The sequence below is a fragment of the Balaenoptera musculus genome, chromosome 2 (assembly GCF_009873245.2).
Source record: "Balaenoptera musculus isolate JJ_BM4_2016_0621 chromosome 2, mBalMus1.pri.v3, whole genome shotgun sequence".
Lineage (NCBI taxonomy): Eukaryota > Metazoa > Chordata > Mammalia > Artiodactyla > Balaenopteridae > Balaenoptera > Balaenoptera musculus.
The window spans coordinates 166717748-167003794 of record NC_045786.1 but is presented as its reverse complement, the minus strand read 5'-3'; the positions used below and the strand labels follow the sequence as shown (position 1 = coordinate 167003794).

Below are 286047 nucleotides of genomic sequence, written 5' to 3'. Positions count from 1 at the left end.
TTATCCTGCTATTGACCATCACATTAGGCTACTACCACCAAATATCCTCCAATTCTGAAGTGTTAATTAGTTTTCCCACTTTCGTTAATTAAAAGTATATAGGAAGGTAGAGTGTTGGTTCCCACAGGCTGGCAGTGGGATAAATGGGGAGATTTTATTCAAGGATATAAACTTCCAGTTACAAGATGAATAAGTTCTGGGGATCTAATATACAGCATGGCGATTATAGTTAACAGTACTGTATTATATACTTGAAAGTTGCTAAGAGAGTAGATTTTAAATGTTATCACCACAAAAAGAAATGATAGTTATGTGACATGATGGTAATTATATGATGTTAACTGATGATATGTTGGTAATCATATAAACGTATCAAACCAACATGTTTTATACAATGTTATATGCCAATTCTACCTCAATAAAGCTGGACAAAGAATATGGCATATAATATCTACAATGGGATTTAAGATTGTTTGTTAATAAATGGATTATTTCTGAGGAAAAAAATTAAATTATTACCAAAAAAAGTATATAGGAATTCTAATTGGCCACCCAGAACTGCCACGCTGCACTGTTTATATTTATAGCCTCAACCAAAGTGAGTTGGCATTCCTTCTTAGCTGGGTTGCTTTATTGTGAGTAACTACCAGGATATCTATGTGTTTTCTGAAATATTGGGATAGATTTGAACACCATTAAATCCTCCTTCAAGGGCCCCTAGGCATCTGGGGTCCTTAGATTGAGAACCAGGACATTGGAAGGCAAAGAAGACATAGCATGGAACTCTGGCACTCTTATTAAGGTTTATAAATTGGTCTTCTCTGGAAAGCTGAAAAATAGTCAGCCCTACCACCCCCTTTTCCCATCTTGGGTACATTTCCTTCCATTTCCCCAAAGTCAAGCCTGTGATTATTTTCAATTCCAATATGAGCTTGCCTCTGCGTGTGGAATGAAAATGGGTTGGATGTCAAATAAATGCCTGATAAAGTTCCTGCCTCATAAACCAGAGGAATGTTCAGAGAACTTTCAACACAAATGAGAATTCTATTATGGTATGTTTGGGGACATCATTTGTTTCTTTGGTCAGAGTTCAGGCCCTTACCACTTCTCCCCAGGATTTTGCAGCCATTTCCAAGTTGTCTCCCTTCATTCTGTCCTGCACACAGCATCAGATTAATATTCAGTAGAGCAACTCTATTAGAGTTACTTCCCTGCTTCAAGACCCTCAATGGCTCCCCATCTAGTTTACAGTCCTTTGCTGAGTATTGAGGGCCCTTCGCAATTTAGCTATAGCCTGTCATTCTAACCTCACACCCTGCTGTGTCTCTCCACAAGCATTATGGTCCAGCCACATGAGTCTGATTGCTATTCCACAAATCTATTGCCCAGGAAGTGCAAATTGCCTTAGCCTCACCTTCTCATCAAGACAATCCCATAAGGCAAGTGATGGACAAGGCAATAGCTTCCTGGACCATTGCTCAGGGTATTTCATTGCCGTAATGTCCTTTGCCCATATAGGCACTTGTAATAGTTATCTATTGCATAACCAATTAACACGAAGTTAGCAGCTTAATACATCACACATTTACTATCTCAGTTTCTGTGGATCAGGAATCAGCACAGCCTAGCTGGGACCTTTGTTCAGGATCTCTCACAAGACTATCATTGAGGTGTTAGACCTGACTGGGGTCTAATCTGAAGGCTCAACTGAGGAAGGGTCCACTTCCAAGCTCACCTATATGCTTGCTGACAGGATTCAGTTCCTTTAGGGTTGTTGGGCTCAGGGACTCAGTTACTAGGTGCCTATTGGCCAGAGGTTGCCTCCAGTTCTTTGCCACATGGATCTCTCCAGAATGGCAACATGTTTCATCAAAATCATCAGTAAAGGGAGTCAGCAAAACAGAAGTCAGAATCTTTTGTAATCTGATCATGGAAGTGACTTCCCCTCCACACTGTGGTTTTCTATTCATTAGAAGCAAATTACTTAAGGGAAGAGGATTACACAAGGCTGTGGTTGCCAGAAGGTGGGGTCATTGGGAGTTATCTTAAGAAGCTGCCTACCTGTTGAAGTTCTACCAACTCTTTAAAACTTGAGCCAAATCCTACCTCTCAGAGATCTTTCCATATGTCTTATTAGAATAATTCTCTCTCGCTCTGTTAAGATCAACTCCCACTTTGCTTTATTTTTCCTTCTAGAGGAACACTTGCCTTAACACCTGCATCAGAGACACTTAGAGATGCCTGTCTTTTCCACAATCTTAGGGCCCCTGGAGCCCAGGAACCATGTCTTTTCTCTGTCTTTGCATTTTACACAGCTTAACAGAACAGAGGAGATGCTCAGGAAATGTTTCTTGAAGGGACTTGGCCAACTCTTCTGCTCCTTTAGAATTAGTTTTTAGCCTTCTATAGCAAACATAGAAAGTAATTCACCAGGAGGACGTTGATCTTGGGTGGCAAGGGAATATATGCTTTCCTCAGATTTTACAAAATCCAGCATTTGACATGCTAAGAAATAGGAATTTATCATGAACTGGAGCAGAGAAGCAAGTTTCTCTGCAAACATTCATGTTGACAATACATAAAACTCAACAAGTTAATAATAATAAGAGTCATAAATAACATTTACCACGCCAAGAATTCTATGTTTACCTGCCTTGTACAACTTAAACACTACAGTAGTCCTACCTTGTTGGTGCATTTATTATCCTCATTCTATAGGTGAGAAAGGTGAGAATTAAAGAGGTAAGTAACCTGCCCAAGATTACAGAGTCTGATTACAAAGGCTATGCTCTTAACCACTCTCCTATGTGCCTCCTATAAATAAAGAATTTCCTTTTTCCGATTACTACTTGAGAGTTGCCTTGGGTGTGTACTAAAGCATAGCTTCAGGGACAGCTCATTGGTCCACATGCCAAGAGAGCTGGACTTTTGTTTCAGTTATGCCCCAAACTTGCAGCACAATCTTGGAAAAGCCACTTACCTTCTCAGGGTCCCAATTTTCTCTTCTGAAAACAGAGGCAACCTAGGTAATACCTAAGGTACAATACAACTCTAAAGTATATAAGATTTCATATAAACCATCATTGATGTTTTAAATTGTATTGCTAAAATACGTATTAAAATTAGACCATTGCTACTTTTGTCAAAAATCCTCTTTTTAAGAAATTTTTTACAAAGGGAGAACCATTTAAAGTTACATTTCAAAACATCACCATGGCATAGAGAATAAGCTTCAGTTATGTCATTTGGGACACTTTTTTTAATGAAACCTGTTCTAAAAAATCTTATCAATAAGTTATAATAGACTGTGTTCCCTATGCCAGATGCGGAGCTTCCATTACAGACCATTTAGAAAGATTAAACAACATTCTCTCCAGGGGGACTTGGTTCCCAGAGCATCTAGGATATCACATTAAGCATCTGAAATACTCATTTTCAGTTCCTAACAGTGGATTAATGAATCTACGAAGAACACACATTAACAACGACATATGCTGAGGGATAATGACCTAATCCATATTCTCATCTGTCTCTTTCTGCCTGTAAATAAAGAGAAAAGGAAGGTGAGAGTGAAGTAGCTTCCCACCCCAGCAGTCTTATCTTCTTAATTGTGTGGGGGGGCGGGGGGGGGAGTGTGATGGATTGAACACTGTCTTGGGGGCAAGTACATGGATCTAAGTCCTGACTGCCACTCACCTTGTACAAATCACCTGACCCTCTCCAGCACTCCGTTTCTTTGTTTTCAAAATAAGCCAGACCATCGATTTTCAAAATGTATTTCACGGAGCTCTAGGCATGTCTTACTCAGTGCCTGTGGGAATGCTATTGGGTGATAACTTGATGAAAGCATTTCTCAGCATTAAATGTTTTTGTTAAAAAACCACTGGGCTGGTTGATCTCTAGAGTCTTTTCCAGTTACTTAGGTCTTGGAGGTGCTAGAAAAAAATCTATTAATTTTTTAAAATTCTTAAATTTAAAACTTTGCAAAATTCTGAAATATGTATATCCTTTTCTAGCTAAAATAATGTAGGAATTGGTACCATCTTGTCAGATTGAGCCTCACTGGGGCCTCCTAAGTGTCAATGTCAGAACTTTCTGGTATAAATATCATCAGATTCCCAGAGCCGGAAGAAACTAGGAGAGAGTCATTTAAAAAGGAAACTGAGGGCTTCCCTGGTGGCGCAGTGGTTGAGAGTCTGCCTGCCAATGCAGGGGACACGGGTTCGAGCCCTGGTCCGGGAAGATCCCACATGCTACAGAGCAACTGGGCCCGTGAGCCACAGCTACTGAGCCTGCGCGTCTGGAGCCTGTGCTCCGCAACGAGAGGGGCCACGATAGTGAGAGGCCCGCGCACCGCGATGAAGAGTGGCCCCCGCTCGCCGCAACTAGAGAAAGCCCTTGCACAGAAACGAAGACCCAACACAGCCAAAAATAAATAAATAAATAAATAAATTTAAAAAAAAAAAAAAAAAAAGGAAACTGAGGCTCAGAGCTCATGCAACCAGGAGTGGTACAGGCGTCAAGTTTTCAGGCTCCCAGCCCACGATGCTTTCTGCTATGCCAGGCTTCTTGCCCTGCTCTTCATCCTATGACGTCTCTGCTTTGTAGTATAATTACTTGTGGGCATCAAAACATTCTTCCTAAACTGTTAGATCCTGAAGGGTCAGGACTCTTCTGCCACAACAACCCACAGTTTATGTTTCATCTGCCATCTTCTGACGGAGCTGCAGACATTCATCATCAGGAAAAGAAAAAGAAGACCTTGTGAAGATAAATCAGTTCCTATCATGAGAAATGCAATAAACTGGAACCCATCTCCACAAATTATGGAACACAGGTACCGAGGTGTCATCTTCTGCAGGAAACAATGATTCGCCCAAGTTTTCCTGACTAGAGATTTAAATTGGGCTGTCCATCAACTTGATGTCAACCAGCTTCTCCTATTCTGAGCCCCACATGCAGAAATAGAATCAAAACGTCTTCCCTCCAAGGGTGAGCAGGGCTAGGTTTTGTCACTTGGGTGTTGCCTTGTAATTCAGCCAGTTGACAAACATGCAGCAGGTACCTACTGTGTGTCAGGCACCATGTTAGGGTGCAGGGTGTATGGCAATGAGGAAGGCATGGACCTCCCCTGCATTCATTATCCATTGTTCTCATAACAAATTACCACAAACTTAGCAGCTTAAAACAGCATGCATTTATTATCTCACAATTTCTTTAGGTCAGAAATCCAGCACTGGGCTAAAATCAAATGTCAGCAGGACCACATTCTTATGGAGGCTCTGGGGAAGAATTCGCTTTTGCACTTATTCAGGTCGTTGGCAAAATTTCATTCCTTGTGTTTGTACGACTGAGGTCCCCATTTCCTTGTTGACCATAAACAGGGGGCCTTCTTTGCTCCTAGAGGCTTCTCTGGGCTTTGCATGTGGCCTCCTATATCTCAGAATCAGCAATAGCCTATCAAATCCTTCCCATACTTGGACTCTCTCTGACTTCCCCTTCTGCTGCATCTCTCTGACTCCAGCCAAAGAAAATTCTCTGCTTTTAAGGGCTCATATGAATAGGTTGAAACCACACAGATAATTCAGGATAATCTATTTTGAAATCCCTAACCTCAATTATATCTGCAGAATCCCTTCACAACAATACCTAGATGTGTGTTTGATTAAACAATAAGGAGAAGGGGATCTTGGAGAATGTGATGGTTAATTTTATGTGTTGATTTGACTGGGCCACAGGGTGTCTAGATATTTGGTCACACATGATTCTGGGTATGTGTGTGAGAGTGTTTCTGGATGAGATTACCATTTGAATTAGTAGACTGAGTCAAGCAGATTGCTCTCCCCAGTGTGGGTGGGCCTCATCTAATCTGTTGAAGGCCTGAGTAGAACAAAATAGCTGTCCCTGCCATGAATAAGAGGAGTCCTCCTGCCTGCCTGCTTTTGAGATGGGACTTTTTTTTTTTTCCTGCTTTCAGACTTGAATTGAAATATTGGCTCTTCCTGGATCTCAACCCTGTTGACATTCTGACTGGAATACACCATTGTTTCTCCTGGATTTCTGGTTTACAGACTGTTGGCCTTGGGACTTGTCATTTCCCATAATCATGTGAGCCAATTCTTTATAATAAATCTTTTTCTCTATATATACATTGTGCTGATTCTGTTTCTCTGGAGAACTCCGACAAATACGGGGAAACATCTCTGAACACACCCCAGAGCTCACTGTGGCAGAACTCCAGCAGGGGTTGCAACTCAAATGCCTTCAGGGTCAGGGCAAGGAATTATGGGACAGGAAGTAATGCAATAGGGCAGTGGTGGGGCCTGTGGCAAAAGAACCTCAGAGAAAGGAAGGTTGGAGAATGCTTTCACCGGAAAGAGACTTGCATTGAGCCTTGATGGTTAAATATAAGTTGTCCAGGCCAAGCAGGAAGAAAGGCACTATCGACAGAGAGAACAGCGTAAGCAAAGACACAGAGTCCTGATCGTGGCCAAGACTGCTGTGCGGTGGGCAGGCGCCTAGGGGGCCAGGCGTGTAACTCGAGGCATAGGTGGGAGTCAGCCTCGGGAGGACTGCTGTCAGGATAATATCTGTGCTGCCCTCATACTCCCTGAGGCACAAGGCAGGCCTGGGCTCAGAGCTTCAAATCAGTCAGAGATTCATTTCACTTTCTATAAAGGGATTTCACTGTGAGGGATTGGAGGAACGCGGCCAGCATAGCCATGAAGACCTTGCCTCCTCTTGTTCCCAGCAGGCAGGGCTGACCTGAACACAGGGGCCTGGGCTGGAGGGGCTGGGCCCCTGGGGGCCTCGGCACCTCCTTCTCCCACCTTATTCATTCTCACCGCCAGCACCCCTCATCATTAATGATTTAATTCTCTTGATTGAATACCCGACCCCTAGGCAGGTCATTCCCCAGCTTAAGCCTAGGAAAGCCTGCAGCCCACCTAGGTGCTAGGAGGCAGCTCCTATGAGGGAAAGGACCCAGGCAGGGTCTGTGAGTTGGTCTCCATCCTTGACCAGCTATCTTCCTGGGATCCCAGCCCCGCCCTAGTCCCAATTCCCATCTCCTGAGGACTCATGGCCTTGGGCTGGTTACCTCCCAGGACCTGTCCAGGCTCCTGAGTTCTGGGGTGACTCTAAGTGCAAGTCCAGGCTTCCGTAGATCTTTAGGCAGAAAGAGAAGAAATCCTATAGAGGCAGCAAAAGCAGAGTGAGAAATTGCAGGAAAAGGACTGGATTTCACTTTTGCCTAAGGCTGGAGTTTGGAGGAGTTGGTAAATAGGACTCTTTTTTTTTTTTTCCACACCAAGTTCAGAACACATTACAGAGAAAAGACACAGGAGCCAGACGGGAGACTCAAACCTCGGCTAAGAAAAGTGAGGTTGAGGCAAGGGGCTCAGTTGTGAGACGTCTGGATCATTGTACCTCTGAGTTAGACTACTGTGCCGTCTCAGCAACTGGCTCTCAGAGAGGCCCCGGAAAGGGCTGGGGCCCAGCATGCGCGGTTCCCTCTCCCAGGCGCCCAGTCAGGCAAAGGCTGCCCCCCTTCCCTGAGGAGGTGTGAATGAGTGAGGGGGAGAGACCAAGAGTCTCACCTTCGTGGAAGTCCCTTCACAGGGAAACACAAGGAGTGGGGAAAAAATGTTCCCCCCAAGAGCTGGTGAGAATAACGATGGTAACAATTAATACCATACATTGACCGCTTAATATTCCAGGCTCTGAAAGGGCTATTGTCTTGACTCCTCAAGACAATCTCATAAGATAGATGATGGAGAAATTGAGAAAATGTTATGGGGCCAAAGGTCACATGCCTGGTCACCCACGGCAGGTGGTCTGACTGCAAAGTTCTCCTTCCAAACCACCTTGTCTAGGGCGGCTCCCTCTTTACAGCTGTGGGACCCGAGGCAAAGCTCAGGACCATTCGGGTCTTGGGTCCCTTATCTGTAGAAAGAGAGTCACAGGAGTACTGGTCACACCGGGTTGTGGTGAAGAGTGTGCACCAGAAACTCCTGTATTTTATAGTTAATCAGGGTGGAGAGAGGGACGATGCAGTGGAAACAGCAGGGCTGCAGGGTCAACCAAGAGGCTCCGAGTCCTCACACTTCAAAAGAAATAATGATATCGACATCACGTAGCTCCACATCTGAGCACAGGACTACTGTGATTGTAATCTTATAACATTATAATGGTTACAGCTATCGTGCAAAATGTCTAATAGCTGTTATTTTGTTGTCATTGCTGTTATCATAGCTTTGAAGTCTCCTGCCCTCCTTCCCCTTTTAGGCTCTGAACTGCTTGAGAGAAGATGCTCTGTCTCTTCCCTCTGTATCCCCAGAACTATGACAACGCCTGGCGTATAATAGTCAATTGGTGAATATTAGGTGAACTGAAATCGGCTTCACTTCCTTCCTGACCACGCAGCACGGGTGAGGTCTTTGCACTCTTGTTCTCCTAGCATCCTGAGTTTCCACTTAGAAGAGCACTCACCACCCTTGTAATAGATTGTTGAAGTGCTTTCCCTATCACACTGGTGGAGGTCTATGTCTTTCTTATTCACCATTTACCTCCACTCTTGGCAGAGTGCGGGGAATCAGAAAACGAAAGTGACCCTATGCAATTCCAGAGATGACCGAGAGAGGGCGCTCTGCTCTATAGCTCTTAAAGATAATGAGATTTCTGTCTTGTAAAGATTTACGTGTACTGAGCGGCTTATGTTACCAGACACGTGGCTTTAAGTAATGCCCTATTTAACTGTCTCATTTGAAGCGGCCCACGCCCCACCTCTGAGCTCCCAGAATGGCTGGGGCAGTAAGACAGCCTTGTGAGGACTAAAAAGCCATGTATGCATTTTGAAGATATTGGAGCAACCCCAGTCTGGCATATGCAGTGGCCTAACTTTATCAGTGGAGTCTTCACATTTTTGAATCAGGCATTCGAGGTGGTGGGATTCGCACTGGCAATGGAAATCCTGCTATTGTGCTCCCTTATACAAGACCTTGGGTAAGAGGCTTTATTCATTCATTCATTCGTTCATCCATTCATTCATTCCACTTATGGAACAAACTTTTTCTGAGTGTTAATTATGCCCCAAGCACAAGGATATTAGAGTTGAAAAACCAAACCCTTGACCTTAGGGAGCTCAGAGTTGAAAGGGGAAGATAGACATGAAACAGACATGTCAAATCCCAGCACCACCTAGGGACCGTGTGGGACGCTACAGGAACGCGGAGAACGAGCATCTGCTTCCTCCAGGGTGCTGGCCAGGGGCGGGGGGTGGGGTGGTGGGCAGGGGTCAGAAAACCCTTCCAGAAAGAGGTGTCCTTCAAGCTTGGCCGAGAAGGTGAGTGGACAGGCGCAGTGATGGAGTTGCTGGCGGGAGGACCAGCAAGAGCAAACACGAGGAGGCTTGGAGGCACCTATCCTGCTTGGAAGATTTTAGTAAGTACACTTATAGTGAAGAAGCCCCCTGCAGGGCCCAGGTAACGCAGGGCCTTTGGTACCAGCAGGGGAGGTGTCACTATATCCCAATGGCAAGGAGGAACTTCTGAAGGACTTTAAGCAGGTGTGTCATGAATTCAGCTTACAATTGTTTTTTTTTTTAAACTTTGTTCTCATAGAATTTTTTTTTTTTTTTTTTTTTTGGCTGTGTTGGGTCTTCGTTGTTGTGCGAGGGCTTTCTCCAGTTGCGGCAAGCGGGGGCCACTCTTCATCGCGGTGCGCGGGCCTCTCACTATCGCGGCCTCTCTTGTTGCGGAGCACAGGCTCCAGACGCGCAGGCGCAGTAGTTGTGGCTCACGGGCCCAGCTGCTCCGCGGCATGTGGGATCTTCCCAGACCAGGGCTCGAACCCGTGTCCCCTGCATCGGCAGGCAGACTCTCAACCACTGCGCCACCAGGGAAGCCCCTCAGCTTAGAATTTGAAAGATCATTCTTGACTACGTGGAAAGGAGACTGGGGAGAGGGGAAGGGCAACGGTGGCATCGGGGGACCTCTCTCACCTGAAATGTCGGAGTCTGGAAGAAGATGGTCTTGAAGGTAACTTTGGACGCTGAAATCCTCTTTTTCTACAGAGATAGACATAGTTGAGTCCTTTAGAGTGAACAGAGGTTATCGGAAACATATCACAACCAGGGGAAAGAAAAGCTTCCACAAGCCAGCGTCTAAAAATACCATTATTTCACCGGGCCTGCCTGTCCCACACTTACTCAGCGAGTCTGACAGGGTGTCAAGGAGCTGGTGTCAGTTCCTGTCTGCAGCTCCAGTTAAGAAGAGGCTGGAGGAGGTAAGCAAGAAAGGAAGATGTCACTCACCTTGCTTGATGGGCATCCTGCTGGGACGACTCTATCCCAGCAAAGTGTCCGAAGGCAGGAGGAATTAGAGTCAGATGCCTGACTGGAGTCAGCCCAGATTTTCCTGAGAGGGAGTGGCTTTGACTGCCTCCAGAAAACAGTCCCAGTATGGCCTTTTTGGAACCTGCCTGCCATTTTTTTTTTTTTTTTTTTGGCCACGCCGCACAGCTTGCAGGATCTTAGTTCCCCTACCAGGGATCAAACCAGGGCCCCCCTGGCAGTGAAAGCCTGGAATCTTAACCACTGGACCACCAGGGAATTCCCCCTGCCTGCCCTTAGAATGCCAAGGGCTCAGGAAGCAACATTCTCTATCATTCATCCCAGGTGCCCCATATTCGGGAGGGCTCAGTTCTGCTCACGAGACAGGGTGGCAGTGAAAGGGACATCTATGAGAAGGGGGCATGGTCCTTAATTTGCAAGGTCACCAGATGCAGACGGCAGGAAGGCTGTTCCAGGGAGAGGAAATAGCATCAGTAGTACCCCCAAACTGGGAACCATAGTGACCTAATGCATTCGTTCTGGAACAGGGTTCGAGTGTTGTGTTTTCAGTCACTGGGGCTCCTCTAATGTCGGAGGAGACAGAGTGTGCAAGGGGTCTTGATGGCACAGTGATGAGGCTGGTAGGACCCTATACACCAGGGATCTCCTAGTCCTTGCATACATTAAATATTGGAAACATTCACCTCGAAAACCACCTGGTTCGGCAATTGTAACAAATGTACGTGCCTCTGGTTTTAACTAACAACTGAATGCCTTCTGGGGTGGCCACTGGACCGGCCGCATAGCTGAGGACGGATGAGTCCAAGTGCATGTCCAGCTCTTGGAGTCTGGGGTGGTCCTAGGACTGGTGCTGCTGTCCATAGTGGGAGAGGTCGTGGGTTGCAGGGCGCAGCAGGAAGCTTAGGGAAACTCTCTACTTTCTGCTCAATTTTCCTGTGAACCTAAAACTGCTCTAAAAAATAAAGTCTATGTTTTCAATGAAAAAAACCCCAAAAAGCAAAAAACCACCTGGGCCTGGCAGGGGTGTGTGTGTGTGTGTGTGTGTTTGTGTGTATTTCTAAAACTTGCCACAGAGCATATGCAGTATGATTCTATGTGTGTACATTTGAAAAACATACAAGATACTACTATAAATTGTTTTGATATTTATCTTGAAATTGTGAAAGTGTAAAAATATGGGCAGGAGGGCTCTAGGCTAACTTCAATACAGAGATAACTTCTGGGAGGAGGGAGGTGAAAGTTTGGTACTATCTGCAGTATTCTTCTTCAAAGAAAATACGCTGTGACATTGTCTTTACTTTTTTATAGGTGTTTTAAGTATTTCATAATTTAGTATTAAAATATGAAAACAGAAATCATTGTCAGCAGGAATGAAATGAGAGCTCTCTGCTGGAGTTCGTTCAGCCTCTGGCCCAGCAGGGTTCCGCCCCCTGCCCCACCCCCTAGCTGGGGCACCCAGCCCCACCCCTACTCCCAGGGGCCCCAGTGGAGACAACCTTTCTCCCACTCTCTTTCTCCCAGAGTAGGAGGCATCTTAGAATCGAGCCACTTTCTGCAGACCCCTGCCCTATCACCACCATGGGCCTTTCTGAGTCTGATCGGTGATGCAGAGATGGGGTCTGATGCCTGCATTGTCTCTGGGTTCAATCCCTCATGCCACCTCCTGCTCAATCCTGGCACAGGCCCTAAAAGTGACCTTCTGCTTTGGATACTGTTCTGGGAGTAGATGGGCTAGAATTTGCCCCTCATGGGGTGTTTCTGATGCATGGGTACAGGATCAACCCCCTTGCGTGTAGGTAAGCCCTCCAAACCTCTCCCTTCCCTCCCTTCTTGGCCACCATCCCACCTGTAAACCCCTCCACCTCCCTATATTGCTCCCTGACCCAAATTTCCTCTGCTCCCCTTACCTCCCCATTCCTCTCCCCCATGCTCTCTGGAACCCCCTCCTGTGGAACAGAATTTCCATCTACCCTGAAGCTGTCAGCCCACCCTCTGCATCCCACCCTGAGGCCAGGCTCTCCCCCAGGTACCACTTCCCGGACAGGCCCCTCCAATGAAGGCTGCTTGTTCTCACGTCACGATCAGAGACAGGCTGAGCATCCTTCTCAGTCCCCGCAGCCCCCTCTAGACCAACTTCACATACAAACCTTTTTAAGAATCACATCCTCAGGCTCCATGGTTCCATGGCCTTTCCCTCCTGCTAACCATCTCCCAAGCTCCTGGATATTCTTTTATTAATGGAGAACTTGAGCACCTGAATTCCACCATGAATGACTTTGACTAACAGATTGCAAACTAGAGGGGCCACAGGCTGAATCAGCCTGTACACATTTATATGTTCGTTTTAAAGAAGGAATGTGTGATACTCAATTTTGCATCCATAACAAATACCATAAACTGGGTGGTTTAAAGAACAGGTATTTATCTTCTCACAGTTCTGGAGACTGGAAGTCCCAGACCAAGGTACCAACATGGTCAGCTCCTGGTGAGGGCTCTCTTCCCGGTTTGCAGATGGCTCCCTTCTTGCTGTGTGCTCACATGGCCTTTTCTCTGTATGCACACGGAGGAAAGTGAGGGAAGGGGGCAAATGGGGAGAGAAAGAACTCTCTGGTGTCTCTTCTTACCAGGACACTACTCCTATCGGATTAGAGCCCCACTCATGTGATTTTAATTACTTCCTCAGTGCCCCATCTCAAATACAACCACACTGGAGGTTAGGGCTTGGACGTATGAATTTGGGGGGACAGAAACATTCAGCTCCTAACAGAAGGTGAAGGCCTTTAAGCTTGCACGCACTCTCATTTGCTACAGTCTCCACCTCTCCCTATGTCTTCCCCCTTCCTGCTGCAATCATCCCCCCTTCCTGCTGCAATCATCCTCCCTTCCTGCTGCAATCATCTGTCTATGCATCACACATGCCGATCTGCACGGTCTTCACTCCTGTCCATCTTGGCATCCCAGTTCAGCCACATCCCGAACTATGTTGTCACCCAGAACCCTCGAACCCCTGAATCCCCTAGGACCCAGCAATTCCACATCCCTCTGGTCCCAGCCTCCCAACTTTCTATCCTGCTGAACTGGATCCATTGGATAAAGCCCAGAACCCTGCTTCTAAGTCCCAGGTCTTGGGATGGCTTCCTAACCAGGAACCTCAACCTGGCTCTGTTCTCCACACCTGAGTAAGGCCAACAAACCTGGCCAAACCCCAAACGAGAAGAGCCCTGGAACTGTAGTCAGGAAACTGGGGGTCAGGAGCAAATCACAGCCTTTGGGGGCCTCAACTTTCCCATTTGTAAATGGGAAAATACCAGGTCCTCCTTCCCAAGGTTTTTGTGGAAATTAAACTGGAGATCTGTGGAAGCACTTTATAAGCAGCAAGCACTGGGCACAGGGAGGCAGCTGTCACTTGGGAAGCATATGTCCCCCTAGTGGATGCTGGAGAGTCACCGTCTCCTTATACAGATGTGTTAGTCAGGGTTTTGCAGAGTAGAACCAATTCGATGTGTAGTTCAGTCTGAAAGCTGGCAGGCTCATGGCTCAAGAACAGCCAATTATTTAGTTCTAGTCTGAAGGCAGGAGAAGACAGAGTCCCAGCTCAAGCAGTCAGGAAGGAGGAGTTTCCTCTTACTCAGCCTTTTTATTCTTCTCAGGTCCTCAGCGGATTAGCTGACCCCCACCCACATTGGAGAGGGAAATCTGCTTTATTCAGTCTACAGATACAAATGCTAATCTCATCCAGAAATACCCTCACAGACACACCCAGAATCACGTGTGACCAAATATCTGGGCATTCTGTGGCCTAGTCAAGTTGACATGTAAAATTAACCATCACAACAGAGGACATAGAACTCCCAAGGTCAGTAATTTCTTCTCCTTTTGTACACATAGATGAGAATCCTGGTCATTTAAACAGTCCCACAGGTGCTTTGTCATCAATTGCCTTAGACTTTATTACGTTCAAGGATGACGAACTAACGGGGCCAAGACAGTAAAGTAAGGGTGCTTTGTAAAAGCAGAAAGTTGCCATAGGCATGTCTAGTGGTGTTGTATCAAACTGTATAACAAGTTCAAATTGGCTCAGACCAACGTTTACTTTCTGAGAACCAATCGCTAGCAAGACCTGCCCACTAGAAGCCCAGCTGGAGAGAGATAAAGGTCTTGGCGTCCCTAAAGCATCCTGGTTCCATGCGCAACATGAGTCTGCCTGAGAGCAGGTTGACGGTATGACCTTGGGGCTCTCCCTGGGTCTCAGTGTCCTCATCTGAAAAAGAAGGCTCAAAACAAGGTAAGGACATGTCGTACCATCATAAACTGAAGGTCCAAGAAACTGCAGTCAAGTCCCTGACATCTCTGAGCCTCAGTTTCCTTGTGGGTGAATGACATGAGTCATCATTACCGTCATTGTTTGTTGTGAGTATTCATGAGGTAGTGTCACGAAGACACTCGGCACGTGTGGCAGGTGCCCAAAGGAACTTTACAAGTGCCACTTATTCGTGAGTTTGAACACTCATTAAACATGGATTGCCTGAGGGCTTTCTATGAGCAGGGACCGTGCTAGGGGCTGGAGAAGCAACAGCAAATAAAGAAGCTAAGTAAAATTTCTACACATGGCATGTGGGCAAGGAGGGAGAAAAGCAAGTAGGAAAAATATTTGCAGCAAAGAGTTACTGTCTTTATTCTGTAAAGAATTGATACCCATTAGTACGAAAAACATTGAGCTTTCTGTAGTAAAATGAGTAAAAGACACAATTTCCAAAAGAAAAAAGGACACAATCAGTAGGGAGGCCTATGAGAAGATGCTCTTCCTTGTAGTAACAAAGAAAATGGAAGCTGAGATGAGGATGAGCTCCTGTCTGCATCTAGCAATGTGGCTAGTGTAGGACAATTCCAAGCTGACAAGCAATAGAGCCAAAAGCTTTCTGCTCCTTTGTCTGTGCCTTGGCGGGGGGGGAGGGGGGGGCATCATCTGGTGAGACAACTTGTCTTCTTAAAAAGACTTTTGATAAACACATAATATACAGAGGGCTTTGTGTTATAGGCAAGAGAGAGCAACTTAATATTTCCCTAGAGCTCCAGGGCTAAACTAAGAGAGATGCAAGGACTTGCCAAGGTCATTCATTTATTCTCTTACCCATTCTACAACTATTTATTGAGTATCTGCTATGTACAAGGCACAGAACTACAGGATCTGCCGGTACAGCTGTGAAAACATGGACACGGTCTCCCAGCCAGCTCGTCCCCCACTACCCCCTCAATCCATCTATAATGTTGTACTGAGAAGAACTTCAAGCAGCTTTTCGGGGCGTTAGGGTCTCCCCTCCAACATGTGAAAGAGGCAGAGTGCATCTGACCCTGCAGAGAGCCTGGAGCCTCTGGTAATTAGAGTCTCTCAATAATTTAGGGTGACACAACACCTTGGGGATACTCACTAAGGAGGAGGTAGTTGCCATGGCAGGATCTGGAGGCCAATGACCTGGATTCGGGACTTGACTTGGCTCTTTTCTGGCTGTGAGCTCCTGAGTGAGTCACTAACCCCGTGGCTGTGACCACCAGCCCTACCCATGCAGCGAGTGGCAGAGGGTTCAAGGTACCCCTGGTGTGAAAGCATTTGGCAAACTGTGATGTGTCCAATAAATAGGAGGGATGTTCCTTACTCAGGACACCAAGATTTCTCTGGAAGCGGCTGTTTAATTCGATTAATGCCGCAGAATCTGACCCCTCCTGCCAGGGCTGCAGCATCCCAGGTGAGGGATGGGTTTCCCTTCTCAGTCTCGTGTTTGCTTACAGGAAGGCTGTTCCACGTGGTCATGACTCCCCGTTCCGTTCAGCAGTTACAGAACTCTGATGACTTGATGGTTAATCCTGTTCTGATTCACATATTGGTTAATTAGGATTTTTACCCTGTAGCAGATGGCTGTCTTCATTAAATCATGATCCATTTGCTCTGACTGGAAGCAGCTGGTTTGGGGTGGGGGTGATGGCAATTTATTTCCTGCGTGTCAAAACTGAGCCATGAGGAAGGGAATTCAGATGGAAATAATGCAGTTTGTTTCATTTCGTGTTATCTGTAAAATGAGGGATTTCCGCTCCCCGCCCCCGCCCCCTTGAGCCTTGTAGAGGTCCCCGCTATGATCTTTACAAACCTTAAGCAGTCAGGGAGGCTGCAGGCAGGGTCATCTCCTGGGAAACTGATGGAGCGAGCAGGCACCGTCGATGCTGTCTGGGCCTCCAGGGCCTGGGGGTACAGCGGCAGCAGCCAGATAGCACCAAGGTAGACCGGTTTTGTCACATTGAGAGGCAAACCCATTGCTCTTGAAAAGGAAAGTGTTTTGTTTTTATTTTTTCATTTCTTTTATTTTACAGACAGGAGAGTAACCCTCAGCGAGGAAGGTCACTTGCCCCAACACAAGTGGTCTTGGTCAGGGTCAGGTCCACAGACTGGATCCTCACTAGACATCATGGGGTCCCTGGACCAGTATCATGGGCATCACCTCGGAGCTTGTGAGACATGCGGAGTCTACACCCCACTGACCTGCTGAACCAGAACTGGCACTTTATTAAGACCCTCAAGTGATGTGTGTGCTCGTGAAGGGGACGGCAGTGACTTGGGCATGACTACCTTGGTAGTTTTCATTTGTGGAGCACATACCGGGGACCAGGAGCTTTACAGCTTTTGCAAGATGCTTCATGTGCTTTATCTCATTTAATATTCACAAAAGTGTTGAATGCAAAGCAGGTACCTTATTCCCATCTTGCTGATGGAGAAATCGAGGCCCTGAGAGGTGAGTTTATTTGCCCAAAGCCACACAGATAGTAGATAAGGTTTCAAGCTAGCTTTGTCTAATGGCTAAGTCTGGGCTTACAACTGTTATAGCCAACATTATGTCGAATGCCAGTGACTTTTTTTTTAATTAATTTTTATTGGAGTATAGTTGATTTACAACCTTGTGTTAGTTTCTGCTGTACAGCAAAGTGAATCAGTTATATATATACATCTTTCCATTTTTTAGATTCTATTCCCATATAGATCATTACAGAGTATTGAGTAGAGTTTCCTGTGCTATACAGTAGGTTTTTATTAGTTATCTATTTTATATACAGTAGTGTGTATAGGTTAATCCCAATCTCCCAATTTATCCCTTTCGCTCCCCCTCTTCCCCCTTGGTAACCATAAGTTTGTTTTCTACACCTGTGACTTTATTTCTGTTCTGTAAGTAGGTTCATTTGTACCATTTTTTTAGATTCCACATATAAGCGATATCATGTGATATTTGTCTTTCTCTGTCTGACTTACTTCACTCAGTATGACAAGCTCCAGGTCAATCCATGTCACTGCAAATGGCATGATTTCATTCTTTTTTATGGCTGAGTAGTATTCCATTGTATATATGTACCACATCTTCTTTATCCATTCCTCTGTCAATGGACATTTAGGTTGCTTCCATGTCCTGGATATTGTAAATGCCAATGACTTTTTAACCACAGGCAGAACCGAAGATGTCTTCAGTGTCTTTCAAAACGTATTACATTCATCCCTGCCCTCTGAAATTAAGTAGCTGAAAATTAATGTTACCTTTCAAAATTATAAACTTCATAATGAATATTATTTTAGAATACAAGGAGATCCTAAGAAAGTGTGCAGAACTGTTTGTCCCTTTACTGAATGAACGTAGTCTGCTGAATTTTTAAATAAACTTTTAATTTTAGAATAGTTTTAAATTTATAGGAAAATTGCAATGATAGTACAGGAGTCCCCATATACCGTGTATGCAGTTTCCCCTATTATTATCTTACATTAGTGTGGTATATTTGTCACAATTAATGAACCAAACTTTGTTCAGATGTCCTTAGCTTTTAATGATCTTCTTTTTCTGTCCCAAGATCTCATCCAGGACACCACAACACATTTAGCTGTCATGTCTCCTTAGACTCCTGTTGGCTGTGATGGTTTCTCGGATTCTCCTTGTTTTTGATGACTTTGCCAGTTTTGAGGAGTCAGGTATTTTGTAAAATGTCCCTCAGCTGGAATTTGTCTGATGTTTTCCTCATGATTAGGCTGGGCTTATGGGTTTTAGGGAATAAGATCCCAGAGATCATGACACCATAACCGGGGCGGGTACACACTACCAACATGACTTATCACTGTTGATGTTGACCTTGATCACCTGGCCAAGGGGTCATGTTTGTTAGATTTCTCCACTGCAAAATTATTCATTCCCCATCTGCACATTTCCATACTGTACCCTTTAGAAGGAAGTTTAGGGGAGAAAAATCTCTACCCATCTTAGCTTCATTGGCTGAGGCCCTGCAAATTAGACTTACAAAAGACAGATTAACAAGAGAAAAACAAAGAAGTTTATTAACATGTGCATCGTGCATACAAGTGGGAGTACTCAGCGATGAATAACTCAAAGGGGTGATTAGAACATGGGCTTTAAAGCATTTTAACAAAACAATGAATTTTGTAGAGAAGTGACAGGACAGAGGAAAAGGATTTTGAGTTTCTAGGGAGGGCAAATGGTGGCAACGCAAATATATGGGGGAACTAATGGAAGATAAGGGCTAGTTAATATAGTTTGTTATGTAGATTTCCCTGGTGCTATCTTGGGGCTGAGACTAGAGTCGTCTCCTACGATTAACTCTGTCCTTCCTGGTAGAGAGGGGAATGGAGACATCTTTACAAATTTATGCACTGCTTTTCTACAAATAGAGAGAGGTCAGAGAGCTTTTCTTGTGTCTGCTTATTCTCAATTGCCTTCAGCTCAGAATAATCCTTATGCCAAAATGGCACATTTTGGGGTGGCATATTCTGCCATCCTTCAGAAGTCATTGTGAGCTGTCCGCTCTTGAGGAGTGGGGAGTTGTGCTCTACCTTCTTGAGGATGGAAGATCTATTGATACATAAAATATTCGAATTCTTCTGTAGGCAAGATTTACCTTTTCTCCCTCATTTATTTAGTCAATCATGTGTTTATATCACCATGGACTCATGGATATTTATTTCATGCTTTGGGTGATAATCCAATACTACTTTATTTATCTTGATGCTCCAGCTTTGGTCATCTGGAGCTTTTTCAGTTGGCTGCTGTATCCCTTTGGCATACTCCCATCACTGTGGATTTTCTTTTTTAGCACTTCCTTACTTTCTGACACTCCAAGATGCTCCAGGTTCACCTTGTCTATTCCCTTCCCCAGAATCAGCCATTTCCCCAAGGACCACATTATGTTTGCGTTTGTGTTTACACATGCCATCTAGTCTGATCTTCCCAACAGCTCTGTGACATGGGGAGCGTTATCCTTCTTCACAGATATGGATCAGAAAGGAGAAGCTGTTTGCCAAGAGAATGAAGTTTGGGGCCAGTATCTGAGTTAACATCTGCCTGCTCCAAAGCCTTCGCCACCTATACTGACCTGTTATATTACAAAATGGAGCAATCTCTCTCAATTTGGGGGATCCATGAGGTTCCAAGGAGAGGAAGAATGGAGAAAGAGAGCTGAGCGGAGTCACTGAGAGGTAAGAAGGAGCTGGGGGTCCTGCTTTAATGAGATTTCTACGTCTACAGAATAGACACACAGCCTCCCTCTTCTTCAGCCCACCACTCAGCCCACCTTGCAGCTACTTTTAGATATCCTCACCCCTGGGGCTTCCCTGGTGGCGCAGTGGTTGAGAATCTGCCTGCTAATGCAGGGGACACGGGTTCGAGCCCTGGTCTGGGAAGATCCCACATGCCGCGGAGCAACTGGGCCCGTGAGCCTCAACTACTGAGCCTGCGTGTCTGGAGCCTGTGCTCCGCAACAAGAGAGGCCGCGATAGTGAGAGGCCCGCGCACCGCGATGAAGAGTGGCCCCTGCTCGCCGCAACTAGAGAAAGCCCTCGCGCAGAAACGAAGACCCAACATAGCAATCAATCAATTAATAAATAAATCTTAAAAAAACACGACATCCCCACCCCTTAGGTCTCCTTCCACAGAATCCTAGAATTCCGGTTCTAGAAGACACTCAGCAATCACATCATCAACTCTTCTCCTTTTACAGATGATACAATTGAAGGTCAGAGAAGGCAAGAGGCTTGTTCAAGGGTGAATAGCAACTACTTGCCAGAATTGGCACTGGGATCCAGGTTCCCTGATTCCTAAATCACTGCCCCCAAGGGGCCTTCATCGTAGTAAGCTGGTTTCACCTGGGAGCCAGGAACCTGGGCGTTGCCATGAGGAATGGCATCACTCAGCCTTAGGTCCGTCTCTTTTTGTGTCCTGGGCCTGCAGAGTATACCCTTGAAGATGGGGAGGGGTATTAACTTCCACCCTTTACCCACCTAAGGACTCTCCCTCAGCCCTACAGTTAGGCTTTAGCAAAAGACTCTTTTCTCGAAACTCACTCTGGGTCCTTCTCCTGCATTGCTCTTTTACACATCCTCAAAACCCAGCCAGAGCAGCAGGGACTTAGCTATGGAGACTGGAGTTCTCAATTATCGTTGGATCAGAATCCCTAGTTCATCAGGCCTGACACCCAGTGTTCTCTGGAGACAGAACCCACAGAATGATGGATAGTAACTGATTAATCTCCAGCCTAATGGCAGTAGAGCCGTCCACCTTGCCATTAAGAGAGCCATGTTTGGCAAGGGACATGCAGGCAAACAGAGATGAATATTTTTACGATCCAACTCTGAGTGAATTCATCCGAGGGCCTGTTTAGCTTCAGGGCAAGCAGGAAGAGATTAAATAAGTTAATGGATGCGATAGCACTTTCTAAACTGTAAACTGGTTGTGAAAGCACTTTCTAACTGTAAAGTGTTACGTAAATCCTGAGAGAATGTTGGTGGAGAGTGGGTAGCAGCATTCCAGAGCTGAATACAGCAATGTCTGCTCCAGTATCTCCAGCTACTTCATGAATTTAGGTTTATAAATTTTGTAATCAAGTGAATCTTTTTTCTCCCCTTTCAAATAACTTTCCTTTGCAGCAGACTGTGCCTCCCTTCCTTTATGGCTTCAACTTAAAAGTGCATGCAGACTGCAAGGGAAATTTTCAATGGCTCCCTCCCTTAATAAAACATCTAATTCTATATGAAATCAGCGAAACGTAGTAAATCCTACAGAACAACAAACAATTCCTTGAAGATTTATGAAAGGCAAAAATGGCTCTATAAAGAATTTGATAGTTTTCTAACTAACAATTATTACTAGTGATTACATAGCTATTTACCTTGGTTAAAACCCATAAAATTATACACTTAAAACTGGTAAATTTTGTAGTATGTAAATTACACCTCAATAAAGCTGATTTTTTAAAGGCATAAACACCCAGGAACAGTTTGGTATTTTTCAAATAGTATTAGTTAAATTTCACCTAATATATTCCTAGGCATAGAATGTTTCTTTCCACATTATTTTAAAATTTGTCTTCAGGACAAACTTCTCAAGCTGAGATAGAGTTCTGAAACTTTGGACAAGCTTCCCATCAAAAACTCCTCTCTAGGCTTCCCTGCTGGCGCAGTGGTTGAGAATCTGCCTGCTAATGCAGGGGATACCGGTTCGAGCCCTGGTCTGGGAAGATCCCACATGCCGCGGAGCAACTAGGCCCGTGAGCCACAACTACTGAGCCTGCGTGTCTGGAGCCTGTGCTCCGCAACAAGAGAGGCCGCGACGGTGAGAGGCCCGCGCACCTCGATGAAGAGTGGCCCCCGCTTGCCGCAACTAGAGAAAGCCCTTGCACAGAAACGAAGACCCAACACAGCCAAATAAATAAACAAATAAATAATAATTTTTTTAAAAAAACAAAAAACTCTCTAAGAATTTTCTCATATTTTGTAGCTTTGTATTTCAAATTAAAAAGCCATTGTTTTCTATAATTACTTCCTCCTAATTACAGGAAAGCTCTTGTTTAACTTCCTAACACATTTAATCAGGTAGAAATTTTTACCTGACTCTCTGCCGCATTCTTTACTAGGTAGATGCTCAGAGAGGAAATTTAAAGATTGTTTTCAACGGCACTGAGGGAAAGTGTGTCCCCTTCCTCAGCTGTATTCTAGCCTAAGTTCCAAAGGATTCATAACCTTCTAGTCAGGCATGATAAACTTTTTCTTTGCAACAATCTAGCACTGACAGTGTGTCTAGCATTTTCAGTGATTCGTACTGTTATGTGGGAACACTTGTTTCTTACTCTTGATATTTCCACTGTTAAGGAAGGAACATGATTAATGTACCTCCCAATGTTTCCTGGTTCCTTCCATGTGGAGGAACTTTGTAAGTGGCCTCTTTCTGCCCCTTTCCTCAATCCTGCTGGGAGGCTGAAATGACTTATCCAAACGGCAACTATGGAGAAATCAACCAGGCAAACTCAAGTTAATTCCTCCAGCCTTCACCTTGAGAGCGAGCCTCCCTGCTGAAGCATGAACTCTCTGCTCCTCCATGTCCTAAGACTAACCTGGGCAAAACCCCCCCCAACAGATGGACCCAGTGCCCTGTCCCACCCCAGCTGCTAGGACAGGGTTGTTAAGTCAGTCTAATACTAGGGTTTAATTTTAGTAAGCTCACTTACCCAAGGATAAAAGCCATGCCCCCCAATCTTGATGTTCCATCCACTTTCTTATCTGAACAGGGAAGGGGGTGTCATTAACGAACTACCCTCAAAGACCCCAGCACTTATAAGAGAAAGCAATGGACATGCACTGAATTCTCAGTCCAACCACCTAACTAGATTGTGACTATGGACCTGCTGCTTGAACTTTCTGAGCTCCATCTGTAAAACAGAGGAAAACAGTACCAGCATCACCACATCATCACAGTGTCAAATGAGATAATGAAAAGGAAAGAGGTTGGTAAACTGTGATGACCTCTGTACTTATGAGCTATGCCTAAAACTCTTTGCTCTAGACTAAATATTTGTGTCCCTCACAAAGTTCATATGTTGAAACCTAATCCCTAATGTGATGGTATTAGGAGGTGGGGCCTCTGGGAGATGATTATGTCATGCAGGTGGAGCCCTCATGAATGGGATTAGTGCCCTTATAAAAGAGCATCCAGGGAGCTCCCTTGTCCCTTCCGCCACATGAGGATACAGCAAGAAGACAGTGAGTGGGTCCTCACCAGACACCGAATCTGCCAGCACCTTGATCTCAGGTGTCCCAGTCTCCAGACCTGTGAGAAATAAATTTCTGTTGTTTAGAAGTCACTCAGCCTATGGTATTCTGTTATAGCAGCCCAGATGGGGTAAAACAACATTGTAACCAATCTTTAGTAAACCGATCCAAATGTACACATGCATGCAGAGATCTAAGCTATCTACATGACACCTGTTCTCTTAGCATCTCATAGATCATCGACCAGTTTGTAGTCTTGGCTCTGGGACTAGCCCTGACAAGACTGTGTAGCAGGTGAAAGCACCGTTTATTGGATGTCACATGAATATAGTGAGGTGGCTGAGAGCATAGACTCTGGTGCCAAACAGAACTAGTTGGACTCCTAGCTCCACTACCCACTAGCTGGGTGTCTGTGGGTGAATTTTTTTACCCCTTTGTCTGCAAAATGAGAATGATAATAAATGAGGGTAATACTGGACCTGCTTTGTAGGGTTATCATGAGGAATAAATGAAGTAAGGCATGGGATAAATTCAATTTGAGTTCTGGTACATCATAAGCATTCATTACGTGTTAACAAACATTAGGATGTCTACCCACCATCTCCACATGGCACCCATGATATTCACAACCCCCAGGCTAGTCAGGATTCTCGCTAAAACTCCTCGTCTGAGCCTAGCCTCCTTCTCAGCCCTGTAGCCCACTCGTCTCAGCACCACTCATGCTCTCAATTCCCCCACTCAAGCAGCCAGCTCATGCCCTGTTTGCCCCAAGCTCCTTGCAGGTGATCAGGAACTATGCTCGTTTGTTCACGCATTCATTCATTCAACAAGTGCGTACCTAGCCCCTCCTCCATGCCAAGCCCTGGGCTGGCAGTTGGGGCCATGGAGACACATCAGTCTCCTTCTCCCACCCTTGCTGAGCTCATCTGAATGGGTAACAGACACAAATGGCTCCACTCCACAGCTGGCTGTGAAGGAGCAACCTGGAGGGAGAGGCGGTGCTTTGGGAGCACAGGACACGATTCCTTCCAAGCAGGTCATGTTCAACTAGAACTTTGAAGGCAGGAGATGCGGAGGAAGAGCCTACTGAGCTAAAGAAAGGGTGAGGAAAGGAACCAAGGTGGTCACAGGCACGGAGGCAGGAAGCTACAAGGATTGTGAGAGGAAAGGTTCTGTGATCCAGAACCCAGGCCCACCAGGAAGAACTCTGTAATCAGAGATGAGGCTGCTAATTCCATGCTAAGGGCTGCTAGATGCTTGAGCAAAGGCTTGACGTAATCAGGGCTGCTCCGCAGGATGATGAATAGGGCACGTTGGGAGGATGGGCTGTGACAGGGTGGGAAGGCCCAGATGCCATCTGAAGACCACTGGACAGTGGTGGTCTTCAGTCAGTTGTTCACTCATTCGTCCGAGAAACGGTCATTGTGTTCCCGATGACAGGCAACAGCTGTGCGTCTTTGAATGGGACCCCTGAGCCTTCCTGGGCCTCCAGGAACTTTCTTCTGTCCATGAAGGAAAGATGTCAACATTCAGGGACTGAGGTTGTGCTGTCTGAAGCCAGGTCTTGGGCACAGGTTGCTTTCTGGAGTCTCCTGCAGCCTCAGGACTCCGCTCTGCCCAACCAGCAGTATTGGACTTGACGACTTAAAAATATTTCATCAGCCTTTCCCAAGCTCCACTAGAGTCTCATCTCTCTGACTGCAAAGGAAGATATTTCCATATCATCGGGGCACACATGGTGGGTGCTTGCTCAGAAACTGGATGTCCCATGAATGTCAATATCCTCTGAAAGGAAATCCTCTCCAGACAGATGAGGAATCACGGATGCAAAGAGGGGATTTTAACCCGTTGAGCCTTGACATCATGCACAGATACGATGACTGGGAACTTTAATGGCCTTCACTTAACCCTCCAAAAACCCTAGGAAGAAGGTATTTGTATTCTCAAGTTCCCAAGGACCAAACTGAGGACCAGGGAGACAAAACAAGACATTTGCCTCAAGTCACAAAACAAAGACACAGCAGAGCTGGGACCTAAGTCAGCTGGGGCTGGCTCCACATCCCACCACGTTCTTTCTGCTGTATCACTGTTTGGAATCACACTGGCCTCCTCCCCTGTCCTGCACATCTCATCCTCTGGGACTTGGGGTGGCCCCTGCGTATCTCAGGATCCCTGGTATGATGGCTCACCCCGGCTCAAGGGGAACAGTACGGCTGTGGCAACATGATCCAGGGAGGAAATACCACTTTAATGCATCTCGTCCATCACCCACTCCAACAGGAAAAACAAGTTATTAAACATGCCCCGTGCGCCCTTTCAAATCCTGGCAGAGAGCAGCAATGAAAACTTCTCATTGCAGGAGTCACCCTGGAGACAAATGAAAGGAAACTGAATGTAAAATGGGGGGAGAGAAGGATTTCTGTGGGGATCTGGGTAACTTCAGGGTTGTTCAGAGAGATGAGCATTTTACAGATGGTTTGCCAACAGTCTTTGGATAGAAACTCTCAAAAACAAGCCCAGAAGACTTCTCTGGTGGCGCAGTGGTTAAGAATCCGCCTGCCAATGCAGGGGACACGGGTTCGAGTCCTGGTCCGGGAAGATCCCACATGCCGCGGAGCAACTAACCCCGTGCGCCATAACGACTGAGCCTGTGTCTGGAGCCCGTGTGCCACAACCACTGAGCCTTCATGCCACAACTACTGAAGCCCGTGCGCCTAGAGCCCGTGCTCCACAACAAAGAGAAGCCACCACAATTAGAAGCCTGCGCACTGCAATGAAGAGTAGCCCCCGCTTGCCGCAACTAGAGAAAGCCCATGCGCAGCAACGAAGACCCAACACAGCCAAAAAAATAAATAAATAAAATAAATTTATTAAGAAAAAGCCTAGAAAATATGTGGTCAGTGAAAAATAGCATTTATCAATATGAATATAAGTTGTGCACACACATTCATTTATAACAATGCTTTCTAACTTAAACAATAAAAGATGTTCATTAAAGAAAAAAATGAAAGTAATAGAAGCAGGAAGGGAGGAGAAATCGCCTTTGGTTCTACTCTTTTGCTTCCTTCCCTCGCCCAGTAAACAGGTTCTCTCAGAAATAACAGTCACGGGTAACATCTGATTCACTTCATTCTACTTCTCTTTTCACCTGTTCAAAGCTATGATTTGTAGGGAAGAGGAAGTATTTATTTAACATCTACAATGTGCCAGGCAAGTGCTTACTGCATTGCTCTTGTTGCCTTATTTAATTCTCATAATGATACTGTGAGGTCAGTATCATTATCCCTGTTTTATGGAGGAGGAAACTGAAACTCAGAGAGGTTCAAAAATTTACCCATCATACAGCTTCTAAGTGGTGTAGACAGATTCCCACTGGGCTCCAACAAGACTCCAAAGTCCCTTTTACGCCTGGTACCTTGGTGGAAACACATGGAATAAGATTAAGACTTGGCCCTTATTCTCCAATTGCTCACAGTTGAACAGGAATGGTTAGATACACGTGGGAATGATCTGAAGCCCAGACAAAATACAAATGGTAACAAAATGCAAATGGTAAGAAGAGGTTTAATTTAAGTCCTTTGAGAATTCACAGAAGGAGCGTGGTACTTTCAGTTGGAGGAAGGCAAAGGGGGATCAGATTAATGGAAGGGGTGACATTTGACCTGATTCTTGAGAACAGGGTGGGATTTTAAAAGCCATACCGGTGGGGGGGAAGGAATGAAGGGCATTCTAGGCAGAGGTAACAGCCTGAAGAAAGAAAAGAGGTAGAACACTCAACAGCCACGAACAGGGGTTAGATTCATTTGTCTGGAACTTAAGGATGTATGAGTGGAAGACACAGAAAATGAAGCTGGAAATGAGGTTAGAGACAGATATTGAAGGGCCTTGAATGCTTGACTAAGGATCTGAATTTCTGTTATTGAACAGGGGAGTGACATGCTCTGACTAAAAGTTTAAGAAAATCTCTCTAGCAGTAGAAGGCTGCAATCATCACAGAGAAAAGGGTGTTGATAACGGTGATGGGGAGAATAAGAGGAGGAAAGTACTGGAATATGAGATGCGTTAGAGATGAGATTTCTGACCTGAGTTACAGATGGTGGAGCCATCAGCTGGGAGAGGGAACTCGGGGAGAGAAGCCTACTTGGAGGAAAATTACGACATCAACCTTTGTCCATTTGAGTTTGAGGTGCCTGTGAGGCATTTAAGTGGAATGTCGAGTAGATGATGGCTGTGTGTGTCCAGCAGTAGAGACACTGGTCTAGCCGGTCTTAGCATATCCCATCGTAGACCCAGTGGGGGCTTTGGAGATGATCCAGTCCAGTCTCATCATCCCTACAGCAAGCTGCATTGATTAGGTCTGCTAAAAATTCATGGTCTTTCCTAGATCAGGCCACCCATGTCATTGTCAAAACCTTTTACTTGTCCTTTTTCAGCTTCCTTTCCCACTTCATTTCCTCTCTCCTTGCTCCATAAATTCTCCCCTCTTTTTTCCTGCTCCTTTAACCTCCTCTTCTCAACTGCCTTCATGCTCAGATCTCTTTCACTTCAGCTGTCCTCCGATCTCTCACCTGTTGTTCTCTTCCCAACTTGTCAAGAGTTATCTTTAATGCCATTCACTGTCTTCCCTTCACTTCTTAGCCCATTAACACTGGCTTTTACCTCCACCATCCCCCCGGAACTGCTCTTAGCAAGGTCAACAGTGAGCTTCTGAGAACCAATGGGACGTGTTCCTTCCATGCCTCGGCTCACTATGCTTGTCTCTGAGATTTGACTCGGCTGATCCCTGGATTTTTTTGAATCTCCTTATTCCCAAGGCTTCCACAGCATTGCAGCTTCTGGTTTATCGCATCCCACTTTCATTCTTTCCCGGGATTCATCATAGGCTCCTTCTCTTTCCATCCTTTACATGTTATTTCTTAACATTCTATTCTCAGCCTGTGGCTCTTTTAATTTTATAGACACCCTTGCTTGGGGGCTCTTGTTCAGTGCTGTTGTTCAAATGACCAACTAAATATTGACAACTCCAAAGATTGTATCATCATGCAAAAATCCTCAACAAAATACTACCAAACAGAATCCAACAACACATTAAAAGGATCATACACCATGATCAAGGGGATTTATCCCAGGGACGCAAGGATTCTTCAATAGACACAAATCAATCAATGTGATAAACCATATTAACAAATTGAAGAATAAAATGATCATGTCAACAGATTCAGAAAAAGCTTTTGACAAAATTCAACACCCATTTATGATAAAAACTCTCCAGAAAGTGGGCATAGAGGGAAAGTACCTCAACATAATAAAGGCCAATTACGACAAACCCACAGCAAACATCATTCTCAATGGTGAAAAACTGAAAGCATTTCCTCTAGGATCATGAACAAGACAAGGATGTCCACTCTCACCACTCTTATTCAACATAGTTTTGGAAGTCCTAGCCATGGCAATCAGAGAAGAAAAAGAAATAAAAGGAATACAAATTGGAAAAGAAGAATTAAAACTGTCACTGTTTGCAGATGACATGATACTATACATAGAGAATCCTAAAGATGCCACCAGAAAACTACTAGAGCTAATCAATGAATTTGGTAAAGTTGCAGGATACAAAATTAATGCACAGAAATCTCTTGCATTCCTATACACTAATGATGAAAAATCTGCAACAGAAATTAAGCAAGCAATCCCATTTACCACTGCAACAAAAAGAATTAAATACCTAGGAATAAATCTACCTAGGGAGACAAAAGACCTGTATGCAGAAAACTATAAGAAACTGATGAAAGAAATTAAAGATGATACCAACAGATGGAGAGATATACCATGTTCTTGGATTGGAAGAATCAATATTGTGAAAATGACTATACTACCCAAAGCAATCTACAGATTCAGGGCAATCCCTATCAAATTACCAATGGCATTTTTTACAGAACTAGAACAAAAAATCTTAAAATTTGTATGGAGACCCAAAAGACCCCAAATAGCCAAACCAGTCTTGAGGGAAAAAAATGGAGCTGGAGGAATCAGGCTCCCCAACTTCAGACTATGCTACAAAGCTACAGTAATCAAGACAGTATGGTACTGGCACAAAAACAGAAATATAAATCAATGGAACAGGATAGAAAGCCCAGAGATAAACCCACACACTTACGGTCAACTAATCTGTGACAAAGGAGGCAAGAATATACAACGGAGAAAAAACAGTCTCTTCAATAAGTGGTGCTGGGAAAACTGGACAGCTACATGTTAGAGGATGAAATTAGAACGCTCCCTAACACCATACACAAAAATTAACTCAAAATGGATTAGAGACCTAAATGTAAGACTGGACGCTATAAAACTCTTAGAGGAAAACATAGGAAGAACACTCTTTGACATAAATCACAGCAAGATCTTTTTGATCCACCTCCTAGAGTAATGGAAATAAAAACAAAAATAAACAAATGGGACCTAATGAAACTTAAAAGCTTTTGCAAAGCAAAGGAAACTATAAACAAGATCAAAAGACAACCCTCAGAATGGGAGAAAATATTTGCAAATGAATCAATGCACAAAGGATTAATCTCCAAAATATATAAACAGCCCATGCAGCTCAATATTAAAAAAACAAACAACCCAATCAAAAAATGGGCTGAAGACCTAAATAGACATTTCTCCAAAGAAGACATATAGATGGCCAAGAAGTACATGAAAAGCTGCTCAACATCACTAATTATTAGAGAAATGCAAATCAAAACTACAATGAGATATCACCTCATACCAGTTCGAATGGGCATCATCAGAAAATCTACAAACAACAAATGCTGGAGAGGGTGTGGAGAAAAGGGAACCCTCTTGCACTGTTGGTGGGAATGTACATTGATACAGCCACTATGGAGAACAGTATGGAAGTTCCTTAAGAAACTAAAAATAGAATTACCATATGACCCAGCAATCCCACTACTGGGCATATACCCAGAAAAAACCATAATTCAAAAAGACACATGCACTGCAATGTTCATGGAAGCAGTACTTACAATAACCAGGTCATGGAAGCAACCTAAATGCCCATCGACAGATGAACGGATAAAGAAGATGTGGTACATATATACAATGGAATATTACTCAGCCATGAAAAGGAACGAAATTGGGCCATTTGTAGAGACGTGGATGGATCTAGAGACTGTCATACAGAGTGAAGTAAGTCAGAAAGAGAAAAACAAATATCATATATTAACGCATATATGTGGAACCTAGAAAAATGGTACAGATGAACCGGCCTGCAGGACAGAAATAGAGACACAGATGTAGAGAGCAAATGTATGGACACCAAGGGGGGAAAGCGGCGGGGGGTGGTGGTGTGATGAATTGGGAGATTGGGATTGACATATATACACTAATACGTATAAAATGGATAACTAATAAGAACCTGCTGTATAAAAATATAAATTTTAAAAAGTCTAAGAAAAAGAAAAGATTGTATCATCAGCCAGAACTTCTTCCAATGAGCCAGACTCATACATATCTGCATTCCAGATCCTTCCACCTTGACGCATCATTGGCTCCTCAAACTCAACGTGTCCAAAAGTGCCCTCTCTCTCTCTCTTACTGGCATGACTATCTACTTGGTTAAACCTTGAAGTCATCCTTGACTCTTCCTCCCCTTACCCTTCACATCCAATAGATCTCCCAGTTCTGATTATTTTACCTCCCCAACATCTCTGAACTCGTTTCCTTCCTCAATATCTCCCAATGGTTCATATATTCTTAACGTCTCTCCCCGAATTCCTATAACCCTCTCCTCACTAGTCTCCTCTATACAGCTTTGTTTTCTTCAAAACTATCCTCTATACTGTTAAAGATAAATCCTGCAGAATCACTCTCCTTTGGAAAACATTTCCAAGACCCTTGATTACCCATAAACAGTGTTTGCCAAAGAGATTTTTAAAATACTGGCTTTTCAGAGTGTTACAAATTATTACCAAGTCAATAAATTGAACAGTTTTCTTCATTGAAGGATTCTCAGTTCCCTAATGTGCTACTGTTTATTAGGAATCTCTAAAGCATTGCCCATGCATACTTGGCCTTGGGACTTTTTCCCAAGGACCATGTCACAAGGCCAGTTTTCTAAGAAACATGCTTCAGAACTCAATTAGTCTACACAATAAACAGGGTTCCATACTGTTCTCCATAAAGAGAAAGACAAATATCATATGATATCACTTATATGTGGAATCTAAAAAATATCGTACAAATGAACCTATTTACAAAACAGAAACAGAGTCACAAATGTAGAAAACAGACCTACGGTTACCAGGGGGGAAAGGTGGGGAGAGATAAATTGAGAGATTGAGACTGACATATACACACTACTATATATAAAATAGATAACGAATAAGGACCTAATGTATAGCACAGGGAACTCTACTCAATACTCTGTAATGACCTATATGGGAAAAGAATCTAAAAAAGAGTGGACAAATGTATATGTATAACAGATTCACTTTGCTGTACAGCAGAAACTAACACAACATTGTTAAACAACTGTAGTCCAATAAAAATTTTTTAAAAAAGAGAGAGTTCCAGAGCTGGACATGGAAGGTCCTGTGATGTTCCTCCTGTGACTGCTCTAGCCTAACTCCTACCATGCCCTGCCTCACCTCCTATGCCGTGGGAATAGCACACACACGTCCCACCCTACCTTTGTCATCCTGTCTCTCACCTCTATGAACTAAGAATGTCGCCTGCCATTATCAGTAAACAAAGGATGTCGCAGCCACCAAGCCATCACATGACAGCCGCCTGGATGGTGAGCCCTGAGGGAACTCGGGGTGAGAAAGCACAGGACACTGGCCCCAGATATCTGAGGTGCACATCAGAGGAATGATTTCAGTAAGCCCAGACTCTTGCATCTTCCCATACATAGAAGAGCGCTAATTTCATTAACTTGAGATGTCTGGTTTTCTTTAATTAACAGTAATCTTCTGATGTTCCGACTACCTGGTCTTTTGTTGCAAAAACCCCTATATATCCTGGCTCCCCCCTTGCCTCTTTGGACCAGTCCCTCGGAATTATCTGAGATGCTGTATCCTGGGCTTAAGTCCTCAGATTTGTCCACCAAATAAAACATAACTCTCAACTTTTAGGCTCTGCCTTTTTTTTTCAGTTGACACCTCCTTGCTGTGTCCTCTGTTTGGATTGTTCCTCCAATCTGTCTTCACATGACTAATTTCTAAGAGTTCTTCACATCTCAGCATAATTGTCACCTGCTCCGGGAAGCCCAGATCATGGAATTACACAATGGGGGAGTCAAGTAGCTAAAGGAGAATTGGGGCCAACTCATACCCTGCCAATCAGAGAGGGGCCAGGAAAGCGTCTAGTGAGTTACCAGGACTGGCCCGGGCCCCATCCAGGGCTGCTTACCCCATGGAGGAGAGGAGTGGGAGGGAAGCTCTACCCTCTAGAGTCTGCATAGGCCAATAGAAAGAGCCCAGAAGGGTCCAAGACACTCATGTACAGTCCCTTTACCCATCCCTCCAGCCAATTAAGTCATTCTTCCTGCTTCCAGAAGTAGTCAATTGATAGGAGTGGACTAAAGGGTAGAAGCCACTTTCCAACATTTCCAAAAGAAAAAAAAGTTTCTATTTTACAGACCAAGGTAGAAAACTTGATTAAGAGAGAAAATAGTTTCTCCTTCACATAAAACATTCTTAATAACAGTCTTAACAGTAACAGGGAAATTGGCCATTTAAGTGCATCAAAAGAGCCACATAGAAGCCATGGCCTGCTGGCTTAACACAGGTGATGCCTTCTGAAATTCTCCTTGTGGCTCTGAGAAGGGGGACACAACAGAGCCTAGAAACAGAAAGTAAACAGGGATCAAATTGTTCCCTTTCCTGGCTGTTTGGAGAACTGAATTTTAAGTCTTTGATGAGCATTACCACGGTCTGAGTTACAGAAGTCACTCTCACTCCCCGTTTCTCATTTTCTCTGCAATCCCTCTGGTTATTCTAATTAGGAAGGTGCTTGGACTACATATTCAGCTTCTGTTTCTCCTTCTCCAAATGTATTCTGGATGCCCACTGTTTTACTCAGTTGTCCATGCCCTGAGGATCACTCCTTCCTTCCAAACGTTGGCTTCTTTTCCGTTTTGCCTCCACTCAGCCCCTCTGGTTCCCATCAATCTAATTCGTCTCTGTCTCCCAAACCTTGGCGTGCCCACGACGGGAGGAATGCAAAATGCTAAGTGCTACATGCTGTGAAGCTGTTTCTCCATTGAATCCATCAGCAACTCTCTCCCCAGGAAGATGCCATTGTCTTTCCTTTGGTCCAGACCCACCTCGTTTCTGGCTGTCCCACCTTATTCTGATAGAGGTTGAGACAGAGCTTGGTGCCGTGTAAGGGGCAGGCCTTGGTGTCCACAAAGCTCTGCTGCTTTAAGCAGTAAAGAGCTGCTTCAGTTTAAGACACTTAACTAGTCTGGGCCTCAATTTCCCCATCTGTCAATGGAGATAATAATATACAAGGCACAAAATTTGTGATAACAAATTAAAGGACCTCAGCACTGAAAAGCCCATAAATCCATCAGTTCACTGGAGACAGGCTGGGGTTTTCAGACCTTCCTGAAGAGTCATTCCTCATCATTAGGTGGCTGTGAGGCTCAGACGTGAACATGAGTGCGACGCCTGCAGTTCAATTCCAGGCTGATAGGAGCTCCCTTCCAGCCCTCGATCGTCCACGTGTCCCAGTGTCCTGTTCCTCCTGAACCCCCCAAGACCCTCTGAAAGATGCAGTTAACCCCCCGGCCTCCCTTTGAGCTGGACTCCCACCCTCCATGCCCTCTACTTACTTTACGTTGCCAGCTTACTGAGCCCTAATCACCTGTTTCATTAAAAATGGCTAAATTGATAAATGCTAATTGCTCAGAGAGAGAGAGAGAGAGAGAATACTTTAAAGAATGGTGTATGCAATAGACTCAGGGGACAAGCCACATAAATGAGGGCTTATTTTCTGTCTGGAATTTAGTGAACTCTTTCCAGATTTTAATTACATTTCTCAAAAACAAAAACAATACCCATTCTGCTATGAGGGGTTCACCCCCGTTTCATGGAGAGCAGAGCCAGCTGTGTTAACTGGCAGAAAAACAGTCAAGAGACAATCACAGGGGCTTCCCTGGTGATGCAGTAGTTAAGAATCCGCCTGCCAATGCAGGGGACACGGGTTCGTGCCCCGGTCCGGGAAGATCCCACATGCCACGGAGCAACTGGGCCCATGAGCCGCAACTACTGATCCTGCGCGTCTGGAGCCTGTGCTCCGCAACAAGAGAGGCCGCGACAGTGAGAGGCCCGCGCACCGCGATGAAGAGTGGCCCCCGCTCAGCGCAACTAGAGAAAGCCCTAGCACAGAAACGAAGACCCAACACAGCCAAAAATAAATAAATAAATAAATAAATAAATAAATAAATAAATTTTTTTAAGAAGAGACAATCACAGCTCACGGGGAGTGGGCAGGACAGCTGCTGAGCGCTGTGCTGACGGCTCCGCGTGGCATCTTCACAACAAGCAGGGGAGGTAGTGACTATTATTATCCTCGTTTTGCAGGTGGGGAAACTGAAGGTCAGGCAGGTTAAACCATTTGCTCAAGGTGAGAAGGTACGGATCCGGCGGAGCTAAAACATGAACACGGCCGTCAGATCCCAGAGATCGTGTTCCCACCCCCAGGGCACCCTGCCTAAGGGAGGGAGAGAGACATACACGTGCCCCAGAGTTCACCACGGCAAATGACTGCAGGGATTGAACAGCCCCAAATCCCTCCTAACTCTATAAACAGCAGCTCTGCAAGTGTAGAAACAGCCCTTGGACCTGGACTCAAAGGACCATCATTTGAGATTTGAACGATTTGAGGTTTGAGTTCTTGTTGGAAAAGTCACTCAACCTCCCTTCATCTCAGTCTACTCATCTATAAAATGGAGCTAATGATCTTCACTCTTATGAACCTTCCAAGGTATTTGAGGTGAAACAAGGAAGACACCAGACGTGAAGAGTCATGACCCAGGAACCCCTCGACAAGCTTTGTTATTGAAGGTAGAGGAGTCACACTCAGCAAGGCTCTCTGTTCTCTGAGCTCAGGCAATGGGTGCAGAGAAGAAGGGTGATGCCCCGCTGGTAGCTGCGGTGATTGAGGAATGTGGTGGCTTTAGTGCCTCCTGGTTCTGGGGGGTTCTCTCCATGAGTAGCTGGAACTGACCAGGTCCCCTGAACCTGACCGGAGAGATGCCCTTTTAGGTTCCATCAGCATGGGCTCTGTGGATACTGCCTGGTGAAGCATGTCAGCATGGAACAGTCTTGCTGGAACGGACCCTTCAAGGCAGCCTGAATGGCTCACCCCCACCCCTCCAACCCGACCTTTTGCTCAGGAGGTGGGGGATGCTGACAGCTCAGGTAGAGTTCTCGGCCACGTTTTCCTTAAACAGGTACAGTAGTGCCTGGGGATTCGTGTGCTGCGCCTCAAAGAGAGCTGGAGCGAGAACGAGGAAATGCAGCCCTCACATCTGCACTTCTCATGAGGAATTCCCTAGATCAGGGGCTCTCTGCTCCAGTGATTCTGGTCCCCAAGGGCATTCGGCTGTGTCTGGAGACATTTAAAGTCATCACAACTCGGATGTGTGTGTGAGGGTGCCACTGGCATCTAGTGGATGGAGGTCAGGGAGGCAGCTGAAAACCCTACAGGGCACAGGACAGACCCCACCACAAAGAGTGGTCCAGCCCAGAATGTCAATAGTGCTGAAGTTAAGAAACTTTGGTCTAGATAATATTTCAAGGTCTCCTTAACAGCAGTTGCTGTTACTCCCACTATCCTTTGCTTGTCTTTACGTAATGGCAAATGGCCCTTGGAGGGGGAGGTCCTGACCTACCATGCTTACCACCGTGAGCCCCCAAATGAGAGTTATTACCAAAGACAAAATCATCTCTTTTGCATGGAATGATGATATTTGCCACCCTATTTTAGATAAGGGTTTTAGACTCATGCTACAGTAGCATACAGGCTAGCTTAACTCACCCTGCTCACTCCGTCTACCATCTCCCTAGTCTGCCATCCCATGAATGATGGTGTTAAGACTTGATCTGATGGTCAGGACAGGTAGGCTTGCAAGGGATAAAGGTCCTTTACATTCAGAGAATTTTCCTTTGCCAGTTAGAACTCTTCTCGTACGCAATGAAGCATCGCCTTTGCAAATCACAGTGTTAGTTCAAAATTATATTAAATTCAAATAAGATCCAGCTCAAGCATTCATGCACTCATCAACCTGCCAACAGAAACGTACAGAGCACCTTCTATGCCCAAAACCTTCTGCTCCAGCCTGGAATTCTAAATAAAAAGCGGCGCTGCAACCCACACGGCCGACCACCCCCCCAGAGGGCACACTCGGATGGGAACACATACCTGCAGGGGAACAAGGTGGATTTGGTGTGGAGGCTCGTGGGGGAGACTGACAGCTCCAAACCTACTTCTTTTCGTCTTGTGCATGCAGCTAGATGCCATTTCTCATCTTCCTCTGCAGCTGGATGCACCTGGGTCTCTGAGTTCTGGACGGTGAGCTGGAAGTGAGGAGAGTCGCTCACAACCTAGCCCATGAGAACCTCTCGGGCTTGGTCTCTCTTCTTTCCCATCTCCAAGCCAGAGACAGAGGATCCAGCAGCACACTCCAAGATCCCAGGGGATGGCACAGCCATAGGGTGGCAGGGTCCCAGGATGGCGGGGGGAAAGACCACCCCTAAGCAAGAATGCCCACGTTGGAGTGAGACGTCAATTTGTATTGCATTAAGCTACTGAAATCTGGGGCATTATTTTCACAGCAGCTAGGGTTACTTGTCCTAACTAATAGCAGATGTGCACCCAACCGTCCACCCAAGAGGAGCTGATTCTCCTTTGTGTCCCCATTATGATTTATAAAGACCTTTATCACAATACCTGGAAGGCCTTGCTGCACTAATTTGTTTATCTCTTTGTGTCCCTCCAGTGGTTGCCACAGACTTTTTTCATGGTAGGGGCTTAGGGGTGGCCATCTTACCACCAGGGGAGATAGGAAACTTGTCTTGAAGCTATAACTGCCTAGAAAATGCACCATTTCACTCTCAACCTCAAAAATAAGAAGATACATTTTGTTGGCATTTTTTCCAGCAAGGATTCTCCCCTAGATACAACTAGGAAGGCAAAGTCAACATTCTACCAGGGCACTTCTCCATTTTTATTCTCCTCTTAAAAAAAAATATAATAAAAGACTGTAAGGCTATTTTGTTTGGCGCAGTCGAAGGTATTAGCCTACGTCCTCCCTGTAGCAATGCATGTTGCATTGAAGAATCACCCAGCTGTGTGCTACCTGCTTTTGAAAAGAGACCAGAGACGGCCCTAGGGATCCAGGAGCCACCGGAGGATCTGGGCGGAAGACAATGGTCAGACTCGGGGGCTCTTAAAACCAGAAGAGGGAGGCGGGGCGGAGGCGCCGCGGTGGCTGTTATCGTTCAACCGGGCTCCGCTGGGCGCTGCCTCCCTTGGCTCCGACTGTGTCGATTTCTCCCGCTTCCTCTCGGCCCTTCACTCCGGGCGGCTGAAGGCGGCGGCGGCGGCTGCGGCGGGCGGAGTCTGGCGTTTCGAGGCCGAGCGGCGCCAGGGTGAGGGGCACGGAGGAGGAGGAACCATGTGCCCTGGCGCCGGGCAGCCGCGGCCATGGCATACGCCTGTCTCTTCAAGTACATGATCATCGGCGACACAGGTGTTGGTAAATCATGCTTATTGCTACAGTTTACAGACAAGAGGTTTCAGCCAGTGCATGACGTTACTGTTGGTGTCGAGTTCGGTGCTCGAATGATAACTATGGATGGGAAACAGATAAAACTTCAGATTTGGGATACAGCAGGTCAGGAGTCCTTTCGTTCCATCACAAGGTCGTATTACAGAGGTGCAGCAGGGGCTTTACTAGTGTATATTACAAGGAGAGACACATTCAACCACTTGACAATCTGGTTAGAATATGTCCGCCAGCATTCCAATTCCAACATGGTCATTATGCTTATTGGAAATAAAAGTGATTTAGAATTTAGAAGAGAAGTAAAAAAAGAAGAAGGTGACGCTTTTGCACGAGAACATGGACTTATCTTCATGGAAACCTCTGCTAAGACTGCTTCTAATGTAGAAGAGGCATTTATTAATACAGCAAAAGAAATTTATGAAAAGATCCAAGAAGGAGTCTTTGACATTAATAATGAGGCAAATGGCATTAAAATTGGCCCTCAGCATGCTGCTACTAATGCCACGCGCGCAGGCAGTCGGGGAGGACAGCAGGCCGGGGAAAGCTGCTGTTGAGTTTGTTTTCACTGTCTCGCTGCCCAGAAGGGGCTACTCACCTGTTCTTTCACCCTCTCCTCCTGCTCAGCTGAGACATGAAACTCTTCCAAATGGCTTTATGTCACAGAAGAAGACTTTAATCCTTCAACTTCTTGTGTAGCTTTGAATAAATGATGAATGTTCACTTAAAAAGACAGATTTTGGAGATTGTATTCATATCTATTTGCATCTGATTTCTAGGTCAATTGATGTGATTATTTTTGTTAAATGTTGTCTTGTGCCCTTACCTACGAACTGAATCGTATTGAACACTACAAAGTCATCTTGAGTATTTTAAATCGGTTTGTGTAGTTAGGTTTCCCCACACCTGTGGTTACCTAATGTTTAATATTATGGAATTGTCCTCAAAAGTTTGTCACTTTTCAAGGCTATAAGGAAAACAGAAGGACTCTTTTAATTCTGTATTTATCATTTACTTTCTGTAGATATAGTTTAATAACCTGCTTGGGTGTAATTTGCCAAGCTTGGATTCTTTAATGCATTTGCATAAATTCTATACTGTTTAGAGCTTAAAGCTACAGAAGCATCATTAGGAATTGCTTGGACACTGAATTTTAAACTTTTTGACATTGTTAACAAGCATGTTCATCTTTTTCTTGTCACTAGTCCAAGAGAAATATGCTTAATGTACATGCTAAAGGCTATGTATGTGTTAACCTGTTTTAATGCCGAAAGTTTGCTGTTTGTCCACAGTTTCTTTAAGACCTCTTCAGAAAAGGATTTATTTGCCTTAATGCATACTGTTGGGTAAAAACACAGTATAATGAGTGAGGTGGGCGGAAGAAAGAACTCCCCCCGCCTGAGAGACTCCAGGAGGAGTGAGTGTCCACATTTAGATGGCACATTATGAGGACTTTAATCTTTCCTTGAACACAATCATGTTTTCTTTTTCTTTTATTCACATGATTTCTAAGTATATTTTTCACGCAGGACAGTTTTTCAACCTTGATGTACAGTGACTGTGTAAAATTTTTCTTTCAGTGGCAACCTATAATCTTTAAAATATGGTGAGCATCTTGTCTGTTTTGAAGGGGATATGACAATAAATCTACCAGATGGAAAATCCTGTTAAAAGTAGAAAAGCTTTAATAATTTGCTCAGTGTGGTGGTTTTATCCTTCTTTTTCTTTTTCTCCCTTGGACTCTAATGAAATTGTTATAGCAGTGCAAAATAAAATCCTATGTATAAAAAAAAATTTTTTTAATAAAAATAAAACAAGAAGAACCTTAGGAATCATCTCAGGTTGTAGATGGGAAAGCTGAGGCCCCAGGAGGGGTCAGATCACCCAAGGTCATCAACTGGGAAGCAACTGGTGTCCCAAAGTCTTCACTCTTAAGCATCCCCCACTAAGGTCCAGGTGAAAGCACCTGGGTTCTTCCTAAGGCATCCTTCCACCCTCTGTCCCCAGGATCTAGTGCAAGCAGAGTCATTCATGCTTGCTCCTCCAGAGGCAGGTGTGGGTGTCTGGGGACCTTGGCCCCAGCCTGAAGCCCTGATGTCACACTAGAAGACGACTGGGCCAAGGAGCTGAGTAAGGCTCATGGCAAACATTTCCAGGGAAAATAACCTCTGAGTCACAAGAAGGGTAGCCAGATGGGTCATCTCCAGCAGCAAAGAGGGGGTCAAAGCCATGGGTCCCAGTACCCCTTGGGGTCATATTGCCTGCAGAATAACTTAGGGGATGGGGTGGATGGGGAGGAGGGGTGAGCGCAACAGAAATCTTCCTCAATGAGCTGCATCTGGGCAACCTGTCCAACTCAGTCCATCTCCAATCCAATGTCCAGTCCGATGTTCATTTGTCTAAACAGGTCACACTTGCTAGAGGTTAAAAGTACAACTCTGGGGCCAGACTGCCTGGGCTTGAATCCCTGTTCTCCTGCTTACCTGTGAGACTTTGGATAATCACTTACCTCTGCTTGACTCAGTTTCCTCCTCTGTAAAATGGGGACATTAATTGTACCTGCTTCATAGGGCTGCTGAGAGGATTACAAGGAGGCTGGCACCTGATGAGCACTATATAGATACTATGTATATACTATACACACATATATATATGAGTATAAATATATGTAAATGTGTATATACGAGATTACTTTATAATATACCTCGTGCTTGTCCATTTCATGGTTTTACGCCAGGACGAGCCCACCTACCCTGGGGACAATGACTGTCCAGGCTGCTCTATGCGTCACGAAAACTCTCTTTTTTGACTTAAACCAAAGGGAACACAAATGTCTTCTTTTTTTTTTTAACATCTTTATTGGAGTATAATTGCTTTACAATGGTGTGTTAGTTTCTGCTTTATAACAAAGTGAATCAGTTATACATATACATATGTTCCCATATCTCTTCCCTCTTGCATCTCCCTCCCTCCCACCCTCCCTATCCCACCCCTCTAGGTGGTCACAAAGCACCGAGCTGATCTCCCTGTGCTATGCGACTGCTTCCCACTAACTATCTATTTTACGTTTGGTAGTGTATATATGTCCATGCCACTCTCTCACTTTGTCACAGCTTACCCTTCCCCCTCCCCATATCCTCAAGTCCATTCTCTAGTAGGTCTGTGTCTTTATTCCCATCTTGCCACTAGGTTCTTCATGACCTTTTTTTTTTTTTTCCTTAGATTCCATATATATGTGTTAGCATACTGTATTTGTTTTTCTCTTTCTGACTTACTTCACTCTGTATGACAGACTCTAACTCCATCCACCTCACTACAAATAACTCCATTTTGTTTCTTTTTATGGCTGAGTAATATTCCATTGTATATATGTGCCACATCTTCTTTATCCATTCATCCGATGATGGACACTTAGGTTGCTTCCATGTCCTGGCTATTGTAAATAGAGCTGCAATGAACATTTTGGTACATGACTCTTTTTGAATTATGGTTTTCTCAGGGCATATGCCCAGTAGTGGGATTGCTGGGTCGTATCACAAATGTCTTCTGCTATCTGGAGTGTGACTGCTGCCGTAAGCTTGGTGGCCCACTGCCCCAAAACTGGCTTTCGGGGAAAAAGACCCAGGAGATGTGATCTAAAGGAGGATAAATATTTCCCCCTGTGTCTGGAATCAAGGGGCATTTGCTTTCAGCTCTGAGGAATCCATTCTTTTCTGTAGCCCCAAATAAATCTTTATGGAGGGAGGAAATTACCAGAGGTAAAACTGAGTCTGTTTAGTGGTGCCGGACTCACTTGGGGACAGCACTGGAATGCCAGTGGGCCCAGGCCCTGCTGGTCATCCCTCTCCCGGAGCAGGCTGCCCACTTAGAGGGCAGAGGTGGGGAAAGGGGCTACACTTCCGTCCTCTGGCCGACATCCTGCAGTGACCTCACCGCTGATGCTCTGGGTGGCCAGGAGAAAGATGCTTCACCTCTTTCTGGGCTTCTCTTTCCTCTTCAGTAAATTTAAGATAATAATGATGAGTCCTGCCTTGTATTATTAGCGTTGATTAAGTCACAGATGCAAACACCTTTGCAAAAGCACAAAGAGGTGTTATTCCAACCAGCTCGTGGCTGATCTGCCCCTCCCACCCACCAAACTCAGCCTCTCCTTCCGTTGATAACTCCAAAGGGGTTAAAAGATTTGCATCTTGGCTCTGCCATTTACTAGATTATACCTTCAGACAATGCATCACTTCTCTGTGAAACGGGGATAATAATAGTACCTCCCTGCAGAATTGCGGTGAGAATTAAATGAACAAATCCATGGTAAAGCACTTAGCTCACATCAGTACCTGCCACAAAGCAAATAGACATTGACAGAGATTAGCGGTAAGGGCACACTTAACACGGTGTGTGTAATTTGTCTCTTTTTGTGTCATTCCTATGCGATTGTGGGCTCCTCAAGCACAGGGGCATGACCTTTCTATTTTAATATATTCTCCTTTGCAGTGGGTATGGGATGCCTCCTGCATACCTCTCTCTCTAACGGAGTACAGGGCTCTCACCCCCCCACCTCACCTCTTTTCCAGCCACTGCTGCCCTGGCCATTTCTGCTGAGCTTTGATCAGCTTTGTACAGAGGTCGCTTGGTCTCAGCTTTTGGCCATGTGTCTCTTATGCCCTGTCCCAGGGCTTCTCTCATGGGTGTCACAATCCTGGGCACTCATCCTTGCCCAACCGGAAGTGTGGGAAGTTAACACCGACGGGCAGGTCTTGACCAATGGGATAGGAGCCGACGCCTCCACTGCCTTCCCCCAGGAGCACAGTCCTGAGAAGCATTTCATAAAGTGACTCAGAGTGTCCATGGGATGGAGCAGTCACTCAGAGTGGTGGCCAGTTTAATAAGGCCTCCTTGCATTGGGTTCCCCAGGCCCTCCCTCCTGCTCTCTGGTACTATGTTCTCCAATAAACAGCCCCACTACAGGCCTTTCTCTCAGGTTCTATCTGCAGGGGGCCCAGGCTAAGACATCCTCTTGCTGTGTTTCCCATCACAGGGAATGGCAACCCCATCCACACTGGTTCCAGAAAGAATCTGGGGAGAGATTCCCTACTCTTCCTTTCCCTTCTTTACTCCTCCCCCCGCACAAAACACCCATCCAAATGATTTTCTTTCTGTTGATTCTATTTTATTTTCTGTTGGTTTGATTTGACTTCCTGTTGATTTTATCCTCCTACTTATTGATTTTACTTATTTCCTGCTGCTGCTTTTTTATTTCCCGTTGATTCTACTTCCTGCGAGCTTTTTCAACAGCTAGTCTCTCAGCATCTCAGCTGCCTCTGCCTTTGCACGGGCCACCACCATCCCTCTCCCAGCACACAGCAGCAACCTCAATGGTCTCCCTGCTTCCAGCGCTCAACAAGGCCAGATCTCAAAGACTCTTGTATAGCTTGCTCTGTAGTTTGAGCTTTACCCTTACCCTGGTGGGAGGGGTATGGCGGGAGTGGAGGGTGGTGATAAGGAGAGTCTAGAGGCAGGGAGGTAGTTCAGGAGGCTCCCACAAGAACCCCAGGCAAGAGGTGGTAAAATCGCAAGAAGCGGGAGATTTGGCAATAGATGTTTTGAGTTCGCCCTCCACCTCTTGTTTCCTGGGAGTCCTGCAACTCATAACATTCACCTCCCAGATTTCAGTGGGAGGGAGCAGTCTCAGAATCTGAAGAATCCTTCACGTTTGGCCTCAGGGGACTCAGGAACCCACCGTGAGCAGGCTTTCTGTCCTCAAATAAAAGTGCTGCTTCATCTCCAGGCAGGGAATGGAGCCGCCAAAGGGAATTAAATTAATAAACTGCATAAGGAGCCTAGACCCACTCCAGCCCTCTCTGTGAATCATCCCAGCACCAATGCCCTCAGCCTCTGTGCTGATTAACAGCAGCTCCAATCTGGGGGGCAGGGAGTCTGAAGTCTGCTATTTATATGTCTATCATTGTTACCCACAGGTGCTTGGTGGGGAGGAGGTCCAGAAAAAGCTTGTCTAAGCTTAAACTGAAACTATAATACACTGTTTATTTAGGGACCAAGGAAGGCCATCTAGGGCCCATCTTTTATGTTCTTTTAACTAACACTTTTATGTCAACCATCATATGTAACTCCCCTAATCTTCTGAAGGGACACTTTTTCCCTCCATTTTACAGATGAAGAAACTGAGTCTCAGAGAAGCAAAGTAACTTGACTAAGATCATGCAGTTGTGTCTCCATCCCCACTATATGCTGAAAGTCCCTTTTAATCTTTTCCTTTAAAGGACTGGTCAGAAAGACTTCTCTGGGTGGAAAGAATAGGCTATAATCGTTGGCCCACTTTCCAAAGGTTATTTTTTATCTGGAGCCAAAGGACCTATTCCCTTTCATCCAGAGGCTGCCTGTCTTTTGAGGCCATTCCAGTACCCCTCCCCCACGAAGACCACTGGCAGCTCTCCAGGCCACACCAGCCACTCTTACCTTCAAGTTCCTATAGCACCTAAGCCTGGGCTGATCTTTTGGCTTTTAATTATCAGAATTCCATATAACTTCTCTTTCTTTATTATTTAACACTTGATGGTCATTTCATTTTAACAATAGAAACCTTCTAACTGAATACAGTATACCTACAGCAAATTGTAAATATTGTGAGTGTATAGCATGTTAAATGACCACAGACTGAATCCAGCTGTGCCACAGGACCCAGCCCATAAAGGAGAACGTGGCCAGACCCCTAGGAGCTTCCCTGTATCCCCTTCCAGCCACTATCTCCCCAACCCAGAATAACCACTCTCTCGACTTATGACGCTACAGATTAGCTTTGCTTCTCTTGGTGCTTTCCATAAATGCAAACGTAAATGTCATGCAGTACATACCCCTTTGAGCCTGGCTTCTTTTGCCCACACAATGTCTGCGAGTTCACCCATGGCTGTTTAACTTTCCTCACCCTTCTGTTTGTGGGATTCATCCATTTTGTTGTGCATAGCTGTAATTTGTTCATTCTCATTGCCAAGTTGTATTCCATTGTATGGAAATACCATGATGGAATGAATACCATTTGACCATTGATGGGCTTTTGAGTGGTTTCCATTCTGAACAGTTTTGCAGTGAACATTCTAGTCCACGACTTCTGGTGGACATAGGTTCACATTTCTGTGGGGTGTGTACCTGGGAATGGAATTGTTGGGTCATCAGGTATATGTGTTTTCAGCACTAGTAGAAATTGTCAGATGATTTTCCAAATTGCATGAATTTACACTTCTACCAACAGGGCATAAAGATCCAGTTGTTCACAAGCTTACCAGAAGTTGACATTTTCTTTATCCTTTTATCAATTCTGGTTAGTACACAGTGGTCTCTAATACTGGGTTTAACTTGCATTAAACCTGATGCCTAATGAACTTGAGCTTATTTTCATATGTCTATTGGCCATTTGGATAACCTCTTTAGTGAAGTCCCTATTCAAGTATTCTGCCAGTTTATCTACTGGATTGCCTTTTTTTATATTGATTTGTAGAAGTTCTTTACATATGTTGTATAAGAGTCCTTTGTCAGATACATGTACTGAAAATACCTTCTCCCACTTGGTGAGTTGACTTTTTATTCTTTTATAGTGTACTATGTGAGTAGGCTTCCTCAGTTTTAATATAGTCCAAATTTATTTATTTTTTCTTCATGATTAGTGATTTTACGTTCTACTTAAGAAGCCTGTCTACTTCAGGGTCACAAAGATATTCTGTTATGTTTTCCTTTTAAAGTTTTATTATTTAACCTATCTCATTTAAATCTGCAATCCATCTGGAAATATTTTTTGCACATTGTATAAGATAAGGATTCATTTTGGTTCATGTATATATCCAGTTCCCCCCATACCACTGGTTGAGAAGACCATCCTTTCCCCACTGCTTGTCAATTAAAAAAAAGACTTCTAGGATTTTGATTGGGCCTGCATTGAATCAACAGATCAATTTAGGGGGAATTACCATCTTAACAATAGTGAATCTTCCAACCCATAAATATTCAATTTCTCTCCATTTATGTAGGCCTTCTTTAATTTCTCTCAGCTATGCTTTGTAGTAGTCAGTGTACAGCTCTTGCACATCTTTTGTCAGATTTCTCCCTAAGCATCTCCTAGTTGTATGCTATTCTAAATGATATTTTTAAATTTTCTGATTGTTTGTTGGTAATATTGAGAAATACAATTGATTTTTATATACTGATCTTCTAAAATTATTACTTCTAGTAGCTTTTTTAAAAATAGATTTCATCAGATTTCCTACGTAGGCAATCATGTCAACTGTGAATAAAGACAGTTTTCCTTCTCCCTTTCCAATCTGATGTCTTTTATACCAGGGGTCCCCAAGCCCCCGTTAGGAACTGGGCCGCACGGCAGGAGGTGAGGGTGGGCGAGCCAGCGAAGCTTCAGCTGCCGCTTCCCCATCATTGGCATTATCGCCTGAACCATCCCCATTCCCCCCACCCCACCCCGGTCCGTGGAAAAATTGTCTTCCACGAAACCGGTCTCTGGTGCCAAAAAGGTTGGGGACTGCTGTTGTATGTATTTTTCTTAATTTATTGCCCTGACTAGAAACTTCAGCACAATTTTGAATAGAATTTGTGGGAAGAGACATTCTTGCCTTGTTCCTAAACTTAAAAAGCATTAACTATTTTACCATTAAGTATGTTAGCTATAGATTTTCATAGATTACCCTTTATCAGATTGGGCAAATTCCCTTTTATTCCTAGTTTCCAGAGACGTTTTATCAGGGATGGATGATAGATTATGTCAAATGCTTTCTCTGCATTTACTGAGATGATCATATGTTTCTTTTCTTTTTTTTTAGTCTGTGAATATGGTAAGTTACATTAATTCATTTCTGAGTGTTAAACTAACCTGGCATTCCTGGGATTTGGTGGGGGTTTTTTTGTTTGTTGGTTGGTTGGTTTAGTTTATTATGCTTTCTTTTAGTTACTCTTGACTTATGAAATCTTTTACCTTTGCTTAATTTTCCCTAATCTCTGCTAAAGGTTATTAATACCTATGTCTTCTCTCCACCACTTCCTTTCAACCAAGATAAGAACTTCAGCATTGATGCACTTAGAGGGTTCCTAACCTCCTGCCCAAAATTATGTTGTTATGTTATGTTTAATACTGGATTTTGAGGAGCATGTTTCTTTAAGAATCATTCCTTATTCATAGAACAATAAGTTTTACGTATTCAGTGCCCATTCCTTACTTCCCACTCCATGTCTTTGCCTGCATGATTCATTTTGGCCACTTACGTAGATATTGCTATGGTTGGAACAAAGAGCATAGGGTGTGGGGTAGCGGGGGAGAGGGTAGTGGAGGTTAAAGGCCAGATTATGATGAGCCTTGGCTGCTAAACTTAAGAATTTTTTTCCCAGAAGGCAATAGGAAGGTATAAATCAGGTATAAAGGAAAGGTAATTTTGATATCAAAAGTTATCATAAATGTAAAGTAAATAAAAGTATGGTATTGATGCAGCAATAGATACATAGGAAAATGGAACATGATAGCTCAGATATATGTCCACACCTATGATCCTATGATAACCTGGCATACGGAAGAAGTATCTCATAGGGCACTAGGTAACAAATGCACTATTTGCTTAACGGAATGAGGAAATTTTGTGTGGGAAAAAATTGAACTTTTACTTTATGTAACCCCCCAAAATGGCTTCCAGGCATACTGAAACCTAAATGTTAAAAAAATAAACAAACTTTAATATTTCTGAATCAAATATAACTAAATATGTTTATGACATCAGGGTAGTGAAGAAACTACCCTGGAGGATTGGCATGTATTTTCCATTTTAGCCATTGTGGTGGGTAGGATTTCACTGTGGTCTAATTGACATTTCCCTGGTGAGTAAGCCGGTTCAGCCCTTTTTATATGTTTATCGGTCATTTGGATCTCCTCTTCTGTGAACTGTCTGTTCAAGTCCTTTGCCCACACTTCTATTAATTTGTTAGAATTCTTCATGTATTCTGGATACGAGCAGTTTGCCAGTTCTAGAGGTTGCAAATGTAACACTCTGGGTTTTTATTCTCTTTGATGAAGAGAAATCCTTAATTTCATGAAATCCAATTTACCAGTGTTATCAAAGGTGAATTTAGGGTTGAGTTTGGTGACTCCCTGGGTCGCTCCACTCCCCACTCTGGCTGACCCAACAGTTGATGGGAGAATGTGCTTCTGCCACTTCCCAATATAAGACTTTTCTGGACAGTAGTTTTCTCATTCCAGTATTTCTTAAGTGTCTTCTGTGTGTCAGGTTCTCGTAGGTGCTCAGGATACAAGGAAACAAGACCAAGTCTCTGCCCTTATGGAGCTTACATTCCTGTGAGGAATTAGAAAAAGAGTAACTTGGAAATCTTCGCTATGAGTAAGGTAATAAATCAGCAAGACTGCTGAGTGGGCTGCGTGGGATCAGACATGATGAATGTGTCAAAACAGAAAAAAGCTATGACCTTCTCCAGCAGTCTTCAGAAACCTGGGAAGAGATCTAACCAACAGCAGAGGGTTGTAAATTAGAATGAGGGGAAAAAACGGCAAATGTTCCAGAAATATATTCCAGTCTCCCAAGGTTATTGCCACAACTGGTTTGTTTAGTTTTAACAAAATGTAGCAATGCCCAGATGAATCCAGTGGTCAGATTTTTGGCACAGATACAAACCAGGAAATGAACAAGATCATAGTGAGGACACAAAGCTTTAAGAAAAATGGCCCTTATGCAGCCTTTGCCATCCTTAGCCCCTCATCCTGATAAGGTCATGTAAATTTAGACAACAGATTAGAAGAACGAAGATACACAGGCCCTCATTAAGGAGTGGTGAACAGGAAGAGAAGAGAAAGTAACTAAATGCCTTCGGAAGTCAATAGAACTAAAAAGGCACAGGAGTAGGGGGCGTACAAGCTATTAGGGAGATGGCCTGGGTATTAAAACTTCTTATGAATATTTCCAAAGTATAATATGGTTAATCACTTTACCTGATAAGTCAATAAGAGAAAGCTTATTTATATTTAGTCTACTGTCTTTATGAACTCAAGGACAGATGTCATACTCTGGAGGAGAGAGATTTTTCCCTAAAAATGATTTAAGTTGTCCTAAAGGAGAGGGAAAACTTAAGTTATCAAGAATCACGAATCACATGGTGGATAATTCTTAATTTTTAGAGTCTTGGACCCTCTTCCTAGAAAAAAGTCGTATATTTCCACACAAATAAAATTGTACATGCATATTCCAGGATCCTGGTGCCTAGCTTTGAATTTCAGATTGCAATCTCTGACTCATTTCCCAGCAATGTGAATAAACAGTGTTGCTATTTTTGTTCCACTTTGCCAAAGTTAATGAACCTTCCAGGAAGCCCTCTCTGCAGTTTTACTCTTTTATAATAATGTGCTTAAAATCCATGTTTATAAATATAGTGTAATCTTAGCTAATCTTCCCCAGCTCTATTTCATTGCTGAGTAATTTACATAGGACTAGAATTTATTCACTGATTCATTGCACCACCAGATGCCCCACCCACTGGAGATATCTGGCCTGATCTCCGCTTCCTTCCATCCTTGCAGGTCTGTTTCCAGATCCCAGCATGCCTCCTGCCCAGGTGCACCTCAGTGTTGAAGCCCTGTGTCCCGCCTCCACCCTCCAATATTGCATCTGTATTAGTCAGGGTTCTCCAAAGAAACAGAACCAAGAAAAGCTATATATCTATCTATCTACCTATTTACTGATTGATCAATCCTTTTTGCTTGTTGACAAGGATTTTAAAAAAATTTATCCTTGATAATTTTTTTACAATGTATTTAGATATCTTTTCCCTTATTTATTCTATTCTGATGACATCAATTGTCTTTAGTTCTGGAAATTTCTCAATTATTTATCAAATACTGCCTCCCTTTTATTCTCTTTTCTCTGCTTCCGGAATTCTTATTAAATAGATACTGGAATTTGTGCATTTATCCTCCAGGTCTCTTAATTTCACACTTTCCAACTTTCAGTCTGTGATGGATTTAGGGAGCCAATCTTCCAGGCTTCGATCTTATCTATTCTGCTATTCAACCTACCTAGTGAGTCTTTAATTTCAACAATTGCATATTTTGTTTCCAAGATAATAAGAACAAATATTAATTGAGTACTTAACTATATGTTAGGAGCTACTCTAAACACTTTACAAATATTAACTATTTAATCTTCATAAAAACCCCATGAAGTAGATGTAATTTTATTATTCCCATCTTCCAAACAACAAACTCAAAGCACAGAGAAGGTAAGGGACTTGCGCAAGGTTACAGACCCAGTAAGTGACTGACGGAATGTAGATCCAGGCAACCGATTCCAGAGCCTGTGCTTGTACCTCTACAGTACTGCATCTCCGGAGTATGATTTTTTAAAAAAAATAACCACTTATACTTGTGTCATTGCCATAAAACACAACCTTACTTTCTGTAGGCATATCAGTTATGCTTGTTTTAAATACTGCTTCTGGCTGTTTGGGTTGCTCTGTTCCCTAAGGTGTAAGTTCTTCTGTTTTTTGCCTCTTTTTCATGGTGTGTGTGTTCTTGCACCCTCCTGTGATTCCTTTCCGTGAGTTCATCTCAGAAGTTGTGCTCCCCTATAAGAGTTTCAGCCGTCCTGGCTTTGGAAATCTATCTGGGGGATGGGCAGAACTTCTATTGGTCTTGTTTCTCTTCTTCTCCAGGGCTAAGGAGTTTGACTGGGTCTCCAGTGGGAGGGGGTGGGGGTCTTCTGCTTATTTATGGACTTCCTGCCCCCCTCCAGGGCACTGCCCAGCTCCTATCCTGAGTACCATTCCTCCAGAGAACAGATGTAATTTTTCCCTTAACCAGGGTGGTGGGTGTGGAGGTGGCAGTGAGATCTTCACAACAGCTGGACCAAACACCCTGCTGTAAAATTCTAGTTAATCCTTTGGTTGCCACTTCCATTCCCTCCTCCCACTAAGTGTGACCATTTCTGTGCATGGAGCTCCCATCTCGTGACTCACACCTCATTTGGATGGTACTCCCTTGTAGGCAGGCTTGCACTGCTTTCTCCTTTGATTGAATTTCTTTTTTTCCCCCACCATTACTCTTCATAAACCCTGAGTCAGTTTTAAAATATCTTTGTAAAGTATCTGGAGTTTGAGGAGAGAGACAAAGAGACAGGGAGAGGTGAAGAAAGGGAGTGTGCTGCTTATCTTTTAAGCCACTTTTTGTGTTTTGCTAAACAATTTTTTCAATTTATCATTCTTTTCCATTTTTGTTTGTGGGTCTTGTTTCTTCATGAAAAAAAATACATTTCTTCCCAAGGTCATAGAAGTAGTCTTATGTTTTTCTTGCAATAGTTTTTAAGTTGTATTCTTCACTTGCCTATCCCCCACCAAAAAAAAGAAAAAAAGAAAAATTGTGGAAATAAAAATAAAACTCCTGAAATGAAAAACTCAATAGATATAGGCTAAACTGCATAATGGATACCAGTAAAGAGTAAATTACTGAACTGAAAAATCAGTCTTAGGAAGTCTCCTGGGATGTATTAGCTAAAAGAGAAGGAAAGAATAAAAATGAGCTAAGACATGGAGGATGAATGCAGAAATATAAACACCTATTTAATAATGCTTCCAAAAGAAGAAAATAAAAAGAATGTGAGACAAACAAAAATTGAGGAAGTAATAGCTGAGAACTTTCTAGATCTAAATAAAAAACAACTTAGGTCTCATGGGCCAGAACTAAGGCATGTGGTCACCCCAAACCAAGAACTACCTTAGAGAAATCAGGATTTACCGATGAGCTGGGTCATCATTACTCCCAGTTACATTAGAGGTAGAGACCCCCCAAAATGAGGGTTCTGCAGCATGAAGAAGAAGGGAAATGTGGGCTGGGTAGCTAACCTACGGCATTACAGTTACTGCTTCACCACTAATGTAGATCATTTCAATAGATGCAAAATAGGCATCCAATAAAATTCAACATACATGTTTTAAAAAAAAAAGCTGAAGAACTAGGAATGGTAGGACATTCTTTAACTGATAAAGCATATCTATCAAAACTTTCAGCTAAGATCACGCTTACTGGTTAAACTTTAGAATTCTTATTAAAGACAGGAACACCTACCATCAACCACTCCTGTTATTTAACATATTTTAACAAACACCAAAAGTCAAGGAGACAGAGAGACCGAGAGAGAGAGAGAAAGAGAGAGAGAGAAAGGGACAGAGGGAGACAGATAGACAGACATTAGGAATTATAAGCATTGGAAAGGAAGAGGGAAAAATAAACTATTATTTGCAGATAAACCAACCATCAAAACTAATACAAGAGCTTAGCAAGGATGCTGGGTGCAAAGTCAACACCAAAATTTTACACCAGAAAGAAGCATAAAAAACACCATTCAACAACAAGAATTTACTATATAGCATAGGGAACTATATTCAATATCTTGTAACAGAACTTTTAAAAAAGAATATATATATATTTGGTGTGTATATATATATATTATATATATATATATATATATAAACCAAATCACTTTGCTGTACACCTGAAACTAACACAATAATTTAACTATAAATCAACTATACTTTAATTTTTAAAAAAGCTTAAAATCTCTAAAAAAAAATACCATTCATGCATTCCCTCATGCAATTTTCTGCATGTATGTTATAGGTCAATAAAGAAACAATTTAAGTGTATCCTTTCCAACTTTTAAGGCATAGTTATCTTCTCACTGATACAAACACAGAGAAAATATATGTTTCCATTGGCACGCAGTGACAGAGATGGATGCAACAATTCTAAATAAAATGATGGCAAATTAAAAAAAAATACCATTCACAAAAGCAACAAAACTACAAAATATCTAGAAGTAAGCAAAACAAAATATGTAACACTATTAAAGGAGATATTACAAAATGTTATTAAAGAATATGAGGTTTTCCTTAACTGTACAAATTCAATGAACTGCCAGTAAAAATCCCAAAAGTATTAAGAAAAAATACAGACAGGGAGATCAGCTCCGTGCTTTGTGACCACCTAGAGGGGTGGGATAGGGAGGGTGGGAGGGAGATGCAAGAGGGAGGAGATATGGGGATATAAGTATATGTATAGCTGATTCCCTTTGTTATAAAGCAGAAACTAACACACCATTGTAAAGCAATTATACTCCAAGAAAGATGTTAAAAAAAAAGAAAAAATACAGAGATGCAAAAGTACAATTTTGAAAAAAGAACAAAGAGGGAAGACCTATCCCATCAAGTATTTCAAATTCAAATTTTAATAATTTTTTGTGTGGTTTTACCATAGTAACAGTCAAATGGGACAGAACAGAGCCCAGAAACAGACTCATTTGTACATGGGAACTTCATATTTAATCGGGGCGCTGTCAGGGACTTCCCTGGAAGCCCAGTGGTTAGGACTCTGTGCTTCCAATGGAGGGGGCGTAGGTTCGATCCCTGGTTGGGGAACTAAGATCCCACACGCTGCGTGGTGTGGCCAAAACAATAAAATCATTTTATTTTAAAAATTTCTGCTGTCAGAAATCTTGTGTGGAAGGATAAATTATTCAGCAGTCTTTGGGAGATTGACTAAAAATTTGGAAAAATTAAGATACAACTAGATTCTGACCTAGCACACAAAATAGACAAATTCGTATATACATACTATATTTATATACCTCATGTAAAAATAAGTCCCCCATGCTGTTAATTGATGAGAATTCCATTTAAAATATCCTAAAATTGAAAAGCTAGGTCAAGAGATATTGTGTAAATGGGACAGAGGACATTTTCAGCATGAAAACTAAAAGCACTATACAGTTAATATATTTATCTCAGTTTATATATGTTAGAAGCATGAAGATGAAGAGCCACTTTTCTAGGAGGAAAAAAGAGAAATGCAAAATATTTTTCTGAGGTCAAATTAATGCAATCAAACTAAATTAAAGAAGAACTGAGGGTGGAGCGAGAAGAACCATGCTGATGGGCAGCCCCAGAGACAGGGTGGGTATTCAACCATTTTGTGTGTTTTGAGTAGGGGTTACGGGTGTTTGCTTTTGCAGTTGTGTTGTGTGTGTATTGGGTTAGCATAGGACCTCGCTACTTGGAGATGGCTCATAGACTATCTGCGTCAGCCTCACCTTGGAGCTTGTTAGAAATTCAGGATCTCACCCCAACTCTCTCCAATTAGAATCTGCATTTTACCAAGGTCGCCATATACACCTTAGAGTCTGAGAAGTGCTTAACACTTAAAGAAAACTCTGTTAAGTTTAGAGAGAGACAGTAGCCATGCAAGGATTAAAGCTATGATCAGTCCCTGAGTTTTACTTAGTATATCCTTGTCTCAGATTCTCCATTAACCTACAGACAAAATTTCATCCCTATGGGTTAAAAGCTATAACATCCCTTTTACCCTGAGCTCACTTAGTCATCAGCCTTAATGATCTAAAATATGGCCCAGGTGTAGGAATTAACAAGAACAACAACAAAACACTCCAGGCAATTAGCATGGAGGCAGCTTGTATATTTCACGCACTGGCGAAATCTCAGACCCTCACAATCCTGATAATCTTGGTGTTATGGTTCCCTGTACACAAAAGATTGGAAGCAGCAGATTAAGAGTAGAGCCTAGGAAAGGGAGAGCAGGCTTGGGGTGAGGCTCAGAATGAGAATTGACGGTAGAAAGAATGGCTTTAACATTTTCATGGTTATTTAGTTTTATAAGTCTTGGTCACACCTCAAAGACAGTAATTCAGATCTTAGAGAAGTGGTTCTCAACCCTGGCTGCCCTTTAGACTCACCTGAGGAATCCTTTAAAAAATAAAACCCAAAACCTCCGTCTCAGAGATCCTCATCTCATTGCTCTGGGGTGGAGTGTAGGCACAGGTATTTTATAAAAGCTTCCCAGGTGAGTCTAATAAACAGCCAGGGTTGTGATCCATTAGCTTAATGGTTTGGAGCCACTCATTGTAGGGCCCAGAGCATGCATCTAGCTTGGCTCATCCATTACAGAAGTGCGGAGATGGGGCCAAGACAGCAAAGGATTTGCTAAGTTCATACGTGATAGAGGCAAAGTCAAAACGGGCTCCAAGTCAGGACATGTGTCAGTTAAGGATGCTATTAAAAAAAATGAGTCAACATAATTGCTTTGTGTTACTTTCTATATGAAAGTTACTTGCTTTTTTTTTTTTTTAATGAAGTCATTTTTTTTCTTTTTTTTTTTAAATTAATTAATTTATTTATTTTTGGCTGTGTTGGGTCTTCGTTTCCGTACGAGGGCTTTCTCTAGTTGCGGCGAGCGGGGGCCACTCTTCATCGCGGTGCGCGGGCCTCTCACTATCGCTGCCTCTCTTGTTGCGGAGCAGAGGCTCCAGAGCGCAGGCTCAGTAGTTGTGGCTCACGGGCCTAGTTGCTCCGCGGCATGTGGGATCTTCCCAGATCAGGGCTTGAACCCGTGTGCCCTGCATTGGCAGGCAGATTCTCAACCACTGCGCCACCAGGGAAGCCCGAAAGTTACTTTCTATATGAAATTTCAGCTTGATTATCCTCAGGGAGCTTGCAGACTAACAAAGGCCAGAGTTGGAAAGGAGCACAGAACTCTAAAGCTAGGCTGGCTGGCCGTGAGCCCTAAGATGGAGCAGATAACATGCTGAAGGGGCTCCCCTGTCTCTGAGACCCCACAGGAGCTATCTTTTCCCTCTCATGGAATTTCCATAAAGAAGGCTCAGGTCTCCAACAGAAGCTGCTCGATGAACTCCACAGTCATGCTTATTTCACTCATCATTTTTTGGACCCGCTTCTCAAATGATTTTCTAAATCCTACCCAAGAATGATGTATACTCCCATTCAATATTAAGAAGTCCTCCTGTGAAGCTGAAGAAGTATATTATTCTTTCAAAATGGGGGTGGGAAGAGAGGGGGAATCATATTCCCAGAACATTCAGAAGCGTATCCAGCCAAATGGGTTTGATTCTTGGTCCATTATTTGTGGCCTCTTAGAAAAGCAGAACGAGTGCTAATGAAATCAGCAGACCCAGTGGCATTGTGGGTCCTGGAGCCATCCATGTGGCTGAGTCAGTGGCCACAATGGCTCCTGGGTGCCCCCTTCCCTTGCCACAAGAGGTCATCCCAGCAGCACTGTTTAAGCTGGACTTGCTCTCGTTTTTGACCTCAAAGCTCAGGACCGGGCTGAGACTTCCTCAACAGAGTATATGACCATATTATCTTGCTCCCAGTGGCTATCTGGGTCCGGAATTAAGAACCATTCACAGGGAAAGCCACCTGAAAGCCACAAGTCTGAATATTAAATAGTAGCACCATTAGGGGCTGCAGTGGGAAAGAGGTTTGCTGGGCTCATGTCACCTGCCTCCACTCCCAACTTTACCTGGCTTTTGTCTCCTATTTTGTGTTCATGGTAAATCTAATTATATCTCCATTACCTTAGGGCACCTCAGCACCTTCCTGGGAATTAGGCTGTCTGGTTAGGCAGAGAAGCAGATACATACCTTTGCTGACAGAGGGATCAGGTGTTAAGCTCATTTTCACTTCTGAGACATTTCAAAAGATCATAAATTATTTTCTTAGTGCCTAGTCAGAGAGACAAGAAAGAGCTGGAAGGTGAGGCACCAAACTGCTGCTACCACTGGTATCGTTTGAGCAACGAGGCTGACGCTCGTTTTACATGTTTCTCGTATTTTATTTTCTTAATTGCCTTAATGGGCATGTGGTACAGCAAAATGAAGTGAAATTGTTTTCCTTATTTGATGTAATTTACAGAGAAATGTTTGATTCTAGAGCCCAGGAACTTTTCTTTTTTTTCTTTTTTCTTTTATTTATTTATTTATTTATTTATTTATTTATTTTTGGCTGTGTTGGGTCTTCGTTTCTGTGCGAGGGCTTTCTCTAGTTGCGGCGAGCGGGGGCTACTCTTCATGGCGGTGCGCGGGCCTCTCACTATCGCTGCCTCTCTTGTTGCGGAGCACAGGCTCCAGAGCGCAGGCTCAGTAGTCGTGGCTCACGGGCCTAGTTGCTCCGCGGCATGTGGGATCCTCCCGGACCAGGGCTCGAACCCATGTTCCCTGCATTGGCAGGCAGATTCTCAACCACTGCGCCACCAGGGAAGCCCCCCAGGGACTTTTCAAATCCATTGATCTTGGGGTGGAGGGAGGGGTTTTTTAAGCATTCATTTTGAACGATGTTTTCACTAATGAATTCAAAGACTGTAAAGGGAAACACCCATGTTTCTTCACTCCCATGTTTCAGAATAGCTATTAGATGACCACAGCATCATCAGAGTGGAAAACGTGTTGGGGAGAGGGAAGGGGGGCTTCAAGAGCTGCAGTTTACCAAGGAAATTGACTTTGGTACCCAAATCCACAGGCTGGCAGTGGTGCCGTGAACCTGGGAAAGTCCAGGCCTGGTTCAGGCTTGCACCGTCTCTTCTGATCCCAGATGTGGAGGGGCCCTGGCTCTGGGTGGCCAAATGTCGACTGTGAGCTCCAAGCAGAGGCTCCGAGTCCCAGTCTCGAGCAGCCACACATAGTGGCCGTCTCGGACAGCGGGGCACGGGTGTCGACGGGAGCGGAGGACGCAGGTGCCTCCTGACAGAAGAAAAGGCCAAAGCCACAGACCCGAGTGCCTCCCCAGCAGTGGGGAGTAGGGGACGGAGGGCAAGGCTGGCTGGCTGTGGGTATGGAGGAAGTCCTGGGTCTGTGGGGCTGGATCTGCGCTCCTAGACGCTGCCAGGGTCTCAGGGCACAAGGTAGGCCTCAGTGCAGGGTCAGATCCTGTTGTGCCCTGTCGCTTCGGCAAGGCCCTCCTCCCGCCGCGCCCCGCGCCCCGCCCCGCCCCGCCGCGCCCCGCGCCCCGCCCCGCCCCGCCGCGCCCCGCGCCCCGCCCCGCCCCGCCGCGCCCTCCTCCCGCCCCGCCCCGCCCCGCCCCGCCCCGCCCCGCCCCGCCCCGCCCCGCCCCGCCCCGCCCCGCCCCGCCCCGCCGCTTGGGGGCGCCCGCGCACCGTCCTGTTATAAAGCATCGAGGTTACGCAGCCCGTGGACCAGCGCGAAGCCCGGAGAGGCTCCAATCCTTGCTTCCTAGACCGCTCGCGGCACCATGGGCGAGCTCCCTTTCTTCAGGGCGCACACGGCCTTGCACCCGGACCACCTGTGGATCTGGGAAAAGGCCGTGTATGTGGACGAGAACCAGCGCACCTGGCTGCCCGTAACCATCGAGGTACAGCCGCTTTGGGGTCGGGCGCGCGGGGCAGCATGGGCGTCCCATCCATGGCCCGGGCTCTGGAGCCGGGTCGCCCCAGGCCGTGCAGGCCCTGGAGGAGGCCCTCACATGCTGCAGGGCGAGGGCGGCGGGGAGGCTCAGAAGGGCAGGCCCACCCAGGGCGGCCGGGGACTCACAGATGAAACCACTTTGCGCTGAGCGCAGGAATGAGCGATTCTCCGGGCCGGGAAGGAGGGTGGGAGAAACATAGAGGCACGTTGGCCAAAGGATGGGGACCCAGTGTGTCTGGAGTGTATGAATATGATCTTGAGTAAAATAGGACTTCTCTGGGCCTCAGGGTTCTAATCCATAAAATGGGAATAATCTCCAAAGTAAGTGATTCACGCACGTGGCCAATTATCAAAATCTCCATAGATGAGCCCCAGAAATCTGAATTTTGAAAGAACCCTCAACAGATTATGATCAACCAAGTTTGGAAACCACTGCTATAGAGTTTGGAATATTTCATACCTCCTCTATGCTTTGGAAGAAACAAACTTCACAAGGCATATAGTAGTATAAAAGCCAGTATTGAATAGACATTGAATTTGTTTTATGTGTAATGCCTTAAGATGGATCTTTAGTTAATTTTTTTTTTTTTTAAGAAATACAACTCTCTTACAGCACTTTCCATCGGAGCATGGGTTTCCTCAAACACACTGAGGTGAAAAATGTTGAAACTTTCCATATATAAACCAAAGAAAGAAAGTATACAAGAAAAATTTAAATGTCGTATTAGAACATTTATGTAATGTAATAGCAGGACAGCAAAAAGTTACTGAGAGTGACTGTGTTCCCATTTTATAGGTGAGGAAACAGAGGCATAAAAATGTAAATCTGTTCAAAGTAGTGCTGCTTGTAGGTAATGGGGTTGGGATTCCAGACTCATAACCACCATCTAAACTTTGCATCTTTATTGGATTTTAAGATTTTGAAATACATATTTATATACATATATATACTTTTAAAAATCAAGTCAAATATTCACTGTAAGTCAAGTATTTGAGGAAAATTTAAGTGAATACCTTTTTTTAATCTCTGGTTGGGACATATCTTCTTCAACATGATGCTGAAACTGCAAAGCAGAGTTTTTCACCTAATCATTATAAATTCTGGACAAAACATAACACGTCAGCAAACCATGGGGCAGGATTTTCCCCACATAACTTAAAGGACCAGTATTCTTAATATGTAAAGATTTACATAAGTCAACAAGAGAGAGATGAATAAACAAACGTAAAATGGTTAAAGGATATGGAAGGCTACATACTAACACAGCAAGAATGGTGATTTCCACACTTACACCTTGCAGGATGATCTGAGTTATTTTTTAACAGTGAGTTCTAATTTACTTCATAGACAAAAATTTTGAAAAGCTATTTCCACGTTGGAAAAATAATCATTGAACAAACATAAGAGTCCAATTTTTATGCCAAGCAGGATTCTAGGCTGTGGGGTTTTGCAGTGAATGTGATTAAATCTCACTGCTTGTGAAGCTGACATTCTGCTGGGGGAGAAGGACAGCAAACTAATTGAGGCCGGTGGTAAGTTCTGTAGGATAACTACAGTGGGAGGGCAGGTAAGAATTGAGTGGGGTGGGGTCTTCAGGCAAGTCCCCTCCAGAGCTTTTTTTGTTTTTGTTTTTAATTTATTTATTTTTGGCTGTGTTGGGTCTTCGTTGCTGTGCTCAGGCTTTCTCTAGTTGTGGCGAGTGGGAGCTACTCTTCGTTGCAGTGCACGGGCTTCTCATTGCGGTGGCTTCTCTTGTTGCAGAGCATGGGCTCTAGGCTCGTGGGCTTCAGTAGTTGTGGTTCCCAGGCTCTAGAATGCAGGCTCAGTAATTGTGGCTCACGGGCCCAGCTGCTCTGCAGCATGTGGGACCTTCCCAGACCAGGGCTCGAACCCGTGTCCCCTGCATTGGCAGGCGGATTCTTAACCACTGCGCCACCAGGGAAGCCTTCCCCTCCAGAGTTTTAATTTGCATGTGCCTGCCACACTTTGCCCATCATTTTCTTTGAAACCTTTCTGGACATCTGTTTGGGGCATGCCTCTTATGTATATCATAGAGTTGGATTTTGCTGACATTTGTCTTTATAGACATACATTTGAGCAGAGACCTGCCTTAAAAAAAGGGTGTGAGCCCTTCATGGATTTAGGGGAGAATGTTCCAGGCAGAGGACAGCAGGTGTGAGAGATTTCTGGGTGTGTGCACGTCCCAGACACGGCGAGGAGTCCTGTGTGGCTGGAATGGGTGGAGGGTCCAGGATGGAACAGAAGGAGGTGAGAGAGACGGGGAGCCGCTCTGGAGGCTTTTGGGCCATGGTGAAGATTTCAGTTCATCTTCCTGCGATTGGAAGGTGTTGGAGGGCAGTCAGCAGGGGAGTGACGTGATTTTTAGGTGCACACCTGGCTGCGGTGCTGAGTCTCGGCTGTGGGCCACAGGGCCGAGACGGGGGCAAGTTGGGCAGTTGTCACAGTAGCCCAGCGAGAGGCGATGAAACAGGAACAGTGGCGGAGATAGTGAAAAGTGGGCTGTCACCTGATTCTGGAGTCTGGGGAGATCTTGTTTAAAAGGGGTTGTATGATAAAGAAGAATCCAAGAAAATCCCCCATCAGCTGAAATAGGCACCAGACTCATAGTTACAGAAGCTCCGGGGCCCCATGGCATACCCTGGCAACTAGGCATTTGTCACGAAGTGACCCTTTTGTGGCCCTGTCTGGGTATCTAGACCTATTCGAGTGCTGGTCATCTCGGCCCAGCCAGAGTCCCTGAGAGGAGCGTTCCTGGCTTAGGGATTGGCGTTTCTGGGAACAGTGACCACCAGCATCTTAGATGCGGGCTGGGCTGGGTAGGTGGCATGCTGGACCGTGGGTATTTGTGCCTGCAGGGCCGTGAAGGTGTGCCCTGCCCTTCTCTTCTCTTCAGATAGAAAGTAGCCTCCAAGTCCTCATGCGTCAGGAAGATGTCCCCCTGGGGGATCCTGTGTGCCCCAGCCAGCTGGGCCCATACCTGCTGCCCGTCATGTGGCAGCTCTACCCCGGAAGAAGGTACCGAGGCTCAGACTCCAGTTTCTGGCGCATAGTGTACCACATCGAGGCAAGTGTGTGCTTCTCCGGGGGCCCATCAGGTCATCGTGGGTGGCCCTGCTCCCCTTCCCCCATGTCTGGCCTCTATGGTCTATCTGTTCCCTCCATTTCTGTACCAGAAGCTAAAAAAATGGAGGGACTTTACAAGTGCAGATTTTTAAAGGACCAGATTGGAGAGACATTAGAAGCGAATGACCAACCACCTTCGGGGGTCTCCAGCGGAAGCCCCTGGGTGGCAGGAGCCTCTGTGGCGGGCAGTCCCAGGGTGAAGGCTGGTGGGAGGAGGGGCCCCTGGGGTCCCCCCCATGCAAGTTCCCTCCTGCACTCCAAGCCCAGGGGCCGGGAGGGGAAGGAGAATCCCAGACTCTGGCCTCCAGCTCCTTCTCTCTCACAGTTCGGCGACACGGAGGACATGCTCCTGGAACAGATGCCAGACCCAGAGTACGAGTGACGAGGTGAGCCCCCGGGGCCAGGTCAAGAAGAGGGAACGCCCCTCCTCCCCTCCGTGAAGGCAGAACTGACCCCCATCCCCCGACTACGCTGCCCTGCCCTGCGATGGTCCCCAGGGTTGGGGACCCAGGCTCTCTCCTTTAACACCTCAGCAGCCAATCATTTTTAGGCCCCCTTAATATTAGGGGCACACAGCTGCACGGTGCTGCACAGGTGTGGGCACTGTCCCTTGATCGTCGCATCAACCAAGCTGGGTAGTATTTAACTTTACAGGTTATAAAAAGGGGTTTTGAGAAGCACAATGACTGGTCCAGATCACAGAGCCAGATTTCAGATCTGGGTCTCCCGACACCAAGCCGCTGGCTCGGACGCAAGGCCTCAGCTCTGGAGACCAGCATCGACCACCCAGCTCCCCCATCCAGACTCTTCCCGGCAGCTCCGCTCCCACCCACCCCGCACCCTGCCCCTTCCTCCCCTTTGCCCTTGACCCTGTCTTCTCTTGTTCCAGGTCCTGCAGCTCCCATCTCCTCCCGCCCCCTGAGCCCCACACCTGCCGCGGCGATGTTCCTGCTTGTGTTCACCTTCGTGTACCACCCCTGTGTGTTCTGCTTCGCCACACCCAGGTCCGGTGGGGAAGGACGGGCAGAGGATGAGCCCCCCACACCGTACCTGCCTGCCGGAGAGGACGTGCGTGGGTACAGCTTCCTCCGCGTGCCCCGCCGTACCCGTGTCTCCGGCTTTCTCAGCTGCCCGATGGTCTTCGGCCTCTGTCCCCGTTCTGTCCCTCCCAGCAACTAGTGTCACATCCTGCATGCCCTGGGCTGCTTCTCATGCTGTCACCTCAGCTCTGTGTCCTTCTGGCCGCAGGGAATGGGACCTAATCGCCCGAGCCTTGTCTCTGAGCCCCTGGACCAGCTGTCTCCTGTGGTGCCGGCCCACACGCGACCACGCCTCGGCCAGTGCCCCCTGCCCCAGCAGCCTCGAGTGCGGTTCATGGGAAGGCCTGAGGAGGGCCCAGGTCTGTGCTCAGGACTCAGAAGCCTGCCGGTCAGCGGTCCCCAGCCTGGGATGTGGCAGGAGGCTGGGCAGGCGAGCGCTGTGAACGGGCCCTCGGGTTGCCCACCTGTAGAAGGATAGAGGTTGGAGGTCCCCCTGTTTTACAGGTGCCGGCAGACCTGGATGTTATGAGGTTGTATGTAGCGTGAACACTTTGTAATGTTGATTGATTAAATGTAAGACAATTCATCTAACTTTGTGCCGGACCAGCTTCTATCCTTGACCCAGATTCTAGTGGAGAGAAGTGAGAGCAGATGGTCACTGAGTAAGAATATTTGAAACGGAAAGAATATTCGTGGATTTAATATATATATTTTTTTACTTTGGAGATAAGGTTGGAATTTTTTTTTTTTTTGTATAATCCAAATGCTCAAAAGCCCAGTGTTCTTAGAGGTATAATTTTGAGAACCATTGGAATAAGTGACCTCAAAAAAGTCTCGGTCAGCATCTCCTGGTATTCAAGACTCCCCCACCCCCAGCCCTGTCCTCCTCACCCTCCTGGCCCAGCCAGCTCTAGCTCCTCTGTCCTCACCTGGGTAGTTCCAATCCCAGCAGGAGTCCCTCCTCCCTGAAACTGTACCCAGCCATCCAGCCAGAGTCCCTTCCTTCCTTCCCGTGCCCCGCAGCCACAGCCCAGCCCCGGAAGCCGCCTGCTTCCTTCTCAAGATCCGCTGCCCCTCGTCTACCTTCTGAACAGGTAAGCAGGACTTCAGGTATTACAAAGGGATGCCTTCCAGTCGAAGGAATCCATTCTGTGTGGAATACTGCTCCTCTCCACTTAGTGTGACTTTGTAGCTCTTCATCACAGAGCGATGTCAGGGTAATGACACAAATAGGTTGTTAAGTATCTAATATGAGGATTATATAAGAAAATACTACTTTTCCTATTTTTTATTCTCTGATCCCAGTCTTCTTACTCGGCGCTAGACAGATAAGCGTCGGGTACCACACGTGCCAGCGTGTGCATCTTTTATCATTTTAACCCTATCGCCTTGCATGGTGCTTGGCAGTGTGAAAGTTTGGTCTGTCGAAGCGTCAAAACATCAGAGCAGGAGGAACATCAGTGATCAGCCAGTGGCCTCATTTTAGGAGCAGGTCCAGGAAGAGGAAGGTTCTCGTTTGGGGCTAAATGCTTGTGTCCCCCAAATTCATATGTTGACGCCTTAACCGCCAACGTGTGTATTCGGAGGTGGGACCTTTGGGAGGTGATTAGGGTGAGAAGAGGTCCTGAGGATGGGGCTTTCATGATGGAATTAGTGCTTTTTTAAGGAAAAGAAGAGAGAAAGATCTCTCTCTCCACGTGCACGCACCCAGGAAATGCCAGGTGAGGACACAGCGGACAGACAGCTGTCAACAAGCCAGGAGGAGGCCCTCACCAGACACTGGATCTGCCAGCACCTTAATGTTGGACTTCCAGCCTCAGAACTGTGAGACATAAACATCTGTGCTTTAAGCTGCCACCACCACACCACACGGAGTCTGTGGTGTTCTGTTACAGAAGCCCGAGCAGACCAAGACAGTTCTTGTGCAAACTTCTCTTGTTCATGAAACTTTGGCCATCACCGTGAACTCTGCTGAGGGCTGCAGATACAGCAGTGAACAAAGCTAAGCTGCTCTCATGCAGCTTTCATTCTGGAAAAAGAAGAACAAGAAGCTTGGAACGTGCAAAATCCTACAACGAAAACAGAACACAGTAACCTGGTAGCGAGTTAGGTCAGGTGGTGAAGGAATTCCCACCTGTGTAGGTGGCCTTTAAGATCGAACCTTGAAAATGAGAGGGATCTAGATTCTTCTTAAATCAGGGAGGAGAGTCCCGGGACGAGGAGATGCAAGTGCTGTGCAGGTTTAATTTGCTACGGAGGGCTTCCCTGGTGGCACAGTGGTTAAGAATCCGCCTGCCGACGCAGGGGACAGGGGTTTGAGCCCTGGTCCGCGAAGATCCCACATGCCGCAGAGCAACTAAGCCCATGCGCCATAACTACTGAGCCTGCGCCCTAGAGCCCACGAGCCACAACTACTGAAGCCCGCGCGCCTAGAGCCCATGCTCCGCAACGAGAGAAGCCACCGCAATGAGAAGCCTGTGCACCGCCATGAAGGGCAGCCCCCGCTCGCCGCAACTAGAGGAAGCCCGCGTGCAGCAACGAAGACACAACGCAGCCAAAAATAAATAAGATTAGTTTAAAAAAAAATTTGCTATGGAAATTGAAACAGCAAAAGATTTTCTTCTCACTAAAAGAAAATGCTCTTTTATGAGCGTAAGTGGCCCTAATAAATTAACTATAAATGCGATGCAGAATCTCAGTTTTCCACAAGAATGGCTTTGGGGTTGTGGCTTAGACAGCTGGGCGGACAGTGGTGGTGCTGAGGTGGAGGAGGTGTGCGCTCAGGCAGAGCAGAAACATCCAGAGTTCTGTTGTACCTGCATGAGGTTTGAGATGCTTGTGGCACCTCCAGTTGGCGAGTCGATAGGCTGTTGATTGAATATGGATCTAGAACTCAGGTGAGGACTAAAAATATCAATTTAGAAATCATTAAGATATCAATAGCAGTGAAAGCCAGGGGCCTGACCTAGGTCCCTCTTGGAGAGATGGTGGCATCTTTGAAACCGTGGAAGCAGGTGTTTCCAGAGGGCCGCCGTGGTGGGCTGGGGAGCACGCCGTTGAGGGGCTGAATAGAGAGAAGTGGGTATCAGATTTGGCCACGTGGAGGCTGGTGGTGACACTGTCAGGGAAAGTTTGCTGTGACAGGGGCATGGCCCGGTTGAGGTAGGCGTAGGAGGGAAGGGGAGGTGAGGAGGGGCAGCCCTTGCTAGGAGCTTTGCTGTGGAGGAGTGTGGCGTCGAGGGGGCTTCAGCGGGAGGTGACGGGGCCCGTGTGTGCAGCCCAAGGAAAAGGTCAGCAGAAAGGACAAGCTGATGAGGCAGAGCAGAGAGGCTGTAGTCAAAGGACCAGCATTCCTGAGGAAGCTGAGCGAGACGGACCCAGGCACAAATGTATGTTGGCATCTGACAAAGAGCTTGAGCCGTGATCAGCATCACGCCAGTCTTGTTTCATTTCCCCCCATACAAAGTTGGGGTTTGTGTTTTTGCTGAAGTATTTTAAAGGCTTTATAATTTCACCCACAGGTATTTTATTATGTATCTCCACAGAGAACTTTTTATTCCTGATAGCCACAATATCATTGTCAACCCTAACAAAGTTAACTATAATTCCTCAATACATCTAAAGCCCAGTCTGTTTTCACATTTCCCCAGTTATCTCAAATGTCTTTCTGCAGCTGGTTTAAATCAAGACTCAGACTGCGTGTGGTTGATGCATCTCAAGTCTCTTGTGATCTATAACCCGCTTCCTTCCTTAGAACAAACTAGGTAAACTGTCCTGTAGACTTTCTGGATTTGGTGGACGGCATCCCAGAATGTCCTTTAATATGTTTCTCTTCCTCTTATTTCCTGTCTTTAGAGACTTGATTAGATTCTGGTTTAATTCTTTGGGCACAGATACCCACAGGTGGTGCTGTATGCTGCTCATTGCATCAGGTCAGGATGCGCATGATGTCAGGGTACCGCTCTGGGTAAGGCTGATCTGTCATCCGTCATGACGTTCACCATCAACCTGTCATCTGCGCCTTTGGCATCTTTATGATGTGCCATCATCCTATCCAAGAATATGGTCTTCTCTTTTATTTAATTATACATTTGTGTCTTTAAGGAATGTTTTATAGTTTTAATCATAAAAGTTTTGCATATTCTTTTTTTTTTCTGTTTTTTATTTATTTGGCTGTGCCAGGTCTTAGTTGCGGCACGCAGTATCTTCGTTGCCACGTGCAGGATCTTTTTTTTTTAACATCTTTATTGGAGTATAATTGCTTTACAATGGTGTGTTACTTTCTGCTTTATAACGAAGTGAATCAGCTATACATATACATATATCCCCATATCTCCTTCCACTTGCGTCTCCCTCCCACCCTCCCTATCCCACCCCTCTAGGTGGTCACAAAGCACCGAGCTGATCTCCCTGTAAAAGTTTTGCATATTCTTGTTGAAACTATTCTCAGACATTTAATTTACTTTTTGTTATCGTAATGGTGTCTTCCCTTTCATTATATCTTTTAATAGGATATTGCTTGAGGGGTGTACGTGTATGTGTGTGTGTATAAAATAGCTATTATTTTCTGTATGTCAATTTTATATTCTGCTATATTACTAAAATATCTTATTTTTTTAAAATTGAAATATTTACAATATTGTGTTAGTTCAGGTGTGTAACAAAGTGATTTGGTTATACATATATGTATATCTATATTCTTTTTTCAGTTTTTTTCCATTATAGTTTTATTACAGGATATTGAATATAGTTCCCTGTGATATACAGTAAATCCTTGTTGTTCATCTGTTTTATATATGGTAGTGTGTATCTGTTAATCCCATACTCCCAATTTATCCCCTACCAACTTCCCCTTTGGTAACTGTTTGTTTTCTATGCCTGTGAGTCTGTTTCTGTTTTGTAAATAAGTTCATTTGTATTAGTTTTCAGATTCCACATATAAATGATACCATATAATATTTATCTTTTTCTGTCTGACTTCACTTAGTATGAAAATTTCTGGGTCCATCCATGTTGCTGCAAATGGCATTATTTCATTCTTTTTTTTATGGTTGAGTAGTATTCCATTGTATGTATATATACCACACCTTCTTTATCCATTCATCTGTTGATGGACATTTAGGTTGCTTCCATGTCTTGACAGTTGTAAATAGTGCTGCTGTGAACATTGGGGTGCATGTGTCCTTCTGAATTAGAGTTTTTGTCTTTTCTGGATATGTGCCCAGGAGCGGGATTGCTGGATCATATGGTAACTCTATTTTTAGTTTTTTAAGGAACCTCCATACTGTTTTCCATAGTGGCTGCACTGATTTATATTCCCACCAACAGTGCAGGAGGGTTCCCTTTTCTCCACACCCTCACCAGCTAAAATATCCTACTATTTACAGTAGTTTTAATTTATTCTTTGGGTATTCCAGACACATGGTGATAGCATCTGCAAATAGAGATGTTATCACCTCTTCCTTTTTAACTCTTACTGTTGTAGTTCCTTTTTCTTGTCTAATATCTCCAAAGCTATCATAAGTAGTAATAGGCAGTCTTTTATTTTCTTAACTTTATTGGGAAGGCCTCTGGAGTTTCCCTGTTAAGTATGATCCTGTCTTTGCAGCTTAAATATTTATATTTTATCAAGTTAAACAAGTATCTTTCAATTCCTATTTTAGAATTTTTAACTTGAACAGGTATTGAATTTTGTTACATGCCTTTTGAAGTCTAAGGAGATGATTAGATGATACTTTTATTAAACTCTATTAGTATTATATTGATAATAGGGTATTGACTCTTTCTTACATTCCTGGAATGAACCACACTTGATCATGATGAATAATGCATTAATGTATTGGTGGATCTCTTTGCTAATATTTTATTTAAAATTTTTGCATCATAGTTAAAATGGTCTGAAATTTTTTCTTTTTTCCCCCCCTCTCAATCTTTGTCAGATTTTGGCATCAAAGTTATATTCACTTCATAAAAATAACTTAGAGGCTTTTCTTTTGTTCTACCCTGTAATACTGTAAACTGCATTAGGATTATCTTTGTTTTTAGCTTGGGAGACTTCCATTCAAGCCTGGTGCTTTTTTGGAAGGAGCACTTCTTCTACAACTTCCTGTTTCTTCTATGGAAATTGGCTGTTTAAGCTTTTTATCTATACTGGATTCAACTGAGATTAAATAAATTTTCCTAGAAAAGTATCCATTTCAGCTAGGTTTTATATTTTATTTTCATAGTTATTCAAAATAGTCTCAGGAATTTTAATATTCTCTCTGGATTATTATTGCCCCTTGTCATTTCTTATTTTGTCTTTTTTGTGCTTTATCCCATTTAGTAAAATTAGGTTTGTCTATTTTATTTCCCAAAAAGCCAATTTTTTGACTCATTTATTAATTCTGTTGTTTTGTTCGTTTGTTTTCTATATCATTGATGTCTGTTTTTATCTTTAATTCTTTAGTTATATATTTGTTTGTTTCTGTTGTCCCTTTTCTAGCTCTTTTGAGTGTTTATTTTCTTTTTAAATTTTTATATAGATACTTTATGTAACAGCTTTACTAAAATGTAATTGACGTACCATACAATTCACTCTTTCAAAGCGTACTATTCAGTTTTTAGTATATTCACAGAGTTTTACAACCATCTCCATGGTTGCCTTTTCTGGATATTTCATATAAATGTCATCATACAGTATGTCTCTGTGACTGGATTCTTCAGCATAATATTGTCAAGGTTCACACGTATTATGGTGTATATTAGTATTTAATTCATTTTATGACTGAATAATATTCCATTACATGCATATGCCCCATTTTATACAATCATGGACATTTTTTTTATTGAGGTTTAATTGACATAAAACATATTAGTTTCAGGTATACAACATAGTAATTTGATATTTGTACACATTGTGGAAAGATCACCACGATAAGTCTAGTTAACATCAGTCCTCATACATAGTTAGAGTTTTTTCTTGTGATGGTAATTTTTACTCTCTTAGCACATTTCAAATGTGTAATACAGTATTATTAACTATAGTAACCTTGCTGTACATTGTCATCATGACTTATTTATTGCCCATTTTAAAAAATTGGGTTATTTTCTTTTTTATTACCAAGTTATAAGAGTTCTTTATATATTCTGGATTAAACTTCCTTATCAGATAAAATTTACAAATATTTTCCCCCAATCTGTGTATTGTCTTCTCACTTGTTGATGGTATCCTTTAAAGCACAAAACTTTTTAATTTTGATGAATCTAGTGTATCTATTTTTTATCACTTGTGTTTTTGATATTATATTGCGTTGGCCAAAAAGTTCATTTGGGTTTTTCGTAAGATGTTACGGAAAAACCCGAACGAACTTTTTGGCCAACCGATATCTAAGAAGGCTTTGCCTCACCTTCACAGTCATAAAGTTACTCTACATTTTCTTCTAAGAGTTTTAAAGTTTAAACTCTTACATTAACGTATATAGTCCACTTTGAGTTAATTTTTATGTATGTTGTGAGGTAGGGGTCCATGTGTATAGCCAGTTGCCACAGCACCATTTGTTAGACTTTTTCCTCCCACTGAATTGTCTTAGCACTCTTGTCAAAAATCAATTGACTGTAAAAGTAAGGGTTTATTTCTGGAGCCTCAGTTCTATCTGATTGATGTACATATCTGTCCTTATGCCCATATCACACTGTCTTGATCACTATGTCTTTGTGGTAAGTTTTGAAATTGGGACATGTGAGTCTTCCAACTTTGTTCTCACTTTATTTTCTTGGCTGCGCAGTGCAGCATGCAGGATCTTAGTTCCCAGGGATTGAACCCGTGCCCCCTGCAGTGGAAGCGGAGTCTTAACCTCTGGACTGCCAGGGAAGTCCCTGTTCTTTTTTTTCAAGATTGTTTTCATTATTCCCTATTCCTTGAATATCCATATGAATTTCAAGACCAGCTTGTCAGTTTCTGAAAAGATGTCAGCTTGTATTTTGATAGAGACTGTGTTGAATCTGTAGATTAATATGGAGAGAATTGCTGTCTGTATTAATCTGCTTAGGCTGCCAAGTCACAATACCATAGATTGAGTATTTTGTTTCAATGGTTACCTTTATACGAATATCTTAGGGTAATATTCTTACTCCTTCTTTTAGAAATGCTATCTGTTGTAGCATTGTCCAAAGAACTTGCTGTAATGATGGACATGTTCTGTATCTGTGTTCTCTAACGTGGAAGACGTACTGGCTACACGTAGTAGCTTATGGAGCACTTGAAATGTGGCTAATATGACTGAGAAACTGAATTTTAAATTTTATTTAATGCTAATTAAAATTTAAATAGCCAGGACTTCCCTGGTGGTCCATTGGTTAAGACTCTGTGCTTCCACTGCAGGTGGCGCAGGTTCGATCCCTGGTCAGGGAACTAAGATCCCACGTGCTGAGCGGCATGGCCAAAAAAAAAAAACAATTTTAAATAGCCATGTATGGCTGGTGGCTACCATGTTGGATGGTGCAGGTCTTTTGGTTCCCTACTATGAACATTATTGAAATTAGTAACCTCTTCTTCCCCTCCCTTCCTCTCCCCAAAGTATCTAAAGTGATATCCATTTAGTGCTAAATAATACCTTTGAGGCAACCAGCAAGCTTACTTTCTACATAATCTTTTCCTGCTCTCCCCATTTTTGATAGATGAACTATGTCTTCATTACTGGAGGATATAACATAGTATTTTTCACCCCTGTGCCTACTGGTCTTCATTCTACAGTTACATATGTTCAGTGCTCACAAGTAGTTCTTACAAAAAGCTTCTCTAAAGAATTCTTGATTGTCTGAAACTTATTGCTTAGTAGATCGCTCAGGAAGGGCACACAGAAGCAATATTCCCTGATTCCCTCAACTTCATCACAGTTTATCTATGTCTTTTATAATTGAAGGTCACTTTGGCTGAATAAAATCATTATTGGCTCACATTTTCTTTCTTGGGTATCTGTACTTCGTTACTCCATTTACACCCTTATGTTTTAATTTAAAAGTATTCCATGAAGGTCTAATCCCATATAAGTTACTTGGCCATTTTACCTTATGCCAAAGGATTTCAATTCTATAAGATCTGATAATTTGAATAGACTATGTCTTGGGGTTGACTGTTCTTTGTTGTATGTCCCAGGTACATCATGTCCTTTTTAAATACACAGGTTCAAGTTATTTTTTGTTTATTTTCAGGAAAGTTTTTAAAAAATAGTTTTGTATATTTGTTCTACTCCACAGCCTTACTTTTCTGAGGTTGGGGGGTGGGGTGGGATTTATTATGTATATGTTGGATCTTCTTTTCCTGTCCCCTATATCCATCACTTTCACTTGACTCCTTTGGAAGAATCCTTCTAATTTTTTTCTACTTTCTACACTATTTTTCTATTTCTATCTTCCTTGCTCTGCTGGTTTTTGTGAGGGGCTTTGAGGAGATTGGGAAACAATGCCATTGTTACTAAATTGCTCTGATCCTTATTGTGTTTTAAAGCTACTTTGTTAGTGTCACTGTATTTTGCTTACAAAACAAGTTTATATACAGAGGGGAAATGTCTTTAGAAATATACTAATTCTAAAAGATTCTCCCCCATCTTTTTATACCAAACAAGTTATCTTGAACTAGTCCAGTTAAGTCATTGTCAGTGAGTGAGTCCTCCTAGTTTTAGTGAGTGAACCTCCTAGGGCAAACACAATTTATAAATTGTAGTGAGAAATTTTCCAAGAAAATGCTGAACATTCATAGTTTTGAGGTGAAAAATCAATAGCCCTTGAAACTATTAAATGGAACATTTCAATAATATGGGAGAGCTCTTTGCACTTCTCAGTAATCAAACTTATAAACTCAACTTTGGCACCTGGCCCAGAGGATACGGGACTTTATACAGCAGCTTCATTGGTTAAGATGCCAGTTACCTGGGCCCGTGGACTTGGAGAGCCAAAAAGCCTAAAATCTAGGGAACTTTGTGCTGCTCTGATTGGATGGTGCCTCCCCTCAACACTGGCCTCATCAGCCCACCAACCAAGGGCACCAAGAAGCCATGTCCATTTTACCACCTTTTTGGTTGGATTGTACTGTGTTAAATATCTGAGTGTCTCATTCCTACTGATCCTATGACTCTTGAGGGCCATGGATAACCATAGTCTTCATCCTGGAAGGGACACACACAGATTTAGCATATCTTATAGAAGAATAATAGACTTGGATCATAATTTGATAATCCCATCTGGTTCATTGTGAAATCCCCTGTGTTTGATGTGGTATGTTTGTCAGCTGGGGCACCCCATCGTTTTAGACAAGATTTAATTTAGCTCGACCCCCCCCCAACCTCCATATAACACTTCACTATCCCTCCAGAGATTTCATGGGGTCACACATCTGCCCATCACCCCTTACTTCAAGTTCTAGCATCTGCTGATTTTCCTTGCTTTATGGGTAATCTCCCATCCATCCCATTCCTGTTCCATGCATATCACCCCACCTCCCACTGGGCACCGCTGTCATTCCTTTACCAGAGGGCTGCAGGTGACAGACATTGGGGGCATGCTTGGAGTTAAGTTTGAGGATTTGGGGAGGTTTTTGGTTCAACACTCAGATTATGCTTTAGAGCACTCTGGTTTTGAAAAGCCCCTTAGCCATTGTCAGAGCATTACCAGCCCCTCCGCACTAAGCCCATCACCTCATCTTTCTGGGCTCCTCCCTCCTTCACAGACCCCCCGTCCCTTCTTATAACTAATCTTTGAAATGCTAACATTCTTACCTTATTATGCAGAACAACTTGGTTCTGTTTGACTTGGGGCTAGCTTTTCTGAATTCAATGCCCCATCAAAGTGTTTTGCTAAATAAAGGATGAACTATTCCAAGGAGAATCTCTCCTAGGAGGCGGAGCTGCTGTGGTTAATTTTGGGTTTTCTATTTTCTTTCTTTTTCTGCTTCCTTTCTTCCTAGTACACCTGCTCAGAATGTTTGAGTTGGGAAGGGAGGGAGGAGGGGGAGAGAGTTCAAATGAACAGGACTCATCAAGGAACACTTTCTGGAAATCAAGTGAGACTCGGGGTCTGCTGAGAAATGTCCTGGGGTGTTCCAGGAGAGGGCCAAGGCCAGGAGGAGGGACTAAGGCTGGCCCAGGACTGAAAGCAAGCCTGCTTGACTAAGTAACAGCCATTCTGAGAACCTACCCCTCAGGGATATATTATTATAATGATGCCTCCTTTACACACAAGAAAACGGGCTTAAAGGGATTACCTACCTTGCTCTAAGTGAACAGAGCTAGTTAAGTATCGACCTGCATTCAAACGCAGGCATCCTGGCTCAAGTCCATGCTCTTATTAGTCACCGTGATGTTATACAGACTTGGAAACAAACACGCTTGGATGGAAGCCCGGTCCACCTCTTACTCGGACCCACAGTAAAATGTTTCACTTCTCAGAGCCTCAGTTTCCTCACTGTAGTAAGACAGGTGCGTTGAAACCTATCTCAGAATGTCATTTTGACTATTAAATCAGCTAGAAGCTGGAAAGTGCCTGGCACATAGTAGATTCGATCAGTTGTCATATTCCTCCTTTATGAAATTTTCTGTGTTGAGTGGAAAGTATCATTAACAACATTCTTAAGGGGAAAAAATTTAAAACTTTCTAAGACAGTTTTACCTTATTAAAAAAAAGGAATCATAAAAAGTTGAGGGACAAACCAGATGTCAATACCTGTTATTTTTATTAACATAATTTAAACAGGAGGGGAGGAATGACTTGGTCTTCAGCTAAAGAGACGAAAAATATTGCAAGAACAATACAATTTGCTCTATTAAAAAAGAGTCAAACAATTGGTGTATTTGAGGGGCTCACCTTAAAAAACATGACATATATAATCACAAATAATTAGGTCGATTTTTGCTCCAAGTTACAGCTGCCTTTTTTAACATTTCTACTTCCCTTGGAGACTGTTTAGCGGGGTGACAGGCACCCCCATCCCTGGTTGCTTCAAGCTACCTAAGAATGAATTTATCCAGGTGTTAATACCACAGAATGAAAAGGTAAACTTGAAATAAAACTGTATTGTTAGCTTTGTAGCTACTTAAAACACAGGTCTTTGTATATAGAAACAAAAGAATAAAACTTGTGTATGATACATTTTTCCCTCTCACGTTTCTAGTAATCCTTTTAGACAGAGATTTGTAAGTATCGCATCCTGACTTTTCGTTAATCCCAGTATTCTTTAAATGTATACAGCCACGGGAGTCTCCCCTTATCTGTGGTTTCGCTTTCCATGGTTTCAGTTACCCACAGTCAACTGGGGTCCGAACATATTAAATGGAAAATTCCAGAAATAAATCATAAGTTTTAAATTATGGGCCATTCTGAGTAACTTGATGAAATCTCACACTGTTCTGTGTAGGACAATGAATCATCCCTTTTCCAGCATGTCCCGGCTGTTAGTCACTTAGTGGCCATTTTGCTGATCAGATCAATTGTTGCAGTATCACACTGCTTGTGTTAAATAGCCCTTATTCTATTAATAATGGCCTCAAAGCACAAGAGTAGTGATGCTGGCAATTCGGATACACCAAAGAGAAGCGGTAAAGTGCTTCATTTAAGTAAAAAGGTGACAGTTCTCAATAATGAAAGAAAAAAATCATACCATTAAGCTCTACAGTAAGAAGGAATCTTCTATCCATGAAAATGTGAAGAAGGAAAAAGAAATTTGTGCTAATTTTGCTGCTGCACCTCAAACTACAAAAGTTAGGGCCACAGTGCATGATAAATGCTTAGTTAAGATGGAAAAGGCATTAAATCTACAGTAAAATATTTTGAGAGAGAGACCACATTCATATAACTTTTATTACAGTATATTATACTTGTTCTATTTTGCTATTAGTTACTATTGTTAATCTCTTACTGTGCCTAATTTATAAGTTAAACTTCATCATAGGTATGTACATATAGGAAAAAACATAATATAGAGAGAGTTCAGTACTAACTGTGGTTTCAGGCATCTACTGGGGGCCTTGGAGCATATCCCCCATGGATAATGGGGGACCCCTATCCTTCAGTTCCAAGAGGCTCAGTGTAATTAGCCCACTGGTTGGCAATGCGAGGCTGAGGGCCTGTAACACAGGACAAAAAGTCCTGAGGCTGGGGTTTTAGCCCCAACTTACTAACTTCCTGCAGGAATGAGTCACACCAGCCCCTTTCTGCACCTTGGTCACCTCCTCTGTCCAGAGAGGGACTAGTTAGTGTGATATGTGATTAACATAGATTATCTCCTTTTAACCCCACAAAGCAGTAAGTAGTCTTGTTATCCCCAATTTCCTACTGAAAACAAAAAAAGCTCAGCAGTGTGGTTACTTGCCCAAAGTTAGTAAGTGGTGTGGCCCAGAAGTTGCCAGAATCTGTCCTACTTCTGGCTCCCAGTATTCATGTGTTCAGCTCAGTCCTTGGCCCTGAGCTAGATGCACGCATCAGGCGCACATTCCAGCACAGAAGGAAGCGCCTTGATGGTGATTAACAGAGGGCAGTGAGCAGGGATGCAGGAAGGGTCGACTGTGGGTGGGCCAGTCAAGCAAGCCCCCCTGAGGAGGCGACACTGGGGCTGGAACCAGAGGTGAGGTGGTGCCAGCTGTGCTGAGAGCTGAAGGGTGGGCTTCTCAGCTGGGGGGAACACCAAGCAAGCCTGGCAGGGACGGACAAGAGCCCCATGTTCCTGAGAAAGGCCTTGCTGGCCAGGAAGACAATTTTGTGCTAAGGGCCTTGGGGAAGCCAAGAAGTATCTGACTCACCTCCTGCTGCAGCACAGAGGATGAATTGTAGAGGGACAGGCCTGGATGCGGAGAAACCAATGAAGGCATCTAGGGCAGAGGCTGGCAAGCTTTTTCTGTAAAGGGTCAGATAGTAAAGATTTTTGGCTTTGTGGGCCATAAAGATCTCTGTTGCAGCTACACAACTGCCATTGTTGTGTTGAAAGCAACCACTGGCAATACATAAAGGTGAGCATGGATGTGTGCTAATAAAACTTTATTTATAAAAACAGGGGCCTGGTGGCCCATAGGCTACAGTTTGTCACCCTCTGGTCCAGGTGGGAAATAGGAAGATGAAGAGGTACTGGCAGTGAAGATAAGTAGGTGGAGAACCACCTGTAATTATTTTTTGGTGGGAGGTTGTTTTTCAGTTCTTTAATATCAACTTTAATTGCACAAGTGAGACATAAGTACATTTTCCTTATAAGAAAATTAAACATTACAAATTTGACCACACCCCAAACCCAGGTGTACTAGCTGCTATTTTTTTTTTTAATATTTATTTATTTATTTGATTGCATTGGGTCTTCGTTGCAGCAGGCAGGCTTCTTAGTTGTGGCTCGCGGGCTCCTTAGTTGTGGCATGCGAACTCTTAGTTGTGGCATGTGAACTCTTAGTTGTGGCATGCATGTGGGATCTGGTTCCCAGACCAGGGATCGAACCTGGGCCCCCTGCATTGGGAGCATGGAGTCCTAACTACTGCACCACCAGGGAGGTCCCCTAACTCCTATTTTTATTTCTGGATATATCATCATAGCCCGTTTTCTCTGTATTTATACTTACATATACCTGATGAACTATGTGGTATCATTTTATGAGGTTTTTTTTGTGGGGGCAGGGGCTATATGAATGGTATCCTGCTAAAGGAGTTTTCACACCTCTCCCCTCCCCTCACCTCTCGTCTCCCACTGTTAAAGAGACCTGGCACTGGCTGGGCTTCCTTGGCTTTTGAGGGCAGCGTGTACTGCACTTGAGAATGCCACTCCGCTCCACGTAGCGGGGAACCTGGAAAACTGCCTTCGGATCTGCTGCATCACTTGGTCCTGATGGCAGGACAGATCCGTGGCAGAGCCCTCCCTTGCTCTGGGCCCCACTGCAAGCAGGCCATGTTCTAGCTTGGAGGAGATGTCCTGTCCTGCCACAAACCACAGGACCCTAAAACTTCACTGAACCTTCACGGGGGGTTAACTCCTATTTCTGGATACACATGTATCTTATGAGGGCAGCTGGGGTGCCGACCACTTCCTGCTCATCAGGTCAAGTAGCACGAAGTCTTCAATACAGTGGCCAGCACAAAGCCCTGTGAAATACCAAGGGTCAAGGTCCCTGTGGACTTACTGTCAGTGGTGGTGTTTTCTAGTGTTTGGTCATTATCTTGTACTTGTTATGTTCTGTGTGGTTATAAATCATTTGAGGGGAGCAAGGCCACCATGATGCACAGCCCTGGGGGCACCATTCCCTCACAGTATGAATGGGTGGTGTCCCTGGGGTTGTGCACCTGGGCAGCCAAAGATGGTGCCTTGTTTTCTCAGCCATTTGCCATCTTTAAGAGGAAGGTTATATTTCCTTTTTAAACTCCTTTTCTCATTCTCTGCATCAGACACTTTTCTCTCTCTTCCAACTGGCTGCCTTCCATCATGGACCTTTTGGACTGCTTCTACTTAGTTTTCTTTGCTGATTCTTTCTCTGTCATGCTAAGAATCTGGCATTTTTCTTTTTGCTTGTCATACCTGTTCTGTAGATCAGGGATCAGTAAACTATGGCCGGTGAGCCAAATCTGGCCTACTGAACGTTTTTGTAAGTAAGGTTTTATTGGGACACAGCCATGCCCATTTGTTATGCGTCTTGCATGGCTGCTTTCATGCTACAATAGCAGAGTTGAGGAGTTGCTACAAGGGCCACATGGCCCGCAGAGCCAAAAATATTTACTATGTGGCCCTGTATAGAGAGTTTGCTGACCTCTGCCCCAGATACTTCTCTCTTCTCCTCAGGCAGCCATGACCTCTGATGATGACTTCCCAACCTATGAATTCAGCCCAAACCTTTCTCTAGACCCACACATGTTTCCAGGGCATTTCAACATGGATATCCCACATGCATCTGAAACTCAGTATCCCAAGCCCAACTCATGGCTTTATTTACCCTGGATCTCTGCCTCGCCTCCTTGCGTGTTCCCAACTCAGGACCCCGCTGGCCAAACCACGACTCTGAGCCGCATCCTGTCTCTAACTTTCCCATCCTCGCACATCTGCTCAGTCACCAAACTCTGTCCTTTCTCTCTCTTTTCTCTCTCCTCAGCTGCTCTTGCATCTGTTCGTTCCTCTCCATTCCCATAGACTCTGTCTGGTGGGGCAGAGGAGGAGAGCCGGGATGGGGAGCTGGGAGACCTGAGCTCCAGCCCCGGCTTTGCCACAGCTCACTATGGACCAGGGCACGTTGCTGAGGCCCGAGTTCCTCATGTAGAGCAATAGAGACAGCGGGGCCTGACCTGCCTCCTGGGCTTGCTTTAAGGATCAAGCTTTCACATCAGATTGTTTCACCTTGAGTCTGTAACATCAAGTGCTGTGAGGACGGCAGGGCATGGTGTAATGGTGAGGATTCTTCTACCCTGCTTCCCTCTCCAGGCAGCCTCCCCGGATCCCCCAGCAGCCTGACACCCGCCCCCTCCTTCTCTCGACACACTTTGATAGGCCTCACTCGCACTCAGCCCTGATGCACGGTCCCCTGGGTATGTGCTCAGTCTCTGTGGTCAGACTGAGCCCTGTGAGGGCAGGGACGAACTCCTGCCCATTTCTCTTTCCTTCAACTCAGCATAGGCCTGGCCCAGAGCTGAGGTTCTGTAAATGTTAGTGGAACTTGGCCAAATGCCCTCAAGGAGCTCCCAGACACAGGAGAAGCAGACACACACATGAGCAATGTGGCCGGGGCAGAGAGATCTGGCGCATAACATCTAATCGTTGCCACGGAGGAAGATGTCCAGTGGGAAGGGGCTGGGAAGGGCCAGGCATCCCAGGATGTGTGCCCAGCGTCTGTTCCCATTGGTCAGTGCGTAGGCAACGAGGGTAGTGCAGGGTTTCAAACATGGCCCCTGGTTTGGGCTGAGTGGAGGGAACACGCCTACAGAGAGCATCCTTCCTGGTCAGTGATTCCGACATACGAGGCTCCTATGCATACTAATTAAACCACCTGTTGCTGCCCATCAACCTTTACAAAAAGATATTTTTCCCTGTGTTCTTCGGGACAACCTCTCCTTTGTTCATCACTCCAAGTCGTTAACATAATCCCTAGTAGCTGGTTTTAGTCTTCAGCTCTGGGCAGACGGAGCTGAGAACTATTTTCTCACCGTGCACCAAAGCAAACTGTCAAGAGCTGTTAGATCCAGACTTCAAGGAGCCCACACCACAGATCCACACCCCACTGATGGACGCATGGAAACACACGTTCAGGAGCCATGCAGAGGACGGAGGAGACCACACTGAGGACTTCGAGCTCGTGGGTGTAAGCGCGGTGTGGCACTCCTGGATACGCCCCGGGAGTGATCTTAAACATTTCGATGTGCTTCTGCTCTCTTTGTTCTCTCACGTGCCAAGCCTCTGTCCTGGATGGCCTGAGACAGCTACCTCCTGGAGGGAAGGGCAGACTTAGACTTTGTTCCAAGGACGTGGAGAGAGAGCAAAAGCTTTTGACATTTGCAATTGGATTCTGCAGCAGGACAGCACCCTTGCCAGCCAGGCTGCCATCCCGTGAAAGGATTTCCAGATTTTTCTTGTCCTCGAGCATATTAGCAACAGAGCTCCAAGACCTAGGAGAAGCAGAGGAGGGCCTGCTGCCTTTCCTGCCCCAGAGTCGGGGCAGGAAGGGGAGGGAGGGAGGGAGGAGGGAAGTCTTGCCCAGTATGTCTCCTGGAATCCTTCCTTGTGTGTGGCTGGGTTGCAGCCTGCATCCCACGTGCCCCGACCCATCTCAGGCCAAGGGGAGGGGAGGGCGAGCTGAGGGGAGGAGGGTTTTCTGAAGAGCCAGTCTGTCAGTTCACAGGAGCTTCTAAGTGGAAGGGGCTCGGCCCAGCCCCTGCTCTGGGGTTCCCTTTCCTTAACCACTCCTCCACGGCGGACTTGAGTTGTGACCACGGCGCTCCCTCCCCTTCCCTCTCCTGCATGCATGCAAGTGTTTTTCTAGGGCAGTGCTTCTCAACTGGGGAAAATTTTGCACCCCCCGGGGGCGGAGGGGGGCACATTTGGCAATCACAACTTGGTGGGTGGGTTGGGCAAAGGGCTACGACCAGCACTTTATGGGCAGGGACCAGGGATAGTGCCAAATATCCTACAGTGCACAGGACAGCCTTTCACGATGAAGAATTATCTGGCCCAAATGTCCACAGCGCTGAGCTTACAAACCCTGCTCTTGGTAAATACTCTAGGTATGGCTCCGTGTGCCATTTTAAAAGCTGATAAATGCTCCTGAATTGTCCGCCAAACCTCCAGGTTGTCTGTAACAAGCCACTCCCACAACATGTAAGGCTCAACTTCTGCCAAAATCGAGGATACACATTTCTGAATTCTGAAATCTGCACTTCCCAGCGTTGGGCGTCTCCTCTTCTGTAAATTGCTCATTCCTGGCATTCGCCCATTTTTCTTTTCTTAGGGAGTTCTAGGAGATCTCTCTGTATTCTGCACTCTAGTGCTTTGTATCTAGTCCTGATATTTCCACCCTTGATTTTTTAGCATCTTGTCACACAGAAAATGCTGAATTTGAGCAAGTTAATTGTCTCACACTGTCTTTTGCTTTCTCTGTCTTGTTTAAGGTGTTTTCTATCCCAAGATCATGAACATATTCCCCTGTGCTTTCTTCAGTAATTTTACGGATTCATTTTTAAGGTTAGGACTTTAATCTGTTGGTGATCTCTTCTCGTGACGGGTGTGAGGGAGCGAATTCCCTCATCCCGCCGTCACCAAATTACTGCCCTGCCCTGCATCCACGCCGTCCTCTTCCTCCCTCTGGTTCCAAGGGCAAGACCCGTCAGGGCCCCGGACTCTGCCTCACCCCTCCCCGCTCAAGGACTGCTCCTTCTTCAGCCAGGACATGCGGGGCATCACCACCTGTGAAAGCTCACGCCTGCTACTGCTTCTCCTGCTGCAGCTGCCACGGGCTTTGCCTTTTCATAGCCCAGCCTCACAAAGCGCCCACCCTCCACTCCCTTACCCTCTGCCGATGTCCTGCTGCTGAAATGGGCCGATCCCAACTCCCTTCCCTGCTTGGAAAAACACTAAAGGGATAATTACCGTTCTACCTTCAGTGCCAGCTGCCGCGTTTCTACACCAGGAACCAGTTTAAGATAAGCTCCGATTCCGCACAAAAGCTGAAAAACGAGCAATGAAGTTTAATCACCCAGCACTGGGAGGCGACCCTCAGGGACCAGCATCACTTCCTGGGGCTGGTGGACTGATGAAGCGGGAGAACCACAGGCCAAATCCGTCCCTCCACACGCCCCTTGTGCAGATGGGCTAACTGAGGCTCAGGAGCTGACAGCCTGCCCAGCACTTGATCTACTCCCGGCCAGAGTGTCAGCAGAAGTGACATCCAGGGCGCATCTGAGTCCCAAGTCCAGACCTGGCACTCTTCAAGCCACTCCCTGCCTGAGGCCAAGCAGAGCCGAGGGCAAGTTTCCAATTTTAGGCTGCCCTGGAGGCCTGGGGCTCTGGCTGGGCACTGGGTCTGGTGGGCATGGAGGGGAGGTGTTTGGGGGAGTGGCACTTGGAAGATCGGCATGAGGGACACAAAGGGGGAAGAGAAGCCACGGCAGGTCACCCTGAGCGCAGATGGAGGGAAATGGGAAATGCAGAGTGGACAGGGGGCCCGCTGCCTCTGCCCCCCGCAAGGAGGCCCCGGTAGGTGTGCAAACCAAAAAGCAAGTGCATAAAGATCCTCCTAAAGATCACAGGGCCAGCGGGGCCTGGGCGGAGACACAAGGTGACAGTCAGGGAACCGCAGCGGAGCCGGGCGGGTGGCCCGTCAGAGCAGGACCAGGGGTAGGAGGGCAAGCCCCACTCCAGGCCCTCAATGCAGTTCGAGCTGCTGCTGGTCTCAGGAAGAAGGCTCTGTGGGTCGACGCAGGGTCCCTGAAGGCCACTGCCATTGACTGGACTTGTGGCGCCCCAGTGCCGTGGTCGGACCTAGAGATCCACGTTCACTGGATCCAAGCTTGATCACGGCTATTTCCAGGCTCTGTGGTTTCAGGGAAATCATTCCGGCTCTCAGAGCCTGTTTTCTCATCTGTAACACGGGATGTTAATAGGTACACCTCAGAGAATTCTTTTGAGAATTAAATGATGACCATTATTCAGTGTTTTGTGAACATACTAGGGGTCTGTCCATGGTGGAAATCACATCCACTGGGGTTGGGAGGGTGAGTAAACGGGTGGCTACGTAAGAAAAACTCAGGGAACAGCCTGAGGGCAAGGTGACCAGCGTTGCCTTCCTGTAAAGAGGAGCGTGCTCCTGGCTAGTGTCCGCCGTCCACATTGAGAGGCTCCAGGCCTGACATACCAGCCCCATCAGCGGCTCCCACTTGGCAGACGTTTTAGAATCAGCTGCTCCGTGGAGTTGATCTGCAGAAGCGGGGAGCAGTGATCAGAGCCCCTGGGAGATGCTCTTCTATCCAAATGAAGCAGATGGGAACCCGGGTGTGTGGATTCAGGGGCCTGGGGAAGGGATTCCTCCCATCCTTTGCCCCACTTTGCACACCTACAGTCACTACTTAATGCCCATCCCCCTCACCTGGGCCACCATGCACTTGCCTGGCCATGGTCCACTATTTCCCAGAGTCTCGAATCCGTTGCTTGGTACCTTCGCCCGGGGCAGAGCTCCCACTTGAGGGGCAGCCCGAACACCAGCAGGTGGCTGGGGAACCTGGGCGTCTGGGGGTGCACTGGCATCTGCCACATGTAGACTGTGATGCTGATTTCATGCTGAAGGGACCAGAGAGGAGGGGGCACATCAGGGATGGTTGAGCTGCACACACACAACCAGGGTCCTGGATCCCCCGGCCCAGCTGGTGGGCTGCCCAGACCAGAGGTCAGTGGGTATGCTTTTAGAATCCCACACCCAGAGCCTTGGCACCATCACTTGGGGGTTTTCCTTGGACTAGTTCTCTCCGGGCCTCCTCTGTACCATCCTCCCACTGACCTGCACCCCACTCACCACACCACACCCTGAAAAGTTAGCCTCTGTTTCCAGCCTGTCCGCAACATTGGGCCTACACAGATTACTCTCTTGGCCCTCTGTCTTGGCCACTTCCAAAGTTTTAAAAATTCTCTTTTTAAAAATAAGATATCTAAAAAATAAATAAATAAAAATAAGATATCCATAGACCTCAGGATCTGGGAGTGATGGGTTTTCCCTTAAAAATATTTTGTAGTTTTGATCATGGCTATCATTACTTGTTGTGAACTTTAAAAGAAAAAAAAAAATCAGCCAATCCAGAAAGGTATAAAAATGAGGGAAAGTCACCAGACAACTGTAACCAAAGCTCCATGTGTTTTGCAACTAAATGGAAAGTTCTTTACAGAGTTTTCTATCAGAGTATTTGTCTTTGTGCTGAACATTTTTCTGAGTTAAGAATCTAGCCCTTTATCAGTCATACATGTTGCAAGTTATTTTTCTCAGTTTGTTGTCCTAACTTTATGAGCTGGTTTTGCAAGAGGGATATTTTTAATTATGTGGCAAAATCTCTTTTCCTTTGGATTCTGGCTTTAGATCAGGCGTCAGCAAAGTATGGACCCAATCTGGCCCACCACCTGCTTTTGTAAATAAAGCTTTATTGCAAATAAACAAACACTTCTTCCCTTGTGTGCTGTCTTTGGCTGCATTTGTGATACGAGGGCAGAGTTGAGTAGTTGCTATGGAGTCTTTACCATCTGCAAAGCTGAACATTTTTACTATCGGACTCTTTACAGAAAGTTTGCTGATCCTTGCATTTGATCAGGCTCAGAAAGCCATCTCCCATCCTAAGACTGCATGTGAAAACCCAGATCTACTATTAAGAAATAATCATTTTAAATTGTGAAAACAATGCTCAGGCTCCAGGTTCCCCTCCCCCACTCATGCCTAAGTTATTTGAAGAATCCATTCTTTTCCCATTGAACATTTTTGTATGCTTTTTAAAAACTTACTAAACTATTTTGTCCAGAATTTTCTGCATGCTTTATTGGGTGGAAAAGACTCACTGTTCTCAACCAAAAAATTTCTGGATTACCTATTTGAAGATTGCTAGGAAATGTGTTATATTGTTTAAAATGACGGTGAATTGTTTATTTAATACCTGGATAAGTATTTACCATATTACCCTGAAGTATTTATATTTTATCCCTCAAAGATGGGCTGTGATCCAAACCCCTAGTTCAGGGCAGCTATTTCCAATCTGAGTGATCATCCTTATCACCTGGGGAGCTTTTAAAACATAAACGGTCTTAGACTCCACCCAAGGCTCCCGAATCAGTTTCCAAGGTGGGATTCTGAAATGTGTTACCTCTCAAATGCTCGCCCAGGCCATTCAGATGGAGAGCTGTGTCTGTGACCTCCACAGCGGTAGATTATTCCCATTTTGCAGATGAGGAGCCTGAAGCCAAGGTAAATTTTATACTGTTGGCCCACCTGCTGCTCTAGGTTGCAATGCTTTTGCTTGTGCTTGTCCTGTCTCCTCTCTGATCCTGGAGAACTCCTACTCATCCCGCAGAGCCCAGCTGAATAGCTGCCGGATGTGTGAAGCCTTTTCAGCATGCACTAGGGGCAAGATTAGGCCCTGAGCTACCTCTCTCTCGGCTTCCCCACGGAGGACTGCATCATCTCCTGTAGATAAGCTCTGCCTGTGGCCCCTCCAGGCAGGGGCGCCTGGTCAGCATGCTCAAACCCACACAGGCCGAGTTTTCCAGCGCCTGCGAGAACTGCATCCTCATTGCATAATATGCAGGGCCCCCACGGGCTAAAGTCCATGTACCACCCTTCCGCTGCCTCCCCTCATGCCCCACGACTCACTGTGCTGCCAGGGGAGCCCCTGCCCCAAGCTCTGTGGGAGGGACTGATCCGCAAGGCCACAGTCACCCAGGTCCTTCCCTTCTCATCCTCGTAGATGCCAGGCCTCCGGAACCACAGGCAGCATGGGGGCGACCCAAGGGGCGGAGAAGCTTCTGCTTCCATTGCAAGGCTGTGCCCAGGGCAGGACTCGAGGCACACGTGGAACCTCCGAGGTGTTCAGCCTCCTTAAGTGGACTGGCTCCCGAGTGGGGTGGGGCCGGTGATCCTGGGGGCGGGGCCAGTGAGCCTTGGCAGGGGCTGCGGGGACCAGCGAGCCCAGGTGTGAGGGTGCGAGGGGGGAGAATGAGGGGCAGAGCCAGAGCGGGGAGGAGCCCCCTGCCTCTGGGGGCAGGCAGGGGCGGGGCCACAGAGCAGGAGTCGGACGAACGGGGCCCACCTGCCTGGAGGTGCAGGGACTGGAGTCAGGAGCCTCAAGGGCCGGCGGGTAAGAAGCTCCCCAGGTACAGGGCCACCCCAGGCCTCTGCGCAGGGGCAGTTTGTTTCCTTAAGATCAACACTCCCCTGCTTCCGCTGATTCCTCCGCAGCCGGTCCCTGGCATCCTCTGCTCTTGCCAGGCCTTATGCAAACCTCCGAGCTCCAGATTCTGAGCTGGCAGGGACTGCCCTGATCTTCCCCCACCCCGCGGCCATTCCTTCAGCAGGACCCCATTTGCGAACCCCTGGGGCAGTGAGCTCAGTGGATTCTTGCCCCTGGAGATAGCTGGCCAAGGAACCTCCTGGGCAAATCAGGCTCCCTCTCCTCAGAAAATGAGCCAGTGCCCCAGGGGCATTTGCACTCGGGACGGTATAAAGTGTGAGGGAGACCAGGCCACCGGAGGGAGGGTGTGTGGCCATCTTGCTCACCCTATCCGTGACCATGGGGTCCAGAGCACCCGCCTGGCCTGGTCATCTTATGAGCTCTGCTTTCCAGGAGGCCACAGACACAAGAGGCAGGCCCACGTGGTCAGCACCCTGGGCTTCTGATGAATGCAACGTGAATATGGTCATTTTCTTGTTGAAAACTGCAAGTGTGATTCTTCTTATTCATCTGAGACTGAGCAATGAATTGACACTGCTCCTCTGGGAGGGCTGGTGTGAGTGGCACATAGGATGCCTGCCTCCGAGGAACTCACTGTGCAGCTTCTGGGGGAGCCTGAGCCTCTTTTCACAGCAATTCCACCTCCTTCCCTGGTGTTTTTCCTTCTGTCGTGGGATTGGAGTGGCCCTAGGAGACAAGGGGCATGACGGTCTTGAATAACACGATCACATACATGGAATCACATACCTCTGTTACCATATTCTATTGGTTAGGAGCAGGTCCTGCCCACACTCAGAGAGGGTGACCGATTATACAAGGATGTGGATATCAGGAGTCAGGGCTCAAGGGGCTTCCCCAGAGCCTGTCTGCTATAAGCACCAAGCCCACTGGGTTACTATGAGGATGAAATGAGATGGTGTATAAAGAGCAGTGCTTGGCACATAGTGAGTACTCGAAAAATGCCAAGCAATGGCTATGCTCCCAGACTTGTCCCCTTCCTGAGCAAAATCCATCAGTCCTCCCATGTAACACTAATGCAACTAGTATTCGTTTCTATCACTCCATATCGCACATATGTATGAGTGTCCTCAACCTCACTCCAAGATGAGCAAGTATGTGGCTGTTCGTGGGGTGAGGGCAGAACTGGTTAATACGTGCCCAGCATCTATGCCACATCAGGCACTGTACATGTGTTATCTCATGTATGTCTCCCAACAACTCCGTGAGCTGGAGGCTGTCATCCCCACCTCACGCCACTGAAAATGAACAGAAGTGCTTCACTGATCACCCTTCTCATGCCATGTGCTCCAGCCCGGGCCCCTTGGACCTGCACTGAAGGAAGACCACTGGCGAGCAATGAGAAAAGAAATTCGGACCCTTGTCCTTCAGCTGGCCTTTGTCCATATCATGTCTGAGATACAGCAATGTTTCCTGGCCAAGTGTCCATCTTTGGTACCTGCAATTGGAAGGATTCACTCTCCGGGGTGGGTGTCACCAAAGTCTTCAGGAAGCCCTTTGGTCTCTCTAGGATAGCTCCGGGCAGAGCCTGGTAAAGACAGTGTAGTCATGCCTGGACCCAATGCTATCCTCCTCCAGCGGAGGGCGCCCTTCACAAACTGTAAGTCCAGGTGTCCTGGTGCTGGGGCACTCAGCCTAAGGGGATGATTCTAGACCACAGATGGGCACTGAGCAGGACTTGGAAGGCTGGGTCTTGGTCACCAAGATCTCTGCATATTCTGCTCATCTCCTCCCATGTACTGAGCCCAAATTGGCCAAGGCAGGCAGGACACTGGAGGCAGATAGCCTGGAAATAGCATGGCACAGATGGGGTTGTTCACCAGCACGAATAAAGACATGGAGAGGGGACATTCAGGATGTATTTGGAGGTCAGAGAATAATGAGGATTAGCCGGTGCTGAGGATGCAGGCTCATAAGATGAAGGATAAGAATATGGTAGTGGTATGTGTGGGTGGGTGGATGTTGATGCTTCATTGCAAGGATCTCAAAATGCCAATCCAACCAGTTGATTTTGACCAAGTTGATCAGGAGCAATGACAGTGTTTGGGAAAGGAAATGGCCTAAGTACACACTTGATAAACGTTCGAACTAATGATAAAACAGAAGAGTGACTCAGTAATCAGTGATTCCTAGAAATGGACTGGATGGAGATGGTTCAGGTAGTATTACAGGCAAAAACATCCAAGTTCCAGCTCTGCTTATTTCAAACTATCAACAGAATAAATTGGCAGGATGATAAAAGAAACTCGACTCAGCCATGGAACTGAAGAATGAGGGTTCGGGGAAGTTTTGTCTATTCCAAGGCATTGAAGATATAGTCTGTTTTCTTCTAAAGGTTTTATTGTTTTACTTTTTGTATTTAGATGCAATTTATCTTTGTGTGTGATGTGAGGAAAAGATCTAGAGTATCTTTTTCCATGTTAATATCAAATTAACTTAATACCATTTATTAAAAAGACCATCCTTTCTCTCCTGTATTGTATTATCACTTCTGTCATAAATCTGGAACATGTATGTATGGGTCTGTTTCTGGACTTTCTTTTCTATTCCATTCTTTTTTTTTTATCCTTGTGTCAATAGCACATTGTTAACTACTATAGCCTTAAAATAGGTATTGATATCTTGTAGTATAAATCTCCTAGCTTTATTCTCCGTCTAGATTGCCTGGCTCTTGTGATGGTTAATTTTATGTGTCACCTTAAACAGTGTTTTGGGATAAGAGTAACATTTAAATCGGTGAACTTTGAGTAAAGCAGATTGCTCTCCATATTATGGGTGGGCCCCATCCAATCAGCTGAAGACCTGAATAGACTGAAAAGGCTGGCCTCCCCAGGCAAGAAGGAATTCTCCAGCAAACTGTCTTTGGACTTCATCTGTATCATTGGTTCTGCCTCTCCAGGTTGTGCACCTTTAGCTCTCCTGGGTCTCCAGCCTGACAGTCCACTGCAGATGCCGGACTTGCCAACATCCATATTCATGTAAGCCATTTCCTTATAATAAATCTCTTTCTATATACATATATGTACATATACACACATGCCCTGTTGGTCCTATTTCTCTATAGAACCCTGACTAATTCAGCTATTCTCTAACCTTTGCAATTCCATATGAATTTTAGAATCAGTTTATTACCATCTCTCTCCTCCAGAAAGCCTGCTAGGATTCTGATTGGGATTGTGTTGTATCTATAGGTCTGTTTGAAGAGAATTAACATCCATACCATATTGAACCTTAAGATCTCAGAATAGTGTGTGTCCCTCCCCTCCATACCTTAGGTTGTCTTTAATTTTTCTCTATTTTCATTAAACTTGTTCTTAAGTATTTGGCTGATGCTATTTTAAGTGGTGTTATTTTAAACTGTGTTATATTTGTTTGCTGCTGGTATAGCAAAAAGCAACTGATTTATGTATATTGTCCCTACATCCAAAAATTCACTTAACTCTAATTTTTTTTTTTTATATTTTGGGAAACTCCCAGTCATTATATCTTCAGTTATGCCTCTCATTCTCTCTCTCTTCTTCTGTGCTTCCAATTACACTTTGCTAGACCTTATAAATTGTGTACCATGCCTCCTATGCCCTGTTCTGCTTTATCTGAGGCCTAAACATTTTTCCTCTCTGAGCTTCAATTTTGATGTCTCCTATTGGCTTATTTTACAGTTCATTATTAATCTTGTCATTTGCTGTGTCTAATCAGCTCTTAAACCAATAAGTTGATTTCTTAACTGCAAATATTATATTTATCAGGTCCAAAATGTTCATTTGATGCTTTTTTTATAGGTTCAAAACTTCTCTGATAATCTCTATCTTTTGAACCATTCTGTCCATCAATCTTTCTGTTTCCTTAAACATACTACTCAGTTATTTTAAAGTTCTTTTCTGATAATTCTGGGTTACTAGTGGGTCTGCTTCTATAGTCTGCTTTTTCTCTTGGTTTTCAGTTACATGTTTTTTCTTTTGGAGTAATTTTTAAGTGAATACCAAATAGTGGGTATAAAATTCCTGAAAAGTTCTATAGATAGTATTGTCTTCCCCCAGATAGAGTTAACTGTTTCCTCTGCTGGGCAGATAGAGTGAGATATTGAACAGCTTAATTCTGATAAGAACAGAATTGAATCAAGGTCCAGCTACAGTTCCAATGAGAATCAGTCTACCTCCCACAAGTTCACCCTATTTCTATAGTGTGGCTCTCAGTCAAGAGCCTGTTAGGGCTTTGTCTCGACACAAAGAGACTGCAGGAGATTCTGTTCTGCCTTTTGGGGCTTTGGCTTTGCTCTTTAGCATCCTGCCCTGAGCTGCTTCTATTTGTAAAAAGCCTTTTGCGAGAGGGCACTGGTCTAAGTATGAGGTCCCTCAAGTCTCCACTTTGGCCAAATGCATCAGAATCAGCCAGCGTCCTCAGGAAAAATGCAGTCACAGATGCCTGATGGTTGATGTCAGTTCATTGCTCCCTCCCATACTTTCAGCTCTTACCAGGTTGTCCTCACTCCAACCCCTGGTGAGCCTTTGTCTTTTCAAGAGACTCCAGAGAATTCTAGTCTGTTTTCAGAGGTCTTCAGCTTAGTTTCCCAGCCTCTTACATCACACAGCCTCATAATTCAACACATATCTCTGTTACCAAACTCAGGTCCAGTTGCTCACTGCTCCGAAGCCAATAAAGAGGCAAGGTTTGGAAAGGAAAGTTTGCTTTATGTCAGAGGCTGGCAGCTGGGAGAGGAAGGGCGGACTCGTGTCCAAAGGCTGACTACCCCTCCCCCCATCCAGTGGACAAGAGCTTTTATAGGCGGAGGGAGGGGGCCGCATGCAGAAACACCAGTGTCAGCTCTGACAGTCGTCTTGAAATTGGTCATTGGTGGTCTGACCAGCATCATCTTGATTGTTTTAAGTGCAGTTAATCTTCAGTTCCAGGGTCGGTTTGTTCCCGCTTCTTTGAGGCCAGTTCTCAGAATTGTGACAGCTTATGTCATGGCTACAGTCTGGTCATCATGTAGTTAACTTCTTCCACCTGGAGGTGGCTTCCGTATCTATAAGACAGCTCAAAGGATATGGCTCAGAATATTATCTGTAGTCCTTGAGGAGGAAATAAAGTCCTTGACTATGCTTAATGACTAAACTATTATTATTTGGTCTCATTTGACTGTTTTCCTTTGTTTCTGCATTTTCTCACTTCTCTGATTAAACTTATTCTTTGACTAACGTTTTTCTACAGACAAACGGCAGACGGAGGACATGGGGGGGGTAAGAACCATAGGGTCCTGCTTCGTTTCGTCTCGAGTGGAATCTGGCTGGATGTTTGTGGCCCCCCAAGCCTCCAGTTTTGTCACTCTAGACCAGCCCTGTGACCCAGCCTTATTTCACCCTCTAGCCTGGACCCAGAACCATCAAATGACCATAAGGGAAAAGCGTTTGCAGATGCTCACCTCTGAGAAGTCTCCCCTTCTCCAGAATTTTAGTTCCTCTGGTCCTGGTTGCTCCATAGCTCCCTGATGCTTTGGGAAATACAATTTTTATTTTTATCCAGATTTTCTATGGCTTGGCTGTAGCTCTGTCCTGTTGCAAACTATTTCATCTTACCCCAAAGGATGGAGGTATTTTTTTTAAAGGTGGAAGAAATTAAACCATGTCTTTGGACTGATGGAAGTGATCCAAGAGGGAAGGAAGGGGTGATGACAGGTAAGGTACAAACTGAAGGAAGTTCTTGAGAAAGGGAGGCATAGAGGTGAGAAGCCAAGTGGATGGCTTGCCCTTGAGGGGAGGAAGGATTCTCTTTCCATGGTAACTGCGGTAAGAAGGAGAAGCAGGGTTAGATGCACTTAAGAGTTTCAGATTAGTGGGGGTGAGAGGAAATTCCCCTCCTCCACTTTTTTTTTTTTTTTTAAATTTTATAGCTACTTTTTTATTTTTATTTATTTATTTATTATTTTTGGCTGTGCTGGGTCTTCGGTTCGTGCGAGGGCTTTCTCTAGCTGCGGCAAGTGGGGGCCACTCTTCGTCGCGGTGCGGGGACCGCTCTTCATCGCGGTGCGCGGGCCTTTCACTATCGCGGCCCCTCCCGCTGCGGGGCACAGGCTCCAGACACGCAGGCTCAGTAGTTGTGGCTCACGGGCCCAGCCGCTCCGCGGCACGTGGGATCTTCCCAGGCCAGGGCTCGAACCCGTGTCCCCCGCATTAGCAGGCAGATTCTCAACCACTGCGCCACCAGGGAAGCCCCCCCTCCTCCACTTTTCACAAGAACATTACAAATGGCTTGGAGAGACCTAACCCTAGAAAATAAACACCGTATATGAAATTATTGGGAGGCAATCACAGCGAATATATTATGATCCTTAGATAGGGACAATCTTCTTAGAGATGGTACACAAAGCAAAAGGCAAATAAAAAGACTGATTAATCTTGAGATGCCCAAAAGTATATCTTCTAATGGCAATATATTAAGGAAAAAAAGAAGGGCCAAAGTGAGAAAATACTAAAAATATGCAGCAAACTATTCATTTCCAGAATATAAAGAGAACTCTCACAAATCAATAAGTAAAAGGAACAACTGATTGGAAAAATAGGGAAAAGGCTCAGATAAATTCACAGAAAGGAAATGCAAATGGCCAATTGCCGTACCTCGACCTCACAAGTAATTGAGAAAATGCAAACTTTTAAAATGAGCTACATTTTAAAAACTCCGTAATATTGGCAAAAAAAACAAAAACGGAAAAGCATTTGCAAAAATGAAACGTGGACAAGAGGTGTGGTTTGCCTTATTGGCCAGGCCCCTTCTGCACTAGGAGAGGGTAAAATGGAACCAGGTCACCCGGTGTGTTTCCACAAAACTAGCACCCCCAGCAGGCAGGCAGGCAGGCAGGCCAATGTAGGTTTCTTTACTGAAGGTTGGGTCAGTTTCAGAAGGGACATTTTTTTTTTTAATTTATTTTATTTTATTTTTTATTTTATTTTATTTTTGGCTGTGTTGGGTCTTCATTGCTGCGAGCGGGCTTTCTCTAGTTGCGGTGAGCGGGGGCTACTCTTTGTTGCGGTGCGCAGGCTTCTCATTGCGGTGGCTTCTCTTATTGTGGAGCACGGGCTCTAGGGTGCACGGGCTTCAGTAGTTGTGGCACGCAGGCTCAGTAGTTGTGGCGCACGGGCTTAGTTGCTCTGCGGCATGTGGGATCTTCCTGGACCAGGGCTCGAACCCGTGTCCCCTGCGTTGGCAGGCGGATTCGTAACCACTGCGCCACCAGGGAAGGCCCAGAAGGGACATTTTGATGCAGAAGAGACAAATGTTAGGGTTTGGAAGAACTTGGACTTCCCCTTGAGTTTTGTAAGACAAAACACCTAGGAACTTTGGCCTTTGCAAGGAGAGGTTCCCCAGCAGACTGTCCCTCCAGCCCCTTGTCCTGCCTGCCCCCCTGCGGGATAACCCCTCACCCCATAAGCATCCATTTCCTAAGTCTCCATTTGGATAGATTCCACCCCTGCCCGCAGGTGAGCCCTCCCCTCCCGTGGCCTCCTCCCTCTTCCTTCAGAGTGTCCTTTTGGTCTGGCCCCTGGGCTACAGCAGGGTGTGGGCTTCAGCCAGGTGGGTGCTGCCAGGTGGGCACTGCCCAGTTTTACAAGCCTGGGGAAGGAGGAAAGTGCAATTGGTCGATGAACTCCAGTCTGATGGCCAAGGGTGAACCTGGCCTCTCTGATTTGAGTTTCCTTATTGGCGAGAACTATAAGCTGCCAGTTCTTTTATTAACAGATCAATAAAGTTGGCATTTCTCCCAAGGACAGACATTTTCCCCCATAGGACACGACAGTCTAAAGCCCAATTGAGGAAACAACATTTTCTCCACTAACACAGAGTCTGTCCTGCCCTTGCAAACTGGTCTGCATTGTTGTCAGAGGGGCTTTTGAGTTCTTCCCTGCCCCAAGGGATGGAGTATGGACTGGGGCGTTGTCTTTCACAGCAGAGCTTTGTTGGAGCAGGATCATTTAACCCCGCTATTCTTTCTCCCTCCCCATAAAAATGGAGAGAGAGGGTGTCGAGGGTGTCTATTCCTCCAGAAACCATAATAATATTTTCCATTTGCAAATGAGTTGGGAAACTAGAAGCACACAGCATCCAGCCTGTGGCAGGGACTCCAGAACAACTGCTTCCCGCCTTCCTGTTCTGACTTCTGCTACAGCGTCCAACTCCCTTGGCCTTGACTCATAGCATGTGGGTTTATAGTGACTGGATAGTAGTTAAAACTTTATATCTTTGTCTCCCCTCGACCCTGGCTCCCTGACAAAAAAAGGTACCTTAGGGTATTTGAAAGTTGTGGGGTTGGCCATCAAACATCCCTGAATCCAAAGCTTAGTTCTAGCCCTTACTAGTTGAGTGACCTTGAGCCTGTAACTTAACGTTTTTAGGCTTCCTACTCGTCACTTGTAACATGAATGGGGTATCAACCTGAATAGGTTGTCATAAGGAACAATAACATTTGTAAAGCCTTTGGCACATGGTAGGGCCTCAGTCAATGGTAATTTGTTAACTAAGGGTAAGATACCATCTCTTATTCATCTCTGTTCTGTGTTCCAGCATCAAATGGAGCGCTGGAAATGTAGGAGGGACCCAGCAAATATCAATGCTTGTTGGACTGAAATATTCTTTAGTCAGAAGTTTTCCTGGTTCAAAACAGCTCCAGCCACATCCAACATGAACCCAGAGGTGTGCTGGAATAGAACTTATTCAGACACTCTTCCTGCCAACGCCTTATAGAAAATGCACTCAAAAATAAGTGTGTTCACAGCACAGCAGAGGCCCTGGGTATTGAGTCTGCAGTGAAAGGAGAGAGGTTAGGATAGGCAAAGCCCCGTGCTGAACAGATGGCCCCCGGGACTCTGTAATTATCGTATTTTACTTGAAGGTCTTCTTTGTAATTGGCCTAGTGAGGTCAGCATCTATGCCAAGGTGGCTCGTGCGAGCTGATTGGTCGCTGAGGCCGCCCTTGTGTGCCTGGGGTTTTTCCTGACTGTGGTACCGAGCTTCCACGAGCACGCGTGGGGCTCCACCTGCATCATCCCTCCACAGCCTCTCCCTCTGGCTCTTTGGGCCATGGTTTTACGTGGTTCTTCACTTAATCCATCAGAAGGACCCAGAAGGAAGCAATTGGCTGTAAGCGGGTCATTCCCTGAAGCCTGGTGGCAGCCTTTTTTTTTTTTTTTTGAATTTTTGAATTTTATTTAATTTATTTTTTTATACAGCAGGTCCTTATTAGTCATCCATTTTATACACATCATTGTATACATGTCAATTCCAATTGCCCAATTCATCACACCACCATCCCCACCCCCTGCCACTTTCCCCGCTTGGTGCCCATACGTTTGTTCTCTACATCTGTGTCTCAATTTCTGCCCTGCAAACCGGTTCATCTGTAACATTTTTCTAGGTTCCACGTATGTGCGTTAATATACGATATTTGTTTTTCTCTTTCTGACTTATTTCACTCTGTATGACAGTCTCTAGATCCATCCACGTCTCCACAAATGACCCAGTTTCGTTCCTTTTTATGGCTGAGTAATAGTCCATTGTATATATGTACCACATCTTATTTATCCATTCGTCTGTCGATGGGCATTTAGGTTGCTTCCATGACCTGGCTATTGTGAATAGTGCTGCAGTGAACATTGGGGCGCATGTGTCCCTTTGAATTATGGTTTTCTCTGGGTATACGCCCAGGAGTGGAATTGCTGGATCATATGGTAATTCTATTTTTAGTTTTTTAAGGAACCTCCATACTGTTATCCATAGTGGCTGTATCAGTGTACATTCCCACCAACAGTGCAAGAGGGTTCCCTTTTTTTCACACCCTCTCCAGCATTTGTTGTTTGTAGATTTTCTGATGATGCCCATTCTAACTGGTGTGAGGGGATACCTCATTGTAGTTTTGATTTGCATTTCTCTAATAATTAGTGATGTTGAGCAGCTTTTCATGTGCTTCTTGGCCATCTGTATGTCTTCTTTGGGGAAATGTCTGTTTAGGTCTTCTGCCCATTTTGGGATTGGGTTGTTTGTTTTTTTAATATTGAGCTGCATGAGCTGTTTATATGTTTTGGAGATTAATCCTTTGTCCGTTGATTCATTTGCAAATATTTTCTCCCATTCTGAGGGTTGTCTTTTCGTCTTGTTTATGGTTTCCTTTGCTGTGCAAAAGCATTCAAGTTTCATTAGGTCCCATTTGTTTATTTTTGTTTTTACTTCCATTACTCTAGGAGGTGGATCAAAAAAGATCTTGCTGTGATTTATGTCAAAGAGTGTTCTTCCTATGTTTTCCTCCAAGAGTTTTATAGTGTCCAGTCTTACATTTAGGTCTCAAATCCATTTTGAGTTAATTTTTGTGTATGGTGTTAGGGAGTGTTCTAATTTCATTCTTTTACATGTAGCTGTCCAGTTTTCCCAGCACCACTTATTGAAGAGACTGTCTTTTCTCCGTTGTATATCCTTGCCTCCTTTGTCATAGATAAGTTTACCATAGGTGCATGGGTTTATCTCTGGGCTTTCTATCCTGTTCCATTGATCTATGTTTCTGTTTCTGTGCCAGTACCATATTGTCTTGATTACTGTAGCTTCGTAGTATAGTCTGAAGTCAGGGAGTCTGATTCCTCCAACTCTGTTTTTCTCCCTCAATACTGCTTTGGCTATTTGGGGTCTTTTGTATCTCCATACAAATTTTAAGATTTTTTGTTCTAGTTCCATAAAGACTGCCATTGGGAATTTGATAGGAATTGCATTGAATCTGTAGATTGCTTTGGGTAGTATAGTCATTTTCACAATATTGATTCTTCCAGTCCAAGAACATAGTGTATCTCTCCATCTGTTGGTATCATCTTTAATTTCTTTCATCAGTGTCTTATAGTTTTCTGTATACAGGTCTTTGTCTCCCTAGGTAGGTTTATTCCTAGGTATTTTATTCTTTTTGTTGCAATGGTAAATGGGAGTGTTTCCTTAATTTCTCTTTCAGATTTTTCATCATTAGTGTATAGGAATGCAAGAGATTTCTGTGCATTAATTTTGCATCCTACAACTTTACAAATTCATTGATTAGCTCCAGTAGTTTTCTGGTGGCATCTTTAGGATTCTCTATGTATACTATCATGTCATCTGCAACAGTGACAGTTTTACTTCTTCTTTTCCAATTTGTATTCCTTTTATTTCATTTTCTTCTCTGCTTGCCATGGCTAGGACTTCCAAAACTATGTTGAAAAATAGTGCTGAGAGTGGACATCCTTGTCTCGTTCCTGACCTTAGAGGAAATGCTTTCAGTTTTTCACCATTGAGAATAATGTTTGCTGTGGGTTGGTCATATATGACCTTTATTATGTTGAGGTAGGTTCCCTCTATGCCCACTTTCTGGAGAGTTTTTATCATAAATGGTGTTGAATTTTGTCAAAAGCTTTTTCTGCATCTATTGAGATGATCATATAGTTTTTATTCTTCAATTTGTTAATATGGTTTATCACATTGATTGATTTATGTATATTGAAGAATCCTTGCATCACTGGGATAAATCCCACTTGATCATGGTGTATGATCCTTTTAATGTGTTGTTGGATTCTTTTTGCTAGTATTTTGTTGAGGATTTTTGCATCTATATTCATCAGTGATACTGGTCTGTAATTTTCTTTTTTTATAGTATCTTTGGTTTTGGTATCAGGGTGATGGTGGCCTCATAGAATGAGTTTGGGAGTGTTCCTTCCTCCACAAATTCTGGAAGAGTTTGAGAAAGATGGGTGTTAGCTCTTCTCTAAATGTGTGATAGAATTCACCTGTGAAGCCATCTGGTCCTGGACTTTTGTTTGTTGGAAGATTTTTAATCACAGTTTCAATTTCATTACTTGTGATTGGTCTGTTCATATTTTCTATTTCTTCCTGGTTCAGTCTTGGAAGGTTATACCTTTCTAAGAATTTGTCCATTCCTTCCAGGTTGTCCATTTTATTGGCACAGAGTTGCTTGTAGTAGTCTCTTAGGATGCTTTGTATTTCTGCGGTGTCTGTTGTAACTTCTCCTTTTTCATTTCTAATTTTATTGATTTGAGTCCTCTCCCTCTTTTTCTTGATGAGTCTGGCTAATGGTTTATCAATTTTGTTTATCTTCTCAAAGAACCAGCTTTTAGTTTTATTGATCTATTTTTTATTGATTTATTGATCTATTATTGATCTATTGTTTTCTTTGTTTCTATTTCATTTATTTCTGCTCTGCTCTTTATGATTTCTTTCCGTCTGCTAACTTTGTGTTTTGTTTGTTCTTCTTTCTCTAGTTCCTTTAGGTGTAAGGTTAGATTGTTTATTTGAGATTTTTCGTGTTTCTTGAGGTAGGCTTGTATAGCTATAAACTTCCCTCTTAGAACTGCTTTTGCTGCATCCCATAGGTTTTGGATCGTCGTGTTTTCATTGTCATTTGTCTCTAGGTATTTTTTGATTTCCTCTCTGATTTCTTCGTGATCTCTTGGTTATTTAGTAACGTATTGTTTAGCCTCCATGTGTTTGTGTTTTTTACGTTTTTTCCCCTGTAATTCATTTCTAATCTCATAGCATTGTGGTCAGAAAAGATACTTGATGTGATTTCACTTTTCTTAAATTTACTGTGGCTTGATTTGTGACCCAAGTTGTGATCTATCCTGGAGAATGTTCTGTGCGCACTTGAGAAGAAAGTGTAATCTGCTATTTTTGGATGGAATGTCCTATAAATATCAATTACATCTATCTGGTCTATTGTGTCATTTAAAGCTTCTGTTTCCTTATTTATGTTCATTTTGGATGATCTGTTCATTGGTGTAAGTGAGGTGTTAAAGTCCCCCACTATTATTGTGTTACTGTCCATTTCCTCATTTATAGCTGTTAGCAGTTGCCTTATGTATTGAGGTGCCCCTATGTTGGGTGCATATATATTTATAATTGTTATATCTTCTTCTTGGATTGATCCCTTGATCATTATGTAGTGTCCTTCCTTGTCTCTTGTAACATTCTTTATTTTAAAGTCTATTTTACCTGATATGAGTATTGCTACTCCAGCTTTCTTTTGATTTCCATTTGCATGGAATATCTTTTTCCATCCCCTCACTTTCAGTCTGTATGTGTCCCTAGGTCTGAAGTGGGTCTCTTGTAGACAGCATATTTATGGGACTTGTTTTTGTATCCATTCAGCGAGCCTGTGTCTTTTGGTTGGAGCATTTAATGCATTCACCTTTAAGGTAATTATCAAAATGTATGTTCCTATGACCATTTTCTTAATTGTTTTGGGTTTGTTTTTGTAGGTCCTTTTCTTCTCTTGTGTTTCCCACTTAGAGAAGTTCCTTTAGCATTTGTTTTAGAGCTGGTTTGGTGGTGCTGGATTCTCTTAGCTTTTGCTTGTCTGTAAAGCTTTTGATTTCTTCATCGAATCTGAATGAGATCCTTGCCAGGTAGAGTAATCTTGGTTGTAGGTTCTTCCCTTTCATCACTTTAAGTATATCATGCCACTCCCTTCTGGCTTGCAGAGTTTCTGCTGAGAAATCAGCTGTTAACCTTATGGGAGTTCCCTTGTATGTTATTTGTCGTTTTTCCCTTGCTGCTTTCAATAATTTTCTTTGTCTTTAATTTTTGCCAGTTTGATTACTATGTGTCTCGGTGTGTTTCTCCTTGGGTTTATCCTGTATGGGACTCTCTGCGCTTCCTGGACTTGGGTGGCTATTTCCTTTCCCATGATAAGGAAGTTTTCGACTATAATCTCTTCAAATATTTTCTCGGGTCCTTTCTCTCTCTCTTCTCCTTCTGGGACCCCTATAATGTGAATGTTGTTGCATTTAATGTTGTCCCAGAGGTTTCTTAGGCTGTCTTCATTTCTTTTCATTCTTTTTCCTTTATTCTGTTCTGCAGCAGTGAATTCCACCATTCTGTCTTCCAGGTCACTTATCCGTTCTTCTGCCTCAGTTATTCTGCTATTGATTCCTTCTAGTGTAGTTTTCATTTCAGTTACTGTATTGTTCATCTCTGTTTGTTTGTTCTTTAATTCTTCTAGGTCTTTGTTAAACATTTCTTGCATCTTCTCATTCTTTGCCTCCATTGTTTTTCCGAGGTCCTGGATCATCTTCACTATCATTATTCTGAATTCTTTTTCTGGAAGGTTGCCTATCTCCACTTCATTTAGTTGTTTTTCTGGGGTTTTATCTTGTTCCTTGATCTGGTACATAGCCCTCTGCCTTTTCATCTTGTCTATCTTTCTGTGAATGTAGTTTTTGTTCCACAGGCTGCAGGATTGTAGTTCTTCTTGCTTCTGCTGTCTGCCCTCTGGTGGATGAGGCTATCTAAGAGGCTTGTGCAAGTTTCCTGATGGGAGGGACTGGTGGTGGGTAGAGCTGACTGTTGCTCTGGTGGGCAGAGCTCAGTATAACTTTAATCCGCTTGACTGCTGATGGGTGGGGCTGGGTTCCCTCCCTGTTGGTTGTTTGGCCTGAGGCAACCCAACACTGGAGCCTACCTGGGCTCTTTGGTGGGGTTAATGGCAGACTCTGGGAGAGCTCACGCCAAGGAGTACTTCCCAGAACTTCTACTGCCAGTGTCCTTGTCCCCATGGTGAGCCACAGCCACTGCCAGCCTCTGCAGGAGACCCTCGAACACTAGCAGGTAGGTCTGATTCAGTCTCCCCTGTGGTCACTGCTCCTTCCCCTGGGTCCCAATGCACACACTACTTTGTGTGTGCCCTCCAAGAGTGGAGTCTCTGTTTCCCCCAGTCCTGCCGAGGTCTTGCAATCAAATCTCACTAACCTTCAAAGTCTGATTCTCTAGGAATTCCTCCTTCCGTTGCCGGACCCCCAGGTTGGGAACCTGACGTGGGGCTCAGAACCTTCACTCCAGTGGGTGGACTTCTGTGATATAAGGGTTCTCCAGTCTGTGAGTCACCCACCCAGAAGTTATGGGATTTGATTTTACTGTGGTAGCGCCCCTCCTACCATCTCATTGTGGCTTCTCCTTTGTCTTTGGATGTAGGGTATCTTTTTTTGTGAGTTCCAGTGTCTTCCTGTCGATGATTGTCCAGAAGCTGGTGATTCTCGTGTTCTCTTAAGAGTGAGTGAGAGCATGTCCTTCTACTCTGCCATCTTGGTTCCTAATCGGTGGCAGCCTTCTTATGATGAAGAAATTGGATCTTTGCAAAGAGCAAGCATCCAACCAAAGCCTGGGGGGATGAGGGGAGGGAGGCTACTGTGTCCTAAACTTCCCATGGGAACTGTTCTGTGTGGTCTCTTCTCCTCATTCTAGAGATGAGGAGCCAAAGCTCAGAAAGTGACCATCACTTGGTCAAGATCATGGAGCTGGTGAGCAGAAGAGCTGGAATCTGAACTCCAGTGTGTCTGATTCCAGAGTCCAAACTTTCTTCCACTCTGCAACTCTATTCATTGACTGATAGAAACCAGGCTGGCATTCACAAGCTGGGCACACATGTCCCGGAACTTAGCAAACCTCTCTAGTTACATTGCCAAATAGTAATCGCTCCTATAATCCTTGTAGGCCATCTAGGGCCCAGCTCCAAGTTTCTCCATCATAACAGAGGGCATCATCTTATTAACTCGGGTCCTATAGACTCCAACTTGTCTAGGAGATGTTCTGGGGATGAAATGCACAAGGGTAATGGATGGAGTGCCAGATATGCAAGGCCACGGTCATAGGGGCTTGGAGATTTCAGGTCCCAGGGACGCCAGCCAATACCTGATTTTAAGGAGGAAAAGAGATTAAGCCATCTCTCCCTCCCCTGTGTTTATACAAATGTCATGCAGTCCCTCCCACCCTTTAAAACAAGCTTCCTCACCACCATGTTTCTAGGTTGAAGGTCAGCAGAGTGGAAGGATTAAAAACACCTCCCGGAGCCAGATTATCTGGGTTCAAATCACATCTCTGCTATTTACTAGCCATGAGAACTGCAGCAAGTAACTGGCGGGGCAAATGGGGATAATGAGAACACAGCCTACTTTGTGTAGTTGTAAGGTTGAAATGAGCTCATGTGTGCTGAGTCCTTAGCACAGTAAGAGCTTTAGGTGTTGGCTACTACTTTGGGTACTGTGCCAGCTCTCCAGCTTTCCCTTCGAAGCCAGATTCCTCAGAAGAAGCCAGAGGCACTGTCTTGCTCAAGCTTCACACCTCTTACAGAGCACCTGATCATCTTGTTTCTGCCAATCACCTTCCCACTTCAACCCCGCACCCTCTCCTGAAAGTGCTCTCTTGTAGGTCCCATGGGCCACCCTCCTAATGGTCGCAGATGATGGGCAGACACCATCAGCAGACACCGTCCTGGCATCTCTGTGTTGTTTCATGCTGCTGACCCTCCCGCTTTGTAACAGTCTTTGGCTTTCCCTTTGGTTCCACATCTTGACACTGGTGATGCTCACCTTTTGACATAAGAAGGTTTAAAACGGTGGGTGGAACTGAAACTAACCATCGTTCATCTCCTAAAAGTTTCCCCCCTAAACTTCTGATAACGGTGTGCATTCCCCCACCGCCGTACCATTCGTCTTTCTCATCAGAGAATCGGAGTGTTTTGTGGATGGGGGCGCGGGGGACTAGCTAACTGAGGCTTCATCAAACAAACAGAGCACAAAATGTGGCCCCTTAAGCACTGTCCATCTTCATTCCCCGAACTGGATTCCCTACCCTCCAGGAAACAGGTGATTTACGGCAGCATTCCAACTTTCATGATGCTATAGGGACCTGCTCTAGGAGATGGGCAGGCACGAGGGCAAAGTGGAAGCAACGAGAAACCCTCAAATGTACACAGATGTGCAACGTACAGCCAAGCCCACTTGCTGTGACCCACTGGGTCCATGATCCATTGTCACTCCTTTCCCAGCACCTATAGCCATTCATCCCCCTGAAAGTTCAGCCTTGCACCAGCTCTGAGTCCAATTCTATCCTGATTTGGAGAAGGGGAATATGTAAAGAAGGCCTAGTCCAATGCCTCTGAGAATTCAGCATCTCCAGGCTGTCTGCTAGCCATACTGGTATCAGAAACTAGGATCTGAGCCCCTGCCCCACATCCTGTCCCTCCATCATAGAAGATGTGCCTTAATATTGACAGTGCAAGGGGCACCTTCCACCCCCAATCCTAGTTCCCCAACACACACACACACACACACACACACACACACACACACAAACTCTCTCTCTCTCATTCTTTGCAGAAACTGGAACCCTGCCTCTGACCCAGGGCTTTGCCTTGGGCCCCACTGCCTGATAACAACTTCCCTGATGCTGGATGGATAAGGTAGACTATGCACTAAATCTTCTTGGTGTTTGCAGTAGGCCTGGCACATATCAGGTGCCTGATAAATGTCAGGAAAACTAAACTCTTGTCGCTGATGGCCTCACGCCTGCTGCGGATAAGTCGTGAAGAACGATATAAAGAACACATCTTTTGGAAGAAGACACTCAGGCTTGGATTTGCGTTCTGAAACTTACTTGCTTTGTGATGGCAAACATGCTACTTGACATCTTTGAGCCTCATTTCCTCGGTCTGTGAGGATTAGAGATGACATATGGACACGTGTGCTGTCATGCCTGGTCAGGCTTGTTCTTGATCAGTGGTGGTGTGGAAACATAATTATTAGAATCTCCCCTACCCATGCTGCTTTGAGAAGGGAAATAAATCAGAAAGAGATATTTTCCTTTAGGAGAAGAATTAGCTGTAGTACAAAGAAACTAGGAAGCCATCACTTGGACCTTCATTTGTCCAGAACAAAAAAAGTTGTCTCAGCTCTGAAATATCTGTGGGACCTTCTCGGTTACAAAGCTTGTTAGCTGAGCTATTTGGACTAAAATCAAAAGTTGCCATTCAGATTGCATTTTATGACACTCGGATTTTCCTCTGGGTGTTCACTCTCTTTAAGTTTCCTGACACGCAAGGTCCAGGAATGTTAGAGATTTCTCCACTGCATAGAGGGTCTGTATCACTTTTAAAAACATAAATCATAAATCATATGATATCACTTATAAGTGGAACCTTTAAAAAATGATGCAAGTGAACTTATTTACAAAACAGAAACAGACTCACAAAGAGAAAACAAAGGGGAAACGTCAGGGGAGGGATAAATTAGGAGTTTGGGATTAACATATACACATACTATATATAGATAATAATCTATAAAAATAGATAATCAGCAAGGACCTACTGTATAGCACAGGGGAACCCTACTCAATACACTGTAATAACTTATATGGGAAAAGAATCTGGAAAAGAATAGATATATGTATATGTATAATTGAATCACTTTGCTATACATTTGAAACTAACACAACATCATAAATCAACTATACTCCAATATAAAATAAAAATTTTTTAAATATATAAATCAGTACCCTATATTCTATGTAGACTGGAAGCTTTGTGATGCACATTTTACATTATGGCCCACGGCATATAAAACATGGCAAGTGTAGGAGATTACTGAGAATGTGTACGTGAAGTCATTTAAGGTGTGAACGTTCAGGATTTTTTCTTTGTTGTAGTTTTTCATGTCTTTCCTCTTGTCGCGTCTTGCTCTGGGTCCTGTGTTCCCCATCGCTATGCATAAGTCCATCTGCTTTCAGGTGGTCGAGGGAGCGGCTTCCTCTGCTGAATCTCCCTGTCTCATTGATTTTTAACCAACCTCTATGCATAAAAGTGCTTTGTACTGTTTCAGAACCTAAAACACAACCCAGAACACAGCAGTAGCGATTGTTATTGTTATTATTGTTATTGAATCCCTGTGTATTGGCTGTTCTCAGACAGCAGTAGTCACCCTTCTGCTTAGGTGTCAAACTTACCTCTTTGCTGGTCTCCCTGCCTCGGCCTTCTATCACCTGGCTTCTATGAATTCATTCAACAAAGATTTATGGGGCCCCTGCCTGGTTCTGGGCATGGCCCCAGATGCTGCAGGTTCAGGAGTGAATGAGGCAGACGCGTCTCTCCCGTTCCAATCACCGTCCATTCTAGTGCGGGCAGCAGATGATAAAGAAAAGACAACTGATGTAAGTCTAGATAGTGGTAAGAGTTCTGGGGAAAATAAAGCATCATAATGGATGGAGCATGGTGGAGGGAGGGGGCTCTATGTCAGGCCACGTGGTCCGGGAAGCCCTCTCTGCAGAACTCCATGACCTAGGGGAGCATCTTCCCAGGAGGCAGGCAGACGGTATGAAGATGCCAAGGGCAGGACTAGCCTGAGGTGTTTGAGGACCAGAAAGGCTGGGATGAAGGGAAGAGTGAGCTCGGATGAGATTAGGAGGTGGGGATGGGAGGCAGGTCATACAGGGCCCCAGAGGCCAAGATTTCATTCCATAGGCCATGAGAAACTGAGGAGAAGCATGAGCTGGCTGTGGATGAGAAGGTCAGTCTGGCTGCTGTGTGGGGAATGGACTGTAGGGTTTGAGAGCAGGACCCAGAGACCCCTTGGGAGGTGGTTGCAGTGGTCCTGGTAAGAGGTGCATGGCCTGGGCTAGAAAGGAGGAGGGGCTGGGTTCGGGTCACGTTTTGGAGGTCAAGGTGATAGGACAGGCTGGGGGATTGAGGAGGGGTGTGGCGGAGAGAGAGGAGGGGCAGCCGACCAATACGTGCTTGGCCAGCCTTCCTGACCTCCTCCGCTGGGCCCGGTCTTCAACTCTGTTCTAGAACCTTCCTGGCTCTACTCCTCCCATTCTGGACATTTCAGAGCCCCTCTCTCCTCCCTGCTGCCCCCTCACCTCCCCAACTTCTCTTCCGACCAACTCCAAGAAGGAGAAGGAGGAAGGAGGGGGAAAAGTACGTGTCTCGATTCTGCCACAGCAGCTGTTCCTGCCCCCGTGTGACAGCGTCTGCGATGTAAATCCGCAGTCTCTCTGGATAACACAGGAAACAATTACTCATGCAGATGAAAATCTTTTATTCCTCTCCTTGACAGCTAGCAGCTCAAGGAGCCTTTACTATGTCAGTCCTCAGTCGAGATAGAAGCTAATATTTTCCATCTGGAGTCTCTGGGATAATATAAGGCAGCTCCCGGTTTAATAATGAGCTTCCAGTGTTTGGCTGGGCCACAGAGTTACAGAGCGGGGGGAGGAGGGAGGCTCAGAACAGTGAGAAAGAGTCCAGGAAAGTACATCTGAGAACTGCAGGGGGAAAGCGATTTCAAGGTTAGGGGAAATCAGACACGGCGCCAGCATAGTTACGGAGACGGCAGAGAGGGTCCCGGGAGACAGGATCCAGCAGACAGACCCTGGGCAGGACAGGGTCCAGAACTGGGAGCCAGGGTCCTGAGTTCCAAGCTGGGGCCTCGTAAATCCATTCATTCATTCACTCATTCAGCAAGTGTTTCCTGAATGTCCAGGTCTTGTGTAGATTCTACATTAGGCTCTGGCGGTGACGGAGGTGGAGGGATTGACAAATAAATAGAAAAATACCAATGCAGGGGGATAAGTATTATGATAGAAGAAAGCAACACAGATTTGGGTGCTGCTGGCCAGCGCCCAAAGGAAAGAACATTTTAGCAGAGGTCTTAGGTGAGCAAAGTAGAGGGAGTGGAATTCCAGGCAGAGGGAAGGGCACGTGCAAAGGCAGAATGGCAGGGTGTGGTGACTTGTTAGGATCACAGTGTCTGTAATATGGGTCGGACAGTGTGGTAGGCAGCTTCTAAAATGACCCCCATCTCCCGATGTTCCCACCCTAGCAGCGTCCCCTCCCCTTGAATGTGGTGTGTCCTGTGAATTGCTTCTAACCCATGGAATACAGGGCGAAGGTGACATGATGTATAGGTTATACATAACGTGATTCATTATTCACTCACTCATTCATTCATTCACTATTGTAATGATCTATCTTCCCAGCAGTTATGAGACAGGCTGGGACCTGGGACCTTTTGCTGCAGTGCTTGCACAGTGGGCAAACCTCTCATGGAGCAACAAAATACAAAGAAACTCTGTATGCAACTAAAACTAACTGTGTGCATGCTGCAGCTGGGGCAAATTCTGGACAAAAGATACAAAGAGACCAAAAAACCCAACTGCCGTTTCTCTGAGCCTGGCCTTTTCATGCTTCACAAATAAACAGAGGATCAACCCTGGAGGAAATATTTAGCTGAAGAGAGTTGTTGCAGTTCCTGTGTTTGTCTCCAGGACTGTGAGATGTGTTGACTGCAGAGCTGATGACAATGACCCTGGAAACAGAAGGGGTCTTATAAATCACAAAGGATAATAAATAACTTCACCCATGGAGGGAAAGAGACAGTTTGAGAAAAGGGACTTTGGAAAAAAGCTGCCTCTAGATAGGAGTCTTGCAGCTCTTGGTGTTCCGGCTGGGTGTCAGGCCTGAGCCTCTGAGGTGGGAGAGCCAAGTTCAGGACATTGGACCACCAGAGACCTCCTGGCCCCACGTACTATCAATCGGCAAGAGTTCTCCCAGAGGTCTCCATCTCAACGCTAAGACCCAGCTCCACTCAATGAGCAGCAAGCTCCAGTGCTGGACACCCCATGCCAAACAACTAGCAAGACAGGAACACAACCCCACCCATTAGCAGAGAGGCTGCCTAAAATCATACTAAGTTCACAGACACCCCAAAACACACCACCGGATGCAGCCCTGCCCACCAGAAAGACAAGATCCAGCCTCATCCACCACAACACAGGCACCAGTCCCCTTCACCAGGAAGCCTACACAAGCCACTGAACCTACCTTACCCACTGGGGTCAGACACCAAAAACAATGGGAACTACGAACCTGCAGCCTGCAAAAAGGAGACCCCAAACACAGTAAGTTAAGCAAAATGAGAAGACAGAGAAATATGCAGCAGACGAAGGAGCAAAGTAAAAACCCACAAGACCAAACAAATGAAGAGGAAGTAGGCAGTCTACCTGAAAAAGAACTCAGAGTAATGATAGTAAAGATGATCCAAAATCTTGGAAATAAAATGGAGAAATTACAAGAAATGTTGAACAAGGACCTAGAAGAACCAAAGGGCAAACAAACAATGATGAACAACACAATAAATGAAATTAAAAATTCTCTAGAATAAATTAATAGCAGAATAACTGAGGCTGAAGAATGGATAAGTGACCTGGAAGATAAAATAGTGGAAATAACTACTGCAGAGCAGAAAAAAAAAAAAAAAAAAAAGAATGAAAAGAATTGAGGACAGTCTCACAGACCTCTGGGACAACATTAAATGCACCAACATTCAAATTATAGGGGTCCCAGAAGAAGAAGAGAAAAAGAAAGGGACTGAGAAAATATTTGAAGAAATTATAGTTGAAAACTTCCCTATGGGAAAGGACATAGTCAATCAAGTCCAAGAAGCGCAGAGAGTCCATACAAGATAAATCCAAGGAGAAACATGCCAAGACACATATTAATCAAACTATCAAAAATTAAGTACAAGGAAAAAATATTAAAAGCAGCAAGGGAAAAGCAACAAATAACACACAAGGGAATCCCCATAAGGTTAACAGCTGATCTTTCAGCAGAAACTCTGCAAACCAGAAGAGAGTGGCATGACATATTTAAAGTGATGAGAGAAAAACCTACAACCAAGATTACTCTACCCAGCAAGGATCTCATTTAGATTCAACAGAGAAATTAAAACCTTTACAGACAAGCAAAAGCTAAGAGAATTCAGCACCACCAAACCAGCTTTACAACAAATGCTAAAGGAACTTCTCTAGGCAGGAAACACAAGAGAAGGAAAAGACCTACAATAACAAACCGAAAACAATTTAAAAAATGGTAATAGGAACATACATATCGCTAATTACCTTAAATGTAAATGGACTAAATGCTCCAACCAAAAGACATAGACTGGCTGAATGGATACAAAAACAAGACCCGTATATATGCTGTCTACAAGTGACCCACTTCAGACCTAGGGACACATACAGACTGAAAGTGAGGAGATAGAAAAAGATATTCCATGCAAATGGAAATCAAAAGAAAGCTGGAGTAGCAATACTCATATCACATAAAATAGACTTTAAAATAAACACTATTACAAGAGACAAAGAAGGACACTGCATAATGATCAAGAGATCAATCCAAGAAGAAGATATAACAATTGTAAATATTTATGCACCTATCATAGGAGCACCTCAATACATAAGGCAAATGCTAACAGCCATAAAAGGGGAAATCGACAGTAACACAATCACAGTTGAGGACTTTAACACCCCACTTTCACCAATGGACAGATCATCCAAAATGAGAATAAATGAGGAAACACAAGCTTTAAATGACACATTAAATAAGATGGACTTAATTGATATTTTTGGACATTCCATCCTAAAACAACAGAATACACTTTCTTCTCAAGTGCTCATGGAATATTCTCCAGGATAGATCATATCTTGGATTACAAATCAAGCCTTGGTAAATTTAAGAAAACTGAAATCGTACCAGGTATCTTTTCCAACCACAACACTATGAGACTAGATATCAATCACAGGAAAAAAAACTGTAAAAAATACAAATACAGGGAGGCTAAACAATACACTACTTAATAACCAAGAGATTACTGAAGAAATCAAAGAGGAAATCAAAAAATACCTAGAAACAAATGACAAAGAAAACATGATGACCCAAAACCTATGGGATGCAGCAAAAGCAGTTCTAAGAGGGAAGTTTATAGCAATAAAAACCTACCTCGAGAAACAAGACACATCTCAAAAAAACAACCTAACCTCACACCTAAAGCAATTAGAGAAAGAAGAACAAAAAAACCCCCAAAGTTAGCAAAAGGAAGGAAATCATAAAAATCAGATCAAAAATAAATGAAAAAGAAATGAAGGAAACAATAGCAAAGATCAATAAAACTAAAAGCTGGTTCTTTGAGAAGATAAACAAAATTGATAAGCCATTAGCCAGACTCATCAAGAAAAAGAGGGAGAGGACTCAAATCAATAAAATCAGAAATGAAAAAGGAGAAGTAACAACTGACAATGCAGAAATACAAAGGATCATGAGAGATTACTACAAGCAACTATATGCCAATAAAATGGGCAACCTTGAAGAAGTGGACAGATTCTTAGAGAAGCACAACCTTCCTAGACTGAACCAGGAAGAAATAGAAAATATAAACAGACCAATCATAAGCACTGAAATTGAAACTGTGATTAAAAATCTTCCAACAAACAAAAGCCCAGGATCAGATGACTTCACAGGCGACTTCTATCAAACATTTACAGAAGAGCTAACACCTATCCTTCTCAAACTCTTCCAAAATATAACAGAGGAAGGAACACTCCCAAACTCATTCTGTGAGGCCACCATCACCCTGATACCAAAACCAGACAAAGATGTCACAAAAAAAGAAAACTACAGGCCAATATCACTGATGAACATAGATGCAAAAATCCTCAACAAAATACTAGCAAACAGAATCCAACAACACATTAAAAGGATCATACACCATGATCAAGTGGGGTTTATCCCATGAATGCAAGGATTCTTCAATATACACAAATCAATCAATGTGATGCACCATATTAACAAACTGAAAGATAAAAACCATATGATAATCTCAATTGATGCAGAAAAAGCTTTTGACAAAATTCAACACCCATTTATGATAAAAACCCTCCGGAAAGTAAGCATAGAGGGAACTTACCTCAACATAATAAAGGCCATATATGACAAACCCAGAGCCAACATCATTCTCAATGGTGAAAAACTGAAACCATTTCCACTAAGATCAGGAACAAGACAAGGTTGCCCACTCTCACCACTATTATTCAACATAGTTTTGGAAGTTTTAGCCACAGCAATCAGAGACGAAAAAGAAATAAAAGGAACCCAAATCGGAAAAGAAGTAAAACTGTCACTATTTGCAAATGACATGATACTATACATAGAGAATCCTCAGGATGCTACCAGAAAACTACTAGAGCTAATCAATGAATTTGGTAAGGTTGCAGGATACAAAATTAATGCACAGAAATCTCTTGCATTCCTGTACAGTAACAACGAAAGATCAGAAAGAGAAATTAAGCAAACAATCCCATTCACCATGGCAACAAAAAGAATAAAATACCTAGGAATAAACCTACCTAAGGAGACAAAAGACCTGTATGCAGAAAACTATAAGACACTGATGAAAGAAATTAAAGATGATACAAACAGATGGAGAGATATAGCATGTTCTTGGATTGGAAGAATCAACATTGTGAAAATGACTACACTACCCAAAGCAATCTATAGATTCACTGCAATCCCTATCAAACTACCAATGGCATCTTTCACAGAACTAGAACAAAAACTTTCACAATTTGTACAGAAACACAAAAGACCCCAAATAGCCAAAGCAATCTTGAGAAAGAAAGACAGAGCTGGAGGAATCAGGCTCCCTGACTTCAGACTGTACTACAAAGCTGCAGTAATCAAGACAGTATGGTACTTGCACAAAAACAGAAATATAGATTACTGGAACAGGATAGAAAGCCCAGAGATAAACCCACGCACATATGGTCACCTTATCTTAGATAAAGGAGGCAAGAATATACAATGGAGAAAAGACAACCTCTTCAATAAGTGGTGCTGGGAAAACTGGACAGCTACATGTAAAAGAATGAAATTAGAACACTCCGTAACACCATACACAAAAATAAACTCAAAATGGATTAAAGACCTAAAAGTAAGGCCAGATACTATAAAACTCTTAGAGGAAAACATAGGCAGAACACTCTATGACATAAATCACAGCAAGATCATCTTTGACCCACCTCCAAGAGAAATAGCAATAAAAACAAAAATAAACAATTGGGACCTAATGGAACTTAAAAGCTTTTGCACAGCAAAGGAAACCATAAACAAGACGAAAAGAGAACCCTCAGAATGGGAGAAAATATTCTCAAACGAAGCAACGGACAAAGGATTAATCTCCAAAGTATATAAGCAGCTCATGCAGTTCAGTATTAAAAAAAACAAAGAACCCAGTCCAAAAATGGGCAGAAGACCTAAAGAGACATTTCTCTGAAGAAGATATACAGATCGCCAGAAACACATGTAAGGATGCTCAACATCACTAATCATTAGAGAAATGCAAATCAAAACTGCAGTGAGATATTACCTCACACCAGTCAGAATGGCCATCATCAAAAAGTCTACAAACAATAAATGCTGGAGAGGGTGTGGAGAAAAGGGAACCCTCTTGCACTGTTGGTGGGAATGTACATTGATACAGCCACTATGGAGAACAGTATGGAGGTTCCTTAAAAAACTAAAAATAGAACTACCATACGACCCAGCAATCCCACTACTGGGCATATACCCTGAGAAAACCATACTTCAAAAAGACATATACCACAATGTTCATTGCAGCACTATTTACAATAGCCAGGACATGGAAGCAACCTAAATGTCCAACCACAGATGATTGGATAAAGAAGATGTGGCACATATATACAATGGAATATTACTCAGCCATAAAAAGAAACAAAACTGAGTTATTTGTAGTGAGGTGGATGGACTTAGAGTCTCTCATACAGAATGAAGTAAGTCAGAAAGAGAAAAACAAATACCGTACACTAACACATATATATGGAATCTAAAAAAAAAAAAAAAGGTTCTGATGAACCTAGGGGCAGGACAGGAATAAAGACACAGATGTGGAGAATGGACTTGAGGACACGGGGATGGGAAAAGGTAAGCTGGGACGAAGTGAGAGAGTGGCATGGACATATATACACTACCAAATGTAAAATAGATAGCTCGTGGGAAGCAGCTGCATAGTACAGGGAGATCAGCTCATGCTTTGTGACCACCTAGAGGGGTAGGATAGGGAGGGTGGGAGGGAGACGCAAGAGGGAGGGGATATGGGGATATATGTATACATATAGCTGATTCAGTTTGTTATACAGAAGAAACTAACACACCATTGTAAAGCAATTATACTCCAATTAAGATGTCAAAAAAAAAGTAACCTTAGGGAAAAAAAAACCAGTCAGTTTTCTACTGTGAATGCTTTAAGGACCCCATGATATCAAAAAAAAAGTGCCAATAAAGTCTTAGAATGTTGGAAAAAAAACCCTAAAACCCTACTGCCACTTTTGAAGAGCCCGGAGCAAAAGCAGGGTGTTGGGAGCATAAGTACGGTACTGCGCATGCCCCTGCACACACCACCGCCTAAGGGTTAGGCAAACCCCCTAAGCCACCCCTCCAGCCTGACTCCCAGACACGCCCCTATCCTCACCCCGTATAAGGAACAAGCTCGCCCCGCCCCCGCTCAGGGAGCGAGCAAGCAAGGGAACATGTTGTTTGTCCTCACTCCCCACTGCTGCAGCAGGGGCCCCACTAAAGCCTTGCCTGAATTTCTTGTCCGGCCTCTGATCAATTTCTATTTGTTAAGGAGGCCAAGAACCCTGGTCGGTAACAGTTATAGCCTATTGAGGAGAAACATTATGGGTGGGATAGAATCATTAACAAGAGGTAGATTATAAAACTCTCTGAACATAGAAAATATTTCACTTAATCTTATATTCTTACATGTTTTTATTTTATTTAAAAATTTAAAAAAATTTTAACATATATTCTTACATATTTTTAAAGATGTTTGTTCAACTCTGTGATTGTATGTTATGATTATCTTTTACCTTCTTATGTGTATTATGTCTCCATATTTTGAAAAAGATATATCTCTTTGTATTAAACAGGGAAAGCATTAAACAATCAAAGTATTAACTAATTAAAGAATTAAACAAAGTTTTATGATCTCAAAAATAATCTCTCCAAGTGAGTAGGTTGAGTAGAGGAGTGCCCTGGGCTCCCAAAGAGGTCTCTGGACTCTGGAATGAGGTCAGAGATTGTAGGTGAGCCCTGACGGGACAAGAGGAGGCGGCTGGCCTCGACCCGCAGCCCTGAGCATGATACCCAGCAGGGGCATCTCCAGGGAGACCCAAGCGCTCCTGAGTGTGAGCGGGGCCCTCGCCCCAGACCCAGCACAGAATCCCCGGGCAGCGGGCGGCTTACCTTGCCGGCCTCAGGTAATCTCCCTCCCCTCCCTGCCCTCAGGTCTCATCCCCGGTTCTGGGGGAACAAACCAGCAGGGCCCTGTCCACAAAGGAGCAGACAGATGTACTCCTGCCTGTCAGCCCCCGAAACGGGGCCTGCGGTGCACAGACAGCGGTGGAAGGGCTGGATCTGGAGCCGGGCAGACCCCGGTTCAAATCCCAGCTCTGCCACTTACTGGCGGGCTGACCTTGGACCTGCTCCCTTGACTTTCTCAGTCTCCTTCTCTGTAGACCTGAACACAGAGACCTGTCTTGTTCAGTATGTGTCCCTCCGTGCTGACCCAGCATCGGTTATGAGCCTGGTCATAAATGAGGTGCTGAGCGTGACTAACGATCAAGCTAATAACGTTATATACATGTTACTATAGACCATGTAGTTATGTTACACTGTGTAATAATATAATACTTTCCATTCACCCAGTACTTCTTACATACCAGACCCTGAACTAAATGTTTTATATCCAATATCTCATTATATCATCACCAAACCCAAGGGGAAGTGGTATTGCCCACTTAGTAATTGAGGAAAGCAAGTATTAGTAGGTGAAACACCTGCCCAAGTAGATTGGCCTTAGTCCAGCCCAGCCGGGCCTCCCAGCTTCGCACGGGGGTTCTGCACCTGGAAGTTTCTGGGAAAATACTTGGGATTAGCCATGGCTGCTCCTCCCCTCCGGAACTGCCATGCAAGTGGGCTGGGCCCACGGTGGGTGTCTCACTGGTCAGGGAATGACTGATGTGGGATGGACAGCAGGACAGAGTCCGGAGGTCTGCTCTGGATTCACAGTGGACCTCGGCCAAGTCACTCTCCCGTCTTGGGCCTGAGAGAACAGAAAATAAAAATCTTTGGAGAATTCTCAGAGCACCGATCAAATATAAGGAGTTGTTCAGATCAGAGAGAGGGAGTGTGGCACTAGTGAAAGCAGAACAGGACTTGGATTCCCGTCCTGCCATTCCCTAGCTGTGTGACCTTGGATGAATCACTCAACCTCTCTGGGCCTCAGTCCGACTCAATTTCCTTGTCTGGACAACAGGGATAGTTGTAATGCTTCCTTTTCAGGGTTGCTCTGCGGTTAAAAGAGACCATGTAGGTGAAGTGCTGCGGCCCAGTGCCAGGCGTGCACTAGGGTGTGCGCTAACTGTACTGTGGTAAGAGGGGCGGGTAGGGTGTCAGCCCTGTTTCTCTGCATCCTGCTGGCCTCGTGCACGGAAGACGATGCCCAGTGAAGAACCTGTGAAGCCGAACTTCGTCTACCCACCTCTATGGGTGGTAGTGACATTAACTCCTTCGCAGCTAGGGGGTGACCTGAAGGAAAACGCCTGTGCTTTGCCCACACAAATGGGGGCCTGGGTGGTGCTTTCCTGAATAGGGTGTTGCTTCAGGCAAAGTCTATTCTCTTTCTCTCCAGCATAGAGTCTAGACGCACTCAGGAAGCTCCAAATGCGGGGAGATCACCTGCTATGTCTGGAGGGAAGGGGTCCTAGGGTGGGGAGGGGTCCTAGGGGAGAGAAGGCCCACCAGGGGTCAGACACCCTGGGGACCTCGGGCACCTCACCTCTCCAGGACTCACCTCCCCCATGTGTCCATCCAGGACCCCTCAGCCCCATCTCCTCCTGTGTGTCACTGAGCCCCATCCTCTGTGTGGATTTGGAGTCAGGCAGGATCCAAATTCAAATTCTGTCTCTGCCACTTAGGAACCACCTGACCTTGAGCTAATCCCCTCACCCCCGTGGCCTCAGTCTCCTCCTCTGTGCAATGGGTGATGCTGTCTCCCTGGCATGGTGTCCGTGTGGATAGAGCTCAACACTGTGTGAAAACCCTTGGTGGACAATGAAACATGCAAAGTAAACTTAAGGGATCCTTTTTACCTTTTATGCTATCAATCTAGAACTAGGTTTAATAGATCACATCAGGTGGGAGGCTCTTTCCTTGTGTCCACCCTAAAGGGTGGGTTAATTGGTACATTTGGCTGAATGATGGCCCCAAAGATGTCCATGTCCTAATCCCTGGAACCCAGGAATATGTTACTTTACATGTTCAAAGAGACTTTGCAGATGTAATTAAATGAAGGATCCTGAGATGGGAGATTGTCCCGGATTATCTGGGGTTGGGGGGCAACGCACTCACAAGGGTCCTTATGGGAGGGAGGCGGGAGGGTCAGAGTCAAAGAAGGAGATTTGATGACAGAACCAAGAGTTAGGAGTGATGCAAGGAAAGGGCTACAAGCCAAGCAATTCAGCAGCCTCTCGAAGCTGGAGAAGGCAAGAAAAAGGATTCTCCCCTAAAGCCTCCAGAAGGAACCAGCCCTACTTACGCCTTGATTTTAGCCCCGTAAGGCTCATTTCAGGCTTCTGACCTCCAGAACTGTGAGTGAACAGATTGTTGTTTTAAACCACTAAGTTTGTGGTCATTTGTTACAGCGGCAGTAGGAAACTAATAGTATTACTCCAAAGATGGGGGACCACATGCTAGGATGTAGCCAGGGGAGATGCATGGGGTCCAAGCGCAAGGCCTGATATGTCCCCATAGCTCCTTTGCTTATGGCTCGTGTGGGCGCTAGATGGCTAATGGGGGGCCCTAATGAACAACTGAACAAAGACAATCAGAGAAGAGATGAGGAGGTATTAACCATGAATAGGGCAGATAGTCAATGGCAGAGATGCACCTAGAACCAGGATTCTGAACTGCTGGTCCATGATTGCCTCCATCATCCACCGTCCTCTGTCAATCTACCTGAAGGATAAGTCAGTGCTAGCCTAGAGAGAAGAGAAGAAAGAGAGGCACGCGCTTTATATGTAACGACTCACTGATGCTCCCAATCCTCCGAGGTAGGTACTGTCGTTGTTCCCGTCTTACAGTTGAGGAAACTGAAGCACAGAGAGGTTAACTTAACCTGCCCAAAGTCATTCGGCCAATGTGATTGACTGCATTAATGACCTCAATTAATGGTCTCCCTGCATCCGCTCTTTACCTGTACCTTTGCAATTCCTTTCCTATCCCATTTTGAGCTTTGGCCACTTGACCTGCTTTGGCCAATGGGCTGTGATGCAAGCAGAGGCATGAAAGCAAGTGTACAACTCTGTTTGTCCACTTACATGATTGGGTTTGCTCCCCCTTGCAGCCCTGCCATCACCACAGAAACATGCTCCAGCTAATCTGTGGGAGGGATGGGAGAAGCATATGGTAGCAGAACCAGTTCATCCCATCCAGAGCATTCTAGACCAGCAAGCCCCCTAGCTGGCCTGCCAGCTGACCCTGGACACATGAGCAAGCCCGGCCAAGGTCAGCCAAGCCTGGCCCACATTGGCAGAGCAATACAATTGGTCTGAAGACTTGTGAGCCACAATAAATGGTAGTTGTTTTAGGCCACTACATTTTAGAGTGGCTTGTTACACAGCAATAACTAACTGATACAACCAATAAGTAGCAGAGTGGTGGGTTTGGGGAACAGCATAGTCCAGCTTGGGAGGAACTTTTAACACATATCTGAAAGAAGCATCAACAGAGCCAAGAGTTTAAGAGGAGGGTGGGTGTGAGGCCTGGTGCTGTGGGGACTATCTTGCTACCACAAGAGAAGTCAGCCTAGGACGTAGCTGATGCTGGGAGGAGGGGAACCAGAAATTTGGTGGAGACCCCATTTTCCTACCTGTTCCCTCCTTCTGTGCTGGCACAAGGCACATAGCTGTGACAGCCATCTTACAGACACCAAGAAAAGGAAAAGTGTATCATAGAGACATCAGCTCAGTGCTGGGACACAGTGAACCAGTGCCAGAAGCTTCTAAGTCCTTGTTTCAGGCACATTGGCCAGGTTTCCTGTTACCTGCAGCCGGGAGTACTCCTGCCCGACGCACAGTGGCTGCTTTCTCCCTGCAGCGCCCCGATTCCTGCAAGGCCAGAGCAGGCACCCGGAAGCTCACAGTCAGTCTGCATGCCAGAGCTCTCTGCCTAGTTGGGGTGCTTCTGAATTTGGTCAAAAGCTTATTTGGTGCTCAGCCCAAATGTGGGACAGACGTTCTGATTCGATTTTCTTTTTTCTCAACCGATTTTTTATGAAAAGTTCTAGACCTGCTATGCCTTTAAAAATACCCTGCGTCACCTCCCCAGAATAGCACACCTAACAAGGAACTGGTACAGCTCCAAACTGCCGTCCGCTGAAGATGCATATAAAGTCCAAAAGGAACATGGGGGGAAGTAAACCACAAGCCACAAAACCTGCCTCCACTGCCCTCCCCTCCTCGGCTCCGCACACACCCCAAACTCTCCATTTCTGATTTGAGATGTGTAGCTGCAAAGTGAACAGACAGAGAGAATGAAAATGGGTAGCCTGGATGCTGAAAGAGCTTTGAAGCAGGAGCTGGGGCTGCTCAGGTGTCCCCGACTGTGACCTTGAAAATGGCAATCCCCCTCTCCGGGTTGCAGTTTTCTTCTCCGTAAAGGGGCTTTTCGCTACGCCCCCTCCCCACTCTGCTCATCTGGGTCTATGAGAGCCTTTCTTCTCCATCTGCAGCTACAAACGTGTCAGGGGAGTGTGGCAGGGCTGGGGAGGTTTGGGGAGATAAGCCGATCTGAGTTTCAATTCCAACTCTTGGGCCTAAATGCCAAGTTGCTATTGGATAAATCCTTAACCAACCTGATCTTTAATCTGTCATTTATATCAGGAGAATAATGATACTTCTTTATTTTAATCATTAGAGGGAGTGCCTAGGAGATAAAAGCACATAGTTGATGCTCCATGGTTGTTAAATATTCTGCTATATTATTAGTTTGATTGTTGTTGTCTTTCTTGTTAAATGGCCAGAATGGAAGTCAGATGGGCATTTACCTAGAGGATGGGCAGGTGGAGCCCACAAGCTCATGAGACTAACGTAACTAGAATGGAAACAGAAAAGTAAATGCCCCACCTGCTATGACTCATTCTTGGCTGGAAATGATACAGACCTCGGTTGGGATCATCATTAGAAACTTGGAAAGGATGGGGGATGATTGGCACAGGGGCTGAGGGATCTCCCTGTGTTGGCCTTCCATCTTGTTAGACAGAAAAGAAAAGCCAGCCTAGCCGGAGCCAAAGCTTTAAGTTAATATACACCTATTCTGTATCTTGGCATTACAGAGTTGAACTTCCCAGTCTACTTGCCAAGAGGGACAAAGAGCTTTCCAGTAATATGGAAGGACTTGTTGTAATAGCCCCAAGGACTGTTGACTTATAACCCTACACACCACATTTGTTAGAAAGTTTGGGGTAGAAAAACACGTTTGTTCACTTTAAATGGAAAACCATATTTGTCATAAGTGGTTGATTCCATTCCCGTCTTGGGGATAATTAACTCACCAGGACCCGCCACGTTCAGCTCTAATCAACCCAGCCTGTGACAAAGGAGCCTGCAGAACATGGTTAAAGGCATTTTTCTTCGTATAAGTATTTTCACAAATAAGAATAAAGCAGCTTTAAATAAGCGTAGAATAATGATTTGTTTCAACTGCAGTAAAGCCCCAGAGAAGCAGCAAACAGAAGCTTTCAAGTCCAGCAGCCGTGACCACTGGGGCTTTTCACAGCAGGACACGGAGAAAAGGCTGAGCCGTGAGGCTGCTCCTTTCCGCAGCCTGAAACCAGGGATGACTGTGACTTTGTGCGGATTTGTGTTGTGTCGACTTGGCTAGGCTGGAAACGCATTTTGCAGAATTTCCCTTCCTGCGTAGTTCTGGGGTAGCATGGCCCCAAGAGACATTGAGCGTGAGATCTGCAAGGTGGAACACATCGGAAGGTTGGTGCCGGTGCTGGAGAAGCTGCTGCGACCCCTACTAGTTGCTGCTCTGCTGGCTCCAGGTGTGGGCGTGGAACAGCTTGTCCAGGGCAACCCTGACTCAGTCCATCAGTCCTCACATGTACCAGCAGCTTCCACACGTATCCCTCAGCCACTGGCCAGTGTCCAGCTGGCTTTTCGACTTAAAATTCTGGAACCATAGCCACTGTCTTATTTATTGGTTGCTCTTATCTATCATATATTCATTTATTTTTTTAACAAACACCGTGGCATCTACTCACGAGGCACAAACCCTGTTCCAGGATCTGGAGGTGAAGGGAGACTCGGTTAGGTCCTTGGCCTTGCTCTCCAATAGCCTGCCATCTGGCGGGGTGTTCAGCATGGGGACAGACACTCCAGCAGCAAACACAAGGACAGAGTCAGAGGCTGAGAGCAGCAGGCTGAGGTCACACTCACCAGCCCCATGGCTCCAGGTTGGAACCCAAGGCTGGTGTGGGCGGCTGAATGATACCCCCAAAGATATCCAGGATCTAGTCTAGGGCTTGTGAGCCTTACCTTTGCCTCATGGCAAAATGAACCTTGCAGATGTGATTAAATTAGAGATCTTGAGATGGGAAGATTATCCTGGATTATCTGGGTGAGCCTTAAATGCCATTGTAAGTGTCCTTATAGGAGGGAGACCTGACTATGGAAAATGGAAGCAGAGGCAGATTTGAAGATGCTATGCTGCTGGTCTTGAAGACGGAGGAGGGTCCTGTGAGCCCCAGAGCGCAGCTCTAGAAGCTGGAGAAGGGAAGGAAATGGACTCTTCCCTAGAGCCTCCGGAGGGAACGTGACCCTGCCTCAGTTTAAAGCCATCGAAATCCATTTTCCATTTCTGACCTCCAGACCTAAGAAAATAAACGTGTGTTGTTTGAGGACACTGGTACCTGTAATTTGTTCCAGCAGTGGTAGGAAACTATCGCCGCTGGTTAGGGGTCGGGCTCTTTCCCAGACCTGCGGTGGGGAGCAGACTCAGCCACGGAGCTGCCTTGTTCTGGAGCATTTGCTGAAAGAAAACTCAAGGCAGGGGTTTGGCAAAAGGTGAGCCTTTAGATGTGGAAGAGTTAAGTGACTTAGCAGACGCCCATAGCCAAGGATTTTCTGCGTGAGTTAAAAATGATGTCACAAAGCGTTTTAATGATGCAGAGAAACGCTTAGGATGTAACGTCAAATAAACAGAACAAAAGATTTTTAGAAGTGTATGTAGTATGAGCTCTACTGGGTTTAAAACCGGCTGCTGAATGAGCAAGCCATAACCGGATGGTTTTGACGTGTCAGCATATCAGGAGCTCCTGGGTAAACCCAAGGCCTCCCAGCTGCTCAGCGGACCTTCAGGTTGGATGGAGGCATGGGGGAGGGATGCAGGAGTGCAGGGGAAACGAAGGAGGCCGATTGCAGACCGTCACCGGCCGTCTAGTTTTCCAACCCACTTTGCCTGAATCTGCTGTCATGTCCTCAGGCTCCCTTTCCACTTTTCAGGTCTCTGAATTATTTGGAGACGCGTGCCTAGGCCAGCAACAGGCTCATTTTAGCAAGTGCTATTTCTTATTCCTGTGTTTCCTCCATCACTGTGCTGCCTGCCTGGTCGACCTCCTCCCATCCCTATACCTCGGTTGGGGGTCCTCCTGCCCCAGCCCCAGGAGGAAGACGACCCTTACCTCGGAAAGAAGCTGCTCCTCCTTCTCCGTGTAGGTCAGGCGTGAAGAAGCCCAGGACTGAAGGAAGAGAGGGCACCGCCTGCGGATACTGGGTGTTGCTGTGTCCACCCTGTGAGGGGCTGGGCTGACCGCTGACGTGGATGCTGGGACAGTCGGACCCGAGGCTCGGGCCTCGTGTGCTGGCTGGAGGCAACAGGCTCAGAGCGAGGAGAGACTGAGGGGCTGGGAGGAGCAAACTTCTCTGGCTCTGGGGTGATGGGAATTGAGCGAGATGGCCTTCCATTCCAGCAGCCCTGAGGCTGGGGGCCTGGAGCAGTGGAACTGCCTTTTGGCACCGAAAGTGAATAACATGGAAAGCTGGGAAAGAACGAAGCTGTAAGCCTGCCCACCAGGTGCCTGGGCAGAAGTAGACGCGTTCTATTGTTATCTAGAAGTTCCACATTCCATTACACTATTCTAAAGCTGATGCTCATTTTAACATGGCAAGGAAGCATCGGTCAGGGCAGCCCTGAGAGGAGAGCCCTGGTGGCAGGGTGTATGTGTGTGCACATATACGCATGAGTGTATGTGCATGTGTGTGTATATGTGCATGTGCGTGTGTACATGTGTGTGCATGTGTGTGTGTGCATTGTGTGCATGTGTGAGCACCCACAGGGGCCTATCAGAGGAGCCAGGAAGTGCTACCACAGCAACTTCTAACACCTGCAGCCTGGCTGGATTGGAGGCATTTGCCGGCCGGTGGTTTCGCACCTGCACACAAAAAAAGAACAGGATGCTCGAAACAAGGGAATGAGGAAGAATGCCTAGATTAAAAACATATGACAGGATAACCAGAAGGAAATATTCCTCAACCAGGAGCTGAGGAAAGTAAAATGAAAAGACCAAAAATTGGAAAATAAAAGGAAAGAAGTAATTAGAGCATCAAGCCAGTCCAACATCTGATTTGAATGTGTTCCAGAGAGAAAAGAAAACAAAAGGAAATATTTGTTTAATGAAATATCTCGGCACCTGTGGCCCAGACAAGTTGACACATAAAAATAACCATCACAGTGTGTGCGTGTCTCTGTGTGTGTGTGTAAGTGAACTTTCTGTGTCCTCAGGCAGCAGAAAGAAAGAGAGAAAGATAGAAAGCTCTCATGTGTCTTTTTATAAGGGCACTAATCCCATTCATGAGGGCTCCACCCTTGTGACTTAATCACCTCCCAAAGACCTAACACCATTGCCTTGGGGGGTTAGGATTTCAACATGTGAATTTGGAGGGGATACAAACATTCAGTCCATAATAAGAGGTGCTCAATAAATGTTGGGCAAGAAACTAAGCCTGCTGGCCCGGGCAGCAGGCAGTGAGGTCCAGGGCCCATCACCTGGGGAAAAGCCTGACAACCTGTCTCCCAAGAGGCCTCCCTGGTCAAGGTTTCACAGTCTGGAGTCTAGTTTTCAACCTTAAGTGCTTAGAAACTAGATTTTTCCAGTTCTTAGTAGACATGCATTCATGTAGTCCACAGGAATGAAATGAGACCAGATGGGCAGTGTATGAATTTATTAACACACTGAGAAGTGTAACTCTTGGGGGGATCAGAACAGCCCCATCTAAGGGAACCCCCTCTCCCCCTGCAATCAGACTGAGAAGGAACCAAAGGTAGCTTAGCTGATAAGAGGCTGAGCCTGAGGACCAGGACTTGAACCCAGGTGGTCTGTGCAGCTGTGTCCTCACCACATGCTACACTGCCTCAGGCAAGTCCATCAAAAATTAGCTTGGGGTCTGTCCACCCACCACCCCCTGTGCCCATTTCTTGTCTTCCCGGGGCATGGGGGAGTCTTTCACCTAATCTCAGATGATCTCAAAACCACCCAAATTGGGGGCTTCCCCAAAATCACCCCCAGGAGGCTGACTCCATCTTCCCAGCTCTTCATTTCAGGGCTTGGTCCAAGCTGACTACCCTCAGCCCACCAAAAAAAATAATAGTAATAAAAATTTAAAATAAAACAACCCCCCTCCCCAACCAGAATCCCCAAATATGCTGAGTTTGTTTTCGCTCTTCTGCTTGCAAGTGACAACAGGCTCAACCCAAATGGCTCTACAAAAACAAGAAAATACATTTGTTTGCATAACTGAAAGTCCAGGGATAGCTCCCGCTTCAGGCCCAGCTGGTTCAGGGCTCAAATCATGTCGCGAGGACTCACATTCTTTCCTTGCTTCACTCTGCCTTCGCTGTGTTGGCTTCCACCTCTCGCTTCCTTCTCAGAGGCTCTGCTTTCATGATTGCAAGGTGGCTATTGCAGTCACGTCTCCTCTTGTTCATAAAGGAGGAGGGAATAACACAAGTCTGGGATGGGGTTCCTTTGGCTCTGCAGCCAGAACTGGGCCACGTGCTCATCCCTGAGCCCATCGCTGTCATCAGAGGGGGAACTGATGCCTGATTGGCCAGGCCTGGGTCACATGCACCTGGGAGCAGGGTGAAGTCTCTCCCACTGGAACCGAGTGGTTGGGATCCTTCAAAGAAAATCAGGGCTTTAACTGAGAACAGGGTACATGGATGCTGAATGGCTCCAAACCACAAATGCTCACCACCGGCGCTTTGTACTCACCTCTGCTTTTTCTCACCACATTCCCCACACCTGGGTCTCCCCCTCTGATCCAACACCTATCCCTGTCTTACACTCCTATTCACACTTCAAAACCCAGATCCTGCCTCCACCCAGCAGCCTTCCCTGATCACCAGTGTCCACACATGCCCCTCCTCTGCACTCTGAAGGCACTTACCATCCATAATGCTCACAGGCCATGCAGCACAGGCTGTCTGGTCAAGGTCACTATCCTTTGGGCTGTGTGCATTTTCTTTCCAACACAGTTCCCTGGGACTGGGATAGGTAAACTTTTTTGGTAAAGGAACAGATAGTAAATATTTTAGGCTTTGTGGGCCATATCGTCTCTGTAACAACTACTCAGCTCTGCCGTTAGAGCACAAAAGCAACCAGAGACGAGATGTAAATGAATGGGCATGGCTGTGTTCCAATAAAACTCTATTTACAAAAACAGGTAGCAGGCCGGATTTGGCCTGGGGGCCATAGTTAGTGGACCCCTGCTCTAGGGCCTCAAGGACTAGACCTTGTCTTATTTGTTTTTGAATTTCTCACTCAGTCAGCACAGTGTTTGGTATACAGTGATCAACAGCCATTGCAGAGGATTGGACAACATTGTGATTCTATGATTTTCCTTCCTTTCTCTTAAAACAAAATACAAAAAGCTGTGAGCAGTGACTACATCCAAAGAGGAAAGAGTGTTTGTTCCTGGTCCGCACCAAGAGCGAGACTCAGGGCGCCCTGGGAAATTCTCTTTCCTGGCTCTTCCAGAGAAAGTCATGAACAACCAAAGCAGTTGCTAGAAACTACTCCTCTACCTGGCACATCAATCATAAGTAAATACACATGCGTGTATGAATGTGCATGTGTTTTTGTGGGTGCATGTGTGCATTCGTGTAAAAATATGTGAGCACCTGTATATGTGTGTACGTGTCTATGCACGTGTACATTTGTGTGTAAGAATTGCATACCACCTGCAAACAGGCACCTGCGTTGCAAAAGCCAGTCCCCTCACATGGCTGAATCCACGTCTTCCCTGCAGCCCCTGCCAAGGCCACCCGTCAGTGTGCATTTCTGCTGAATGTCCCTGGGCAGAGAGGGCCTGGCCCTGGCTGCTCTGTGGCTCTGCGCTGGGTGTCTTTTCACTGTCTGTCTGTCTGTCTGCAGGGCCACGTGCTAGAGAAATAACTGAGGAAAACTGAGTGTCTTTAGCAGTAGGATCACTGCCCTGTTTGTCCTAAAAAGCCAATCTTGTCTTTGAGTTGGAAACAGTGGGAGGGAGCAGTGGAGAGAGAAAGGGGCTGGTCCCCAGAAACCCGCTTTTGTGCCAGAGGCGGGGCTGGCAGGAATCCAGGCTCTGCCCCTCATGAACTGTGGGATCCTGAGCAAGGTAAACTGCTTCCCTGAGTCGCAATCATACATCTGTACTTTGGGAGTAACGCCTGCCTCTCAGGACTGTTGTGAGCATGGAAGATGACATATGTGGAGTTTCTGGAACAAGATTTGTTCTCAGCAGTGGCAGCCAGCATGAATATTAGCAATACCAGTTTTATTATTCAGCATTAACATCAACAATACTAGTTATTATTTTTACAGGTTATGTAAAATGCTTCATGCTTTCCAGCCTTGTCTGTGTGGTCGCATTCTACTGGATTCTCCCATCTATCCCCATCGAGGGCCCGCCAGCTTCTGTCAAAGGGACAAAGCCTTCCTTAACCGTCCTTCACAAACACTAACTCTTTCACACGGTCTGCTTGAGTCTTCTGAGTCAAACTGGAGGGGTGGCCTCGTCCTCTTCTGAGAAACCATGTGGTTTAGTCGGGTTCAAATTCCTGCTCTGCCCCCTTGCTAGCTCGATACCTAAGAGACTCAGCCTCTCCAAGCTTCTGTTGCCTTATCTGCAAAATGCTGGACACTTAACTCTACAGGGTCGCCAATGAGTTAACATGACCGTGCACGGTACCCTGAAGATGCCAAAAATAAAGGCTCATGTTCCAACCTTGTGGGGGCATTTATGATGCATGCTATATGAATTTGATTTTCACAACTAATACAAATACTTCTCTGAGTCAGTGTTTTTTCTTTCTAAGAAGCCACCCAACAGTACAAAAGATGAATTTCCATTTCCTCCTTCTGGTGGCTTGTATAGCTGTCTGTACCTTTGTGGGTCCTTGTTCCTTTCTCCCCATCCTATTCGTGGCGCCATCACAGCTGCTCAGGTCAGGAGCTCCATCAGAGCAGGAAGTGGGCAGGAATGAGGTCTTTGCCACAATTGCTTAGACTGTCCTGCAAGTGTTCATTGAGAAACTATTATTTTTAGTTCTGAATGCAAAAACTATGATCAAGGTCTTTTAAACCTAAATTAGAGCAGAACTTTCATTAAAAAAAAAAATACACAGACTCACAAGCCATTAGGAAAACACGAGCAAGTGTTCATACCCCCTCAGCCTCGCTGGGCTCAGGAGAAACGGGTCACAAGTGTCCCCCTCCAGAGAAGGGTGGGCGTCATCCTTGCAGACACCGCGGGGAGCATGGGGTGCTGTCCACTGGTCCACTGGTCACTGCATTCAATGATCCAAAAATGTTTACTGGGCACCTACTGTATGCAAGGCTCTATTCTACATGTTGGTGAGACCCCCGGGATTTGCAGAGGGGTGGACAAGTCAACAGTGAATGTGGCATATTTTGACGGGTGTCTCACTACCCCAGGGAGCTGGCCCTGGGCCTGCCTTTCAGTGGGGCTGGCTCTTCTCAAGAGGGGCCTGAGAGTGACATCCTTTTAAATTATGTTCCTCTGACACTGATCATGATCTGTCAAATACCACCTTGTGCCTAAATCCAAACACTGCCCATGAAGAAAGTGGCATCAGCCTGGTCTACATTTTGTGCCAAGTGGCCTGCAAGAATTTAAAGGTAAGTCTGACCCAAGTGGGAGTCTTACTGGAGAGTGGATGATCCTTGGGGGACCAGGATCCCCAAACGGATTCTATTAGGGTCGTCAGGTACCTGCTCGTTTTCTTTTCCATCCAGGTGAGATGTCTGAACCAGAGCAGGTCTTACCCAAGAGCCCAAGACTGTGGTGCTGAAAGGACAGCTCCATCACGTTCCCAGACCTGAAAACAAAACAGAACGAAGCTCGAAAGCCGTGCCTGTCCCTGGCTTGCATGGAGAGATGGAGGGAGAGGGTCTGGGGTGGCGGGAACCCAGGCACAGCAAGGCCGCCACAACTCTATGTGGGAGGGCTCCGAACGCTGTCCTGTGAGTCGTGGGATCTCTTTGCCCGCTAATTAGTACCAGGAATCTCAACTGCCCATAAAGGCATCTCTGACACCCACAAGATGAATTTTGCTGTTCACACATAATATAATACCGCTCTTAAATCAGCATTTTTTTCCCTTCTCTAAGAAGCCTCTGGACAGCACAGAAGAATTAAAGATTTGCCCAGAGAATGTGCTTTATAAAAATACTACAAAAACCCAAGGAATGGCTGAAGCTACAGGTAAAGGTCTCAAAAACTGTGGCCACCATTGCTGACTGGGTCTTTCGAAGCAGGTGCCATCCACACCTTGTCTATCAGCTGGGGATGGTGAGTCCCTCTCCGCGCGGCTGTTGTTGGGGAACCAAGATAATGGTGTGGGGTGATGGGGAGCCCTTCACTGGCTGCTCCATTCCCAGGGAGGCTCTTGCCCTCGGGAGGAGAGGCCGGCTGCATGACCTTGGATCAGTTACCTACCCTGCTGTGACCTTGAGTGTCACTCTGGGGTACTAGGGCTGGGTCTGAAGGTAATGGGGAATCAGGGAAGGATTTTAAGCAGAAGATGATAATAAGGTTTGCATTGTTTAAAGTTCTCTCCAGGGGCTTTTTGTGGAAAAAAACCATGTAAATGGAAAGAACTCTTGCTATAGATTCAGACAGACCTTGGTCCCTGTCATGATGCTGTCCCTTCCCGGCTAGATGACCTTGGGCAAGTCCTTCAAATTAAGGATCTTAAAATGCAGATCCGATCCAGCAGGTCTGGATCAGGGCCTGATATTTTGCATTTCTCACAAATGTTGCATTTCCTCCCTGGCGATGGTCCTGCAACAAGACCCACTTCCTGGGCATCCTCAGGCCAGGATGAATGATGCCCATTCTTCTCTGGACCATGGACCACACTGAGTAGCGAGCCTTGATTATCTCTGAGCCTCAGTTTCCCCATCTGTAAATGGCATCACTAAAACCCAGCTCGTGGGTGTACCTGGTGGTCCCTGCAGCTCGGTCGGTGCCCAGCCCTCCCCGCCCCCAGCTCCCTCTCTCTCCAGGAGGATGAATGGTTATTCTGGGCTCAGCACCGGCTGTTTCATTTCTGCTCCTCTCTTTCTCCCTCTTTTATAATTGGTGTACTCTGGAAGCTTGCTTGGCACTGGGCTTGCCTTTCAAATGCCCTACTATTCTTCTTTTGGCTTCTCTCTCTTTTCTATTTAAATTCAAAATCCACAGTGCTCACCCAGGGCTCCTACCATCCCAGTGCCATTAGGAGATTAAAATTTTGCAGCACCTGCCTCTCTGCTGCTCCCAGGCCCCCCCTTTTCACATCAGGTGAAGCACAAGGCCACGCCACCTGCCACCCAGTGGCTACATCCTCCTTCCAAGACAGGGAGTGACCGATGGGATGGGCGTTCTCATAATAGGGCCTTACGTTCACAATGCACCTGGTTGGCTTCCCAGGCCCTGCCGTGGGGGCCCAGAAGAAACCCCGTGAGGTAGGGAGGGCGGGAAGCTCTGTGCAAGGGCCAGGGGCCTGGAAGCGTCAGGGCCTGGGAGCTAGTACCAGCTTTGCCGCTCACTATCCCTCCCTCCGTGATCCTGGGCAAGTCGTGACCCCTCGAGCCTCAGTTTCTCCATCTCTAAGAAAGAGGTGGAACTAAACATTCTCAAGAGCCCTTCCAGCCACCACGTCCTCTGTAGTCTCCTGTTTATAAGTGAGGAGATACAGTCTCCTAACTATCCATCCAGGGCTCCTTACAGCCACATATATGTGGCCATCACGTGTCCATCCATGAAACACAAATCGCATACCTGACAAACATGGAGGGACCTCCTCCCACCTTAGAAAAGAACAAACTCTCAACTCACACTTCTCTCCAGTGGGGGCCCTATTTCTTTGTTCCTTTTGATTATAAAACTCCTTGATGGAGTTCTAGGAGCAATTCTCTTTTTCTTTTTTTTTAAATTTATTTATTTATTTTTGGCTGTGTTGGGTCTTCGTTTCTGTGCGAGGGCTTTCTCCAGTTGCGGCGAGCGGGGGCCACTCTTCATCGCGGTGCACGGGCCTCTCACTATCGCGGCTTCTCTTGTTGCAGAGCACGGGCTCCGGACGCGCAGGCTCAGTAGTTGTGGCCCACGGGCTTAGTTGCTCCGTGGCATGCAGGATCTTCCCAGACCAGGGCTCGAACCTGTGTCCCCTGCATTGGCAGGCAGATTCTCAACCACTGCGCCACCAGGGAAGCCCTCTAGGAGCAATTCTAAAATATGTCTATCAATTCTTGACACTCCTTCCATGGAGAGGGTCTATGTCCCTCCGTTGAAACTGGGTGGGCTTCTGTGAGTATTTTGACCAACTGAGTAGGACAAAAATGACAGATGTTATGTGTCTCCAAGGCAGAGTCACACTCACCACAAGGCTCCCTGCTGGGGCTGCCATGCTGTGAGGAAGCCCAAATTAGGGCTCCTCCAACCCCCTCCCCGTCGGGCTCCCCCCCCGCCACTCCGTGACTGCCATTTTCAGTCTTGTTCCCATCTGGCCTGTCAGCAGCATCTGACCCCACTGGTCACCCGACCTCGAAGCGCTTTCAGCATCAGGGACCCACCCTCTCCTGCTTATCCTTCTACTCCCCCGGCTGCTCCCTCCCAGCCTCCTTTGCTAGTTTCATCCTCATCTCCCTGTCTGTTTATGTCGTCAAAGTGCCCTGGGGACAGGCTCGGACCTTTCTCCATCCACGCTGGCATCTCTGGTGACCTCACCAGGCTCAAGGCTTTAACTGCCGTCAATGTGTCCAGGACTCCAGCCTGGACCCACCTCTTAACTCTGGACACTTACATTCTCCACCAACTCCACGTCTCCACTGGGATGTCTAATGGGTGTTACACCCACCCTGAGCTTCTGCCGGTCCCTCCACCAAACTTGCTCCCATTACATCTTCCCAATCACAGCTGCTCAAGATAAAGAACCAGGAGTCAGCCTTGATGTCTCTCCTTCCATTACACCCCAATCCAAATCCTTCACCAAGTCTCATGAGCTCTGCTTTCAAAAGACACCCAGAACCCACCTCCTCCTCCACAGTTCCCTCTCTACCAGCTGGGTCCACACCGCCATCCTCTGCCACCTGGATGTGGCTGTGGTCTCACCTCTTAACTGTTCTCCCAGCATTTGACTCTGCCCCCCTTCCATTTAGTCTCTGCCTCTAAAACCGAAGTCATATCCTACCATTTCTCTGCTCAAAACTCCTAAAGACTTCCCGTCTCACTCAGACTAAAAGCCAAAGTCATTACAATGGCCTATAGGGACCTCCAGGATCCATCCCCTCCCCGTTCCCTTTCTCACCTCAATTCCCCTACTTTTCCTTCTGGCCCCTCTGCCTGATCCCCTGTGGCCTCCAGGCAAACCCTCAAACCTGGCAGCATGTTCCCACCTCAGGGCCTTTGCACTTGCTGCCCCCTCAGCCTGGAACTCTCTTCCCCTAGACAGCTGCATTGCTCTTGCCCTCGCCTCCTTCACTTGCTCACCTCTTCTATTAGGTGTCTCCAAGGCAGAGTCACACTCACCACACACCCAGGGAGTGTCACCACTCCCTGACCACCCTTATTTAAAATAGACACACACACACATGCACGCACACACACACACCTTGCACAGCGCCACTGGGCCCTCCCTTGTCTTTGTTTATTTATTCTTCTCTATCACACTTACCATGCTCTGACATACTTAACAATTATTTCTTTGCTATCTGTCTCCCTCCATCCAGTTTTAAGTTCCATGACGACAGGAAATCTAGACTTTGTTCATTGCTGTTTTCCCAGCATCTAGAATAGTGTCTGGCACATAGAAGGCAATAAATACTTGAATGAATGAATTATATGATTATGACTCCAAATGGCAGCCGGGAGGCTGATATGCCAAGCACAAATCCTCACCCTCGCTCATGTACAATCCTTGCTTAGCTCCCCCTTATCTTGAGGATAAAACTCAACCTCCTAAACCCTACCTGTAAGGCCCTTTACAGTCTGGCCCCCGCCTACCTCTGCAGCCCTATTTCTCACGACTCCCTGCCTTGCACTTCACGCTCCAGCGACACCAAGCTGCTTGAATTTCTCTGCGCGTCTCCTTGTAACCCATCTCCTTGCCGCTGCTTGTACTGTCCCCTCTTGCCCGGGATGCCCTCCTGCCCTCTTTCTCCTATATCATTTCTTCTCATCCTTTTAGGGTCCAGCTCAACTCTCTGTTCCCCTCGGATCATTCCTTGCCTACCCTGGACTGCACTGGGTCCCTCTTCTCCGTGCTCCTAAAGCATCCGAGGTTGACCTCCATCACTGCAGCACCCCTGGTTGCTTACTCACCCGTTTCCTGTTTGTCTCCCCAACTAGACTGTGGAGGAGACAGAAGGGAAGAAGACACGAGTGTGTTGATTTAGTGAATGGCAAAGTCCAGGGACAACAGCGGAAATGAAATGCTGCGGGATTACTTTGGATAAAATGAAGAGGAACTTTGAGTCAGATCTTCTTGGTCCCTCATTTGGGGAAACCTGTACATGGGCTGGATATTAGATGTAGCTGTGGAATGATTGTTAGTTTTCTTAGGTGCAGTCTGTAAAATGGAGATAACCATGGTGCCTGCTTCTGTCGGTTGCTGCAGGCTTGAAATCCCAGCGTTGATTAAATCAGGCACATGGTCCAGTGGTGCTGAGGACAGAGCAGTAAGTGGCATGAAGGATTATGAACATGAGGCTTCTGCCTGGCCCAGGGCCCGGCATGCACTAGATGCTCATGGAATGTCTTTGAATTGGAAAAAGAAATGAACACGTGAACATGCGGGTTTGATGTGGCATCACCCAGAGCGTGTCCGGAGGGTGGAAGGGAGAGAGGTGAGTGGAGCCGCTTCTCAGAGTCCTGCAGGGAGGGGGCTGGGCGAGCAGCAAGGTGACTGGTTCCTGCTCCCCTCCTCCCTGCTTTCAGTGGGCAATTTCGGGGCCACTTCTCTCGTTTATATAATAATGACACCTGTCCCAGGGTCTGGCCCCCGTGACAACTGTGAGGGTGGCCATCAGTAATAAAATGAAGTGCCTTTTGAGAACATAGCTCTTTCAAGGTCCAGTGCTTCTACTGGAAGCACTTATTTTATTTGAACTTCATGTGAATTCCACCAGGTAGGAATATCATCCCCATTTTGCAGATGAGGAAACTGAGGGTCAGAGCAGGGTGAACCATCTCCCTGGGTCACCATTCCAAAGCTCTTTTCCCCGCTACACAAAGTGATAAGTGTTGCTTGCCTGCCTCTCCTACCAGAATACCAGCTCCATGAAGCCAGGGGTTTGTCTGTTTTGTTCACTGCTGTGTCTCCAGCACCTAGAACAGAGTTGAATCCATTGTAAGTGCTCAGTAAAAAAAACTGTTGAATGATTGAACGCAGATTTCTGACAAAGGCTGCAAAGGAGGAGGAAAGAGATAACACCCTCCCTACACACACACACAGACACACACACACACACACACACGCCAAGAACTTGGTTTGCAGTAACTTAAGATGCCAGGAGCCACGCCGCCTCATCCTGTGCCATTTCCTCCCAAGCCTTCCCCTGCCGGCCCTCAGCATGTCTTGCTCCTCTCGCCCTGCTTGGCAAAGCCGCCGTCGTCCAATGTAGCCCCACACCTTACACGTGCCCCTGCCTGGACGCTCCAGCTCTGAAGGGGTCTCCAGCACCCCCCCAGCGCCTCCCGCTGAACTTCGGCAGCTGCAGGAGAAACCTTGGCTACTGACCAAAGCATCCAGAAGTCAGAGCATCCCCTGGCCTCAGATGAGGGCAGATGTGGAATACACAACCGGGGACTCGGGGAGAAGCCTCAGCCTCAGACGGAGAGCAGGGTGGCTGATACCAGGAAAGATGGGGCCCCCAAAAACAGCAAGAAGGGACAGCTTTGTGCCCAGTGTGACCCTCTCACCTGGCAACTGAGTGCTCTTTAGACCTGGTCTGTTTCAGAACAACTCTTTTGCCCACTGGCCCATACAATGAAAGGAATAAGGCTCCACGGGGACCCTCTTTCTACATCTTTTTGTATCTGCCTTCAATCATTCAGTGGTTTTTTTTTACTGAGCACTTACAATGGATTCAACTCTGTTCTAGGTGCTGGAGACACAGCAGTGAACAAAACAGAAAAACCCCTGGCTCCAGGGAGCTGACACACTGGTAGGATAGACAGGCAAGCAGCACAGACAGAGATAAAACACCCTGTGTGTCAGATAGTGGCAGGGGCTATGGGGACAAGGAAAGGACAGGGAGGGAGTGGCTGCACATTTAAATCGGTGCTCAGGGAGGCCTCACTAGGAATGTTTCACTGGAGCAAAGACCTAAAAGAGCAGAGGGGGCTAGGCAGGCAGACACAGAGGGGAAAGCATTCCAGGCAGAGGGAACCACACATGCAAAGGCCCTGGGGCAGGAGCCTCTTGACTTGTTGGAGGAACACCGGGAGGCCAGCATGAGCAAGGGGAGGGCAGGAGGAGAAGATGCAGGATGGGGCCAAGGCCTTGTAGGTCACAGGGCGCTCTAGCTTTCTCTCTGACCTTCATAGGAAGTGACTGGAAGCTTTAGAGAAGAGTTGGGATGTGATATGACTTGAATTTAAGAAGCTCACTGGCTGCTGTATGCAGAATAGATGGCTGGGGGCAAGGTGGTTGCCGAGAATCCCCTGGGGCTCTTGTAATAATCCAGCTGAGGTTAGGGTGGCTTGGCCCCTAGCGGGAGCTGTGGTGGACTGAGAAGGGGTCAGACTCACAAACGAACATTTATGGCTCATATATGTTTTCTCTCAAAGCAGCCCAGTGGGGGGTCAAGAACGGGACTTCTGGAGTCCAGCAGGCCTGGGTTCGAATCCTGGTCCCTCTTTACAAGCTGCTTATCTTTGGAGGAATTGACTTAATTCTCCTAAAGGTCCCTTGTTTCCTTATTGGAAAGAGGCTATGGACTGAATTGTGTCCCCCAAACTCATATATTGCAGCCCTAACCCCAATGTGACTGTATTTGGAGACAGGGCCTATAAGGAGGTGATAAAATAAAGGTTAAGTGAGGTCCCAGGGTGGGTTCTAATCCGATAGGACTGACATCCTTAGAAGAAGAGGAAGAGACACCAGAGGACGCTCTCTTTTTCCACACTCACGTAGAAGACAGGCCAGGGGAGGACACAGAGAGAAGGTGCCATCTACAAGCCAGGAAGAGAGGCCTCACCAGACACCAACCCTGATGTCACCTTGATCTTGGACTTCTAGCTCCAAAACTGCGAGAAAACACATTTCTGTGGTTTAGGCCACCCATCTACGGTATTTTGTTACAGCCGTCCGATCAGACAGAAACACAGGGGTCACCCCACCTCTGCCCCTCCTGGGATGATGCCGAGCTTCAAGATGCCGTCATCCCTGGAGCACAGCCTCGGAAATCGCTCAGTAATGGTCAGGACTGTGGTCGTCTTCATTTTCATTATTGTTTTATTTACCAAGATGCATGGGCACAGAGAACGCGACAGCTGTTTTCAGTGCTGTACTGCAAAATGCCCCCTCTCATTTTTCTCATTTTTCAAAAAATTGATGTAGCTTAACGCTCTCAAGGCCATTCTGCATTTGAGCCCATTCATCTGTTCCATTTCCTTCCTACCCACATACCAGAAAGTCACAGGAGCAACAAGACAAGAAACCAGGGATTTTTTTTTTTTTTTTTTTTTGGAGCTGTTATCTGCTCCAAATCAAACCCCAGGTTCTTTTTGGAACTCAGGACACCCTGACCCTGCCATTTTGACCCAGTGTCCATGTTGGCTTCTGGTTGTGACCTAAGTGGTGGTATTTCTCATGTTTATCCGCAGGAGCTTTGGAGTGAAAATTATAGGAATAATGACTTCAGGGTCAAGAACTATTTTGGTCATGAACTCCATTGAGCTAATTTAAGTCCCTCAACAATTTTCCATGTAGTATGAACTTTGTCCAATTTTCCCCATTTTCCATCAGTAGTTTTAGGGAGTATTTTTGTAGGGATCCGCTTGTGCCCAGAGTGGCTGCACTGCCTGACTGCAGGGGGCGCCGGTGCGCTGCAGCCCCGGGGCGGGTACAAGCGTGGGCCACAGGGCCCAACATGGCTTGTCCCTGAGCTTGTACAACAAAGCTTGGATTCTTGATCACCTTTTGCCCTATCATGGCTTTCTGTCAGGTGAGTTTTTCTTTGAGAGTCATTTTTTTTTCTGCTCAACTGGGATCTTGCTGCATGGTGAGGTCAAAGCAGCAGGATCATGGTATCCTTGGGGTCCAAGATGGTAGGGTTGAAGAAACAAGGTTCTGCCCCCAGCCCACCTTCTGCTTCTGGCACCTCAAGCTCCCCTGCATCTTGTGGCTCCATATCCTTGACTTTCTTTTGACCCCTGCCCCGTAAGGGTTACTTAAGCCCCATCACAGACCTCTGCCCACCTTCTCCTGGTTCCCACCTCAGCCTATACCTCATAGTGGGGTTCCTCATCACCGCTACCCCCCAAGATGAAAAGGGAGGGGACCTTTATCCCAGCAATGGCCCACCCGTCCTGGCCTCCCTTCTCTTTCCCCCACCTCCAGGGGCTCCATCCAGCACGCACAGTAAAGAGGCTAGTTCATGCACCCCTCACGTGGCCAGGGGATTTAGGGGACAAGCTTTGCCCAGAAGACTCTGCCAAGTTCCCCTGGCTCTAGGCTGCAAACAGTGAGTCAGGCACCAGCAGCCCTCAGACTTTCTGGCGGACCCTCACCAGCCTCCCTGCCTCCCACCTGGTCTGGAACCCACAAGGCTGCCAGAGGAGATCTTTATAAACCCAGAGCCTACCCCAACCCTCCCTCTGCTACCCCACGGAAGGAAGGCCACCTCCTTGCCTCTGCCTGCAAGCTCCTTCACCATCTGGTCACCACTCACTTCCCACTGTCTACCGACGCCCGGCCCCCTCCTGCACGCTCCACTCCAAACTTTCCAGGCACTTGCCCTTATCCAAACCTTTCCTGCTCTTATCAGGCTTCACACCTTGACAAAACTAGTTACTCACCTGTGTCCCTTCTCCGCTTTGCTCTTCCAAACCCGACACACAGGCACCACTGCCACCTGTGAGATCATCCCTGGTCCCGTGCTCCCTCAACCTCCTGTAGTGGGCGCTGTGGCCGCCCAGATCCTCCTCCTGGACGAGGCCCTTGGCCCCCAGCTGCCTGGAGTGTTGGATGCTGACGGCTTGTGGCTGAGTCCTCTCCCCAGTGGTGGCCTGACCAATGTCAGTGTGGGCATGTGCGTCAAGGGCAGAGAGTCAAGGGATGGGTTGCAAAGGCTCAGCCCCTTGCCTTGACTCGGGACTGCTTTCAGGAACCAACAGCTGCATCACCTGGAAGCGCCTTCCTCTGCCCCATCCGGCTTCCCTCCCTCCCCCAACACACCTCCTGCACACAACCTCCTTCCAGGGTTCCCTTGCCAGAACCAGACCTGCAATGTCCCCCTCTCCAGGCAGAGGTGGGCCTTTGTGCTAACACTCACACCCTCCGTGGAATCCTGGATCTAGTCCTCCCCACAGGCCATCACTCTTCTAGGCGTATTTATTCATTCATCCCACGATACTTACTGAGGAACCTGGACTCATGTGTCTTTCGGTTTTCTTCATTCACTCGTTATTAATCCCTCAAATCTTAATGAGCCTGTACTGGGGTGATAAATGCCAGAAATGAACAATAAGCATGGAACCTCTGGATCAGTTTTCTTATTGCTGCTGTAACAACTACCACAAACTTAGTGGCTTAAAGTAGCACAAATCTATTATCTTACAGTTCTGTAGCTTAGAAGTCCAACAGGGGTCTCCCTGGCCTAAACTCAAGGTGTCAGCAGGACTGCATTTCTCCTGGAGGCTCTCAGAGTGAGTCTACTCCTTGCCTTTCCTAGTGTCCAGCATCTGCCCACCTTCCCTGGCTCACAATCCCTTCCCCTACCTTCAGAGCCAGCAGCTAGGGCTGAGCCCTCCCAGGGCATCACTCTGCCCCTGCATCTGCTCTCCCATCTCTCTCTCTCTTACTCTTCTTCTAACTCTGTCCCTCTTCCACTTTTAAGACATTTGTAATTACATTTGGGCCACTCAGATAATCCCGGATATTCTCCCTATTTAAAATTAAACTGATTATCAACCTTAATTCCATTTCCAATTTTAATGCCCCTTTGCCATGAAACCTAGCATATTCATAGATTGTGAGGATTAGGACGTGGACATCTGTAGGGGGAGTACATTGTTCTGATGACCCCGCCCACCTTGCCTGGGGCCTGGGACAACAGTAGATGCTCAATAAATATTAAAATGAAAGGGTGGATGCAGAGAAAACCCTGAACTGTCCGTCCCAAGAACAAGTGCCCTTCCCTCCTCTCTCATCTGGTTCCAGCCTTGTGGTTCACCCTCTCCCCCTGGCCTTTCTCATGGTGTCTCTAACTCCTCTGTTCAGCCTGAGTCCCGGGACACACTTTTCCCTTTTTCTCAACAGGGAATCCGAGATGGCTGCCTTGTCTTCTGTCCTTTCTTTTCATTGGCTAATCTTAGAGCATCTCCCCCATTGCACTGAGCCTGCCCGTCTTGAATCATGCCAGCATCTTCTCCAGCTCCCAGTCCTCGGGTCCTCCTCCAACCCAGTCCACTTTCCTTATCATCTTGGCCCTTCCTCTGAGGGCCTGGATGGCCCCTGTATCCGGCTGCACGTTGTGCATTTTCAATAAGCAACTCACCCTTACTGGCAGTGCTGCACCTTTAAAAAGTACTTAAGATGGCACATTTATTTATTCATGAAGACAAATCCATGCCCACGCCCTCACTCCCCTTCTGACATGTCTCTCTGAAATTTACATTCACCTTTTGGGGAAGAAGGAACTATTTTGTTTTCATAATGACATTCAATATTCTAAACATTTCCACTCCTAGGAATGTATTAATATCTTAAGTTGTCAAGCCTCAAAGGAAAGGAAAAAATCATTTTAATCACCTTGAGAGGCTGTGTCTGGGGAGTTGTTGATGGGAACTCTTATACAACAAAGTTCCGAAGCCAATGTTTCTTCTTTACCTATTAAAATGTATCCTCATGCCCCTCCACACCTCTGACAGTTACACACAATTGTGTGTGCGACATACTGGCCTCACTGTTTGGAAGGTGAATAGTCTAAGTGGAATCTATCAGTGTTTTTTAATCTCTGTGCTCTGGAGCTTACAGAATTCCCCAAAGCGCCTCAAGGGCAATGCTGATCTGAACTTCTGAGCAGAAGAGGTTTTGGAGAGGCAGTCTGGATGGAAGTTGGGTGTGAGCACCTGTCCTGACACTGAATTTGCATGACAAACACACTGTTGGAGATGGGTGGGTGAGGTGCAATACCACTCCTTAGGTTCTGCCTCTGCTCCGAGCTGCCCTATGGAAAGGAAGAGGAAACTAAGGGGAAAAATAGCTAACATTTATGGAGCATCTCTTATATGCCAGCATTTCCAAATGTTCACTTCATCATTGCAATAATTCTGCAAGGCAGAAACTATTCCCATTTTATAAATGAGAGGCTGAAAAAGGACCTGCCTGTAATAGATATCTATGGTGGCATAACAAATCCAAAACATAGTGACTTAAAACAGCAAACATGTCATCTCACTGTTTCTGTGGGTCAAGAATTAGGCAGCAGCTTAGATGAGTAATTCTGACTCAGAGTTTCTTATGAGGTTTGCAGTCAGGATGTTGGCAGGGGCTGCATCATCTGAAGTCTTGAGTGGGGCTGGAGGACCCACTTCTGTGGGAGACAGAACAATGGCCCCACAAAGATGTCCAAACCTTAATCCCTAAAACCTGTGCCTATGTTGGTTCCATGGCAAAGCAGAATTAAGGTTGCAGATGGAATTAAGGTTGCTAACCTGCATATAGGGAGGTTATCCTGGATTGTCAGGTTGGCCCAATATAATCACAAGAGTCCTTAAAAGTAGAAGAGGGCAATGGGAGAAGAAGGTCAGAGAAAAAGATATGACAACAGAGCAGCCTCAGAAAGTTGCAACATTGTTGGTTTTAAAGATGGAGAAAAGGCGGCCACAGGCAAGGAACATGGGCAGGCTACAGAAGCTGGAAAAGGCAAGGAGATAGATTTTCCCTTAAAGACTCCAGAGAGGAACACAGCCCTGATGACACCTTGATTTTAGCCCAGTGAGACCCATGCTGGACTTCTAACCTACAGAACTGTAAGATAAATGTGTGTTGCTTTAAGCTGCTAGGTTCGTTGTAATTTTTTACAGTAGCCATAGAAAACTAACACAGCTTTCCGGAATGGTTCACTCATATGTTTGTTGACAGGAGACCTCAGTTCCCCAGCATGAGGACTTCTTTCATAAACTGCTTGAGCGTCCTTACAGCATGGCAACTGTCTTCCTCCAGAGCAAGTGATCCAAGAGAGAGAGCAAAGAGGAAGTTGGAATGCCTTTCAGGATCTGGTGTCAGAAGTGTAACACCAGCTTTCTACCACATTCTATTTGTAGAACCACTAAGTCCAGCCCACAATTAAGGGGAGGGAGATTGAGCTCCACCTTTTTTTTTTAATTAATTAATTTATTTAATTCATTTATGGCTGTGTTGGGTCTTCGTTTCTGTGCGAGGGCTTTCTCTAGTTGCGGCGAGCGGGGGCCACTCTTCATCGCGGTGCGCGGGCCTCTCACTATCGCGGCCTCTCTTGTTGCGGAGCACAGGCTCCAGACGCACAGGCTCAGCAATTGTGGCTCACGGGCTTAGTTCTCTCCGCGGCATGTGGGATCTTCCCAGACAGGGCTCGAACCTGTGTCCCCTGCATTGGCAGGCAGACTCTCAACCACTGCGCCACCAGGGAAGCCCTGAGCTCCACCTTTTAAAGGGAGGAGTATCAAAGAATGTGTGAGCTTTTGTCACACTATCCAAGATCACACCAGATTAAGCAGTAGGCTTGAAATTTTTAAAAACTCCAGTCGCTGACTCCAAATTCTACCGTCTTTCTAGTTCACGGAATTGGACCAGATACCTTGGTCTTGCCACACAACAAGTGGTACTGAACCTGAGTTCCCAGGGGTGGTCATGGAGAGCTGACAATGATTTTTAATGCTTTTAAATTCCAAAGGGAACACAGTACTCCCAGCCAAATGAGGCTGCACTAGCTCTTGCATGAAATGGCATCAACCCAATTTGCTTTTACTGTAACCAGAAGCTCTGGTTGGAAGTTATGAATGTCTTTAATAAAACCTGAAAGACCTAATGTTATTAAATCAGCTCCATCTGACAGACAACATCTTTCCAAAATGTGCCCTCTTGTAAAGCAATTATACTCCAATAAAAATTAATTTTTTTAAAAATGTGGCCTCTGAGGGCAGTAAACAAAGAGCATCTTGGTGGGGTAGAGGGTGAGGATCACTGCTCTACAGCAGCCCTCTTGTCTTACCGAAGGGGAAACTGAGGCTCGGAGAGGGGAAGGGCCTCACCCAAGTCACCCTGAGAGTTAAATAAAGCCAGGATTGGACCAGGGAATCTTCATTCCCAAGTCAGTGCTCGCGGCCCCCGAAGAGAGGTTTTCCTTAAATTGAGAATGACAAGCAGGAGCGACCGAAGAATTTTCTACTCTTACCTCCGGGAAGCTTTGGCAGTTTTAGGTGGAATGCTGATGAGGAGAGGCCACTGATGTGTTTCCATGAGAATTAACGGGAGGTAGGTGCTGCTTATCTTGCAAGTGGGAGATTGGGGAATGAAAGTGGGGTCTGCTGTCCAAACTACTGCGTGGATCCTGGAAGTATAGTCCCACGGGCAGATTGATTCTGGCCGTGAGTTTCTTCTCTACCCTGGACAGTTCCTGAAAGAGGAGGACTCAGGTGAATTGCTCTTTGGGTTCCTAGAATAATTCCCAAGACCTACCCCGCATCCTGCCCCAGCCAAGCTCAGACCTGTGTAAAGACCCAGGAGAATCACATCTCTGCAAAGACACTGGTGACCTTCCATCCCTTTCCCACCAAAACTCCTCCCCATCTCAGCACAAGGCCCACCATCCACTCAGCCACCCGAGCCCAAGCCCCGGCCCTGCTTTTTCTCATTCCACACAGCTAACCAAACCCTGTTGAACCTTAGCGTATAAAACTGGTGAAATCCAAATAAGGTCTAAAGTACAGTTAATAGTAATGTACTGATGTTGGTTCTAGTTCCGACAAATGTACTATGTTAATGTAAGATGTTAACAGTAAGGGAACCTGGGTAAAAAGGATACAGACTCTGTACTATCTTTGCAACTTTCCCGTAAATCTAAAATTCTTCTGAAATTAACAGTTTATTTTAAAATTTAAGAATGAATGAATGTTTAAACAAAATGTGAGATATATATATATATATAAAATGCAATATTATTCAACCTTAAAAAAGAAGGACATTCTGACATATGCCACAACATGGATGAACCTTGAGGATAATTATGCTAAGTGAAATAAGCCAGTCACAAGAAGACAAATACTGTTCATAGGGACAGAAAGTAGAATTGTGACTGCCAGTGGCTGGGCGGGGCGGGTGGGGGGATGGAAAGTTGATGTTTAATGGTTACAGAGCTTCTGTTTGAAAAGGTGAAAAAGTTCTGGAGGTAGATGGTGATGGTAGCACAACAATGTGAATGTGTGAAATGCCACTGAACTGTACATTTAGAAACAGTTAAATGGTACATTTTATGGTATTCGTAGTTTACCATGATTTTTTTTAAATTTAAGAAAGACATTGGGAAGTTGCATTCTTGAGGAAGGCTAGAGAACAGGGCTTGTAGGCTACGCAACCAAGACTGACCCCAAACTGCCCGGCAGACCTTGTTGGCTGCAGACACAGCTGCCAACACTGTCGGCCACAGACACCACCACCAGGGCTGGACCCTGGACCCGGCAACTGCTGACCCGAAATCCAAAGGGGCTTCAGCGGCTGCCTCCCCCACCAGGATGCTCCAGGAAGCGTCTTCACATGCTTCTAACTCAAAGGGCAGAAGCCTGGGTCCTGTGCCCATGGCCTGGATGAAGAGCTCCCCAGGAAATCAAGTACGTGTCATCTGCCTCAATTTCTTTTGTGGGACATGGTTCCAGCTCAAAGGGTGGGAGATTCCTCCCAGATATCTTGGTGGTGTGGCGCTTTACTCCATCGGCACCACCTCCCTTCTACTTCCGACCAGCAGCGTGCCTTGAGCCAACTTTCCCAATATCCTCCTGCCTGGGGTCTGTCTCCAGAGTCGCTCCCTTCCCGTCTGGTCTCCCCTGCAGCTCCGGTGACCGTCCTGCAGCCTCTGTGTCCCCTTGTGCTCGTCTCACTCTTCCTTACACTCACATCTGGGTGTCACCAAGGCCAGCTCTGCCTCCCCGATCTCCCCTCTCCGCACCCCCCTTTCCGCCTCTGCTCTTAGAACCCTGGTGCACGCTCCCACACCTGCCCCCTGGTCCTGACCACTCTTAGCTTCCCAGCACGATGCTTCCAGAACGTAAACCAGACCAAGGCACTCTCCTGGTCAAAATTCATCTATCACCGACCCATCCGCACCTTCACCATAAAACGCCAAGGCCCTCACCTGGCATCCGTGCATCCGTCACCAGCAGCCTCCCCTATTGTCATAATAAAAGCACATCCCAGCTGCAGGCCCCATGCTCTTCCCTGTCCCCAAAGGCAGCTCTGCTGCATCTTCTAAATGGAACACTCTTCCATCCTTTTCGACCAAGGCAAAAGATTCAGCTCAGATGTAACCTCTACCTTGAAGACGTCCTTGGCCTCCAAGGCAAGACTGGGGCACACTCTGTGTCCCCTGACACACACCCTGCCCGTCCACGCCCCCTACCATCTCCAGCACAGCACTTAACCACTCTGAACTGGAAACTTATGGTATTGTGACCCCTTACTAACCTAGCTACTCCTTCAAGTCTGGGACAGTGTGTTGCTCACCGCTACATCATCAGCATCCAGCACGGCAGACAGTAGGCACTCAATAAATGCTCAATGCATGGATGAGGCAAGTGGACTTTTGGGCCCTAAAGAGCACAGCCCCAATCTCTGGGGGAACCGGTCCTGGTGTAACAGATCTGGCCCTTTAAGCCTGAGCGGGCTTTGCTCTGAGGTGATGCCAGCTCACCTGTGGCTTCCTGACCACAAAGGCTCTTCCCTCAAAGCCACCAGGAGGAGGCCAACCTCTGGCCTCTCTCCAGAACTGCCTGGATGTCTAAGCTCAGGCCAGAACAGCTCAGAACCAGACTCCTACCTACTGAATGACAGCCCTGTTCTGCTCGGGGCGTACCAGCCATGTTCCCATCACACCTACAGCCTCACCTGAGCTGCCGGCCGGGCTGAGCCCTGCTGAGCCCTGCAGGCCAGCCCTGGCCTAAGTTTTAGCCTAGTTAAGGCCCAGGTCTCCGTGGTCCAACCACAGAAACTGCCTGGACGTCTGATGGTCCTACCTTCCATCATGTACCTTTTGGCTTCATCCCTCCCTTCCTTCCTCACCACTTGGTCCCTTCCTTCCTGCTCCCTGCCGTCTTTGTTTCCTTTCCTTCCTCTCCTCCATCCACAGCCATTTCCATGGGTGCCATCAGCCTGCCCAACAGGAGGAAAATAGAGAAATCAGTAAATCCTGGTTGTCCCCACTCTTCCTGCCACTGTGTCAGACACCTGATACAGAGTATCTCACTGCCTCCCACCCACAACCTCTGACACTGGGATTATGATGCTTGGCTTACAGAGGAGAAACCACCCTCAGACAGGTTTGATCACTTATCCATCCTACCTGTTAAGTCACCTGGCCAGAGTTCAAACCCTATTCCAAAGGATGCACCCATTTCCCTGAACCATCTGCTTTTTCTACTCCGCTATGTTCTTCTTCAAGAGGAGGATAGGTCTTCCCTGGTGGCGCAGTGGTTAGAAATCCACCTGCCAATACAGGGGACACGGGTTCCAGCCCTGGTCCGCGAAGATCCCACATGCCGTGGAGCAACTAAGCCCGTGCACCACAACTACTGAGCCTGCGCTCTGGAGCCCGCAAGCCACAACTACTGAGTCCTCGTGCCACAACCACTGAAGCCTGTGTGCCTAGAACCCGTGCTCCGCAACAAGAGAAGCCACCGCAGTGAGAAGACCATGCACCACAACGAAGAGTAGCCCCCGCTCGCCACAACTAGGGAAAGCCTGTGCGCAGCAACGAAGACCCAACGCAGCCAAAAAATAAATAAATAAATAAATAAATAAGAGGAGGATGGCCTCGTCCTTCTGACCTTGAAGAACGTTCAGCACCACAGTAGGGGGGAGAGCTCCCTGCCCACCAAAAGATTCCAACAAAACATGGGGAAGTCTAGAAGAGGGGACATTCACTTCCTGTTGGAGGGATGGTTGCATTTTGTCTTCAAGAATACACAGGGCTTGGGCTTTGGGGAAGAAAGTTCAAGTGTAGGACAGGCAGGAAGGATGGGGTGAGCTGCACAAACATACCACCCTCCCCAGGACTCTATGAGGCCCGTGCGTCACTGGGAAGAGATGCCTATACCCACCGAGGAAATGGAAATATTGGGCAATGATAAAAAATAGCACCAGTAATGATGCTGACTTTTTTGGAACCACCTGGAAAGTGAAATATTGCTGACACTCCACTGGTGAAGTTATTTAGATTGATCTATACTCTCGCAGGGGGAGGTGGGGAGGCAAATGAGCCCATCACTTCAGGAGGAGGGAAAGAAAGGTCACCTCTGGTACCAAGATATCTTCCCAAGTCACAGAACCTAGCAATGCCTAAACCACATCTTTATATCTTTAAATAACTGGGGGCTTTGCAGCCCAGGGCTCTTGGTCTGCGTTGAAGGTTATTTAAAGAAACAAATGGTCATTGTAACTGTAACTACAGTTTGAAAAATAATGAAAACCAAGCAGGAGCACACACAGAAACCTCTCTGACTGTTGACTGCAGGCCCCTTCGCTGGCCCCACCCCCTTTCCTCGCTTCCTCTTCCTCCCACTCACCTCCTGAGCAATAGTCAATCCCTTCCCCATCCCCCCTGCCCACATGCAGCCCTGGAACCCCAGCATCTTTCTGCGCCACAGTGGGCTTATCCAGGCCCCTGCTCTACTAAGGCACCTCTCCCCCATGAGGAATGCCCAGGCTGACTGCTGTGAACATAAAAATTTGTCACCATTGCTCATAAAGAAGCAATCTAAGTGCTTGGCAAGGAGATAAGATGGGAAGCGACGGATATCATTAATCTCATTTTCAGGTAAGGGAAACTGTAGCTTGGAAAGTTTAAGACACTTGCCCAAGGTGACACGGCTCCTGTTCAGCCCCAGCCATTGAGGTTAAGCAACTGGCCACACACACACTGCCCAGGGGAAGCACATGGCTTCCACTCCTAAGCTGTCCTGGCTTCCACGCTTTGGCCAACCAGCTCACATGCCATCTCTGTCAACCCGCTGCCCGTTGCCCATCTCTCTGGGTTCTGTAAGTGTGTGTCTCTCAGCGTCCTCCTGGGATATAACCACTGGATCACCCTCCAGCTGCTCCCAGTCAAGACTTCCCTTTGGATTCCCCCCACCCGTGCTCCCAGCAGCAGCATGTTGAAGTCAAGATGCTCTGGCCACCAGCCTCAGTCCCATAAGACTGTCATAGGGCAAAGCAGTCTGGCAGAGGGGAACATCATTCATACAGCAATCATTGATGGACTACCTGCTGTATGCTACGTGGGGGCTGAGATTTCCAGGCCGAGCCAGTCAAACACAGGCTCTGCAGTCATGGAGGGAGAAGCCGAGTATTATTTAAGACTAGACGTTCAGATCCTGGCTCGACTTCTTATTACCTATGGGACCTCTCTGTGCCTCAATTTCCCCATCTATAAAATGGGGATAATTATAGTACTTACCCCATAGGGTTGGTGTGAGGAGTAAATATACATGAAGTGCTTAGACAGTGCCTGGTACAGAGTAACATGCTGGGTAAGGATGTGCATCATTATTCTGGAGCTCACAACCCCATGGGGGAAACGAACTTGAACAAATCATTGTGCTAACATGGTTCCTAATCCTGGCTGTGTCTTAGCATCCCTTGGGGAATTGTTACAAACCCAGATTGCCCAGCCCCTCCCCAGACTTACTCACTCAGACTCTTTAGGGATGGGACCCAGGCATCTGTAATTGTGAAAAGATCCGTGAGTGATTCTGATCAGGCTGGTTTGAGTGGGAGCCACTATTCGAAGCACAAATGCTCCTCCCTGTAGACCTGAGAGGACAGGAGAAGGTCTCAACCAACTCCGCAGAGCTGAACCAGCGGATGCTGGCTGGATATCAGAGATGGGGAGAGGAGTTAGTTAGGTACCTTCCCGCTTCCTGTAGCTCTAGCTCTCTAGGCACTCTACCAAAGGCAATCCACGCCGCCCACTGCGGACACGTGTAGGGTCTGGGTAGATGGAATCTGTCTCTAGAAAGAATGGGTCAGTAGAGGGGAAAAGCCACCCCGGACCCATGAAAAATACGCAGCCACAGAGAAATGTCACACTGCAAGGAACCTCAGGATAGAATACTCTGAAAATTATTTTTCTCCATTAAGCAGAAGGAAACTGTTAGGAATCATTTTCAGGGGGTCTCAGAAGGAGACGTGGCCTCTCTAGAAAAGGGTCAAGGAGCCTCAGACGAGTCTGAGACCCTAGGGCAGCAGGCTGAGATGAAGAGATGGGCTGCAACAATGAAAGCCTCCAAGAAAACCAGGATGCGATTGCAAAGATGAAATCTACATCTGAGGCACTAAAGACGGAATTGACCAAGCCGAAAATCAAATTAAGGAAGTTGTAGTGGGTTGAGTATGAGCTCAAAATTCATGTCTACTCAGAACCTCCGGAGTGAACTTATTTGGAAATTGGATCTTTGCAGAAGTAATAGTTAAGATGAAGTTATAGCAGATTAGAACAGAGCCTAAATCCGAAGACTGGTTAAGAGGAAAAAGGGTTCACAGAGATTCACACAGAGGAGAAGGCCCTGTTGTTACGACCAGCGTTTTTTGGCCTCCTTAACAAATAGAAATTGATCAGAGGCCGGACAAGAAATTCAGGCAAGGCTTTATTGGGGCCCCTGCTGCAGCAGTGGGGAGCGAGAACAAACAACATGTTCCCTTGCTTGCTCGCTCCCTGAGCGGGGGCGGGGCGAGCTTGTTCCTTATATGGGGTGAGGGTAGGGGTGTGCCCAGGGGTCGGGCCAGAAGGGTGGCTTCAGCGGTTCGCCCACCCCTTAGGTGGTGCTGTGTGCAGGGGGCATGCGCAGCTTTTGCTCCCGACCCCTGCTTTTGCTCGGGGCTCTTGAAAAGTGGCAGTGGGTTTTTCAGTCTCTTTGTATCTTTTATCCAGAATTTGTCCCAACTGCGCATGTGCGCGCAGTTATTTTCAGTCCTATACAGTTTCTTTGTATTTTGTTGCTCAAGGAGAGGTGTGTCCAGGTGCAACCACTGCAGCACTGCAGCAAAGGGTCCCAGGTCCCAGCCTGTCTCAGTGTGACCACGGGGGCAGAAATTATAGTGATGCAGCTACAAACCAAGGAATACCAAACATTGGCAGGAGTCACCAGAAGCTAGAAAAATGCAAAGAAGAATTCCTCCCCAGAGCCTTCAGAGGGAGCATGGCCCTGCGGACACCTTGATTTTGACTTCTGCCTTCCTGAATTGTGAGACAATAAATCTCTGTTGTTTTAAGCCACTCAGTTCATGGTAATTTGTTACAGCAGCCCTAAGAAACTAATACAGATTTCTAGGTCATAATTCCAACTGAAAAGGAAAAAGACAATGGAATGAAAATGTTAAGAAATTAATAGCTATAGAGGAAAGAGAAAAGATCTAAACGCCTGGGCTGTCTGGGCAAGCAACCAGGCCCCCAGTGAGTTTACCTAGACATGAAGGAAAGAGTTAAAAACAAGCCCTCGGACTTCCCTGGTGGCGCAGTGGTTAAGACTCTGCCTTCCAATGCAGGGGACACGGGTTCGAGCCCTGGTTCGGGAAGATCCCACACGCCGTGGAGCAACTAAGCCCATGCGCCACAACTACTGAGCCTGCGCTCTAGAGCCCGCGTGCCACAACTACTGAGCCCACACGCCGCAACTACTGAAGCCTGCGTGCCCAGAGCCCATGCCCCACAATGAGAGAAGCCACTGCACCACAACGAAGAGTAGCCCCTGCTCACCACAACTAGAGAAAGCCTGCCTACAGCAATGAAGACCCAACGCAGCCAAAAATAAATAAATAAATAAATTTTAAAAATAAGTAAATAAGAATAAAAACAAGCCCTCCATCTGGCCTTGTGTGTCTTATACTAAGGGATTTTTAAAAAATAAATAAAATGTAAAAGAAAAGCAATGGCAGACTATTACCCTATTAATAAAAAGTTTTACCAAAAAGAAAACCAGCATAAATGGTGCAGGAGCACTTTAATAGAAGAAAATTCCAGACCTCAGAAGTTACACCTTCGTATCACAATGCCAGGTCAGCAGATTGATGAGGCCTGGCCAGGACTCGGTTACAAAGTCAGCGCCCCACGGCCACGTGCTTGTCACATGCCTCCTCCCATTCTGTGCTCCAGCCGCAATAAACTAACCCAAGTCTTCCCAACATGCCCCTTCATGCTTTTTCATGTATCCTCACCTCCTTTCCTAAAACTGGAGTTCCTTTCCCAATCTCCCTTCTTCTCTCCCCCAACCCTGCTTACCCTCTCGCCATTTTGGGGGGACCCACTTACTCTTCAGGTCACAGCCAAGCTTCTTTGCCTCCAAGAAGTCTCTGCTCGGGCTGCCTCCTTCTTTCTCTTGTGCCCTCTACACCCTAGACACAGGCCTAGGATCCCGTTTCTCACATGCCATTGTAACTTAGATTGTTCCATCTCTGTTTCACCTTCTAAACTGAGAGTTTCCTGAAGGCAGGACTCCCACCTTCCCTGTCCTTTTGCCTGCAGCTTCCTGCACGGTGCTCAGAGCTACCTCATCCCTGAGGGATAAATAAGCACAGTGCCTAGAGACAGCTAAATTTTCAAGAGCTGAAAAATTAAAAAATGCTTGAGACCTGAAAAAAACGATAGCTCCAAATTTGGGGGGAAAAGTGCAAAATACAGTTAATGTTTGTCTATTAACCATAACAATAAGTCAGTTTCATTAATTGTTCCATTTAATGTTCATAAAATGTCATTATAATTGGAAAAGTGTGTAGAGTAGTTTTTTCTCTTTGCAAGAATCCCTCATATGCACAGTGGTTGCTGAGAAATCATAGATGATCATAAAGAATGACTCATACCCAATAATTTTAAAAGTAAAACCAAGGCCTTAAAAGCCTTCCAAAACTTCTAAGGCAAAAGAAAAATTTTACATAGGGTGGATGTATTTTAATATATTTGATATGAGAAGAGATGGGGAATCCTAAGGCCAGGGTGTCTGAGACCTACGATCTTAAACATCCCTGACGCTGCTGGCACATAACAGATTTTTCTATAGATGGGTGTCAAGTGAATAAATGAACACAACCCGCAAAACAAATGGCCATTTATGGGGTACCATCCTTGCAAGGAGGGTGTACGCATACATTGGTGGGCTGTGGAAGGTCAAGTGCCAAGATGTATCACGTGCACACGTATGTACAAGGAGGGAACCTTGTTTCTGCTCTCTTTCCACTTTGAGGGACGTCAATTAGGGTAGCACTCTTGGCCTCCTGCCAACCTTCACTCACACCATGAATTCTGATTAGGGGGAGGGGAAGTGGGCGTGCCCAGCTCAGCCCCTCCTTCCTCCCTCCTTCTCCTTCTCCTCAGGGAGGGACCCAGGTTCCTACAGGAAGTATACGTTTTGGGCTGCCCTTCCCTAGGTTTACAGGGGCAGGCCCCATGCAGGGATGCTAGTTGTGGGCTAGCTGTGCCAATGAGAATGGGTGGGACCTTCTGATAAAGGGTTCAACATCTCCTTTGTTTCCATGCACCCAAGCCACATTACACACAGCAAGTATGATTTCCTTCCTGTTCTTGGAATAGTTCATTGTGGGTGAACCTGCCCCTCTGATGCTGACCTCAGCCATGGGATTTGCTTTGGCCAGTGGAATATGGGTAAAAGTGCCATTTCCAGGCTGAGACTTTAAGAGGCATCACATGTGTTTGCTGGTCCCTGGCACTTATGCCACCTGCTATGAGGAGAGCATGCCCTGGTCCCAGCATCAGAGACACACAGAGCAGAGATAAGCTCATCCTGCAGCCTGAAGCAGAGCTGCCCTAGTAGATACAGATCCATGAGTTAGAAAAATAATTTTTTTTTGTCATAAGCCACTGAGTTTTGGGGGGTTGTTTGTTATGAGGCAAAAAGCTAACTATTACATCCTCCAACCTAATGCACAGAGGTGCTATTTTGCTCTCCGTGTGCTGAACTCAGACTGGGAAAGAGAGGTGTCATTTAATGAGCCCCTCAAACCAGAACAATATGCAGTATCACAGTGGAAAGGTCTGTGCATGGGAACCTCTTAGGATTAGATGGTCGCCAAACCACTTGTACACATGCTTAGGAGACTGTATGGTTTGTGATGAAGAGCTCATGCAGTGGGTAGAAATAAACTGATCCAGGAACACAATGCTGTTCTCAAATGAAGATGGGAGAGGGAATTCAAACCCATCCTGCTTTTTGTTGGGCCATTTGGAGTAATGGACCAGAACCAGAGCTATTAGGGGGCAGATTCAAAGCTTCTGATTTGCTAGAATTTTTATTTGTCCCTTGGGAGTATCTTTCACCACTGCTTCCCTGCCTGGGAGGAACTGTACTAAGATGACCTTTTTACTCATCTGTTTTCCCTCCTATGCTGGGAACTCCTGGAAGGTACGAAGTTCGTGTCTTATTTATCTTCATAGTCCTAGAACCTAGCCCAGTGGATGAACATCCAGTTGGATGCATGAATAATGGGAGGACCCCCAGACTTTGGCAGGGCAAGCCGGGTGCACGTTTCTGGTCCTGAAAGTGATGCTTCCCTCGGCACTAGCTTTCCCAGACTGTCACCATCAAATGAGGGTTGACAGAAGCCCAGATTCCCTGCTCACTTCATCTGCTCAGCCCTGCAGAAGGTTCCCGGCTAAATGGATCAAGTTGAGCTCCTAGGGACCATTTCCCCAGTTCCCTAAAAGGATGCGGCACAGCGACCTAAAATGAATTATTCTTCACAGAAGACACCCTGTTCGCAGCCGCTAAAGCAGCATTTCCAAGGACATGGTGTGCATTTTTCAGGGGCAGAAGAAGCATCAGGCAAGTGAGCCCAGACTTGGGACTTTTACCTGCGTCTCCACTAGCCCTGTGACTTTGGAAAAGGAACTTAATCTCTTTGAGCCTCGATTTTCTCATCCTTACAATGACCATCCTGCTGCCTGCCTCAGAGTACTTAAATCACACATAATAGATGCAAAATGTTTAGCTCGTAGTAGGCCCTCATGACAATTGGAGGCTTTTTTAAAATGTTTTGGCAACAGCTGGACTTTCCACCAAATGGGCTTTTTATAACCGTTGGCCCAGAAGACTCAAAAGGTAATTCTATTTTGTTTCAGTACATCTTAGATCTGCCTCCTTTGAGGGGATGTAAAGCAGAGAAATGCTGATTTGTGACTATTTTAAGGACTTTAGGGAGAATGACACATCTTTCAATAGTATGTATGAAAGCTTTGCAAATTGAAAATTGAAGTGGTAGCTTTGAACCTGAGTCTCAACTGATGCCTGACCCCACTCTGCCTTTCCAATCTTCTTGGCCATGACTGTCCTCCCCAGGTGGCCTGGGCTCTGATCGCTGCTCCTTCCCTGGATAACCCCCTCTCTAGGCTGGCAGCTCACCCTTTTCTCTATCACAAATAACAGTACCTACATCTCATCCCTGCATATCCATACCGTGTCATGACTTCAAGATGGTGCAGAAGCCACCTCCTCCAGGAAGTCTTCCCTGAAGCCCCAGTGTATTGGTTCCTACATGCATGCTGCAGTGCCTGGAGCTTTAAAGTAGGATAACACTGGGTTTGCAACCTAGATCCACATCATACCAGCTGTGTGACCTTAGGCAAATAGCCTAATTTCTCTAGACAGACATTTCCTTGTGTGAAGATAGAGCAATCACTTAATTTGTAGGGTCGTTGTGAAGATTAAGTGACAAAGATCCCTTACAGTAAGGGTTGGGTCCAAAGAGAGCACTCAATAAACATTGCTTCCTTCCATTGGCCTGTATCACTGTCTTCTCTGTCTTAGACTGAAAACTCAGGTCTTTTCCTACAAGTCCATAGCTTGTTATTCATTCATTCATTAAAATTATTCATTGATCACTTGCTATTCACCAGGCACTGTCCCAGCAGTTGGGTCCATGTGTGAAAAAAGTAGCCAAAGATCCCTATTGTCAGGGGACTTAACTTCTAGTCAGGAAGACAAAATAAACAATATACGTAATATATAAGTACATTACTTTGTCTGTTAGAGGTGATGGGGGGGGAAGAGAGCAGGGAAAGGGGGACCAGCAGTGTTGTGGGGAGACCAGGTTGCAGCTTTAATTAAACAGATGGCTGGGGGGACTTCCCTGGTGGTGCAGTGGATAAGACTCTGCTCTCCCAATGCAGGGGACCCGGGTTCGATCCCTGGTCAGGGAACTAGATCCCACATGCATGTTGCAACTAAGAGTTTGCACGTAACAACTAAGGAGCCCACATGCTGCAGTTAAGGAGCTGGCGAGCCACAACTAAGGAGCCCGCCTGCCACAACTAAGACCTGGTGCAACCAAATAAATAAATAAATATTAAAAAAAAAAAAAAAGCCAGGATAATGGGAAATGTGCTTCTAGGTTCTCAGGGTTACAGCTTATGTGTAAAAGCAACTGCTGAAGTTCTCCTTCAGATTCCATGTATTTTGAGCCTGTCCTGGCTCAGGGTGGGGGCAGGGGTACCTGATTCCCAGCTGAAGGCTCAGCCCCAGACCTGGGGTCTAGAGTGGGAAGAGGTGCCATCGCAGAGTCTAGGGCTTAGGGCTTAGCATGGACGCCCCAGGAGGCTGGCTCGTCCCTGTAGTTGATTACCAAGGCTCAGTGTCAGTTTAGGACTAGACGGACCTACCAATAATCTGGAAATATTCTCTGCAGTTCATCACCTAACTTCCTGTGAACCAGGGGACCTATCATCCTCTTATTTCCTGGCAAAATGTATCCCTGTGAAAATTACTACTTGGGTACAGTAGAACCCAGCATCACAATCCTTGTTACTGATAAATTAGAATTAACTCAAGGTTAAACTGTGTTCTTTCAGGCTTACCTCCACACAATAAAGCCTATTCTAACCTATCAGTTCAGTACAGACTTCCCACTGCATGAAATAGAAATAATATTAAAAAAAAATTAAGACTCAGTGGCAAAAAGTCCAACTATAGTCTTGGGAAAGTAATTTACAGGGAATTCTTTCTGTCTCAGGGCCCTCCCGACCCCAGCCCCAAGAACAGCTGAATAATGGGTACACTCCACTGAGATTATCACAAGTATTAGATCTTGTCATTGACCTTCAAAGATGAGTCTCCATGCTCTGGGGACAACCAAACAATGACCTGTTAATAAATATGGACTTAGCTCTACTCCCTTAAGCCTAACAATGATGGAGAGTAATATACCGCAATCAAGTCCAGATCGAGTCCGAGGTAACCATGGAGGTTAACCTATCTGGAAAGCTTATTATGGGCTTGGCTTTTGATGTGGATTCTCCCATCTCATAACAAGCCTGACGTAGGTGACTTTCACCGCTGTCCTGTTCAGTAGAGTAGGCAAGGGAGGTTATTAATGTGTCTGAGGCCAGTCACACATCTGGGAAGAAATGGGATGGCAATCCAGGAAGTTTGATCCAAACCCAAGCTCTTAGGGGTTGCCCTGTGCTGCTACCCTGGTGAACTGTAATGACCTAACGCTTCTTGTGACTCATCAGGACAGAACGGAGAAAGAGAATCCTTTGCTTATTTTTTACATATTTTTCTAAGCACTACATGTGCTAGCGATAGCGGATCCTCGAGTGAAGCCAAGCACAAGGGCAATGACAATCTGGTGCCGTGGGGACAAAGCAGGGAGGTGAGGGAAGGACTTCTGGGGCAGCGACCTGGGAGGTCTGTAAGTAGGGGAGTGAGAAGTGTAAGTAGTGTGTCTGTGGAAGGCCATTCTGGCTGCAGTCGGGGAAAAGGCCTTCGAAGCAAGGTGCACTTAGGCTTTCAGGCCAGATCTGCTCCCAGCTCAACTGCACAGCCCATGCAGCAGTGACACTGCTCTCAGGAAGCAGGACGGGATGCGACTTCCCACAAGTCCCCCTTGGCCACGTTGTGGGTGGCTTGACAACCGCTCTTCCCCCTTTCACCGTTCCTCCCCTCTCCCTCAAATTAGCTATGGGACTCCCCTGGCAGTCCCGTGGTTGAGACTCCACGCTTACACTGCAGGGGGCACAGGTTCGATCCCTGGGCAGGCAACCGCATCTGGTGCAGCCAAAAAAAAAAAAAAAAAAACAATTCTCAACCGGATTAAGAAATCTATCTTTTTTAATAGCTATCAAATCAGCTCCTTTTGGTGTGACCATCCACCGGTATCTATTTTTGCCCGTCAGTGACTCTCAGGAACCCACCTGGAAGCTTCCTTGCCCCTGGTTTAAATGTACTCCAACATAACTTGGCCAGCACGAAGGTCGATCCTCTGAACCCTTAGCCCGATCTCTCGTCACGAACACCAAGGGACCCAACCTCTCAAGAAACAATTTTCCTCTACATAGCCAAGCTCGTTAATAAATTTACAAGAGTTCTTTCTCAAGCTAGCTGCTGGGGCGTTGGTAATTACAGGAAAGCTTGAGGTCCCAGATTCTACCCAAGTCAATTCAATAGGGTCAATAACAAGAAACCCAAGAAGCCTTAAAACTTACCTGCTGTTCTAAAATATCTCCCCAACTTAAATGAAGTGTAATGACATTTATGTAACTACCAGCTTACAAGACAAAAACTACCTCAACTCATACAAATGTTCTAAAATAACTTCATCTATTTCTAAACGGTCTAATAACACCGGACTGAAGTTGTGACATAAATCAAATCAAATGATACAAGCCAGTGTCCTGTAGTGGAAAGCCGTGAAGTGGACCTTGCATTTTTAAATAGATGATGTGTGATATTGCTGTTTGTACAATGAACTTTGGTGTCACTGTTCTAATTATCACAGTGAATTCTAATTATGCAGATCGTTAAAGTTATTCAGACTGACATCAGATAGCATCTTCAATTTCCCACTTGGCAGAGACTTGTCAAGCATAGAGAAAAAAAGGATTAATTAACTTTGGAAAGAACATTTCCATTTCTTGTAGAGCTCAGTGATTCCTTAAACTTTTAAGCTCTCTGGTGACTGATACGATCTCACTATGATTCATAAGCATCTGAGTCCAATTATTTGCCTCGTAGCTCTCCCCTAGTGCTAATATTCCAGGGAGGTTTCCTACATCGATGTTTCCCTGCAGATGAGTTTCTTATCATTTCATTTTTTAGATGAACCCTAAGGGGACATAGGCAGGTTGAAGGAAAAGCCAAAAGGAGCAAAATTATGGAAAGGTACCCTATTACACACCAGATGTGAAGGCGAGGGACAATTTTGCAGACTCATGTGTGTGCCCCACGGCCTGGTACTCATCCAGGGACAGTAAAAAGTGGTTTGTTAACGGTATTCTTTCCAAAGGACAAGGTCACAGTCTCGGCTTGGCCACCACGTGGCAGCAGCACAGGCAGCTCTGAGCTCAGGGCTTCCTTCCAGCGCCCTCACTCTCATCTGTGAAGCAAAGCGCTTCCAACAAGTGAGCTCCAACCTCCTCTAAGGGTCTGTGTAAGCTCTTAGCTTAGAGCAGACCCAAAAGGTATTGATGGGATGCAGTATACAATGCATGTAATAGAAAACTCTTTGTGGCAGTAATCTGCTTTTCTTTTCCCTGAAACCCTGAGCTCTGTAATTTACGAGGGGCAGTCCTCTCACCTGACAGGGCAGTCCCCAGGGATGTGGGACAGTCCCCACGGATGTGGGGATGGGCTACAACTTGCCTTTCTTTTCTCCTGGGAATCTCACAACCTCTGGGGGAAGGATGGAGCCAGGAGCTGTGAGCTACGAGACCACCCGGCAGGTCAATCCTTACCCCACCAAGTCTGTCCGTTTTCAGAGCTTTTCTAAGTGGCACTCGTGTAAACTCAATAATCAACACAGAACAAGCCTCCAGAACAGCTCCAGGGAAATAAGCCATCCCTCTTTCCTTGTCATTTTTGCTCTTTTCATTAAAAAATGCAGCTTCTTCTTACCTCTGTCACTGTAAAGATGTGCCTCTAAACAAATGCTCTGTTTAAGCAAGCCCTTGGAGATGAATGAAGGCTTCTGGGGACCCAAGGGCACACGGTGACAGGATGGGCTTTCTTCCCACGAGTCGCTTGCTGTAAACCTTACCTCTAGCTCCACCTCCAGCCTAGGTGGAGAAGCACAGTCTTGGTAAAATACACCATGTACTGGAAGATCTTGGCTATGATTCCAATTATGTCCTTTTTTATAAAGGCCCCATTTTATTTTTTTTAATTGTAGGTGTTTTAGGTATCTATTCTTTTTTTTAAATTTATTTATTATTTTTGGCTGCGTTGGGTCTTTGTTGCTGCATGCTGCCTTTTCTCTGGTTGTGGTAAGCAGGGCTACTCTTTGTTGTGATGCATGGGCTTCTCATTGAGGTGGCTTCTCTTGTTGCGGAGCACGGGCTCTAGGTGCGTGGGCTTCAGTAGTTGTGGCACATGGGCTCAGTAGTTGTGGCATGTGGGCTCAGTAGTTGTGGTGCACAGGCTTAGTTGGTCTGCAGCATGTGGGATCTTCCCGGACCAGGGTTCGAACCCGTGTCCCCTGAATTGGCAGGCAGATTCTTAACCACTGCGCCACCAGGGAAGCCCAAAGGCCCCGTTTTTAAGGAATAAAAGACTCATGAGACCCCATTCTTTGGAGGGCTGCTAATGCTGCTCCCTCTCCAAGTGCAGCGCAGGTGGCCACGCACAGGTCTTCAGAGATGGGCGTGCGGGGCGCCCCCCTCCAGCCTCCCCACCTCACTTCTCGCCAGTCCGCCCAAGCCTCCAACTGGATCAGCAACACCTCTCAGCATTCACAACACTTACTTCCCTTCAAGAAATTAGAGTACAGCTTGATGGCTGTTTTTGTGGCAAATTTAACAGAAGAGTATGAATGAGAATTACTCTTTAATTCCTAAAATCAAAAGGTCAGAGGTGCTAAAAGTCCTTATCGACTGAATGTCTGTGTCCCCTCAAAATTCCTAGGCTGACATATAACCTCCAAAGGGATGGTTTTAGGGGGTGGGGCCTTTGGGAGGTGATTAGGTCATGAGGGTGGAGCCCTCATAAATGGGATTAGTGCCCTTATAAAAGAGACCCCAAAGAGCTTCTGTGAGAACACAGCTGTCTGTGAAGCAGGAGCAGGCCCTCACCATACACCTGATGTGCTACAGCCTTGATCTTGGACTTCCACCTTCCAGAACTGTGAGAATCAATATCTGGTGTTTATAAGCCATTCAGTCTGCGGTATTTTGTTATAGCATCCCGAACGGACGAAGACAAATACTTATTGCTATTCAGATTAACAACTCACACGTGGTATCCCTGGGTTGGCAGTTTATTTTAAAAAAACAACACCCCGGTTATCTTTTCTTCCTTGTCCATCAGTTTTCTTAACAGAACAAGTTACAAAAAATTGGGGAGGGGGGGTATATTATCTTTGCCGACTGACATATTTGCAGAGGACTCATGAATAATAATGATGATTCAAAAGCTCCTAGGTTTACTCCTGAATCAAGCAAAGAGCAAAGGACAACATAAGAAGGAATTGTTTACAGCAATCTCATCGTACAACATTGATTATGACAGTGCAGTGGTTATTCATGATAGGATATTCCTTGCTCAAATACCAGACATGCTAAAATCACCAGGCTGCTTACAAACTGGAGGAATCAGTGCAAACAGTCATCTGAAGAGCAAAAACCAGAATCGGGAAGGCTTTTCTGGCAGTGAGATTCTGACACCAGCGGCTTCCTCGCATGGGCCACCCTCACTTTGAGTCTTGATCTTTCTTTTCATCTAAGAGGGCGGAGCGGATCCCCAGCTTTTTCAGTTCTTCCACCAGGTCCCCATTCTGGTGCATCTGCAGAAGAATGTCACAGCCCCCCACGAACTCGCCGTTGAGGTACACTTGCGGGATGGTGGGCCAGTTGGAATAGTCTTTAATGCCTACGGGGAAAGAACATTTAAGCGTCATTTCAGTGGTCAAATACTTGTACGGCAAAATACGTTTCCCTGCTCCTAGGGACACGCCGTATCCCTTCCTGGCTCCCCATCCCTGGGGGACCGTGTATTTGCTACAAAGAGCATAAGCTTTAGGGTTGAATGGACCGCTGATTCTTCCAATTATAAACAGTGAGGCCTCCATCCTGTTTCCGCCCTCATCTCACAAAGTTTTTATGAGAATCAGGTTAAGTAAGGCTCTCATAAACTACCTGACACACAATCGACCCCGGATTAATGGCAGAGAACTTGACTGGTTAACGCAAGTGACACAAGATACACAAGGCTATACTCCCCATGCTTCTGCGGGCCACGTTTTCAGGAAAACAGACAAACGAAAGAAATGCCACTCCATTCCCAAATGGACTGCTGAACATGGACCCATGATGGTAACTCACTGGCACACTGGGCAGCCCACACCTAATGTTTTCCGTGCCTTCTCTGCTGGTGAAGTTACAGACACTGAGTCACTGGCTTTGATCTTTAATAATTCTTTTACCCAAAGAAAAATCCCTCTCCTGTGGCTAGACTGTGGCCCTCGTCCTATTCAGCCCCTCAGATGAGCTCTCCATGGCACAGCCGACCTGGCTCAGCACAGAACTCGCAGGGACTGAGTGAAATGAAGGAAAGGCCCAAAGCTCATGAAGGGCCACGTCCTGGGCCAGGCACAGGGCCACGGGGTGAGTGAGACCCACTCCCTGCCCTAAGAGACAATGGCTTTGAGGACACACCGAGATGAAGTATGTTCAGGGACAGTGCAGCCATGGGATGATTCTGTTCAGTGCTGGGCCATGAGGATGATGGCTATGAAGGAAATGTGGTTTCAATCTTGAGGCAGAAAAGATCACTCTTTTCTAAATTCCTCCTTACCCTTTACTTCCTTTTCTACTCAGAGGTTGAGATGAAGTATACTTTTTTAAATGTACAAATAAATGAAACAGAAAGTCAACAAATTCTTCAGGCAAAAGACAGTATGACACAAATTTTAGAAATCGGTCAAGTGGTGGTTTTTATGTAAACAAACTAAAAATACAAAACCTTTTTCTTAATGCCCTATCATTTATTATCAGATGAGTTTTACCAAATAAGATTACCAATATGAGTTACATTACAAATAACAGTCCCAAGATACCATGTGTTTTTCTCTTTTAAGTCACTGCTTTCTAAAAAACAGCGACTTCGCTGTAAACGACAGCACTAGAGGGCCCCCAGTAGAGAGCTTTATCTTTCTTCTGCAGGCAGACTTTATGGATAGAGAAATGGTTACAACGTTATAGGCCCTGAAAAGCTCACTTCTAAGCCACTCTGGGTTTCTGTTTAAAAAAAAATCAGCTAGAGGTTTGGAGGTTACCAATAAAGGGCAAATTCCATTAACCATCAGAATGTTTTTATACTTGAATACCCTGATGAATTCAAGTTTTTTGTTTTTTTTTTTTTGAATTCAAGTTTTTCATCACTCTGATGTTTGGTGCTACATAAACAATTACTTAGCATGTAAGCTGTATGTTTTGGATTTTTTTTTTTAAACTCTATCCTCAAACACAAAGAGTCCATCAGAACTTAACTTTACATTTCCAATGACACATCTTTTTTTACTTTATGACGGGGGGAGATTAAGAAACGTTTAGAATAAATATGAACTTTTTACTTCTTCTAAACTTTCTTAAATATCTGTTACATTTATGTACATGAACCATTTATTTGCACAATATTATATCTGGGTTTTTTTTTTCCAATTAATAATACACTGCATTAAGCTTTCCATGGCAATGAATATCTACTGATTCTTTTGGTGAGTGCCTACAATTTTTGAAATACACCAAAGGTGAAAACAAATTTGCTATCTGAGGGCCACCCAAAACCACATGTTTAATCCTAAAAAGTACAATTTTTTAAAATAAAATCTTTGTTGAGTAAAAGAATGACTTGCTTTCATCAATCGTTTTTATGGTACTACACTCAACCAAAGCATTAGGCTTGTCCTATTTTATGGTAGCACACTCAACCAAAGTATTAGGCAACAACTAAACATTACGGTGTTGCAGACCATACGTCCCAACTATAAGGGAAGGAAGGAAATCCATCCTAACCACCAGAACTACCAAAATAAGTGGGCTTTCCACCATCCTGAACATCCAACATACAGTCACATGCAAGGGAGGCTAACTCCTTCCAAACCCCTTGGCCTGTGACTGTCCTAGTAACTTCAAGAACTCAGAAGAACCCACCTCAGAACACATGGCATTGTGACAGCATCCAAGGTGCCTACCAGCTGATAGTTTATCAAAATTAAACTTAACTACTTCTTTAATTTTTAGATTATCAAGTGTTACAGGTGGCTGTTGTCAAAGCAAAGCTCTGGCATCTCTCCTAAAAACGATGCCATTTTCCATGTTTAAAAAGTCTGATTACAAGTTTAAATATTTAAGGAAATACCCAATTGCTTCCTACAGAGTGAAGTGAGAAACTTCCAGTAAGACTACATTCATAAATTGAAAACTAAAACAAATTCTATCAATTCACAATTAATTGTGTAAACATGGCTAATTTTTCTCACCCTTTAAATTTTCAGTAACTGCAATATACAGTGATAATTCTTGTATAACATGGAATAACTCAGAATCAGAGAGCAACTCTTGAAAATGAGAAAATCATACCCAAGAATGGATTTTAATGATAACCATATTCTATAGATGACAAACTGCGATTCGGTTTGGGACAGAAAATGCTGACTGCCAAGTTATATAACAGGTAACACGAGGACAGGGACTTAGGAGGCTGTCTTACAAAATCAGTTCCACATACACCTACTGCCCCACCAAAACAATGTAATGTTCCAAAGTATCAAGCCAGAGGGGAGAAAATGTTCTGGAAAATTCCCTTCCAGAACTTTCAAAAGGTACTTTTCAAAATTCATGACATTTCAGAACATTGGACCTCGTTCCTGGTTTGGACAATCATCATAAGAGCACCATGATTATAGTTTTCTTTGTTCCCGGTGGATTTTCAGTACACAAGCTTCAGAGTCTGATGCAGGTTGATGCCAACTCCGCCACTTAACGAGGCTCTGTTCCTCGGGCAAGTCATGTCACCTCCTCCTGGAATCACATATTTCTCCATCCTCCTTAACTTAGAGAACGATGTTAGCACTGCTTGACAAAAAGTAAACCCCGGTGCCGAGAGGGACAAGGCGCTGGTTTAGGGGTCAGCAGACTGTGGCTTGTAAATACCGCCTCAGATAAATCTGCTCACCTCTCAACCTGTTTCCTTTTCTGTAAAATGGGAATAACTCTATGCCTCACATATTTGTTATGAAGATTAAGTAAGATATAATTGGTGAAATGAATTAAGCTCCCACAGTGCCAGGTGCACTGTGGCTACGCTCTCCACGTCAGTGTCCTCTACCCCACCCTCCCCAGGAATGCTTTCCTGACAATATACGCAACGGGGAAAACAGAGGGAAAGAATGCAGGAAAAATACCAGTGAAGTATGCCATGCAATAATAAAAATACCATTTACTGAGCTAAGGGTTCCTGAGTTTCATACTCTAAGTTTTTCACATATCTAATCTCATTTCATCTTTACAAAATTCCTACAAGGTATGTATAATTATCCCTATTTTACAGATGAAGAAATGAAGGCTCAGAGAGGTTAAATAACTTAACCAACGTCACAGTGCTGGCATACGGTGGAGACAGGATTTGAGTCCAGGTGTCTAGGAGTCCAAAGGCCAGGTTCTTGACCACCAGAGGTGGTCTCTGGCCAGGGGCTGGCATCTGTCAGCTGGCATCTGCCCCCCCCCGTGAGCCCCACCTGCATGACACATGGATCTGCAATCCATGGGACTGTTCCACATCTTTAACATTTATAGACACAAATGGCGTTAAGCCACAATTACCCTTTTGCAACTTGTTTTTTGACTAAGCATCGCCTTTTTTGAGATTCAGTCATATTAAATACATCTAGATCTAATTCTTTTTTTTTTTAAATTTTTAAAATTTTTGGCTGCGTTGGGTCTTTGTTGCTGTGTGGCTTTCTCTAGTTGTGGAGAGCAGGGGCTACTCTTCGTTGCGGTGCGCGGGCTTCTCATTGCGGTGGCTTCTCTTGTTGCCAAGCATGGACTCTAGGCGTGCGGGCTTCAGCAGTTGCAGCACACGGGCTCAGCAGTTGTGGCGTGCGGGCTTCAGTAGTTGTAACTCGCGGGATCTAGAGCACAGGCTCAGCAGTTGTGGTGCATGGGCCTAGTTGCTCCACAGCACGTGGAATCTTCCCAGACCAGGGATTGAACCTGCGTCCCCTGCATTGGTAGGTGGATTCTTAACCACTGTGCCACCAGAGAAGTCCCTAGATCTAATTCATTTTAACCACAATTTAGTTTTCCATCATATGACTAAGCTACAGCTGCTTTCTTCAGTCTGCTGCTAACAGACCAAGATCTGTTCTTGACCGCTTTTCATTATTACAAGGAACACCGCAGTGCTCCCCCTTATGTGCATCTCCCAGCTCACATGCAGGGGACGGTCTCTCTGGACAAAGGGGTGGCAAACTACAGCGTTCGGGCCGAAGCCGGTCCACATCCTTGTTTTCTGTAAATAAAGTGTTACTGGAACTTCGCCCCGCTCATTCGTCTCTGTGTTCTCCCCGCCTGCTGTACACTGTAACAGCAGAGCTGAAGAGGTGTAACAGAGACCACCAGGCCCCCAAAGCCTAAACTTTTGCTCTCTGGCCCTTTACAAGCTTGTCGATCCCTGATGTAGCCTAAATACCCGCGACTGAAACAGCTGGGTGTTCAGCTCTGTTCACCTTCAACTTGACTGGGTACTGACAGTCACTCCTTCCAAGTGTGGGCACCACTTTATACCCCCATCTGCAGCATACAACCTGCCCACCAGACACCTACGCACACTTGTTACCTGATTTTTAATGCTTACCAACGTCATAGTTCTACTATTGCCTTAAATTCCTTGATACTGGAAAGGCTGGGCATACTTTCAAATGCTTAATAACCATTCAACAATAGGATGATGGGTATTCATTCAACAGACGCTGTTCCCGATTCGAGGAATACAGTGGTGATCTGAGTAGGCAGAAATTCCAGAGTGTCTACAATGTTTTTAAGAGCAGGGAAGAGAGTTTATGATAAAATGATAAATAAAAGAAGCATTTATTCATTCATTAAAACATGCATTGAAAGCTCGCTTTGCATAAGCATCACACACAGTGCTCAGGGAGTCGCAGAAGACATGTTCCCTGCTCTCAGGAGGGCAAAATGCTATATATAGACATGCGTGATCTCAACTCTGTTAAAAAAAAACAAACAAACTGTTAGAAACTAGATCCAAATGTTAATAATAATGGTTTATGGTTTATACGGAATTACAGGGGATTTTCATTTTCTTTAGATTTTCAGTGTTTTCCAAATTTCTCCCATGAGCACATGTTACTTTCGCAACTGAAAGTAAAGATTAGTCTTTGTTAAGACCAAGAGCAGGATATGGTGACATCCATCCACCGTGACCCTATCCCTTTGTGGCCGTCTTGTGTGTGCTCCAGATTTTTAAAAAGGAACAAACCTTGAGGAAGGCCAAAATGCAAAGCTGCCTCAGTCAGCTTGGTTCTTTGGGTCTCAGGTCTCAGGCTGACACCTCTGCGCATCATAATCCCTGGACCCAGTGCCCAGAACTAGGAGACAGTGTCTGAGGGTCTTCTTCCGACTTGGGTCCTTTCTAAGACTCAGCCTGCTCTGGCACAAGAAAACAGGAAAGGCCAATTTTGCAGAAGCTCCTATCCTGTTACTAGAAGTGACCTTGGGTCTGGGAAAAGTTCACAGACGTATCTTTAGCTGGCAAAAGCAAGCATCAGACAGCCTGTCAGTCTCTCTTGGCAAACCTGAAGGTGTGGAGAGCAAAAAGATGAAGAATCTTCATGTTTTACGGCCTCACCCTGGCTAAACTAATCCCCACTCTAATAACCTGCTTACACCACCCTGCCCTAGTCTAGAGGTTAACACTTACCCTAATGTTTACTTTTCTAGGCAAAGAAAGACGTGTTATGTTCAATATATATGCAACACATTCACTTACTAAAAGTAATGGTCTGATGAAGCTCAATGGTTAAGAAATTTACGGGTTAAATTCCTGTTGCTATTGTTTGAACACTTAAGAACAGAAGACTGGAAGTCAGATACGTAAGTGCTCTCGGCAAACATTCTTATTCCTGCTGTTACTTTCAGATTACTGGCCATACTCCAGTATAGCCCATCTCTCGTTATATTTCAAAAAAATGTTTTAATTCAAGTATAGTTGATGTATAATGTTTCAGGTGTACAGCAAAGCGATTCAGTTATACCATCTCTGCTTGTATTAAACAGGAGAACAGAAATTCATAAACCAAAGACTCTCAAAACTTTAAGCTAAGCAAGGTATCAACAACACAACGTTTTACTAAGGACCACAGTGGCAATTTGCAAGCGGCCTGAGGCAAGGTCCCAGCAGAAAGATTACAGAGTAGTTTCTCCTATCTTATCTTTTAGGCAGAGACGCCACTGCTGCTGCTTGAAGACTGCAGATCACCCTGTATGTGAAAAAAGCCAGCAATTGGAAGCATTCCAGTAGTCCAGGAAGGGAGAAGGATCATGGGGGCACAGCACATGGTAATACTACACATGCCTCCTGGTAACTCTAAGCTGCCTTCGCTCCTTGTTTCCATCCACCAAAACCGAGAGTTCTATAAGGATTAGATTCCATGGAAAAAAATACTTTTAAAACCATAAAGTGCTAATAATAAAATAGCTACCATTTAATGGATGCCTTCTGAGTGCGAGATAAGAGGACAGGCACTTTCTAAAGGTTTTATTTTCCCTTTTTTCCTCACAAAACCTTTGCCAAGTGTGGTTTCATTATCCTCATATTATCAAAAAGGAAAATGCAGTCACGTGACTTGCTTCGGGTTGCACAGCTGATTGGCCAAAGGAGTCTAATCCAAAGCCCTTCCCTGACGCCAGCCTGTCGCATCTCTGTTGGAATGACTATGATCGACAACTTCAAATGCAGAAGAGCAAAATACAGAATTCTGAATGTAGACTACCATAGCACTTGATGCCCTAAAACACTTTTTAGAACACTGTCACTAAACAGCAGCAGGAAACTCAGGGAGAACTCAGTCACTGAAAGTCTGGAATGCCACCCTTCAGGGGGTACAGGCACGGTCCCCCCATGCCTCCGCCAACCCCACCCACCCCAGCCAAGGAGCAGACCCGGGTGTTCTGGCCTCTCTCTCCTCCCCCACTAAGATGAAATAGAAGAATGCAGGTAAGGTTCTCAGCAAGGCGCTCATCAGAAAAGATGCTGGTTAACTGTCAGGGCCCTCCACCCTCCCCTGTGGGCCACTGAAAAGTCACAGACACTACTGTGTCTGCCCCAGACCCTGACTGGCTCCTGGAGCTCCAAGCTTGAGTGAGCTAGGGCCCAGGAATCATTCCTCGTCCCTCTCCCCACAAGCCTCTCCAATCCCTAGTCCTCACAAATCTCCCCCATCCTTGAGTATCTAAAAATAAATTTAATGTCTTTTTCTCCCACACCAGATCCCAACTAAGACCTGACCAAAAGCTGTGTCAACCGCTCCTGTAGCAGCAACAGAGAACGGTCCCTGACACCCCGAGCCTTGAGGCACGACAGGCCAGCCTCTGACCCCCTAGCCTCAGACAAGGGCAACCTCGACCCTCCCCCCCGCCATCGACAGCACCTGCTCCTTACCCACGAGACAGGGCGGCCCCTCAAAGTGTCCCCAAAGTGCCTACCTCTTAACGGCTCTTCCTGTATCCCTCTCTGCCCACTTCCCCAGCCCTGCAGAGCAGGGAGTCACGCTGCTGACCACGCTCCTTGGATTCAGCCGAAGGGCACTGGCCCCGAAATGCCTTTTTCAGCTCCGAGTGAGGACCGGGGAACCGTTAGGACTTACTCCATTGCCCAAGTTGGCCCAGAGGCCCAGATCCTCGAGACCCAGTTCAAGTCGATCGTGCCCCCACCCCAGACCCGTGTGGAAGCTCGTGTCTGAACTCCCCTCGAGCCCCCAGACGGACCTTGCCCGACAGATCCTCGGCCCCGCAGAGTGGCCTCGGCCGGTCGCCCCCCGGCCCCGCCTCCGCCCCCAGCCGGCTCTGACCTTGCCGGAGCTGGGGGTCGTCCAGCACGTTGTACGCCGCGTAGTCGCGGACGCCGTGCAGCCGCAGGATCTGCACCACGGCGTTGCTGAAGCCGCACTGGGGCTGCTCCGGCGTCCCCTTTAGGAAGACCACCACCCTGTCCTTCTTCACCAGCGCGTCCAGGTGCTCCGACGAGCCGCTGCCGCCCGAGCTCGCCGCCCGCACGCCCGGGCCCCGCAGGCCGCCGCCCGCGCCGCGCCCCCAGCGGAGCAGAGCCGCCGCCGCCCGGCCCAGGGACCCGCTCATCCCCGTACGCTGGCCGGAGCTCTCGACGGCCAGGGACCTGGGCTAGCCAGCCGAAGCCTTCCCGGGGCCCGGCCCGCGGAGGCCCGGCCCGCCCCCCGGAGGCCCTCATTGGACCGGCTCCGAACAGCTCTCCGTGATTGGAGAAACTTGGTCCTCAATCGCTGGATTCCACCAATCATGTTACTCGTCCCGCCCCGACAGGTTGGAGGCGGTCCTTACGCCTGAGCCGCATTTCATCGCCTTACCATTGGCCGCCGGCAACCGTTTTGTCAGTTGATTGGAGAGAGTGGATGTCCATCAGGGTCACGCTCCGAGGCAAGGGGAGGCGAAACGAGCGGGAAGACGGCTTCTCTCCGAAAGGTGGACGGGCTTGCTGCGATGCTCCGGGAGGACTTGGGACAGGCGCTGGGCGGGGTTTCGCCGTTCCGCGGAACGCCGGGAAGGGGTCACTTTCAGATGAAGGTTCCGGTTCCGGTGCGGGCAGAGGTTGCGTTGCCACGGCAGCGCGGTTGGCTGGCCGCTGGTTCTTGCGTTCCGGGTGGTGGCTGGGCTGGAGCAGGCTTGGATCCGCCGTTCCTGGCTTAGGCGAGCTTCCCGGAGCTTCAGTAAGGCCGCGGCTGTTCGCGGCGGAAGCAGGGACTGCGCCGGCCTCTGGCGGCCAGGCCTGCCCGGGGCTACGGCGTCGGGGCCCGGGCCGTGTGTCGCAGCCCTCCTGTGGTCCCGCTGCCCCCGTGGGAGCAGAGGCCCAGACCCCTTCCCGTGGTTCCCGCCTCTGCAGCGCGATTATTCCACTAAAACAACTTTGATTTTTAAAGTTTGTAAAGAGCTCTCGTCTGTGTGATCGGGGCTTCGCTGACTTTCCAGCCGACCTAAGCCCCTGGGCCTGGGCCCAGGAAAGGTTTGTTGAATGGGGAACTAAGAAAGGAATTGGTTCGTTCGACAGACGTTTCCTGAGCAGCTGCTGCGTGCAGGGCACGGTGCCGGCGCGGGACCTGTGCCCAGAGCTTGAGAAATGAGAAGCAGGTACAAAGCAATGTGAGGGTAGAGAGGAGGGAAGGGAAGCCTCCCTAGGCCCACTGCTTTCTCTGTTCTCCATTGTGCTTAGTACATCTTGACATATATTTATTAGCTTGTTTATTGACTTCCAGACTGTCAACTTCATTCACTGCTGTATCCTCAGTACGTAGAACAGTGCTTGGAACCTAGCAGGAGCTCACATTGGTGGAAAGAATGATCCCAGAAGAGCGGGGCTCAGTGAAATCGCCACGTGGTCTGTAGTCTTGGAGCGGTGCTGGGTTGGTGGTACCCTAGAGCACACCAGACTTGCAGAGAAAGCATTCTCCAGAGGAAGCTGAGGCATGGCTGCTCAAGGGACAGCAGTACCATGTGCAATTTTCCTCTGATAGTTTCCGAGTACTGTTGCCACGGTGATAATGGCTGTGCCATGTCATTATCTATCAACCGACAGTAAAAGAAGGTTTTGCAGTCAGATGTTGTTTAACAGATGGAGTGGTTTCTGTTGGACACTAAGTACTGCTACAAATTACTTTCTTTTTAAACCCTAAGTATTTTAAAAGTTGTGGCTGGAGGTGATCTGGTTTTGCATTGGAGGCGCTCAAGTTTAAAAATCAGAAAATTAGTACATGTGCTGACAGCAAGTGAATCTTCCAAATAATCATTCACCACGAGACTTGAGGCCAGTAAGCTGAAAATAAACTCAAGACGTTACTCAGAAATGCTCCCCAGTGATGTATTTGTTTTATCCCCGTGGTTGTTATTGATGTTTGGTAGTTTGCTAATGTGGGACCCAAAATTGATCAGCTTCTTAAAGAGTCCTTTTTTTCCCCCCTCCAGAGTCATTGATTCCAGGTAAATCAGAGGAACAAACATCATACAGAAATATACAGGACAGTAATATACAGGAAGCAACGTGATGTCGAAGCTTAACTGTTGTTTCAAAAATCCAGCATCTGGTGTACGTAACAGTAGGGGCTATATTGTTTGCAAAGTCACCTAACTTTTACTCATACTTATGTTCTGGTAAGTTTGTTTCAGTTTTTTTTTTTTAAATAAATATTGGCAGTTCGTTCCAGAAAACCTGAATTGTTTATTGCCTACTCTGAGCTGTCTCATTCTGCTCTTGTGTTGACTGGAATAGGAAGAAAAATTTGCAAACTTATGATGTGAGGATCCGGAGACATAGTGCTAGTCATGGGGAGTATCATGTCGCTTATCTAGTGGGTGATACTGGCTTTGCCAGTACAGTTGGCAGACATTTTATTAAATTGAGAATACAGCTGTCATTAAAGGTTAAGAGTAATCCTTGAGCAGGAAGAATACAAAGCCTATGTTTTCCAAATTTATAATAGAGTTGCTGTGTACAGTCGAGTATTATAAGGACGTCCATGAAATGCAAGGAAAGCAAGTCGGGGCTCTTTCAGGGAGCTAAGTGGGATGGCTTTGATAGTATTGATCAAGGCCAGGAAAACAGATCATGTATCTAGACCAAAGAAATTGAAACAATGCACCTAAATTTAAGTTTTTGATAAAGCAACCTAAAATGCAAAATGTTGAATGTGTTGAACATACTGCTTTCTGTCTTTGACTTAAAACCACTCATCAAGTATTGGCACCAAACATCAGTGACTTAAAGAATCAAAGAAAATAGTGTTCAAAATATTTCTTCCAAAGCACCAGCTTCTTATATATGATGTGGCATTTGAGTTATGAGCTTTCTCATTAGAAGTTCTGTAGTGAGAAAGTATGATTAAAAAATACACTTCTTAAACAGTTGTAAGAAATCTGCATTTATGCTCAAATGCATTTGGGTGTTTTGAACATGGAAGTCACCATCTTTATCAGTTTGTGATCTCCCATGTGGACATTAATGGGGAGGTAGGGGTGGGAAGTACAGGAAACTTAGGAGAATCCTGGGATTTGGGGTCACAAAGTGTAATTAGACCCCGAACTAAATAATCATACCATGTAAACATGCTGACTCAGGCATCCTAAAAATGTTTTTCTTCCCTGTGCTTATTTATAGATAAGGCTTTACTACATTTAGTAAAATTTCTCCTTTCTCCGCACTCCACCAAAAGCAAATTCACTGTTGAACCCATAATTAAAACCTTACAAATTTGAGATCATTTCTTCCTATATATCAGCTCTAAATGAAGAGTCAGGATTATTGAGCCTAAGATGAAATTTTATTTGAACACTTAGCATGTCAGTGTTTTTGTACCCTAACTTCAGTCCTAAAGGTCACGCTGCATTCTGACAGGGTGTGGTGATTGTGCATAGGACACATGACCCAGAAATGTCTCGGTCTGAGCTGGCCAGAGCATTCTGTGAGTGTCATTTTAAGGGAAAAGTGGCTGCAGGTGTTGCACAACGGGTTGAGCCACCAAACATTCCTGAGCTAAAGTAGCATTTGAGACCCAGATCTCCATAGACCCAAGCTGAAACTTGAGACCTTTCTCCGTGGTGCCCCTTAGCTATTCAGTCATTCTAGAGCACCACTGCAACCCTGGAATTAACTTGATTCCCTAAAAAATAATTGTAATGTGTGAGAAACTGAGGCAGTGCCCAGCCCCCTGAGAAAATATTTGCTAACCCGTAATGAAAAAATAGAAATGCCTTTGCAGGGACTTCCCCGAGGGCGCAGTGGTTAAGACTCCGCGCTCCCAATGCTGGGGACCCAGGTTCCATCCTGGCCAGGGAAATAGATCCCATGTGCATGCCGCAACTAAGAGTTCGCATGCCACAACTGAGGAGCCCACCTGCCACAACTAAGACCCAGAGTAACCAAATAAATAAATATTAAAAAAAAAAGAAAAGAAAAGAAAAGAAATGCCTTTGGGATCTTCACTACCTCTATCTGACAAGACAGCTGGGTTTATAAATACTTCTCTGGCCATGGGAGCGGCCTCAGTTTTGCTAATCGCAGGTTCTCACATCATGTGGGCTCAGCCTAGAGGCAGGAAGGGGGACCTTATTCGGGCCCCCTTCCACTCTATCACAAAGGTCCTGCTCTCCTCCTCTGGGTAAAATGAAGAGAAATGACGTCCTGTAAATTTAGTTCAGTCTAGAACACACTGTGGGAGATACAGGTGAAAATGAATTCCTGAAGAAGCACTTATGAAAAGCCTGGATTTCACAGCAGAGCCTGATTCTGTTCTGGGATTTGGACTGTAGAGGTGTGAGGCCTGGCTTCAGTCCTAAGCATCACTTACAAGCTCTTTTGGATTTTCCTTGGAATTTTCTGCCCCTTACATCTTCCCCTTCCTGGATTTGTGAAAAATGTATTTGTGACATCTGCAAAAGGTAATGCCTATTTCAAGATGTCTTTATCTAAGGATTGCAGAGTTTTAATGAATCACTTTGTACTCTATTCCTCTGCTCCTAGACATTTACCCCCAAAATATTGGCATGCATGTGTAGTACAGCAAACTGGTTTTGTGTACATGAATTCATTTGAAACTTGCATTAGCCCTAGGATAATAGTTCTCTGGCATTTTGGTCCCTAAATTAAGTTCTCTTTTCACTATAAGATCCCACATGCTGCAGAGCAACTAAGCCCGTGCACCACAACTACTGAGCCTGTGCCCTAGAGCCCGCGAGCCACAACTACTGGAGCCCGTGAGCCACAACTACTGAAGCCCAAACGCCTAGAGCCCGTGCTCCGCAACAAGAGAAGCCACCGCGATGAGAAGCCCGTGCACAGCAACAAAGACCCAACTCAGCCAAAAATAAAAATAAATAAATAAATTTATATATTAAAAAAAAGAATGAACCAGAAGTAGAAAAAAAAAAGATTGTTAATAACATCTTTTTGACAGACTTGAGCACTTTGGGTTCCTCTTTTTACCTTCACAAGCACTTCTTAAATCTTACTGCGGAATCATAGCAAAGCCAGCAAGTCCCACAGAAAATTAAATATTCCTGAATTATCTCCAGGGTAAGTATGTATTGGATACAGATGTGATTTTTATGCTTTGTGAAACTAAACTGACAACAATTTCAATGCAAAACTCCAATGAAACAAATAACGCGTAGCTTTTCACTTCTGAAAGTTTCATTCTCTTTTGTCCCCATGCTGCTTTTTCTCAGTGAGGCCTGAAGTCCCTGGCTATATATAGGCTTTTAAAATCAGACACCTGCTGGACTTTGTTCTATTGAGAACTTTATTTTGAGGGAAAGAGCCCAAATCATATCTCCTGTCAGGTAATATTAAGAATTAAGTGGTAATCATAAAACGTGTTAAGACTTAAGTAAAGTTGATAAAAGAATTGTTGACTTTTCCTCAACTGTCTGTTTAGTGAAAAATTTTAATGTTTTGTGTTATGTTTCTTTTTTTTTTGCAAGCAGATAGAGTCCATAATTCAAACTGTCATTACATTTCCAGCGACTTCTGAGAAGGTGCCCAGACCACAGAATTTAGAAAGCAAGGAGCCAGCACTGTTGTGTGTCACACTTGTTAGGAAGATTTCTCTGTTGGCAGGAGTCTTGTGTCCCCCTCTGATAATCACTGAGCTTGCAGCCAGACGAACACTGAGAAAATTGTATTGTTTTCCTTTGAATGATGGCTAAGATGTATTGCCAAGGCCATAAATATTCTTTATGTTGAGTCAGAACTTCATTTTGTACTTCAGCCTTTGAGCCTTAATAATTTCACGCTTCAAAATTAAATCTTGCGTTCATGGGAATCCACTGCTCTAGCCTACTTCAACAAAGTAGCTAGCGAAGGACCCCAGTTTCACGGATTGGGGGAGTGGGTTGGAAATTGGCTGACATTAACTGTTCATTTTCCTTTGCAGGAAAAAAACTGGTGGATTTTAAAAAATATTTTTTCCTGCTCTTATGGCCAGAAAAATCTCACTTGCTAATTCTAAACTTTACACTTTTTGCAAGTGTACTCCACTGAGATAGAATTAATTGATACCAAATTTCTGTGAGCCAGAGTTTTGAAGTTTTAATAAAAGACGATATTATAAACCAGTTACACTGTAAAACAAATAATAAATAAATAATAAAAGAAGGGAGGAGCATCTTGCATAGGCTGCACTTGCAAAATTGAGTCACCAAGAGAATTTTGTATCAAAAGCCTTGAGAAGGTGACATATTTGCTGGTTTTCTCCCCTCTCCAGACACCCAGTGATGTGCACTTAGTGTAACTCTAAGCACATATGTCAGTCCACTTGGTGAGCTATTCCCATTGGTTCATCTCTTCATACGGCTCAGCTGCAGCTCTGTGGTGGTTCATGCATACTGCCGGCTGGTGGGGAACAGGGCCAATAATACCCTCCTACTTGAAGGGATTTTTGAATCCCTTCTTGAAAAATAACCCATCATCTTTCAAAATCATTCCATCTTTTGAGAAACTTGGAGCATTTCATAATGAGTCTCTGCCTTACCCCACAAGACAGGTAGGGGGCGCTAGTCTATCTTACTTAGGAAGCAGGGGCAGCAGGAGCCAATAAGTGCTGTCGCTGTCAGCGCACACAGTGTCTGGGAATTAATCAGCCAGCCGGTTTCTAGGAAGAGGCTCTCAGTTCCCATCCAAGTCCCGTTCTTATTTTAGGGAATGGTTTACTCTCTCAGTTTTCTAATATTACAGCCACAACAGATTAGAAGCAGTAAATTTAAAAGGCTAACACTAAAACCAGGAAGAAGCAATGACTAACAGGTTAACAGGAGATTTTTTAAATTGAGAAGCAGATATTTGGGGATTTTCCTCTTTTTCTTTTTTTTTTTTTGAAAAGTCACATTCTGGAAGCGTTTGGTGTAAGCAGGGGCAAACATCCCTCACATGTCACAGTTCCTTGAGCATTAGAGCTCTGTGTAGTAATTCTAAATCATCCAGAAAAGGAAATGGTATTTCACGTGCTTTGGTTAAGAAGTCAAGGAAGCGTAGTATATATTAGATTGCCAACAAAAATTGTACAGACTCATGGCCTAAGGGGGTTGTGTTAAATAAATTTCAGAGGAATACTTTCTTCCCTCATTATGCCAGATAAACAGAGTTTTATTCTACTTTTTCTTTTTTAATATTTTTATTTCTTTATTTATTTGGCTGTGCCGGGTCTCAGTTGCGGCACTCAGGATCTTCGCTGAGGCATGCAGGATCTTTCGTTGCGGCACGTGGGATCTAGTTCCCTGACCAGGGATCGAACCCAGGCCCCCTGCATCGGGCGTGCGGAGTCTTAGCCACTGGACCACCAGGAAGTCCCTATTCTACTTCTGTTATGTGTCTCATATTAGTCCGTGATGAGCACTTAGAAATACTTAATACATTTAATTAGGTGGTGAGGTATTGAATAATATTGGCATAAAGCTGGGTTTTTCCAAACTGTATGAGTCAGTTTGGGCTTGAGAGCTCAGCTAACATCAGGCCTGGAGACAGCTGCCCATAAAGCAGTTCTGCAAACCCTGGGTACACAGTCATCAAAGCATATAACCACTGTGTGTCCTACCACTCAGCCGCATTTTACTGCTTTTGGGGACCAAGATCCTTCAGGGGTTTGTATGTATCACAGTTTAACTTTATGCCCCACTGCCCACCAGACCATCAGCTTCTAGTGCAACAGAACTCATTTCTTCACCCCGGGTCCTTAGCACTACGCCTGGCCCTTAGTATGTGCTCAATGCATAACTCCTGCATGGAGAACACGTGACATGGTAAGCGATACAGGACAGTATCTCAGAAACCCCAAATTGCATGAAACTCACAATAGTGACCGCAGATGCCACAGGAGGGAGAGAAACATTTGGCCGTAGAGCTTGTGCTAAGCAGGACATGGAGTGGAGTAAGACACTCCCACTCCCTGGGACCTCACCATCTTATGATGAGGACAGACGGGAGAATGTCACTAAGTACTGGAGAGGGCTGAGGTTGTGGGCCCCAACACAGCGAGTCAGGGCTTCAGGGATCAGAGGCAGTCGGTAGAGGGGCTGGTGTTTGAATTGAGTGTTGACGAAGAGGTAAAGAGCTGCTGTTTAAAAGGGGAGGACAAAAAAAATTAAAGAAAGGGAAGGACATTCCAGGGAGAGGAAACAGCCAGGGCAAAGGCACAAAGGCCCAGGCATGCTCTGGGGGCACACCAGGCCTTAGGATTTTGTCCCTGGGTTGAGAGAAGATCACAGAAAGAGTGTAAGCAGCAGAGTTCTTGAGAGATGAGCCTGGTAGGAACGTTGATGAATTGCAGGTGGCCCAGACTGACCGAGGGGGGCCAGTCCGGAGACCCCTGTGAGATGGAACAATTCCCGGGCTCTGGCTTGGGTGCTATGGGTGAAGGGCACCAGTGCGAGCCACATTCCATACTTTGAAGGTAGGACTGACAGCATCTGGTGACTGGCCGTGGGGACTGGCTCGTCCCCATGGACGAGGCTGGGAAGGAGAGGGCAGGACTCGGGCTTACTCCCAGGTTCTGGCCTAGCCGCTAGAGCTCCTACTTGCTGAGGAATACGGGAAATCCAGGGGGAGGAGGAGGGAGGGTTGGAGGGGTGAGTCATGAGTTACTTCTGAACATTCTGAGTTTCCAGGAATCTGAGGGGCATCTATCTAAATCATTAGGTTATATCTGACATATTGGGGGAGATGATTCAGATGATTGCCCTGGGAGGTCTGGACCTGATGGTAAAAGAGATTCGGGCAGGGAGAGCAAGAAAAAGGAAAAACCAGGGATGAAAGCTGGGGGATGTGTGCAGTTAGGGAAGGACAGGCCTGAAGACTAGAAAGGAGGCAGGAGGAGAAATGAGCAAGTGCTTCCAGGAGAGAAGCCCCATCAGGGCTGTCAGAAGCTGCGAGAGAGGCCAGGTAAGGACCCAAGTGTCCCCTGGGTTTGGCAGTGGAGGTAAGCGAAGCATGGCTGTGGGCTGGGCAATGAGGGTGTTCCCCAACCTTGGGCAGCTCCCTGAACCTCTCAGGATCTCTGGAACATGAAGGAGCTGGGCCAGTGAATTTATAGTGTCTTCAGGCTGCTATTTGTGGGTGTGCACCTGTGTTTCAGGCCATCTTAGAGTGTAAACTGAGCAGACAGGGTCCAGTCCTTTGCCCAGATTTGCCAGTGACAGAAACAAACATGTCAGCTTGGATGATGAAACAGCCTTGATTGCTGAAGGAGGTGAATTAACCCCACTGGCGCAGCACCAGCAAGGACCTTTTAGATACCCAAGGACACAGGATGTGAGTGCTGCTTTCTCTCCTGTTCATGGGGGCTGCTTCTGTCTGCTGAGTACGGCTTTTGAAGAGCCAGGAGGTGCATGTGGTGGCACTTGCCGTTTTTCTCTGCACACCAACTCGGTAGCATCAAAGAAGAAAATGAGGATTAAAGTTCTTTAAGATTCCAGGCCAGGTGCCGGGGTCTCGCAGTGCAAGGACTTGTGGCAGTCAGTTCGAAAAGCGTTTGTGACGCCTGTGTCTGGGGCCAGTCGTTTGCAGCAAGATTCTAAGGTTTGCTGGAAAGAAGCTCCTGCAGTGAAATGGCCTTCTCTGCTGGGGAAACACCAAGCATTGTCATCAAGAGCAACAGGTGTCATACAGGGGTGCGGATCTGTTTGACACAAGCCTCGCCAGTCCAGTAGCGGGGCCAGCCATGCCCCAAGTGTGGGTTTCCCCCGAGCAGAGCCCAGCCGGATTGCATGGTGATGGGGGTGGCACAAATGCCCTGCACAGTTCTGCTGCCCTAACTTGGGTGCAGAGCCCCCGCTGCCCGTCCTGGGCACCCTGCCTGTCACACTGAGCTTCTAATATTATCACATGTTCAGAACAGCCGAGCCTGCCGAAAGCAAGGAGAGAACATTTCAGCAGATTTCAAAAACATGTCTCCAGGGATCGAAAACAAGAAAAGATTTCTCTTCCTCCTTAGTGGGGATGTCTTCCTTACCCACAGCCTCTTCCTGAGTTGGTCTGCCATGAACTTTGGTTGGCAAGCCTAGTCATTGGAGGGTTTCATTTCCCGTGATAGCACACATTTGCACAGAACTTCAAGTTCGTAGCACATTCTTACGGTCCTTATTCTCTGCGATCCTCATGACAGCTCCTACAGGGAACCCAGGGCACGAACTGGCCCCATTTTGTAGATGTGGAGGGGTGATGGCCCGCCCTGCACTCAGCCAGCTGGGGGATGCCTAGCCCCGGAGGCACCACGTCAGGAGATTTCCATCCAATGAGCTTTTCACTCTGCCACGCCTCCCCCCTCCCTGCGCCCCTCTCTCCCTCCGCACCCCACCCACCCCTGGCTTCGCAACACTGACATTATCAAGGCTGCATCCAGGTTTCAAAACAAAATCAAACAAACAAATAAGCTGGGTTCCTAGTGTGCCCCGTGCCGTTGTTTAAGCCAAAACAGTGAAGATGGAAGGCCGAGCAGCTGTCAAGGCTGTGGCAGAAGAGTAATCACACATCTCACGTGTTCAGCACCAAGGAAATCGCTGAGTGTGGCTGTGACTTCCCTGGTACAGAGCAGTTCAGAGAATTCAAAACCACAATCATCATCATCCGAGGTGAGCTCAGCCAGCCCTGCGTGTTTCATGGTACGTATGAAACTGAAGCTCTGATGTTTTTCTCACTGCATGTGCAGGTGATCAATGTAACTGCAGGGCTCAGCCCTGCTGTTTACACTCACTGATACACACACACACACACACACACACACACACACACAGAGACAGACCTCCAGGCTGGTCCTCTTCATTATGTGCAGACTTTCTCTTCTGTTACTAAGGCTGGTGCTGTTCTTTGCAAAGTACTTCTAATTTCTCATCAGTAACCTTGACCCATAAGGAACTCATCACAATAATGAAGCCAGAGCTGTAATGTTTGGGGTTCAATGTGGCTCTGTGTAAAAATATAACCTAAGAAACAGATTGGAATCTAATCATGACCGGAAAATGGCCCTCCACTATTGCTACCAGGCAGACAGAAGGGGCAGTGATTATTAGTAAGAGTGTGGGCTGAAGCCAGAGTGCCTGGGTTTGTACCCCAGGGCAGTCATGTGATAGCTGTGTGATGATGAGCAAGTTATCACCCTCTCTGTTCCCTCATTTGTAAAATTAGATAATAGTAGCTACCTTGATGAGGACTAAATGAGTTAATATAAGTAAAGTCAGAGGACAGTGCTTGGCACATAGTAATCCCATAATAGATGTTAAATATCATTATTATTCTCCATCATTCAAGATGTAGCTCACATCTCACCTTATCCACAATGCCCTCCCCCAAACACTCGAGGCTTCACTCCTCTCTCCCGTTTCTGGATTCCACTAAGAGTCAATTCTGTACCGTGCTGTCTAGCATCTGATGACCTGCAGTGCTGTCTTGTTATTTCAATGTTATTTCAAATGTTTCAGTCTTAATATTGCTTCCCTCATAGATTGTGAATTCCTGATGGTAGGAACCATGTAGTTTGCGTTTGTTGAATTTCCACAACTCACAACTTCCTGGTCCTGGACATTTACTAGACACTTCAACATCCTTGGAGTGTGTTCATCACTATAAATAAACAGGAAAAAATCTGGTGGTGTGGTATTGTATACAGGTACTATAACTAACAGTTAAAACTTACAGTGTAATGACTTACCTTGAACCAAAAACCTGTACTAAATGTTTATAGCTGTTTTATTCACAGTAGAACCCAAGCTGAAAGCAATCTTGAGGTCCTTCAACAGGTAAATGGTTAGACAAACTATGACCCATCTATACTATGGAATACTACTCAGCAATAAAGAGATATGAACTCTTGATACAGTGACAGCCTGGATGAATCAGCAGTGAATTACACTGAGTGAAAGTAGCCAGTCCCAAAAGGTTACACATGATTCCAAGGTTATAAATTTTATATAACATCCTTGAAATGGCAGAAGTATAGAAATGAGAACAGGTTAATGGTTGCCAGGGGTTAAGGAGGGGATGAGGGCAGGAGGGAGAAGCAGAATGAGGGATCCTTGTGGTGATGGAAATACTCTGTATCTTAATGGCATCAGTGTCAATATCCTAGTTATGGTATTGTACCAGCTACTCTTGCAAGACGTTACCATTGGTGGAAACAAGGTAAAAGGTACAGGGGACTCTCTCTGTATAATTTAATACAACTTCATAATCTACCATTATCTCACGTAATTTTTAAAAACCACTTAAGATGTTCCTTAAGCAAAAGCAGAGAGAATAGATTGGCTTGCCCACTGACGAGCGGAATATAGCAAGGCTCTTTCAGAAGGATTTTATTTTTTAGGAATAAAGATGGCGATTTTACCTTAACATTTTTATTTCTGTTATTACTTATTCCTTGGAGTATAATAATAGTAGTGTTTCATAGTCATGCTAAATGACATTATTATCCAGTACAATCAAGATTCACATTGTTTTTTCAATTGGGAGGAGTAACTTAGAGATGATCTTTTCCAATTCTCTCATTTCACAGATTCAGAGACTCAGAAGTGACCCAAAGTTACACAGCTAATTAGCAGCATCAACAAGGGCTAGAACCCAGTCAACCCAGGATCCAGTCCTGTGCTTCCGAGGCACGTTACATTTTTATTTTATAAAAGCAGCACAATTCAGGAAGAGAAAGACAAATACCATATGATATCACTTATATGTGGAACCTAAAATATGATACAAATGAATTTATCTGCAAAACAGAAACAGACCCACAAGCGTAAAGAACAGACTTGTGGTTGCCAAGGGGGGATGGGGGAGGGGTGGATTGGGAGTTTGGGATTACAGATGCAAACTGTTCCGTACAGAATGGATAAACAACAAGGTCCTACTGTATAGCACAGGGAACGATATTCAGTATCCTGTGATAAACCATGATGGAAAAGAATATGAAAAAGAATGTATATATATGTATAACTGAATCACCTTGCTGTACAGCAGAAATTAACACGTTGTAAATCAACTATACTTCAATAAAACTAATTTTTAAAAAAGCAGCATAATTCGCGTATGTAGAGGAATAGCCTGAATTACTCCAGTTACCGTGCTTAGTGCTTGAGATGACTGCCATCCAGCAGGGGTGCCCCTACTCAGTTACCGGGTGGCAGCTGCCAGTGGGGAAGGGAGCCGACTCAGAGAGGTTAACAAACGAGGCTGGTGGATCCGCTCACCCTACGAGCGCACAGTAGGACTGCAGGGGGAAAAGACAGACTAACACTAGGAGAATTGGCAAAGGAGGAAACAAAGAAAGAAGCAAACGAGAGCAGAGGCAGGATGAGAACCAGCTCTCTACGCCCAGATTGGGATATCTCCGATGAGGCGTCACAGAAATAGCTAACCCAGTGCAAGCTTTTCATCTGTGCTTAGCCAAGAGCACTGTGTAAGTCGTCACTAAGGGGGAAGCCAGGCTAGGGATGGAGAAATGGGAACATACATTTCCAGAACACCAATTACCACCCTTGGACCCTGGGCAGGGTCCCTCCTTCCTGCCCTCTTGCCTCAGTTTACTCATTTGCACACGAGGGGTTGAATTAGTCAGAAGAGCCATTCCAGCTTTCCTTGTTATCTTTCTGTAGAGACTGAACACACAAACAACTGAGAATCACACAAAATAAGACTTGAGGATTGCTGTTGAAGCTAGCTAGCCAAGGCAAATGTGAAACAGACCTGAATAACCTCCCCAGGCTTTTTAAATTGGCCCCTGCTTCCAGGGGAGTGGTGGTAGAGATGCTGGCCACAGGGAAGAGACGTGGAGAAAGAACAGAAAAAATTTCACTCTTGGGGAGACTTTTTGAACGTTGCACAAACAACCCCCCTCGCCAAATGAGTCAATTTCCAAATGGCATCATTTTAGGGCCTCCTTGTGGTTCCTTCTCTGGGCCACGTCTGAAAGGGAGGCTGGGTGGGGTTTCCTGTGCTCAATTGCAGAGGTGACAGAGGGGCTCTCCCGCCTGCCTTTGCCAGAATGTTCTTTCCAGATAAGCTTTCATTTCCACTCCTTTCTGTAGCAGTGGGTAATGCTGAAGACGAATTCAAGTTTTTATAGCCTTCCTACTTGCAGACTCCCCCATTCTCCCGCATTGTTTATTCAACTTTTTTCCCTTCCATATGGATTTAGTGCTTGAGATGACTCTGCCATCCGGCAGGGGTGCCCCAACTCAGTCACTGGGTGGCAGCTGCCAGTGGGGAAGGCAGCCGACTCAGAGAGGTTGACAAACCAGGGTGGTGGATCCGCTCACCCTACAAGCACACAGTAGGACTGGAGGGGGAAAAGACAGACAAAAGACTGCCATAAAATGAACAAAAAGGAAGCTCCTGTTTTTATGTCAGGCTTAAGGAAAGCAGTGGAAGACTATACTGAAAAGCACTAAGCCCTGTAAAGCTCAAGCTAATAATAATCGTAAAACTAGTAACGTCTGCATGGTATTTTGCATTTTATAAAATATTTTTATCCCATGTATTCTCACCTGTGAAATGTTATTGCTATCACCATTTAACGGCTGGGAAAACCAAGGTTCTAAGAGGTTACCCGGCTTGCTAAGGTTCCCTCAGTCAAGCAGCAGAGCTGGGCCTGGGATTTGGGTCTCTCATCTCTGACAGGTGCTCTGTAGTGAGAGGAACAGTCCATCTCTGTACCACCCTACCCTGTTCAGGCTACAGCCCCTTGGACACAGAATCACTGCCCTGTGACCTCCTTTCGGGTGATCGTCCATGACTCATTCTTCTCCATATTCCCAGGGACTAGCACATAGTAGGTGCTCAGGAAATGTCTGCTGAAAGACTGAATAGGGAATTCCCTGGTGGTCCAGTGGTTAGGACTGTGAGCTTCCACTGCTGGGGGCCCAGGTTCAATCCCTGGTTGGGGAACTAAGATCCCACAAGCCACATGGCTCAGCAAAAAAAAAAAAAAAAAAAAAAGACTGAATAGCTGTCTGCCAGGAACCATAGTGATCCTGCTATCTCCAGAACAGTTCACGTGAGCTGGGCATTCACAATATCAGGCACAAAACCATTCAAGAGAGGTTGTTATTATTAGACCCATTTAACAGAAGAGGAAGCCAAAGTTGAGTAACGAGCTGAAAGTCGTTAACTTGGGCAGTTTGGCACCAGGGTCTGAGCTCTTGACTCTCCACTGCATCAAACTGTCTCTCACTGCAGGAGACTGACTTGAAGGGCCTCACCCTTTCAGGAGCGTTGGTGGATCCGTCTTCATCCTCGTGCAAATCACCTGACCTGTTTCTGTCCTGAGAGAACTCATGAAACTTTTCTTAATTACCTGGGGGATCTTTGCAGAGATTTCACGAGCAGATACATGTGAAAGCATTTGGAAAAGCAAAGCACATTATCCAGATGCCTAGTATTATAATAATTGTTGACCGCTGTCTGTACCTTCAGCTAGACTGCTGCAACCCGAAAGCCTGCAGCAGCGTATCAGCTGGAGTCAGGATGATAATGAGAAACATAATTGGACACCTAGAACAACCAAAGGGCAAGGATGAAAGAGGCCCTTTGTGTGTATCTCCTCTGACCCTGTGAATAATTATAACTTAGTGAATGGGTTCTTTTTTTTTTTTTTTTTTAGGCAGAATAATTCTTTATTAATTTTATTTTTTTAATTTTTGGCTGTGTTGGATCTTCGTTTCTGTGCGAGGGTTTTCTCCAGTTGCGGCAAGCGGGGGCCACTCTTCATCGCGGTGCGCGGGCCTCTCACTGTCGCGGCCTCTCCTGTTGCGGAGCACAGGCTCCAGACGCGCAGGCGCAGTAGTTGTGGCTCACGGGCCTAGTTGCTCCGCGGCATGTGGGATCCTCCCAGACCAGGGCTCGAACCCGTGTCCCCTGCATTGGCATGCAGACTCTCAACCACTGCGCCACCAGGGAAGCCCGGTGAATGGGTTCTGAGTTAAGGGAGTGTGGCTGACACTCAGGCTACGTTTCCCTCCATTTGGAAAACAGACACACACACACACACACACACACACACACACACACACACACACACACTATTACTATCTGGTCCTGCTTTACAATTTAATCTTTCTCTTAGGACGCTGATTTCTACACTGATTTATTCAACAAACATTGATAGAGGGTTGGCCAGCCAAACTAAGGAACCAAAGAGGAAAACACCCTCTGGGAAGCATTAGATTTGGGACATTTACCTAACTCTTCATCTGCAACATGGGCGTAGCCACACCTGAATTGTGAAGACTGGAGTCCACGTGGTACAGAGTTCTGCAAGTTGTATCCTTCGTGAGCGGCTCTCATCCCCATCCAAAGGAGGCGGACCCGATCGTGCAAACCTGTGATTACTCGGACAAAGATCAGCGCTGAGGTGGGGGACAGTCCAAAGGCCTGAATGTGCTGGGAGCACGAAGGCAGAGGCAGATAAGATTTAGACTTTCTGCTGTAAGGTTAAAGACTTGGAGTCCCTGGATCTGGGGTTTGCGAACGCGTGGGAGGAAGTGTCCGCTGGGGGGCGGGTCGCGCGGGGGAGACCGAAGGGGAGGCACATTCTAGCGCCTCGGGTTTGTAGGAGGTTGATTATGGGTGGGATTCACATTCCTCGTGACTCACCCCCCATCGCCTCCCCTCGGCATCCTGGGTGTCTCCCTTCCGAGCCTGGGGCGCGAAGATTCCTCGCAAGGTGGCTCCTGGGACTGTGGGGTGGGAGGGGCCGGATGGGGCGCCCTCTCTGTCAGGCTGGCTGATAAGTGTCACTTCCTCCTTGGATTTCGCGCCTCCGGGAGGGGAGCCCCTGCCTTTGCCCCCATCTCGGCTCCCAGGGGGCAAGACCTCCCAGGCCCCCAGCCTCCTCCCCAAGGCTGGACGCACAGAGGAAGTCCGCAGATCGAACTTTCCCCCGGGGCGCGGCAGCTCCGCGCCATCCGCAAGGATGAGACCCGGGCGGAGGCAGGCGGGGGGCGGGGCTCGGGGCGGCTCCCGAGCCGGAGAGGGCAGCCCCGGGCGCGGGGTCTGGGGTGAGAGTGGGGACCCCCCCACGGCAGCGCTCCTTCCGCCCGCCGGACTGGGGCCGAGCCTCGGGGGCCTCCGCCGAGCGCGCGGAGCCCGGCGCGTCCCTCTCTCGCCCCGCCACCTTGGCGGGGCCTGGGGGCGGCTCCCTTGCCGGGTCCCCAGAGGACTGGGCGGGGCGGGGGCGAGTGTCCGTGTCCCGCCCCGACCCCGCCCAGCCCGGAGCCTCTCCGGACGCAGGGAGGGGTAGGGCGGTTCGGCCCGGAGTGCCCGCGGCGCCGCGCTCCTGCAAGATCCCGGCCGGGTAAGTGGCGCGGGGCCGGGAGGCCGGGACGGGGACCGAGAGGGTCGGGTCCTCACCCCCCCTGCCCAGCCGCGGCGCGTCCCCCAGGGATCGGGGTCGCTGAAAGTCAAGGGGACCTGGGAAGGCGCGCCCGGCGCGGGGGCGGGGGCCCGGGCGTGACAGCTGCGGGCGGGCGGGTATTTTTAGTTTAAACCCAACCATTTCCTGCCGCCTGCGAAATCCCCTAGCCTTTCTGCTCCCCAACCCTGGAGGTTCGGTCCCCAGGAAAAAGCCCGTAAGCCCCGGGCAGCGCGTCCCCGGAGGGCCGGGCGCCGCCTCCAATCTTCGCTCTGCCTCCACTTGGGGCGAGCGGACCTGTCCCTGCGGGCTCGCGCCGCCGCGTGTCCCCGGACCGGGCGGTAAACGCCGGCAGGAATACCCGCTCCGGGCGACCACGAGCTCGCTCCGTAGTGCCTGAGAGAGCCCAGAGCCCACGGTAGGAAGAGGAAGTCGCACCCGCAGGCAGGATCAGTTTCCTTCAGAACCCCCGGCTGTGCAGCCTTGGGCAAGCTTCTCAGCCTCTCTGAGCCTCATGCCACATCTCTAAAGGAGGGGAGAGTGAGGGCAGAAATCTCTTGTGGGGCCTGAAGGAGCCCCACATGGATGCTGACTCCTTTTAGAATCTTCAGATCTTGACTCCAAACAGTGGATCTGGTGGACGTGGCCTGTTGGTCATCCCAGGAGCAGTGAGTGCCCAGCGCAGCCCCCTGACCTCCGCTTCAAAACTCTAAGGCGGGGAACTCCAGCTGCGGTGGGGTGATAATAAATGTTATTGTTTTATCACTTTGGCCCTGAAGCTCTGGCCCAAGGCTGCACTGGGACCCTCTCCCAGGTTCCTCCTGGCACTAATGAGGGGCCTTTTACAGCCAAGCGCTGCCAGTGGGGGAGCCTGATGTGCCTGGAGCGGGGGCGGGGGGGGCATGCCTCGTTTCACATGAAGGAGGGCAGGAGGAGACAGTGGGGAAAAGTGACTGTCCTCCCAGTAAAGGGAGCATGTCACAAAATCGCTGCCCTTCAGAGCTTGACAGGACAGCCTCCTTCATCCAGAGGAAACAGGTCCAGAGAGGGGGAGTGATTTGCCCAGAGCCACACAGCCAAAAACAGAACTTGACTCTTGAAGGGTCCAGCCCTGCCTCCTGCACAGCCAGGACAGCCAACAGCTATCAGAGGTCAGGAGCTGGGAGGCAGAGGGGGAGTGCACTGTGCCAACAGGCTGTTTTGCCCTGTTTCCTGTAACCATGCCCCAGCGGAGCTCTCTGACACGTGTGGGTCTGTGCATTCCTCAGGCAGACGGCCACAGCTGTGCCAAGCCTGCAGGCCCTGGGGCATCATTTGCAGCCAGAGAGGCCCCTTGGAGGGCAGCTGGAGGGGGTGTGGGCTGGGAGGGCTTATTTCTGGAACTCATTCCTCTCTTGCTGGGGCTCCTGAGGAGAGGACCTGAGGATTTGCTGGCGGCTCTGAGGGGAGTAGTGAGAATCTGGGCTCAGGTTTCTGCCCCAGGGTGCAGGCTGGCCTCCAGCGCATGCAGGCACCCTTCAGGGGAAGTCTGAGTTCCTTCTGTCTCCATAGGAACAAACCTCTAGCCCGGGTGTTTTGCATGTTTTCCCACAGCCAGGGACCTGTCCTTGCCTGGGTGGCCACTCTGCCTTGTGATGCAGAAACCTGGGGCGGGGACTGTTGGAGGAACGTGGCTTGGCTGCAGGGTGACCTCCATGCTGGGGAGGCAAGACCGGGCAGGTCCAGCACAACCTCCAAAGCGCCCTGGAGCCCCTGGGTGCCCAGTGGGCAGTAGGGCCTCCCGTATTGCTCAGCTGTTAGAAACGAGGGTGGACGTCAGACTAGCTGTTCCAGCCCTGCCTTAGCCTTTTCTCAGCTGTGTGATCGTGGAAACGTGACTTCACCTTTCAGGGCTTCAGTTTGCTTCCCCACGAGATGGGATGACCACACGGCCCGCTGAGAGAATGAAATGGGACTTCCCTTCAACAGTGTTCCGTGCGTGTCCGCCTCAGCACATGGGAGCAGGTGTCACAGTTTGGGGTGATGGGGTCTGGTTAGGACACCTGAGTTTCCTCCCCCTCAGTTCCACCCTCTCCCCCTCTGTCTTGATGTCCCCATGTCTGTCAAATGGCGGGTGGCCTTGATCATCTCCCTCCGAGCTCTTCTGGCACTGAAAGCTGGTCCAGGCAGAGAGATTTGAGACGCACCAGGAGGGGACTCCAGGGGACTCTGGGCTCTTAGGCAGCATTTCCTGTCTCTCACCTCCTAGGATTCTGACCGCAGGCAAGGCTGCTACTCCTGGCCCAGGGACAGATGAGGAGAGAGATTCAGACGCCAGGAGTGGTGGAGTCAGGATTTGAACTCGGGGCTTTTTTTTTTCCTTTCCTTTTCTTTCCTCCTTCCCCTTCTTCCTCTTCTTCTTCCTCTTTTTCTTCTTTTTAATTGAAGTATAATTGATTTACAATGTTGTGTTAATTTTTGCTGTACAGCAAAGTGATTCAGTTATACATATATGTTTTTTTTTTAAATTTTATTTATTTATTTATTTATTTTTGGCTGCATTGGGTCTTTGTTGCTGTGTGCGGGCTTTCTCTAGTTGCGGTGAGCAGGAGCTACTCTTCGTTGCACTGCATGGTCTTCTCATTGAGGTGGCTTCTCTTGTTGTGGAGCACGGGCTCTAGGCACGTGGGCTTTAGTAGTTGTGGCTCGCGGGCTCTAGAGCACAGGCTCAGTAGTTGCGGTGCACGGGCTTAGTTGCTTCGCGGCACGTGGGATCTTCCCGGGCCAGGGCTCGAATCCGTGTCCCCTGCATTGACAGGCGGATTCTTAACCACTGCGCCACCAGGGAAGTCCTATATATATATATTCTTTTTTTAATATTCTTTTGCGTTATGGTTTATCATAGAATACTGAATATAGTTCTCTGTGCTATACAGTAGTACCTTGTTGTTTATCCATTCTATATATAATAACTCACATCTCCTAACCCCAGCCTCCCACTCCATCCTTTCCCCAGCCCCCTCCCCCCTGGCAACCACAAGTCTTGAACTCAGGGCTTTTGACTTGATGCTCTTCACTCCACCACGCTGCCTGTCTCAGACAATACAAGGACAGTGTTATACGTCAATTATCAGGAGGACAGTACTGATGAGGCAGGATCCAATCAATGTTAAGACATTGGCATTTGCTGGAAGAAGTGGATTCCAAACTTTTTTTTTTTCCCGTAATATCTAAAAGTAGCCCAGCTGGATCACAGAGAGAGGAACCTGGGAGGAGCCGATGGAAGTTGGGGAAGTGTCTGTCCACCCTCTCGGCCCCTACCCACCGACCAAGGGATCTTTGCTTCAAGACTGAAGGATGAATTCCCTGGCAGTGAGCAGCTAGGAAGGAGATGGGGGGACGGACGGTCCTGGCAGCAGAAGCCTTGATTTTGCCTTCATCAAAACAGAGTTAAGAGGCCCCAACGCCTCCCGGTGGGGTTGCTGGGACGATAAATGAGACAACTGGAGACAACGCTCAGCAGAATGCCCGGCGTGGGGGGGACACACCAGAAAGAGGCGTTACCATGGCGTTATTATTACTAATCCTCCTAATGTCGTTGCAACAATGTAGTGTGGCCTGCACCTCTTGCCTGGATTTCTAGGCTGCACATTTGGCAAAGTGAGGAAATTAGAAAGGTCATACCACAGGCACACTAACATGAGCTGACTAATCTATACACATCTCATGTAATATATACATGAGATGTAAAATGGTGGCAAAAAGCAAGAAGGTGAGTACCTTAAATAAAAGTCAAGTATCACCTTGGGCTGGGGGAAGAGGAGATTGGGATTGAGAGGGTCATGATCGGGGGGGCGGGGGTTATGAGGGAATTCACCTTGTAACTACTTGTGAGCACAGGTATGTTTCATGCACCCCTCTATACCTAGATCCTGTTTCACAAATTTAAGCAGGTTTAAAAAAAAAAAAGGCAAGGGAATGATAATGCAAAATCAAGGTGGTCATCTGTGGTGGGGGAGAGGGTACAGGGTCAGCCTGCTCCATTCTCAGTGGGATCCACTGGTTCTGTGGGCTCGTGGGCATTATTTAAAAATATTTTTATGCTTCATCACCTGCAAACAAGAAACATAGATACATATACAACGTATATAATATGTAAATATAATACATATATAATGTAATACAATATATATTCCATTGTTTATATATCAAATCATACATACAAATAAAATTAGAAGGTAATATAGAGCATTTTCACAAAGCTCTCTTAGAAATTCACACACCTCCCAGAGATTCAAATGTTAATCTGCCTGGGTTTAAAAAATAAAACAAACACAAATCCTGTTGTATAACAGACACATGGTTTCTCATTCAGTAGAAATAATCTCCCTCTTCTGAAGTCATAACAAGAAAGTGACTTTCACACTCTACCATCTCAGATGATCAACAGGATTCTTTAAAGTCCTGGCCTCATGATTTATGCTTCTGAAATCAGAAAATCCTGACGTATTTGAGCTGGGAGGAACCTCAGGTCCCCTGGACTCATCTGCCGGTTTTACGGCCCAGGGAATGCGAGGCACGTAGTTAGAGAAGACAGTTCGCTCTGTGCTGCTACTACTGACTCTCATCAGGACCCCACCCACCACACCTGTGCCGCTACTACTGCTAGTACTGCAAGGCAGGGAAACGGGTGGTATATCTGAGATTAAACTGATGCGATCGTTTCAATTTTACAAAGTCAGAAGAGAGCTACAACAAGCGGTGACCACAGCACTTCCAGGACTTCCGTGGACAGAAACATCACCGAAGGAAATATACAAGCAGTGCCTTTCCTCCTGGAAGCCCTCTTAGGGCTCCTCCTACTCTTTGCAGGGCACGCTTGATATATTTATAAGTTATCAAAGCAATTTCGTGCCATGGATGTGGTGATCCCCATTTTTCAGTTGGGGAAACACGTTCAGAGAGGTTAACTGTCTTGCCCCAAATCATATGACAGGTAAGCGATGAGGCAGGAGTTTCTCCCCAAGGGAGTACTAAAGAGAGGAGAAACTGTTTTAAGTGTGCTGTGTGTGAGCACACCCTTCACTCCTCAGAATCAAAGCCCACAGTGGCCACTGGTTGAAGTCAAGAGTTTTATTTGAGATCTGGAAAGGGCTGAGCCCCTCCCAAGTGACATTTGCTGAAATAATGCAGCAGGGCTGACTCACTGGGGGAGCCTCTTTCCTTGTTGTTGCAAAGAGCTGGCCTTTCTGTGATGCTAGGAGGTGCCCTCATTCACAGACCTGTTTGACCTTCACCTGGGCTGGTCTCCGTTTCCTGCCCTTTAAAAAGGGAGGTTGGAATTAGGAGATCTCTAAGGTGCCTTGAAGTCTGAATGTTTCCTCTCATCCAAGAACCACAGCCTCACGGTAGGTGTTTGGGGACCTTCAGTCTGGCCGCTGCACTCTGCCCCCCTGCCCCTCCCAGGAGGGGTCAGGTCACTTAATCGGGTGATTCCCTGCTTATCTGCCTCCAATGCCCCCCCCCCGCCCCCTTGCTCTAAGGATTAAGTCCCAAGCCTCCAGCCTACTGGGCTGGCATTTCATGCTTTCTACCGCTGGGCTACTTCCCGGTCCCACGAGGCGCCAGACTCATCCCGATCTTTCCCACCTCCAGTCTGTGCTCCAGAGGTTACCTCTGCCCAGCTGTTACCTCCCCACCAACACCTGGCTAGACATCACCTCCTCCTAGAAGTCTTCCTCAACTACCCGGTCAGGGTTGGTGATTCTGTTTCCATGGTCTCCTTGCACTTTGCAAGTGATAGGTAGTTTTCAGTTTTCGTGTTGATTTCCTGCTAGATTATGACCTCCTGGAGGGCAGGCATAGAGGATTATTTATTCTCACATCCCAACCAGAAAGAGCTTATTATTATTTTCATTATTATTATTTAGCGAAAAGGCTTTACGGTTTAAAACAGGATCTTACAAACTTGAGGGCAGCTGATGCTCATACCACCCCTGAATGAAGCGGTCAGGGCACTTCCTAATAATTCCCAGGACACAGAGGAGAAAGGTGACCCGAGGCTGGGGAGAGAAGGTGTCACGCGCCTTCTCTCCCTTTGTGGCCCTCTTCAGGGGACTTTCTCCTTGGAGAACCGTCCATCTTCCTGGACTCTCCGGGGGCTGGCCCTGGAACTGTGGACACGTCTCTTGGCCTCTCTGGGACCCAGACCTGACGTTTGTTCTCTCTCCTGTTCACGCCCAGCGTTTGCGCCGGGTCTTCCTTCTTGCTCCGTCCTCTGCATGAAGCGTGCCTCCCCCAGGCCTTTCCGTGGCTGCTCCTTCTTTTCTTGGAAATCTCACCTCACAGTCACAGCCTCCAGGGGGTCATCCTGCCCACCCAGTAATGCCCATCCCATCCCCTGCCCCTCTCTACCCTGTCCTTATCTCCCTGTTTTATTGTCTCTCTAGCACTTATCACTACCTGAAATTATCTTAGTTATTTATTTACAATCGAGTTTAGCTTCTGTCTCATCTACCTGAAAACTCCAGGAGGGTGAGATTGTTTTTCTGTCCCCAGGGCAGCCTGGCCGTTGTAGCTGCTCAACACGTATTTACGGAATGCAGGAATGAATGGATCAATGAATGAACGAAAGAATGTCTAAGCTGATGGGCTGGATGGGATGCCGTGAGCCCCCTTGCCTGGTTTATCGTGTCAGTTAACATCTGTTCAGCCCTTACTGAAGTTTCTCTGCATTTTCTCTCTTTATCTTCACAACTATTCCGTGACGTGTGCTCCGATAGTCCCGTTTACAGTGAGGTTAACTCAACTGTCCTCAGCTAGCTCACAGTGAAGTTAAGAACTGAACTCAGACTATCTGATCCCAGAGCTCATGCAGGTCTACATTGGCCTTTCCATGCTGGGAGTGCACTGGGCAGGACGTGGTGAGTCAGACCCAGGACTCAGGCCTCCTTACCAGGGCTTCTAGTTCTTTCTCTGCAATCCCCAAAGGCTCTCACACTGCCAGGCCGTTCCTCAAAGGAAATCCTCTCTGTGTGGAAATCCTCTCTGTGTGTCATAGGGGTTCAGGAATGCCACGGGTTCCCCAGAGCTGAGGCCCACCCCGGAGCACCCTGCCCTGCACACGCCCTTTGCTAGCTTGGACCCAAGGATCTCCACCTGCGGCTGGCTCACCAGCTGTCCGAACTTGGTGACCGCAAGCTGGTGGCTGTAGATTGGATGTGAGCCAGTTGGGGTTGCCAGGTTACATTCCTTTCCTCAGAGCCTGGCAACCATCGAGCCTGGTTTATGTAATTGGCCTATTTATCGGTTTGTTGATTTCAAACTCAACTTTGCTCAGAAATAGTTTTAGAAAATGGATTTTTTAAAAAGTCCATCTTGTGGTGTCTCATCCCCATTTCCTTCTGGATAAAACCACCTGAAAGCTTAAGTCTTTGCTTGTTGCTGCTTGCTCCCTTGAGGAAGGGAGGGGAGGTCCCCATAAGTTCCTATATTTGTCCCCTATTGGAATCGGCTCCTGGCTGGAGCCAACTTTGCTTCGGGAGCCGTAGAGGCACACGTTTGTGCCAGAGATCTGGGCCCTTCCGCCCTGGAAGCTGCTCTCCTTGGGCAGCTGCATTCCTTCAATGCGCTGACTGAGATGGACATGTACCTGCCCTGGGTGGGAGCAGTCTGGTGGGGGGAGGTAGATGCTTTAAACAGACTGTCCCATCCCAGGGACTATGGCTCAGCTCCCAGGGAGCTGGGAGAGGCCCCATGATGGACCCTTTAATTTTGTCCTTTTGGGCCTCAGTTCCCTTCTCTGCAAAGTTGGGGTGGGGGGACATGTGCTACACTCTTCACCGCGCTTGGTATGTGTGAGCAGGTATCACAAGCCACAAAACCCCACCTGGAGCTAAGGGATTGTTAAATGCTAGTTTAGCCCACAGAGCAAGGTGTCACCTGTCTTCCTATGCAAAGGAGAGGTAGACCTTCTACTTTGCCTGATTTTTCTCTGCTCCTGGGCCTGAGGTGTGGAACCGGCAGCCTGGAATGGTGACATCAGACAGACCTGGGCTGAGACCCTGATTCTGCCACCTGCAGTGTGATCTTGGCAAGTCACATAAGCTCTACGGGCCTGGACAACGCACCGGTTCAGGGGGTCTGGTCACACCTTCCCTGCAGAGCTGGTGTGAGGGGCAGATGTGATCACAGGTTTACGAGGCATTCCCAGCTCCAAGCAGGTGCTTGGTCCCACTTCCGGTCTCTTCCTTCTCCAGCCTTCCCGAGCACTCCCCGTTCACCCGAGGTGCTCCCTAGCTGGGAGGTGACTTTGGTGACAATTTGGGTCACTTGGAAGGGAGCTCGGCGCTTCCGCCTGCCTCGGCCCCGGCACTGGCACTTGTTGGATCCAGCGCAGCTGCTGGTGAGTCAGCCCAGGCTCAGGTGTTCTTGGCCGAGACCCGTCCGGGGGGGGGGGCGTGATGGGCTGGAGTCGACCCAGCCTAAGCCTGTCCCCTTCGGAGGACTCTTATTGGGGTACACAGGGTGCAGACCACATACCTCAGTCATTCGTTTCCTTCCCAAGGTCCCAGCCATCCCTAATGGCCAATGCAATTTTGTTCTTTCGTAGAATTAATTATGGGAAAAAAGTCAATGTCACCACTCCAGGCCCTATTGTCTGACTCCCAGTCCGGCCTCGGGGTCCCTTTCAATACAGCGAGGGAGCTTAAACTAGGTCAGAGCTCTGAGTTTGGACCAGGGGGCTACTAGTAGCTGACAGGATGACTGTGGTGCACTAACTGAGAGCACAGGTGACATAACTCCCTTCTGTCTTCCTCTCCATCTTCCTTCTTTTTAATCCTTCTGATTATCCTATGTTCTCATCATCACCTGGGCGCCGCCTTCGGCTAAAGGGTGAATCTCTGGACCTGGGACTGCTTATCTGTATTTTGTCAAAGCTCCCCGGGTGATTCTCGTGCACAGAGATGGTTGAGAAGCCCTGGATTTTGTGCAGAGACCATCTCCGTGTGGAGCTAATCTGGTCTGACCCCCCTCTGACACTCGCCCATCTCTCTCTATGGGCTGACCACCAGATAGAGATAAATAAGTGGTGTTTATATTCATTGCATTTATTCCTTTTGATGTTCTATACATGGCAATCGATCCTCACCCTGGCTTTCTATTTAAGGTAAAAATAAAAGGTCTCCTCTTAAAATAAATTTAAGTTTCAACGGGTTGAATTTCTTACAAACGAATGAGAAAAAATAATAGTGCAGGCGTCCCCAGATGTGGCCCAGATCATGGATGTGATGATGCACAAATGGCCAAAGTGTGTAAAAACGTGGAACTAGATGACTTCCAAGGGCCCCTCAAAGCCTGACATCCTGATGGATCCAAGGAGTGCTCACTATAGCTGCCCTTTAAACTCTCCAGAAGTGAAACGGAACTAGAGTTTCAGGTGAACAAACCCTGCCTGACCCCAGGTGGCTTTTTCGGCTTGTGTCCCGGGGCACCTACCTATTATCACTGGAGAGTTGGCCTGTGTGCCTCCTTTCAGAGTGATTGTGAGGTTCCTGTTGTCTTTGAACTGTCTTCTAGGGATTCATGCCATGGCACCCCCTGGGGAGGGTGGAACCCAATCCAGGATCCAGGTATGATTCCGGTACCGTCCTGAAGGGCATGGGTAGGTGGCCCCAACAATGTCCCTGACAGCGCTGGGAAGACCTCACCTTAATGACAAACACTACCTAAGTGTCTCTAACTAAGGGGAACTCCGGAGGGAAAACTCTGCTGAAGACACGGCTCTCAGCATTTGGAAAACTTTGCCTGATCAGCCCGTTCTGGATATCAGGGACTGCATACTATTATATTTCCTGAAAGGAATAGTAAGGAATCTTCTGGATTCCCAGACCTGGAAGAATGCTATGCTGATAGGTAGGGTTGGGGTGAGGTATTTCCCTTGAGCTGATAGAACAGAGGTCAGCAAACTTTTTCTGTAAAGGGACAGATGGTAAATATTTTTGGCTTCATGGACCATTTGGTCTCCAGCGCGATTATTCAGTTTTTCCATTGTATCTAGAAAGCAGCCACAGACACTTTGGAAATGAATGGGCGGGCTGTGTTCCGATAAAGCTACTTGGGGACACTGGAATTTGCATTGCATGTAATTTTCACCTGTCATGAAATATTACTCTTCTTTTGATTTTTTTCCAACCATTTGAAAATGAAAACATCACTCAGCTGGAGAGCTGTACAGGAATAGGCAGTGGGCCACGGTTCAGCAGTCTCTGCTCTAGAAACCGTCTCTGCAGTGGAGGGTGGACCTTAAAGATGTGAGCAAGTCACTGTTCTAATCATTTCAGTTCTTACAAACAGAGCTCTGAAACAGGTCTGAGTCTCGTGTCTGTTGGTTAAAATAGAATCTAGTGTTAGTTATTGTACTTAGTTCATTCATCAGCAAATATTAGGTCTAGTGGTGAAGAGGGAGGGAGAATACTCGTCCTGGGCTGGCTGTGGAACCTTGGGCAGATGGCTTAGCCTCTCTGAGTCTCAGTGCTTTCATCTGTAGAGGCAATAATAGTGCGACCGATCAAATCAATGAAATAATCAAGGCAAGACAGTTCATTTCTGGCACATAGCACACCCTTCACGAAGGCTAGCTATTTCCTCTCACTTCCATAGAGTTCAAGAGCACAGGGATGTTTTATCCCTTTATCCAGCAACCCTGCACAGTAGATCTTATTTAGCACTTTATGGAGGAAGAGACCCAAAGAAGTTACAGAGCTTGTCCAAGGACACAAGCTAGTAATAAATGGTAGAGCTTGAAGGCTGTGACTTGAAAGACCTAGCTTTCTCTATGGGATGCCCTTGCAGACAGCCAGACAGGAGAATAAATCTAGTTTCTCTAGGGACTTGTGGAGGTGGTTAATTTAATGACCTTTTCCTCTAGAGCCAGGCTCTTATAACTCCTCCGTGCTGTGCCTCAGATTCTTGGGGAGACCAGCATCATTTGGGGGACCTCACAGCCCTCTAGCAGTTTGGGGAGGCACCAGGCTGAGGGGTTTCTGTGAATATTTTAGGGGGAACTTTGTTGCTCTGCATGGAGCTCTGGTTTAGAAGCCCCAGCTTGGAACAGGCATCTGGGCAAGATTTTAAGTTTTTCTGAGTCCTCCTGGGAGAGAACATCTGTGGTGTGTGTCTCTGCAGGGCTAGTAGGGAGGGTTCTAGAAGACAGGATTTAAGGCAGCTGCTTTTGAATAATGGAATCATCAGGATCTTGGGAAATAAATAGCAGAGGTGGGTTCCTGACCAGTTTTATGCCTTGGTTTTCTCTTCTGTATAATGGAGATGGAAAAGTCGTCATTAGCTGCCTGTTTCTTGAGCCCAGCACGTGTGTGTTGGACGCCTACAATGGTTCTCACTCTGAACGCACAAAGGAAGCCTGGGGAGGAAGTCTGACCTTGGATAGGGGAGGCCTCGGGAGGTAAAGCTCAGACAAGGGAAACAGTGAAGGGACCAGAGAGCCCGCAGCAGCCTGGGAAGGTGGCCGAGCCAGTGTTTCCTGCGCCCCTGCACTTGTCTGAAGACTTAATCAGAGAAGGGAGGAACACGGGCATTAGACTCACCCATCGCTGTGCCCTCTGTTCCCACTCGGTTACCGGGGGAAAAGCTGCCCTGGACCCTGGCTGCTAAAAACCCAGCCCTCACCTGTGAGTGGCTGAGAGCTTGGCGGGGGAGGGGTGTTGGGAGGGGACATGAAGGTGGAAGTAAGTGTGACCAGCTGTTCCCAGTTTTCCCTAGACTGAGGGGTCTCCTGGGACACAGGACTTTTGGAGCTAAAACTGGGGAAGCCCCAGGCAAACCAAGACACTTGGGTCACCTTAGTTAGTCAGAGCCCTGCCATCCTGACCGTGGCACTGGGCAGTCTGGGTCACAATGGACAGTGTAAGAGGGGTCATCTGCCCCCTGAGCGCCGGTGCCCCCTCAGACTTGATTGCCCCTCCTCTGAGCTCCCAGCGCCCCTGTGCACGAAGAATCACTGGCTCTGCTGTCCCCCAAGTCTGTGAGCGCGTGAAGACAGAAACCACTCTGTCCTCTGACCAGCCTCTGCCTGTCCCTGAGCACAGAGCCGGTAGTAAATACTGTAGGGTGAAGGAATGAGGGTTGAGGGTCTCCGCCTTCATTTCCTCCACGCTGGGGACAAATTACTCAGATGCCAGTTCATGCTTTGCTACTTTGCACATGCTGTTCCCTATCCTGCATGCCCTTCCCTCCCTTGGCAGTCTCTCACCACGCTGTGTCCCCTCTGAGCTGAACCTTAACTCTCTAACTGGCCTTCTCTGTTCATTCATCTTCCCCTCCGACCCCTGACATGATGAGCTCCTCAAGGGAAGGTCCCAGCTTAGTATTTTCTCTGCTGCACTTGGCACCTGTAAAGGTTTCTTGAACAAATGAGTGGCGCTGAATATGTAGAGCAGCGATTCATTCATTCACTCACCAACTCCTTGCCGAGGGACTACTGCATGCCAGGCACTATTCTAGGCAGAGGGATGGGAGCAGTGGACACGACTGGCAAAATTTTTGCTCTGATGGAACTTACATTCTAGAAGGTTCTAGAATCATCTAGCTTCAACAAGCAAGCAATAAGTAAACAGACCATATCCGAAGGTCACATGCCCTGGCCAGTTGCTGCCAGGCTGGAGGCTGCAGTTCCGTGGAGGGGAAGTGATTCAGGCCCAGCACATGTGGCTCCCCTCCTGTGGATGCAGAATGGACACACCTTCCCCTGGGTGGTGGCGGCCCTACTGTTGAGCGCGGTCAAGTCAGGGAGGGTGGCATTTGCCTTTCATGCAAATCTTGTAGGCCATCAGTCCTTGCAAGAAAATCCACTAAAGCTAGCATTGTGCAACAGGAGGGGAAAAACACATTTTAGGAGGTCATGTGGTGTTTGTGCCTGGTGTGGGAGGCCCCGTGTGTCTGACCCCGGCCCCCGGGGCGGGAGTGCAAAGAATGGGGCTCACATGCTGACCGCCCCTCTCCCCCAGCTGCGTGGGTGACCTTGCTGGGCAGCAGCAGGAGGGCCATGGACTCTGCTAAGGGATTGTTGGGGAGCCCAGATTCCTCCAGGAGGAAAGAGATTAAACTCCCTCCCATCAGGGGGATGAGGTTGGTCAGCTTCCAAGCGCTGCACACAACAGTGAGGTATTGTCTGCTGGGACTGATGGGGAGCTCAGCCCTGGACACAGTCCCCTCCGGGAGGGAGGAGCGGAGTCCGGCAGGGCCAAGTGCCCCATGCCCCAGAAACACGCTGCTCCCCAGAGCCCCAGGTGGCATCTCCCTGCTGCCTGGGTGCTGGTAGCCCCTGGTCCTGAGGTCCCAGGGGCTTGGGTGGCACCTCTGTGTCTGCAAGGACGTGACTCACCCCTGCTGGTGACCCCCTCATGTTGCCCCCCACCCTGGAGAGCAAGGAACAAGTCAGTCCCCAAGGCCGGTGCCCTTGGCTTCACACAGACACATCATAAAACTGGCGTCTTGAAGCCTGGGAAGGAACTGGCATGTGCTAATTATAATCTGCACAGCCTGTTAACGATTGACCTCGGACTCCAGGGAGGTGAAGGCTCCTGGGGGAAGTCTTAGTGGTGCTCTGAGGCTTCTAGATATCGGGCACGGCATCGAGATAAGGAGGATGGACTCTTCTGGATGGCTCAGTGGATACCACCTTGCAGCTCCAGCAGAATGCGGACAGTTTTAAACCTCTTGGGCTCTGCTAAGGGACTGTTGGGGAGAACAAGGCAGCAAGATACCTTCTGTATGACCTTGGGCAGGTCACTGAACCACTTTGGACCTTGATTTCTCTATGTAAAGAAGACAATCATTCCTACTTAACAAGAGGTGAGAGACCTCAATAAGCTGTGTGTAAACACCTAACATGGGGACTGACACCTGGTACATGCTTAACAGTGTTAGTTCCCAGCCCGGTACGCCCAGAAAAATCCTGGAGGGCTCCCTGGAGGCGGTGGTTCCAGAACTGATGAATGAATGTGGGCAGGCAAAGAAGAGCACTGAGGGGGGAAGCCACATGGTATGTACAGGGAGCCCCAGGGAGCTCTGGCTCAGGAAGAGGAGGTGGGAATCGGTGGGAGGTGAGGCTGCAGAGATAGATGGAGAAGGACTTCAACTGTCCTGGGACGCTTTGTGGACTTTCTCAGGTACAGGCCGTGGAGCCTTGGAGGGATTTAGTCAGAAAGGCCTTTGACTCTGAACCCTAAGTGCCCCTTTCTGCCAAAAAGAGAGGACTCTGTTCCCTCTGCCTCCTCAAGACTCAGGGCCCAGGGGCTCAGGCCCCAGGAAGGAGCACGCTGGGCCTGAGCCCCTGTGGCGACGTGGGTCTCCCCAGGGTTTCGGCCAGTGCAGCCCCGAGAACTCCCTTGCTCCGAAAACTCCCATTTGGAACAAACCCTGCCTTCTTTAGGCTATTCTTCTCACAGCTGGGGTGCCATTTATAAATGAAAGTGGGGTTCAGGTTGTTCTGTACCCTTTTATAAACCAAACCTGAAAACCATAGGAGGGCATTTTTCTTAGGTGAGAAGTAAAGCGTGCTGGGTTTTCTAGTCTGCCTTGATCCTGGTGATGCCACAGACCCAGGGTCAGCAAGATCCTGCCTGTGTGGGTCCTGTGGGTCCTGTAGGTCTGCAAGGCACGTCTTTGTATTGAGGGCCTACTGTACCCCAGGCTCAGCGCCATGCCTTCGTTGTTTTTTTTTGTTTTGTTTTAAATTTAATTATTTATTTTTGGCCTTTTGTTTGTTTTAAATTTATTTATTTATTTATTTTTGGCCACGTTGGGTCTTCATTGCGGTGTGTGGGCTTTCTCTAGTTGCAGTGGCTTCTCTCTTGTTGTGGAGTATGGGATCTAGGCACATGGGCTTCAGTAGTTGTGGCACGTGGGCTCAGTAGTTGTGGCTCGCGGGCTCTAGAGCTCAGACTCAGTAGTTGTGGCGCACGGGCTTAGCTGCTCTGCAGCATGTGGGATCTTCCCGGACCAGGGCTCGAACCCGTGTCCCCTGCATTGGCAGGCGGATTCTTAACCACTGCGCCACCAGGGAAGCACAGTGCTGGGCCTTTGTGTGCTTGTTGGCGCCATTGGTATCCTCACTTTACAAACAAGGAAACTGAGGAACAGAGAGGTTAATAAACTTGCCTAGGGTCACACAGCTAGTAGATAAAGAAGCCAGATTCAGTCCCACGCTGGCCATACTTCATGGACTACGTTTTCTGTACAGCATAATGTGAAAGCTGGGCTCCCTAATTCTAACTTATTTTAAAAAGTCAAATGGAACTGTGAAATCTCTTAATTTGTTATTAGAATGTATGCAGCCTTAAAGTACTTTAATTTTTTAAAAAACTACTACTACCACCTTAAAGAAATTGACATTTTAAAAATGTGCCTATGATTCCAGTGCTCTAAGAGAACGTTCTACTTTTTCCTGTGTTCCTTTCAATCTTTATCTTTTTTCACACAGTTTTTGTATAATTTGCACAGCAGGAGTTGGCAAACTGCAGCCCACAGCCCAAATGCCACATGATTTTGTAAACAAGGTTTTATTGGAATACCGCCATGCTCATCATTTACATACTGTCTATGGCTGTTTTCACGCTACAACTACAGATTTGAATAGTTGTGACAGACACCATCTGGCTTACAAAGCCTAAAATGTTTACTATCTGACCCATTCCAGAAAAAGTTTTCAACCCTTGGTCTAGAGGGCAGAGTTTTAATTGAAGTATAGTTGATTTACAATGTTGTGTTAGTTTCTGGTGTACAGCCAGGTGATTCATTATGCTTTTTCATATTCTTTTCCATTATAGTTTATTACACGATACTGAATAATAGTTCCCTGTGCTCTACAGTAGGACCTTGTTGATTATCTATTTTATATATAGCAGATTGTATCTGCTAATCCCAAACTCCTAATTTATCCCTCTCCCCCCTTTCCTCTTTGGTAACCATAAGTTTGTTTTTTATGTCTATGAGTCTGTTTCTATCTTGTAAGTTCATTTATGTCATATTTTAGAATCCTCATATAAGTGATATCACATGCTACTTGTCTTTCTCTGTCTGACTTACTTCACTTAGTATGATAATCTCTGGGTCCATCCATGTTGCTGCAAAGGCATGATTTCATTCTTTTTTATGGCTGAGTAGTATTCCACTGTATATATATGTGTGTGTGTGTGTGTGTGTATATATATATATATATATACCACATCTTCTTTATCCATTCATCTGTCGATGGACATCTAGGTTGCTTCCAAGTCTTGGCTATTATAAATAGTGTGCAGCATGCTCTTTTTTCTCTTCAGACACAGCATTATTCCATGGTGTTAATCATCACGTTTCTCAGTGTTATTGGCCCAGGATATTCCATGGGATGGATGTCATCAACTTTCCTTTTGAAAAGAACATTTTCTTTTTGCTGGACAGTTAAGTGGCATCTTTTTTTTCTCAATATTTATCTAAAACACTTATATAGCACCTACTGGTTACCAGCACTGTTTACCAGTATAACTCACTTAATCAGATCAGTGATAAGAAGTTCATACTATTATTACTTCCATTTTACAGATGAGAAAGTGAAGTCAGAGGAGTTAAATCCACTTGGCTGAGGCCGCATTGTTTTTCAGCAGCAAAGTTAGGCCTGAATCTGCTCAGACAGCTGGCTCTGGAGTCTACGCTCTTAGCAGCTGTTAGGAAGTGTCCTGGAAGAGGCAGGCCTTTGTGACCATGACTGTGTGTGTGTGTGTGTGTGTGTGTGTGTGTGTGTATGTACGCGTGCGCGCGTGGTGAGGGGAGGGTGTCCAGTGCAGTGACTCACCAGGAGTGAGCCCCACCCTGCCCAGCCCAGCCTGACCACCCAACGTCACCCAGATTTGGTTAGTCTCTGGTCCTCCTTGTTACACACCAGGCAGCTACAGCCATGTGACCACATACTTTGTTTCTTTGTGGAAAACAGCCCTGAAAAGAAGGCCAGCTGCTGATGCTGAAGAGAAAAATGAATTCTCCCGGTCAGAAAAAGACCTCTTGGGCGGGATAATACAGGAGTAGATTAGGGCTCTGCTTTGTGGCCAGGGGGGTACAGATCTTGCTCAAATGTTAAATCAGTGATAAATTTGCAAATGTTCTAGTTGGACTGAGAAAAACAACAGCAAATATGTGACATAATTGTCCAGCTAAGTGGAAATGATTAAGGAAAGTTTGTGACATCCACCCCAGGGAATATTCTGGGGCATTTACAAGGAGAAATGTTAATAACACCATGAGTCGGGTGTAGCACTAGTCAGGGGGCCTTTGGGAAGCTGATGAGACCTGCAGACCTTGCCAGGAGAATAAGCATATACACACGATGCTGCATGAGATTTCAGGAGGCTCAGGGAACCCTCATAGCCTAATCCAGGGGTCTTACCCATTGTCGGGGAGGGGGACAGGTTAAAACCCCTGGTCCACAGAGACATTTTGGTTTTTTAAAATAAATTTATTTATTTTCGGCTGCGCTGGGTCTTTGTTGCTGTGCGCGGGCTTTCTCTAGTTGCGGCGAGCGGGGGCTACTCTTTGTTGTGGTGCTCAGGCTTCTCATAGCAGTGGCTTCTCTTCTCTAGAGCCTGGGCTCTAGGCGCACAGGCTTCAGTAGTTGTGGCACGCGGGCTCAGTAGTTGTGGCTCGTGGGCTCAGTAGTTGTGGGTCGTGGGTTCTAGAGCGCAGGCTCAGTAGTTGTGGCGCACGGGCTTAGTTGCTCCGTGGCATGTGGGATCTTCCCGGGCCAGGGCTCGAACCAGTGTCCCTTGCATTGGCAGGCGGATTCTTAATCACTGCGCCGCCAGGGAAGCCCTCACAGAGACATTTTGAAAAGTGAATTTAGTGAGTGCTACCCACGGGACACTTGTGAGGTGAGCTAGTGGATACCAGAAGGTCTCAGGTCAAGAAATGCCGTATTGTAGAGACTGGGGGGGGGGGGGTGGGAGGGTGTTGAGAAGACTCTGAACACTGTGCCCACCTTCCAGCAGAAGGAAGGGAGCCTGAGCTGCCAGGGGACCCAAGGGCGCAGGATCTGGTCGGTCCTGTTCACCTCTCTGATCTTCAGCACCAATCACAGCATCTGGGACAGAGCAGGCGTTGCAACAAGATCTGTCAGTAAATGAATGAAGCGTCTCCCAAGCTCTGGAACAGAGGGAAGTTGGGCCTGGTGCGGCTCTGGGTTAGAAGATGAGATGGGCCCCTCTCTCTGCCTGTTCACACGGGTCCCTAGAGGGCACGCCCTTCATCATCACCTGGCCTGGCGGCTGGGTGGAGTGAGAGGCACAGAGGGGGAGAAGCGAGGGTGAGCTGGATTCTTCTCGGCCGTCAGTTCCTGGAAACCCAGGTCGGGCCTCCACCGCCTGGTTGGTGCCCCATCTGGCCTGATTCATTTCAAGCCGTATGCTGAGGGGCCTGGCGTCACTGGGCCCATCGCAGTCCCGCCCAAACTGGGCATGCCTCTTAGCTAGTCCCCCATCTCAGGCACGCTCCCTGCAGAGGATTTGGCCTGGGCACCTCGTCAGTCTGACCTGCAGGGGTTCATCTCCCCCCCGCCCCCGGCCTCTGCATCAGTCGGGTGTGGGATGGGACATCCTGTTCTGACTCAGAAAGGAACCCCCTTCTTTTGCCTTCCTGACTCACTTCCTCCTTTTGCTGGCCGTCTTGCAGCGTGGCATGGGCGCTGGAGCCCAGCAGAACTGGGCCTGCTCCTGACTCTGCACCTCAGTAGCTGTCTGACCTGGGCAGGAGAGCTGGCCCCTCTGAGCCTCAGTTTCCCCATCTGTAAGGTGACGCGGTCGCCCCTGCCTTGGTGGTTGGTGGTAATGGATGCACCGCACCTGCCCAGCACCTGACACCCAGCAGGTAACCTCATACATGGGAACTTTGGGTGACATTTTCCCCAACCCACAGGGGCCTCCTTTGGCATACAAAAGTTAAAACTTATGATGACCTTGACACTCACCCAGGGCAATCATAAGGTCACAGATGACCTGGGGTGGGGACAGGGTAGGAGCAGGCAGAACACTCGTTACCCACCAAACAGTGTTGGCTGGGGTGCGAGGCTGGGGGCTTTGCTGGGAGGGGGCCCATGGGACGAGCTTCAAGGGCAGACACCGTGGGGAGGAATGACGGCTGCTCCCCACAGCTTATCAGATGTTTGCACATTCAGTCAGCAGTTGAGAAAAGATCCTTGGACTTGAACTCTGGTTTCTTTGTGGAAGAGCAGGTTTCCAATAAAAAGAATGCCTTGGGGTTAAACGGCACTTTACAAAGCATTTCCTAGCAGGTGATGGGAGGTTCCAGGTTGCCTGGACCCTTTTCAGTGCAACATTGTTTCCAGACAATTGGTCAGGCGCTGCCCTCCTTGTCTGTGGGTCTGTCACTGATCAGAGCACGCCACTCCCTTGCTCACAGACCCTCGCTGGTTCCCTAGTGCCCACAGAGGGACGTCAGTGCACCGCTCTGACTCCCCTGCCTGCCTCTCCGTCACAGCGTCCTTTAACAATTCCCAAGCCCACTCTGCAGCCTGAACTTGGCGTTGCACTTTCCCAGCTTGTGCTTATGCTGGTCCAGCAGCTTGTTATGCCCTTTCCCTCTTATCATCTTATCCAGACCCTGCTCATCCTTCCATCTCAGTCAGTGTGTCCCCTCGTCTGTGAAGCCCTCCCTGGATCCCCTAATCAGCATCATTGCTCCACTCTCTAGGCTCCGAGAGTTTCTCGTGTGCCGCTCCATTTGAGCATGTAAGAGCCTCAGAGTCTGCGGTCACGCAGACCGTGTTTATAACCCGCAGCCTGCGCCTGGCTCAGCGCTGTGTACATCTGGATGTTAAAGCCGACTGGTCTTGGATTTGACTCCTTATCTCCTAACTAGTAGCTCTGGGACCTTGGGCAGAGCAGGAAACTGCTCCATCTCAGTGCCCTCGTCTGTAAAATGGGAATGAGTATTAAGACCTGCCTCTCACTGGCTCTCCCCTGTCATTTTTGTGTCTTGAATTCTTTTTGTCACTCTTAATGTTAACATAAATCTATGTCTCTGCTCTCTCTCTCTGTAATTGTCCGTAATGTAAAACAGAAATATTGTCATAATTTTTGGATATTTTATGTTCTTCTTAATATTTAAGAACATTTAAATTATTTTGTCTAAAAAAAAAATAAAGACCTGCCTCTCAAGTATAAAAAATATTTTTATTGTTAACTCAGCAAATGCTGTCGAATTGAATTGAGTAACTTCTCATGGGGGTGGGTCTGTTTCTCACAGGAATGGGTGCTTAAACTAGGTCTGTTTGAATGGCCCTCTTAGTTTGGAGATTTTGATTGTTTCTTTTACAAAAAAAGTTTTATTGAGATATAATTCACAGTATACAATTTAAATGGGTGCATTTAAAGTGTACGATTCCACGCCTTTTAGTATATTCACAGAGTTGTAAAAACATCACCCCAGTCATTTTTAGAGCAGTTTTACTACCCCACCCCAAACCTGCACAATCCCCGGTCCACCCATGCGCCCACCCCAGCCCTGGGCACCCACCCATTTCCCTTCTGTCTCTACAGACCTGCCTGTTCTACACATTTCGTATAAGTGGAACCATACAATATGTGGCCCTTTGTGATTGGCTTCTTTCATTTAGCATCATGTTTTGAAGGTTCTTACATGTTGTAACCGCATCACTACTTCATTCCTTTTTATTGCTGAGTAATATTCCATGGTATGGATGTAACATATTTTATTTATCCGTGCATAAGTTGACAGACATTTGGGTTGTTTCCACTTTTTCGGCTCTCATGAACATTTGTGTATAAGTTTTTGTGTGGACATATGTTTTCATTTCTCTTGAAATATACCTAGGATTGGAATCGCTGGATCATGTGGTAACTCTGTGTGTAATCATTTGAGGAGCTGCCAGGCTGCTTTTCAAAGTGCCTATACTTTTTATATTCTCACCAGCAGCATAAGAGCGTTCCACTTTCTCCACATCTTCACCGATACTTTGTTATTGTCTGTTGTTTTGATTATAGCCATCCTTATGGATGTGAAGTGGCATCTCCTTTTGGTTTTAATTTGCATTTCCCTGATGGCTAATGACGTTGAGCATCTTTTCATGTGCTTATTGGCTATTCGTAGGTACGTCGTCTTTGAAGAAATGTCTATTCAGATCTTTTGCCAATCTTATAGTTGGGTTTTTGTCTTTCTAGATTTAAGTCCCTTAGTGGGTAAATGATTTACAAAATTTTCTTCCATTCTGTGGGTTGTTGTTTCGCTTTCTCGATGGTGTCCTTTGAAACACAAAAGTTTTTAATTTTGATAAAGTCCAGTTTATCTTTTTTTTTCTTTTGTTGCTTGTGCTTTTGGTGTCACATCTAAGAAGTCAGTGCCTAATCCAAGGTCAGGAACATTTATGCCTATGTTTTCTTCTATGAGTTTTATAGTTTTGGCTCTTACAATTTGGCCTTTGATATATTTTGAGTTAATTTTTGTATATAGTGTGAGGTAGTGGTCCAAGTTCATTCTTTTGCATGTGGATATCCAGTTGTCCCAGCACCATTTGTTAAAAAGACTATTCTTTTCCCATTAAATTGTCTTGGCACGCTTGTTGAAAATTAATTGTCTATAAATATGAGAGTTGATTGTTTCTTTTTTTTTTTAATTAGCACCTTTAATTATTTATTTATTTATTTATTTATTTATTTTTTTGGCTGTGTTGGGTCTTCGTTTCTGTGCGAGGGCTTCCTCTAGTTGCGGCAAGCGGGGGCCACTCCTCATTGCGGTGCACGGGCCTCTCACTATTGTGGCCTCTCTTGTTGTGGAGCACAGGCTCCAGACGCGCAGGCTCAGTAGTTGTGGCTCACGGGCCTAGTTGCTCCGCGGCATGTGGGATCCTCCCGGACCAGGGCTCGAACCCGTGTTCCCTGCATTGGCAGGCAGATTCTCAACCACTGCGCCACCAGGGAAGCCCCCAATTGTTTCTTTTTTTTTTTTTTTTAATTTTATTTATTTATTTATTTATGGCTGTGTTGGGTCTTCGTTTCTGCACGAGGGCTTTCTCCAGTTGCGGCGAGCGGGGGCCACTCTTCATCGCGGTGCGCGGGCCTCTCACTATCGTGGCCTCTGTTGTTGTGGAGCACAGGCTCCAGACGCGCAGGCTCAGTAGTTGTGGCTCACGGGCCCAGTTGCTCCGCGGCATGTGGGATCTTCCCAGACCAGGGCTCGAACCCGTGTCCCCTGCATCGTCAGGCAGATTCTCAACCACTGCGCCACCAGGGAAGCCCCCCCAATTGTTTCTTATCTGTGGGTTATTTTGAAGAAATGTAATGCTTTCCTTCAGAGGCAGAGATGTTTTTATACCAAGATGAGTCCTGGCCAGAGCTCTGCCACTGAGCTGCTGCAAGATCTTGGGTGGGTCTCTAGCCTTCTCTAAGCCTCAGTCTCCCCATCTGTAAAATGGCACAGCTAGATAAGAGGATTCCCGAGAAGCGGTCTATTTGTTTTTGTTGTTGTTGTTTGTTTGTTTGTTTTTGTCCGAGTTGCACAGCATGTGGGATCTTAGTTCCCCGACCAGGGATCAAACCCGAGCCCCCTGCAGTGGAAGCACGGAGTCTTAACCACTGGACCGCTGGGGAAGTCCTGGTCCAATTGTTACATGCGGAAATGTAGGGAGGTTTCCGCGGTACTTTTCACTGGCTCCTGGGGGTGTCCCATGAGGCCTAGCCCTGCAGCCTGAGATCTGGAGCCAGTCTGAAACCTGTGGGCAGTTTCAGGAACTCCCTACCCTGGCCTGGCCCCAGGGGAGCCAGCCCTGCTTTTCCAAGAATGTTAGTGCTGTGCTCACTTAGTAAGCAGCACCGCCATCCTCTTCCATGCTGGCTGTGGTCCAGGCCTGGGTATTCAGAGCAGATGAGACACAGCCTCTGCCCTTGAGAGCAACAGTCTAATGGGAAGACAGACAGACACGTCAGCAACAATCGTGGAGCCGAGTGGCGTGTTCTGGTTGGCACTGTGTCCCAAGGGCTGCAGGTGCAGGGAGAGGGGGGCAGATGGCAAAACTCGGCTTTGCTGGTAGGGCCACAGGCCTGGCCCAAATGTGAACGCTTGCTCTGGGCAGTATCTGAAGAACGGTCGGGTGAGCTGTGTAGTGTATTTCACAGCTCTTCCATGTGCCGTCCAGCAGCAGCTCCTTCTTAACTCGCATTTAACCAGCCCTAATGCACTGACCAGGCGACTACTGACCTCTTGTCTCCAGGCAAGGCGCTGTGGTTAAGGAAAAGGCTCTGGAGCCAAGCTGCCCGAGTTTCAATCCCTGCTTTGCATGCTTTGGGGAAAGTTATTTAACATGTCTGTGCTTTGCTTCCTTATCTTCTAATATGGGGTTTTATATTAGCACCTACCCGGTAGCCTATTTGTTTCTAAAGCGCTATAAAGTGCTTTAGGAACATGGCCTGGCACAAGGAGCCAGCTCTTATTAAGTTCTCTGGTTATTACAGGTTGGAATTGTAGCTTGGAACAGTGTAGCACTGACCCCAGTATGTTAGGCCCGCTACACAGTCGGTTATTATAGCCCATGGCTATTACACGGTGTGACATGGTAACATGGTACAATTAGCCTATAGGTTGCCTGAGGATCATTACAGTTCTGTGCCTTTGAATAAAGCAGAGCTTCTCGGCAGTGTATACGTCCCTTCCTAACAGCTGTTCTGTTAAAAAAAAAAAAAAGCCCGGAGGTGAATCGGTTGTGCCCCTTCCCTTCAAAACAATCTTCCCATTTAAAGCTCTGCCATCTCAGAGAGGAGGCAAGTCAGGCAGAAATTTTTGCTCTTATTTGACCAAAGAGGCTGGTGTTTGGAGCTGGTTAGTGGCAGAGCCTGCACTGGACCCCATGCTCCCTAATTCCATTTTGGGGCCTGCTCTGCCCCCAGCCCATGGCCTGAAGGAAGACTCTGATTTGGGGGTTAACAGAGTCTGTGCTGAAGTCCACCCTTCCCCCATCCCTGCCCTTCCCAAGTTTCCCTGAACCTTCAGCTTGTGTATATTGAGGACCAAATAAGGCTGGTAAGATGCTCCTTCTGGCTCCACACGTATTCCTTTTAATAAAAAAGACCAGGGAGTTCCCTGGTGGTCCAGTGGTTAGGACTCAGCGCTTTCATTGCCGGGACCTGGGTTCAATCCCTGGTCGGGGAACTAAGATCCCGCAAGCCACGGGGCATGGCCAAAAATAAATAAATTAATCAATTAATTAAATTTAAAAAAAAGACCAGAACTAACAATTATCAAGTACTTACTAAATGCCAATGGGGGTAAATATTATTCTTTATATTTTCCAGATTTATCTATCCACCCATGAACATTTGTGAGCACCTGCTATGTGTCAGTATCTGTCTCAGGTACCTTGATCAAGATAGCAGTGATCAAGATGGGCAGTTCACATTCAAATGCGAACAGCAGGCTGAGTTCAGTGGTGCTGGACTCCTCCTGACTCGGAAGTTGTTGATTTCCATCCTGGATGCTGGGAGACCCCATGGCAGCCACACGAGTTGTTGAGCAGACATCCAGGTCCCTACTGAACCAGGGACCCACAGGAGCATGGATAAGGGCCCCATGGCACTGCTGTTTGGGAGCTCCAAGAGCCCCACGCACACGTGAGGGACTCCATTTGCTTATCTGCTTTTACACACTCTTGGCTGTTGGTTCAAGGAGTCAGCTGGCAGCGCCCTCGGAACTGGAGCAGGTTCCTGTTGGCTGAGTGTCTCCGCATCACTCAACTCCTCACTCCCTTAGCCTCCAGCCTACCGGGCCCGCACTGAGCACGGTAGCCTTAAAGGAGGAGGTGCTTGGGAAGTGCTGAGCGCAGTCTGGAGCTTAGTAACTTGTCCTAAAGTACAAACGCAAAAGGCAATCAGGTGGTTCGCCGTGTGGGACTGCAAATTAAAACCACAATGAAATTTCATTGCCCACTGGTTAAAAGGGCTAAGATTAAAAAGACTGACCATCACGGGCCGTGTGGGAACGGGAACTCTCATCCACTGCTGGTGGGAATGAAAAGTGGTGTGGCTGCTTTGGAAGATAGTGTGGCAGTTTCTTAAAAATGTAAACATACACCTACCATCTGATCCAGGCACTCCACTCTTAGGTATTTTTATTTTTTTTATTTTCTGGTTTTTTTGGCTGCGTTGGGTCTTCGTTGCTGCACATGGGCTTCCTCTAGTTGAGGTGAGCAGGGGCTGCTCTTTGTTGCGGTGCACGGGCTTCTCACTGCGGTGGCTTCTCTTGTTGCAGAGCATAGGCTCTAGGCGCGCAGGCTTCAGTAGTTGTGGCACACGGGCTTACTTGCTCCGCGGCATGTGGGATTTTCCCGGACCAGGGATCGAACCCGTGTCCCCTGCATTGGCAGGCAGATTCTTAACCACTGCGCCAGCAGGGAAGTCCCACTCCTAGGTATTTTTGCAAGAGAAATGAAAGTGTATGTCCATACACAAGTGTTCAGAGCAGCTTTATTTGTAATAGCCAAAAACTGTACATCAGCGGGTCTCCGCATGCTATGGAGTATTACTCAGCAATGGAAAGGAATGGACCATTGATACAGGCAACAACATGGATGAATCTCAAACTAATTATGCTGAGTGAAAGAAGCCAGGACCACACCACTCGCCCCTATATATATATATATATATATATATATATATATATATATATAGATTTTACGTAAAATTACATTTACGTAAAAATCTCCAGAAAATGCAAACTAACCTCTAGAGACAGTAAGCACATCAGTGGTTGACTGGGTCAGGGTGTGGGCAGGAGGGAAGGATTAGAAATGGAATCAGGAAACTTTTGGGGTAATGGGTGTGTTCATTATCTTGATTGGGGTGATGGTTTTGTAGGTATATATGTTAAAGCTTGTCGAACTCTACAGTTGAAATGTGTTTATTGTTTATCAATTTTACCCCCAAATAAACCTGTTAGAAACGAAGGCCACCCCATCTCCAGTTAATCAGTAAGATGAATCTGACCCTGCCCTCCTTCAGAGAACTTGTTTGTGTCAACAGATATGCACAGCAAAGCATGAACCGTGAGGTCAAACTTCTGGGTTCTGTCTTGGATTCGTGGCTACTCACCTTGCCTCCCTAAACTCCAGTTTTCTCACTGTGGGATGGAACTGAGAGTAGTACCTTCCTCCTGGGGTTGTTGGATGGAGAACATGGGAAAATTCAGAGTGCTTAGTAAACAGATAGTAAGTGGTAACATGCACAGGGTCCCGTGGGGTCCCAAGGAAGGGAGGAGCTTTTACTGTGGGGGGAAGGAAGCTGGAAAGGTTTCCCCTCTGAGTGAACTGAATCTTGAAAGAACAAGGAAGAGTCTGCTAGAAGGAGGTGTGTATTGGGGTAGGGGAGGCTCGCCAGGCAGAACTAAGCCGGGGAGGCAGCACTCAGACTCTAAGCTTCTAGAAACTTCAGCAGTGTGGTACAGCTGGCGTGCAGGGACCAGGGGCACCCTGGTGGGTCAGGGCTGTAGGTTAGGTGGGAGGCTCATCCTTGAGGGTCCCTGAGGAGTCCCCTTCATCCTCCAGGCCAGGGTTTCTCAAATTGGGATATGAGGAGGATTTCTCCGGAGACCGTGAGTTCTTTTTTTTTGGCTGCACGGAGCGGCATGTGGGATCCTAGTTCCTGGACGAGAGATCGAACCTGTGCCCCTTGCAATGGAAGTGCGGAGTCTTAACCACTGGACCTCCAGGGGAGCCCCAAGACCATGAGTTCTATGAGAAGTTTAGGAATTTTTATCTAATAAAGACAAACAAAAAAATAAAAACCCTATATCTTGATGCAATGCTTTTGAGTACAAAGACGTTTTCATCTAGTAGAAAGCACTCATTTCTGAAGTCCTTCTTGATAAGAGTGGTTCTGAAAGTATATTATTGTGCAGCCATAATTTTCTTTTCCTTTTCCTTTTTCTTTTTTCTTTTCACAGCCATATTTTCTTTAATTGAAGTATAGTAGATTTACAATGTTGGGTTAGTTTCTGCTGTACAGCAAAGTGATTCAGTTATATATGTACATTTTTAAATATTCTTTTCCATTATGGTTTGTCTCAGGGTATAGAATATAGTTCCCTGTGCTATACAGTAGGGCCTTGTTGCTTATCCATTCTATATATAATAGTTTGCATCTGCTAACCCCAAACTCCCTCGGCCACCCTCCCTTCCTGGACAACCACAAGTCTGTTCTCTATGTCTGTAAGTCTGTTTTTGTTTCGTAGATAGGTTCATTTGTGTTATGTTTTAGATTCCACATATAAGTGATATCATATGATATTTGTCTTTTTCTGTCTGACATCACTTAGTATGATAATCTCTGGGTCCATCCATGTTGCTGCAAATGGCATTATTTCATTCTTTTTCATGGCTGAGTAATATTCCATTGCATATATAGATATACATATAGATATATGTACCACATCTTCTTTATCCATTCATCTGTCAAAGGACATTTACGTCTGTCCATGTGTTATTCAGGTTTGAGGGCCACAGGAGGTGTGTGTGTTCATTGCGGTTGAACCCGCTCCCTTGGGCTGTGGTGCAGACAGTCCAGGGAGGGGGCACTGGTTCCATGGGAGATGTTCAGGAAGGTAAGGCAGGTCTGGTGGGTTCAGGGGTGACTGTTGGAATCACCCCTCTGCAGGGAAGATTCCTACCTGAGGAGAAGGTATGAGGCACTGGGGGCTTGGCATGGGCCCCTGATTCCCAGGGCCAATAAGAGAGAGAGAGGCCTGGGGAGGAGGTGTGAGGACATCTGTCACTGCCATGCTGTCACGGAAGACGCTGCCTTGGGTCACTGGGGAAGGGAGGGGAGGGGAGGGAAGGCACAGGGACAAGGGGCCAACATCCCCTCCTGGAAGCTCCACCCCCTTGTCCAGATCTTCTTCAGGGAGGGGCTTTGGAGGCTGGAGCAGAACCTGGGATGGGCCTTGCCACACGGCAGATGGAGCCCTCTCTGGTGGGACAAGACCTTGGAGAGTTCATCTACAGGGTACTTGGGAGTGCGGCTGGTGCTTTCACTGCCAAGGCATGGGGTTGGGCCACGACCCACAGTGTGAAATACCAAAACCGACCTAAAGCTCCCGTTTCCGAATCAGAGGTAGGCTGGGCAGCGTTGATTGGTCTGCCCAGACTCACGCCTGCGGTCCGCAGCACTCGGTGTCCCACCCAGGCCTGGACTAGTCTGATGCCTTGCCCACTGCTGCTCTCTGACCCGCAGCTGACGGCCAGTCCCTGCCTCCCCGGCCTCTGATCGCCCCTGGCCACACTGCCAGCAGCCGGCTGGGACTACGATGTGGCCAGGGCTACTGGTAGGACGCTTCTCAGAACCCCCTCAGGGAGCCCTCCGCTTCGCGCCCTCTAATTGGCTGCCCTCCCAGCAGCCTGACCCAATCACAGCTGGCCCGAGGAGCCAAGGCCCCGCACCTTGGAGCCACTTGCCTTGCCCAAGGGATGCCCCTGTCCTCTCTGGGAGGTCGGGCCTTCTGTACCCCATTCTCTTATAGTTGCACTTTGCATTCTCTCCCCCTCCCAGACATCCATATTTGACTGTGCTTTGCAAGGCCAGCGTTTCCCGGGTAGAAATCCTAGCGTCCTCCACACTGTGCCTTTTGACGGAGAGCTTGGCTTTAGTTAATTTCAGAGTGATTGGAAATGTTGTTTTATCGTCAGCTATCTGGGAAAGGAGGTGGGCCAGAGCACGGTGGGCTTTCACTACCGAATACCATTTGTCAGTGATGGCAAAGCTGGTTGAGAATTCCTCTCAGAGCACTTGTCTTGAAAGCAGTCCCCTTTGTGGGGACTCTTGGCCTGTCCCCTTTGTGGCTAGAATTGTAAAGTGGACCCCAGAACCCTGTTACTAAGCGGGGTATCTTGTATGAACATTTACAAGCCCATGGACAGAGGGTGAGTTGTGGTGCCCTGTAGTTTGTGTGGCTTTGGTTCAGTCCCTTAATCCCTCCAAGCCTGTGGTTATCTCTGACGGGATAAAGCCCAGTAATTGTTCCCAACTCCAGGTTCAGCAACCCTGGAGGGCTGTTGTAAGATTAAGTAAGATGGTGTGAGAGTTCCTGGTCCAATGACCAATTAAGATGCTACGGAGGGTGCCTGTCCCTGCTTCTTAACACACTTCGCTCTCAACATCACCTTCTGTGGATGCCAGATAAGAGAGCGTGGCCCAGGACCATCCTGGTGCTCTGAACGATGCTCTGAGCTGTGGCTTCTCCGTAACATTATCTGCAATAAGTAAACAAAAAAGAGTTCCCAGGATCCACTTGGAATAGGCTTTGGGATTAAAAGCAGCTGCCCGCTTGGTTCCTGAAATCCCATCTGTGTATGGGAGAGCAGTGGGAATGAGTAAGGGTGGAAACTGTGTGTGGCAGAGCAGAAATGAGTCACAGGAAAGGCGAGCGTGTCACGGGAAAGGGAGTGTGCCCCGTGCCGGGGCGCTGTGTCCGTCTGTGGTGTGGGCCCCTGGCCAGGTTGGAGGGGCAAGCACGTTTGCCTGTAGGGGCTGCCGTGGGAGCTGGGGTTTACCTGGGTCTGGATCCTGAAGGTTCTGAGTTCTAGAGCAAAATGCCAGGGGGCGGCTGGGTTGGCAGAGGGCCAGGGTGTCTGAACACCGTAGGACTGAGGCGGCCCGGCCGCCGGGGCCTCAGTTTATTAAATTCAATTCTAGATTCTTGAGCAGAGCCCCAGGTTTACACCCTGCAGTCACCTTCCTGGAGCTTAGATGCTCATGGAAGACGACCCACAGGAGGCGTGGACGGCTCTTAGTGGGTTCTGGGGGGTACAGGCGGGGGCGTGGAAGCCGGGTAGCACCGTGGTGTTTAAGAACAAAGGCTCTGGACTCAGGCCATCCTGTGTTCCAGTTCTGCCCCCGATACTTAACATCCGTCTGACTCTGGGCAGTGTTCTTAGTATCATTGATCCTCAGTTTTCTCAGCCATAAAATAGGGATAAGTGTCTCATTGGTCTTTGTAGGATAAATGAGTTAATAGCTGTAAGCCCTTTATCACGGAGTCAGGCACGTACAGAATGCAAGATACACTTGGGCTGTTAGAATTATTATTGTTAATCGTGGATCCACCACTTTCTGGCAGGCTATTCGCTTTACTGAGTCTCAGTTTCCATCCTCATAAAATGGTACTAATAATGTCAGCCACATAATAGTCACTCTTTGAACCTGACTTTGCCCCTCTCTTTGCTTGGGAGGGGTTTGGTGTCGTGTTTTAGGGGCATTCCCTAATGGGGTTTGGTTAGGTCTTAAGCAGGATTCTTGGAGTGTCTAGATCATTGAATGGCACGCGGTATTAGAGTGTTTGCACATTCCCAGAGAATGTTTTACGTTGTCTTTATGGTGTTGGAGGGGCTGGAGCAGGGAGCTGTCCCAACCTGGTCCTTATGGGGTATCTGCCTCTCACCACTGGCACCACAGAGCCCAGTAGGGCCCTCCATCCTGCAGCCTCAGCTTCCCAGGCCCAGGAAGGGGAAGGCAGAGGACGGAGGGCTCGAATCCCACTGCCCCCAGGACACAGGGTTCTGAGCCCTGATTTGTTTCCCGTGGACTGCCCCTCAAGGCCAACCCGGCAAATGGTCAGTGTCAGTGCCAGTAACTTGTCCTTTGTCCTGCAAGGCTGGTCCCTCCCAGACCAAGTTGCAGCTTGGCCCATTGCTCAGGCAGCCCGGAATCAGGGCAAAGGGAGCTGGTGTCCTTCTCCATCTACAGATGGGCAGCCTTCGCAGGCCTGGGCTGGGAGACCTTCCTTCCCATCCCCTGGGTCACAGGAGGGTTGACCCCTGAGGGCTGCGTCGCTCAGGTTCCCCTGTGCTGGCCCAGGGATTTCGCCCACAGCAGCCTTTCCGCCCGGGCTGGGGTGACGCCTCCCTTGGGGCTCCGGTTCCCGCGGCTCAGAGGCTCCCAGCGCGGGTCTGGTATCACCACCTCCTGCTTTGCCCCCTCCAGCCGAGGTGTGGAAGTAGCCAATCTCTGGGTTCCCTTTTGTCTCCTGGCAGCTTCTCAGCTCCTTCACCCCCAGGGAGCCGGGTCCCTCTGGTTCACAGCTGGACTCAGAGTGGATTCACTCTGCCTGGTTGAACCCTGTCCAATCAAGAGTCACGGTCTTTGGGCTTTGGAATCTGACAGAACAAAGTTCAAATCTCAGTGCTGCCCTGACGGCTCTGTGCCCTGGACACTCCAGCCTCAGTGTTCTTGTCTGCGGTTGCGGAAGGTGACGGCAGCCCTGCCCACTGAGCGCTGGTCCTGAACAGGTGCCCGATGAACCCCCCAGTATTCTAAGAGGAAGGTGCTGGTCGGTGTGGGGGGGAGGAAGTTCTTCTGAGGTCCCTCTGCTAATCAGCCGAAGCTCTCCGCCTGAGAGGATGCCCGCTGCCCTAGCTCTGCCCGCTCCTGTGTGACCGACCCTCAGGGACCAAATGGATGACTTGTAGACAAGCGCTTAGCACGGACGTAGGCCTTTCATCATGGTGGAAATGGCAGCACCCTTTTCTCTTCCCTGGTTGGCTTTTTTTTTTTTTTCCAAGTCCAGATCACGTTTTCCAATCCCCTCCATCCAACCGCACACTGCTTTATGGCCCTTCTGCCTGCTTATTCACCCTGAGGCTTCCTTGTGACTCTAACTAAGCTCTCCCCTCTTGACTCGATGGCTCAGGCCTGGAGCTCAGTTTCTGGAACCTTCTTGGCCTCCCCTGAAGTACAGCCCCATAGTCCATTTCTGGGAGAGCTGTGTCCCGTGTCACCTACTGTGGACGCGTCGGTCTCACAGGCTGGTGCCTTTTCTCCCTGGGTCCATCTGAACACATGCTCTTTCTTGAGTCCGCTTCTCTGCTCCCTCATCTGCCCTGCCCTGGCTTGTCTGTCATCAAGGAAAAAAGATCATTTCTCTTCTGGCTGTCATTTGTGATAACCACATGGGACGCTGGAAACCAAGGCTGCTTCCTTTCTAACCATCTCCTCCAGCAGACCAGTGCCGGCCTGAACCAGACAGGGCCTGCATCCTGTCTCTGGTTCCTCAGGGACAGCCCAGAGGCGCCCCTGGAGCCCCACTCCCTTGTGCCTGCAGCAGCACCCCAGGGCTGCTACCCAAGAAGAGACTTGGAAATGGAAACAGCTTTTTAAAAAATGCCTGAGCACGTTTTTTTTTTTTTTTGCCAAAATGTTTGGAAAATGCATAGTTCCATTTTTTTAAAAATCTTGTGTCCACTCAACCAATCCAAGAAGGACAAACTCATGGACGGTGAGAATTCCCCCCTCCCTCCCAGAGAGGTGTGCCTGCCATGCTCGCTCCTGCAGCCTTCCCGCCTGGTCCTTGGCCTCGCGCAGCTGCCTGTGTCTGCAGTGACCCCCTCCCCCCACCCCGCTTCCACCCACCCCGTTGGCAAGGGCTTCCCTTCTGCATCCTCCCCAGCCAGGGTGACTCGCCTGAACCTCAGAATCAATGTTGTCACCCCCACCTGAACCCATGTTGGCTCCCAATTGCCCCCAGGGACCAGCCCAGCCTCCTGAACATGGCTCTGGGGCTCTGATCTGACCCTTGCTTCCTTCATTGCCTCCCCCCATCCTCAAGCTCCAGCCTCCCCATCCCCCGGTGTGTCGAGAGCCTCCCCAGTATCCCTGCAGCACCTCCCACTCAGCTGGTGCTCCCCTCTCTCAAAGCTCACTTTGGCCCCCTCGCTGGACACAGAGCCCCATGGGCCAGAGCCTTACCTGGTTCGTCTCTGAATCCTGAGCACCCAGCAGCTGTTAAGATGCACAGATGCATTAGCCTATGGCTAGTAACCCCCATTCCTACCCCGCACCCACCTTTGGGATGGTGTGAGAGCCGCCGTCTGGATGCAGGTTTCTAAAGAAGGAGAGCCCTCCACCTGACCCCAGAGGAATTTGGGGTAAAAAAAGAACTGCTTCCAAGTATGGAATGTGTTCCAGGTGCTGGGTAGGAGGTTTTTTCATTAACCAAATCTAGGTGTTGTCCCCATGCTATGGTCTGAATATTTATGTCCCCTCAGAATTCACATGTTGGAATTCTAACCCCCAGTGTGATGGTGTCAGGAGTTAGGGCATCTGGGAGGTGATTCTAATCCTGTTCTAACATGAGGGTGGAGCACTCATGAATGGGATTAGTGCCCTTATAAAAGAGACCCCACAGGGCTCCCTAACCCCTTCTTCCATGTGAAGATACAATGAGAAGTCTGCAACCAGGTCTCCCCTGACCGTGCTGGCACCCTGATCTCAGACTTCCAGCCCCCAGAACTGTGAAAAGTAAATTTCTGCTGTCTATAAGCCACCCGGTCTGTGATATTTTATTATAGCAGCCCAAACGGACTAAACCCCATTTCCAGGTGAGGAGATGGGGACTCAGAGAAGTTAAGTGACTGGCCAGATGTCACACAGCTAGTGAATAGCGGGCCCAAGACCACCAGGACCAATTATAATTCCTTCTGGCCTCAACATCTGTCCAATCCCAGGACACATGCCTGTGGGTCACTTAGCCAGCTCAGTTTGCCTGCTGGCCGCTGTGGCTCCCTGCAGCTGCTGGTTACAGCCTTGGAGCATCTACAACTGAAGCTGGCAAACTGTGGCCCATAGGCCACATTTGGCTAGTAGTCTGTTTTGGTGCAGTGAATGTGAAATGGGTTTTACATTTTTTAAGGGCTGTAAAATCAAAGAAGAATATGCAACAGACTGTATATGGCCTGCAGAGTATAAAGATAGTTACTACCTGACCCTTTACAAAAAAAGTGTGCCCCTCACTGTATAAAAGGTCCCCAGGACCACCTCCTTTGGAGTTTCCATGTGGCCCTGGGAGGCTACTCACCTCGGCCTGCCTTAGAGGGACCGCGATGCTGGAAGGGGTGCTCTGAACTGGCTGAGGAGGGGGGTCCGTGGGGAGAGAAGGGGACCAGGGCCCAGACCAGGCTGACAGTCTGAGGGCGGAGGCTGGTGCATTGGCCCCAGCTGGCGTGGCTCACAGACATCTCAGTAATATGGACCCTTCCAACCCACAACCTCAAAGACCCTCAGAGACCCTCTTTTCAACACTCACAGTGTGCAGATGGGGAAACTGAGGCCCAGAGAGGCAGAGGCGTGCTCAGGGCAAATGTGCAGATTCCAAGCCCAGGGCTCTTTCTCCTACTTTCCCTGTCACATTTTGGAAGGCTTCCCACCCTGCTCAGCCCAGTACTATGGGTCATTTCCTTGGCTTATTTGTTCCTTCAGTCGACATTAATGAAGGGCTGGTAACTTGACTCTCCAGCACCAGGGTGCAGAGGTGGAAAGGCAGCAGGAGAGGAGGTGGCCTGCCCAGAAAATATAGTTGGTGGTCACGATGCTCTGGGGTTCCACGCCGGACAGCAATGCTTGGGGGAGGGGGCTCGCTTCTAGAAGAGGGAACAGAGGTCATTGTCTTGGCTGTGTCAGAGAGGAGCTAAGAACTGCACATCTGCCCTGGGGTTGGCTGTGAGGAGGCACGGGAGGAAGCAAGGCTGGAAACAGGGTCACGCTCAGGGCTTGGGGGTCGGTCGGAAGACTGCTGCAACGTATCTTTTAAACAGGGCAATGGTCAGCTGGATTTGTGTTTTACGAAACCCCCTCTGGTTCCCGCCCGGAGGAGGGATGGGAAGAGGGCCGGAAGCTTGTTGGAGTCGATTGAGGAAACGGAGGGAAATCCATGATGTTCCTGGTGAGGGATGTTAAGGAGGGATGACTTCCTGGTCCATAAACCAATTGTGAGTGGGCTTTTCTTGAGCTGCTCATTTGCTTTTTAACTTTAAACTTTTAAACTTGTGTAAGGAAGCAGGCTCTCCTTTCCATCAGTTGTGGATTCTAACCCAGGCCCATGGACAGACAGGGGGCTATGGATAGAATTGCTACTGACCTCTAACTGATGGCAGTTTCTTCAGTTACGCAGGAGGCAAAACAAAATCAAAGCCTACTCTGTTATTAGCAGTGGCTGTAACTTTGTCACATATATTTTTATGTTGCACTGCAGTCATTGTAGATTTCTTGAAATGTATTTTATGCCCATCAGTATTTCAAAATTCCAGTAGTTGTTAGACCCATTGTCATTAGATCTTGTGATTTAATGTGTTAGTAAGGTAGTGTGTGTGTGTGTGTGTGTGTGTGTGTGTGTCATGAATTCGATTTCTAGTATTTTGATAACTATGTTTTAATATGATTGGTTTCCTTTGTAATTCTTGCAGTTTATTCTCGGCATTTAAAGACTGTATTCCAAGAATACAGGGGTCCACAGTAAAAGTCCATCCCCCTCCCCTCAAATCCCCCACCCTGGTTTGCAGTTCATCCACCTGCAGCCTACACAGGCGTTCAATGTGCAGCTTCTCTTCTAGAAGCTTCTTGAGGCAGAGGTGGTGCCCACTTATTTGCTGCTGTGGTTGTAGCATCTGGCCTAGCTAGGAGCGCGTGTTTAATTCCCGTGTGTTTCACTGACCTGGAATGAAGTGGTTTGGTAGAACAGGCCAAGAGGCCCTGGTCTCTTGAACTCTGCCTGCAGCTTCACCAAGCTGACAGTTAGTGGTCCCCCATCCGAGGTTAGAAGCCCCCATCGGAGGCTGATCCGTGGGTCTGAGGTCCACCCGAGTCCCGCCCCACACTGCCAGACCCCTAGTGTTCCATTTGAGTACCTTGGGGTCTCCAAACCATCACACCTCCCAGGCCCTGGGCATTTCCAACTGCAGGAAGGGTTCTGCACACCTCGCTGCCTTTGGGCGTTTAGAGCATCCACCCCCCTCCGCATCCTGTCATCTGAAACTCTGGGAGCTAGTTTCTCTCCTCCCATGCATCGCTTTGTAAAAAATAAAAGCTGAGCTTTTGGAAGCCAATCAAGTCACACACTAGACGAGAGATTAAAGCCACAATGAACCAATTTAAATGCCTGCGCATTCTAATGTGCTTTTCAAACGAAGCATTCAAAGGCAGGGAGTGGCTGCAGGGAACGTATTAAGTTGTTAGAAAAACATCAAAACAGCTCCGGAAGAAAATTGGGAGACTGAGCTCTGAGGACCGAGGTCCCAGAGGGAAGCCCGCCCTGGGTCACCCACTCCCTTCCCCTCGCTGCTGGTGACCTTCCCCTCTCCCAGCGTGCGTCGTGCGGTCTGATGGCAGAGCTGCCAGTGCCAGGGGTAGAGGTGAGGGGCGGGATGCCCAGATTCCCAGTCAACGCCTGTTGCACAACCAACTGATGATTGAGAAAAAAGGGCCGACAAACAATTCAGCCAATGTTAAGAAATTATTTGGGTTTTTTAAATTTTAAAGTAACGATTGCCCTTTCTGGAAAATTCACAAAGTGCCTAAGAGGAAAAATAGGGAAACAGAAAAACTTCCGACTGTGATTCCACCAACCAGACAATGGTCCTTAACCACGTGGCCTCCAAAGACACCATGCCAGGAAAAGAGAGGCCCGAGGTCATGTGGGATGCGTCTTCAGCCACTTGCCCACACCCCTCTCTCCGATTCGTCACATGGGCATTGGTTTTTGTTTGTTTGTTTGGACCACTTCACGTGGCTTGTGGGATCTTAGTTTCGTGACCAGGGATCAAACCCATGCCCCCTGCAGTGGAAGCGTGGAGTCCTAACCACTGGACCGCCAGAGAAGTCCCTACATGGGCATCGTAATGGTGAGATTTCCCAGCCTTTTTCTAGGAGCATGGTTTTTCTGTGGTTGTTTTGTTTTGTTTTTATTAGCTGTAGAGCCGGGGCTACTAAGTATAAATTTTGTTGCATTTTTGATATTATCGTTAGAGCCTAAGTATTCTCCATCACAAATTCATTTCAAGCCTACTTTTTATTGGCTGCATAATATTCTGAAGTGCAAGTGTGTGATACTTTCCTTCACTAATTTCCTACTGTTGGGCATTTGGGTTGTTCCTAGTTTTGTGTTGTTTTGCCTTTTTAACAAATGCTGTGGTTGGTTTTGGGTGCATGACACTTTATACCAACGCTGGGCTATTTCAGCATTGGCAGAGGGTTTACTCTGTGCTAGGCATTGTGGGAGATTGGAGGATAAACTAGACACAATCCTTTCACCTAAGATGCAGATATAAATAACTTTAATCCAAAGTCGGTTATAGTTGCCATAAGCAGACAACTAGAACCGAAATACAGAAGAGTTTTTCCTGGGCTGAATGGGATTTTAAGAAAGTTACATGAGAAAAATCTGAGACCTTGTATCCGCAGCTAGAAGGTAAGGGAAAGAGAGGAGGGGACAGGATAGCAAAGGGGTTGGTTTAGCTGGGAGACCTATGCCAGGAGGTGGGCATCCCCGGAGGCAGTGGGTCTCAGCTCAGATGCTAGGTCCGTTGATTGTCAGTGGCTGCCAGGAGGTAGATGGCGCGTAGCTCAGTGGAAACACTTAGCAACATCTGCCAGGGACCCAGGTTTGGTGGAGAAGTAGCCACAAGACACCCGGCTCACCGGGCCATCCCCAACCTGAGATGTTAATTTCAGGTGAGGTTCAGGGGCTGGCGTCATCCTGGCCAATGCCCCAAAACTGTGTTTCTTAGGTTGAGGCTTTTTGATCCATTCAGATCAAGATTCAGTGTCTGTCACAGACATCTCAGCCTGTGTGTGTTTTAGGATCCACTTTTGGAGCAGTTTCCAACCAAAAAACACAGGAGAGAGTTGGCCCTGAGTGCCAAGCTAGCGTCAGAGGGGAGCAGGGAATCTGAGACAAAGAGAGTCTTTGCCAACCGGGCACCCTGGGCCCGCTCTCCCTGCCCAGCCCCCGGAGAGGCCAGACCTGTTTTCCTTCTCGGCCCATTTCCGGTCCTTTGGCTCTCTGACAAACACGATCGCCTCTGGCTGGGGCACCGAAGTCAGAGTATCGGAGCATCAGGAGGGTGTTGGGGGCGGAGCGTGAACCCCATTCCCAGGGTCAGGCTCCCCGACCCTCACCGCCATCAGCCGGCCGGGGCCTCTCCACAGCTCGCCTTCCCCCCGCCCTCCTCGCCTCCGCGTTCGCACCTGTGCGCCTGACCTCGTGTGGTCCTGTCTTCAGCCCCCGCAGGTGCCATGACTCAGCAGCCGCAGGAGGGCTTCGCCAGGAGCTTGGAGGACGCCCAGGAGTGGATGAAAGCTGTGCAGGAGCGGCTGCAGGTCAATGACAACACCCAGGGGCCCCGCGCGGCCCTGGAGGCCAGGCTGCGGGAGACCGAGGTATGCAGAGACCGTGGCCTTGATAACCCCGTGGCCTTGGCCCTGTCCCTCCCTCTCAGGCCTCAGGTTTCCCAACTGTTACATGGCAGAGCGGACTAGACCGGTGTTTCTCAAAATCTGATGTCTTTGAATCTCCTGGGGTTTAAGTGCAGATTCTGGTCCAGGAGCTGGAGGTGGACCCGAGATGTGACATTTCTGACGTGCTCTCGGTGACACCTTTGCTGGGGGTCCTAGGATCACACTTTCATCGTAAGGGTCTGACTCTCCCATCCTGGAAGGGGGCACCGTGCAGCTGGATGGTCCCCACCCCCAGGTGGCCCAGGCCCTGCTTCCTGCCCCTTCTCTGCTTCTCTGCAGCTGAGGCCCCTCCTTTGGCTTTTATAGGGCTAGAGTCCAGCTCTGCCCTGACCTGGCACAAGGCGGAGGCTCAGTGCTACCCTGACCGGAAGTGCCGATGCCCAGTGCCTGGCCCAGCATTGTGGTGCCCCCCCACCTGAGGTCATCTGCTCCGGGCCAGGGCCCAGGGGGAAGAGCTCTAGACTAAGAGTCAGAGACCTGGGTTGTAGTCTCCACGCTGATCTAAAGTGCTGTGTGACCTCGGCCACATCTCTGTCCCTCTCTGGGCCTCAGTTTCCCATCTGTAAGTAACGCAGTTGGCTTAACGTCTCTCAGGTCATATCCATTGGGATATTCCACAATTCTAATTTATCACCTGAATGGTTGCTTTATTTAAGGGGAGGCTTACCTCTTCCTGCACAAACTGACCCCCCAACAGGCTAGAAATAGAGCTGACCTCACACCCACTTCCCTGTGTCTTGTCTTTTCTTTCTTTCTCTTTTTTTCTTTTTTTGAGCTGTCTTATTGATTTTGCACATCTTATTGAAAATATCTAATGCTCTTTTTTGGAAGTGGACAGTTAAAATTAAGAATTGATATCACCTTTTCAGGGCCAACGGCTTAAGTGTCACCACACAGTATGAAGGAGGACCCAGGGTTTGCATTTTACAAGTGGGGAAACTGAGTCTTGGAGCGGTCTGGTGACTTGTTCAAGTTGAAAAGGTCTCTGGGGAGGACACTCCACCCTGGAATTCTGGTCTTCTGACTCCTCTTCAAATGTGCTTTCTGCTTTCCTACAGCATTGTGTGCTTCTGTAAAATCGCGCCTGCCAGCCTCAGGGAGCAGGGTGTTCTGGTTTCTCAGGCATTCTGTTTAGTAGAGCAGCTCACGGGACTAGAGAGAGGACAGGCTTTGGAGTCTGGAAGTCCTGGGTTCAAATCCCAGCTCTGCTTCTTGCTGGCCCTGTGACCCTGCTGGACCTCTCTTTACTTCCCTTCTAGAATGAGTGAAGCTCATTATGTCAGGGTGCTGACTTCAAGAGGGTGGCTCACCAGCTGCCTTGAGGAGGCTTTTGTGGCTGATGGATGTTAACATAGAGCAAGCCCTGTGCTACCTGTGAGGCTGGATGTAAATGACCTGAGGTGACAGCGACAGTGGCACACTCTCTGTTCCCCTCCCGCCACCCCCAGGCCCCTCCAGTGTTTTCTGGCATTTCCTGTCATCCCAGTTGCCCTCAGAATAGTCCTTCTCAGTCCTTCATTGGTCGGACCCCAAAGGATCTGAGACCCTCCACTTTGAGTCACGTTTTCCGTCAGCCTCCCCTGTGCCAGGCCTCGAACCCTTGGGATGCCAGGTGATGGTGCCTGGTCCCTGCCCTCAGGGAACTCCTCCCAGGTAGGCACAGAGACGCCCGCTTGTCCCAGTGGGAAAGGTCCCCCATCCCTGCTCGGCCTCCCTCTTGGTGCGGCACCATCCTAGCACGCACCACCCTGGACCACTTGTCCTTTTATAGCAACCATGAACAGATACTTGAGGCAGCTGATGAGAGCCCTGCCCAGGGGACCATCACGGCAGAAAGGAGGGGTGACCACTCTTGAGTCGCCTGGTCAGAGGCTTCTCAACTGGACGGTGAAGTGAGTGGAGAACCCAGGGTACACGGGGAGCCCCGAGGAGGTCACGTCCCCTGGTCCAGAGGGTCAAGAGAGGCCTCTGGGGACAAGGGTCTTTACTGCTGAGGCTTGAATGAGGAGGAGTTAGCCAGACTGGGGGATCCAGGGGGAGGGGAGGGGAGGGAAGGGGCTCCAGGCAGAGAAAACAGAATAGGAAAATCCCTGGAGGTGGGCACAGCTGGGGGCACATGTGGGACACCCCCGATGTTGGTGTTGGGACAGCATCAACCATCAGGGAGAAGCAGGGGTCAGGGCCAGAGAAGTGCGGAGGGGTCAGTGGTTCCAGAGCCTGGAACAGGGAGCCAAGGAGGACCCCTCCTCTGTAACAGAGTGGGTGATGGGTTGGAGATTTGGAAGGTCAGGGGCAAGCCTGGTGAGGAGAGGAGTTGACAGCCAAAGCCCCTTCTCTTGTCAGTCTTGGCCTTTGTCATCATCGTCATTATTATTGTCACCAATATTCATTATCAAAAGATGACTCTGCCCGGTCACTGAGAGAAGGGAGCTGACATTCATTCAGCAACTATTATGTGCTCAAGCCTGTACTATCAGCTTTCATGTTTAGTTTCCCCAAAGCCCTGTGATTGTGGTGTATTGTCCCCACTTTTCAATAGTGAAATGGATCCCTAGACACAGTGACGGGCCAGAACGAAAGGAATGGATCTTGTCAGGGCTTGAACCCAGGGCTGAGTTCAGAGCATCACTGGCCGTCCCCGTGTGGGGTCCGGGGGCAGTGGAAGGGGTGAGGCACACCCTACGCTCGGGTTCAAGGCATCACGGGGACAGATGCACGGGGACATGTGCACACATGCACATAATCCAGCAGCCATACAAGTATGTACGAGGCGCCTCCCTAACATGGGTCTCATGAAATTATTCTCCTCCTCTAAAACCTTCCGTGGCTCCCCATTGCCCACGAGAGGAAACCCAGCTTCACCTGGCATCAAACGTCCTCCACTACCTATCTGCCACAACCCTCTTCTCCAGCCTCAGCTTCCCCCTCCAGCCGACCTCCCAGGCACACATCCTCTCCCGTTGGCAGAAAACCTCCTAGATTTCCTACCACCAAACCTTTGTGCGTGCTGTTGCCTCTACTTGGAACGCCCTTTCGTTTGGGTCTGGGTGTGCATGTGAAATGAAACGTCCCCTTGTCCACGTGTCTTTCCTAACCCCTTCCCCCAGCCCCAAACCCAGCTCCTGGCAGCCCTGCACAGCACTTGCTGTCTCAGCGTGCTAATCCCTTTGGACCTTGCACCATTTGCTGGCAGTTCATTATCCCCTGGTGGTGGGTCTGGCTTCATTAGGCGAAGGCAAGGGCGGCCCTTAGGAAGAGCTCTTGGCAAGGCCAAGGTGACCGGCTTCTGGAAGCCGAGGGAGCACTTCCATCAGGTGAGCCCTCAGGGATCTGGCCTGGAGCCTAGGTCAAGGGAGCTGTGTCCTGGGCGCCCCACCACTGTGTTCTCCTACGGGGCTCAGACCCACTCATTTTCTGTGTGCTTTGATGTTTCAAAACCGATTTTGTAATAAGAAAACATTTCACCCTTGTCCTCTGCTGAAAGGGAGCAGCTAGAGCCTTCTCCACCTGCTGGTCCGTGGGACCTCCCCTGGGGTCTGGGGTCTCCCATGCGATCCCTCCACCAGCTCAGTGATGCACGTCCCAAGCGCCTGTTGGCTAGAGTGACCAGGATATGAGTTCTGATCCAACTCTGAAGCTTAGTCGCTGTGTGGCCAGGAGCGGGTCCCATGCCCTTCTGCCACCTCATTTTCCCAGCTGTAAAGTGCAGGGAGAACCCCCAGCGGGGGCGGTTCAAGAGAGGTCTCTGGGGACAAGCGACTTCACTGCTGAGGCTTGAATGAGGAGGAGTTAGCCAGGATGGGGATCCAGGGGGAGGGGAAGGAGGAGCCTGGGGGAGGAGGAGAGCTTGGGGTCTGGGGCCTGCAGGCCTGGGTTCGAATCCCCGCTCTGGCTGTGGCACCTGAGGAGAGTTTCCAGTGCCTTCTGAACTTCAGCTTTGCTCCTGGGGAAAGTGCTAGTTGCCACCTTGCAGGAGGGTGGGAGGATTGAGGCCAATGACTTACTGGTGCACTTGGCAAAGTGCAGGGCACGCTGACAGAGCCGGTGGAGAAGATTGTTTCTCGTGGTTTCGATGCAGGGACACCAGCCTGTGGACTCTCCCAGCCCACACCAGTGCCTGCAGCGGCTGGTCTCCCAGGTCGCAGCATCTTGTCTCTTTGCCCTCTGGTTCCCAGCCTCCTCGGCCCTGCACTTGGGGTCTAGGCCAGGCTGCTTCCTTACTGGTTCCCAAGCCTCTTTATGGTCAGAGACATGCCACATTTCCTAGGACTTGGCTTCCAAAATCCAGATGCCCTGAACACGCCGTGTTTTCCTAGCTTTGCTGGCTCAAATGTCTGCTCAGCACTGAGGCCCGGTGCCACCGCCACCTCCTCATAAGGCCTTCTTGGTTTGCCCACATCCCTCCTCAGAGCTCCAAGTTTGGGGTCTCTCATGGCTCTTTTACAGTCATCTGTGCTCTTGTCTGCAGATCCCCTTACAGCCTGCAAGCATCGGGCCATGTTTGTTTTCCTCCTGGATTCTAGTACCCAGCACAGTACTCAGCATAGTACTCAGCTCAGTACCCAGCACAGTACCCAACACAGTACTCAGCTCGGTACCCAGCGTAGTACTCAGCACAGTACTCGGCATATTACCCAGGACAGCGCCCATCTGGCCGTGACTGCGTTGAGGGAAAGCCCTGACTCACCACATTCCTCCAGCCTTCCTGACCTGCTTCTCCTCCCCGCTGAGGTTTTCCCTCCACCCAACCCCCGCCTGACTTTTGCCCTCACTGGCTCCCTCGAACCAGAATTGCTTTGTGGCTGCAGTTCAATGACCCCTTCCCAGCTGGCTCGTGTCCCTTGCCCAGCACTCCTGGACTGCGTGCTTGCTGGGGTGGGGCTGTAGAAGAACCACGCACCTGCCAAAGAGCGGAATCATCAGGGCAGAGAAGGAAGGTAGAATCTGCTTCTCGGAAGCTGGCTTTGCCAGCTCAGCCCTAGCCTCTGGTCCCACAGCAGACATGCCCCTGGTCGCTGATTTGGTTTTGGGGCAGGGGTTTCTGCTTCAGGCCAGGTGGGGCTCGTGTTCTGCCGGCCTTGGGACTGGCCAGCTCTCCTCTCTTTGCAGGGAAGCAATGGACTCACTCCCCTGCAAAGAGCGGTGGGTCCCCCCGTCTCCCGTGTTCCCCTGGTCCAGCCTGCGCCTCCCTGGCCAGGAATCAGGAGGGCAAAGGTCCAGAGGCCTAGAGGAGATCACACCATCAGGACCCTGGACTTTGGGAAGGGGCCCTTGTCCTCATGGGGACTTTTAGGCTTGGCTGGTTCCTTGTGAGTGTGGCAGAGAGAGATTGAATTTAGTTTCTTCCCCAAGCTGCTGTCTCCCTTCATTCATGGAGCTGGATTCCGACTGAGGTTAAATTGGGCAGCCCCTATAGAGGAGGCATCATGAACTGCTGCAGAGAGTTGTTCTGCAAAGCTAAGGTTTCTGTGCCCCCACTGGTAAAATTAGAATCACCGTGGTGCCCATCTTGCCAGCTTGGGGATTGGGCATGGGGTCTACTCCACAACTCTGGGTGTCAGAGACATCAGATCCTGAATAATTATTATTATTTCTAATCAAATTAAATCTCACTGGATGGCAAGAAATTCATCCTCAGCCACGCTGGGGGACCCCTGCTTCTGAGTGGTGTGAACTGTTCTGTGCAGAATCTTACTCAGCCCAGAACGTTCCACGGTGGCCCTGGATCTTTGGTCCACACTCATCACTATGGTGCCTTTGTCTGCCACTTTGCTGCTCGCTGCTGAGCGGGACTTGGGGTCCCTGCTGGGCGCTTGCTGTCCCCATTACCTTCTGGGGTCCTGCAAGCCCTGCTGCTCGGCGCAGCTCCTGAACCCCAAACTAAAGCTCTTTTCCTCTCCTGGGGAATCTCCCTGGTCCTCCCTCTACCTGCCCCACACCCCACTCAGAGCACAGAGACAGCTCTTGTAAGGAGGTTCTATAATCTCACTCTGACAGCACGCGTAGGCAGGGAAGTCCCTCTATACCAGGGGTCCCCAAGCCCTGGGCCGGGGACCGGTACCGGTGTGTGGCCTGTTAGGAGCCTGGCTGCACAACAGGCGAACGAGCGAAGCTTCATCTCTGCTCTCCATCGCCCGCATGACGACCTGAGCCATCCCCCGCCCTGCCACCACCCGTGGAAAAACTGTCTTCCACGAAACCCGTCCCTGGTGCCAAAAAGGTTGGGGACCGCTGCTCTATACTATCGTCATCATCATCGTTAACCACTCTCATATGAGGTAACAGAAAGGACTGGGACCACTGCCCATTTGCACGTGTTGGGGGAGGGTCTACATAACTGCTCAGTGGTTTATAAAGTACGCTAGCATATCAGTGTTCTAATTAACAGTGTTTTTGAAAAGTAATATTATAACCTTATGAGGTAGACAAAGCAGAGATTGTTATCACCATCTCTGAGTGACTGAGTGACCTGCCTGGGACCACAGAGCTATCAGTGGGGCAGCATTGGACACGGCAGGAGGCCCTCCCCGACCCCACCCACAGAGAAGGCTCAGACGGGCCAGCCCACTGGGACATCAGTCTAAGAAAACTGACTGCCAGCCTTAGGGAGACAGGCTGGGGAACAGCTGGAGCTTTAGGCAAATGCTGTGCTGTCAGCAAATATAATCAGAAGGTAAGCAAAAGATAGTAGTAACAGTGAACAATTTTGGAGGGATGGAGGATGCAGTGTGGGCCAGGCCATGTGCTAATGTATCTCGCAATGTTACTATAACCTTGGGTGGCATAACCATTATCTTCCCCCCTATTTCATAGGCCTGGAGAGTTTAAGTACCATGACAAAGGTCACACAGGTAGTGGGGACTAGCCCTGGAATTGGAGTCTAATCTTATTTTGACTGCAGAGACGAAGCTTTAGTTGCCAAAGAACTAGAATAATAACGGTGAATAATGACAACAGCTAATGTTACCAGATAACGTACTATTTGCCAGGCGTTGTGTATCAGCCTTGGTCCTCCAAGAAGCCAAGGCCAAGATGAGGTTAAATATGCAAGACGTTTAATAGGGAACCATCTGTGAGAGAAAATGGGACGGGAACCCGGGGAGGCTGGGAGGGACACGGTCAGTCCAATGCAGGTCCGACCCTGAGTCCGGGAGAGCAGGGAGAATCTTGGGCTGCCGGGTGGTTCTCAGGGAGTTTGGCAAGGCCATGGGGCATCCCGAATCAGTCACCCATCAGAGGAGCCCAGTGTCCTGTAGTAACGGGCCTGCCTTCATGTTCCTGTTTGGTCACTGGTGGGAACAGCTGAGGAAGCGAGGCCTTGGTGCCAACTGCAAACTCAGAGATAATTCCGAGCCTCGGCTGGGGACCTGGGCCGAGCCCACTCCCTGCAGTGGGCCTGAGAGGCAGAGTCTCATGGAGCCACACACTGGGACATGCACTTTACGTGCATTTTCTCAGTTAATTCTGAAAAAAAAAAAAAAAATCTGAGAGCTGAGTACTACTATACACCCACTTTACAGACAAGAAAACCAAGTCCAGGGAAGTAATGAAACTTTTCTGGGTTCACACAGCTGGAAACAGGCCCATCGGGGAAAGGAGGGCACTCCTATCATCAATCAGACAGCTCTGGGCGGTTCTGTGCTGATTAATCTCCATCGCTGCTCGCTCCCACCCCAGAGCCCTTAGCAGCCTGCCCAAGGTCCCAGGAGAAGGGGCAGGGGCTGCAATTCGAACCCCAGCTCCTCTGGTCTCAAAGTCCTGCCTCTTTCCATGTCTTGCCACTGTCTTCCCAAGGCTCTGCCTGTTGGCGTGTTGTCTAACTCCTGGGAACTGGCTTTGTGTCCACAACAGAAAATATGCCAGCTAGAGCCAGAGGGCCGCCTGAAGGTGGACATGGTGCTGCGGGTGGCTGAAGCCCTTCTGGCATGCTGCCATGAGGACCAGAAGCCCGAGATCCTGGCCCGGCTGAGGGACGTCAAAGCCCAGTGGGAGGAGACGGTCACCTACATGACCCACTGTCACAGGTAGGGTGGCTGGGTACCTTTCCGGGCCTTTGTCTGCAGCTGCTGCCGACCCTCCGTGCCCACCACCACGCCGGCCTGGGGCCTCTGCCCAAGGGACATTTCTTCGGTCCTGGGATTACTGGGAACAGGATGCTCTCTTGGGATGTCAGTCAACCCTGCCTGCCTCTTTCTAATTATAATCAAGCTTAATAAGGATAATAGACAGCGGGAGCCCGTCGTGTTTTGCCAACAATTAATTCTTGGTAGACTTGCCACGCGTGCATCCTCCAGCAGAATGGCCAAATGGCCCTGGGGGGTAAGAAGGCCTGTTGCCTTGCTAGCACTTTAGCCCAGATTCTCTGCTTGTACCAGGGAGCCAGGTCGGGGGTGGGGGCTTTGCCTGACCTGGGATCTCCTCTTGCTCTGCTGGTTACTTGCTGTGTGGCCTCGGGAAAGTTACTTGACCTCTGAGCCTCAGGCGCCTCATCTGGACAATGGATATAATCAAGTGTTTCTTGAAGGTTGTTAGGAGGATGGTGGGGGATAGCAAATGTCAAGAGCCAGGCACAGCGCTTGGCACACAGGAGGTCCTCAGTGGGCAGGAACTGCCAGCATCTTCTCCGCCTTTATGAAACCAGAATGTTGAGTGGACCGGGGGGACTTTACACAGTGTTTTCTGCTTTTCAAACTCTTTCACTTGGAATTCCAAACCAGGTAGCTTGATGTTGGCTGGACCAATGGGGCCATCTCCATGTTACAGACGGGGAAACTGAGGCGGGTGCGGAGGCAGGGTAATGCAGCGAGTTCATGGCACGCCGGGACCCATGCACAGGCCCCAGCCCTCTGTCCCCGCTGAGCGGTGACGAGCCCACAGATCCTACTGTACTCTGCAAACTAAGAGACACTCTCCCCGTGGCAGTCTTCTCGTGACTGCTAGCGGGCATCCGTGTGGCAAGAGCCAGGGTGACTGTGTGTGGGGTCCCAACACCAGAGAGAAACAACTGGGGGCATCGTCGTGCATCACTAATAGGAGTTTTGGGCTAGACTTTGGGGTCCTGGTGGCTAAGGGCATCAGCAGGCTGGGGGTTCTCAGAGCAGGTCTGGAATCTGAGCCACCCTGATCATTCGCCCCATGGAGCTTGTTTCCCAGACGGGAGGGTCTTGTGTATCAGGACTGGGGTGAGGCCCGAGAGGGTGTCCTTGTGCCCCCTCCCCCAGCCCCCCAGTACCGGGGAGGGGGCAGCGGCACGGCCTCCCCGCCCGTGAGCCTGGTGGGGGATGCTCATGGCCGTGGCCTCTGCCTGCAGCCGAATCGAGTGGGTGTGGCTGCACTGGAGCGAGTACCTGCTGGCCCGGGATGACTTCTACCGCTGGTTCCAGAAGATGACGGTGGTGCTCGAGCCCCCTGTGGAGCTGCAGCTGGGCCTGAAGGAGAAACGCTGGCAGCTGAGCCACGCCCAGGTGCTGCTGCACAACGTGGACCATCAGGCCGTGCTCCTGGACCGGCTGCTGGAGGAGGCGGCCTCCCTGTTCAGCAGGATCGGGGACCCCAGCGTGGACGAAGACGCGCAGAAGAAGATGAAGGCCGAGTATGACGCAGTGAAGACCAAAGCCCAGGTGGGTGAGGGCAGCGGGCTGTCTTCACCCCTTCATCCGTTCGTCTGCTCCCATCTACCCATCCGCCACTCGTTTGCTCCCTCACCATCTCTCCATCCGTCTACCCAGCATCTACTATCCACCCACCTGACACCCACTGACCTGACACCCACTGACCCACCACCGTCCACCCATCTCCCCACCCTCCCATCCGTCTACCCACTCACCCATCTATCTCCCCTCTAAACTAACCACCAAATCTCTTATTTACTATCTACCCACTCACCACTCCATCCACTTACCTACCCATCCATCCACCCATCTCCCCACCCTTCTATCCATCTGTTTACTCACTCACCCATCTACCTCTCCACCAACCTAACTAGATCTCCTATTCCTCTCTCCAACCACTTAATCACCCACCCATCTATTCATTCACCTACTCGTCAACCCACCATGTACTCTTCACATACCCATGTACTCATCCATCTCTCCACTGTCTACTGCCCACCGTTTACCCCTTCATCCACTTACCTACTCACTATCTACTTGTCACCCATCTCTTATGCACTCACCCAAGCATTATATAACTACCTACCTGTCAATCTTCCACCTACCCATCCACCCACCCCTCCACCATCCACCCACCCATTGGCACATTATCTACTATCTGTATGGCCAGTGTTTCTCATGCTTAATACACAGGTGGGTGCTTCGTAAGTGTATGTTGACTGACTGACTGATGGACTTTGAGGTTCACTTCCACCCGGCTCTCCTCCCCGCTCCCTCCCTCCCTCCTTCCTTCCTTCCCTCCCTCCTCCTGCCCTTTAGTCCTTCTCCTTTGCTTTCCTCCTCTTCTCTCTTTTGTCCTTGCCCCAATTCCTCTGCCCATTCTTTGTCCCCATCTCTCACCTCATTCTTGCCTTGGTTTAAAAAGTCCATTGAGTTATTAAGTTCAATTTTGTTTCAAGAAATTCTATTTGGTTTTGTATTATATCCGTCATTCATTTTTTCTTTTTTTTTTTTAAATTTACTTATTTTATTTATTTATTTTTTGGTGCATTGGGTCTTCGTTGCCACACGCAGGCTTTCTCTAGTTGCGGTGAGTGAGGGCTACTCTTCGTTGTGGTGCGTGGGCTTCTCATAGCGGTGGCTTCTCTTGTTGCAGAGCACGGGCTCTAGATGCGCAGGCTCAGTAGTTGTGGCTCGCGGGCTTAGTTGCTCTGCAGCATGTGGGATCTTCCCAGACCAGGGCTCGAACCCGTGTCCCCTGCATTGGCAGACGGATTCTTAACCACTGCACCACCAGGGAAGCCCCTCTTTTTTTCATTGTCCTTTTTCTCTTAAACTTTGCACTCCTCTCAGGTATGGAGTCTATCTGTAGTCATTTTAATCATACACGTTTTATAATCGTCAGGCTGCTCAAGTAGCTGAAGTTCCTGGCCTGATGCGCCGTCTGTTGGGTCTCCTGACTTGGTGGATCGTTTCCTTGGAGACTTCGTAATTCTGAGCTGTGAGCTCATCCTATTTGGGGCCTTATCTGCAGAACCCCGTGGTTGGGCCTGGCCCTCAGAGAACTTGTGTTTTCTTCAGCCAGGCTGCCGTGGGAATTTACCTTCAGGATTCCTATTGAATGTCCCTGAAATGTTTTGGGGGTTCCTAAATCAAGTGGGTTCTCTGCACTTGAACCCTAAGCCAAAATGATGCAAGAGGCTCCTGGCTCCATACTCTGAAAGGTGACTATCTTTTCATTTGTCTTTTCAGCCAGAGCCCAGGCTGAAACACATATGCTTCTGGCTTGTATTGCGCTGGTGGGAAGGTTTTTTCTCTAGTTCACCCTTTGACAGAGGGGGAGTCCCCTGAGTATTCTGCCTTTTTGCTGTGGTCTCTGCCCGCCTGGGCCCAGAGTCTTACCTCCTCCTCCAACCTGAACATTAAACCCAAGAAGATGTCAAGCGCACATGTGAGTTTAGCATCTTGGTTTCCATAGCATCTTTGCTTCTGGTCCACGGGATATCTCTTACCTCGGTGTGTGCGGTGCGTGCATGGTTCTGCATTTAAATGATGCTTGTTACATTTTATCCAGCATTTCTGGCTGGCTACGGTGGAAGGGTATTCAGCTCTCCCATGTTGCTGGAGGTGGAAGTCTCCTGGGTCCTTCAAGTTACGGGAAATGGTTCTATAATAAGCAGAGATCTGAGAAACCTTGAGTAGGAATAGGACGCTGGCCCCAGAATGCTTGGAAAGGGACCTGGGTTCCAGCCAGGCTCTGCTGCTTCCCAGCTGTGTGGCCTCGGGGCGCTCACCCTACCTGGAACCAGGTTGTAGGACTGAATGAGTTTGCATGTGAGCTCTTTGAAATTGGCAAGCATTTCCCCAGCATAAAGGATGACTTGTGCTCTCAGTAGCAGTGAGAAGAAATAGCCACAACAATGGTGTCTGCCATGCAGCAGGTGCTAGGAGCCCTTCATTGAATGAATGAGAACCCCGCCCCTGCAGCTGGGAGGCTCAGAGGACAGGCAGGCAGGGTGGAGCTTGGCTCTCAGAGATGTAGACGGCTGGCCCTCCCTCGCTGCATCCAAGTGGCTAGAGCCTGCTTAACAGCAATTCTCTCTCCAGGTCTGCCCCACGGGCTCAGGCAGGGGAGGTGCCCGGCCCATGGCCTCCTTGCTGTGACTTTACAGGAAACAGGTGCTTGTGTCAATCAGCAGAGAGCGCCTCGTGCAGGAAATGGAAAGTGGTTTTGTGTGTGTGTGTGTGTGTACGTGTACACGCGTGTGTATGGAAGTGGCATGCCTGGGGCACCGGTGAGCACCAGTTCTAAGAAATGGTCACCTCAGAGATTCTCATCGTCCCTTCAGGGAACCCTCCCCTCACTGGATCCAAAAATTTATAGAAATCACAACTCTTATTGGCGAATGCTATCTTTTCCTAATCCCTTCATGTCTTTGACCTCATTTGATCTTCCCAACCTTCTTATGTGATAAATAGAGGTGTGACTGGGCCCTTTTTTTTTTTTTTTTTTGACTTAAAAAAATAATCTACAGATAAACAACAAGGTCCTACAGTATAGCACAGAGAACTATATTCAGTATCCTGTGATAAACCATAATGGAAAAGAATATGAAAAAGAATGTGTATATCTATATAACTGAATCACTTGTGCTGTATACAGAAGAAATTAACACAACATTGTAAATCAACTATACTTTAATAAAAAAAAAAAATAATCTAAGGGTCAGATACCACTGGTCCATCAGAAAGAACCGGAAGTCCTAGGCGACTCCCTATGTGGGCTCCTCCTTTGGTGGTTGCCCCGGGTCCTGGGTGAGTCGCTGCGCCTGTGTCCATCGGGGGAGAGCAGGGGCCGCCAGAGCTCCTGTGGGTCCAGCTCAGAAAGTGGAGGCAGTGGTACATGGGAGGTTTCGAGCCCCTGGATGAGGGAGCAGGTTGTTTCCAAGGGTTTTCCCGAGGCGCAGCCCAGCTGGCAGCATGCTGGGGGCAGGAGCCTGGGGGCTCTGCCTGTGATGGAGGGGTGGGGGGAAGTTGCCGCCCTGGCAGAAGCCCTCGGAGTTGCCAGACGGGCTGGTGAACTTTGACCTCAATGTGGAAACTGGGGGGGCGTGCAGGGTGACTGGACCCTATGAGAGAAGGCAGTTCAGTTTGGCCTTTTGAGCTGCTGGCTGAAGCTCACAGACCCTTGGTTTTCTCCTCCTGGCTGCCAGAGGTTTGGGAGCTCTGTTCTAACTCACAGGGAGCCTGGTTGGCTCTCAGGATGGGGTTGGGGGTACGGGTGGTGAACGGGGAGCTGTTTCTTGTCTCTCCCAGAGCCGGCAGTAGAAGATTGAAAGGCGGTATGGGGGAGAGGCCAGGGCAGGCCCTTACAGAGCCTCTGAAGTTGTACTCAAACTGTCATGTGAATGTGCATTTTGCTGGAGAGAACAGTCATAGCTTCCAGATGATGCCATGACCTTCAGAAGACAGAAGCTACTGAGAGGGGCAAACTTCTATATCACCCTTAGCAAGGGTCCTCATTAGTAAAATAGGACATAGCTTCCCCAACATCAGCCTCCTGGGGCATACCCCATACTGGGCCTTCCAGCCCCAGACGAAAGGAAGACACTCTGGCTCCACCCTAAGCAGGGTGAGGGACACTGCGTGTCCAGTAGCCCTCAGAGATTCTTGGTGGCCCGGATGCCTCCTGGTCACCTGCTCTGTACATTTGATGAAGGTCTCACCTTGCGCTGAAGTCAGACGAGAAAGCCACCCTGAGGCAGGCAACTGAAATCCTCCCACCCCAGTGAGAGTAGGAGAGCCATGCAGGGATCCCTAGAGGTCCAGGCCTATTCTCAGGGTGGGAAGGGTCCCTGGGATATTGTCTTAGTCTGCTCGGGTGGACAGAACAGAATACCATAGACTGGGTGGCTTAAAAAACAGGAATTTGTTTCTCACAGTTCTGGAGGCTGGGAAGTTCGAACTCTAGGTGTCAGCAGATTTGGTTCCTGGTGAGGGGCCTCTTCTTGGCTTGAAGATGGCGGCCTTCTCGCTGTGTCCACACGGCGGAGAGGGAGGGTCAGCAAGCTCTCTGGTGTCTGTTCTTATAGGGGCACTTATCCCATCGTGAGAGCCCCACCCTCATGACCTCATATAACCCTGATCACCTCCCAAAGGCCCCGCCTCCAAATACCGTCACATCGAGGGTTAGGGCTTCATCGTGTGAATTTGGGGAGGACGCATCTCAGGCCATAGAAGATACTGTATGTATTAATATCTCAACTTTCACCAAGGAGATCCCATTTCATTATTTCTCGTGCTGGTTAACAAGCCACTACTTTTGCCTCTAAAAATCCAGTTTCGACTTCCAATATGTTAATTAGCAAGGCCTCTGGTGTTGATAGAGACAGGACCACAGAAGCACAGCGGGGGTCACCTCTGGACCGTATCCTTCGTGACCACCCCCTGAAGGGAGATTCTTGATCAGGAAAAGTGGCCAAGCCCGGGAATGAGCAATGGCACAGCCAGCAGAAAGCAATTGAAAGTCAAGAATAGACAAAGCAGGCTGGTTGCCAGTAGGCGGGGCCTGCTTGTTTACTTTGCCTGATGGTTTTTAATCCAATGATTCTGTTTTCTGAAGGGCCAGGCAGATAGTAGCATCCTCCTCCTCCCTGCTTCCCTCTGTGACTGTGTTTGTTTGGCATCTCGGCCAGGAATCAGAGCCCTTCCTGCAGCCCTTTGCAGAGGCGCAAATCCAAGCCCGCCCTTGTTAATTGGTTGGGTTTTGACATTCCTGACAACTCTGCCCACACAGATGGTTTAATTGTTTGGTGTAACGAGAGGAGGTGGAGCCCTCTCCCATTTGTCACCCACATTCCTCCGACGTGCCCTGCCCGGCAGTGGCTGAATTGTGTTCTGTGATCTCGTTATGCCTGGCACAGAGCGCGGCTGGATGCGTGCCCTGCTCCGCCGCGTTCCTTTCCTAGCACGCCTGCTCACCATCACAGAGGCTTTTATTTACTCTGGATTTCCCCCAGTGCCAGCACCTCATTCTTCACACACACAGAGCCGCCAGCCGGCACTTTTATTGGAGAGTTTGCCTCACTACAACCTTCATCACCATCAGTGTCAACCAGGGGCCCAGCCCCTATTCTCTGCTTAGTATTCTTGACCCACTTTGTTTCATAAATGAATCTTCCCATGGAGTGAGGAAGCTCGGGGAGGATTCTGGTGGATGCAAATAATCCTGCGGGGAGGGGGAGCCGGCAAGGGAAACGTGAGGGAGATGGTCACTGCGCCTTGGTCCACTTTCTGAACTCAAGCAGCCCCGTGTTTCCCATCTGTCAAGCGCTGATGTTGAAGCTCTGAGCCTTACTCCCATAAGTGAGAGGATTCTCAGCTCTTCACTGAAGGACTTGATCCTGTGCCTTGGTTTCCCCGTCTCTGAAATGGGGATATTTTCTCCTACTTGCCATGGGTGTTGCAAATGTTTAAATGAATTAGTGTTTCTGGGTTTGGTGAGGGGCTTCTCCACGGGAGGGGAAGGCACATACAAACAGCCAGGGAGGTTTTTCAAATCCACGTGTCCGTCTACCCTTCCCAGTTGAGAATTGTTGGCTTAGCCTCGTAGAAGGTCAGGACTCTCCTGAACATGGTCTGGCTCCATGGCTGAGAGCTGAGGTCAGCAAACCACTGCCCGTAGGTTCAATCCAGCCCAATTCCTGACTTTTTTATGACCTGTAAACCAAAAATAGTTTTTATATTTTTCAATGGTTGGGGGAAAATTAAAAGCAGAATATTTCATGACATGTGAAAATGATAGGAAATTCAAATTTCAGTGTCCATGATTCATTTGATTGGAATACAACCGTTCTTTATGTGTTTGCCTGTGGCTGCAACTTGTGTGCTACAACGTAAGTAGCACACAAGTGTTTGAGAAGTTGCAGCAGAAACCACATGGCAGGCAAAGCCCAGAATATCTACCATCTGCGAGAAAGAAAGATTCTGCCACCCCCTGGGCCCGAGCAGTGATTTTGGAGTCTGAGCTTGGCGTTTAAATCTTGTCTGCAAGAGTTATGTGACCTCCCAACACCCCTTTGGATACTTGCATAATGGGACAGTTTTGGGATCGTTGTGAAGATATTAAATAAGATAATGCTGGTCTATTTCCAGGTACATAGTAGGTGCTTACTAAATGAAGGTCCCCTGGTTCCTTTTTCTTGGCTCTCCTTGGAGAGATCCCTCCACCGGCAGACACCCCGCGCTTAATTACTTCTGGCCACTCAGGAAGCACTTAGTCTCAGAGCCTGCCCTGAGCGGGACCAGGGAGATGAAATCAACCCCCGTGTCCTTAGGGAGCGCTTGGTCCCCGCCAGATGACAATTCGGTAGACAAGGCTGGGGGAGAGCCACAGCCTGGGGCAGTGGGCAAAGCTTCAGAGCAGGTGGGCCCTGGAGATGAGCATTGCCAGGTGGGCACCCCTCACTTGGTTGGGTGTGACAAGAGCACAGGGACACAGGTGACAGTAAACAGTGGCTCAGAGTTCTCAAGCTCTTACTAGCTGCCCGGTGCTGCTCTGGGGTTGTGCGAGCCCTGACTCACTTAATGCCCCACCACCCCGGTGAGGCAGCTCCTGTTATCAACCACACCATACGGAGGGGTTAATTACAAGCTCAAGGGGGGCCAGGGTCAAGCCCCAGGCAGCGGGCTCCCAAGCCCAGGGTCCTGACCGCTGGTCTGCAGAGCCGCATCGTGGGGTCCTGCCCTTGACCACCAGGCTACAATGCTTGGACCTGGGCCTGGGGGCAGTGGGGAGCCGTGGAGGGGTATAAAGAGATGGTGCTGTAATCAGGGGTGTGTTTTGAAAATCATAATCTCTAGGCACACAGTAGGTCTTATAGCAGGACACTGTTATCTCCCCAAATGTCACCCACCCTCAGGACACCATCTTGCCCCTGTGTGGTTAGAGCTTCAGTGGGATTGTCTGAAAATAGAGGCAATTCCAACACATGCAGGCAAATCACCACACTCAGGGGGAAATGGGGGGCAGCCTGCTGTTTGCTCTCATACCCTGTGGACACAGTCGCAATGGAGCAGAGGTGCGTTGGCCCGGCCTTGCCTCCCAGGTTGGAATCTTGGTGCTTTCCTAGCCAGGTGACCTTGGGCAAGTCATTTCACTTTCTGTGCCTTGGTTTCCCCATCTCTCAGACTGGGATAATAATGGTACCACCTTATGGGGGTAGTCAGGAGCATTCAGTGAGATGATCTTGTACACAAAGTTCTTAGGGCAGTGCTACGGCACCTTGGTAAGTGATCAAATGGTAGTGTTATGTAGCTGTTACCACGGCCCCATCTTGAGTGCCATTCCTAGGACGTGGCAGGAAAAAAAGCCCACTGTGTGGTTGACAAGCCCAGTGCTGACATGTTTTGGTCTCCAAAGCCAAGAATTTCTTGGCTGATTGCTGATAAGGTAGAGAAGAATATGTGGGATCTTTGTGTCCAGCGAAAGGGCTGAGGGTCAGCTGCGTCCCACGCTCCCTACACACATACACACACACACACACACACACACACACACAGATTCAGGCCTGGGAGGCCCAGGGGAGGGGCAGCCTGGGCTGGAGACCTTTATGGCCGGTGCCTCTCCTCCCCTCCCACAGAACAGAGTGGACCTGCTGGAGCACGTGAGCCAGGAGCACGAGCATTTCCAGGTGAGCGTGGACGAGTTCCAGCTGTGGCTGAAGGCGGTGGTGGAGCGCGTGCACGGCTGCATGGGGCGCAAGTGCCAGCTAAGCACGAAGGACCGTCTCTCGGCGCTGCAGGTACAACCCCAGCAAGCCTCTGCCAGAGTGGGAGGGAGCGCTCACGGCTGGTGGGTCTCAGAGTTTATTTAATAGGATGGGGCTGGGGGGTCCCAGGAGATACAAACATCCCTATACACAGACCCCACAAGAGGAGAAGCATGGGATGTGGTGTAGATCCCATGCTTGGGGCCTCCGCTGCTTTATGGAAATCTCTGAGCCAGCAGGGCATTTGGAAACCCAAGGCCACAGCAGCATGGTCTAGACCAGCTGCGCTCAAATGGGGGACACTTGTCCATGTCTGGAGACATTTTTGGTTGTCACAGTTGGGAGTGGAGGTGCTCCTGCCATCTAGTGGATGGAGGCCAGAGATGTTGCTAAACATCCTGCAGTGCCCAGGACAGCCCCCGACCACAAAGCACTGTCTGACCTCACATGTCAATATGTGAAGGTAAGGAACCCTGGTGTAAGCATCAAACCTGCAGCGGGGAGAAGCTGGGTCCACTCTGGGCTTCCTGACTTGCTGTGATCTTGAACGAGCTTCCGAATCCCTCTGTAAAGTGAGTGGGTAGATTATCTTCAGTAATTCAAGGACCACTTTGTAATTTTTGATACAGCTATACAGCACCTGTACCATTTATTTAATATTTGTATTTAAATTGACTCTCTTTTGAAAAAACCAATGAACAGTGACCACAAAATATCTTATATGACTTGTACAGTTTCCCCACTCTCTGAAAGTAGTGTTCCTATGAAACCGTTCATGAGCCGAAATGGTGTAAAGCAGAGAAGTGGGACTTCCCGGGCGGTCCAGTGGTTAAGGTTCTGTGCTTCCACTGCAGGGGGTGCGGGTTCGATCCCTGGTCGGGGAACTAAGATCCCGCATGCCGCACAGCACGGCCAAAAAATTAAAAAGAAAAACAAACAAACAAACAGAGAACAAGCAGAGAAGTAATGACCTTTTCTCGCAAAAGCTAAAATCCTCTTTGGATTTCTTTCAGGTAGCGAAAACAGGTACTAATGTAGGTCTTTTGTAAAAGCAAAGTGATATAAATTGAACTTTTGAAAAGTGTGGGTATCTGTAAAAGAATGTTCACAGCAACCTTCTTCATAACAGCCCTAAACTGAAAACAACTCAGATTTTTATCAGCAGAGTATTGGAAAAACACATCATAGAATAGAATATATGTACAAAGGCATATTAGTCAATAAAGAGGAATGAAGTTCTGATATACATGACAGCATAGAAGAATCTAAAAAACGTTATGCTGAGTGAAAGAAGCCAGTTTTAAAAAATAACATATTCTAAGATTTCAAATAGATGAAGTTCTAGAATCTTCTGGGATGTTAGAAATGCTCTATTTTGATAACAGTGTGGACTGCATGGGCATATATATTTCTCAAAACTCTTTGAACAGTAACACTTAAGATCTATATATAGATTTTCTCAACTTACAGTAGGGCTACGTCCCGATAAACCCATCGTAAGTTGAAAATATCATAAGTCGAAAATGCATTTAATACACCTAACCTACCAAACATCATAGCTTAGCCCAGCCTACCTTAAGCGTGCTCAGAATCATCTTCCATTAGCCTAAAATCCTCTAACACAAAGCCTGTTTTATAATAAAGTGTTGAATACCTCATGTAATTTATTGAATACCATAGTGAAAGTGAAAACTATGTTGGTTTACACTCTCTGCCGCTGCCCAACATCACGAGAGAGCATCGTGCTGCATATCACTAGTCTGGGAAAAGATCAAAATTCAAAATGCAAAGTACGGTTTCTACTGAATGCATATTGCTCTCATACCATCGTAAAAAAAATCAAAAATCATAAGTTGAACCATTTTTAGTCAAGGACAGTCTGTATTATACTCCATGTAAGTTGCACTTCAATAAAAAAGTGAAAAAAATATTTTGAAGGTATTTTAAATAAAAGACAAAAGTGTTTTTCAAAAATTTGTTTTAATATTAGAAGCCGATGAACACTGATTTAAAAAGAAATTTTATATCATTGTCATAAATGGAATACCAATACTCATTCATAATTAGTAGATAACCATACAAATAGATGTAATGAGGCCAAATGGGGTCGTTAGGTTCTATTTGCTCCATACTTTTGCCAGCTGAAAGCTTCAAGCCTGAGGCTGCCTCTGTCTTTGTTAGAAAAGCAAGATTAACAAATGTCAGAGAGTGTTAAAGACAGAGAAGTACCCAACAGAGACTTTCCCCTCACTTAATCAAACGGCTTGTAAATGACATGGTAAAGGAATTACATCCTGAATGTTATAAAGGCAGGCAGTCCACCCCTTGGAAAGGTGCCTTGGCTCTAGCCTGGGAATAGGAATTAGCGTTTGGCGTGATGTTCCCAGCGGTCCTGGAAAATGCAGCTCATGTTTTCTTTTTCCCCTCGTGTTTTTTTCCCACCGCCTCCCTGCGTTAGGACATCGCCAGTGACTTCCCCAGGGGTGAGGAGTCTTTGAAGAGGCTGGAGGAGCAGGCCGTGGGGGTCATCCAGAACACCTCCCCTTGGGGTGCAGAGAAGATCACCAAAGAACTGGAGGAGATGCGGAATGTTCTGGAGAAGCTGCGTGCACTCTGGGAGGAGGAGGAGGGGCGGCTGCAGGGCCTGCTCAAGTCCAGGGGAGCCTATGAGCAACAGAGGAGGCAGCTGGAGGCTGAGCTGGCAGAGTTCAGGAAGGGCCTTCAGAGGTTGGCGGAGGAGGACCTGGAACCCGCGGCCAAAGCGGGGACCGAGGACGAGCTGGTGGCCCGCTGGAGACTCTACTCGGTAAGCAGTGATTGGCAAAGCCATGGCCCAGTCCAGGTGCCATGTGTGCCTCGGGGCGTCCTCTGTGTAGTGGGAGGATCACGCTATCTCAAGCACACTGGCTCTGGTTTGCCTGGATTTTTGATAATCTCAGTTGCCCGAGCATAGTAGACAAATTGGTTGTTTGTACCTATTTTCTGGATGAGGAAACTGAGGCCTGGAGAGATTTTTTTTTCCCCCCACCAACATCCCCAGCATCACATGATGAGTTGGTGGGTAAATAAGAGGTGGATCGGCTCCAAGTTTGCCATTCCCTTGCCTGATGGCAGGATGTGGGGAGCACTTTCTGAGCACAGAGCAGGGAGTGTTAGGTCAGAGGCAAGGCTCTCAGTGTAGAGAAGATGAGGAACAAACATAACCAGGCCTCTTAGGGGGCCCAGCACATGAATGCCCATCCTGGGGAGGGTGGGGGCATTCCAACCCAGACACGATGTCCCATCGGAGCACCTCCCCCTTCCCCACCCATGTGTACACTCACGAGAGGTCTGACTTGAGGACAGAGAGATTTTTCTTTTATTTATTTATTTATTTATTTATTTATTTATTTATTTATGGCTGTGTGGGTCTTCGTTTCTGTGCGAGGGCTTTCTCCAGTTGCGGCGAGTGGGGGCCACTCTTCATCGCGGTGTGCGGGCCTCTCACTATCACGGCCTCTCTTGTTGCGGAGCACAGGCTCCAGACGCGCAGGCTCAGTAGGTGTGGCTCACGGGCTTAGTTGCTCCGCGGCACGTGGGATCTTCCCAGAACAGGGCTCGAACCCGTGTCCCCTGCATTGGCAGGCAGACTCCCAACCACTGCGCCACCAGGGAAGCCCCGAGAGATTTTTCATATAAGGATTAACACCCTTCTCCAGTCCTTTATGTATTATATTAACTCAAAGGGCTAGCTTGTCAATTCCACTACGGGAACTATCTAAAAGGAAAGCCCCCAGGTCCTACCTCCACTCCACATTGTTCTGTGTTTTCCCTCTTCCTTCTAACGTTTGCTCGTATGCAGAAATACTTGTGTGTAGGTAGAAGCAAAGCATCCGTGCTCCTTAGCACCACTCAGCCTTGTAGGAGACCAGGTTCACTGCGATGATCAACTTTGTACAAAGGGAGTTGTTTCCCTTGTAGGACTGTCTGCCTTGAAATAGGGTAAGGGTGGTGTGGTGCAGTGGTGAAGGGCGGGGGCTTTCGGATCAGACTAACCCGGTTCGAGTCTTGGTTCCTCTGCTTGCCGACTGGCTGGCTTTGGGAGAATTACTTTTTTTTTTTTTTTTGGCTATGCCGCTCGGCTTGCAGGATCCTTGTTCCCCCAACCACGGATTGAACCCCGGCCCTCGTTGGTGAAAGCGTGGTGTCCTAACCACTGGACCGTCAGGGAATTCCCGGGGAGAATTAGTTTAATCTCAGTTAAATGTGACATGGACATGATGATAATAAGACCTGCCTTCCACATTCCTTATGAACGCGTGAAAACAAAAGTGCTTAGAACAGCAGCTGCCAATAGCATCGGGACTCAGGGAACATATGGCTCTTACCAGGAGTTCTAGGTGACGGCCAAGGTCAAAGCGAGCAAACTGGCAGGGGTGGAGTGTGGGGAGAGTAAGGCCTGGAAAGCCCTGCCAACAACCCCCTGTCCCGACAGCCACCTGGCCATGCCCGGCTATGCTTCAGGAAGCCTTTCCCGAGGCAGGAGGCTGACCACATCCCTACAGGTGCTGTCTGTCCCGCCGGATTCAAGTGTCAATTATGACCAAGATATGACTAACCGGAAATCAATGAAGGCGAATTTCAGAACTTGTTAGATTTCTGTTCTTAAACTAGCATTTATGTAGTGAGAAGTGCGCCTTCTCTGTACTCGGTGCCTTGTCAAGCGGGGGTGGCCCCGTTTTACCACCGAGGGACCAGGACCGATCCAAGGCTGCGCAGCTGGGAAGGGCTGGAGGTGGGTTTCCAGGCCAGCCCGTGTCCTGCCAGAGCCGGTGCGCTTTCCACTCCCCCACCCTGCCTCCTACTGAGCATGGGACCAGCCAGAGTCAAGGTCAAGATCGAGCTCCACGTTTCCCGGGACAGCAGGAAAAGGCCGCATCCAAAGTACCTGAACATGGAGTGGAGTGGAGTGGTCGGGCGTGCGGGGTGGAAATATCCTCTTGCCGACAACAATAACTGGATTCACAGAGCATCTTTAGGTCCTTGTTTCCTTCATGCTGAAGAGGCAGGTTAAGGGCCAGAGGGCCCGGCTCCAATGTCAGGTCCACCGTTTCCCAGCTCTGCAACTGTCAGAAAACTCTCGGCCAGAGTTTCCTTGTGTATAAAACGGGGACACGGAGAATTCCTGTCTCGGACCACGGCCAGGCTTCAGTGAATGGGACCACAGGGCACTCAGCACATCATCACTGTTCCCTAAATATTAGTTATTTGTATGATTAGGTGCTAGTACATGGCAGTGCTGTGAGGTAGGTGATGATAAAGAGAAAACCCAGCTCATCAAGAGCAAACGTGTTTGGGGTCACGGAGCGGGAGCGAGGGAGAGCAGGGGCTGAGCTCACGGGGCCCCCGTCCCTCCCCTGGGGGACCGTTTTCTCCCAGGCTGACCCACTGCCGCGGGATGTGCTCACCCCGCTGCACACACACCGCCATCCCGTCTCGGAAGCCCGCCCATCCCATCGGGTGTTGTCTGTTGCTGCAGGCCACGCGGGCGGCGCTGGCCGCGGAGGAGCCTCGGGGGCACCGGCTGCAGGCCCGGCTGCAGGAGCTCATCGTGTCCCCCCAGGACCCGCAGCCCCTCGCGGACAGTGTGGCCACTGCCATTCAGGAGCACCAGAGGTACCGGGCGGGCCGGGGGAGGTCCTGGACCCCACGCTCAGCGCCTCTGCCCGTCTCACAGCAGCTGCAGAGGGGGCTTGCACCCTCTTGCTGCCTGATAACAAATAGTTCTTGCTCCTGTCAACGACTGGCCATTATAGGGTCTCACTGGGCTCAGGTACTGACCCCTTTCCGAAGTATTTTACATTCTGCTCCCAGAAAGAGGCCTGGACTTTGCTTTTCTCTGTGCTATGTGGCCTCTTCACTTATTTCCATCAACTCTCCTTATGCAGCTTCGCACGGGGGATGGGTCCCCTGTGCAATGGTCCAAGGGGAGGGCTTTTCACTAGGCCAGCATTGTGCCCCGCTTGCTGACGGCGGTGCTGATGTAAGCACTGGACCTGACTTCAGACCAGCCTCTACCTTCCTGTCCGCCCATGGGTTCGGGCACGGCCAGGTCTCCAGCTTCTTAGCCCAGCAAAGACCAGCAGATCAGATATCCACTGGGCACAGTGTAAATTCAGAATCGGTACCTATTTTTACTACATGAGGCTCAGAGGGGTTTGGAATACAGCCCGACTGTCCCCATCTCTTAGCACTTCTCATCCTCCTGCCTGATGCAGGGGTTTTCCTCGAGAAGGAACTCAGGGACCTCCTGCCTTGCCAGGTGACTCTCACCCCACAGTGTGCACAGGCCCTACGTGTGTACATCCAGAACAAGGGCCTGGGTCCTCCACAAGGTGCTGAGGCTGAATCTCCCATGCATAAAGCGGGCCGTGGGACGGGGTGGCCGAGGTCTCCCTCTCCTTCGTTGCTCTTGTGGAGGTGGCAGGTGCTCGTTATCTATGGCTGGGTGCTAGACGTTATATCTATACATATATATATGTCTATTTTTGGAAATGTAGTTGATTTACAATGTTTTGTTAGTTTCAGGTGTATAGCAAAATGATGCAATTATACATATATATCGATTCTTTTTCAGATTCTTTTGCATTATAGGTTATTACAAGTTATGGAATATAGTTCCCTGTGCTATACAATGGACAGTGTATTGGAAAAATTATCTGTAGAAATTATTTGGGCCTAAAGTAATGGCATCCTACTCAAGAAAGTATTTTGTTTTGCTTCTGCGAGGTGCCTGGGGGCAGGCAGTACCAGTCTGGGGGCTCCATAATTCCTCTTCCAGGCTTGACTCTTTCCCTGGTCCAGAAGCTGGGCTGCAAGTCTATTCAAGGACTGGCTTACCTCCAGTGCCCTTTTATCTGGACAGCATAGGCCTCAGGGTCCCATGGACAGCCCAGCAGTCTGTAGAATAGGAGAGTGCCCGCCCTGAGGGCAGCACAAGCCGGGCGCTCTGGGGTCTGGGCAGAGGCCTTGCTCCTGTACTGACCCGCTCTCTCCTCTCTCGGTTCCCCCTCCACGGTGCTCACAGCCTGAAGGCCAAGACCACCAGGCTGCGCAATGCCGCGGGCACGGACCTGTGGCAGCATTTCCAGCGGCCTCTGCAGGAACTGCAGCTGTGGAGGGCTCTGGCCCAGAGGCTCCTGGATGTCACCACCAGCCTTCCAGACCTGCCCTCCATCCACACCTTCCTGCCGCAGATTGAGGTAAGCATGGTTCTGCCGGGAGGGCTGATGGGTGCAGCTGGGGGAGGCCACCAGCCAAGCATAGCATTTCAGCCTGTCCCCCGCAGGGACAGGTGTGTCTCTGGGTCCTCCAGATGCCTGGGTGGAGCCCACTGTACCCTGTCTGGTGAGTTCTAAGTGCACAGGAAATGTCAACACTTGTAGTTATCAGCGACAAAAGTCACCCTCAGTTCTTGGGAAGAAGGTGAAGCCTGGTGCCTGGTGTAGCTCCAGGACTCTGCACTGATCTGCGCTCGGCCCTTCTCTTTAGGACCCTGCTGCAGGCGGTCCTCTGGTGGAAGCCTGAGCAGTGCTGAGAAAGAGCAAGATGTCAGGCCATTACCTTTACTGTGTGTCAATTGGGATGCACGTGACAAGTGACAGAAAACCTGATCAGTGGTGGCTTAAAACACAGAGACGGGACTTCCCTGGTGGCGCAGTGGTTAAGAATCCGCCTGCCAACGCAGGGGACACGAGTTTGAGCCCTGGTCCAGGAAGATCCCACATGCCGCGAAGCAACTAAGCCCGTGCGCCGCAACTACTGAGCCTGCGCTCTAGAGCCTGCGAGCCACAACTACTGAGCCCACATGCCACAACTACTGAAGCCCACGTGCCTAGAGCCCCTGCTCCGCAACAAGCGAGGCCACTGCAATGAGAAACCCGCGCACTGCAACGAAGAGTAGCCCCCGCTCACCTCAACTAGAGAAAGCTCATGCACAGCAACGAAGACCCAATGCAGCAAAAAAAATAAAATAAATAAATAAATAAATAAATAAACAAACAAACACGGAGACTTTCAGGTCATCCCAGAGCTGGCTTGATAGCTCAGCAGTATCTTCCAGGACCCAAGCTCTTTCCAGCTCTAAACCACGTCTGCCTTCATGGCCCCAAGGTGGGTGCCACCATTGCAAGTGTGCACCCTCACTGTGTATTTGAGCTCATGCTGCATAGTTGTATATTCAGATATTTTCAGTTGACACATATGAGCTTTTTCTCAGCAGCCTTTAAAATGGTCCAATAAAGCCATCACTTTAAATGGCTGCAGAATATTCCATTTGGGGGCATGTCATTATTTTTTTAAAGTTTCCGCACTTAGATTGTTTAGGTTCTTTCCAATTTTCATTGCCATAATTAACATATGTTGATTATCTTTGTACATGGATTTTTGTTTCCATTTCTACCATTCTCCTCATTTTACTGATGAGGGACTGGGGCCAGGGAGAAGTTAGGGAGCTTGTTCAAGGTCAGGCTGCTCAAGAGAGCAGAGCTGGGGCCAGAATGGTGGGTTCTAGACTCTTGTCTAATGTTCTCATCCCTGTCTTCACTCTGGCTCCTGAAAATAGGTTTGCGAGGCATTCAGAGCACTTATCATCATTTGACTGTTGAGAAAAACAAGTGTCCCAGAGGGGAAGCCACTTGCTCAATGTGACACAGCCATTAAGTGACAGGGCTGGCTTTAACCCAGACCCGTCTAACTTTCCCCACCGTGTCACAACTATATTTCATCCTGTCCTTCCCACTAAGGCAGAAAGCAAACCGGGACCTCCCTGAAGCAGGAGAGAGGTCCTGTCTTTCTAGAGTGTGACCCAGGACTCCCAGTGCGGGAATTTCACGCAGCAGTGGGCTGGAACACTTGGGGCCAGGACTTTGGTTTATTCACGTTTGGACGCTGTTTGCTGGCTGGGAGTATGTCTTGCATCACTCCCACTGGCCCACCTGGGCGGGATGGATTTCACAGGCCAGGGCTCAAGCTGCCAGCCCTCTCTTTTCTTGACTCACCTCCTGCACCTAGCCTCAGAGCAGCCTGTGGATCTGCAAAGCTCCAGCCGAAAGCTGGGCGTGGCTGGTGTATTAGTTCCCTGGGGCTGCTGTAACAAAGCACCAAAAACTGGTGGCTTAAAACAACAGAAATTCATTCTCTCAAAGTTCTAGAAGCTGGAAGTCCAAAGTCAAGGTGTCAGGAGGGCCTTGCTCTTTCCAGTGGCTCTAGGGGAGAATCCTCCTTTGCCTCTTCTAGCTTCTGGTGTTTGCTGGCAGTCGCTGGTGTTCACTGTCTTGTAGGTCCATCACTCTGATCTCCGTGTCTGTCATCACGTGGCCATCTTCTCCCCATGGGTCTTCTTTTTTTTTTTTTTCCACCGTATCTTTTTTGAAGGACACAATTCAACACATAACAGTTGGTTAAATAATAATGGCTGAGAAGATTTGTCTTTTATCGTGTGTTCACTGTGGGTCCTGCACGATGTTAAATGCTTTTTAGGCATTTAAGCCTCACGGCAGCCCCGTGAACTAGGGTGTGTGACTACCCCTAATTTACTGATGAGGAAACCGAGGCTTGGAATTGCCCAAGTTCTCCCAGTTAGTATGGAATCCAAACTCATGATTGCAACTCCCCAGCCTGAATTCTTAACCCTCATGATATTGTGTCTGAGTCTGGTGAAAAGGGGGTGAAGGTGACTCCCTACAGCTAGAGGCTTGACCTCTGTGTAGCTAATTGCAAACCACACACCTGGGCTGGGGTCTTAGTTCTCCCTCTCCCAGCCCCGTGCCCAGCTCAGCATCTCTGTAACATCATTAGATATAAAATGGAAGGACTCTGGCCAGCTGAAGACCAAACCCCTGGCCTCCAGGGCCCCTGCGCCCTCAGCTAGAGAAGCAAGAGGTATTTGTCCCCAACAGCTTGTTCATCAGCAGGAGCCTGAAGCGGGGAACAAGGCTTTGGGTGCAGGAAGAGTGCGTGTAGGCTGGGAATGTGGTCAGGGGAGGCTTCCTGGAGGAGGTGGGGCCTGGGCTGTGCAGAGTTCAGGCTGCCTGCTTAGGAGCCAGCTGCCCATTACACAGGGCTTCTGAGTCCCCTTTTCCTCCCCTCTCTGCCCGGTGAGCTCCCACACATCATGACTTCACTCAGGTGCCACCTCCTCTGGGAAGCCTTCCAGAATTTCCTGTGATCATGATCCCATAGGCCCTTAGCCCCTTTGAAGTGTCCCATACACCAACTGGGGGATGGCCCACTGCTGTCGGTGATAGAGGATCACTGAGTAGAGGATCAGACTGGTTAGTTTGGGGTTCGGCTGCAGTGTGGACGGTCGATTTCGGGGGGCGGCTGGGAGGCAGCAGGCAGTCAGGAGCTTCTGGGGCTCAGGTGAGCAAGGCTGAGGGTGCACCACAGTCAGTGGTGGGGGATGGAGAGGGGACGGATTTCCGGGACACGTAGGAGGTAGAATTCTTGCTCAGGCTTTGGTAATAAGATGGATGTGGAGGTGAGAGAGGAATCAGATTGACCCTGACATTCAGGGCCTCCTACCGCCTTCCTGCCAGCCCGTTTCTCCTTACGTTCGCTGCTTCCTTGGAAACCAGCACCAAGGCCCAGCCTCCCCAGCAGGGGCAGCCAGAATAGGTGCGCTCCCGGCCCCATCTCCAGCTTCATCCTGCCCTGCGGTTCACGGAGGCCTTGTCTCCCCTAGGCGGCCCTGGCGGAAAGCTCCCGCCTGAAGGAGCAGCTGACGATGCTGCAGCTGAAGAAAGACCTGCTGGGCGGCATCTTTGGCCAGGAGAGAGCTACGGCCCTGCTGGAGCAGGTGGCAACTTCCGTGAGAGACAGAGACTTACTGCACAACCGGCTTCTGCAGAGAAAGAGCAAACTGCAGGTGAGCCCCGCTGGTGGCCCTCAACCCTCGACCCGGCCCTCCAGGAAGGGCAGCCCTGCATCCTGACCCCAGCTCTGCCACTGGCCACCACGTGGTCCTGGGCATATCGCTTTGTCCCCCATGACCTCAGGTCCCTCATCTATCATCTGGGTAGGATTATGGCACAATCCTTCTCACCTGTCAGCCTCCCACCTCTGCCCCCAAATTCCCTTCTTCACTGATCAAGTCGAACTGTCTTCTGCAGAGAGAGCTGGGGACTGTCAGATAAGAAGACGCAGAGAAAAACACTTGTAAACTTTAAACCACTGGAGAGCTGGGAGCTAGTATTATTAGGGACACTTCTAAACGGCCACACGAAATCAAAGACATAACATGGGATGTTGTGGCCAGTTTCTTTTAGGTAACAAATGTTTGCTGAGCATCTAATAATGATGATGATGAAAGAGATGGTCTCTGGGGCACTGACCAGGGGCCTGGCACCTGCTAAGAGCATTACATCCCTGGTCTGATCTAATCCACAGAGCAAACATTTAGCAAACATTTGAGGGTTTGCAGGGCAAGTGGTCTCTGTTGCAGCTTCTCAACTCTGCCGCTGTAGCATGAAAGCAGCTGTAAATGAATGGGTGTGGCTGTGTTCCAATAAAACTTTATTTACAAACACAGGCCCCTGGTGGGACTTGGGGTGTGTGGTAGGGGATGTAGTTTGCCAGCCCCTGTTCTAGAGGCAGAACAACTGTTAGGTGAGGATGCTACGGTCCTCAAGGAGGGGAGTCAAACACCCTCAAGGGCTCCAGGAAGGCTTCCTGGAGGGGGCGGCGCCTGAGTGAGTACGAGCCAGCCAGGAGAAGGCTGGAGATAGAGCAGCTAGTCTGTGAGTGTCAGGTTGTACCACAGGGAGCCTGAGAAGAAAGCTGATTTGTGTGCTGCCTGTTCTGTCTCCGCAGAGCTCACTCGCTCAACACAAAGATTTCGGAGCGGCTTTTGATCCCCTGCAGAGAAGGCTCTCAGACCTCCAAATCAGGGTCCACGCTGAGAATGGGCTTCAGCGGGACCTTCCTGGGAAACAGGCCCAGCTTTCGAGGTTGCAGGTAAGAGGTCTGTCGGGCCTGAGTGACCTCTCCTCAGATACTCAGCTGTGCCTAGAAGCAGCCCCGTGCAGTAGCAGTAACCAGCAAAGCAGCCAGCCCGAGCCAGGTATTTAGACCCTCCCTTGAGAACTGACCTTTCATGTCAAATGAATCTCTGCTGATATACCTGTTGGTTCCTGGCCTCAGCAAGGCCTTTAGCACCTCCAAATGACTGATCCTTGAGCCTAACAAAATGATAGGCTGTCCTTTTGCTTACTCCATGGCTCCAAAGTCTAACATGAATATTTACTTTTAAAGTTGCTTCACTAAGTGTTCCTAATGAGTCCAGAGGCCTTCAGTTAAATAAATGATTTGGGGATTAGGAATAAATGTTTGAAAACACATGGACTGTACGTAGGCCGGTCATGAATAACTGTTGGCTGCATGAGGAGCTTGCCGGTTTTGAAAATGCACGTGAAACAATTATCTTTTTAAAACCCAGGCACAGCTCATACATACCTGGGAGTGTTCTTTGGAAGGTATTAAAAATGATGCATTTGGGGCTTTAAAACTAAAGCTGAGATGTGATTTTTCATATTAAGAGGTGGTCATCAAGTATGAGTCCAGACGTGAGTTTGTCCCCCAGAGACGCCTTCTGGTCTTCAGCAGTTTATTTTCATGGTGTCTCAGAATATTTTCATCTCATTTTTAAAATTCTCACCAGTCCTGAGAGTGGGCCCATCAGACAGCATATGGTGCAGCGGATGGAGAGGGGGAGTCCCACGGTCCCGGGACCCTCCCAGCCTCTCCCACTCGGAGCCCCCGCCCTGATCAGCCTAGACAAGGAGAAGCAGAAAGCGCGCTCCACTCGTTCCTTCCTCTCCTGCAGGGGCTACAGGAGGAGGGGCTGGACCTGGGGGTGCAGGTGGAGGCCATGAGGCCTCTCGTCCAGGGGAACTCCCACCACCAGCACAGAATGGACCAGCTGTCCTCTGACCACCAGATCCTGCACCGGTCTCTGGAGGTAAGGGGCCAGCGGAGGGTCTGTGCTGTGACAGAGACATCTGACACTCCTGGGGACTTTCTCCCTCTTTTCTTCCTTCGTTCCTTCCAACCCTTCTTTTTCTTTCTCCCCTCCTGTCTTCCCTTCCTCATTCATTCAGGAGCACCTCAATTACTGAGCACCTCCTGTATGCCAGGCAGTGTTCTGGGCTCTAAGGATTGAGGCAGCACGAGCAGGACAGCCAAGGCCCCTGCTCTCCTGGGGTTAAGTTCTGGTGGGTAGATGGACAACGGAGTCAGCAACAAGTTAAGCACACCATTCCATGTGTGCCAGGAGGCCAAAGCACGGACCAGGCCGCACACACGCAGCAGTCCCCGGCACGTGTGCTGCGGTAACGCCAGGTTGAAAGGTGGGTCCTGGTGGCCGTAAGCCCCGTATGCAGTGCCCTCTAGTGGCCACCTGGATCTTGCTGGAGTCCGTGCAGGATCGATGCCCCTTTGGTGGTGGGACGGCCAGTAGGTGTGGGTAGTGGGATGGCTCCTTCAAAACTGGCCTGAGGACAAGTTGAAATGCAGTCTCCAGCCCCACCCTGACACTGATTTAAATGGAGTCCTGGGTCTGCATTTGTAACGAGTGCCCCAGGCGTGCAAAGCCAGCTGTCAGGCAGCCACAGCTCAAGAACGCTAGTCTAAGACAGGGTTCTCCACCCTTCCGGACCCTACATGCCCTATGGTAATAACAAATATTCCTGACATCTTCTTTGCAACCCTGAAATTCATAGAGTTACCTGCACAATTTTAAAATTTAATATAACGCTTTTTCTATTATCAAAAAGAGAAATAAAAGAAGAGTAATTATAATAAAATAATGCCTTATAATAACCTATAATGGAAAAGAATCTGAAAAAGAATATATATATATATATATATATACATATATATGTACATATAACTGAATCACTTTGCTGTACACCTGAAACGTTGTAAATCAACTATACTTCAATTTAAAAAATAAATAAAATTTATTTTTAAATAAACCACTGGTGGCGCAGTGGTTAAGAATCCACCTGCCAATGCAGGGGACACAGGTTTGAGCCCTGGTCAGGGAAGATCCCATATGCTGAGGAGCAACTAAGCCCGTGCGCCACAACTACTGAGCCCGCGCGCCGCAACTACTGAAGCCCACACACCTAGAGCCCATGCTCCACGATAAGAGGAGCCACCGCAGTGAGAAGCCCGCGCACCGCAACAAAGAGTAGCCCCCGCTCGCCGCAACTAGAGAAAGCCCACGCGCAGCAACAAAGACCCAACGCAGCCAAAAATAAGTAAATACATTAAAAGAAAAGAAAAAGCCTATGTCATAAAATAACCTTTTAGAAAAATAAAATAAAACAAAATAATGCCTTTTGATGAAGTAGGTGCTCCAAGAAGGCTACACCAAAGACACCGGAGGTGGTCAGAATGCACTCGCTCTACTCAACAGCTACAGATGCCTCTAGTGATGAGAGTACTGGAGTAAGACTCTAAGCTCGGGTCACGATAAACAGGCTTTTCACCTCTGTGGACATCAGTAGGACGAGAGAAAACCTTGCGAGGTGTGGGGTAGCTCTGCATTGTTGGCCTTAATCGAGGCATAGGGTCTGGATGAATGCATTTAATTCCATTTAATAAATTAACAGCGTGTGGTGTCAAGGTTGGGGCCGGGGAAGTAGAGAAATAGGTAGGAACCACTGTCCTTGCTCTTCAGGGGTCTGCAGAGGCCACAGAAGCAGCAGACATCAGCTTTCATGCCTGCATCCAAATGATGAGCTAATGGATTGTTACAATAATTAGAAGTATTAGCTGAGCACCGCCAGGATTGCAAAATGGTGATATTCCATTTCTCTCATACTTCTTTCTTTATTGTTTAAATGCTTCTTCAAAGAAGTATTGCCCCTCTTCTATTATTTTGGTGCTCGGTGCTTTTTGAGTCTAGTGAGTTCTAATAAGTAAGTCCTTCCCCCATAGCCCAGGAGATCTTCCTGTCCCCCTGGGGGGCACATACCCCACTGAGCAAGGGGGCTGGCTATTGAAGGCATTGCGTCTGATGTTGGTGCACAGGGGACAGGAGGAGACGGTGGTAGCGACAGTGCAGGGAAGTCCCCAGCTTCTAGTGGCAGCCAGTGGTGTCAGCCAGTGTCTGGAATGCAGGAAGGCAGGCCCTACGGTGGCCCAGCAAAGAATCACAAGGACCTAAACTGAGAATCACAGCAAGAGAGGGGACCACAGACCCTGGGGTCTGACTGGCCTGTGGTGGACTGAGAGAGAGGGGTTCGAGGGTCTCAGGCTGGGTGACCAGGAGGACAGAGAATGGTTACTCTGCTGGATACAGCACCCACCTTTTGTGGAGACAGAGATGAACAAGGTCCCAGAGAGCTGAGCCATGATTGACTCAGGGGAGGGGAAACAAAGCAAGACCACTTTAAAGACTTTTGATCGAAGTATAATCACATACAGAAAAGTGAACATCTAAGTATGCAGCTCAACGCATTTGTAAAAACAAAAAATCTGCGTTACCAGCACCCAGATCACAACACAGAACAATACCTGTCCTCGTGCCCCCTCCAGTTGCTGCCTGGCACCTGCAAGTAACCCTGACCTTCGACTTGGCATGGCATCGATTGGGTTTGCCTGATTTTATAAGTTACTTCAAATGAGTCAGACAGAATGTTTCATTTTGTTTCTGGCTTCTAGGTCTCCACATGATGGCTGTAAATCCATCCATGATGTTGCACTAGATTGTTGTGTAGATTGTTCATTCTGGCTGCTGCGGAGGTGAAATATTCCATCCTGTGAATGTACCTCAGTGCATTTATCCATCTACCATTGACAGGCACTTGGGTAGTTTCCAGTCTGGGGCTCTCACAAGTAACAGCGCACATGTGCCTTTTGGTGAAGATGCGTTCACGTCTGATGGGTTACACGCAGGAATGAAACGATCGGGTCATAGGGATACCAGTGTTGGGTTTTAGTAGATACAGACCTACGGTCTTCCCAAGTGGTTGTACCAGTTTACGCCCAAACCTGTGACGGACGAGAGCTCCCATTGCCCGCACCCTCACCCAGAGCTGGTACTTTCCATAAAAGTATGACAGGCTTATAGGCACTTTAAACCAGAGTTGGTCTTTCTGGGGTAAATTCCTTGCTCTGTGAAGAAGAGAAGACCAACCCCTCATGTTCTTGGCTGGGTGGGGAGCCCTGGGGGCCATCCTCCCCTGGGGCTCGGGCAGGGCTGAGGGTCCTGCAGGGTGGGGTCTCAGCCTGCGTCCCCCGGGGCTGTGCTGCAGGACCTTGTGGACACGTGCCAACAGAGCGTGCGGGAACATTGCACCTTCAGCCACGAGCTTCTGGAGCTGCGACAGTGGATCTCCGTGCTCACACAGAAGCTGGAGGCCCACCGCGGGGACACGGGCCCGTGGGATGCCCAGTCCCGAGAGGTCGAAGTCGAGGTAAGAGGGCTCTCCCCACAGAGAGATTCTGTCCCCTGCATCCCAAAAGAGCAGGTTTGGGGAGCCAGTGCTCTCATACTGGGGAGCAGAGACCCCCTCTCCCCAGGACCTTACTCTGTGTGTGTGTGTGTGTCCTTCAGAAGCTGCTGGACGAATTCCCGGGGAAGGAGGTGCAGCTGCCCCTGATTGAAGCGCACGGCCGGCTGGTGATGGAGAAGTCTTCTCCGGAGGGGGCTGCTGTGGTCCAGAAGGAGCTGCAGGAGCTGGTGGAGTCTTGGGGGGCCCTGAGGCTGCTGGGGGAAAGCCTGCTGAGGTGAGAGGGCTCCCGGCTCTGTGCCTGGACTCGGACAGCCCCCTTCCCAGCCAGGGAGAGCTCAGCCGCGCTCCTAGAACAGATGGCTGGGGTCTGTGTGCCAGGCGTGGTGCCAGCTGCCCCCGGGCATCTCCAGGCAATTCTAAGTAGAGGCACTAAGAGCAAGGAAACGCCTCAGCTTGGGAATTAGCCTCCAGCCCCTTCTGGCTTGGGCCTCACCTGCATCGATGGGTATATGCACCTTGATGACAGTAACGTGAGTCTCTAGCAGGAAACTGGAGATGCAGGTGCCCTGGGGAGGTTCTGACAAACCCGAAGGACAGGCATGGGCTTGTGAAGACCAGAAGTCGGCTCCCACAGCCTGGTGCCCTAATTCTGTTCCTTCTCCCGTGACCCGGGGAGTCCCCATCCCATCACCACGTTGACTGGGCTGATTTGTCTTCTCAGCCTCATCAGAAACCGGCAGCTGCAGAGGATGGAAGTGGATTCGGGGAAGAAAATGATTTTCACCAACAACATCCCCAAGACCGGGTTTCTCATCACCCCCACGGATCTTATTTCCCGACACCACCGTCAGGTGAGTCCGTCTAGTGGGGCTTCCGGGGAGGGACCAGATCCTGAGTCAATTGATGGTGGGAAGCTGTCTCCAGCAAAGTCCCTTCCCTGCCTGGGGCCACATGCTCAGCTCAGGACTGGACCATGTCCCATCTCAGGTGAGCCTGCCCGGTAGTGGCACAAGAGCTCCCTGTGCCACTGGATGAGGAACTCTGAGACCCCAGACCCAGGGGTCCCCACTAGGGAAGGTCCCAGGCATCCCTCGGGCAGACAGGCCCTCACCCTCAGAAACCCCGGCTGCTGCCTTTGCAGGGAGGAGTGTCGGGGTTGGAAGCTTCCTGCTGACCCCAGATGCAAAATTGAAAGCACACAAGATGGGTATTTTTTGTGCCCTAAACTGTATTTTGTAAAAAGAACTAACCTAACTACATTGTATCATCCATCCCTTCCCTTGACTGGCTTTAAAAAATGAAACCACATTGAAAAGAAATCCATTCCTTTTTCTTCAAAGACAACACGTCCGTTTAGTTGTTTTCCCATTCATTCTTTCATTTCCCCATCCAGAAGGCACTTCTGACTGTTACTATGCTCTGAGGGCTGTGCTTGGAGCTGGGACACAGCTGTCAATAAAACAGAGACACTTCCAACCCTCAAGGGATGTAGAATCCAGCACAGAGCTTTTCAGATTGTCATGTGCCGCCGGATCGTGTTAAAAGGCAGATTCTGATTCAGCAGGTCTGGGCTGGGGCCCGTCACTCTGCATTTCTACAAACTCCCAGGCGATGCTTAGGCTGCTGGGCCTCGGAGCACATTTTGAGGAGCAAGGAAATGGGAACCACAAGGCCATAGAATAACGGTTTACAGAACATGCGTTTCTCGGAGGCAGAGGGGCCAGGTGCTATGGCAGCCTGTTGCGGAGTGATGGGACCTGGGGTAGCGAAGCCCTCCTGGGAGAAAGGAAATGTCGGGGGATCCTCATGGCGGAGTGGGAGTCAAGGAGAGGAGTAGAGGGGGTGCATCCCACGCAGAGGAGGCCACGTGTGCAAAGACCGAGGGAGAGAGCACCGGCGCCAGGGGCCGAGACGTCTGTTGGCTCTGGCTCAGAGGATGGGGCAGGTGGCACGGCTGCAGAGCCAGGCAGGGCCGGGATCTGAGGCTCTCAGGCCACGTCAAGGAGTGTGAGAGGCCACTAAAGTGTATAAGTGGGGCTCAGCTGAGTGGACTTGCATTTTAGATAGATCGCTCTGGCCGCATAGCCTGGAGGGGGACAAAAGCGGCAGACGGTGACCACTGTTATAGGCATCCTGGGAAGGGATGATGCTGGCTGTCTCCAGGAGACCAGGGAGGTGACAGTGAGGAATGTCCTTGGCCCCTAAACATGGCCACATTGAGTAGAGATGCATTCCTCACCCCCCCCCACGGCCCCTAGGTGTCTCTTATCACCGTTTGGGCATCCTCAGCTCCATCCCTCTGCTCAGATGGAATCCCCAGGACTTGTGGCTAGTGGACTGTTTTCAGAAGCTCTCATGCATTGGTCATGCTGTGCCTTCCCGCAGGCAACTGTGCGTCAGGAGGAGGAAGGCAGCTGTGAAGATTTCTCCCAGCTCCTGAGGAACTTCGAGCAGTGGTTGCAGGTGGATAATTCCAAGCTGGTTAGAATCATCGCCACGAGAACTGCCACCGCCACGGACCTGAGGACCAGAGAAACAAAGCTGCAGGTTTGTTCCCAAGGAAAGGCCCTGCTTCCGAAGGATCTGCCCCCAGAGATGTGCTTGTCGCCAGGGAGTTCTAAAAACAGGAGCACATACATAGCTCTTGAGCTGTTCTGGCTTGTGTATAAATAATAGTTTTAAAACTTTTTTGCCTCAGGGCTTCCCTGGTGGCTCAGTGGTTAAGAATCTGCCTGCCAATGCAGGGGACATGGGTTCGAGCCCTGGTCCGGGAAGATCCCACATGCCGCGGAGCAACTAAGCCTGCGTGCCACAACTACTGAAGCCCGCATGCCACAACTACTGAAGCCCACGCACCTAGAGCCCCGTGCTCTGCAACAAGAGAAGCCACCGCAATGAGAAACCCACGTGCAGCAATGAAGACCCAACGCAGCCAAAAATAAATACATAAATTTGTAAAAAAAAAAAAAAAAGAAGAAGAAGAAAACTTTTTTGCTTCAAATATTTTAGAAGAACCATCCATTCATTCATCTGTTCATTCAGCCTACTGCTGTAGTCCCCGACTTGGAAAATATCACCACGAATCACAATTCTTTTATCAGTTAACTCTTGCTATGTAGCAAGCCATTCCAACAGTTTGTGGCTTAAGAGAACAACTGTTTATTTAATTCGTGATTCTGAAGTTTGGCAGTTCAGACTGAGGTCAGCTGGGCAGCGCTTCTGATCTTGGCTGGGTGCCCTTGTCTGTAGCCCAGCAGGGCGGCTGTGCTCTGGAGGTTGGTGGGCTGTTCGAGACGCGCATGAGGCGCACCACGCATCTCTTACCCTCGTGCAGGACAGCCTGGGCTCCCCAGAGCAGAGGCAGGGTCTGCGAGAGCGCGTGGGAGCCTGCAAGGCCTCTTCAGGCCTAGGCTAGAAACCGGCACCACATCGTTTCCCCTGCATTCTGCTGGACAGAGAAAGTCACAAGGCCGGCTCAGGTTCAAGGGCAGAGAAAATAGACTCCACCTCTTGATGGGAAATATTGCAAAGTCATATTGCAAAAGGCGTGGATATGGCAGGGGGCTGGAGGGATAATCCATCTACCACAAGTCTTTCTCCTTCTCCCACATCGAATTAGTCGCCAAGCCCTTCTTGATTCCATCTCCTGGGTTTTTGCTGTTTGTTTCCTCACTACCACTGTCTTCATCTAGGCGTTTATCATTTTTGACCTTGACGATGACAATAGCCTCCAAGCTGGCCTCCCTCCTTCCTGTTGGGTCCTCATCTCAGTCATGGCTCATTCTGTAGCCAGAGTGACCGTTCAGAATCCTCAATATGACCTTGTCTTCCCCCAGTGAAAACATTTCAGTATAGAGGTCAACCTCCCAAGTTTATCACACAGGGCCTTATTCTGTTGGCTGCCTCTCAAGTGAAATTTGATTGGCTCCTCCTCACCAACCAGGTGGGACCTCCTCGGCCATTTGGAAGGCACACATGACCCTGTCTTTCTCCCTCTAGGAGCTGGAGGCTCGGTTACCAGAAGGTCAACGTCTCTTTGAAAACGTCCTTCGTCTCAGGCCAGCAGGGGGGTCCTCAGAAAAGCTGGAGGATCTGCGCTACCGGTGGATGCTCTACAAGTCCAAACTAAAGGACTCCGGCCACCTGCTGGTAGGTGCTAAGGATGCACAGGTCCCAGGCCCTGGGGAGACATAGCTGGGCCCGCATCCACTCTGCCCCATGCCTCCACAGACCAGGCTGAGGGGACCACTCAGAGAGAGGAGACGGAGACTCATGGGTGCTAGGCGCTTGACTTGCAATTTGTCATTTGGCCCTCCTGTCACCCAGTGAGGCTGGAGCTCCAATAACAACAGCTTTGCTACTTACCAACCTGAAACCGTTACGTGCATCGTCCCATTCGGTGCTTACAGCAGCCCTCTGCCAGAGTAATTGCATCTCGAGCCTTCAGAGTGGGGCTGAGACTCTGAGGAGTTAAAGAGCTCACCCAAGTTCACATGGCTAGGAAGGGGCAAAGCCAGCACCAAACACACCCTGGTGTTGGAGGCGTGACAGAGGGAACGCTGGAGTGGGAGCTGCGGTCTAGGCCCCCTCCTCCACTAACCTGCTTTGTGACACTGAGGAAGCACCTTCCCCCCAGGCGCCCCCAGGTCGCACACAAAACAATAATAATAGCTAGACTCATAACAGCCTTTATTAAATGCTATGTCCTCATTATGGCCTTATAATGGAGGTACTGTTATTATTCCCTGAGAACTGATAGGGAAACTGAGGCACGGAGGTTAATCCAAGGACAGGGTGGGTGGCCTCCTGGAGCCCTTTAGGCCCTCAGACCCCAGACTCCGAGCTCTGGGGCTGCAGCTTTTCCGGCCCTGAAACAGCCCTGTCGGCCACTAGGTGTCACCCCAGCCCCAGCCAGGTCAGCATGCCCGTGGCCTTGGCCCAGGCCTTCCCAGACAGGATCCCACCTGGGCCCCATGCGCGTTAAAAAGCTCATTAAATTGAATCACCTGCTGCTTCAGCCGGTCCAGACGACCAGAAGTTTTAAAGAAACACTCCCCTGACAAAATGAATATTCCATTACAGGCTCTGCTGGGATTTAAGTTTCACTCACTTAACTTCTTTTTTTTTTTCCCCCTTTTCCTCTCCTTCCCTAAAATAACAGACGCAGAGTTCTCCAGGGGGGGAGCCGACTGGATTCCAAAAGGTACCGTGTCTGCCATCTCTTCCACACAGCTAGAGGGCAGGGCGTTTGGAGGGTTGGCGGGCCTGTGACGCTGGGGCAGGACCCCTGGGCTTTCTGGAAGGTTCCATGAGGTCTGAGGGACGTTTCTGGGGAATCGGCTCTGGGTTGCACTGTGCTGGGCCCCGGGGGTCCTTGCTCTCAGGGATGCACAGTGTTCTCAGCTGTGACAGGACATGGGAGGAGTGAGCAAGGACACTGCTGTGACAGCAGTCGTAAACTGGGACGGTCCCAGGAAACCTGGACCATTCCGGGTCACTGGACCTCGCGGCCACCTGAGTAGTAGACGGGCATCCGGGGGGGACAAAAGAGGAAGGGGTGAAGCGCTCAGAGCCCCTCCCGCAGGACTTGCAGGCCAAAGCAACGACAGTAACAGCAATAATCATAGTAATAATGAGGAATAAGAATTATTACTCTAGATGCTACGTGTTGACCATCCAGTGTGTGCCAGGTTCTGTGCCAAATCGCGGTGAGGGCGTTTCACTTAACTGTCCCCTAGGCACCCAGCAGGCATCGTTACCGCCATGTTAAGCATGAGGAAAACAAGGAAAGGCAAGATCGGAGTGACATGTCCAGTCAAGGCACATGGCTCCTGAGTGGCCTCTGGCCTCTGCCTCCTAAGCCCACACTTAACCATCCACACTGTGCCTTGGAGAAAGTATTCCTGGGGGCTGGAGGCTCTCCCCACTTCTGGAAGAGCCCAGTGTAAATTGGTGTCCCCAGTGCCACCTTTTCTGAGAGCACGCTTGTTGTCCTGACAAGCGTTGGCACATGACGTGAGCCTGCAGCACTCTCTGCTCCAAAGAGCCCCGGGGCCACGAGATCTCTCGGGCCCTGCAGTCTGTGTTCCCAGGGGCTCCGTCCACCTGGACTTCTTGGTCTCCAGCTTGGTGTTCATGTCTCCATCTGTGGGACATCAGGTGTCCCCGGGACCGGCTGGGGCAGTCACAAGACCAATGCTGTGCTCTGGGCCTGGCGTCCACCAGCTTTGCGGCCTTGGGCAAGTTGCTTTGACTCTTGGGGCTTACTTTCCCCATCTGTAAAATGGAACCATCAGTGCCGACTTTATTTACTTCATGAACGAATTTTGAAGATCATGTGAACTGTGGTTCGTTCTTTAGAGGAGACCCGGAAGCCCTGGTTTCCCCCCTAATTTAGAAGAACAGAGGGCCTCCTCATGAAGTAGGGGAGCAGATCAGGAAGGCAGGGTGGCCCACACAGCCCAGCCTGTGACTCCTGGTGGCGCAGGGGGGCCCAGGGCCCGGCGTCCAGGCTGTCTCCAGCTCCTGCTCCTGAAGCCACTCTGGTTGGGAGCCCCCATCTATGTAGCTCCCAGGCCAGAGTCCAGGGGCAGTCATGTCTGGGTCCTGTGGTGTTTTTGAGTAGGGGGACGCCTGGCTGGCTGACACTGGCCCTCCAGTGCAGACTCAGGACCCTGGCAGCCTGAAACCGGGTTCATGTGGAGTGTTCACAACCCTATGTTCATTGGCCGGCTCCTCATTCGTTCATTCATTCGTTCATTTCACAGATATGTACTGAGCACTGACTTTGTACCAAGCACTGTTTTAGGTACTTGGGATAGCTCACCAGAACAAAGGCCTGCTCGGGGAGGACTGGGTGGAGGGGTTTGGGAGAGAGGCTCACACCCACAGCTGGTGTTGCCCGCCCGATGTCGAGTCTCTGGCCAGGGACCGCCGGAGGACAGCAGTGGCTTGAGGTCTTTACAGCTACAGGGTTGATCTTATCTATGGCTGTCCCACGTTGGGCACAGTTTCGTGGGATATGCAAAGCAGGCAGGCTCTAAATGGCTAAAAAAAATCTGCTTATTCAGGCTTCATGTAAAAACAAATGGATGTGTGAAAGTTTGAGTTTGGTTCTGGCTGGCTTTTGAGCTCATGGGCCCCCTGTGAAGAAGCAAGCAGCTCGGAAGCCAATCTACAGAGGCCGTCTGGTGCTCCTTTATATGAGCTTGTTTCAGCACAGGTTTCTGGGTCCCACATCCAGAGTTTCTGATGCATTAGGTCTGGGGGGGGCCCTAGGATCCGCGTTTCCATCGAGCTCCCAGCTGATGATGCTGCTGGCCTGGGGACCAGACTTTGAGAACTGCTGCCGAACGCTCTGGATCTGAGTCCAGCATCCACCATTAGTGTGTGTGACCGTTGGCGAGTCACTTAACCAGGGTTTTCCAAGGAATAAAATGCGGGTCCGCTGAACTAATCGTTCTTATTGTAAACCAGCAGATTCTTTTTTTTTTTAAAAAAATATTTATTTATTTTATTATTTTTTTAAACGTCTTTATTGGAGTATAATTGCTTTACAATGGTGTGTTAGTTTCTGCTTTACAACAAAGTGAATCAGTTATATATATACATATAGCCCCATATCTCCTCCCTCTTGCGTCTCCCTCCCTCCCACCCTCCCTATCCCACCCCTCTAGGTGGTCACAAAGCACCGAGCTGATCTCCCTGTGCTATGCGCCTGCTTCCCACTAGCTATCTGTTTTACATTTGGTAGTGTACATATGTCCATGCCACTCTCTCACTTTGTCCCAGCTTCCCCTTCCCCCTCCCCGGGTCCTCAAGTCCATTCTCTAGTAGGTCTGCGTCTTTATTCCCGTCTTGCCCCTAGGTTCTTCATGACCGTTTTGTTTTTTGGTTTTTTTTTTCTTAATTGCCATGTAAATGAGGACCGAGGAGAGGTCTGCAGTCACTGCCTCTGCTTCCCTTCCTGATGGCAGAGGGATAATGCCACTTCTGGGGGGAGCAGTAGGGGGGATCCTCCCGCTGGTGCGGCTCTGGTGTTGTTTGGCTGGGAGGGGTGCGCACATGCGTGTGCAGGGTTCTGCACATACACACGCAGGTCTGCACATACAAACGCATGTCTGCTCACACACACGCAGGTCTGCACATACAAACGCATGTCTGCTCATACACACACAGGTCTGCTCATACACACGCAGGTCTGCTCATACACACGCAGGTCTGTTCATACACACGCAGGTCTGCACATACACACGCATGTCTGCTCATACACACGCAGGTCTGCACATACACACGCAGGTCTGCACATACACACGCAGGTCTGACAGGTAGAAAATAGGTGCTGTTTTCCGAGGTTGTAATCTTGCCAACTTAAAAACATTCCATATACTATTTTTAGTCCAAAGGGAAGGGGGAAAAAAAAAAAAACAAAACCCTGCCCCAAAGCTAATTATTTATGAACAGTTGGCTCTCCACACTTTTTTTCTCTCCGCGCACCAAGCCACTGAAAGCTCCAGCTACGTCAGTGGCTTCAGCCTGCTTGTTTATATAAACAGAATAATTAAGATTTATTAAATTTGCAGCTGCCTACACACTTGCCAGCTCAGTGCCACCGGATATGTCTGCTTGAAGCAATCAAACACATGAAATGTCATTGCTTTTCGAGCTGCTGTTGGGCTGTGAGTCGACTAAATTCCTGCATCGGTGCAGGGAAGCGGTCCTACCTGAGACAGCCTGTTAGCTGAGGAGCAGATTTGCCAATGCTTGCCTTTGCCGGCGTGAACTAGGCAGCGCCACACGCCCGTGTGCAGGCGTGGAGGGCAGATTCCTCCTGGGCTTCCCATGCTGTGGCCTCTGCGAGATGGGTCCAGATGGTGAGAGACTCAAGAGTGGCACTTTATTCACTTGCCCATATTTCACAGGTTTTAGACTCGTAATTACTCACATTTTCACCTCTCTGGAATGGGGGTGACCTATTACAATCTAGTTTTTCCAGCGAAGACTGGGACTTACTTTTTTCCGCCACCCGGGACACTTTCCACCTGAGATTTCTTTAAATTAAAATCTCTCCTTGGAGGTTGAGTTTTGTATTCCATTGGACCACACTGATTGTGTCAATTTAGATGACCCACCTCTGGGAGCTCTGGACTGAGGTTCAAATTCTCAGGGTAGACTTTTATTTCCTGCCTGCACCCAGTGCCAAGATAAGACCTGGGATTTCCTTGCTTCCCCTTTCGGTGGAACTGGATTAACCCTCGGTTCCCTTGACCCTGAAGGCATAGCCCCGTGTGGCCCCGGCATTACGTGGGATCTCCAATCAGACGCTCCGTCTTGGTTGTAGGGTCTTTTTCTTTCTTAGCGGTGTGTAAGATAGTGCTGCACCTTACATTCAGCATGGTAGAGCAGAAGAAATATTGTAAGACCAAATCTCAGAACTCACTAAATCTCTTAGTGAGTTTTCCACGTTAGGCAATAACTTTCTCTCACAATAGCTATGCTTTTTTTTTTCTTTTCATTTGTTAGTTCACTTCATTATTCATTCAATAGCTATGCTTTTAAAAAAAATCATCACTATTAACCAGAGTTCATAGTTAACATTAGGGCTCACTTTTTGTGTTGCACGTTCTATGGGTTTTGACAAATGTGTGATGACATTGCCGTGCCATACAGAATGGTGACACTGCCTTAAACCTTCTCCCAGCTCTTCCTCTTTATCCCCCTCCCCTCTCCCAGAGCCCCAGCAACCACTGATCTTGTTACATCTTTCACTTAGCAACAGGCACTTGAGTTTACTCCATGCCTTTTTGTGGCTGATATTTCATTTCCTTTTACACGGAATAACATTCCATTGTAGGGATGTACCGTTTACAGTCTTTTATAGCCTTTTTCCGCAGTCCAGGCTCCAACCTAGGATCGCATATTACATTCAGTCATCACACCTCTTTAGTTTCCTCTAAGCTGGGACCAGTCCTCAGTTTTTCTTGACCTTGACCTTCTTGAGTACAGGCCAGATATTCTGTAGAATGTCCCTCACTTTGGGTTTCCCCGCTCTGCATTTCTGGAAAGCATATCCCACAAGTGATGCTGTGTTCTTAGTGCATCTTATTGGGAGACATGTGATATTGATACACCCCCATACTGGTGATGCTGATTCTGATCACGTGATGAAGGTGGTGACTGCCAAATTTCTCGCCTGTGAAACTGCTCTCATTTCTTTTATAATTAATAAGAACCAACTGCTCAGAGACCGTGGAAATACAGCGCCTCTTTCTTACATGGTCACATCCACCGGGTTCTCCAGGGCCTCTTTCCCTCTCACGACTCACTCACTCCCCAGCAGTTCCTTCCTGCCGTGCCTTTGTTCCCCGACTCTAGGCCTCTCTCTCTCTCTGGTCCATCGCTGGTCTGGGTCTCCTTCTAGCTTCAGTCCCAAGGCCCAAGCCTGTGGGATGTTTACCCGGGAGACTCCTCGACTCAGCGTGTCTAAAGCTGACCTCCCTGTATTCCCTGTGTCCAGCCAAACCCCGGTCCCCCTATCAGCAAAGCATCCTCACTACCCAGTCTTCCAAGCTGGATGCCTCTGGGTCACCCTAGACCCTCACTGACCTTGGTTCTGTCCTAGACTCAAAAGAGCCTGGTCATGGATGGATCTCAGATGAGCAAAGATGAGGGAAGGAAGGGAAGGGGAGGGGGCCTTGTGTCCATACATCTGCTGCTGAATGGGGCTCTGTCCTCTCTTGAGTAATAATAAGGTCACCCCTCAGTCCGATCATTTCATCCAGAGGTTCTTCCCATCAATCACCAAACCACCTCCAAAAAGCCAGCTCAGACCGTCTCATCTTCATCCTCCCCAAAACCAAGCCAGGGGGCTGGAAAAACACAGTTCTGTAGCCTGACCATCGCACGCAGGGCTGGCCCAGCGAGGAGATAACATTAACCCCGCCCCACCCCAGCCTCTGCCCTTCTGCGCCTGGGTGGGAGCTCTCCGCCGCCTCTGAGCATGCCTGGGGAGTGAGTGTGGGCTCTAACGCAGTGCTTAGGCACCAAGAACTTAGTGACGAAGATATTCAAGGTGCTGTGAGCAGGGCCCAGCCCAAGATCTGTGATGTCCTGAGACTCCCTGTAGCAGTCAAGGAGACGCAGCCCCCTGCTGGGGGTTCTCGAGGAAAGCCAGTGGGAGCAAGCCAGCCAGCATGTGGCTTGGCATCTATCAGAGGGACCTTCAGGGACTGAACTCATTAAGTGAGAGTCTAGTGAGGGGCATTGGTGCTGGTCCATCCTGAATAGCCAGAGAAAAGCTGGCCCCTGCCCATCACCTTGAGCTCTTGGTGCTGGCCTGGAAGCATCTTTGTGCTGGAGAATGAGACCGAACTAGCTCCTGGGAAAGACCCTGCAAGCCCAAGTGGTGTTGCCGTGGGACTTCCATACCCAGGACCCCGGGTCAGGGTGGGACCAGCTTCAACAGAGGCCCAGGGGGACTTTTGTCATTGTTGCTGCTGTTTCTTATGAGAAATGCCACATGGGATGGTGGGAAGACGCTGGCTGTGGAGCTGTGCTGGCAATTTGAGCCTGTCCGTGTGACCTTGGGCCAGTTATTTCCTGTGGGCTCAGTTTCTCCCTCTGAGAAATGGGCACAGGGTACCTCCCAGAGCTGGGCAGGAGCTCAGGAAGCCCGTGAGTGAGGAGACGAGCTGAGCGCGGGGCTGGGGCGTGCTCAGTGTTGTTCATTAATGTGTGGAGCCCAGATGTTCTGGGGGAGCCATCGGGACGGCGTGGACAGTTCACAGACAGGTCAGTGAGTGTCTGCGTGGTCACACCACAGGCACCGAGGGAGGAGCAGGTGGCCAGGTGCACAGGAAGGGAAAGAGCCTTTTATTCATTGTTTCATTCTTTCAGTAGATATTTATTGCACATTGCTGAGGATACAGCAATGAACCGAACTAATGTAGACCCTGCCTCCAGGGAGCCAAGGGGAACACAGACTTTAAGTGGTAACCCAGAGGAAAGGTATTGGTGTCATGAGAATGTGTAATGGGCCTTTTTTTGGTTTAGAGGCAGGGAAGGTTCCCCCGAGGAAGAGACTCACAAGTTGAGATTAGAATGATCAGTAGGAGATAACCAGATGCACTGGAGAAAGGAGGGAAATGGGTCTTCCAGCAGGAGGGATAACCTGTGCAAAGGCCCTGTGGCAGGAGGATGTGAGGGCCTTTAAGGGGCCAAGAGATGGCGTTTAGGGAGAGCAGTGTCTTCCTTTCTGATGGGGCTGAGGAGGTGGATAGTGTCTGATTCTTGGCACCCCGGGTGCAGGGGGAAGCTTAGGGGTCTAGTAGAAGCTGCCCATCTGCCCTGGGCAGTTGGAGGAGTAAAGGAATGAGTATTTGCCAAGGACCATTGGCATCTTGGCTCATCATTTGCATGTTGAGCGTAACCTGCATTGCCCTATTTATCCTTATGACTCTGGCAGGCAGGTGTCAGTCTCCCTTTGCCTTGACAGATGGAGGCACTGAGGCTCAGAGAGGCTGAGTGACCTGTCCTAGGCCACACAGCTGGGAAGTGACAGGGCCAGGGTTAGAACCCAGGACTCCAAGCCTTTTCTTTCCCTCACATCCTTTTTCATCAATGGCAGAAGATTAAATCACATTTACTGTGATAAACTCATCTTGCCTGAACTCCTCAAAACTGCAGAGTCTCAGGTTCGTGGGAGATATTGGAGAACTCAAGCAGTTAATCACCCTCCGCAACATCACCTGTTTTCTCCCCACCACCATGTGCTATCAACGCTCTGCTTCCACACCCTAAGGAATGGGGAGCTTATCACTTCCCGAGGAAGCCCCTTCTCTCTTTGGATAGGTCTAACAGGGCAGAACACACGTAGTACTTTCTATGGGGAAACTGAGGCACAGAGAAGCTCCCAGATCTGGGAAGAACTGAGACTGTCAATTTCTTTGTTGGCTTCTTAGACAGTAGTTCATTCCTATTTGTGTGTGTGTGCACATGCGCGCACGTTTGTTTTCTAAGCATTTGAGAATCGTATTAAAGTGTGTCTTCTATTTTAAAGGGCATTTTAGAATTCAGGTACCTCAAAATGAAGATGTGAGCTCTGTGTGAATAGACATGGGGCAGGCAGCAGGACTCCTTGAAAAAGATCACCCCTTGTCAACACTTGTAAATGCAAACATGCTTTGGACCTTCAGAGTTGTTTTCCCCAGCGGATCGTGGCCAAGGCACAACTCCTCAGTTAAATAAGCAAAGTATTAGCTCTGAGAAAGGAGAAGCAGACAGGACCCTTAGACACAGATCTCCATTTGGGATACCTTTAATTACAGGTTTTCAGTTGTGGTGTGAACCCAGGCTAGGGGGGGCCTACATGTTGCCTTACCCTCTTTCCCTCTCCTGGGTGGGTCAGAGATTTGGAATCGGGCAAAGTCAACATGAAGTGTCAACGGGTCAACTTAGAGCCCCCAGAGACTGAGGCATTGCTACATGAGTCGAGTAGGTGGGTAAGAGCACGTGGCAGCCAGGTCTGACCCAGCCTGGCAACTGTGGGAAGATCCTGTCTCCTCTGTGGACATCGTTCAGCTATTTAAATGACTTATCACACACACACACACACACACACACACACTCCTGAAGTCACTGCTGAGATAAATGCAGCCAGCAGTGCTTCTCCATTGTGTGGGTTATAAGAAGTCTGTTTTTACAAAGTCAGTGTCTAGGGCCTTTGGTGAATGAGAACACCTGAAGTTGGAGGCATAGGGTCAAGTGTTATCAACCTGGAGGAGATAGTTGGGGCAGGAGAGTGGGTGAGATGACTCAGGTATGAGAGGTAGAGAGAGAGAAGTGCTCAGGTCAGAACCTCGCAGAAACACCTGCATAGTTCCTCTCAGCATCAGCCCCACCGCCGTCATCATCACTATCATCGTCCTCATCCTCACCACCATCATCATCACTATTATCACCACTATCATTATAATCATCCTTACCATCATCATCATCACTATTATCACCACTATCATCATCCTCATCCTCACCACCATCATCATCACTATTATCACCACTATCATTATAATCATCCTTACCATCATCATCATCACTATCATCCTCATCTTCATCCTCACCATCATCACCACTATCATCCTCATCCTCATCCTCACCATCATCATCATCACTATTATCACCACTATCATTATAATCAATCATCCTTACCAGCATCATCATCACTATCATCCTCATCCTCATCCTCACCATCATCATCACTATCATCCTCATCCTCATCCTCACCACCATCATCATCACTATTATCACCACTATCATTATAATCATCCTTACCATCATCATCACCACTATCATCCTCATCTTCATCCTCACCATCATCATCACTATCATCATCCTCATCCTCACCATCATCATCATCATCACTATCATCATCATCATTATTATTATCATCCTTACCACCATCATCATCACTATCATCATCCTCATCCTCACCATCATCATCATCACTATCATCATCCTCATCCTCACCATCATCATCATCACTATCATCATCCTCATCATTATTATTATCATCCTTACCACCATCATCATCACTATCATCATCATCATCATTATTATTATCATCCTTACCAGCATCATCATCACTATCATCCTCATCCTCATCCTCACCATCATCATCAGTATCATTATCATCATCATCATTACTGTCATCACCATCCTCATCATCATCATTATCACTATCATTATCATCACTTGACTTGGTACCCTGGAAAGTGAACCTTTGGTTCTTCAGGGAGCCAGTAGGTATATTCTATAATAATAGTACTAGTAATAAGAGCATATATACTTTTTTTAAAAAAAATTTATTTGTGTATTTATTTATTTACTTTGGCTGCGCCAGGTCTTAGTTGCGGCACGCGGGATCTTCGTCGCGGCATGCAGGCTTCTTAGTTGTGGCATGTGGACTCTTAGATGTGGCATGTGGACTCTTAGTTGCAGCACACGGGATCTTAGTTGCGGCATGCGGGATCTAGTTCTCCGACCAGGGATCAAACCCAGGCCCCCTGCATTGGGAGCATGGAGTCTTACCCACTGGAACACCAGGGAAGTCCCAAGAGCATATATACTTTTTAATTGGTGTGTAAATGTACTTTGCTTTGAGTCCTCACCACAACCTGGAAAATAGGGATAGGTGTTTTATCCCCATTTTGCAGAGAAGGAAACTGAGGCTTAGAGAAGTTATTGACATAGCTAGTGTGCGACAGAGTCTTCACTGGAGCCCAGTCGGCCAAGCTCCTGAGAACTGGGCCCCTGCCCTGCACCATGCTGTACCTTGACTGTGGGGCCTCCACTTTACTGGGTGGCCAGCTCTTGGCTCTGCACTCCCATGAAGTTGCAACTCAGCCAGTCCCTCTAGAATTTAGGAAATGTCCTTTGGCTGCTTTCATGGACATCGCAGCAAAGAAACCCATTAGACATTTGGACTTGTGAGATTGGCCTTCAGGTGATACTGAGGGTGTTGATGATGATGTTGATGAGGAACAAGGAGAGGGAGGAAAAGAAGAAGAAAGAGGAAGAGGAGGAGGAGATGAAGAAAGTGATGATGAAGAACACAGTGATGAACATGGTGGTGATGATGCTGATAATGGTGATTATGGTGGTGACGGTGGTGACCATGATTTAGAAGGTGATAATTTTTGTTTTCTTTTATTGTTATTTTTTCAAACCCTGTGTCAAGGGCTGATGTTCAGTAGATTGCAGCAAGGGAGCTGCTCTGCTACTTATGAAACCCTGACCCAGAAGTAGGTCATCTTCAAATGGTTTACATTCCCCATGAATGTGTCTTGTAATGTGTCTTGTAATGGGTGAGAGGGCAGCCCCCTTTCCACCAGCACCCCTGTTTCCTGGGAAGAGGGGGGCTCCACACTGGGGCACGTGGCGGGGCCAGAGGGGAACTGGCTATCCGAGGCCAACTGGGGCCCTGCAGTGCCGCTATATGGTTCTGCCTGTGCGGGATTCTGACTTAGAGGTCTTTAGTCATAATCCCACAGATGGTAGCTTCATCCCATTGGCCAAACACATGCACCAAAGATGGTGATCATAGTAATGACGCATAATAATAACGGCGGCAGCTTTGAGTACCTACTGTGTGCCAGGCTCTGTCTCATTGAATCCTCACAACAACTCTATCAGGTAGGTGCCATTATTCCCCCTATTTATAGATGGAAATCTGAAGTTTAGCGAGATTGAGTGACCTTCTTAAGATTCACACCCAGGACCCTTATAACCTGGCAAAGATTTATGTAATCATGGACAAAGCCTGTAACTTTTTTATCCTCTTCCTTTCTGAGTGGTTTGAGAAAACTAGAGATCTTTGTTGCCGGCAGAACTGACATTAGTCCCACTTCACAGATGGGAAAACTGAGGCCGATGCGGTTGGAGAGCCCACCCGGAGCCACTGCTGCCCCTGGGTCATCCCAGCCCTCTCCTCCCGAGCCCACTCTCATCCGGAGCCCACTCACATCTCCTGCTTTGGTTCTGCAGACCCAGCGGTGGCGAGGGCTCGGCTCCCTCTGCCGGAAGGTGTGCTGCGTGGCGCTCCCCCTGCAGCTGCTGCTGCTTCTCTTCCTGCTGCTGCTCTTCCTGCTTCCCGTCAGGGAAGAGGACCGCAGCTGCACGCTGGCCAACAACTTTGCCCGCTCCTTCACGCTCATGCTCCGCTACGACGGCCCCCCGCCCACCTAGCCCCCCCGGCGGCGCTCGGGAGACTTTCTTCTCCAAACTTCCATGTGCCCCAGGCTCCTCCGGAGGATGCTGGGGAAACTGGAAAGAGGGGCAGGCCAGAGCCTGCCGGGCTGCATCCATGTAAAGACTGTATTGATGTTCCCAGAACAAAATTACTTTTTCTACAGTGTTGTCTTAGTCTATTTATACTAAACATGTACTATGTGGGACTAGGGAATAATGCACAGCACTTTTATATGCTCTCTATGTAAATGCTCAGTATGTATGATTTCATATATGACCTCTATTTGTCTTTGGGAAAATTCCCAGCAGTGTTTTTGTCCAGTGGGATCTTGTGGCATTTTGGCCTTGGTCTGCAGTCAGCCCTGGAAAGCAGGAACAATAACAGGTCGCTTTCACGGCCACCTCCTATCCAGAAGCCAAGCCCTACACCCAGATGTTCATGAAGAGGACTCTGAGATGTCAGCATAGAAGAACAACACAGGCCCTCACTCAGAGCCCAGTGACTCTTGCTTTAGGTACAATGAGGACAACCACGCTTGTCTGGTTTTTAGAATGACAGCAGATTAGATACTGTGGATTAGAAGCAGGAAGGGTGCTGACCCCAGGCAGGCTCAATGGCAGCAATGACAAGTGACAAGTGATGGAGTGAAATTAAGGGAGGAAACGATGAACTCCAACAAGCAGACCCAGAAGTAAGAAAGCACAGCAGAACGGGGACCTCAAGGAGCCCGAATAGCCCAGACCAGTGATGAAGGGCCATGGTCGGGACAGTGCGTCTTCAGGGAATGGTTAGATCATGCCACGTGTTCTCCGCTCTGTTCAGGGAGAAAATGAAGGAGAGGAAGCTTATCGTTAAGCTTTCCACGCAGAGAATGATGAGCACATTCTGTGTGTAGCCCCCACCTGACAGTGCCGGGGACGATGCGTTACCTCCGTTGCTCTTAAGCTGAGTTTTTCATCATCTGCGACTCAGGCTGAAGGGACAGAGGGCAGCATCTGCCACGCCAGGGACCAGAGATCGAGGGTCCAAGGTAGAGAGTGGAGGTCCGCTGTGGAGCTCAGCCTGTCTGAAGGACTCTCCCTCCTCCTCCCAGAAGGGACTTTGGAGAGAGGTGGGTCCTGTGTCCCACAGATGTGCCCACAAGGGACCCAGGGGCCAGGCGCCCCACCAGGGCCCCTCTGCAGGGGCTTGGCAGTGGGGCCCATGAACCACCTGGGCCCTGAGGCTAGAAATACATCCCTTCCTCCCCAAGGAATTCTGGAATGGTTCCTAAGTGCTTCATCACTGGATCATATTTTCCCTAAATCAACACTAAATTTTCCTTTTTTAAAAAATGCTTAGTTCCCACTCTTTACAAATTGATTTTGTCTGTTCAGCTACGCATAGGAGACCAAGAGGGGATGCCTGAGGCCTTGGAAATCACAGGGTTATAGGCCAAGAAAGACCTTTAAACAGAGGGGAAACCGAAGACCCAAGAGGGTCCAGACCCCCAGCACGTGCCGCTCCCCCCTGCTCTCTGGAGCACACGGACCCGTCCTTTCTAGCGCAAGCCCAGCCCCAGCACAGCTCTCAGTGCAGGGACCCAGGCGGCCCTGTAACTAGGAAGAGCTGGACATCCACAGGGCAGGAAAACAGTGTCACCGAGAAGGGCTCTCAGCGCTGACTCAGAAAGCACACTTGTCTCCAGATATTCAGAAACCAAGCCACAAAGCCGTTCTCCACAGGCGATCGCTTTACTGGAAAATCAGGGGCTGTGTAAACGAAGACCTCAGGCCCAGGCAGCTGAGCCCAGATGCCCACTGGGTTGTGTTGGTCCAGCCCAAGAAGGTCAGCGCTGTGGCCAGGGCCTTTGAACATCTCCTCTCCCACTCTCCCACTTCACAGCGAGCAGGCAGCGGCCCAGAGAGGGGAAGCAACTTACCCACAGCCACACAGCAAGAGGTGGCCAAGGCCAGAGCTGAGCCTGGTCACCGCTACTCCCAGGCGGCGCCCTGCTTGCTGTCGCCCTATCCCCCCACCCCCATCCGTAACTTCAGAAAGAAAAGGCTCGAAGGATGTGAACACAGTTGTGTCCTGCGTGTGGGCTCGGGGGAGAAGTGTAATGTGTGGGCTGGTGGGTGGGAGTGTCTGCGTATATTTTTTAAACTTTGACAATGATGCCATAGAGCTTGTTTGCATAACTTTTTAAAAAAAAAGAGAATTGATATTTTCATTACTTTCACATAAATGCGGTTCCGATATGATATAACCATCATTCACTGGTGCTTTTCAAGTGTCATCTCTTGCTTAAAGTGGGTGCAGACAACTGTGATTTTTATGACTTTCTAGCTTCCTGAGCACCAACCTCGAAGAGCTTTAACGTGCCTTTTGAGAAGGGTGTCGCAGTGGGACCTTCGTGTGTTTATTTTTCCTCTGTCCCCCAGAGTGAGAGAGATGGTAAGAAGTGTGAACATCACTGCCCAGCCCAGGGGTGTGTGCGTGCGTGTGTGTGTATGTGTGTGTGAGAGAGAGAGACAGAGACAGAGACAGAGACAGACAGAGAGAGAGAGAGGAGAGAGACAGAGGAAGGGGGAGGGGGAGGGGAGGAGGAAGGGAGAAACACAGGTGAGCCTGACCAAAGCTGCTGTGACCCTACTTAGCTGTCTCTCGCTCCCCTGATGAGGGACACCCCTCCCCCAGGGTGGCCACGTCTGGGGCGGTGGGGAGATGGGGAGAGGTCCCTGCTTGCTCTGTGGATCCTGAGATGCCAGCGGCTTCCTTTGAAGTCTGTTACCTGAGTGTCTCTCACTGGTGGCAGCACACTGACCCCCAGCAAGCCTCTTGTGTTCCCAGCCCAGTCGGGATTGCACCCTGATTCCCTCTCTCATGGGAACTCAGCTAATGGAGTGGCGGCTCTGCCTGCTTCTCTCACCCCAGTAGGATTGTCACCCGTCTGGGTCAGCAAGAGGAGAGGTGGTCAGGCCATGAGCTGTGAGCACAGGCCCAGCATTAAATACATGGGCCCTACTTTTCAGGAGCTTTCCCAGAAGCCCCACCCAGACACTTCTGTCGACATCTCATTGGTCAGAACTGTGTCACATGGTTCCTCTGCATCTCTCAGGAGTCTGGAAACACATCCTCCAACAAAATGGGCATCTCTTAGCGAAAAGGAGGGGTAGAGTGGATTAGGGTGGCACTTAGGTGTCTCGGCCCCAGTCATCCTGACCCTCCGTGTCTTGGTCTCCTGCTCTGTCAGCAGAATTTGGGGGCGTTCGTCATTGAGGGGTGAAAATGACCTTCCACCACTGCCCCCCACCTGCCTCCCCAGGTGACGGGGGTCCCTGAGTTTTTCAAGTCCCTCTCCCTCCCCAAGCTGTCACAGCCATTCCCTCCACACTCAGGACACTTCTAGGTCCACCTTCTTGCAAGACTTGGGAACAGGTAAATAAACCAAAATAAATTAAGTGCCCTTCTTGGCCAGAGTGTGTGCAGGGGCAACCCCCCACGCGCCACCCCGTCCTGGCCGTGTAGGCTCAGGGATAAGCTTTTTAACACTTGTGTGTCTGCATCCAGCCCAGGAAATTTATAGTTGCTTTAATTTCTTTTGGAGCATGAGTTACTCCTGGGTGCAAATCCTGGAAAGAGAGGCTCTCTTGAGCGTTTCCAGGCTGCCCCCCTTCTCCCCATTTTCCAGCAAACCGCTGAGGCCTGGAAAGGGAACATGGGAGGACACAGCCACGGGTGGCTCCCAGCGTCTGACTGAGGGAGCCTCCGGCAGAGGAGCGGATTCAAAGGATTTAAATCATCATTTCTCCCTTGGTTTCAATTACAAGAGAAAGGCCTTCTATTCGTCAAAGTAAGCAAAAGGGGGAATTCATTTTTAAAAGGAAATTAAAAAGACAAAAGCTCATGGTTTATAAACAGATCTTAAATCAGAGCACCCAGAGCCTGAAAGAACAGTCAGCCAATTCAGCATCCTCCAATGCCTGCCTTTTGGTTGTCATGGTAATGTGACAGCTGCTTACAGGTTGGTACCCAACCAGCTTGCCCAGACAGGGGACAGTAATCATACAGAGCAACCTCAGTTTCCCCAAGGGTCCCAGGCTTCCTTTCAGGAATGCTTACTTCTACGCTCAGCAACCAGAGCACAGGGTGGCAGCCCCGCTTCCTATTCTGATGGAAATGGGAGGGAAGAAACAAACTGAGGACCCGCCAGATGGCCCTGACTCCTTCCAAAACCCTCGCCATGGAATCATGGTCTTGTTTTCAGATGCTGAAACCAGAGCACAGAGAGGGTTAGCAACCTGCCTAAAAGCAAACAGCTTGTGAGTGAGTGGTTGATTTGGGACTTGTACCCCGGGATGATGGGCTCCAGGCCTCTCCGTGGAACTTCAGCCTCAGCTACTTTTCTTTCCTTGGCAGGCCTGGGCTGCTGCTACTTTGGCAGCCGGTTAGCTAGTTGAGGGTAATGTTCCAGAGGAGGGGCTGCAGGGCTTCTCTCTGATGCCCACTCCCCCAGAGAGCTGACAACACCAGGGTGATGTGCCGGGGGACAGACACAGGGTGCTTACCATCCCCTGGAAAAACAGAAATAGACCTCCTCTTGCAGGGCAGCTTGAGGGCAGAGTTGGCTTTGGGATGTCGCTGCCTGTAGAACCGTTCTGATTCCTTCCACTGGAGAAAAAAAGAGGCATTTCTCTCCAGAGGCAGTGGCCTTGCATGTTCTAGAGTTTTACAGGCAAGGAAGAAGTGGACAGAGGATGTTTTGTGTGAATGTGGTGTGTGTGTGTGTGTGTCTGTGTACACGTATATGTGCATGTGTGCATGTGTACTACGTGTTCATCTCCACCCAGAAGCACAGCTACGCAGCCTTGTTTCCAGCCCTGGGCTTCCGGGCAACAGATATCACCAGCCTGTGATCTCTGGGAACCTCAGGGTGACCATGCTGGACCCAGGATGTTTCCCCTGATTCCGGCATTTTATGCCTCTTATGGAAGCAACTGGTTGTTTCCCCTGCTGTTCTCACACAAAGGGAAGGTCAGCTGACCCCCGAGATCTCTGCCATCTGGAAACTCCCTCAGGCTGGTTTGGAAACGATGCCCTCCCTTTTTCTCTGGCTGGCATACAACCTGCTCTTAGAGGAGGACTTAGCTAAGTGGGTCCTAATTTGCCCATTTCTCTCTTGCTCTGTGTGTCTGTGTGTTTTATAAACCAGTGATGTTCAAAGATGCTAAAAACCCAGGAAATGATCATTTAACAGCTTGCGGATAAACATATCTTGGTTTCTGTACATTTTTCTGCTCTCAACCACTATTTCTTAAAACATTTATAATCTAAATATATGTGAATGTGCAATTACTAGCTCTACATTCTCTTTTCATTTATGTTTGATTTTGTAGGACTCCACTGAGGAAGTGTCAGCTTTTATTCTTTTCATTTGCTTATTTATATTCATTCATGTTTTCTTTCAGAAAATGTTTAAGGCAAGATTTGAATGTATACATGCTCAACACAATAATTGTGAGGGTAGAAATAACCTGTTTATTGATGTACACAATCTATTTTTAACCAATAAATGGATTGGCTAGTTTTAAAAGATGCATCCAGAATCAAGAAAGAGAGAGGGAGGGAGGGAGGGAGGAAGGAAAAAAGGAAGGAAGGGAGAAAGGAAGGAAGAAAGAAACTAGTGATGTTCACAGAATTTGTTGAGCACCTAAGGTACCAGAAGCAGGAAAAATGGCAAGTTTCCAGCTTTGGAGGAATGACCACTTTCCCCTCCATTTCAAGCCCAAAAGACCAGCCCTCTCATCCCAAAGCAGGTGAGCCTGGTGGATCGGTTAGTTTGTCTCGTCACCCCTCTAAAGGGAGGGCTCAGGAACCAGAAGGCACCACACTTCCTCAGAACCCCACCTGGAGGCATCACTGCGTCCCTGCAGTCTATCTACCGTCAGTCAAGTCCACAGAGGCCAAGTCAGCCCATCTTTGCTCTTGACAACCTGGTGACACTAACCTAGTACTGACCAGCTAGCTATTCATGTTGGCTGGACTGGTCTGGTTAATGCACGGTGAGCCAGGCGAGGGCATGGTGGAGTGTGTGTGTGTGTGTGTGTGTGTGTGTGTGTGTGTGTGTGTATGTGTGTATGTTGATGCTGTGTCCGTGGGCTTTGTTGTCAAAAGCAAACTAAATTTTTGTCATTGTTTAAAATGTTCTATTATGTAAACAGTAGACACAGGGACCATATCCACTCCCATCGTATTAGTTGTGATTGTAAAACACACATTTGCCATAAGTTAAGCTTTCTGGGAAGGCAAGCAGAGTGGGAGCCAAATGACTGTCTTGGAACATGTGTGTATTATCTTGGTTCATATCAAGTCCAAAGCCGGCCGAGAGCCTTCCCTGCCTTCCCTGCTCGGGAGGGAGGGACTCTAGTTTCTTGTCAGTGCTGTGTTTTAAAGTCACGTGAAGTTTTCATCCCCTTTCTGTTGTTCAAGTTGGAAATAGCCATGTTCTCAAAGATGGTTTGACGGTTTTGCTATTGCTTTATGTTTTCTAAAACGTATCTACTTTATGTTTGGAAATAAAAATCTCTATTTTGGCCTATGAAACATTGTGTGGTTTGGAAGTTCTTTTTCTGAGGGAAAAGGGTTTGTCTGAAGAGATTATAAGCAGAAAGATGTCATGTGGCTAAGGCCGACTCGTTAAATTCTGACTTCCGGGCAGAACGGAGGCCCGGTTTTTTTAGGGGTTGAACTCAAGGCAATTGTGTCTCTCAATCCAGTGTGAGCATCAAATCACCTGGGAAGCATCTTCATAAATTTTGCCAGCATCTCCCCAGACCTCCTGGGTCACAGTCTCAGGGGTGAGGGCAGGCCAAGCAAATCTTGGAAATTCCAAAATGCGTTCTGAGTAGAGAGATGGCCCCGGACAGATCCAGGCAGCAGGGAGGTAACAGGAGGCCCGTCTGACACTTTGCTCCCACACCCCTCCCCAGATCAAAACCCCACTGTGATGGTTTGTTTAACAAACTGTTCTTAGGTTTGGGGATCTGGTTTCCCAACTGACAGTGCATTGGAAACTGCAGCGAGGGGACAGCAGAATCAGGAGAAGGGGAGTCCCATGCCCAGGTTCGAGGAAAGGTCTAAGAAACCAGCACATGAACCCAGTTAATGAAGGCTCCTAACTAGGGCCCTGGCTTGCCAAGAAAAGGAAAATTTCGGTCCAGAATCTGCTGACAAAGGCACGGATGTGTACTCTTCAGTCTAGAACACGTTCCATGAGAAGGATTTAAAACAGAAAGGGTCTGCCTCTTGCATAATTTATTCCCCAAATTAAAAAAATCTGCCATTGTTTTAATAATGCATGTAATACTTTTTCTGATCTGTTATCTTAAGAAAACTTCCTCACCTTTTGGGAGGAGAGAGAGAAGGACGCCTCAGGCGAGAAGTGATGTGTCTGCAATCCCTTACCCCTAAAATGCTGGGATAAGGTAGAACAAGGTTCTAGACTCTGCTTCAGCCTAAGCGGCATCCAGAACTGTGAGTGAGAAAGACTTGGAACTTTCTAGATTCAGGATCAGGTTCCACTGCACATGCCCTGGAGTTCGACATTGTTGAAATCACTAGCTGAGGTTTTTTTTTTCTTCATCTTAACACACCTTACTTTAAATTTATTTTTTTCTTTTTTAAAAAATTTTTATTGAAATATAGTTGATTTACAATGTTGTGTTAGTTTCAGGTGTCCAGCAAAGCGATTCCATTATAATACATACATATATATACACACACATATATTCTTTTTTAGATTCTTTTCCATTATAAGTTATTACGAGATATTGAGTATAGTTCCCTGTGCTATACATCTGAGTTTTTGAGTTGGTGGAGTAGCTCTGCAGACAAAGATCAAAGGATCTGACTGCAGCAAGAACAACGTTTGTTTGCTACAAGGAATTTACAGCTGGAAGAAGGGAGTCACCAGGCATCTCAGGACCATTGACTAAAGTCTCAGCGTAATACCACATGCCCTCAAAGAATGCTTGTAGTCGTATGGCCGGGGATACGGAGGCCCCTCCCTCCTAATTAGTTGTCCAAAAAAATAAAGCATATCCTCTGAAGGAAGACAGGACTTTGCCTGCTGGGGTCCTTTGCCCCTTAGGTGAATATGGAATTGGTCATGGTGTTGCTGATTTTAAGCTTTAATTCGTATAATGGAATAGTGTGCCGGGCATCGTCTATAGTAACTAAGCACAGTGTACATGTTTATTTCTACAACAGAGACATCAAATCTTGGGTCAGAAACTTCAAGTGTTAAAACACTGACTCAGTGGGAAAACTAGATTCAGTCTCCTTCATTTTAATTTCGCACCTTTGGGGGAATCCAACCCACTGTGAAAGTTATATTAAACACACATACGGTTTCTAAATCTTTACAGAGCTCTCTCTCCTACTCCTGGCTGGGTGATTAACTCATTTTTATGACTATGGATTTTTTTTTTTTTCACAACCAGGCATGCTATGGAAGTAATTATCTTACCTCTGTTTTCATCTGTGGCTTCCAAGCCCAGCCGTGACATGTTTAATAGGAGAGATTCATCATCTTTCGTGGAAACCCCCTGGTGGGAACATTACTCAGCTACTTGGCCTTGGCCTTTTCTGTCACTGTCTCGCCAACCCTGGCTCCAGCCGCTCCTGCAGTGACCTTTCTCCATTCTGCTTCTCCCAATCGTGCATCAAGAGGGGCCACTTGTTTGAGGCTTCCATCGCTGGGATTTTTTTTTTTTTTTTTTTTTTTTTGGCATATGGAAATTTATTACTATCCTGCTTTCATCATCAAAACTTATGATCTTGGTCTTTCCTTCTTGCCTTTGTATAAGGCCAAAAGAGAGACATTGGCTACTTTGACAACCTTAAAGGGGACTCCAGGAATGTCACCAACAGCGTGACCTTTGCGACCGAATCCAGCAACCAGAACTTCATCATTTTCCTCAATAAAATTCAAACAACCATCATTGGGTACAAAGGCGGTGATTTTTTTGCCATTCTTGATTAGTTGAACCCTGACACACTTCCTGATGGCAGAATTTGGCTGTTTGGCTTCAACCCCTACTTTTTCAAGCACAATTCCCTTGGCATGAGAAGCACCTCCAAAAGGGTTGGCCTTCAGGGCTGTGCCCAAATGGGCTTTCTTGTACTGTTTATCATGCCACTTTTGGTCTCGTCGGTGGCTACGGAGCTTCCTGGCAGTACGAAGACCGCGACACTTGCCCATCCTGCCGGCGCCACGGGCCTGAGCGAAAGAGCCATCGCTGGGATTTTGTACGGCCGTTGCCCTCTGGCATGCATCTTGGTCCCTGCTCCCGGCTCCCACTTGGTCTTCACTGTGGCTTCTGCTGTCAGTTTCTAACAGGAGGGCTCCTCTACCAATGGGCATCAAGGGAAATTGTTCCAAATTGTCCTGCCGCACAGCCCCTCTCACTTGGAGAGTGCGTGGTTCCCGTCCTCGAGCATCTGCAAATAATGGAGGCCCTTCTGCTTTGGAATGAGGTGATGGGAAGACAAAAAGTAAAAATTTTTAAAAAAGGAAGCCAAATGGAATTTGGTATCCTGGACTGCATCCTAGAACAGTCAGAGGTCATTGGCCAAAAACCCGATGAAATGCAAATGAAGTCTGCAGCCATGTTAGTAAATCTGTGCCAGGGTTAATTTCTTGGTTTTGACACATGTCCCATGGTGACGTGAGATGTGAGCCTTAGAAGAGATCAGGTGAAGCGTGTATGGGAACTTTGTGCTCTTTTTGCAATTTTTCTAAAGTTTTTCCAAAATAAATTTTTTTTTTTTTAAAGTTACTTGCCTTTCTTTTATTTATTTATTTATTTATTTATGGCTGTGCTGGGTCTTCGTCTCTGTGCTAGGGCTTTCTCCAGTTGTGGCAAGCGGGGGCCACTCTACATTGCGGTGCGCGGGCCTCTCACCATCGCGGCCTCTCTTGTTGCGGAGCACAGGCTCCAGACGCGCAGGCTCAGCAATTGTGGCTCACGGGCCCAGCCGCTCCGTGGCACGCGGGATCCTCCCAGACCAGGGCTCGAACCCGTGTGCCCTGCATTGGCAGGCAGACTCTCAACCACTGCGCCACCAGGGAAGCCCCAAAATAAATTTTATTTTTCAAAACATAGATTTTTATGGCCTTGGAAAAAAAATATGAGTGCTCGTTTTTGCCCTTAACTTGCCCCCTTAAAATAGGGTGAATCTGTTCTCGGAGCAGGATTGGAGTCAGTCTGATCTATGTTTGGCTCCCAGCAGCCGCATCTCCAAGACAATGGACCTTGAGAAAGTTCTTCAGTCTTCCTGAATGATTCAAAGGGATATGGTTGTTCACAAGGATGAATTCACCAGGATGAATGAGACAGTCCTGAAGAGCTTGCACAGGGCTTGGCACAGAATGAACACAACAGTGGGAGCTATTTATTCAACTCCCATCCCAGCGGCTCCCTCAGTCATGCTAGGCAGGTTCAGAAGGAGTGTCCTGTTTTAACCATCTGAACGTGGAGTTTCTGGACTACTTAGTTCGATCCCAAAGTACTGCCTTGCAAGCACCGCTAGGGGTTTGGGGTGTCCCCTGTGGGCTTGCAAGTGTCCTGGGAATACTTGTTGGGGGAGATTCTAGAATCAGTCAGGGTTCAGTTGCAGACAACAGAATCCACTCTAACTAGTCTGAGAAAAGGATTTATTATGAGGTATTAGGTGGCTTACAAAATTGTTGGAAAAGATTGCAGCAGTAGGCTGTAGTCTGAGACTCCAGGAATAACTCTGGCCCTACGGCCACTCTGCCTCTTCCATGAGGCAGAAAGGGGCCCTCACCATGATAAGAAGCTGCCAGACCAGGAAACGCTAAGTGAAGAGTCTCCTTGTCTCCACGGCCATCCTCAGCAGCAAAACAAATACCCCATGTCAGGCTGTCTCCTCGGTGCTTCCCTTCCATCCTGAGAGTTGTGCGGGAGAACCTGAGTGGGTGAAATCTGGGTCACATTTGGAATTGGCAGCGAAGGAGTCAGGAAATGTCATTTTAGCTTTACCCTTTCTGCATTACAGGAAGGCATCTTGCAAGGAGTTTAATGAGTGATGAATGAGCAAAATCCATTCGATGCCCCTCAGTCCACCCCTCTGGAGACTTAATATCTGTGCACACTCCCATTTCCATATCTAAACTTCCAAAGAGAAACCACAGCACGAATAATAAGATCACATTCCATGTAATGGAGCTACCTCTGTACAAACAGGTGCATGCATAGCAGCGTGTCACTAGTCAGCTTTTTTATTTCTATGCTCTATCAGTTTTCTTCAGTTTCATTCACAATCTTGACTTGATGTCCTGAAGTCTGCAAATTAAATTAAAAGTTTAAGCACCCCCGTCCCTGCCACAATGCCCACGTGATTCATGAGTGGGCACCGGGGTAGCTGGGGAAAGAAACTGTGTGACGTCCACGGGATGGACTGCCTTGTCCACCTATCAGGAACCTCTTCTGCATGGACAGACTTTTGGTGAAAGTTTCTAGATACCACCCACACTCTTACACCCGAGATCCACTCCGAAAGGGCTACCCACAAATCTCTTCCTCAAGCCTCTTTGTTATCAATCCCTAATCTTATTCTTTTCAAGCCCTTGATCATCCTTAAGTCAAGTTAAGAATTAAGGAAAGAATATTTAAGGAAAGAATATTATTGAACTCCTACCAAATGTCAGGTATAAATGCGAACAAAACACTAACTTCCTGCCTTCCTGGAGCTTACTTTCTAGTACAGGCTGCTGCCCACCAATCCATGTAAATCTGTACTCCCAGCCACTTCTCCCAGGCAAAATGGACCACTAAAAGGTGCAGCTGAAACACGTGTGTGGGGCTCTCCCTTCCCCACTATCTTTCATCACCAGCCTTCAGCAAGGTTATAATCCTATAGAACTATACCTCTGGCTGGTTCCATCATATCATCCAAGGCCAAACTCTTTACTCCAAAGATAACTGGTCACACGGGCCTCCAGGTGAGGCCATAGGGGTGTGGGTTGAGGGAGAGAGGGCTGTGCAGGTGTAGGTGCCCTGGGGTGTGAATCACACGTGCATTAGGCTCATAGGGGGACCAAATTGGACAGTGGGCAAGGACTTCGGGCCTGGGCACTCATCCAGCAACTGG

The 286047-nt window shown here is 47.6% G+C and overlaps 7 protein-coding genes, 2 long non-coding RNA genes and 1 other non-coding gene across 14 annotated transcripts; 6 read left to right on the top strand and 4 right to left on the bottom strand.

The window, feature by feature from the left end:
- Window positions 1-38138: 38138 nt before the first annotated feature.
- Window positions 38139-38774, top strand: LOC118890429 (ras-related protein Rab-2A-like). Of its 2 annotated transcripts, XM_036843278.1 has the most exons (3): window positions 38139-38190; window positions 38226-38227; window positions 38265-38774. In XM_036843278.1, the coding sequence occupies exons 1-3, from the start codon at window positions 38139-38141 to the stop codon at window positions 38772-38774; spliced, it is 564 nt and encodes a 187-aa protein (XP_036699173.1). The 2 variants fall into 2 exon arrangements, with proteins under 2 accessions (XP_036699173.1, XP_036699172.1); XM_036843277.1 differs by having other exon boundaries at window positions 38139-38774.
- Window positions 38775-58329: 19555 nt separating this feature from the next.
- On the top strand, window positions 58330-62029 carry TCL1A (TCL1 family AKT coactivator A). The gene is made up of 3 exons (XM_036842073.1): window positions 58330-58449; window positions 61418-61588; window positions 61973-62029. The coding sequence occupies exons 1-3, from the start codon at window positions 58330-58332 to the stop codon at window positions 62027-62029; spliced, it is 348 nt and encodes a 115-aa protein (XP_036697968.1).
- Window positions 62030-83025: 20996 nt separating this feature from the next.
- TCL1B (TCL1 family AKT coactivator B) lies at window positions 83026-85666 on the bottom strand. Its single transcript, XM_036842072.1, has 3 exons — window positions 85505-85666; window positions 83269-83439; window positions 83026-83079 (listed from the first exon to the last, which is right to left on the bottom strand). The coding sequence occupies exons 1-3, from the start codon at window positions 85664-85666 to the stop codon at window positions 83026-83028; spliced, it is 387 nt and encodes a 128-aa protein (XP_036697967.1).
- Window positions 85667-158036: 72370 nt separating this feature from the next.
- GLRX5 (glutaredoxin 5) lies at window positions 158037-167242 on the bottom strand. The gene is made up of 2 exons (XM_036843816.1): window positions 166885-167242; window positions 158037-158666 (listed from the first exon to the last, which is right to left on the bottom strand). The coding sequence occupies exons 1-2, from the start codon at window positions 167168-167170 to the stop codon at window positions 158488-158490; spliced, it is 465 nt and encodes a 154-aa protein (XP_036699711.1). The 5' UTR covers window positions 167171-167242; the 3' UTR covers window positions 158037-158487.
- A 302-nt stretch (window positions 167243-167544) lies between these two features.
- On the top strand, window positions 167545-171780 carry LOC118890678. The gene is made up of 3 exons (XR_005018795.1): window positions 167545-168193; window positions 169025-169210; window positions 171721-171780. It is a non-coding gene; the product is annotated as an uncharacterized LOC118890678 (long non-coding RNA).
- LOC118891536 lies at window positions 168440-168714 on the top strand. The gene has a single exon (XR_005019094.1).
- A 119-nt stretch (window positions 171781-171899) lies between the features above and the next one.
- On the top strand, window positions 171900-172796 carry LOC118890374. The gene is made up of 2 exons (XR_005018733.1): window positions 171900-172131; window positions 172280-172796. It is a non-coding gene; the product is annotated as an uncharacterized LOC118890374 (long non-coding RNA).
- A 10373-nt stretch (window positions 172797-183169) lies between these two features.
- LOC118889947 (translation initiation factor IF-2-like) lies at window positions 183170-192034 on the bottom strand. Its single transcript, XM_036842071.1, has 4 exons — window positions 191948-192034; window positions 184625-184833; window positions 183681-184542; window positions 183170-183467 (listed from the first exon to the last, which is right to left on the bottom strand). Exons 1-4 carry the CDS (start codon window positions 192032-192034, stop codon window positions 183210-183212), a joined length of 1416 nt encoding a protein of 471 aa, XP_036697966.1. The 3' UTR covers window positions 183170-183209.
- On the top strand, window positions 184110-280466 carry SYNE3 (spectrin repeat containing nuclear envelope family member 3). Of its 4 annotated transcripts, XM_036843033.1 has the most exons (20): window positions 184322-184380; window positions 203137-203331; window positions 208788-209102; window positions 222526-222683; window positions 230613-230785; window positions 232072-232381; window positions 240514-240675; window positions 243101-243448; window positions 246161-246297; window positions 247709-247883; window positions 251366-251548; window positions 252493-252636; window positions 253505-253639; window positions 256944-257105; window positions 257246-257418; window positions 257866-257995; window positions 259530-259691; window positions 261144-261293; window positions 262306-262347; window positions 273684-280466. In XM_036843033.1, the coding sequence occupies exons 3-20, from the start codon at window positions 208967-208969 to the stop codon at window positions 273882-273884; spliced, it is 3081 nt and encodes a 1026-aa protein (XP_036698928.1). In that variant the 5' UTR covers window positions 184322-184380; window positions 203137-203331; window positions 208788-208966; the 3' UTR covers window positions 273885-280466. The 4 variants fall into 4 exon arrangements, with proteins under 4 accessions (XP_036698930.1, XP_036698926.1, XP_036698928.1 ...); XM_036843031.1 differs by lacking the exon at window positions 203137-203331 and having other exon boundaries at window positions 184319-184380; window positions 273684-273884; XM_036843034.1 differs by lacking the exon at window positions 208788-209102 and having other exon boundaries at window positions 273684-273884.
- A 2166-nt stretch (window positions 280467-282632) lies between these two features.
- Window positions 282633-283163, bottom strand: LOC118890382 (40S ribosomal protein S23-like). Its single transcript, XM_036843180.1, has one exon. The coding sequence runs from the start codon at window positions 283130-283132 to the stop codon at window positions 282701-282703; it is 432 nt and encodes a 143-aa protein (XP_036699075.1). The 5' UTR covers window positions 283133-283163; the 3' UTR covers window positions 282633-282700.
- Between the last annotated feature and the right edge of the window lie 2884 nt (window positions 283164-286047).

What these genes read in the sequence shown, in the direction of transcription:
- LOC118890429 (XM_036843277.1), top strand. Translation starts at nt 38,139, where the DNA reads ATGGCATACGCCTGTCTCTTCAAGTACATGATCATCGGCGACACAGGT.
- TCL1A (XM_036842073.1), top strand. Translation starts at nt 58,330, where the DNA reads ATGGGCGAGCTCCCTTTCTTCAGGGCGCACACGGCCTTGCACCCGGAC. An exon ending in GGCTGCCCGTAACCATCGAG is followed by an intron (nt 58,450 to 61,417) that starts GTACAGCCGCTT and finishes TCTTCTCTTCAG; the next exon opens with ATAGAAAGTAGCCTCCAAGT. An exon ending in GCATAGTGTACCACATCGAG is followed by an intron (nt 61,589 to 61,972) that starts GCAAGTGTGTGC and finishes TCTCTCTCACAG; the next exon opens with TTCGGCGACACGGAGGACAT.
- TCL1B (XM_036842072.1), bottom strand. Translation starts at nt 85,666, where the DNA reads ATGGAAGCAGAAGCTTCTCCGCCCCTTGGGTCGCCCCCATGCTGCCTG. An exon ending in GGGGCTCCCCTGGCAGCACA is followed by an intron (nt 83,440 to 85,504) that starts GTGAGTCGTGGG and finishes TGGTCCCTTCAG; the next exon opens with CATGAAATCAGCATCACAGT. An exon ending in AAATAGTGGACCATGGCCAG is followed by an intron (nt 83,080 to 83,268) that starts GCAAGTGCATGG and finishes CCGCTTCTGCAG; the next exon opens with ATCAACTCCACGGAGCAGCT.
- GLRX5 (XM_036843816.1), bottom strand. Translation starts at nt 167,170, where the DNA reads ATGAGCGGGTCCCTGGGCCGGGCGGCGGCGGCTCTGCTCCGCTGGGGG. An exon ending in CGACCCCCAGCTCCGGCAAG is followed by an intron (nt 158,667 to 166,884) that starts GTCAGAGCCGGC and finishes CTTTCCCCGTAG; the next exon opens with GCATTAAAGACTATTCCAAC.
- LOC118889947 (XM_036842071.1), bottom strand. Translation starts at nt 192,034, where the DNA reads ATGCAGCTGCCCAAGGAGAGCAGCTTCCAGGGCGGAAGGGCCCAGATC. An exon ending in CTGGGGACCGAACCTCCAGG is followed by an intron (nt 184,543 to 184,624) that starts GTTGGGGAGCAG and finishes GCCCGCCCGCAG; the next exon opens with CTGTCACGCCCGGGCCCCCG. An exon ending in CCGAGGGGAGGCGATGGGGG is followed by an intron (nt 183,468 to 183,680) that starts GTGAGTCACGAG and finishes TCGTGCTCCCAG; the next exon opens with CACATTCAGGCCTTTGGACT.
- SYNE3 (XM_036843033.1), top strand. Translation starts at nt 208,967, where the DNA reads ATGCTGGGAGACCCCATGGCAGCCACACGAGTTGTTGAGCAGACATCC. An exon ending in CCCAGCTTTCGAGGTTGCAG is followed by an intron (nt 252,637 to 253,504) that starts GTAAGAGGTCTG and finishes CCTCTCCTGCAG; the next exon opens with GGGCTACAGGAGGAGGGGCT. An exon ending in AGGACTCCGGCCACCTGCTG is followed by an intron (nt 261,294 to 262,305) that starts GTAGGTGCTAAG and finishes CTAAAATAACAG; the next exon opens with ACGCAGAGTTCTCCAGGGGG.
- LOC118890382 (XM_036843180.1), bottom strand. Translation starts at nt 283,132, where the DNA reads ATGGGCAAGTGTCGCGGTCTTCGTACTGCCAGGAAGCTCCGTAGCCAC.